The sequence below is a fragment of the Heteronotia binoei genome, chromosome 9 (assembly GCF_032191835.1).
Source record: "Heteronotia binoei isolate CCM8104 ecotype False Entrance Well chromosome 9, APGP_CSIRO_Hbin_v1, whole genome shotgun sequence".
Classification (NCBI taxonomy): domain Eukaryota; kingdom Metazoa; phylum Chordata; class Lepidosauria; order Squamata; family Gekkonidae; genus Heteronotia; species Heteronotia binoei.
Window position 1 is genome coordinate 65549435 of NC_083231.1, and position 288358 is coordinate 65837792.

The 288358-nt window shown below is 42.7% G+C and overlaps 1 protein-coding gene across 1 annotated transcript; it reads left to right on the forward strand.

Annotated features, from left to right (window-relative positions):
• Window positions 1-26577: 26577 nt before the first annotated feature.
• On the forward strand, window positions 26578-147934 carry SLC7A11 (solute carrier family 7 member 11). Its single transcript, XM_060246776.1, has 12 exons — window positions 26578-27164; window positions 30236-30362; window positions 39505-39620; window positions 68035-68160; window positions 73506-73605; window positions 74414-74458; window positions 117527-117650; window positions 118523-118626; window positions 119403-119499; window positions 122433-122582; window positions 124900-125077; window positions 147227-147934. Exons 1-12 carry the CDS (start codon window positions 26888-26890, stop codon window positions 147292-147294), a joined length of 1512 nt encoding a protein of 503 aa, XP_060102759.1. The 5' UTR covers window positions 26578-26887; the 3' UTR covers window positions 147295-147934.
• The last annotated feature ends 140424 nt before the right edge of the window (window positions 147935-288358 follow it).

Genomic DNA, 288358 nt, shown 5'->3' on the forward strand with positions numbered 1-288358 from the left:
GGGTTTATAAGTATTTTACATAAATACACACACATTCAGAGAACTGGGATTTCTGAGAGCAGAGTAGTGGTCTGTGTTGCAGATAATGAGAATTAGGAGAATTTCTATAGCAATTAAATTCAAGCAACACAATTTGTGGGAAATGTTCTGCTCTCTTGTTCATACAACTTATGGTATACACTGAGAAAAAGTAATAACAACTTGCAAGTAGTTTATAGGTTTGGTCTATTTTATCTGAATTTTGCTTATATAGACTTTTCCTGGAAGTATTTTTCCTTCTTTCCTGTGCATTCATAAGTCCACGGGGACAATTTTATAAACCTCAGTAGTTTTTGGTAATAAGCAAATTGTGCTGGTTGCATTTGAATATGAGCATCCTTTTTTTGTAAGTCATTAACAAAGAGTGAGCAACACTGCTTCTATTGCATTTCCCTTGGGCACATCACAGCTTAGCATTGTCTTTGCTTTAAAATTGGCCTATTCGGTTTTTAAATCTATGATAGGACTTCATTGCTCTCCTTTTGATTCCCAAGGCTCCTTAACTAGCCGATGTGAGATGGTTTATAGGATTGAAAATTTAAATTCACTTTATGCACCAGTGCTTTGTCCCTTTGGGACTTTCTAATTTAAGACTGTGAGACCGTGAGATGAGTAGTACTGTTGTACTTTATGGATGAATCATTTTCCAATATTTAGGACTTGGTGGAAGTACTCTCAAGATCACATACTTTTTTATTGTAAATTAACTAGATAGAGAAAGCTCTGAAAATCTGCCTGTGGTGGAATGGGCCTGCTCTAGCCTGCAGGCCCTATTCCACCCTGCCCTTCAAAGTTTTTTCAACACCTGGAGAGCCTCCCCACCCCCCTCTTGGTTAACTCATTGCCACCACCTGACCTTGAAAGGAATTGTCTGCTGGGAAGGTCAGGACTCCCAGCTTCCCTTCCAAGTTCCAAGGCCTTGTTGTGTCTTCCATTGCATAGTACCTGGTCACCATGGGGACAGTTTACTGCTTTGTGCACCTCTGGAGGAATAGATACTTGCCAACTGCCTGCTTTTACCCTGGTACTCCTTTTAAAATGGCATGTCCAAAGCAGGGGAGGTCTATGTGGTACAAAGAACCACTACCAGCATAAAAAGTTAAAAAGAAAATGTTCAGAGGCATACTTTTTGCACAGCACCAGATCAAGCAAGGATTAGAAAAAAAAGAAAAGAAAAAAATGGGTAAAACACAATTCAGCTGTCCCTCTCTCTAAACATGCCCTATCAGATCAGAAGCTCCTTTTGTTTAGGAAGTTACAGGTCTCTACCATGTTTCAGTACCTTGGAGTTTTCTCCAGTTCTCCAGGCCACCGCATGGCTAATGACCAATTCCTTCAGACCTCAGTCGAGAGTTCTGTCTGCACGGATGGACTCCATGCCCCAAAAGAACTTCCTCCTCACTCCCTTGAGTTTTACCCCCTCTCTTTTCCTCACCCACTGACTAGGTCAGGCCAGGTCAGCAAAACGTTTCCTGAAGTCTCTAGAATTCTCCTTCCTGAAGCTTCTCTTAATTTCTCCAGATCTATGTTTCCTGCTTGGGAAGGGGGAGAGCTTGATCCCCTGTTATCTCTCCTGCTAGATCTATTAGCATTTGTATGAAGGTGGGCTGAGGTACATCTGGAAACAAATTGAACTGAACTCCCCCACCCTGCCTTCTCTCTGTCAAGAAGGGGAAACACCCCTTTTAAAATTCAGAGTGAGGGTATACTGATTTGTAGGCTCTGGATCTAAGTTACAGCATTCTGTTCTGCTTCACAAAGTAAAAAAGCCAAAGGGAGTTTCTGAAGTTCAGTGCCATACAGTCCAAAAGTCAGGGATTCAGGAGTCAATGAAAGCAGTATCATTCGGTCCAAGGTCAGGGGTTCAGAAACAGAGTCATCTGGTCCAAAGTCAGATTTCCAGGAATAAATCAGGCAGTGTCAGCAATTCAGCATCTAATGTACGCATCCATGCCCAACAAACCTTATGCCTTCAACCAGCTGCTCAGGAGCAGTCTTGCAAAGACACATCTTCACTTTTAGGACGCAGCTGGTGGTGAGACAAGAGGCGTACACTTCATCATCAACCTGTAGCTCAGCTCTCAGCCTTTGTCTGCAGTATTCCAAAGGTGCAGGTGACCTCAGAGGGCTGGGAGTGGTTAACTGACTTTCATCTGCTGGATCAGAACTGGAGCGTGGAGGTGGTTCTGCACCAGCTGTGGACTGTAAGTCTTGGCATGCTTGCAGCTCATTGTCCTGGTGGTTGGCTTCTGTCAACTCTGGGCTGGGTCCCTCCTCTGAGGAGACCTCACTATTGCTAAGCCCTGGCTGACCCATGCCAGAAGGTTTTGCCCATTTCAGACTTTTTTAAAAAATGCATTTCTTCACACTGCCTCTCATGACTTAAGATGCCTCTCCAAGGCTGAGTGTGGGCAGAAAGTTTCACTGAAGAACAGAGTTGCCCCTTCCTCCTCAGTGTGTCTTTCTCAGCATTTCCTCCTTTTGGGAAACTTCTTATGCCTGTTTCATAGGACAATACAATCGCTGCTTGTCTGATCCTTCAGTTATAAGTCCTGTTGTAGATAAAGGAATGATAAAAGAATAGTCAGGGGTTTTTTTAAAGAATATTGGTGAGCGCCTAGAGTGGATTGGTGGGGTCACACTACCAATGCGCCTCACATGTGTGCTCTGGCATTCAGACATCCGTGGAGGTGGATGCTGTGTGGCTCAAAAATTTGCTACCACTTTGGAAGTGGAAGCTTTTTGAGCAATGGCAAAGACACCTACAGATGGGGTGAGTACGAGAGCAGGGTGGGTGGCAGATGCGCACATTTGGATTTGATTTTTTGATCCGTCTGCAAGCCGTTCCTGTGTCAGCTTACAGTGCGAGTCTGGACCCAGCCATAGTTACCCACCAGTTTGTATCAGTTGTAGTCTGACCCTTAGTGTTTCAGAGACAGGAGATCCAGTGATCCTGAATTCTCTAAGACATTGGTGATACTTGTAGTTGCCTGCCTATAAGATGTCTGTTGCCCAGCACCTTCCTGAGTACTTCTTTGGTTTATCTGGTGACTCTTATTCTTGATTTCTGATTAGGGTTGCCAAGTCTGACTCAAGAAATATCTTGGGACTTTGGGGGTGGAGTCAGGAGCAAGGTTGTGACAAGCATGATTGAACGCCAAAGAGAATGCTGGCCATCATATTTAAAAGGACCACACATCTTTTAAATGCCTTCCCTCCATTAAGAAATAATGAAGGCTAGGGGCTCTTTTGGGGCTCATAGAATTGGACCCCTTGGTCCAATTGTTTTGAAACTTGGGAGGGTGTTTGAAGAGAGGCACTAGATGTTATGCTGAAAATTTGGTGCCTCTACCCCTAAAACAGTCCCCCAGTGCCCCAGATATCCACAGATCGATTCTCCATTATACCCTATGGGAACTGGTCTCCTTAGGAAATAATGGAGTGTCCTGCAGACATTTCCCCCCTTCCCACTTTCTGATAACCCTGAAGTGCGGGGAGGGCCTCCAAACCAGGGGATCCCCTGCTCCCATCTGGGGATTGGAAACCCTATCTCTGATATTTAGCTTCAATTCACTAATATCTATTTTCTTCATATCCAAATTAAATCCTATTCTTCATAGAATTTACCATCATCCATCAGGTATTTATGTATTTTGAAAATATATATGTTCCAACTTCCATCCCCAAGATGTTTGCTTGATATGGCTCACAACTAAAACAATGCAACAAAAACGTTAAAAATAAGTCAAAACATTAAAACAGCAGAAAGCAAACACTTAACAGCCTAAAATGATATCCATAAAAACAGTCCTCAGGCTAGAAGCAGACCATAAAATGCTAAAAAACATTTGTTTAACCCTTCAGTTAAAAACCTGTGTAAAAATTGTTTTGGCCCAGCATCTAAAAACAGGTACCAGCTGAGCCTCAAGAAAGAGGGCATGCCAAAAGAGGGGGATTACCACTGTCTCTAGTTGCCACTGGTGGGGGCACTGAGAACATAAGAATTTAAGAGAAGCCATGTTGGATCAACAAGAGAAGCCCATCCAGTTCAACACTCTGTGTCACACAGTGGCCAAAAATACCCCAGGTGCCATCAGGAGGTCCATCAGGGCCAGGACACTAGAAGCCCTCACACTGTGCTCCCCCCACCCAAGCACCAAGAATACAGAGCATCACTGCCCCCAGACAGTGATGTTTACGAGGTAGTTCTGTAGAATATAAGTCCACAGCACAGCTCATACTGATGATTTCTCAGGGCTGGAGTCAACCAGTGCCTGCCTTTGTTTGAGAGAAGGATTTTAACTTGGATCCAATCTTTGTTGGAATAGGTCTCTACTGTTTCTTGTATAAAGGAACTTCCCTGAATTCCAGCAACAAGTAGTTTTAGCTTTATAATCACAAACTGCAACTGTTCATAAAACACAATCCTATCACATACACTGCTTTAAATTGTTCTGACATATGAAATCTGTCTATATTTATTTGTCAGTGAGTTCATTCAAACATTCCAGTGCTACTAATGTGCTGATGTTGTATTTTCTCTGTTGGCTGGCAAACAAAGACCAGTTTTCTGTGAGACTGGAATTCCATCTGGCTTGCACATTATTATCTGAAATGTAGTAAGTTGACTGACCATAAGGAAATTTTACAAACTGTGGTGTTGTATTTAGATTCTGACTAGTTAGGCTAGTTAGCTGAAAAACATGTACACACACACAATTATATGTTCCTTTGAACTGGGACTCCACATAACTAAATTATCAATAAAATTAATACCGCCAATCTTAGCTGGTCATGAATATACCTTTCCAGACAGGGTAAATGTATAATAAGATTCCTACTATTGCTTGCCAGGCTGGACTTAACAATAACTTGCTGTTAAAGTGACCTTTTAATAAAGGAACCTGATTACAGACACAGGATTGGATTATAATTATATCACCTACAGAATGCCTCAATAAAGATGGATCTTCCCTGACTCGCATTCTTCAAGCAGACACCTGTCAGTGTCCAAAAGATAAGACTGAGGCTTTGGCAACCCACATAAATTAAAAATTATGCTGGAGCAGGTGTGGCTTCAAGCTGCCTTGGAGGGGACAGAGAATTCTGGACTCATTTCAGTCTGCATTTAGGCCTAGTTTTGGAACAGAAACAGCTTTGGTTGCCATGACTAATAACATTTGCCAGGAAAATGATGGGGGAATGAATCCCTGTTGATTCTTCTGGACCTGTCAGTGGTTTTCTATACCATGATACCTTTTAAAGAGGTTGACTGGGTTGTAGGTGCTTCAGTGGTTCCACTCTTACTTGAACATCCAATTCCAAAAGGTGGTGCTCAGGGACTGCTGCTCAGACCTATGGCATTTCTATTACGGAGTCTCAGAAGGTTCAGTTTATTTCCCTGTTCTATTTGACATCTATATGAAACTTCTGAAAGCAGTCACCCAGGGATGTGGAGTGAGGTGCAACACCAGAAATTCTCTCATTTACCTATACTAGATATAGGAACCTTTCCCCTCATTAAATGCATCATTCTGATTCTGCTTCATCTTCAGAACAGTGACAGGAATTAGTAGGCATTTGGTTAGGCTAGTAACTACCTAGGAAGTTTCTTTTCATGGGAAGAAGTTACAGGAAGTAACAAAACTGTCTGAATTCACGTATAAGTTTTTCTCAGCTAGGTTTATGAAAACATTTTAAAGGAGAAAGTATCAGTAAATGAAACTCTCATTGGGTTTCTATGAGCCTTTTGTGAGGTACATCCATATTCAAACAGTATCTTACTGGCTTTGCTAAATATTTCTGCTTTGATAAGTATAAGACATTTGCCTTTTGTAAGATTTTATTTATTAATTTAGTGAACTTATATTCTGCCCTGTCCCATAATGAATTCAGGGTGAATCACAACATAAATTAGACAATAAAATCTACAATTCAAATTTAAAACAATACAATAAAAACCAAAACAGTTGAACGATAAAACGAAATAAGGCGCATCACCAGCGGAAAGGGCACATTTCACAAAGTACAGTTTTTGGCCCAAGAAGAAATGATGGTGTTGTTAATCAGATTCAGCACCTCAGCATGACTATAAAGCATGATGTCACAACAAGGGAGGCCGACTGATTGAATAGTTGGTGGAATAGGATGCCCACTGCCTAAACCAAAAGCCCAGCAGAACAGCTGTATTTTACGGGCCCTATGAAATGGCAGTAGCTCAGGTAGGGCCCAGATCTCCATAGGGAGCTAATTCCACCAGGCAGGGGCCAGAGCCGAATTAATGAGGTAAGTTAAAGCTTGTTTTCAAATGGCACTGCAGAAGTAATTTTAACATGCATAAATATTACAAAGGCTTCTTGGAATGATCTTCTATACCCTTGGGTCATTTATCTTGAGTTATATTTCCAGCTTGTGAACAATATTATATCTTAATTATAACGGACCATTAACATTACCTCATAGGTTCCATTTAACCATAACATCTTTCTCATCTTGAATAGTTCACATTGACCTGCATTTAACTAATGGAATTAATATATATATTTAAAATACTTATTAATGTAATTATATTTAGAAATATATATTATGTTTAAATTAAACCGAAAGAACAATAAGGGTGGAATAGAGGTCTCAGTCTAACATTTTTTCCAATGAAGGAGAAATCCCATCTACATAGGCAACAGCAGAAGAAAAGAAAGTGGAAGCATGCAATAACAGCAGTGTTGGAAGGAAGCTGGTAGAATATCAAAATCAGCACCAGCTCTTATTATTTCTATTGCCATTAATTTATTAGGCATCAAAAGACATTACCTCATAATCTAAAATTATGTTCTATTAACAGTAAGCAAATTTTAAGGCACAACATGAAGGGATGTTTTTGTTGTTGTAGTTCTTTGGGCAGGCAAGGGGTGTAAGGTTTTAGGAATGGAGCATCCACAACCTGAGGAATATGCAGCATGGTTACAGTCAATGTCCATTTATTTTTTCATCCTAGCTTTGAGAATTAAAACTTGCCCAACCTAGCCACGCCTCTCTGGATTTACTGGTAACTTCCTGGTAGCAAATTTCTAAAGTGCATGCAGGGTGTGTTTCCTGACTGTCTGAATACCTGGGGGCATGATGCACCCACCCCACACGTGCAGGAGCAGTTTGAATGTCCCTCTTGCATGTGTGCAGCCTGTGCCTCTTTTGGCAGTAGGGTGGGGGCTGTGGGGCTGCCATGGCACAGATCCAAGAGCACTGGCTTTTCAAAGCTGGGATACTGCTGCGCCAAATTCCCAGTATGATTTTGCCCAAAGTCTGACTGGTGTAAATGGCTCATTTGAATATATGAGAGATAAGTAATGTTGTATTCACAATTAGTTGCTGTCCTATTTCTATATTGTTCCAGTTCTGCATTACTGTTTAGCACACTGCTGGCACTAGGACATGTTAAACAGCAATAGTACACAATAATTTGTTTAATCAGATTGCTGGGTGGATGTTGACGTAAGGCTTTCTGTTTGATCCACAGTGAAAGAATGTGACATTATGCAAACAGCAGGGGAGGTTAATAACTAACTTACAGACTTAAGGTGTTGCAATTCTGCCTTTTTTGTCTTTCCTGTAGAGTACATGTTCTAAAACTTTGCATAGTCCCATTAAAACATTACTCACAAGGAAAGGAAATTGTCTGGAAGCAAATAAGGCCAAGACGCAGGCAAGAAGAGGAAGAAAAATCTTTGGCTTCTGCTAGCAGATTGTATCTGTTAAGTCTCTTTATAATCAAAGAGATCACAATGCCTCAAAATGAGTCTCAACTACCTCCTTAAAAACTGTTTAAAGCACTTCTTAATATTTCTGTAATTTGCCTTCTGAATTAAACTGCTCAGTTCAGGGAACTCATGATTAAAATACCTAAGTTTTTGTTTTATGTAGAATTATTTAATGCCTTCCTCATAAGCAAGTTCTTTTGTTATAATGCAGTATTGAAAACTGACATAATTATACTTATTTTCCCTGAAATTAACAGTTGGAGGAACTGAAGTAAAATGCAAGATGTTGCAGAGAAAACCACTGGATAGTTTTCCAACACCTGGAGGGGCTCCCCCCCCCCGCCCTCTTGGTTAACTCATTGCCAACACTTGACCTTGAAAGGAATTATCTGCTGGGAAGGTCAGGACTCCCAGCTTCCCTTCCAAGTTCCAAGGCCTTGTTGTGTCTTCCATTGCCCAGTATCTGGTCACCATGGGGACAGTTTACTGCTTTGTGCACCTCTGGAGGAACAGATACAGTATGTCACAGAAGTGAGTATACCTCTTCACATTTTGCAAATATTTAAGTATATCTTTTCATGAGACAACACTTAGTTTTCCTAAGAGCTGAGCAAAATTTACAGTGCAGTCCTAAGCAGAGTCCCTTAGCGACTCATTGACTTCAGCTCAATTTGAATGGATTTAGAAGGGCATAACTGTGTTTAGGATTGTGCTTTGAGTTTTGTTAAACAGCTTCAGATATTGTCAAAAGTTCTGAGTAAACCATATAAATGTGTTGTTGGGTTTTTTTGGCTGTCTCATTTCAACCAATTTATGGTGACCCCATAGGGTTTTCAAGGCAAGAAACATTTAGAGGTGGTTTGCCATTGCCTACCTCTGCGTTCTGAACCTGGACTTCCTTAGCGGTCTCTCATCCAAACACTAACCAGAGCCAACTCCTACTTAGTTTCTGAGACCTGATAAGATTGGGACAGCATGGGCTATCAGAGTCAAGGCAAATAGTTTAAATAAAAATAAACAAATAAATACCATAGCTGCAGTTTTGTGGATCTGCAAACCTAAGCAGGTCTACTCAGAAGTAAGTCTCATTTTATTCAACAGGGCTTACTTCCAGAATGTGTTCTTGGGAGTGCAGCCTGGGAATTCCATACTTGTAGAGGCCTCCTATTCTCTTTCAAAGATGTTGAAATGTGTGCTTTAAAAAAAATGTGAATACCCAAGCTGGGAACTTTCTTCATTGAAGGGAATAAATTGGCTCTGGGTCAGACATGTCAGATGGAAGTCAGCCTCAAGGGAAAAACAGGACTACTTTTTCACAGAATGTGTTTCTTATTCTCTCCTTTTACAGGTGAAGTACTTCTTTCTAGCCTCTTTTCTCAGGCTTTCCTATTTTAATATGAAATGACTGAAGAATTAGAATTTCTGTTCTATAGTTAGTGGTTGAGATATAAAGATACTTGTTTTCTAAGAGTTCTCCCACTCACCTGCGTTTGACAGATCTCTTAAATAAATCATGAGAGAAATATTGGTTCTGTGAGTAGAATCCTGTAAAGTAATTGTGATACTTGATGTGCTGGCCACATGAGACTGTGTCATGGTGATAGCAGGTCTTGGAATGGTGCTTCCATTATAGGCAACTCATAAGAAAGATCTCATAAAGGTGAGCCAACTAGCCTGGAAAGTGAACGTTTGTGTTATTTTTCTCCAGAGTTCATTGCTTTATGCTGTATTGGAACCCAACAGTTGAAAGAAAAGATAGAAAGTTCTGTTGCTTTATAGCATGAAAACCAGCAATCTAAACTAACAACATATTGGTTTGAAATTTTCTTTTCTTTCTTTCTTTCTTTCTTTCTTTCTTTCTTTCTTTCTTTCTTTCTTTCTTTCTTTCTTTCTTTCTTCTTCTTTCTTTTCTTTCTTTCTTTCTTCTTTCTTTCTTTCTTTCTTTCTTTCTTTCTTCTTTCTTTCTTTCTTTCTTTCTTTCTTTCTTTCTTTCCTTTCTTTCTTTCTTTCTGCATTTTTAAACAAAAAGCCAGAATCAATTCTGGACAACTGAAGTAAAATTGCAAAAAGAGCTTTTAAAATACAAAATGCAAAGAAAACAGAAACAAAAAGCCACTGGCTTAAATTTCTATGGGTGCAAGGATTTTGCCCACAGACCATGATCTTCCTGCCTCCCCTCTCCTGCAGTAATGCAACCACCTGAAAACCCCTTGGGGTATTTTGGCCTACCACAGGTGAAAGAGGTGAGAAAGTCATGCTCACACAGGTGAAAATCCTTGCACCAATGGAAATATTAGTTTGGATCCAAACCTCCATCATGTATAAATGCCAAAATTTTTCCTTACAGTTCCTTTTTGCAACTAGTTTTTAAAAGAATATCTGGAAAATTTGGAGCTAAGCATTTCAGCCCTCATCAGTTATTTGAACTGCCTCTTTTTTTTGCTTTACAGATTAAAGGAATTTCTTTGCAGTTTCATTTGGGCACAAAAGAAGGCTCACAGTGAAATGAAGGTGGCCATACAGTAACCATGCTTGCTGCCCCAAGTTTTTCAGTGGTAGTGCTAGTCCCACTTCTCTAGCGGAAAGCAGTATCAAACCAGAATATGACATGCAAAGTCAAAACACTCAGAAAAGGAACTTTTTTAAAAGCTAAAAGACAAAGAAGCATATTCTACAGTCATGCTTCAAATCCCAAGAGTGTAAGAATAGAGCCTTTTATATGATAAGTGGCCTGTGATTTTACAATCTTTCCTCCTACAAGCCCTATACCTAAAATGGAATAATAGATTTGGGAAGTAGTTTTCTAATGTCAGGGTTATTACATGTCCTTTCTGTGCATGGTTCCTATAGTTTTTAGTAGATGTATGCAGTCTTTCAACTGTGCTCCTGGACACTGAACGTGCTAATAAATGCAGACATGGCATCAAGAAGCCACTGCAGATCAGCTTTTCACAGCTGTTTTCCACTGCTGCTAGAATGTCATGAAAAATATCAGTTTTTGTTGACTACTACATGTGACCTTGATGTGCATTGCCAGCATCAAATGCAATATCTGTATATTGAGCTGATTTCAACTCCTCTCAATTTAAAGACCTTGCAGAATCAATAACTGAGCTATATGCCTATTATTGTACTCAGGATGAAAAGATGCTTCAAGAAGTTAATCTCCCCTTAACCACTTTAAGGATAACCTCCCTGACATGCCATTGGTTCCCTAATCATCCTGCAGATGCAACTGCTAAGAGTAAACAACTCAGCATCCCTGTTGGGGGAGTTACCGGGGTAGGAATGTTATGTTGAGGAAGAGGAGAGAATTTTGTGCCAAGCACAAAAGGATGCCCCTGCTTATTTTGGGGAACCTGTCTTTTTGAAGTTTTGGGAATCTGGCTATACATACTAGAAATCAGGGAATAAATTCTAGCATGGGCATGCCATTTTTTAATGAACATTGAAATACCTTATCTGTCCAGATGATCTTGTTGAGTCTATTTAGTTAAATCCTTATTCTAGCTTATCACCCTAGTTGTCTTCAAATTGCTATTGTTTGTATATTTTATGAGCTTCTAATTAGAAGGCTTCCCATAATAAACTTTTTAAAAGGGTGGCACCCTAAAAGATTAAATGCCACTTTTCCTCTGGATGTGTTAATACTGGATGGTAGGCTATTATTTGCTCAGCTGCATTTTCTCATGCACCACATTGGTTATTACATCAATTGCAAAATATTGAGATAACCAAGTGTAAATAATTTTATAATTTTCATACTTTTTTTTATAGAGCAAAGCTGCTTCAACCGGTCTATTCATGGAACCAGCAGCATTTTACATTAGCCGAGTCTGTAGGTACAACTGGCTTTCTCGAAATAGAAAGGCCTTAAACCTTATGAGTGTTCCTTAGGTGTTCTTTCTATATGTAAACACTGCACTAAAGAATAGGTAAATGTGTACCCATAAAGCAAGTCATCAAGTAATCACAATCCTATTATAATTGGTTTTTAAAGTTTTGTAACCAAAAGTAGTCTTACCTGTTTCTGGATGTTGAGATGGATTTAGTTTTTTGGAATATGTTTGGGAATACCTTGGGGTAGAGTTGGCGTTCTCTCTTCCTACAGTGATGTGATGCTAGCAATTTAACTTCAAAGAGTTGCATCACATCTAAGACCGCAACATAAAGACCCATTTCACAGTAAATTTTCCTCTTAGATTATGTATGGATAAAGATGTTTATTCAAAACATTCCCATATACCTTGTCCCCATACACATTTGTGAAATGAGAGAAAAACTTACATCACTATATTCATTTACTTATTTCCTCAAAAACTATTTCTTAGTAAACACTTCTTTAAATTATTTTTTCCATACATGCATTCCTTAACACAATAGATCAAATGATAATGTTTCTGTTAGTTTTTATAAGTTGTATTTATATTTTCTCAAATAAGAGACTAGCAAGGTTATATCATAAGAGCAGTTATGCTGAACCAATAAAATTAGATGTATACAAATGATCCATATAATCCAGCATCAAGTTTTACACGCTGGCCAGCCTGATTTCCTTGCAAGTCACAGAAGCAAAAGCTTCACCCTGTTTTGCACCCAGCACTGGGATTTAGAGGGGTAAAATATTTTGAATTTGGATTTTCCATTTAATCATTGTGGCTAACAGCCAATAAGCTAATAGTCAATGGATTTGCCCTCCATGAATTTGTATAATTACATTTTAAAAACAATTAACCTAGTGGCCATCAGTACATCCTGTGGCAGTAAATTTCATAAATTAGTTCCTAATTGAATAAAGGAATGCTTCATTTTGTTTATCCCAAATCTGTTGGCTATCAATTCTATTGGGCACCCCCAAATTATAAGAGTGGTAGATAAAGTTGCTACTATCTCCATCCCAGACACAGTTTTTAAAGCCCTTTAAAGCCCTATATGGCCTAGGACCTGCCTACCTTAGGGACTGCCTCTCCCCACATGTTCCCCAGAGAGTACTGAGATCGGGCTCTCAAAATCGGCTTGCTATCCCTGGGTCAAAAGAGGCCCGTCTGAAATCCACCAGGGACAGGGCCTTTTCTGTAACGGCTCCTTGCTGGTGGAACCAGCTGCCGGAAGAGCTGAGGGCCCTGCGGGACCTTGGCCAGTTCCGCAGGGCCTGTAAGACAGCCCTCTTCCGCCTGGCCTATAATTAACTGGCATTAGAAATTCTATAGAAGGTTCAGTGTAGTATTTTGATAGATCGCTGTTTAAACGTTTTATTATTTTACTGTTTTAACTGTTGTAATTGATGTATTTTAAATTTAAAATTCTATGTTAGTTTTTATGTGTTGTGAGCTGCCCTGAGCCACTTTGGTGGGAAGGGCGGGATATAAATTGAAATAAACTTAAACTTAAACTTTTTAAACCACCTTGCTCATCTTTTGCCTGAACAGCAGCAACAACAAAAGCCCAACCTACTCAGCGTTTTCACACAAGAAAAGTGCTCTAATCCATTACTTATTTTGGTTGCTGTTGTCTGAGCAGACACCAAAAACTGCACAATATTCTAAGCACAGGTGTACGTTAGACACTACAAGGACATTATGAATACAGTCCTGAGAACACTTTCCTGGGAGTACACCCCACTGAATAAACTGGGACTTCTGAGTAAACCAGTTTAGGATTGTGCTCTTAATGATGTTGGCTATATTGGTTTGTCCATTGCCAAATAATTCCTAGCACAGAATATGATTTTTTCCCCATTACTACTTTATACTGAGTTGACATTGCATTGAGCTATTCACCATGAGTTCAACATCTCTTTCTTGGTTCGTTACCATTAGTTCACGCTCCATTGATGTATATATAAAGTTACAATGTGTCAGGCTCTGTAACTATATCATACTGAAATTATAAAATACTAACCAAATGGACTTTTCTATACTAACTTTGTTTAGGTTGTGAAGAGAGCAAAGGAATGTGACCGTTAATAGATACTGCCACTGGCTAGCATCTTCCCAGAGGCTAGAAGATAAGCAGAGGCTCTCATGTAAAAATTTGCACCTTTACTCCCTGTTGTTTTGAGAATAATGGCTTTGTTCAGATATTGCTTTGATGTAGATTCCATAAGACCCAGAAACACCCCTGCCAAGGTATTAGTCTCAATTTCTGTTTCAAGCTATGAGTTTACAATAAAAGTATTACATTGTCTCAAATGAATACAGCCTTGAGTCTCCATCGCCTGACATTTTGAGACTAATCATCTTTAAAAAGGGGTTTATCTGAACCGGCCACTTTGAAGTTGAATGGCTGAAAAAGTTCCAGATAACGGAGAACCTCCAGGGGAACTGAAGACTCCCCTGTGGCACTTCCTTGGACATAGGCGAGCTATGGGAATCGAATCCCCGTCCTACATCCAAACCCTATTCATCAGCCCATAGCAGTGGAAGCCGAGGACATCCACCGCCTTGATGGACGAAGCCCCAGCCCGACACGAGACCCTCCTCACCAGGTTTAAGGCAGGAGAGCTGGGAGAAGAGGTCAATGCGTCCCGCATGTGCCTACCCGACTTGGAGGACGAGGACAAAGGAACCGAGGCTCTGGAAAAAGAAGATGAAGCGGCCCGCCTAGAAGAGAAAATCTTGGGGAAGGTGAAAACCCAGATGAGAGGGCTGGCAAGGGACCTCTGAAGTGAGATCCAGAGCAACACCCGGGCAGTTGCCCGGGAGGTAGGGAGGCATATTGACTGCCTGTAGGTGCTATGGGAGATGGAACGCCGGCAACCTTGAGGATCGGGCCCACCCGCGCCGCTGCAACCTTTGAATCCAGGCAAAGGCGGAGGAGCCCCAGTGCCGCCGGCACCCCCTCCTGGAGGTCCCGCACCTTGAGAACCAGGAAAACCCCACAAGCTCGACCTCAAGTTTGACGGGGACCCAGAAGAAGTAGAGTACTTCACCATCCAGGCCACCAGCAAATGCACTACTGGGGAGCCAGTTTCCCGGACAAACCGAGCCGGGTGGATTATTTGGGATTGAAATTCATGGGAGCAGGCCGAAGATGGTACGTGAGTTTGTATGAATCGAGAAGCCCGGAGCTGGGAAGTGTGCATGCTTTTCTGCAAGCCATGCTGCGCCAATACGAGGACCCCCTCCGAGAGGCTCGAGCTGTCAATGCACTGAAAGACCTGAAGCAAGGAACCCGCTCGGTGAGAGAGTACACGGCAGAATTCCAGACCCACTGCGCCCGGGTGAGGGGATGAAACAAAGTGATGAAGATCGAGGCCTACCAGAGCAGTCTCAAATCCGCCCTCCTGGATCGGGCCCTCCACCAGGCACGACCAAACATGCTGGTGGGGTGGGTGCAACTGGCAGGCCAAGTGGAAACCAACATGGATAGGGTGGCCCTGCAGCGACAGCGAGAGGGGAACAGAGGGGGGCGTGAGGCTCGGTCAGGGGCAAAGACTGAGTAAAAAAAAACCCAACAGCGGCAAGCAGCTCCGCAAAAGGGTCCGCCACCTGCAGATGCTATCGATGTGGCGACCCGGGGCACCTGGTCGGGGAATGCCTGGAGAAACCTCGAGCCCCCCCCCTCTGCACCGAAGACAACCGGTCCCAAGGCAAAGAAGACGCTGGGGAGACCAAAAGAGCCCAGTCGGGGCAACACCACACTATCGGCGGTGCTTGATGAGGATTTTACCAGGGGGAACGAGTTGGAAGAGGAAGCCGAGCCATCGGGAAATGAGCATGACCTGCCCTCATCCCATCCCTCTAATCAAAGACTTATTGAGCACAGTATCAGAGGGGTGCATTTTTACAAAATTAGACCTGAGGGACGCTTACTTCAGAGTCAGAATCAAGGAAGAGGACGAATGGAAGATGGCATTCAACACCCCCTTGGGACAATTTGAGTACCTAGTAATGCTGTTTGGACTACAGGGAGCCCCGGGAGTGTTTATGAACTTTATTAACAAAGTACTGAGGAAGTACCTGTACAAAGGGGTGGTGGGGTACCTGGATGACATCATTATCTATTCAAAAGATCTACCCTCCCACATAAAGTTGGTGAGGAAAGTGCTCAACACCCTATTCGAACACAAACTTTACGCTAAGTTGTCAAAGTGTGAAGGAGCTAGACTACTTGGGGTTCAGAGTGTCGGGAAAAGGCTTAGCCATGGACCCGGTGAAAATACAAGCAGTACTAGATTGGGAACCCCCGAGAACACGTAGACAGCTACAATCTTTTCTCGGATTCGCAAATTTTTATCGGGGGTTCATAGAGGGATTTGCTAAAGTGATGTTGCCACTAACAGACTTGTTAAAAACTAAGGGGCGGGGACCAGAGGCGAAAAAACCAAGTGCAAAACTAGCATGGTCCCCCGAGTGCCAGAAGGCATTTGAAAGGTTAAAACAACTGTTCACTAGTGAATCAATCTTAGCACACCCCAATGAACTGAAACCCTTCGTGGTGCAATGTGACGCTTCCGATGTAGCTGTCGGAGCAATATTGATGCAAAAAGACTCAGAGGGCAGATTAAGACCATGCGCCTATATATCCAAAATTTTTTCCAATGAACAACGTAATTGGTCAGTGTGGGACAAAGAAGCATTCGCAGTGACATTTGCCCTAAAAAACTGGCGGTCCTGGCTGGAAGGAGCCAGAGTACCATTTGAGATATGGACAGATCACAAAAACCAGAAGCGCTCACAGTGCGCCGAAAATTAACTGCCAAACAGATTAGGTGGGCGGGGTTTTTCGCCAAATTTGATTTTACATTACGACACATACCGGGCTCAAAGAACTTTTTAGCCGACGCCTTCTCTTGGCTGCCACAACATGAGAGCCAGCGGGAGGAGACTATAGATTCACTCATTCCGCCTTCTAACGTTGCAAGGGGCGTGACCACTCGGTCAGGGAAAAAGACCGGGAAACCCAAACCGTGTGTGGGGGGGAATAAATTAATCACAGAAACAAAGAAAGAAGGGAAGGAGTGGCCAGAAGGGCTGGTGAAGGGAGAAGGAGGATTTTGGTATCGGGAAGGGAAACTGTACGTTCCCAAAAGCCCCCACCAGGAAGTACTGCAGCACTGTCATAGCAGCAAATTGACCGGGCATTTTGGCTACGTGAAAACACTCCACCTAGTGAGCTGACAGTTCTGCTGGCCTCAAATGAAAAAGGATATTTCAGAATTTGTAACGTCATGCCCCAAAAGGAGGGGAGGGAAAACCCCAGGGTTACTCTGCCCGACCCCCACAGCAGGACGGCCATGGTCAGTGGTGTCTATGGACTTTATAGTCAAACTACCAGCATCACAGGGATGGACAGTGATTCTAGTGGTGGTGGACACATTTTCAAAACAAGCCCACTTCATACCGTGCAAACAACTCCCTACAGCTAAAAAACTAACAAGGCTGTTCTTCCAACACGTTGTGAAACTACACTCGTTCCCAGACAAGGTCATTAGTGATCATGGCCCGCAGTTCGTTGCCAACTTCTGGCGAGAGTTTTGTAAATTGACAGGGATCGAGCAGGGACTGAGTTTTGCCTACCACCTGCAAACGGACGGACAGACGGAATGTGTGAACTCTCTTCTCGAGCAATACCTAAGGTATTTTATTAACTATCAACAAGACAATTGGGTGGAACTATTACCGTTTGCAGAATATGGCTACAACAATAGCCTACATAGTTCAACAAAGACCACCCCTTTCCAAATTGTGAATGGATACGAAGGGAAGCCTTTTCCTAATCTACCAGTGACTAACACCACCGGTTCCCCCACATCATGTCAGCAATGGTGGGAATCACTGGCTAAAGCGTGGGAATTAATTCAAGAGAATCTAGACGCAGCAAAAAAGGATTACAAGGCACACTTCGACAAAAAACACTCGCCCGAGTGGAACTTCAAGGTGGGGGATACTGTATTCCTCTCAACCAAGAATCTGCCTCTACCACAGTCATCCAGGAAGCTAGCCTACAAGTATTTGGGACCATTCAAAATAAAAAGAATAATAAATACAGTGACTGTTGAATTAGAATTACCAAAAATGTTTAGTAAAATTCACCCTGTTTTCCATTGCAGTCTTCTGAAAAAAGATCCTGGAGCTACGTATTGGCATCCACGCCCTACGACGCCCACCCCTATTCAAGTGAGGGGTAAGAGTCATCATGAAGTACAAGAGATATTGGATGCCAAGCTCAAGCGGGGAATATTGCATTTCCTAGTCCGATGGAAATATTTCCCCCCCTCTTGCGATGAGTGGGTTAAGTCAACTGATCTAAGGGCACCTCTCCTTTTAAAAAGATTTTACCTACTGCACCCAGGCAAACCCAGAGCACGAGCTTAGGGGGGGCAGTATGTCAGGCTCTGTAACTATATCATACTGAAATTATAAAATACTAACCAAATGGACTTTTCTATACTAACCCCTAGCCTTTGTGAGATTGTAGTTACCATGCATATCAAAGGGAACGTTTGAAGTGTTAACTTTGTTTAGGTTGTGAAGAGAGCAAAGGAGTGTGACCGTTAATAGATACCGCCGCTTGCCAGCATCTTCCCAGAGTCTAGAAGATAAGCAAAGGCTCTCGTGTGAAAGTTTGCACCTTTACTCCCTGTTGTTTTGAGAATAATGGCTTTGTTTAGAAGTTACTTTGATGTAGATTCCATAAGACCCAGAAACACCCCTGCCAAGGTATTAGTCTCAATTTCTGTTTCAAGCTATGAGTTTCCAATAAAAGTATTACATTGTCTCAAATGAATACAGCCTTGAGTCTCCATCACCTGACACAATGTTAATTCTAATGTGAACTGGCCTGTTTTCTGATTGGAAGCTGACAAGAAAGGAGTGTTAGTGACCAAATCTGGTTCTCAAAAGGCTTCCTTCCTAGCACTTGACATAGCCCCTGATCTTATCTATAAAGTCCCTTTTTTCCTAAACTGAGATAGAGACAACTAGCTTTGTAGACCTCTTTCTTACAATGTAAACAGGAAACAGAGGATCTGTGAGTGTTAAAACTGGGGTTAGATGAATATGTGAAAAGACTTCTTTTAATAAATTTAGATGTACAAATTTCTGAGGAAAACTATACAAACATTTTCCCTAATTAGGGCCCACTTTTTTTTAGTAATTGGGGCACAATTCAATGGTAGAGTGCTTGCTTTGCCTACAGGTACTAGGCTCAGTCATATGCATTTGCAGTTGAAAGGTTGCCTGAAACCCTGGAGAGTTGCTTTCTATCAGAGTAGACAGTACTGGACTTGATAGGCAAATGGTCTGACTCAGTATAAAGCAACTTCATGTGTATGCATGTTTCCATTCAATCAGGTTCCTAGGCCATTTTCTACTTCTTATCCTCTGAAAAATTAGAAAGGATGAGAAGGACCTGGCCGGGAGGCCCATTTTGCTAATGCTCCCTGATGTTCCTTTATTTTTGTGCAGAATGGAGGAACGATTGCACTCCAGCTCTTTGATCATTCCAAAGTGCACTCATAATTTTCAGTGGAAGAAGTTATTAGGAAAAGTAATAATAATAGGATGACTGGAGTCATCTGGAATCATGAAAGCCTCTTAGGGTCTGACTGAAAGTTATATGAAATGCAAATGTCTGTACATTAAAGCTCTTAAAATGGGAGCAGAGCTCAAGTATGGATAGACTTGCTTTTCTACTCAGATGTACGGTAATGTCAAAGAAGAAAACTGTCAAAGTGACAAGCTGGCTTTTTGAACTTTTGACTGTTATCTGGATCCCTTTTTGACATATTTCTGCATGACAGCAGCTTGCAGCATGGGTGCCTCTGTGATGGGGAAAACATGGCAATCTGATACTGGATATAACTAGCTGATTCACACAATGTCATTTATTTATGCTGTTTAAATAGAGTCCTTTTAAATAACTTCAGAAATGTACCTCCAATTTACAAATGGACACCACTTATGAAGGAGTTAATGCCTTAGCATGTGCCAATTTTGTGTAGGGACTCAACTTTCAATTCACTTTACAGACTGGCACATTGAATGCCTGGCTGGTAATATGGAAGACAGTTAAATTAGACAGTTGTTATCAACATTATGTAACTATCTACCTATGAAGCAGCACAATGTTAAAGACAGCCAATGGACTTTTTGGAAGACTGATGAATAATTCTTTGTAGATGGGGGACTGCACACCTAATTCAGAGGCAATCTACACATTAACTTCACAAAACAAAGGAGCAGCTACTACACCCATTCCTGTTGTCACTGGAATGGCATTTTCCACATTATTCAGGTAGCTGTTTCTTACATGGCTATAGATTTACAGCCATGGCATGAAGCAGGCATCACCATTCACATGGGAAATATGACCATGGTGTGGTGAATATAGTGGTGGACTAGGACCATGGGAGACTTGGGTCCAAATCTCCCTTCTACCATGGAAACTTGCTGCGTGATCTTGGGCCTGTCACAAATGCTCATACTGGTCTAGCTCTCAGGGTTGTTGTGGGGAAATGGAGGAGGGGAGAATGATGTTCTAAGCTGGGGAGAAAAGCAGGATATGAAGAAATAAATGCACTGTCCAAATACATGTATTACATGTCTTTGCTCATCCTGACCTAGAGCCGGAGATGTATTGAGGAGCCCTTGGAGGTTGTGACTGGGCAGACTTCCACAAAAGTTCAACTGTCTGTACACAAAATCGCTCCCCTTCACTGAAAGCCAGTTTGGTTTTGTGGTTAAGTGCGTGGACTCTTATCTGGGAGAACCAGGTTTGATTCCCCACTCCTCCACTTGCAGCTGCTGGAATGGCCTTGGGTCAGCCATAGCTCTCATAGGAATTGTCCTTGAAAGGGCAGCTGCTGTAAGAGCTCTCTCAGCCCCACCTAGCTCACAGGGTGTCTGTTGTGGGGGGGAAGGTAAAGGAGATTGTGACTATGAGACTGAAATTCAGAGTACAGGGCAGGATATAAATCCAATCTCCTCCTCCTCCTTTTTCTAAGTGCTAGAGTTCTCTCTCCATAAAGAAGTTCTCAGTTACTATAAGAAATTGGTGGTCTGCATTCTTTGGAAAGGGGTTAAAGTTGTTACGGCTTTACTATATTATACTATGGAGACTACTGATGGGCAGTATGTCTTTGGAATGTGTGTTCTGTGCATTTAGTGACAGAAATTCACTTCATGTTTTATGTATTTGCTATGGGAAACACCAGTGTCTTTGTGGCAAACATGATTGCCATGCAAATTATGAAGTAGTCTGGTTTGTTATGTGATGCATAACAAATTTAGAATGATCAGACATCATGGAAAAGTCAATGTGGTGCATGGCTGGATATGTCTGGGGATGTTTGGGTCACCATAAAATCACTGGATCACCCTTTTACTATAAAATAAGTATAAATCACAATAAAATCACAGTAAATCACTATAAAATCTCTTTTTTCCTCATAAAAGCACCAGTTGACCTAGTCCAGCTTGCTTACTTTACAGTAAGGCTGTTTCTGTGCATGCTTCTTGGTTTCTGCGGGTCAATTTGCCTCAGGTCAGATACTTCTGTTCTGCATCTCCACCTTACAGCTGGTCTTTATTTCTAGCACATCTGCAGGATGTTTTCTGTATTACCGTTGTATTGGATCATACTTCCCCTGTTGTATTTTGTTGCTCAAATCTCCACCTCCTTCACTTTTTTAAGTGCATGATATAGCATGACGAATAGGCTACAAGATGTCAGACAGCCTACTTCCTGTGTGCACACTTTAAACCAGCATGTTGATGTCTGTCATACCACCATTGTTTAAACTTTTTAATGAAGTTACAATTAAAGAATTGCCATATTTGTTCCCAGTTGCACTGTTGAAGCATGGTTTGCTTTTGGTTTAAAAGCAGAAATGTGGGATTTTCCATCAAGGATTGGCGGCAAGATCTTTAATGCCATGCCCCACAGTTCTATGCATATCAACACATTTCTTGACATATCTACACATCTTGCTCTGAGTTCTGATGGGCATTGAAAAGGAGGACTCAAAATGTTACGGAGATCAGGCTGCACTACTGGCAACAGTCGTGCGATGCTAGAGCACCGCACCCGAGAGGCACCTGATTACTTGGTGGATTTCAAAAGTTCCAGCACATAGCAACTGCATTAAAAATGTTTGGCGAAGCATGGTGTCTGGGTGCAAAATTACATTCTAACGCAATTGATCTCCATTGATCGCAAGGAGCAGGGCAGGAAAATAGCCCCAAAGGGGAGAATTCCATGCCCATAACCATGATTTGGGAGCCAAAGCAAAAAAAGGAAACAAAAAAAAAAATAGAACTGCGAAAACCACACATGAAAGTAAAAAAAAAAAAAAAAACTGGCCTCATCATGGATTGGCATGTGGGGAATTCTTTCCTAATGCTGAATTACTTTGCCAGCCTGCATCAGGGTAGGTGTCTGTGCAGAAACGGCCTAGCCCTGTCCACAATTTACAGAGAATACACATACAATCCATGTACAGTGAATGCTTGATTTTTCTTTATATGTGTCTTGAGTAATTCTCATGTTACATTTAGTGCATTCACAGCTGAAAGTAGGATTGAAAACACACATTTATCCAGGTACTGGCCCCTGGTTTCGTTTGTAAAGTGAACATATGTTGGCTGTTTCTTATGGAAACAGCAAGATGAATCTGTATTCTCTGTAATATGTGAGCAGGGCTAGTGAAGCTGCGACAGAAAAATGGAGGGGAGATCTATCTGTCTGTCTGTCTGTCTGTCCATCCGTCGTCTGTCTGTCATCTATCTACCCTCTGTCCGTCTGTCTGTCTTTCTGTTCATCCATCTGTCTTTCTATCCATCCGTCCATCTACCCGTCTGTCCATCCATCTGCCCGTCTGTCCGCCCGCTCTGCAGTTTAGAAGGAACAGTGGGAACCTCTATAGAATTTATGCCAGACTGCAAGGCTGTCTGAGGTTTCACACAGATGGGCACATGGGAGTTTTTGAACTGAGTCTCTGTGTTAGATTGTAGTCTGTTTTCTTATTGCAGAGGGACTCAACTTTTTTTGACCATTTGAGAATCTTTGGAATTCTGCCACAGGATGGTGGGCACAATTAAAAAATGGCTGCTGTAGGAGGTGGAGCCAGTCATATAAATGGCTGTTGCAGGAGGCGGAATCAACCATGAAATGTTAGGGAGTGATATTATATAATGTATCTAATAGTGAAGTGTTTCTGGATCTGTGGATATTTATATGTGTGGAACACAGTCACACTGACAGAAAACAGATCTGAAAACTTATAAAAATATATCGGAGGGTTTAAATCTCTCCCAAAAGTGCACCAATGCAGCCATGGTGGCATTTGGGGCTGGAGAGCTGGGTGGTGGTGGTGGTGGTGGTGCTGCAGCATAAAAGAGAAACTATTGTCAGAAGAATTCTGCCACAGAATTCACCCCCAGCTTGGCCTGCTCTATCTGTGAGGCACTACATTCATGATGTGGGCGGGATTAGGGTTGCCAATCCCCCAGTGGGGGCAGGGGATCCCCCGGTTTGGAGGCCCTCCCCCCACTTCAGGGTCATCAGAAAGTGGGGGGAGGGGAGGGAAATGTCTGCTGGGAACTCTGTTATTCGCTATGGAGATTTATTCCCATAGAAAATAATGGAGAATTGATCCATGGGTATCTGGGGTTCTGGGGGGGGCTCTTTTTTGAGGTAGAAGCACCAAATTTTCAGTACAGCATCTAGCGCCTCTCCCCAAAATATCCCCCAAGTTTCAAAATGATTGGACCAGGTGGTCCAATTCTGTGAGCCCCCCAAAAAGGTGCCCCTATCCTCCATTATTTCCTATGGAAGGAAGAAGAAGAAGATGAAAAAGATACTGGATTTATATCCCGCCCTTCACTCTGAAGAGTCTCAGAGTGGCTCACAATCTCCTTTACCTTCCTCCCCCACAACAGACACCCTGTGAGGTGGGTGGGGCTGGAAAGGGCTCTCACAGCAGCTGCCCTTTCAAGGACAACCTCTGCCAGAGCTACGGCTGACCCAAGGCCATTCCAGCAGGTGCAAGTGGAGGAGTGGGGAATCAAAACCGGTTCTCCCAGATAAGAGTCTACACACTTAACCACTGCACCAAACTGGCTCTCCTACTACACCAAACTGGCTCTCCTTTGAAAAGGCATAATAATAATAATAATAATAATAAACTTTTATTTATACCCCGCCCTCCCCGCCTAGGCAGGCTCAGGGCGGCTAAAAGGACATGGTAAAACCATGATACAGATAAACAATAAATAATATAATTACTTAATTAATAATTAAACAATAAAACCAATAAAACAGTTACTAGCGGAGAGACATTGAAAAGGTGTGCCATCCCTTTAAATGTGATGGCCAGAACTCTCTTTGGAGTTCAATTATGCTTGTCACAGCCTTGATTTTGGCTCCACCCCTAATGTCTCCTGCCTCCAGCCCCAAAGTCTCCTGGCTCCACCCCCAAAGTCCCCAGATATTTCTTAAATTGGACTTGGCAACCCTAGGCGGGATGCAGGCAAATGCTGTGCTGAGGAGCTTCTTGGCGAAGAGCTTCTGCTGCAGCCTTTCGTCTCGGAGGCCCCAGACAAAGCGGTCCCTCAGGGCCTCCTCCCGCTTGTCGAAACTGCAGTTCCCTGCGATCTGGCAGAGAGCGGCCAGGTAGACTGCAGCCGTTTCCCCGGGCTTCTGATCCCTCTTGTGGAAGAGGAATCTGCGGGCGATGATAGACGGGGCGAGAAATGCCCTGTGAGGAGTCTGATGACCTCCCCGTATGTCCTCTCGGTGAGCTTCGCTGGGGCAGAGAGACCTCGTGCGATCTCGAAGGTTGTCTCTCCGCAGACGCTCAACAGGACGTCCCTCATTCGGTTGTCGTCGGTGATCATGTTGGCCCGCAGGTAGCATTCGACCCGTTCGGTGTAGGTCTCCCACCTCTCTGGGTGGTCTGGGTTGAATTCCGCAAGATGGCCCGTCGTTACACTCAAGTTCGCCATTGCGGCGGCGGGCGTCTCAGTTTCTTGCGGTCCTGCGCCTTCCTTGTCTCCAGCCAGGTCAGCTGCTTTCCACTTGAGGAAAGCCTTCCTAGCTAGATCCCATCCTCATTGCCAGTGTAATGTACTCAGAGACAAAACGTGCTGAAGGCAACATACTTTATTGGATGGTACATCACAAGGGTGTGCAACGCGGGCCGGGACCCGGTTTATATACATTCAACTCGGAACAGCCCCCCAGCTGGCCAGTCCAATCCTGGCTAGTCAAACTTCCCGCCACTGATCTTGATTGGCGGAGTCTTTTCCCGCGCTGTGCGGAGTGACCAAGGGACTTCCCCTGGTCGCCTCTACTGCATGGCCGCGCGGTGCTTAGTTAAGCCCAAGACACTACAGAAGCTTATACCTTGAATTAAACTTTGTTAGTCTTAAAGGACCACTGAAATCAACCCTTGTTCTGAGACTTAGAGAGTGAGTGAGAGAGAGACGGGGTGAGCATAAAAACATAGGAGCCCTGCTGGATCAGACCAATGGTCCATCTAGTCCACTATCCTGAGGCCAACAAGTTGCTTTGGATGGGCAGCAACAGGACATAGAGACTGAAGCCTCCTGATGTTACCTCCTGATCCTGGGATTTAGAGACTTAGTGCCTCTGAATGTGGAGGTTCCCCTCAGTCACCATGGCCAGTAGCCACTAATGGACATATTCTCCATGAATCTATCTAATTCCTGTAGCAAAGCTGTTTATATCTGTGACCCTCTGGCAGACAGGGTGGGGGACAAGGGAGTGAGTGAGAGAGAGACAAAGATGGGAGGTAATGAGATGGCAGCTCCCCCAAGTTTTTTGTGGATCCCCACTTGTCTAACTCTCATAGTACCTCCTCAACATTTCAGGCAGAAGCTCTGTTTAACACAATGTCTTTTAATCTTCACAGCCAACCAGAAACCCTGATGGGTAAAAGCCCAACCTAGCCTCACCCACTTTGAAAAAGCAATTGGCAGGTACTAGAAAAGGTGTTGGTGGGCACCATGGGACCCATAGGTACCCCTGCCTTATTGTGCCATGTTATATTTTTTTACACTTTGTCTTGAGACCTACTCACTCAGCTGAAGCAGCAGGAAAATCAAAGCAATGAGAATGTGTGAAATCATCAATTAATCTATTAAAGAACAAACTGGAATTGGAAGCACACCTCTCCCACATTCAGTGACACTATTCTCTGATCCCCCTTACAACGAGTAGGGGTACAAGGTACAGTGGTTTCATTATGATTGAAAACAGCATTTTCATTACTGAGGGATCCATTAAAAAGATATGCAAGCACCAAAATACATATGAGAATTTCCAAATTATAGGAGCAATGCAGGCTCCATTTGTCTGAGTTGGCTGTTGCTAGGCAACGTGGGGTAGCAAAAAGGTTGGCATGCACTTGCTTATGTAAATGTATGTGGTCTTTATATAAAATGTTGAGTTAGATCAAACAAAAATGACTGCCTATCACCTCTATTAGCTTTTAAAACATTTGGATAAAACGTTTGGAAAGGAACCAAAAAAATGAAACATTCTCCTTGTTTTCTTCCCTTTACAAGCTATGCAGTGCTGTGTTTGAAAACAGATATTTGTTTCTCACTAGGAGTCAGCAAGTATTTGGGAGTGTGCCCATAGTAACTTGTGAACTAAGACTTGGTTAGGATTTCCTTTGTTCACTACAAGGAGCTCAGGTTAGTTGCACAACATCCTGTTTCTGTGAACAGCAAAAGTGCTGAGTAATGCTACAGCCCTTTTTCTATGGCTGATGCAAACCTGGAGAATTTGCATCATCATTCAGCAAGAATAACTTGGTATGACAGGAGCTTATATACAAGTCCACGCGGAAGCTAGCTGGCTTCCAATGACAAAAGGACACCAAGGTAGCTGTGTAAAAGAGCAGGTGTTCCTGAGGAATATTTAGATAGCAGGAAAAAAAATAGAGTCCAGGACACCTGAAGAGTTTTCTACCTGTTGGCACAAGTGGGTTGAAAGGCTAGAGGCAGTCTCTCTCTCTGTAAAAGCAATTACACAGAGGCAGAGAGAGGAACGGAATACCTGAAGTGCATGTTGGAGAGTTTTAAAAAATTCTTTTGTCTTAAGTGAGTTGGCAGTACTGAAGCATGTTTAGGAAAACAACTGTGCCGGCAATCTCTAATGGCAGCTACCTGGAGGAGCAATCAAATGGCAAGTTGGTCTCTGTGTGCAACACCAAAGCAGCGCAGGGAGACAAAGTGGTCCTGAAGAAGAAAGTCACTTTCCTGAGAGGGGTGTCTATTATAATTGGCACCATCATTGGAGCAGGAATATTCATCTCTCCCAAAGGAATACTCGAGAACACAGGCAGTGTGGGAATGTCCTTGACTGTCTGGACTGTTTGCGGCATCCTTTCACTCTTTGGTAAGTTTGTGAAAGTTTATAATTGATCCTTGGAGGCAACTAGTGGATTTTAAAAATGTTTGATACTGGATGTCAAAAGCCTTGTTGCAGACAGTGGACTAATAGTGCTCCAGTATTTGGGGGGCTGTTTGGCTCCTTGGCAAATGCTGTAAATTGCACAGATTGCCATGCAAAACTCTGTTGAACAATGTATAAGGACTTTAAGACCAAATGGGATTGCTTATAATTCCCTGAAGCACTTGGAAAGAGGAGTTTCCTTTATCACATTATAAAACTTGCGATTTGTGTTGCTTTCTGCTATGAATAAGTTACAGCATGCTCACAGAGCGTTGGCAGGTGGGGACGGGAACTACTCAGTTTGAACACCTGTGAAATGTGTACCTAGACTGACCCAGTTCCACATTGGATAAATGGAATGGCGTAATCTTTTACTGAACTATTTGCTGGAAAGAAGGCAGGAGTGGTGTGAGAAGATTCACCTTCTTTAAAAGGCCATTGAAAAGGTTCTGGTCCACCTGGAACTTTGGAGGCTGACCCATAAACCTCTCTTCTAGTCCATGAAAGTTTATGACACAACAAATCTGTCAGCATTTTTAAAAAAAAATTAAATCAGAGTTTATTAACAGATTAAGGCATTACAGAAATTTTAAAAAAAGAACCTGGTTGTATTTCCTGCAATAGACTAATGTTCTAGAATTTGTGCCTTAATATTTAGTTCACTCATTGGTGAAAACAGGTCACTCTATGCATTCTCAGAAATACTGTTACGTTGGTAGTTCCAGCATTGAGTCCAAACATGTGAAAGAAGTTGCGGAGCCCTCCGATTAGGCCTTACGAGCCATTATTACTAGTTGGTCTGACTGTTTTTAAAATTAACATCACTGTGCTTCTTTAAATAAAAATAAATCAGGTTTCCCCATATATTTATCAACTACACAAAGAAGACAAAGAATTACATTCAGACCAGCCTTATTAAACAATGGGTCCCTTGACTGCTTTAATAAATTAATCTGGGAGAAGCTGAAGACCCACATGACTACTGGCATCATGATTAGCCCAGACTACTTATTTTCTGGTATTAGGTACTGTGGGCGATGTGAGCGAGTGACAAATATCTGCTTCAAACATGTGGAAACTTGCGCACTGAACTTCTCAGACAAGGCTTCATCCAGCCTTATTAAACATACTGTTGAACCAAGTCAAAAAAGATTTTGCTCAGAAGCTGAGCATATTGTTATTGCGCCAACAACAGCCTAGTGGGACATTTTAGGGATTAGCCTCAAAACTAATAACATTTTTATAGACAGAAGATAGGATTTGTTTGTATCTATGCTACATTTTAATTGACTGAACTAACAGAAAAAAATATACTGCTCTGGAATTTGTTACATTTATAACTTGTGGAATTTGTAACATTTATAGCTTGTTCTAAAATCTGTTAGAACTATTTGTCCAATAAAGGTCCTCTTAATAGTCTCTGAACATTTTTGACTACAATAGTATTCATGCTGCCTTGAAACATTACCACCTTCAATTGTCTCCCCCATGGACTTTGCAGAAAGATTTCCAGTAATAGAATTTTAAAATTAAAAAACAAACAAACCAATAGCTGTGTAACTCTTAAACATAATTCTTCAACACAAGCCTTATACAAAATCAGAGCATTGATCTCACAAGGTCAGGGCTTTTTATTCTGACAGGCAGCAGCTCTCCAGGCCTTTAGGCAGTCATGTCACCTACTACTTAATTCTTTGTAACTGGAGATGCCAGAGATTGAACCTGGAGCCTTCTGCATTCCAGGTACATATTCTACCTCTGAGCCAAGGCCCCTATATAAGGATAAGTGGTGTTAATTTAAGAGGAAAATTTTCAAGTAGGGCTGCTATCTTTCTCAGACAAAATCTTCTCATGCACTCTGGCTTTCACAAGAATAATATATGAAAAGATAAATAGATGGGTGTTCAGGATTATGAAAAATGTGACATGTTAGGTATATGCATGTAGATATATATATTCCAGTGGTAATACAGGAGAAAATTAGCAGACTGGAGTGTTTATTTACTCCCAACAGGAAACTAATGCAGACCTCAGAGTCCTGGTTTTGACTTTGGCAAGCTTCTTATCATTGAAAGATGAGCTTTCATTTCCTCTCATATCACCAGTATCTCTTAGGTAACACTTTGTCCTGATAAAAGCATGAACTCTGGTTGGCAGGCATCCTCAAAAATGTTAACTCAGCAGCACACCAGTATTATAGATTTGAGGAAGGTGAGCTCCTCAGTGCTGCACTTCCCTAGTCTCCATAATATTGAGATTTATATTCAGACATGATGCTATTAATCATATACAGATTAATATTCAAATGACATTCCTTGATCCAGTGCCAAACACAGCCAGTCTTGAACAAACATTAAAACTACACGTCCTGAGTTATTTGCGGGGGGGGGGGGGAGAAAAAGAAAGAGGGGTGGACCGGGATACCTTCAGCCAATTTACCTATATGTAGTCAATATCTGAAGGAAGAGGGTGCCAGGATGAAAAGCAACTGATACAGCTTTTCATCTATCTTTGCATAAAACCTGTATCTGGAATATTCTGGTTCTGAGCAAATCTAAACCGGTTCCAGCCGAAGGTACCAGTGCCACTGCTCTTGCTGCTTCAGATCTCATCAGGACCCTGTGGCTAAATGTATTTGGAAATAATGAACCACCATTTCCCAAGATCATCTTCTGAAAGCTCTTTGTGAAGAAAAATCTGAGGACCAAACTGTGCTTTACTTGGGATGTCTGCGATTAGATCTCTTACCATTTTAAAACAATAAAATCTGAAATAGACTTGTGGGGCCTCTTGTTCGTGGGATGAAAAATGGATGCTTAGGGTTACAGCTTTAGTCTCATATTGTAGAGGTACAATTAGCAGGATGAAAATATTTGCAAATAATTTGTTTGAAAACAATGTTTATTGACAACAAATGAGACCAATTTTAACCTTACAGTATATTATAGTGATTTTTTGATAAACAGTTGACTTGCTTTTCCCAACTTTTTAAAATATAAACTATGTTTTTGTAGGTGCTCTCTGTTATGCTGAACTGGGAACAAGTATTAAGAAATCTGGAGGGCACTATACATATATTCTGGAAGCCTTTGGCCCATTGCCTGCATTTGTAAGAGTCTGGGTGGAGCTCCTTATCATACGGTAAGTAAACTTTGTTTACATTTTTTTTATCCTACTGCTTGCGTGCAAAGGCAAAGAACACTTTTACATACCAGGTATGTGGGCATACTCAAATTTGCTTTGTCTCTTAACCCATGCTCCTCCTAAGCTGCCTCCTAAAATATTTTGATTGATGGCCATGCAAAATAATTGATATGTTTGAGCCAAGCTACATGTTATGGCAGACATGGTTCCAATCCATAGCTGCTCAAGCCATATGAGAGGAAAACTCAGCCATTTAGAAACCACTATTGGGGTCATGCTGCAGTGGCACAAGGTGATTTTGTCCTCTCCAGTACCTGGGAAGGGGGGGGGGGGGCTGTTTCAGCATTTTAAAAGGCACAGAGGGAGGAAACAAGATCACTTTTTGCAATGCTGACATTAGCCCAAACAGGACTGGAACTTCACAACATTTTTTCAATGGCTAAATTTTCCTCTAAAATGGTGCTGGTGGCCAGAGATTGGACCTGTGGCCATCATAACATGTAGCTTTGCTCTGTATTTCTCAAAATGGTCAACCTGGAAAATCCTCAAGGACAGAGGGAAAGCTCTTTCATACCCCATGAATGTGAAAATGAGCCCTCTCAGTTTTCTAGGAATGGGACATTGTGTGTAAAATTTAAAATGTTGAACTAGAGTCTGGGAGGCTCAGGTTCAAATCCTGCCTCTGCCATGGAAACTTGCTGGGTGACCGTGAACCAGTCATACAATCTCAGTTTAATTTACATTGCAGGGTTATTGTGAGGACAAAACAGTGGAGAGGAGAATGATATGTGCTGCTTTAAGGAGAAAGGAAGAGATTAAATAAATGATGACTAAGGAGTAATTAGGTCAGAAATGATCTTTTGAAGAGCAGAACTGCCATAGTCACCTTCCAGAGCAGAATGCTATTCAGAAAACATGTTAATTGGTTGCGGGGATCCCTTAGCTCCACCCTAGGAATTTTAATTAGATTTGTAGCACTATGGAGTACTGTCATAATGCAGCTATTATAGAAATTACACCATTCTCACTTCCAGAAGATGAGAATGTTCTACAGCTTTAGATAGGCAGCTCCTGCAAGTCCCAGCCAACCTAATCTCAGACAAATGTGGTTTCACTAGGAAATTGCTGTTCACTGATCTCTGAACTCAGACTGGTTGATATAGATGGACATGGTCCTATAGGTATTTTGTATCTAAGCCATTTAGGGCTTTAGGGTCAATATCAGCACTTTAAATTGAGATCAGAAACAAATTAGTAATTCTGTAACAACTGAAGCACCACTTTCATCAGGTTACAGTAACCTAATATGGAAGTAATTAAAGCATGTGTGGCTGAAGCTAGGTCCACTTTCTCTAGGAATAGGCACAATACTGTACTAGCCTGTGCATACAGACTCAAGAATCATGGTAGATATATGTAGGTTTACAATGTTAATATAGCTCTTATGACATATTTAGAATGTATATAGGACAAATATGTTGAGAGTTGTGGGATCACTCTGATGATCTCATCCTCAGCCTTAATGTGTTTGGCTCCAAAGAAATGTTTTAAACAAACTGATTGTGTATGTATGATGGGGACTCAGAAAGAGAATGGTTTCCTACTATATGTACCACCTGTGCATATAATGCATAGGCTGTGTTCACACAACTACGAATGGGCAAAAACTGGCCTATCAACTAAACTTTGTCACAAATTTTTGCCAGTTTGTGAACTGCAGTTTGTGGCAAGTCAACCAGTACAAACCTGTCTGCAGACTTTCAAGTGGGTAAGTTTGGTGTCTCTAGCACAGCAGAGGGCCATTCTACCATACAATGAATCTCATGAATCAAACCAGTTCATTTGTCATCTGAAAGTTCATGATAGTTCATGGCTCATGAACCGGGCACACCACAAACTACATTTTCCTGGTTCATGCCCATCCCTACACACAACCTCCATGTGGAAGTTGGGGGCAGTGACAGCAGGCACAGTTCTGCTTCCCCTTCATGTATTCCGCCTATTCATTCTGAATATGTGCATGTTGTGTTCCCTGATGTATTTCTGCCTAGATAATATTGCCTTGATGATAAGTAACATTTCAAAATTGTTTTATATTTCTGCTCAGTTAGTGGGTGGATACAATAGACCCATGGAGCTCTGTAGGTGGTTGCAGGTGGGTAGGCAGAGTGTTGGGACAGTACCCTGAAAAGAATTAGATAGTGACTGTCAGAGGTCCCTGAGCAGAGTATGTTCATTTGGGCTCTTCTTGAACAAATGCCAAACAGCTCATATCAGTTGATCTTATTGCTACATGCACAGACGTAACAAACCATAGTACTGATTGGTTTGGTAAAAAAAGAAGACAAAAGAAAAGTGCTAAGTCACTATGAGCACGGCATTTCTTTCAGTATAATGTGGAAATCTGTGTTATAATTTGGAAGTGTATTTGGATGTCCTCTGCAATTGGAAGATATTCTTCTTCTACTACTATTATGTTCTCTGTGTGGAAAAGGAGTAGATCTGGATAAACTGGTTCAGCAGCACTCCCTCTCTCCCAAGATACAGCATTTCTAGATGAAGTTTTAGCTGACCAGGGGCAATCTTGTCAAGTACAATTTGCACTGGTAATCTCCTGTAGTGAACAATCACACAATGTCCAGTTGTTTGAATTACTTCATACATTTATGTGCTAAGTAAACAAATGTAGCTTAAGTGACCAGCTAGGTAATCAAATGATCTGTCTGGGATTTAGCCTCTTAATATGTTTACCCTGGTTCTGTGTCTTTATCATATTACCGAACATAATTCACTCAAGTGAAGCAAGCTTGTATTCTCATTTCCTCCCCCACTACCAGTCCTGACAGCTCATATCAGTTGATCTTATTGCTACATGCACAGACGTAACAAGCCATAGTACTGATTGGTTTGGTAAAAAAAGAAGACAAAAGAAAAGTGCTAAGTCACTATGAGCACGGCATTTCTTTCAAATGTGTCATTCTCCTAGCAATATTGTGAAAACAATTAATTATCAAATACTAACATAGGTTGTCCAGAGCATGCAAATAGTGCATGAAAAGAATGGCAAAATCCCTTTCCAGCCATGTGACTTGGAAGGTATACCATAGTTGTCTTGTCTAACAGTGTCATCCTTAGAACACTAACCTAAGAGTAAGCCCACTGATAGACCTGACATGTTTAGAATTTTCACTGGAAGTCACTCTCTTCCTCTGCATTAATAAAGTTCTGATTTCCATTATCAATTGCAAAAAAAAAAAAAAAAAATTGTCCTCTGTTATACCTCACTCCAGTATTTATATAAACATTGGGGAAATTCCCAGAGTCTAAAGATAAATCAGTTTGGAGAGACTGAAATTCTGAGCAAATAAGTAGGGAGGGATTACTTCACTTAGGTTTGCATTCCAAATCACAATCCTGGGTGCTTTTCCTTCTGTAGACTCCAAAATGCATGGGAGATAAGATGGAACCTTCTGAGGCTCCACACAATTGTCTCAGAGCTGAGCAGGTGGTATTGGTAATCATTGACCAAAACCACTGCAACTTGGTTCCCCCAATACCCATCTTGGCCAATCAGTCCAGAAGGATGCCATCATAAATGGTAACAAACGTCACCAAGAAGTCCAGGAGAATCAATAGGGTCACCTTCTGCCATCTGTCTTGGAGAGAGGTCATCCATTCATCAAGGTAACTAAGACCATGTCAGTTCCAAAATCAACCTGGAAATTAATTAAAACTGGTCTGTAATCTGCCTAAAACTGATCTGTAATCCAAGAAAACTTGTACAGTTATCATACACTTGAGTTTTTCACCACCCAAAGGGTATTTGCTGCTGAATTATATTTAAAGACCACAGTTCTGAGTTCTCCGTTTATACTCATTGTTTCATCTCCCCAAGCTCCATAGTAAGTAAAATGGCAGAGTGGCCACTGCAAGATGTTGAATGTTCCTAGGGACAATCATGTCTACCCACAGTAGGGTTGCCAGGTCCAATTTAGGAAATACTTGGGGATGTTTGGGGTGAAGCCTGGAGACTTTCCCATTCCCTAAAATAAATAAATAAATAAATAAATAAATAAAAACAGCAGTGCAATTCCTTTTAATACAGTTTTCATTTTCTCCTCCTCTTTTCTGCCTTCAAAGGGTTTCCAGCAGCTTAACTTCCATTAAATGAAAATGAACACACACACACAAAGCAGCCAAAATGCTTGCAAGCCTACACTTTTGTGATCTCACTGGGGCAATTTATTCATGGGAGTTGCTAAATGTAGCAATCTGCTGCATTTCAACCAACTTCTTCAGACTAACACAGGAAAACAAAAGTACTGAACAGAGCAGTCTAGGGGATGAAGTTTTTCTCTATCCTACAATCAGGTTCTGGTTAATTCTTTACTATCCATTCAAACAACTTCTGAAACAAATGCCAAACAGAGAGTCTGTGCTGGCTCCCTCTCTCACACACTCACTTGGGAAGAGCCACGTGGCTCTGCCTGCTTGCCGAGCATGCTGAGATTTAAAGGCGCACACACCTTCCAAAACACAAGTAGTTTTTTGCAAGCTTCCTCTAAGCCTGTGGAGATTTAAAGGCACATGGTGGCTGTTGGGGCAGGGATTCCCCCTGCTGGTCGGTTGGCTGGTGGCTGGGAGGAAGCTTGCAAAACCATGGGATATCCTGCTGGGACCTGGGACTGGCAAGCAGGGTTCCCTCTAAACTGAGTTAGTGTGAGCTAGCTCATAGTGTTTTAGCCATGGGCTCACACTTTCTTTGTCTTAGCTCAGGAAAAATGATCCCAGGGCAAACTAATTTATGCAGTAACTCACAACTTTAAAGCCAGTAGCTCACCAAGTAGGATTTTTGCTCATAAGACTCCACAGCTTAGAAGGAGTATTGCTTGCGAGTCTAACCCACAAATTGAACAGAGTTTAATGATTGGCTGTGACAGGGGTAGACTAAGATATAGAAGTTTGTCCTAATTTTGCAATACTTCATTTAGATGTCATACAAATACATGGTTAGTACTAAGCATCATTTGCAATGCAAATCACAGTTTGATTTTCCAATTAATCAGGTAAACACAGTCACAGAACCTTTATTGGCATAATGACAGTATCAAATCAAGGAAACGGGGAAAAAAGGTGGTTAATTAAACATTCTGGACAGACTTCTCCTCTTATAAGCACAGTAAAGGAAGTTTGCCACCACTTCAATGGTTTCAGCCTTATTTAGGGCTAGTAAACTTACTATCTTGCTTTCATCAGATTTACCCTCCAGGGATTGCAATATAGGATCCAGATAAGATGCACGTAAATCACAGTAGAATCTACAGGATACAAGTACATGGTCTGTTCTTTTAGTTTCCTTCAACCCACAGGGACATAGCCTATCAAAGAATGGTATTTTTAAAAACCTCCTGTATAACATGGCAGAAGGAAGCATATTAAAACGGGCCAACATAAATGCCCTTTGAATATGGGGGTTAGTCAAACAAGAAAAATACTCTGTAAGTGAACCACTAAAAGGAATCCCCCATTGCATGGGAGAACAACGCCCAGAAGCAAGACTTCTAAGGTCTTGAATCTCTATCTCAATTATCTCTGTTTAATCATGACAAAAGCGTGCTTCTCCGAAAAAAGGGTCAGATCATTGATGTGATTTTCTCTTCAATGTGGGTCAGCCAATCAGATAGATAAGATTCATGCAGCATATGTGCAGTGAGACTATTAGGCCCACTTCTTAAAAGAAGATACAGCCAAAATTTGAAAGTTGAGATCCATGCCTTTGTGGCTAGACATCTTTGGTTTGTCTCAAAGCATATTGCTGCATAAGGTATACAAGCTGGAAGCCCTAAAATTTTCCTAAGAAATTTAGATTGGACTCTTTCGACTGTTTCATTAAGGGCAGAAATCCAAGTTGGGGCACCATATAATAGTTTGGCACATAGTTTATAGTTGAACACTTTAAGAACAGTGGGTATAAATTGGTTCCCTTTAGTATAGAAAAAATGGGAGATTGCAAGCTCACTGCTATTCACAGATCTTTCCACTTCCTTAATATGAGTGGCCTAATTAGCATTGTACTGGAAATGAATACCAAGATATCTGAAGCTTTTCACCTGTTCAATGGGGTTTCCTCATACAGTCCATTAGGAGGGCTTCCAACTCAGACCAAACACAATAATTTTGAACTTGGACTTTTGAATTCAGGGAAAGCTTGTTCTTATCACAATAAACTAAAAAGCACATTAGCATCTTTTTCATCCCAACTTTTGAAAGTGAAAAGAGAGCAGCAGCATCAGCATATTCAATAGTGGGATGTGTCACTTTCCTAATTTGGGGTAATGTCTGTTAACACAGCTCATAAAGGATGCCAAATCATTTTTAAAAAGGTTGAACAATATAGAGGCCAAAATACAGCCTTGCTTGACAACAACTGTAATTGCAATCTTAGAAGTTAGGTCTCCATCTTTCGAGCATCTAACCTGACAAGTGGTTTCAGAGTAAAGTTTTTTTTTTTTAATCAGGAGAAGCAAACACTTATCAGTCCCCATATTGCTTAGTTTCTTCCACAGAATGTCCCTAGGCACTGGAGCAAAAGCTCCTTTTAGGTCAAAGAAGGCTGTGTATAATTTAGGTCCTTTCCCGTTCCTATATTTATTTATTAGATGGCTAAACTTCTATATTTGCCCCCCCAGTCGGAATGAAGAAGCAGACACAAGTGTTGGGTTTAAAACCGGGCCGCTTTATTAAAACATTAAATAACTGTAACTGGCAGGAGGGGTGAAAACCTGACCAGACAAGCCCTGGGGTCAACCCCGGACCCCGCCTTGTCCAAAGGGCGAGCCACCCTGCCCCCAGCCCAAGCCCGACCAATTCGGGTTGTAGCTGAGCGGCCAGGCCTCGAGCCACCACCATCCGAGCCGGCATCAATCCCCGTGGAAAGATCCGCCCAGGTGAGGCTCCCTGTGATCTGCAATCCCCGCACTGAGCCGTCTAGCCCATCTACGGTTCATGCAGACCACCGCACCAACGGTGCTAGGCCATAGGTGCTCCCCTGGGAAACCCTGTGGCCAACCTCCTCTAGCCTGCGACCAAAACAACTACCGCTAACAAATCCTAACCTACAAGGCAGTACAAGGTAGGCGAAAAACACTCCCACTGAAGCCAATTGTGTGGAAGTGAAAAAATTCCTACCTGGCCCCCAAAAAGGCGACCAGCAAACGCCTGTACTGCCAAAGGGAGGGTGGGTGGGCAGAGAGCCAAACCGAACTGCGTAAGTTGGAGGGCGGGAAACCGAGGCTTATAAAGCCCCGATTCCCCGCCCCAGCAAAACACCCGTATATCGGGTGATCCTGCTCCTCCCTCCTTCCGGGAGGGGCAAAGGCGGCCCCCAGCCTCAATTACTGCGTGCAGATTCAGCTGGGTGAGGGCCGGACCTTCCTGCTGAAAGCGTTTCAATTTTTTTTTTGGGGGGGGGGGTCTCTGATCAGAGGGCAGACAGAATAGCAGTGCTTAGTTGAGTGTATACGATTGCTTGAAAATCGTGTCAACACTCCAAAAACAATACAAATTTAAATTACAAGATGAGGCAAGCAATGATATGTAAAAATTTCAAGTGCTGTCAGTTCTCATGCAAATTGCTGCACCTTGTGGCTTTTTGGAGGAAAACTTCTACAATACAAGTTTGAAATGCCTGCAGAGAAATGACCGGATCAAAACTAGTTTTGAGAAAAACATTGCAGCAGCAGCGTCGGAATACATCTCACTGAAACAAATGTAGATGCAAAACAGTTGTAAGAACGTTAGGTGATGTAAAAGGTGAGTTTCCAATGTGGTGATAGAGAGTCACAAACTGTCAGTGTAAAAACACCCTCAGTCTCCTCAATCTGTGCAGCTTCCCAACCATCACTGCAGTGTTCTGACCCACCCTACCATTAAAATCACCAGCAATCAGAAAGTTCGAGATTGGATATTTCTGCTCTAACTCCTCTAAATATGTAAAGAGCTTCTCCCAATGAAAGTACAGGGGTTCCTTTGCTGCACATGGCGGCAGGTAGATATTAATTACTATTAAGGATTTCCCTGCACTCTTCAACATACAAGCCTGACCTAGGTGACTAATCAGGTAAACCATGTTCAGCATTCCCATTTTGCAGCAACTTCCAGAGGTTCAGTAATGATTTTATGGTTGGACAGCCCAGACATTTTCTTAAATTTTCTTCAAACCATGGCTTCTGATACTGATTTGCTGCCGATTGCTAAACCACTGTTGTTTATACTGAACTCATTACATTAAGGACAAAATGTGCAGGTTGCACAGGAGTGTAAACAAGCTGGCAATAATTTTAGACCTAGCATGTATCACACACCTACCTATAAGTACAATTTACTTTCCCCGTCCCATATAACACTAGTATTTATTTCATTGTTTTCTTTCACCTGTTGTTGTTTTACTGTGACTGACTAGCATAAGATAGGAGGTGAAGAAAAATCAGATAGTAGCAGGAATGTAGCAAGAGCTGAAAAGAATGGAGCTGGGTGGAGAAACAACATATAAAGGGAAGAGTAATATCAATCCTGAATTTTACTTGTTAAGGGTGCAGTTACTTTCTGGTTTGAATGGTGCCTCCCCCCCCCCTCCATATAGTCTGTTTTCTCTTTCTGTGGCCACTACTTGCACAATTAATTTTCTCTAAAAAAATGGGCCTTTCCTCTTGGTTTCAAGGCTTGGTGACTTTATCCATACAGGAAATGGAAGTGAGGTTTATGAAAGGCTCAAGATTATGAAATGAGTTTTTTTAAAACATGTGATTCAGAAACATCAGCCATTACTACTGCTTTCCAATGAAGAAACAGAGGGGGGGTGGTGAGAAAAATTGCTGTCAATAAGTGGTTAGTTTGGCTGGATATTTTGCTTTTTATTTTTTATATTCATTTGCAGGTCATTTTCCAGTTATTATGATTTCTTCTTTGTGTAAAACTATCAAACTGCTTGATATGTTTGTATATTTTATATCTTAAGCCCATGAAGTAATTTGTTGCATGCAATATATTTGATATAGCCTGCAGTTAATATAGGCATGTATAAAATGGTATTCCTGCACATTAGTAAAATGATTATTTCTTTCTTTTTCTCTGTTGTTAGCCCTGCTGCCACCTCAGTAATATCCCTGGCATTTGGACGCTACATTCTGGAACCGTTGTTTATGCAGTGTGAAATCCCAGACCTTGCTGTTAAACTTATTACAGCTGTGGCCATCAGTAAGTACTAGAGTTTAGAGAAAACAGGGTGAGGCAAATGATGCAGCAGAACAAAAGTCAATTCTGCATCCAATACTTTGACAAGATACATATTATATGAATTACTCTTCTTAGTAACCAATTTAATATAAATTTGTAATTTTTTCAATTGAATTGTTTGTTACCTGAAAATAACTGATTTTTAAAATATTCCTCACAGTGACTGTACTGTTTTAAAAGTATATGATATGTAAATGAATCTATATGGGTAGGTTTAAGAAGGTTGAAGAAGACATAGTCAAAGGCCTTTCAGCAGTGAGAAACAGAATTCACTACACTTTTGCACTTGTCAAGAGCTGAAGTGACTGATACGTTGTGTTGGCAGCTGCTGAATCAGGTTCAGCAGAATCCCAATACAGATAAAAATAAGAAGACCAGGTTAGTCAAGGTGAGATACAAGTGCAGATACAATAAAAATTAATGGCTCAGCTGCTGCAGGGAACAACAGTAGGCTAATCCCTTCTGCTAGTCAAACAGAGAGCTCCGAACATAGAATATGTACCCTTGAGGGCAGCTACATAAGTTAAGCCATGTCAATTAAATGGGATCCTGTTGTTAGCATGTCTTAAAATTCCATGGTGAGAGGTATAATTTGGCAGTTTTAAGCTTATTACCGAGGGGACAAAGAGACTAAGCAAGGCTTGTCTACTGTGGCTGACTAGGACTGCCTGCTCTGGATTAGGAACTTCCTGGAGATTTGGTGGCAGGGTCAGGAAAGGATAGAGTTTGGGGAGGGAAAACAGGGACAGGATATCCCTGTTTTCCACCCTCCAGAGCTGCCATTTTCTCCAGGGCAAAATGATCTCTGTAGTCTGGAGATCAGTTGCAATTCTTGAAGAACTCCAGGCTCCATCTGGGGTTTGATAATTATTTAAAAAGACAGAAAAGTTTGAGTCTTTCATCACTCTTTCCCCAGTATTTCTGAGGTTTTTGTTATGGCTGATCATCTGGCATTTGTTGGTCAAGTGCAGGAACTAATACGGTCTTCCTTGGGCTCCAATAAATGTCTATTTTATGTCCTCCATTCCTGTACAATTAAACTCCATACTCTAGGCTCAGTATAGTTATGCAGAGACTTGATATAGTTAGGGGATTGGATCTGAAAAAAGCTGACTGTAACTAAATTCAGCCAAGTCTGAAATATTAATGTTTGAAGGTCTTGTGTCATGTAGAGAGCATGGACTCCTGCCATTGATGGGATTTGACCTTGTTTTGGAGGCCCACTGCAGGAAGTTTATTACACAGGTGTTTTCAAGTCAGCCTCTGGCTTCCTGTAGTTTGCCAAGCAAAATGAACTCTTCTTCATTTTCTTTAGACAGCTCTAAATAGTGTTGGCCTGATATCTAACATGTATGAGAAATTCTCTCAGTCCTTGCTTGTCACTCTAACTCATTGTTGCAAAAGAGAAAATAGGCTTAGACTTTAGCTAATGCTAAAATTAAGTGTTCATCTTTTCAGAAAAGATTTAAAGTTTAGTGCACACAGCAATGTCTCTATAAGCCGCCCTGAGCCACTTGTGGGAAGGGCGGGATATAAATCCCAAATAAATAAATAAATAAATAAATAAATAAATAAATAAATAAATAAATAAATAAATAAATAAATGTCTAATACTAAAAGGAAGAATCAGGAAAAAAGACAGATCCACAAATTTTGTTTTCTTACACTTTTCATCTGCTGCACATATAGCTGATCTATTACTGAAATCTTGGTAGTAGTAAAATGCTCTGATAATAGATTGGCCTCTTATAAAAGTATGCATTCAAAAGCAGCAAACAGACTAGGGACTAGAAAGAAAATTAAAGGCATAGAATAGTAGGGAAGTCATGCAAGACAATTCTGGTTACACAAGTTAATGAACTCATTTGGCACTTTCTTGAGTTGGATTGACCTTGCACTTCAAGCCCTCGAAAGAAAGAAAGAAAGAAAGAAAGAAAGAAAGAAAGAAAGAAAGAAAGAAAGAAAGAAAGAAAGAAAGAAAGAAAGAAAGAAAGAAAGAAAGAAAGAAAGAAAGAGAAGTTATTTGCAGATGGGCTTTTCTACAAAGGGAAAAAGAGAGAATGAATCAATACTGGCCTGAATTTCTTTTTCTCCTAATTATGTTAAAACCTGAAGATCCATCTGAGTAATTGAATTAAGGTTGTGTTTTAGAGGTTAATGCTTAAAATATTTCATGGAAAGATAGCTGTAAAATGGATGTCTGAAAACTGAAGGTCTTTGAGAAAGAATTGGGAGAGGGGTTGTTCCATTAGAAATATATTCATAAATATATGTAATCTGCACCCAATAATCATCTGGTATGGGATTTCATTATTGCTAACTTAATGGGAAAATCTTTGGAGATAAATCAGTTTATACAGTATTTTTTTTTAAAGAAAGAATCAATATTGCAGGAAGGTGGAGTTTTCCTGTAATAATGACACCCTCATGGGGAGTTAGGAGTGAACATCAAGTTGTTGCCATGGGAACCAAATGAGAGGCTGTGTTGAGCAAGTGAGATGACTTTGTTGCTTCAGTGAAACTAGAGACTCCTTTAGGAAGCCCTTTGAGAGTAAAACCATACTGCTCTCAGGAGAGGCTCTGAAAGACATGGGTGAGGAAGTAATTAGAGCAAAACTAAAGTGCGATGACTCCTACAAGTGTGGGGGTGCAACAAACCGCAGGGGAAGTCAATTTGTCATTGCAGAACAACCCCTCTCCCCCCAAAAATCATTGTACCTGTGACTTAATACAGTAGTATGTCAGCCCCTAAATGTGCAAGAGCTCTGTGCAGTAACAACAGAGTGTAATGAGGTTTAAGGAAGAGAAATATTCATGGATCACTTGGCACAATCTGAAAGAATATGGAATAATTCATACTTCCAGTTAAAAAAAAACCCAGAGACATATAAGCTAGTAGTTTAGAGCAGGGAAGATTCAGTTATTGCTGTTTACAATAAACTACATGGTATGCTGGAGATAAGTGACTAGCAGTACAACCCTAAGGCTGGGTACAGATGGGCAGCTTTGGGTGCACAAGAAGCATCCCAAATTGGACCAGTTCAAAATGGAGCGGATTATTCCTGGTCAGATGCTCCTGCACAAGTTGTATGTATCCCATATGGGGGGCACTTTTGTGCACCATCCCTTTAGCATAGTTCGGGTTTCTCCCCCCCCCCCCACATTCATTTTAGTGGTCATGTGTACATGCACTCATGTGCTCAGTGGATTTTTTTTTTAAAGCCAGAAGTGGCTTGGGGTGGCCTGGTAGGTTCACACCACCAATCCGCCTTGCTTGCACGCTCCTCTGTTCAGGTGCTAAGAAAGGCAGATGGCATGCAGCAGGAGAATTTTGAGCTGCCTCAGTGACTTTGTAGGATGGGGTGAATTTGGGAGTGGGATGGGAGGCAGATCTTCACGTATAAAATTGATTTTTAAATCCATCTTTGAGCCGTCCTTGTGTCGGTTTAAACTGCCTGTATGGACCCAGTCTAATACTCAGAAATAAGTCCCATTGTGTTTCATGGGTTACTGTCTCATAAATGTATTTTTTTGCAACCTTAACAGCTCAATTAGGGGTGGGCACAAGCTGAAGAATGAACCATGGTTCGAGCATGAACCAGGTTGGTTCATGGTTTGTTTTGAACTGGTTCATTTGGTAGCATCATTCCTGAACCCCAAAATGAAACACCTTTTTCTCATGGAGGTAGGGTTGTTTGTTTTTGCAGTTCACTCTCCAGACAGCCTGGATTAGGTTCAGTCAATTCCTAGGCAAAGCTGGGGGTGAATTTTTGGATAGCCCTAGAAACACCCAAAGCAGTTCTCTGAAGTTTGATTGGCAGCTCTGGGAGCCAACCATGGAGCTCCCATCTGGGAGCAGATTATATGCCAGTATAATATCACACCCTAACTCAGCTGCTTTCACCTTGCAGCACAAAGAGAGAAGAGGTAGTTGTTGTGAGAACAGAAGAATTGTTTGCTGCATGGCTGATTTAGGGGAGGCTTTGAAGGACTCCTTTACCCCACACACAGTGGGACAATTTTTTAAACACCTTTCCCAGCTGGAAAGACATTCCTTGCTGTGGTTTCAGGGACCAAACCTGAAGCTAAAGCTGAGCTTTCCTGGGGGCACCTACTTTGGGGGCTATAACTCAGACATCCCAAATCCAATCTTCACCAAACTTGGTAGTAGAGGAAAGTAGAGGAAAGCCTACTGAAGAGTCCCCATGAGTTTGGAATCTCTAACTCATGAGAAGGCTGTTTTACCACCTCCCAAACCAAATAAACCACAAACTGGTTTGGGAAATGCAAAAGTTCATGTAAGTTCCTGGTTCATGCCCATCCCTACTCCTAACATTTTTATTTTATTCAGATGGAGCACAATTAAGGATCAAGACAGTTTATTCAGACAAGTGAGTGGTGAAATGCCGCAGGGAAAACACAGTTGGCCCTTTCACACATGCTGAATGCCCCTTAGTGATTGTTTGCAAGTGACCTTTGCCATTTCACATAGTAAAATCCAGTTGCAAAGTGCATTGAAATTGGATTGAAAGTGCATTATTTAGTGTATGTGAAAATGCTTAACTCTTTCCGAAGCATTTTGCCAGTGTTAATCCCTACCTCAAATTGCTCTTCATATTTGCTTGTATTTCCCTGACCCCCACCTTGGAGCTAGCCACAGCTTTGTGGTGACAATTTAGAGACCAGTCCTAAGGAATCTGCATGAATTTCTCCCAAGCAAATGTTTTTAGGATTGCACTGTTAGATTAGGAAAACAGGGAATAGTTAAACCTTCCATTCTGTCACCTTTAGCCATGCACCTCAGCCACATTTGAGTAAAACGAAATAATGTAGGAGACAAGATCTCAATTCCCCCTCATTACCTGTAGTCCGGCCCTTATAGAGCTAAGATGCAAACTCTAACGAAGGTTCTTTACAGTTCACCTCCTTTGCAAGCTGATTAACTTAACCTTCACAAAGGTTCAGTGCTGAAACTGGGATGGACAAACTTAAAATGCAGTGTAATACAGAACATTTTAAGGCCATTTAATTGCCACTGAGATTAATCTCTGTCCCAGAGAAGTAAGGATTAAAGGAGGACTGATTAAATTTAAAAGAAAAAAGTATTTGCCTGGCACTGAAATACTTCAAGAGAAGGCACTGGGTGATTGGAAAAGGGGCATTCTAAAACAGGAAGGCACCTCTGAAAAGGCCCTCTCAAGTGCTACCCATTTCACATTTCAAGATGGGTGATACAAAGAAGGGCCAGTAATGAGGAATGTTCTCCTAACTATGCATAACTACATATTCTTACTGATTGAGATCTAAATGGCAAAGTAATTTAAGTGAATTCCTTCTATTCTGGTTTGTGTCAGTATTGTGTACTGGGAGGAAATTAGAACTGTTGCTACTTCTCTGGATATAGTCTATGTTTGCAAAGTCAAGGCTATGTAAGAGTGGACAGAGAAATGTAACCAGTTAAGTTCTTATCATGTGTGATTATATATCCATGGTGTGGCTTAGTGGAAGATCCTCTGCTTTACATGTAGAAGGTCCCAAGTTCAAACCCTGGTATCTTCAGTTAAAAGGACCAGGCACAGTCAAGTCTGACTCTTTGCAACCCCATGGACAAAGTTACTCCAGGCCCTCCTGTCTTCCACCATCCTCCGAAGTCTGCTCAAATTCATGTTGGTTACATCAATAACGCTGTCCAGCCATCTCATCTTTTACCATCCCCTTCTTCTTTTGTCTTCTGTCTTTCCCAGCATCAGGATCTTCTCCAGTGAGTGCTCCATTCTCATTTGGTGGCCAAAGTATTTGAGCTTCAGCTTCAGCATCTGACCTTCCAGGGAACAGTCAGGGTTCATTTCCCTTAGGACTGACTGATTGGATCTTCTTGCAGTCCAAGGGACTCTCAAGATTCTTCTCCAGCACCACAGCTCAAAAGCATCTATTCTTCTGCACTTGGCCTTCCTTATGGTCCAGTTCCCACAGTCATACATTACTACTGGGAATACCATAGCTTTGACTATATGGACTTTTGTTGACAGGGTGATATCTCTACTTTTTATAATACTGCCTTGGTTTGCCATAGCTGTCCTCCCAAGGAGCAAACGTCTTTTAATTCCATAGCTACAGTCATGATCTGCAGTGATCTTGGATCCCAGAAATGTGAAGTCTGTCACTACTTCCATGTCTTCTCCTTCTATTTGCCAAGGAGTGATGGGGCAGGATGCCATGATCTTAGTTTTTTTGAAGTTGAGTTTCAAGCCTACTTTTGTACTCTCCTCTTTCACCCTCAACAAGTGGTTCTTTAGGTCCTCCTCACTTTCTGCCATTAAAGTGGTGTCATCTGCATATCTGAGGTTGTTGATGTTTTTCCCAGCAATCTTTCCCAGCAATTCCGGTTTGTGATTATCCAGATGTTTTCCCCAGCAATTCTGGTTTGTGCTTATCCAGGCTGGCATTCCACATGATGTACTCTGCATATAGATTAAATAAGCAGGGTGACAAAATATATCCTTGTTGAACTCCTTTTCCTATTCTAAACCAATCAGTTGTTCCATATCCTGTTCTGACAGTTGCTTCTCGACCCTTATACAGGTTTCTCAGGAGACATGTGAGGTGGGCTGGTATTCACATCTCTTTAAGGACTTGCCACAGTTTGTTGTGATCCACACAATCAAAGGCTTTAGCATAGTCAATGATGTAGAAATAGACATTTTTCCTGAAACTCCCATGTTTTCTCCATAATCCAGCTAATGTTGGCAATTTGATCTCTAGTTCCTCTACCTCTCTGAAACCCAGCTTGAACTTTTGGTAGTTCCCGATCTACATACTGCTGAAGCCTAGCTTGTAGGATCTTTAACATGACCTTACTGGTATGTGAAATGAGTGCAATGGTGTGATATTTTGAATATTCCTTGGCATTATCTTTCTTTGGGATTGAAATATAAACTGACCTTTTCCAATCCTGTGGCCACTGTTGCATTTTCCAAATTTGCTGACATAATGTGTGCATCACTTTAACAGCATCATCTTTTAGGATTTTGAATAGCTCAATTGGGAAACTGTCATCTCCGCTTGCTTTGTTGCTAGTAATGCTTTCTAAGGCCCATTTGACTTCACACTCCAGGATGTCTGGCTCAAGGTCAGCAATTTCGCTGTCATGGTTGTCAAGGACAATGAGATCCTTCTTGTATAATTCTTCTGTGTATTCTTGCTACCTCTTCTTAATCTCATCTGCTTCTGCTAGATCCCTGACATTTTTTTCCTTTATCATGGCCATCTTTGCACAAAACATTCCTTTGATTTCTCCAATTTTCTTGAAGCAATCTCTTGAAGCAATCTCCATTCTATTATTTTCCTCTATTGCTTTGCATTGTTCCTTCAGGAAGGCCTCCTTATCTCTCCTTGCTGTTTTCTGGAAGTCTGCATTCAGTTGAGTGAATCTTTCCTTTTCACCTTTGCCTTTTGCTTTCCTTCTTTCCTCAGCTATTTCATAGAATCATAGAATTGGAAGGGACCTCCAAGGTCATCTAGTCCAACTCCCTGCACAATGCAGGAAACTCACAAACACCTCCCCCAAAATTCACAGGATCTTCATTGCTGTCAGATGGCCATCTAGCCTCTGTTTAAAAACCTCCAAGGAAAGAGAGCCCACCACCTCCCAAGGAAGCCTGTTCCACTGAGGAATTGCTCTGTCAGGAAGTTCTTCCTAATGTTGAGCCAGAAGCTCTTTTGATTTAATTTCAACCCATTGGTTCTGGTCCTACCTTCTGGGGCCACAGAAAACAATTCCACACCATCCTCTATATGACAGCCTTTCAAGTACTTGAAGATGGTGATCGTATCACCTCTCAGCCGCCTCCTCTCCAGGCTAAACATGCCCAGCTCCTTCAATCTTTCCTCATAGGACTTGGTCTCCAGACCCCTCACCATCTTCGTCGCCCTCCTCTGGACCCGTTCCAGCTTGTCTAGATCCTTCTTAAAATGTGCTGTCCAAAACTGAACACAATACTCTAGGTGAGGTCTTACCAGAGCAGAGTAAAGCGATACCATCACATCATGTGATCTGGAGACTATACTACTGTTGATACAGCCCAAAATTGCATTTGCCTTTTTAGCCACCACATCACACTGTTGACTCATGTTCAGCGTATAATCCACTAAGACCCCTAAATCCTTTTCGCACATACTACTGCTAAGACAAGTCTCCCCCATCCTATAACCATGCATTGGATTTTTCTTACCTAAATGCAGAACTTTACATTTATCCCTGTTAAAATTCATTGTATTGGTTTTAGCCCAGTTTTCCAGCCTGTCAGGGTCATCCTGTATCCTGTTTCTATCTTCTACTGTATTTGCAACCCCTCCCAATTTAGTATTATCAGCAAATTTAATAAGCGTTCCCTCTATTCCTTCATCCAAGTCATTTATAAAGATGCTGAACAAAACAGGCCCTAGGACAAATCCTTGAGGCAGTCCACTTGCCATTCCTCTTCAAGAAGATGAGGAACCATTCACAAGCACTCTTTGGTGCGATCTGTCAACCAGTTACATATCCACCTAACGGTAACAGGATCCAAACCACATTTTACCAACTTGTCAACATGCATAGTATATGGAACCTTATCAAAAGCCTTACAGGAATAAATATTTGTAAAGCCTCATCAGACAGCCACTTTGCTTTCTTGCATTTCTTTTTCTTTGGGATGGTGCTAATTGCTGCCTTCTGTACAATGTCACAAACCTCCGTCCATTGTTCTTCAGGCACTCTGTCTACCAACTCTAGTTCCTTAAACCTTGTAATGCTGTGGACCAAGATTATATATGGTTCCTCTTAAATTTTAAGTTTGGGCAGGCTTGAGGCCTGCTTATAAATTTTTAAATGTTTTTTTTTTTTTTTGCAAAAGCCCTAGAACCTAAAGGTCAGGCCCATTAGAGAGGGCCTTGAGTTGGTGCACCTGCAGATTTGTTGCCCAGGGAACTGAAGGGAGACACCTGTGGCTGACACCCATATCTGGGTCTCATTAATGTTATTTTGTGGAGTTGAATTCTGATTGGGTTTTTTGAATCTACCCACGAGGGCTCCTTAAGAATAAAAGATTACCTTTTTCTTTGCTCTGGGCCCTCTACGGGACAATTGGACTAGACTCTGGGACCCTAGACTCTACGCTGGGGCTCTCTGTTTGTGGATTCAATGGACTTTGTTGCCTGATTTCTTTGGAACCATATGGTGCCTTTAGTTAAGTATATTTTGCAATGTTATTGTTTTGGCTCACTGCTCTTAATGATAATTTTTAAGCCTATCTTTAAATAAACTCTTTTTTGGTTTTAAAAAAGAGCTTTCTTGTTGCTTTGTGTGGGGGGTTGTAGCAACATGCCAAAAGCTTACTCGACCGCCCCCGAAGGTCACCTAATCTACCAAATAAGAAAAAATATCTTGTATGGGGAACTCCCGGCCACATCTGCTGTGGTTGGGCTTTCCCTGGTCTTAGAGGATAAAACTCTGAGGTTGGGCTGGGATCTCAGAGTGTAAAAAGTAATCCAGCCTGGTGGCAGTTTATCCCAGGATCCGGTTTTGGGCATGGATATTTGGATTTTTGTTTGAGCCACCATTCTAACGGCCTGCCTGGTCTCGGTCATAAGGGTCGGACCGTTACAATGGTGGCTCAAACGAAAATCTTGGTCCACAGCATTACAAACCAATTCTTTACCTTCACTGTATATTCATAAGGGATGTGATCGTCAAACCTGAAGGCCTAATGGCTTTCCCAGTACTACCCTGGTACTACCCAAGCAGTAGGTGATGTGAAAGAACGCAGCCTAATTCCTTAGAGAGCTGCTGCCAGTCTGAGTAGACAGTACTGACTTTGATGGGCAAATGGTCTGATTTGGTATACGGCAACTTCATGTGTATTTAGTCTTTCTCATGATTGAGATACCTTGTTTACAATGCCTGCCTTTCCAAGGATTATGCTACCCACCTCTGCCTTTGGGCTTTAGTTGACAAGCTACCATTATAGTTAGGAAGATTATGCAGCTGGCTGATCAGACAAATGTAGATACAAAAGCAAGCCTGTATGTTGTAATGTTATATCTTTACCCCCTTCATGTCAAACTACAAAGCCACAATAGAATACTCACGAAACACAAAACAAAAACATGGGGAGTTAGGAGTGAACAGCAAGGTCTGGATTCATCTATGTTATTTTAAAGTAAAGAAGACAAAGGAGGGGGTAAATTTGGGACTAAGAAAATTAGAGAACCAAGGTTAAAAGAGGAAGAATAAATATTGTTATGCATACCTGTGGTCGGGCTGGACAACTCCCTCTGAAACAGAACTGCTGATCAACAGGACGTCACAGGAAGTGGCGTCATAGAAGTTGCGTGAGATTTCTTAACTATAGAAAACAAGACTTCATGGCAAGAAAGGAAGGAAGCGGCCATTAAGAGAAGGGAAAACTTCTAGCCTCCTAGCCCTCTCTAGGACTATAATCATAGAGAAATATCGGCGGCCATTGAAAGAAAGTCAAAAGTTTAAAATTTTTTAAAAAGACAATGGGATTTTTAAAATTAGCAGAGCCGGTAAATGTTATCATTAGAAGCTTACATTTATTGGATTGTATGATTTGAACTAATTTTGGAGTACTCTAGAAGAAAAAGAAAAATTCTTTTAAAAGGGGCAGAAAAACCGCAGATGCCATTTTGAAGACAATAAAAATTTAAAAAAATTAATATCTCAACTTAGGAGCTTCTGGGAACGGCGATTTTGGGCTCATCTGAAAGGGCATGCTCCAATCTATAAGACTGTATAATTAAAAATTGATTTGGTGAGGTCAACTTTGAAGCCTATTTTTACAACGGGAAGGCAGTGATGTCTGTCCACAAATCAGGAGTAAAGCAGATTCATATGAGGGCTAGGTCACTTGAAGAAGCAAAAATGTCTAAAATACAAGATCAAATGGATGCCATGGAAGCAAGATTGGTTAAAGCGATAAAAGATTCTATAACTGAATGTAAGAAGGAATTAAAAAAAGATATAGAAGTTCTCAGAAAAGATTCCCAAGCAGTGTTAAAGAAAATGCAAGAAATTGAAGAAAAGGTGAAAGACCATGATGCAAGAATCAACACAGTGGATTCCACTGTTAAAAAAATGCAGGAGAAAGCAGTACTACAAGACTGTAAATTTATGGAAAATCAGATACGTTTGAGAGGGGTGCCTGAATCTGATGAGACTGATTTAAGGACATATATAATAAAAATCATTGCTGAATTTTTGGGAGATGACCCTGATGAAACCAGTTATTTTTATGACTATATTTACAGGGTTAATTCAGACTATGCAAGGAGAAATAAACTACCAAGGGATGTGGTAGTGAGATTTGTGACAAGAGATTTGGTGGGTAGGATTCTAAGTAAACAATTTGAAAATAAACTGGAGGTGGATGGCAGTCGTGTAAGAATCATGAAACAATTGCCAAGGAAAGTTATAAATGACAGAAGATTGTATAAAAAACTGACTGACAAGCTGAGAGAAAGTGAAATGAGATACAGATGGATACTTACAGAGGGCCTAAGTTTTGAATACAAAGGAGAGAGATTTACCATCACAAGTACTCAAGATATGATAAAGAATTTGGGGGTACAGATTAAAAATAGAAAACCATGATGGATTACAAATTAATATCTTGGAATGTAAATAGGCTTAATTCACCACAAAAAAGGCCAATTTTTCATTGGATTGGGAAGCAAAAATGTAATATAATTTGCCTACAAGAAGTACACATTAAACAAATGGATTATAAATTTTTATGGAATAAGCAACTTGGTGTGGAATTTTGTTCATTGGCTAAGGAGAAAAAGGGGTGTGGTTTTTTATGTGAAGCAAGAACTAGACCCAAAGCTGATTTTTTAAAGATGATGATGGTAGATTTATTGCAGTGGAAGTGATGTTGAACCATAAAAGAACTTTGTTATTGGAACTGTATGCCCCAAATGGAGCAAAAGACTCTTTCTTTAAGGACATTATGCAACAATTAGATCAAGTGATATATGAGCAAATTATGTTACTAGGAGGTTTTAAAAATATTTTGGACAGATCTGGGGAAAAAAATAACAAAGGAAAACTACCAAAGTCATTTTTTGAACTAGTTAAACAAGAAAGTCTGGAGGCATGGGACTTCCGGGGAAGGAAAATGCCGAGCTGAACTGTCTCTTGTAATGGGAGCAGGCTGAAAGTTTTGTTCGGGGTAGTAGAGGGCAAATCAAAGCCCACTGCCTACCTTTCTCAGTGAGAGAAAGGTCCAAGACTTGCACAGAAACTTTGATAAGAGATTTACCTTGGCTGAAAAGAAGCCCTGAAGGGTTTTTTTTTGAGGCTTTGAGGGGTCTCAGGAAGTTTGCATAGTCAACGTCTGCAAGACTTTTCAGAGTCATTGATTTGACATAAGCTTGTCAGGATCCTAACCTTCTTGGACATTTCTAAACAACTAAAGCTTTGGAAGACCAGTGGAACTTGGATAAGTGGAGAAAAAGGTACAGAAGTTCTCTTTTCACTTCGGAGCTATTTATAGCTTAAAGGGACATATTAAAGGTGGGGAAAAGAAAAAAATATAAAGCTTGCAAGTAGAAGAAGGAAAGGGTGAAGTTTGGATTGTTTAAATATAAAGGACAGTGCTAAAAACTGCTAAAAACTGAAAAGCGATTAATGTTTAGTCTACCTTGCGGTTTTGGAAAAGAAAACAGCCACGTCGCACTGGAATACACTGGAACAGACCTGCAACACTTCTGAGCAAGACAGGAAGTACGTCAAGTATCGTGAGATCTCCATGAGAGTTGATGGTGACAGAGGCAGGAAGCAGTAAAGAAAAAAGCCTACTCTATACCATAGAGAAACATCGGCAGCCATTGCTGGGAGATCTAATTTAAAACATTGTTTTTAAAAGATTTGGGACTTTAAAAATTGACAGAATCAACTGGAAAAAGGGTAAGAAGACAGGAACTATTGACTACATTATTTGTGGGCTCCTGGGGTGATTTTAAAAGGGAAAGTTTTTTTAAAAAAGGAGCAAAAATCGCGGCCGCCATTTTGGAAATTTTAAAGACTTTTTTGATAAATATCTTGACTTTGGGGGCTCAGAAACCAGCGAAATTGGGCTTGCTGGAAAGGGCAAGCCCTACTCTATTGAACCTGACTGTCAGATTTCAGATTGGTGAGGTTAAAAATTTTGTCATTTTTTAAAGGGAAAAAAATCTTTAAAAATTTATATCTGGGCCTGGGAAGCTCAGAAGAAGACAGAATAAAGTTTAACTAAGAGAGTAAATTTAGATCTTTTGAATTTGGTAGTTAAGCTTGTAATTTGTGAGACCGAAATTTTTGGTATTTTTATTTCTTTTATCCCTTTGTTTTTTGCCTAAATGTCTGAACCCAGGCAGCCCCGAACAAGGGCTCTTTCATTAGAGAAAATGCAGGACCAAATGGAGGCCATGGAAGCCAGAATCATGAAAGGAGTTAAGAAAATGATAGATGAATTAAAGGAAGAACTTGTTACAGAGATTAAAAAAGAAGTGGATGATCTAAAAAAAACCTGAGGAAACAGCTAAGAAAGTGCAGGAGGTGGAAGAGAAAGTTAAAGTACATGATACCACCTTGTTGAAAGTTCAAGAAAGTGACAATTCACGACTGCAAATTAATGGAAAATCAGATACGTCTGAGAGGAGTACCTGAAGAAGAGAATGGTGATTTGAAAGGATATATAATAAAAATAATTGCAGAATTTTTAGATGAAGACCCTGATGAGACTAAAACTATGTATGATCACATGTATAGAGTTAACTCGCTTTTTGCCAAAAAAAAAAACCACCAATCTACCAAGAGATGTTGTTGTAAGATATATGACAAAGGAAATGGTGGGAAGGATCATGAATAAAAACTTTGAAAAGTCACTGATAGTAGGAGGCAGTAGAGTGAGAATTATGAAGGAGCTGCCAAGACAAGTGATAAACGACAGGAGAACATACAAAAAGTTGACAGAAAAACTGAAAGACAATGGCACAAGGTACAGATGGATAATTCCCGAAGGTTTGAGCTTTGAACTTCAGGGGAAGAGAGTCACAATTACAAGTGCCCGGGAGCTGAGGAGATTTTTTGAAGAAAATAAAGAATTTGCACCATGATGGATTACAAATTACTGTCTTGGAACATTAATGGACTAAATTCACCACAAAAAAGAAGGGCAACATTTCATTGGATCAAGAAGCAAAATTGTAATATAATTTGTTTGCAAGAAGTACATATTAAACAAAAGGATTATAAATTTTTATGGAACAAACAGTTGGGAATGGAATTTTTTTCGTTAGCTGAACAGAAGAAAAGGGGAGTAGTTTTTTATATTAAACAAGATCTGGAGCCAAAGTTAGTATTTAAAGATAAAGATGGAAGATTTGTAGCAGTTGAGATAATATTAAGTGGGAAAAAAACGTTGTTATTGGGACTATATGCACCCAACGGTGCAAAGGATGTTTTTTTTAAGGACATTGTACAACAGTTAGAAGAGTTGACTTACGATCAAATACTCTTAATGGGAGATTTTAATGGAACAGTCGAGAACTCATTGGATAGATCTGGAGGGAAAAAAAATGATGGGAAAGAAGGGAAACTGCCAAAGTCTTTCTTTGAATTAGTTAAACAAGAAAACTTAGAAGACATATGGAGGAAGTTTAATCCTGAAGTGCGGGACTATACTTTTTTTTCTGCAAGACATAAGACTTTTTCTAGAATTGACATGCTGTGGGGAACTAGAGACTTAGGCCTCATAACAAGGAAGATAGAGATTTTACCTAAAATTGGGGCTGATCATAACCCAATAATGTGGATTACAAAATTGTCCAAAAGATTAAGAAGATGGAGACTGAATGAAGATTTGCTACAGAGCAAAGAAACAGTGACATTTCTAGGAAAAGAAACTAAGGAATTTTTCCAAGTGAATGACAAAGAAGATATTGACTTTCAGATGGTCTGGGATGCTTATAAAGCAGTAATGAGAGGGTTGTTGATTACTCTGAATAATAAAGACAAAAGGAAAAAAGAAAAACAATTATTGGACATTCAAAATGAAATAAAGAAAAAAGAAGGGGAGCTGAGGAAAAGACCAGGGAAAAAGAAAATTCTAAGGGAAATTTCGATATTACAAACTCAATTAAGACATTTGTTAAACAAAGAAGTGGAATGGAACCTGAAAAGGCTTCAGCAGAAATCGTTTGAAGGGGCAAATAAGACGGGGAAGTATTTGGCATGGCAACTGAAGAAAAAGAGAGAAAACAAAATAATTAGTAGAATTGTGATAGATGAAAGAGAAGTAGTTACTCAAGAGGGAATAAAAAGAGAATTTTTTAAGTACTATGCCAAGTTGTTTAAAGGTGCTAAAGTAAAGAGAGAAAAGATAGATGAATATCTACAAAAAATAAAAATTGAGCCCCTAACTGAAAATATGAGAAAAGTTTTGAATGATCCAATTGAAAAAATAGAAATTGAAGCAGCAATCAACGCGATGAAAAATGACAAAGCTCCCGGGCCAGATGGATATACAGCTAAATACTTTAAAAATTTTAAGGAAGAATGAATACCAAAATTGCAGAAGCTGATGAATGTAATAAGAACCAAAGGGAAGGTACCAAATACATGGAAAGAAGCCGTTATTTCTTTGATACCTAAAGAAGATAGAGATGCCACAAATGTGAAAAATTACAGACCAATTTCGCTTTTGAATAATGATTATAAAATATTTACAAGAATTCTGGCAGAACGACTTAAGCAACATTTGATAAACTTTATAAAGGAAGATCAAGCTGGTTTTCTTCCCAAAAGACAAATAAGAGACAATATTAGAACTGTTGTAAATATTGTAGAATATTATGAAAGACATCCAGAAAAAGAAGTAGCATTATTCTTTGCGGATGCAGAGAAAGCATTTGATAATTTAAACTGGGACTTTATGTTTGCAGTGATGGAAAAAATGGAGCTTGGAGAAAGTTTTATAAGAATGATAAAGGCAATATATTCTGAACAAAGGGCAAGGTTGTGTGTTAATGCAGATCTTACAGATGAAATGAAAATCAGTAAAGGTACTAGACAAGGTTGCCCGCTTTCACCATTGTTGTTCATAATGACTCTTGAAATTTTATTGATGCAGATCCAAGAAGAAAAAAATTTAGAAGTGTTACAAATAAAAGGATATATCTATAAGTACAGAGCATTTGCTGATGATATAATGTTTATAAATGAAAATCCCATACAAGCTACACCTTTGTTATTAATGAGAATACAAGAGTTTGGGGAGTTGGCGGGACTTTATATAAATAAAGAAAAATCAAAAATTTTGTGCAAGAATATGCAGGTAAATAGACAACAAGAATTACAAAGACTAACGGGTTGTGAAGTTACCTCTAAGGTAAAATACCTAGGGGTAGAGATAACAATGAAAAATATTGATTTGTTCAAGAATAACTATGAGAAGCTATGGCGTAGAATAGAGGAAGATATGCTAAAGTGGAACAAGCTCAAATTGTCATTGTTGGGCAGAATAGCTGCAATAAAAATGAATATTCTACCAAGGATTATGTATCTGTTTCAAACTATCCCTATTGTGAAAGATGCTAAACAGTTTGATAAATGGCGAAGGAAAATTTCAGAATTTGTGTGGGCCGGGAAGAAACCAAGAATTAAAATGAAAATTTTGACAGATGCAAAAGAGAGAGGTGGATTTCAATTACCAGATTTGAAATTGTATCATGAAGCAGTTTGTTTAGTATGGATGAAAGAATGGATAACATTGTTAAATAAAAAACTTTTAGTGCTGGAAGGCCATGGAAAAAAATTCGGCTGGCATGCATACTTGTATTACGGAAAAAAGAAGATGGATGGCCTTTTCTCTCACCATTATATAAGAAGTAATCTACTAAATGTATGGATAAAGTATAAGAAATATGGTGATGAGAGGAGACCTTTGTGGATAGTGCCAGCTGAAGTGATAAAGATAACGGCCAAAACAGCCAAAGAAAAACGGCTATCATACAATCAGCTACTAAAAATACAAAGTGGGAAAATAGAACTGAAAACTGCAGAAGAACTGAGTTACAAATATGATTGGTTTCAAATGCAACAAATAAAAAGTTTGGTGGAGAATGATATCAAAACTGAAGGAATAAGTAAGGAGCAAACAGAAATGGAAAGAGTTCTGCTTGGAGATAATGAGAAATTAATTTCAAAAGTATACAAATTACTTTTACAATGGTCTACAGAAGATGAAGTAGTGAAATCTCAGATGATAAAATGGGCAATTAATGTAAATAAAGAAATAAAGATGGAATCTTGGGAATATTTGTGGAAAAATTCTATGAAACTTGCAACATGTCATAGTATTAAAGAAAACTGTTTTAAGATGATGTATAGATGGTATATGACTCCAAAAAAATTAGCAAAGATGAACAACAAGATGCCAGATAGGTGTTGGAAATGCAAAAAGCATGAAGGCTCTTTCTACCATATGTGGTGGACTTGCGAAAGGGCTAAAATGTTTTGGCAGATGATTCAGCAAGAGATTTCTAAGATTTTGGGATATGAATTCAACAAAGTGGCAGAGACTTTTCTGCTGGGATTACAAATGGAAAAATTCCCAAAAGAAGATAGAACTTTAATATGGTACTTGCTCTCAGCTGCTAGGACATTGTATGCGCAGCTGTGGAAGCAAGAAAAAATACCAGAGAAATGGGATTGGATTACAAAAGTTATGTCATGGAGTGAAATGGACAAATTAACAAGAAAACTAAGAGACTATGATTTGGAACTTTTTAAGTTGGAGTGGAAGAAATTCAGAAGATACGTAGAAAAAGAGTGGAAAATAAAAGGACATTGGACAATCTTTGATGAGGATTAAGATTTTTAAAATAAGAATATAACTTTTGGGGGTTTTTTTTGTTTTTTCTTAATAGTTAAGGGTACCTTTAATACTTGTTTTTTAAAAGAAAATAACACTGGCGGGGGTCAAGTAACGGAGGGAGGGGTGGGGGGAAAGTAAGATATGGGGTAGAAAGATCTTTCTTTTATCTTAAGCTTTTTATAAGTTGTAGATATAGTTCTGCTACCATATGTTACTAATAAAATTGTTTATATAAAGAAAGTCTGGAGGCATGGAGGGAATTTAACCCCAAAGAACGTGACTACACTTTCTTTTCAGCAAGACATAATTCTTTCTCAAGAATTGATATGTTATGGATTACAAAAAATCTGGGACTTATAATGAAAAAAATAGAGATTCTTCCTAAAATAGGGGCAGACCATAATCCATTAATGTGGTCTGCAAAACCCATAAAAAGACTTCAAGATGGCGGATAAATGAAGATTTGCTGCAGAAAAAGGTAGTAGTAGACTCTCTGGAAAAGGAGACTAAATCTTTCAAATAAATGAAAATGAGGACATTCAATTTCAAATGGTGTGGGATGCATATAAAGCGGTAATGAGGGGCATCCTAATTACCGTATTTTTCGCACCATAAGACGCACTCCCCCCAAAAAAAAGTGGGGTAAAAAGTGTGTGCGTCTTATGGAGCGAAGGTACCGTACGTACCTTCCTCCGGGGGGGGGATCCGCTGCCTCCGTCCCGGCGCTTCCCCGCGCCTGCCTGCTTGGCTCCAGCTCTGACGCTTACAGCAAGCACCAGGATCGCTCCCTCCGCCCTCCGATCCCAGCGCTTGCTTTAAGCATCAGCACTGAAGCCATGCAAACAGGCAGGGAGAAAGCACGCCGCCCCCTCCACAGCCGGCGCTCGCGAAGCGCTGGGTTTGCGGAGGGGGCGGGTGCTTCCTCCGCCTGGCTTCAGCTGCTGCTTTCAGCAAGCGCTGGGATTGGAGGGTGGAGGGAGTGATCCTGGCGCTTGCTGTAAGCATCAGCTGAAGCCAGGCAGGCAGGCAGGGGGAAAGCACGCCGCCCCCTCCACAGCCCAGCGCTTTGCAAAGCGCTGGGTTTGCGGAGGGGGTGGGTGCTTCCTCTGCCTGGCTTCAGCTGCTGCTTTCAGCAAGCACTGGGATCGGAGGGTGGAGGGAGCCATCCTGGCGCTTGCTGTAAGCATCAGCTGAAGCCAGGCAGGCAGGCAGGGGGAAAGCACGCCGCCCCCTCCACAGCCCAGTGCTTTGCGAAGCGCTGGGTTTGCGGAGGGGGCGGTTGCTTCCTCTGCCTGGCTTCAGCTGCTGCTTTCAGCAAGCGCTGGGATCGGAGGGTGGAGGGAGCGATCCTGGCGCTTGCTGTAAGCATCAGCTGAAGCCAGGCAGGCAGGGGAAAAGCACGCCGCCCCCTCCACAGCCCAGCGCTTTGCAAAGCGCTGGGTTTGCGGAGGGGGCGGGTGCTTCCTCTGTGCCTGCGTGCCTTGCTGGGAGACAAGCGGCGAGATCGCTCTCTCTGCCCCCATCGCAAACCCAGCACTTCGCAGGGAGTGATCTCGCCACTTGTCTCCCAGCCAGGCACGCAAGCACTGGGGAAGCATGCCGGCGCCTGCGTGCCTGGCTGGGAGACAAGCAGCGAGATCACTCCCTGTGAAGTGCTGGGTTTGTGGTGGGGCGGAGGGAGCGATCTCGCCGCTTGTCTCCCAGCCAGGCACCTGCGTCTAATGGTCCGGAGCGTCCAATGGACCGAAAAATACATTGAACAATAAAGATAAAAATGTCAAAGACAAACAAATGATAGACTTACAAAAAGAGATTGGAAAGAAGGAGAAGGACCTTAAAAAGAGGCCTGGGAAAAAGAAAATTATAAGGGAGATTACAATATTACAAAGTCAACTGAGACATTTGTTTAATAAAGAAGTGGAATGGAATCTAAAAAGACTTCAACAGAAATCTTTTGAAGGAGTGAATAAACCTGGAAAATACTTGGCCTGGCAAATGAAAAAAAAAAAGGAGAATAAAGTTATTAATAAAATTATTTTGGGAGGCAAGGAAATTGTTGACCAGGAAGGAATCAAAAGAGAATTGTATAAATATTATGCCAAGTCGTTTAAACGTCAAGTGGTGGACAAGGAAAAGATTGACGCATACTTACAGAAAATAAATGCAAATCCCTTAACTGAAAATATGGAGAAGGTATTAAATGAACCAATTGGAAAGGAAGAAATAGAGGCGGCAGTTAATTTAATGATATTGGGAAAAGCACCCGGTCCAGATGGTTTCACAGCAAAATTTTATAAAGTCCTCATGGAGGCCCTACTACCAAAACTTCAGAAGTTGATGAATACTATAAGAATAGATGGGAAAATATCTAATACTTGGAAAGAAGCAGTAATTTTGTTGATACCGAAAGAAGACAGAGACGCCACGAACGTAAAAAATTACAGACTAATTTATTACTTAACAATGACTATAAAATATATGCTAGAATATTAGCAGAACACCTTAAACAGCATTTGAATAATTTTATTAAAGACGAGCAAGCAGGATTTCTTCCCAGGAGGCAAATTAGAGATAACATCAGAATGGTTATAGACATTATTGAATATTATGAGAAACATCCTGAAAAAGAAGTAGCATTATTTTTTGCAGATGCAGAGAAAGCATTTGCATTGGGACTTTATGTTTGCAGTGATGGAGAAGCTGAGACTGGGAGAAGATTTTGTAAGAATGGTGAAGGCGATATATACTGAACAACAAGCAAGACTCTATAAAAATGCAGATCTGACAGAAAAAATGATAATCAGTAAAGGAACAAGACAAGGTTGCCCTCCATTGATATTTATAATGACTTTAAAGGTATTGCTTATGCGAATTCAAGAAGACAAAGAGACAGAGGGACTGAAATTGAAAGGTCTTTCCTATAAATGCAGAGCTTTGCAGATGATGTAATGTTTATAAATGAAAATCCAACTCAAGTTACACCATTGTTGCTTCATAAGATACAAGAATATGGAGAGCTGGCAGGCTTCTATATAAATAAAGAGAAATCAAAAATTTTGTGTAAAAATATGTCAAAGAATAAATAGGAGGAACTACAAAGATTAACAGAGTGTGAAGTGACCTCCAAAGTAAAATATCTAGGTGTAGAAATTACAACAAAAAACATTGACTTGTATAAAAACAACTATGAGAAGCTTTGGCGGAAAATTGATGGAGACTTATTAAAATGGAATAAATTGAATCTGTCTATACTAGGCAGAATTTCCGCAATTAAAATGAATGTGTTACCAAGAATTATGTTCTTGTTTCAAACAATTCCAATAGCGAAGGACAATAAACAATTTGATAAATGGGAAAGGAAACTCTCAGAATTTGTATGGGCTGGCAAGAAACCAAGAATTAAAATGAAAATTTTGACCGACGCAAAAGAAAGGGGAGGCTTCCAATTGCCGGATTTAAAGTTGTACAATGATGCAGTTTGTTTGGTGTGGATCAAGGAATGGATGACATTACTAAATAGAAAATTATTAACATTAGAAGGCCATGGAAATGTTTTTGGCTGGCATGCATATCTGTGTTATGGGATAAGTAAGATGGATGGCTTCTTCTTACATCATTATATAAGAAGTAATCTGTTAAAAACTTGGTCGAAATTATTATTATTATTATTATTACATTCAATTTATATCCCGCCCTCTCCGCAAGTGGACTCAGGGCGGCTCACAACATTATACAATGCAATCAGTCCAATAAAACATATAAAACCATAATTTACTTATTTCAGTTTTAAATACAAAAGATACAGGAATGAGGGGAAACCGCTTTGGATTGTGCCATCAGAAGTAATAAAGTTATATTCAGATATGAATGGAGAGAAATGGTTATCATATAAACAATTGTTAAAAATACATGGCGGTAAGGTGGAATTAAAATCGGCGGAAGAATTAGAATATAAGTATAATTGGTTTTAATTGCAACAAATTAAGAGTTTGCTTGAAAAGGATATTAAAAATGATGGTGTAAGACAAGAACAAACAGAACTGGGGAGAATGCTGTTTGGTGATAATGAAAAATTGATTTCAAAAATGTATAAACTATTATTGAAATGGTCTACAGAAGATGAAGTAGTTAAATCTCAAATGATAAAATGGGCGATAAATATAAATAAAGACATTCAGATGGAACAAAGGGAGTACTTATGGAAGAACTCTATGAAGATATCGACATGTAATAATATTAAAGAAAACTTTTAAAATGCTTTATAGGTGGTACATGACACCTAAGAAACTGTCAAAAATGAATAATCAGGTGTTGGATAGATGTTGGAAATGTAAAAAACATGAAGGATCTTTCTGCCATATGCAGTGGTCTTGTGAAATGGCAAAGCAATTTTGGCAAATGATTCAACAAGAGATCTCAAAAAATTTTGGGTTATCACATTAAGAAGGAACCAGAAATCTTTTTGTTGGGATTACAAATGGAAAAATTTCCAAAACAAAACAGAACGATAATTTGGTACATAATAAAAAAATTATAAAATTTTATTTACATCCCGCCCTCCCTGCCGAAGCAGGCTCGGGCGGCTAACAACATATCCATATAATTATACAAAGGTTTAAAATCACATTAATCTTAAAAACATTCGAATTTAAACAAATACATTTCAGGTGCTAATTCTGTTCATAAGAATAATGGTGATAGAAGTCACCTAGCATCAGTCGCTCAGCCGGCAAAGGCCATCCTGAAAAGGGTGGTCTTGCAGGCCCTGTGGAACTGGTGAAGTCTCCGCAGGGCTCGCACTTCTTCTGGGAGCTGGTTCCATAGGTGTGGAGCTGCGATAGAGAAGGCCCGTGTGCGAGTATTTTGTAGTTTTGCCTCCTTTGGTCCGGGGATAGCCAGCTGGTTCTTCCCTGCTGACCTCAGTGCTCTCTGTGGTTCGTATGGGGAAAGACAGTCCCTCAGGTAGGCAGGTCCTCGGCCATATAGGGCTTTAAAGGTAATAACCAGCACTTTGTAACGAACCCGGTAAGTAACTGGCAACCAGTGCAGTCCGCGTAGCCCCGACTGTATGTGCTCCCACTTTGGGAGCCCCAATAACAGCCTAGCCACCGCGTTCTGCACCAGCTGCAACCTCCGGGTTCGGCACAGAGGCAGCCCCATGTAGAGGGCAATACAGTAATCCAATCTTGAGGTGACCGTTGCATGGATAACTGTTGCTAGGTCCCGGTGCTCCAGGAAGGGAGCCAACTGCCTTGCCCGCTTCAGATGAAAAAACGCCGACTTGGCAGATGAAAAAACGCTGACATGCTTTCAGCTGCACGGACATTATATGCTTAGATGTGGAAGCAAGACAAAATGCCAGAAAAGTGGGTCTAGATTATGAAAGTTATATATTGGAGTGAAATGGACAAGCTTACAAGAATCTTAAAAGAATATGATGTAGAGAACTTTAAGAATGAGTGGAGAAAATTTCAGAAATATGTTGAAAACAATGGAAGGTTAAAGGACATTTGGTGATAATGAAAAATAGTTGAACGCTAGGGGAATAGTAAATGGACTCAGTTAAAAAAATGTGATCATACCCTTTCTTTTTTTCAATTATTTTGATAAGGATTATAGTTAAAAATGAGACTATGGGAATATATATTTCTTCAATCTTAATTTTATGATAAGGACTAAGGACTAAAGGATAATAATGAAGATGGATGATAATAATAGTAAATGGTTTTTTCCTTATTTTTATTTTATTATAGTTATAAGATTTTTTATGAAGATTCTTAAAATGTTAAAATTACCTTTTATTTCTTTTTAGTATTTTAATTAAAATGCACTGGTGGAGGTCACAAATACGGGGGGGGGGGAGGGAGGTGGAAAATGCAATGTATTAGTACTGAATTTTTAATAATAGATAAGTATTAATATAATATATTGCAGAATAATAAAATTGTTTTCAAAAAAAAAAATCCAAAGTCCTCTTGTAAATAAAGATAACTTCTGTGAAAAATTCCAAACCAGAAAGTATAAACAATGAAGCAGTCTAAATAGGTCAATGTATAAGCAATAACAGCAGTCAGATAGTATAAACAATCAAACAGTCCAATATTACTTAGACCGAATGATGTGCAAATAAATTCTTCCTAGGTTGGCACAGTTTTTCCAGAATGGCAGTTTTCCCAGAATGGACTATATCCAATCCACTGCATCAGTGCTTCTTCCTTCCCCTCCTGCCTTTTATCATATACTTGTGTCTGACACTGGCATTCTGACCAAAGATATACTCACTGGTGGATCTAAAGTAAATCAGGTAGATGTAAAAGTGAGACTAAATTGTGAATTTTGATGTTTCATAATAGAGAGCCAAGCAGAGTCCCTGTTCAGCAATTACATCAGGCACAGAGATACTAAAGTATGAACTGTCCATGAAGGTTTGTCTCCCAGGGTTTTCTAAGTGCCAAGTTTTTGTTTCTCTCATTGTGGTACAGCTTCATATGCTGGAAACAAATCTCTGTGTTAAAACGGCAGGTATGTAATGTGTGCATAGCAGAACACATGAAGCCTGAGTCAGACCATTGATCTGCCAGAGTCAGTATAGCCTACTCTGACGAACCTGACAGTCAAGCTGCAGTTTTAAATATCACAATTCATCTTTGTTACTGACATAAACTGGATTAACATTTTTGACGTTTGACTTGTGTTGTAACACCCATTCACTGGCATCAAGGAACTCTGAAAATTAGAAGAGTTTGGGGGTTTCTATCTTCAACACCTTTCTCAAATTATTATTTCCCTATTTTTTTTTTTTTTTACAAACCTGCGAAGTTGCACTGGTATAAAGCCAATATAAATTCAGGTAATCCCTAATATACCTTCTTTCCAGAGCTGAGCTGAAAGTTGCACAGAGGCAGGGGCTTATGGAAGTCCCTGTTCACTTTTTTTGCTTCTCTTTCCATTGTCCAAGCAAAAGAAACTGTACTGTAATACTGTACTCTGATACTCTTATTTTAAATAAATAAATGATTTAAGTAGTCTGGAGATCTAGTTGTAATTCTAGAAATCCAGCCCTTACTTGGAGGTGTAAGCCAAAATGCCCTCCAAAGAGGTTGGGGAATTGACAGGTGGGCAACTTTGACTCAAAAGGATTTAAAATCTATGTATACAGGATTCGACTTCCAGAAATTCTTGCTTAATTTACAGAGGACACTAATTAAGTAAAACAATTATGCTTTTATTACAGAAAACTATAGAACACACACATACAAGGTAACTGATACATATAACATACATACAGACCTAATAAAAATAGAGAGAGATATACAGAGGTAACACAAGGATGGACGAACAGGGTGATAATTACCAATTGTAGTCTTTCAGGAAGGCTCCAATGGTGACAAATGAGGGAGTTGGAGGAAGGGACCATCAACTGATCAGATATCGGGGGCGTATCTAAACAGCAGGATTGGGGTACTGTAAGATGCACATGTGCAGAATTATAAGAGGTTATAAAGTCTACCTTGATCCCTAAGAGGGTAGGAGGTTCAGAGGCGGATGACAAGTGATCAGATGGTACATGATGCTGACCCACATGGTACATTACCTCAGAAAAGGGGAGGCTCCAAAGTGACCATAGGGGCTGGACTTGTGTGGTGGGCAGTGGCCAGCCTATTCTGGGTACCCGATTGGATGCGCATATCCAGCCAATGAGCAGGCCTGGCCCTGGTTACCTGATTGGGTTTCCAGGTAACAATGGGCAGGGGGAGGCTCCAGTGTGACAGTTTGGGCAAGAAATGAGTGAGTCCTGGGTGGAGGGGATTAAAACAAGCTATACAAACTTATCTAAAAGTGACAATAGGTAGCTGAATTGATAACTAAGATGGCACCCGATCTATACAATAACTATGGTTCTGAGTGAAGCTGTTCTTTCTCTTCTTTACTCCTCCTTTGGCACCATCCTTTGTCTTGGGTTCCGTTGGACAAAAGCTTAGGCAGTCTGGCAGGATCCACGCCTAAGATAAGCTTGATTGCCTTATGCAGAAGTTGAAGCAGCTGTTGGATACGTGAGTCTCTTGCTTTGCTGTAATGGAGTCAGGAAAACAAGATGGATTCTGGTGGTGTTAGCCTTTGGTTCATGAAAGCAGGCTGGAAACTGTTTGCCTGTACAGTTTGTGGCGGCGTGGCTTCTTCCACTGCAACAGCTGAGATTGTGCAAGCAAGGAGCAGCTGGAAGCTCGTCTGTAGTTCTGGCTAACACCCATCCAGAGATGTAGAATGCTGCTGCAAAGCTGAGGCTTGTAGTATCCACATGAGCCTTAGAAACCATGGGCAAAGTCCACTTCTTAGAGCAGATGTGTGCGAGTGAAAACTCCAGGCACCCTGGCAACCATACTGTGATCATGATGTCCATATGTATGAAAAGTAGGGGGCTTTTTCTTACAGAGGTTAGCAGCTCTAGTGTGGGAGCAGGAAGTGCTGTCTTCATTAGAAAGCCAGTTTGGTGTAGTCGTGAAGAGCATGGACTCTAATCTGGGAGAACCGGGTTTGATTCCCCACTCCTTCACATGCAGCTGCTGGTGTGACCTTGGGTCAGTTACAAGTTCTCTCAGAGCTCTCTCAGCCCCATCTACCTCACAGGGTGTCTGTTGTGGGTAGAGGAAGGGAAGAAGATTGTGAGCCTCTCTGAGGCGCCGAGTGAAGGGGAAGGTACAAATCCACTCCTACTCCTGTTTTAGCTTTGTTGTCATTTAGCTCTCCTTGGCTACCTACCCAAGTGAATGCATTTGCTCCTCCCTTTGGCTCCCCCCAAGTAGAGTTGCCAATCCCCAGGTGGGGGCAGGGGATCCCCCGGTTTGGAGGCCCTCCCCCCACTTCAGGGTCATCAGAAAGCGGGGGGAGGGGAGGGAAATGTCTTCTGGGAACTCTTTTATTCCCTAGGGAGATTTATTCCCATAGAAAATAATAGAGAATTGATCAGTGGGTATCTGAGGCTCTGGGGGGGCTGTTTTTTGAGGTAGAGGCACCAAAGTTTCAGTATAGCATCTAGTGCCTCTCCCCAAAATACCCCCCAAGTTTCAAAAAGATTGGACCAGGGGGTCCAATTCTATGAGCCCCAAAAGAAGGTGCCCGTATCCTTCATTATTTCCTATGGAAGGAAGGCATTGAAAAGGTGTGCCATCCCTTTAAATGTGATGGCCTGAACTCCCTTTGGAGTTCAATTATGCTTGTCACAGCCTTTATCTTGGCTCCACCCCTAATGTCTCCTGGCTCCACCCCCAAAGTCCACAGATATTTCTTAAATTGGACTTGGCAACCCTACCCCCAAGGGTGGGGGGAGTGAATGTCTTCACTTGTGTGGGCAAGTGGGAAGACAGCAGGGGTGGGGGGGCACTCACCCAGTGCCTCTTTCTAGAGTCCATTGTATTTTTCTCCACAACAGTCCTTATTCCTAGCACTGATTAAAATTGAGGGAAAAAAATGCTTAGTGGCAGCAGACAATAGGGTTGTCAGAAAGTTGGGAAATCCCTGGATATTTGGGGATGGAGCCTGTGAAAGGGAGGGGTGGGACCTAAGTGGCCTATAATGCTAAAGAGGCCACCCTCCATAGCATCCATTGTCTCCAGGGCAACTGATCTTAGTCATCTGGAGATCAGTTTTAATTCCTGGAGCTCTCCAGGCCTTCCTGGAGGTTAGCAAGCCTAGCAGAAAATACAACTGCTGCTACCAGATAGGAGCAATGTCTCTTTCGACAGCTGCTCTCCAAGTTGCCAAAGGAATAAACTGTTTGCAGACTGTAAATGAGACATAATATTAGGGAGAGAATGTCAGTCCCTTCCTTTTTATAACTGCTGACCTGCATTTTGAACAGACACTGCTACGTTTTGTGTGTGTGTGTGTAAGTCAAGGAAGCTGTAAGATCTGGGGAAGCTACTAGTTTTCCTTCCATATATGAGACCTCTTTTTAGAGAAAATCATGAGTAGAGCAGCAAGCTGGAGGAAATTAATGTGAGCATTAAACTTAAGGACAATGTTTTGCAGGGACATAATTGTGAGGACTTGAATGATTATTTTATCTTGTCTTTAATTTTTCAAATGACATGGAAATCTACGGTTAAATCAAACAAAGATTACAACTGAAAAGGGATTTTTAAATTAATTTTCAGTTCAAAGGCAGTTATACCAGTCCATCAATTATCAACACTGAGCGGTTCTGCCACTGATGGGGAGGGGAGGGCTTTAATATCTTCCCTTGAAAGCCTGCAGAAAGATTTATGGTTGGAATAATGAGGGGGGGAGGGGGAAGATGGAAAAGATAAGTTGTAAGACATCTGCTGAAGGAAATACTCTGAAGGGCAACTCTCCTTTTACCAATACCAGGGAAAGCTCTCCATGGACAGAGTTTATCCTGCATTTGGAGGGATGCAACCTTTCTTTTAACCAGTCTTTCTTTTTCCTCCGTCCAGCACTTGTAATGGTCCTGAATAGCATGAGTGTCAGCTGGAGTGCCCGCATCCAGATTTTCCTCACCTTTTGCAAGCTCGTAGCAATTTTGATAATTATAGTCCCTGGAGTTATGCAGCTAATTAAAGGTATGAACAGAAAAGTAAATGCTATTTTAAGTGCTTTTATCTCCCTTCTTCTCGCCCTTGCCCTTACCAAATAGTGCTTATACCAGCAAAATGGTTTAATTAGTCTCTGCTTGTTTAACTTAAGCTGCATACTGTCAGGTAAGTGACTGGAACTGGAACTATACTTAGAATAGCTTGTATTTACCTCAGGACGCTGATGAGAGGATATTGGAGCCGGATCCATAAGTTTTAAACTAAGGACCAGAAAATTGGGCCTCTCAGCATAAATTGCATTGGGAGAATAATTTCTTTGAAAGGAACAAAGCCCCTTCGCAATAGTAGATCACCCAGATAACGGTTTCTGTAGTGCGTCTGTCTATTGACAGTGTATTACTGAAGCAGAGATAAATCAATTGAAGTGAATGACTTGATGGTTATAGCTCTGCTTAGGATGGTGCTGTTAGTATTTTTCTGTTATTATGAGGTTTTAGTTACTTAGAGTATGATTGGCCATGGAACTTGTATGACATGAAAATACAGCACCATCCATAGAGAAATATGCTGTTCACTGTAAATCAAACATAAAGAAACCTGAAACCTGGTCTAAGAGTATATAACACGTGCATTTGTCTCAAGATCGAGCTCAAATAGTCTCAGGAACATAGATGGCTTGTGACTGAAATACTTCTGCAGCAGCTGCAGTCTTTTAACAGCCATTTTCCATTCCATGACTGATCCACTTCAATGCTCCCTGACTGATTCACTAGTCAAACTTTTGATCTGAAGTTCTCCATCTTTCTCTCTCAAGCTGACACTCCTCTCGATTGGCTTTTACTCTGTCTCAAAGCTTCTCTCATTGTTTTATGTTCCTCTAGCCGATACTTGGCTTGTTAACTTTGGACTGCTTTGGGTTATTCTGAAAGTCTGCTTGTACCAACAGTGTTTGGCATCATTTGTATCAGGATGCAATACAAATGTCTTTTATAGTCACTCTATATTTCAACCTGATTAATGCTTCACTTCCACTTTCTGTAGGATAAAAGTTAGTGCCTCATAGCAATATAGTATGTATGTGGTATAACATCTCACAATATCTCCTGTCCCAAAAGGTTTCATTTAGTAGCAAAACTTTCCCTAGCTACTTATAGAATAAAGTTACAGTGCAGTGGTACTTTTAAGACCAACAAAGTTTTCTTCAAGGTATGACCTTTCATGTGCGCTCATGATACAATGCACATGCACACAAAAGCTCATACCTTGAATAAATCTTTGTTGGTCTTGAAGGTACCACTGGACTCCAACTTTAATCTGTTGCTTCAGACCACACGGCTACCCATCTGGAACTAGCTACTTATGTTTGTGAGCTTTAAACAAAATTATATAACAAAGAGTGCTTGCCATTAGGGATGTAAATTAAAAAATCAGTTTGATTTAGCCTTAAATTTTTATTTCTAATTATTGATTACAGTTATTTTACTTGTTTGATACTTCATTTTGTTCTTTGTGTTTAAAGAGAAAAAACATTTCTATTTGGGACCCCTTCTTCCCCATGAGGATTGCTAGGTTGGTGGTAACCTGATCTTTTCACTGCTGAGAAAAATAAACTACAACAAAATTCTGTTGGGCCAACAATATGATGTCACTTCTGTAGAAAAACATAAGAGTTTTTGACATTTCCTATGGAGGACTGATCATACTTCTGGGCTTCCTCCAGAAGTAATGTCACACCATCACTAATGGCAAGCTCCTGCATTTGCCCTTGGACTCTTGCTAGTTGCCAGAAAATGCTCCAATTCTACCCCTATCCCACTGGAAGGAAATTTTCAGGGATTGTACCCAATTCACCCAAGAGTTTATGTTGCCTTCTGAATCCTGTTTCATAGGCAATTCTCTCCTGTTGAATGGGGATGAGGAGATATAACTATATTGATATGTGAATGATTTTTTTAAACAGCAATAGTCTATTATAAATCAAAATGAACAATGAAATCAAGAGGTGCTAAGTCCGTCCCCCACTTATCCCATTTCATTTCATAATTTTCTTCCCAGTATGGTGGGCTTCCTGTATTAGAGGAGCACGCTGTCCATCTCCTTTGCCTATATACTTAATTTTGTTTAAAAATAGCCTGCCTACTAGTCTTCCAGTTAAATATGAATGGACAGACTTCTGCATTTGTCTCTGAACTAAAAAAAAATGTTGCTTCTGTTCCCCCAGCACCAAGTTCCCAATATGCTCTTGATTAAAACTGAAGACATTGAATGACTACAGACATTTTAATCCTATTCACTGATCTCTCCACACAGAAACCTTCTTTATTGTAGCTCTCATGTCTCATTTGATTTGGCCTTGCTGTTTGTAGGAGGGGGAATGATTTACTTTTATTATCCCCTTCAACCTACACTGACCTGATTGCCTTCATTCTAGAAAGTACAAACAAGAAGTTTGGCTCTGTCCTCTCCCCCCTCCCCCACTGACTATCACAATGATGTTGCTTATAGCATGTGTCTGAAATGCTCATCTGCCTTCACAAGAAGTTTTTTTTTACCAAGCTGGTAGGCAACCAGAACAGAAAATGAATGGAATAACAAACAAAAAGGACTACTTTCTGTCCCAAACCAGACAAAACAAAAAACTTAATTTGTTTGTGAAACCAGGTTTGGTTGATAACTCCTCAAATCTTGTTTTCTTTGACAATGCTGATTTCATCATTTTCCCTCTTGTCAAATGCCTCAGTAGTAGAGAAATGTATGAAGGTTACATCAAGGAACAAATCAGGAAGACTACTTTTGTATGTCATGTGAAACTATAGTTAAAACCAAAGACAGATTATTGTTTCCGATTCTGATCTGACAGTTCCTAGCTAATCATCATTTGTACAATGGCCTACATTTAGATGGTCACACCAATTATGGTTTTGGCTTATGTCTGAACTGAGCCAAATTGGCTTTATCAACAACTAGGAATAAGGCCCATTATGAGGAAAAATACAATGGGCTCTAGAAAGAGGCTCTGGGTGAGTGCCCTCCCCCACTCACCCCACTTTGCTGTCTTTTCATTTACCCAAGGTGGCTGTTTTCTGTAGGGGAATTGATCTGATTTCAGCTTTACATCTCCTCCCCTCTCCCTGCAGCCCCTACCTAGGAAAAATACAGTCTTTCTCCACATTGTGGACCTAAGCAGCTCACATCATTCTCCTCTCTCCCTTTTGATCTGCACAACAATCCTGTGAGGCAGGTTAGGCTGAAAGTCTGTGATTGGTCCAAAATCACTGTATGGACCAAAGCTGGAGGGAAGCAACCTCAGCAGGGCATAATGAAACAACCCACCCTGCAAAACTGCCATTTTCTCTAGTGGAAGTGATCTCTGCCATCTGGAGAGCAGTTGTAATTCTGAGTGATCTCCAGCCCTCAATTAGAGATTGGCAACAATGGTTCCCTTGGAGGAAATGGCTGGCTTGAAGGATGGAGTTTATGACAATGTACCTGTCTGAGGTCCCACCCTTCCTCAAACCCCACCATATGCAAGTTCCATCCCTCAAATTTCCAGGATTTTGCAAACCTGGATTTGGCAACCCTATCTCCATCCCTTTAAATTCCCCTCTGAGTTCAGCTTTTCCCCTCCCCCCCTGCAGTCTCTACCTAGGAAAAGCACAGTCTTTCTTCACAGTGTGGGGGGAAGCAGATTACATCATTCTCCTGTCCCCCTTTTGATCTGCACAACAACCCTTTCAGGTAGTTTAGTGTGAAAGTCTTTGACTGGTCCAAAATCACCCACTCAGCTTCCACAGCCAGAAATTGAGTCTGGCAGACTTTGCTCTGAAGCCCTAACTTCTATGCCACACTGGCTGTCATAATGGGGCTGCTGCTGAACAGGAGAAAGCAGCCAGGCCTAGGATAACCAGCCTCCAAGTGAATATCTCCTGCTATCACAACCGAACTCCAGACAACAGATCTGTTTCCTCCCGGAGAAAATGACTGCTTTGGAGGGTTCAGGACTGGCCCCAATGAGTTCTCCCTCAAAAACCTTTAGTGATACCTTTCAGACCAACACTGATTATCTGATAACATTGTTGGTCTTAAGCATAGAACTTCATTCTCTTTCTCTCTTGCTTTCCCTCCCCCTCCCTCCCTCTCCCTTGCTCTCTCTGTATCTGGTCTGCTGCCATGGGATGCCATTCCCTCCCGCCCCATCTCTGACTGTTTCCCTTCCAGAGGAAGAGAAGGAAGAGCCCTCAGCCAATTGAAGGATGCTTTCTCTGGCTCTTTCCCTCCTCCTCTTCCCTCCTTCAGGCAATTGAGGGAAGGCTTTCTTTTTCTCCTCTGCAAAGCAGTGGCTCAATCCTTGTCTGTCCTAGGGCTGAAGGATGGGGGTTGCTCTTAATTGAGATTGAGCAACAGGCAGCTCAGCCAATGGGAGAATAGGCGAGTCATGACCAGTCTATCTGGAGAATTGTATTATAGGGGAGATAACTAAAAATATCTGAGAATATGGCTCCTGGTATTTGGACTGATTAGAAAACTGGCAGTCTTAAAGTTCTTTGACAATCATGGATGGGACCATCCTTGCTCAGCACCTCCCTCTGCTATGTATCCTTCCAATAAGTTGTTAATGGCAGAATAGGCAAATTAACATTACTTGAGTAACACTACTAAAACAGTTTGGAATGTATTTGTAGCGGCTAAATAATCCCCACAATTTCCTTTTGCAAATTTTTTCTTTTACATATAACAATTTTCCTTTACATAAAATAATGAAGCTGTCAATGTACCTATTTATCTTTGTGGGAAAAAAATATTTCATCTTCTGAATGTATATATTTGTGAAGTGGAAAGTAACAAAACATGCCTTTTTTAGATATGAATGCCCATAGAGAAGAAATTATGTGGTCAATAAGTTTCTCTGGTAACTTTTCTTAAAATTAGCAGAACCACTTGTAAATCTGTTTTCATAGGAAATTAAGGCTGGAAGGTAAATGTTCCACACAGTTGGTGGCAGACATGGGCATGCAGTCATGATTCTCTGTGTGCATCCATCTCTTGGGCATGCTTTCCAACGTGCTGTAATAACCCTGAATGAGTGTGTTTTTTAATAAAAGGATTCATTTTGGACTGATTCTTCACCAGCAGTTGCTTCACCCCCTCACAGCAACTGGATATGTTTTTTTGAAGATGCAGTCACTGCAAGAGGAATGGGAGGCAGCCGTAGATCAAAAGTTGCCCACACAGCAACTGGTGGGGCATTGATCACTTGAGCCGGCTCAAGCAGAAGCCTAGGGGTGGAGCAACTGCTGGTGAGGAATCAGTCTTGGTCTCTTTGATGTCTTTTGCTTAACATTTTGTAAAAAATTTTAAAATCTGTTTTTCAGGTGAAACTCAGCACTTTAAGGATGCATTTGTAGGAAATGCAGCCAGTGTCAAGGGATTACCTCTTGCTTTTTATTCGGGAATGTATGCCTACTCAGGCTGGTAAGTTGTGTGGCTGATCATTCTATGCTGAAGGGTTGCTTGATTCTGAAGTTCAATATACCATTCAATAGTATCCTATACAAATGTATGGCCTTGTTTAAATTAGAGTACAAAAGGTGACTGTGAAATAGAGATCAAATATTTATAGCAGGAACTCCATATTAGACCATATACCCCTGATGTAGCGAATCCTCCAAGAGCTTACAGTAGGCCCTGTACTAAGAGCCCTGTAAGCTCTTGGAGGATTGGCTACATCAGAGGTGTGTGGCTTAATATGCAAAGGAGTCCCTGCTACAAAACAAGCCCTGGATCAAATATAAAATATATAAAAGTAGGGATGATTTCAAAGTTCTCATCTCTGCTGGTTCAACCAGAAAATCTATTTCAATTTAATTTCTGCCTGTGAACCAACCTTGTGATTCTTTCTTTTCATGCTCTCTGTTTCATTGTGTTATTTCCCCTGTATAATATACATTTTCCAGCTTTATTTGTGCATCAATCAATCAATATATGCATAAAATACCATATAAATGGTGTATAAAATCTGTATAGCGTGTACAAATGAATTTACAAAACCAGTAGCAGAGATCTGAAACTGCTGATGTAACCATTTATGTATAAAAAAAGCCTTTGCTCTTTAATTGTATATTACCTTTCCTATGATTAGTGTTATTTAGAAGGTTATTGGTTGCTACTGATAGGCTGTTATTTCTGCTCTAACTCTAGTGCATCATTATTGTGATTGATGCTAAGAAAACCTACATAAATTGCAATTAACATTAACTTTGTTAAAACTTTGGTTTTGTAGGTTTTACCTCAATTTTGTTACTGAAGAGGTAGAGAACCCTGAGAGGCATGTATGATCTCCCTTTCTCTCTTCTCAAAATGATAGTAAATTTTCTACTGCTCAAAAAAAAAATGTATACACAAATATCTGGCAGGCATATTGCTTTTTCTCAGCAGAAGTATTTGTTTGAAAGTGCTGTTGCTTGTGGATTTGGTTATTTTTAGTTGATTTTACCTGAGAAGGTATATTGCTTTATTACTCATAGAAAACAGTAAAGAAACTCTCTAGAACTCGTGATGCGACATCACCACATAGTCGAAAACGACTGGTGCTTGCACAGAGGACTACCTTTACCTTTTTAATTCTCAAGTGGGCTCATTCAGTAGGCTTCCCAATCCCCAGGTCCCAGCAGGGGATCCCCCTGTTTTACAGGCTTCCCCCCTCCCCCAGCCAGCTGGCGGGCGGGGGAAGCCCCACCCCCACAGCCATTATGCACCTCCATGAACAATTCCCATAAGGAATGATGGGGAATTGATCCGCGGGTATTGGGGGCTCTGCGGGGGCTGTTTTTTGAGGTAGAAGTTCCAAATTTTCAGTGTAGCATCTAGTGCCTCTTCCCAAAATACCCCCCCCCAAGTTTCAAAAGTATTGGACCAGGGGGTCCAATTCTACAAGCCCCAAATGAAAGTGCCCCTATCCTTCATTATTTTCTATGGAAGGAAGGCATTTTAAAAGGTGTGCTGTCCCTTTAAATGTGATGGCCAGAACTCCCTTAGAGTTCAATTCTGCTTGTCACACCCGTGCTCCTGGCTCCGCCCCCAATGTCTCCTGGCTCCACCCCCAAATTCTCCTGGCCCCACCCCCAAAGTCCCCAGATATTTCTTGAATGAGACTTGGCAACCCTATCATTCAGTGAAAGTCACTAACATGTCCCTGAGGGAAGATCAGGCTCTGAGTGTGATGTTTTGTAACAGATTTTTGACTATTAATTCAAGCTGTTTAATTACATTGCATGTTTAGATCAGCACAGCTGGTGTGATTTTTGACCACTTTACAGGCTGATTTAAACATGTCAAAGCCAAATGGGAACATACTGAGGTAAGGGTTCTGGGTAGCTGTTGCCTCATTTTAAAGACACTTTACCATATGCCTGTACATTCAGTGTCAGCATGTTAATCATCTGTGTGGCCTGGAAAGATCTGTTGCTGGCAGGCTAATTTTGTGCACAAAATGGTCCCACATATTCAGTGTTCCTTTAAACAAGTTGGTGGCTGTATAGGATAGTAATATGGATTGGAGTTTTCCACACAGCCTTGTCAGAATTAAACTGGGCCTTAATATGGTCAAATCACGTGATACACATCTATAGGAAAGTTATTTCTATGTAACTTTATTATATGTCTGTTGTGTTTAAGTAACACATCTAACCCTTATCTGGTTGTTTCAGTCTGAATGAATGAATGAACTTGTCTGGAATTGTGTGCCTTTTGTTTAAGTTATTTTGGTAATGATTTTAATACTTGGTCTTTCATATCCTTTTTATACACCACTGCTACTGTGTTGGGGCAAGAAATATAAAATAGATATTAACTTTTATGGAATAAAAGTTTATGGGTAAGAAACTGCAGACTTTAAAGTATATATAACGTTCAAGTATATATAGGTAGAATGGAACTTCACTAGATGGGAATTAAATATGACTGTATGGTTATATTTTCCCTCGTCACTGTGGATAGAGTGCTTTTATCACATTTCTGCGTGGTTGCATTCTATTGAGACTATGCATGCATGTAATCTATTGGTTAAGCTCAGTATCTTTTTCATTTCTGAGTGAGTAACTCGCTGAACATGCCACTTTGTGATTCTTTGGTTCCTACATTTGGTTCCTATCTGGAGCAGCACCTTTGAAACACTTCTCTTACTGAATACAAGTTACCACTGGATAGGCATCTTCCATTTTCTTATATAATTGGGTTAAATAGAAATTGTCCTTCCTCATTAGTCCATAAAGAATTTCTCCATAAAGAAATAGCTCTTATATCTTCAGTTAGAAGAAGATTCTCCATTTAATGGAAGGGAGTCCATGGATCCAACTCACTCCCTATCTTGTATATTAACCAGACACAATGTTCTTCTATGTGCCCAGAAATCTAGTTTAGGGCTAGCCCTTCAGCACTGTATTTCAGTGTTATTTTATACTCTCACTTCATTTCTCAGAAATTTTGTCATAATCTTTCCTATCAGGTAATTGCAGGTAACTTGTTGGGCCCTGACTCATTTGCTCTGAGGAGAAACTGAAGTTGTGCATACTGCTGATCAATATACATTGGATTGATTTGTGGTGGCATCTAAATGTTCCACTTCCTGCTAGCAGTAGAATGGACAGATCACCCATTTGTCTAAATCTGGTCAAGAACAAAAGCAACTGCCTCAAACAAGGTGGTCAAACAGATTATTCTTTGCCCCTTCCACATTTTGTTTCTTGAACCAGATTTGGAATTTTGCCATGTTTGTGTAATCTGAGCCATCTCTTTTATGGTTTTCCTATCTAAGAACTGGTGCAATCATCACAGTAGTCTGGAGGCTGACTGCCATAAATAAGTGCTCATGTAAATTGCCTGATTGTATGATGGGGAACTCACAGAAGATCTCAATGAGTAGACACATGAGAAAGTGCAGTTTTTCTAATAGAAGAAGGAGCTGCTGCAATCTTCCATGATTCCCCATTTCAGAAGTAAAGAAATGGAATTTTCCTTTCAGAAAGATAGTAAATTGAAAACAAAAGACACTATTTGGATTCTATATCTGAGAATTCCATTTACGTAGATGCACAAAATGAAAATTCTTTAAGATTATTTAACAGCTATCAGAATGTAGTCAGACTACCGAAATATTACTTGTTATGCAAACAGAAACTTCAGTGCTGGCAGAAAGGTTTGGTTTAGAGAAACAGCCCTGAAACAGAACTAGTTAAACAGTTGGATTTTTAAAAATTCAGTTTTTATGTGCACTAATGGGGAGGCAAGAGTCTAGGAAATTCTAGCAGTCTGTGTCCAACTAGTCTGACATTTTTTCTAGTGACAGAGGAACTTGCCTGATCCACATCATTAACAGGGCACTAGATGACAACAGTTTTGCTCCATCACCTATTTTAATCAGAGATAGTATTTTTAATGGACACCATTTACTATTGCATAAGGCCTATAATGAAGGGATGAAGATATAAAGCTTGATTACCTGAACACGCAGGTTTTACTCACACATAGGAATTAGTAGGTACGCTGTTGGGTGTACTTTGTTTGCACAAGTTTCCATTGTGCAGGTCTGCTGCAGAAGGTCTTGCCCCCCCCCCCCAGTCGGAATGAAGAGGCTGACACAGTATGTTGGATAAATTGGGCTGCTTTATTAAATATAACTTAATCAACTAGAACGGCAAGGGGTATAGGCCTAACAGGACAAGCCCTGGGGTCAAATGCAGGACCCCGCCTTGTCCTTAGAGGGCGAGCCACCCTACCTCCAGCATGAGCCAAATATTCTGGCTGGTGCTGAGCGGCCAGGCCCAAACTCTACCTCCACCTAGGCCAGCATCAATCCCTCTGGAAAGATCTGCCCCGGTGAGGCTTTGCCGTGATCTGTACTCCCAGCATTGAGCCATACAGCCCATCTGCAGTTCATACAGACCACCTGCACCTACTGGTACAGGGCCATAGGTGATCCCCTGAACAAACACTGTAGTCCATACCTCATCCTGCCACCGCCAATGCCAAGCCTCTGCTTAGGCATTAGCACCCACTGGACGGCCCAGAGCCGACTGCAACCCCTGCCTAAGCTCTTCCAAAAAGGCCTGGTTACCAAGCTCAGATAAATGTACCCCATCTGGCTTATACAAGTCAGCATTCTCAACTCGAATAGCTGGATGGGCAAAAACATTCCTAATCCCCCCTCCATGACCTTCTGCAAGGCCTGATTAGCCTTGCGCTTGGCGCGTTCAATCCCAGCAGGGGATAAGGCACACCACCAGACTCTGCGTGGCAGAATTGCTGACCACACCAAAAGAACTCCTGGCCATCTCCGCTTAATGGCCCACAAATCCTCATGCGCCTGCAATGAAAGTGACTTTCCTTTCATAAAGCCAAGGTCATTGCCACTGAGGTGGATAACCAGGATGTGTGGGGGAGGCGCCTGCCTCCCACGGAACAAAAGTGTCATGATCCCAGGCCAAAGCAGGACATGGCGACCCAGCCACTCCACCGTTGCCCACTCACTGAACCCCAGCTGGGTACCAACTTGAGATCTCCTGGCCTGGTGGGCAGCCCAGAAAACCATACTGTGCCCACAGATGAGGATTTGATGCCTTTCACTACGAGCCACAGCACCTGAAAAACAGAAAAAAGTCACAACCCAGAAAGCACTTGCCAACAGGCAACAAATGTAACATGCTCTCCCCCCCCCTCCACAGCCTTACTGAAATACCAGCGGATGCACATATGACTTGTAGGCGGCCGACCACCATTGGCCCATCCACTGTATGGCCAGAGGGGTGTATCCCATAACTGCCGCGGTGGATGCGGCACCAATTTGGAATGAATGCGTGGCAAATTTAACCCCCCCCCCCCAATCCCAACTTTGCCAATGTCTTACCAGTCACTGTCCAGAATTAATATTTCGTTGGGGGGGCCCTCTCTATGTCGAAACAAGGGGCCATCGCCCTCTCCCCTGAGCAATATATACCACTCCAATGCAGTGACGGGGCACAGCTCCGACGATCCACACCGACCAATTGTGATGACTGAGCCTTTCTGATGCTGGTCCGTCTTGGACTGCTGGACTGTCAGCTGGGCCTGCCCCCCTTCAAATTTGACATCCCTGGCATGAAGTGCCTGGTCAGAGGTATCCTTTTTCGACTGCACTACCAACTCACTAATCCGCAGTGCACCGAAAAAGGCCACCAAAGAGGCAGCATGAAAAAGTGCGGCCTCAAAGGAAGATGAACACACATCAGGCCAAACCCTGAAAGCCCCTTCAACACTGAAGGAGATATGGGCTGCCGTGCATCCACCCGCGGCCCCCGTTCCCTTGCCCAAGCTTCCAGCATCTTCCTGACTCTAAAGTCACCAGTGCCCTCCACAAGGCCCTGTGATTTACTTGTAAATGAAAAGGCAGCCAACTGTTCCCTAATAGACTTAAGCACCAACCCTCTGCCCTTCTGATGAATGCAGAATTGAAATATGTGCGCCACCGGGACCAGCCAACTGTCTGGAAGCCCAGCCTCTCCCAGATAAGAGACCGCACACTTAACCACTACACCAAACGGGCTATGTCACAATATTGAAAAAGGGCTGCGGCCCGTAAAGGCTGCGCCCTTGCTATCACCCCCACATAAATCAGGAAAACAGGCAGCCAATTGGACCAAGTCCTGTCTATCTTTCTCCATTTCAGCTTCTCCTTTTCTTTATCATCTAAGTCTTCATTCTGAAGGCCTCGTCATATTGCAACCATGCAGCCCCAGCAGAATCTGTATATGCCCGGTGCACTATGTCGCAATATTGAAAAAGGGCTGCGGCCCGTAAAGGCTGCGCCCTTGCTATCACCCCTGCATAAATCAGGAAACCAGGCAGCCAATTGGACCAAGTCCCGTCTACCTTTCTCCGTTTCAGCTTCTCCTTTTCTTTATCGTCTAAGTCTTCCTTGTTTTTTTTCTCCAATTCTCTAAAGAGGAGACTGAAGACATCCACATATTCGCCCCTCAATATTTTTTCCTGGGTGACCACCACCAAATGATCACCCAGAGGCAATGCAGTGTCACCGTAGGGCAAGACATGAAATGGTAAAGACACATAGGTATTCGGGGGATAATGCCACATACCCCAATGATGACCCGGCCATGCCCCTTGTTGCAGCAACTGTTGCTGCCTGCCCCACGGCAGCACTCCCGGCGCTGACTGTGAAGTAGAAGCGCCTTGCAATGATGGCGTAGCCACTAATTGCAAAGGGGGCTGCGAGGCAGGAACAACTGTATTGGGGCTCTAAACAAGGTGCGTCCCATGCCCAAGAAGGCCCCGCCTGACTGTATTGCCCAAAAGGGGGCAGCTGCCCAGTTGGTGAAACCGCCATGCCCATTGTGTTGTGAAGCACCAATGGCTGAGGGAGGCCCCATGGCCAAGTTGGAGGCTGGTGTTGCAATGTAGACTTACCTGCCACCCCCGAGGGGGTAACAGCAACTGCCACCGCCGGGGTTGTCTCCACCATCACCCTGACTGCGCCAGAATCCACGGGGTCTCCGCTGGCAGCCTCTCTGCTATCCCCCTCTGCTTCCTGATCCGATTCCTGCTGCATGTCTGAGCCGACTGCACCGCCCTGTAAAGCAGAAAGGTGAGCCAGAACCTCCTTTTCAAACGTTAACCTAGACAACTGGCCTGTTGCCCTACACTGCCTCTCCCAAGTGGGAGCCCCCACAGCACCCCGCTGTTGTTCCAACACACCCAGCTGGTTAATGATGGCCTGCCGTAACTTGGCCTCCTCATCTGAGTCACCCGGTGGCCTGGGTTGCTATACCCTCTTTTTCGTGGGCTGCTTTCCCTTAGAGGGGCCCTGACCCTTCTTGGGTGCCATCACCTCCTTATAAAAACCCTCTGTAACCACAACCACCCCATGAGTAACACAACTCCCCCTGTTTGTCACTCTACCCACAGGCCAAAGAGGGCCTTAAAGTTTGTTATATGTGCGTTGTGGGGGGGATGTGTGTGCGGTGAATAGTTAGCAGAAACCCAGCTAAAAGCCCATCACCAAATCAACCAACAAAAAGGGGAGGGATGTGTGGGTGTGAGTGCACACTCTGGCCACACCAAAAATGGGGGTGGGGGGTGGGTGCACAAGCCCCTGCCTGGCCCCTACGAGCCCCCTTTTTCCCACTCAGCCTCCGCCTCTATGAAGCTTCTGCAACTGGCTGGAAGCCAGAAACCACGTCGCTGCTTGCTCGAGGACCTCGTGATGCGCCAATTTGCTGCCCCTCGCATGCGCCACTGCGCCTCTGATGCCGGCCAATCCCACGGAGCTTTGATGCTGCTCTCTTCCTGAGAGCAGAAAGGCAAGTACAACACACCGGGTGGGGCTGGGGCCTTTATAGCCCCAACGCCACGTCCGACGAGCCTTCCCGGCTGCCGTATTAGGCGGAGCCAGCCTTCCCTCCTTCCGGGAGGGCAACAGCGGCCCCCAGTCTCTAGCCGGCAATGCCGGTGCAGCTGGGAAGGGGCTGATCTTCTTCCAGTTGAATTTCAATGGAGAATGGTGGCTATTGTTATTGCTGTAAATAGGATCAGGTTTGTAATTCTTCCAGATACATAATTTGTAATACTTTGTAAAGAGCTGTAGATGCAAATTACTGCCCGGAACAAGAAAGTGTATAATGATTCCTTCTGTCTTGTGATTTGCCAAAGTAAATGTTTACTTCAGAATCAGTCACAGTTGTAGGTTTCCAGGTGCACTTCCCCACATAGAATAACTGGCAGCTGGTATTTCTGTAATCAAATCATGCTCAAACTGTGATAATTAACCTTTTGTAATGTGAGGAATGAATGTGTACCTGAAAAGAATTATGGGGTGAACATGGATATCTATACCTAGATGTATATCTCAATGCCATAGGGGATATGTAAAAATGATTTCTATAGCTCTGTAGCCATCATATTCCCCCCCACCCTGCATGTGATTTGGACCAAATCTATGAGAAAATTAGCATGTTTCCCTGTTTTACCATGACAAACGAGGTTGATGGATGACTAGTTGCAAAAGGCCAGTGTTTGATTGTGTTAGGGGCATAATTTAATACAGGATATCCACGACTGTATGTATCAGAGTACAGGTAGCTTTTGCATTAGGAAACTTAGAGCTGCCATTTGTTATTTGATGAGGAAGACTTGGTGCATGCCCCCAACCATGATATACTTCAATTGCAAGCCATGTAGTGAGTATCATTATGCTAAGCATGGAATGAACTGGAGGTGCAGTGTACAACATATAGTCATTATGTTCTTGCTGTAATAGATTGGGAAATATTAGCCACTGTGCATTCCAAATCCACCCAGGCAGTTTTGAGTAAATTCAGATTTAGATCTTTGCCAAATATTCCATTTTGGTATTTGTTACATTGTAAGTTGTTAATTCTTGTTTTCTCATGTGACAAGCATAGTTCATTTATCAAAGTAAACATAATATAGCAAAGTGAATGAAGGTGTAACAATGATAATATAAGGACATGAAGGACATGATGAACAGACTATCCAATAATAATAAAACACTTGAAACTTAAATGTAACTGTTAATCAGTGCTTCACATTAATTTTGTTCACATTTCAAAAACTGTTGTTTTCCAACTATGGAACTTTAAAGTGAAGCTTTCAAAATATCTAGTACATAAAAGGATGAAAGTGTAAATAAAGAAATGATAAGACCCCAAGGTAAATGTTCTTTGAGATCTAGAGCAGCTGACACTTCTGGAGGCATTTTTTGAAATGCCTTTGATGTTGTAAAGGCTTGCTAGCATTTGCATTAAATGTACATGTAATAATTGTTTGTTTAAACATGAAACGGTTCCTTTTTAAAGTTTGCAAATGTTCTGTTTTTGTTTGCTAAATAGGTTTGGAGCCATACAAGCAATCTATCTTTGTTTTAGAAGTTACATGGTGCAAATATTGTATTATTGAGATATATGGTGTTTGTAAGCCTACTCTCCAATTGATAAATCATGTCTAGTGCCTGTTGGAATACAGAGAATGAATTTCTTTGCTATGACCTTGGGGTCTGAGATTAGTCAGTTTGTCTATTAGACTTTTCCAGCATTCTTCTCACTTCATTTATTCCTTCTGTTGTGTGGAGCCAAGATGCAACAGACTTAGAGCAAGTTGCCAGGGATTGATATCATCTGTCATGTTGGGAAAGTAGGGGATCAGAGTGGCTTAAGTATTTTTTTTTTAACATCAGGTTTAAATAATCTGAATGTCATATAAAATTAATACTCTGTCTACTAATTTATATAAATTAATTGCTGAAAGTCACAACATCTTGAGTCAATGAAAAATGAATAGAAGAAGCATAATACTGGATATTGTTCCAGACTTTAAAAATGATGCAGACACAGATAAATGAGAGTTAAGCAGCTTCTAAAATGTCAGAGCTCTTACAACACATTGGTGGATTCCAGCCCTTTAAGTTTGGGCATACTTCATTTTGATGCACTATCACAGCTGTTTCAATCAATAAATCATATGATGCTTTAAATATCAATTCTGATAGGTTTAGCTTTTCAAAGACATTTTGCTCAGCTGTACTGAGCAATCTTGAAAACCAAAGGGTGTGTGGGGGGAGACAGAATAGAAGCTGCTAGGTGCTCAACATTTTTAGCACTGATATTTGCTGTGGGACCTGTGGGACTTCCTTTAGAAGTCATATTTATGTTTTGGGAGTTGAAGTCTTGAGAAGTTTGGTTACGACTTCTTTGGAAAATTTAAGGAATGCAATTAAATTGTGTTTATGAATAGAGTGAACAGGAATACTACCGTAATTACACCTCTAGCTTTGTTCTATCTTCTTGTGATCTCATCACATAATTGAGGAAGAAATGTTCTTGGCTTGTCCAAACTTAGCAAGTCATCCTGGATCCAAACAGTTTCATTTCTAGAACATTAACTCCATGCCCAGTCACAGAACACTCCCAGTAGCCAATGAGGGTATGTTTGCTCTTGAGTGGGATTCTTGCAGAGCAATTATTGGAAAAACTGTCTTTAATCTTTATTGTAAGGCATTTCCTTTATTTAAACACTATTTCTCACAATGTAGATCTGGGAGACACAATTTCATGAGTGTGTCCATCTTGTCTGCATGAAGGATAGGTGTTCTGGCTTGGCGATAGCTTTTAAGAACAGTATGGGGGCTGTGGTCATTATAGAGGTCATGATTCATGTGTTGCTGGTCACCCTTTTGGCAAGTTTATATTTGTCTTCAATTGCCATGTTTTGAAGTTCCCCTGCCACTTCATCTCACATGGACAACTGTCTCCTCATGCAGCTGGATTGACCATTCAGAATTGTGACGGCATGTACCTTGTCCATGTGCTGTGCAGTGCTGGTAGCATAGAACTATTGGACTGGAAAGACAAAATTTACCTTCATAAAAGACAGAGCCATAATTTGTGTACAGCAGACACACAACAAAAAATGTCATCATAGTAAATAGACTGAAATAGCTCAAGCAATAGAAAAGAGCAAGAGTCCAGTAGCACCTTAAAGACTAACAAAATTTGTGGTAAGGTATGAGCTTTCATGAGTTACTGTTCACTTCTCCAGATACAGCTAGAATGTGAGTCCATCTGTCCTTATAATTAGAGTGATTTCAGATGCCAAATGACAATAGCAAATGAATGATAATAACAGGCATGATTGGATTAGGTGTGATATGCAGAGGGCTAGTAGGCATGGAGAAATCAGCATTGATAATAAGATATGAAATGTAGGTCTTGATTCAGTCCAGGAAATGCTTCATTATCAGTTGCAATTCTTCAGTCTGTCTTTTTAATTAAAGTATGGTGCAAGCAAGTGAGCCAACCTTCATGTTTTATAAAAAGATTGCTCTTCACAAAAACAAACCAGACTCACCAAGCAAATCCATTTGAGGAAATTCCTTTCCATATTCAAATACATCTGTCCAATTTTGCACAAACCTTTACAGACAGCTTCATGATAACATTCAAACTTCTTTATTTGTAGTTTTTATTAACTCTATCTATATATATAAGAGCCTCGTGGCACAGAGTGGTAAAGCTGCAGTACTGCAGTTGGAGCCCTCTGCTCACGTCCTGAGTTCAATCCAAGCGGAAGCTGGTTCAGGTAGCTGGCTCCAGGTTGACTCAGACTTCCATCCTTCTGAGGTCAGTAAAATGAGTGCCCAGCTTGCTGGGGGGAAAGTGTAGATGACTGGGGAAGGCAATGGCAAACCACCCCATAAAAAGTCTGAGTGAAAATGTGAAAGCAATGTCACCCCAGAGTCGAAAATGACTACAATAAACTTTTATAAAATCAATCAATAAATAGAGAAGGTAAAGCAGAAAGAGCAAGAAGCAAGCCTAGCATCCCAAAGGCATAGCAAAGTGCAAAAATGCCTTCAATTGCCTTTGAAATATTCCAGAAGCAGAAAGAATTCATGCCAAAGGAGAGCTGAAGGAAGAAATAAAGAAAACAAATGAAAGGATGGATGAATTTCAGAGGCAAGTATTGGCAAATACCCAGCAAACACATAAACTGTCAGCTAAAGTTGAAGTGCTGGATGAGCAGGGGAAAACCATGGCTGCCTGCATGAGAGAAGTTAAAAGTACTACATCAGATTTGGAGGATAGAGTGGCCAAAATTGAAATGGACAAAGCTATGTACAAACTGAGATTTCAAAATGTTCAAGAAGAAAAAGGTGAAGATATATATAAAAAAATTGAAGAAATTTTGACTTTGGGTGAAGAGCAGATAATGAAGGACATAGGTCAAGAAATTGATTGGATAAAGAGGGTTGCAACAGCGTACATGAAAAAGAATAATCTTCCAAGAGAAGTACACATGAGATTTATGAGAGTCTCCACATGTGAGAAGATCTTGAGAATTACAAGGGAAAATGATTTAATGTGGAAAGGAAGCAAAGTCAAGGTCATGAAAGACATACCTTGGAGTGTAAGGCAAAGAAGAGAGGGCTACAGGAAATTGACATCTTGGTTAACTGACCAATCTATTTCATTTAGATGGCTTGTCCAGGAAGGAGTCTTTTTTGTGTATCAAAGTAGGAGGTTTAACCTAACATCTTTAGAGAAAGTGCAGGATTTTTGGAGGGAGCATGTTGACATAGACACTCAAAAGTCCGATGTAGAAGAAGTGCAAGAAGGAGGAGAAGATTCAAGTAGCACCCGTAACGAGAATATCAAGAGGAAGAACAATGGAAAAACAAAGACAAGATCGCAGGTGTTGAAAGAGAAAAGAGCGATATTAGATAGTAACTCAAGAACAGAACAATGAATAAAATGGGACTGAAGATAACATCGGTGAACATCAATGGGTTAAATGAAACACACAAAAGGAAAAAGACCTTTCTCCAATTTAAGAAGACCCAATCAGATATAATATGTATACAAGAAACACATATTAAGAAAGAAGATCAAAAGTATTTGCAAAATAAGAAATTGGGCTGCCTCTATCAATCCTCTGACCTAAAGAGAAAAAGAGGAGTAGCTATATATGTTAGAGAATGGATAAAATCAAAGCTGCTCTACAGTGAAGATACAGGAAGAATTGTTTTGGTGGAAATTGAGGTGGAGGGCAAAAATATGGTTATAGGAAACATCTATGCGCCTCATAATAATCAAGATACATTTTTTGCTGAGCTACATAAGAGGCTAAATGAATTCGAAGCTACAAATTATTGCATTTTGGGAGACGTCAAGGCAGTACACAATGTCCTTAAAGATAAAAAAAATGGAAAAAAGAAAAAGAAAAAGTTATGTGGCTCACTTCCAAAAACCTTTTTCAAGATGGCAGATGAATTGAATCTGATTGATATTTGGAAGATGAAAAACCCTCAGACATCAGATTATACTTATCACTCTCAAGTGCACGACTCATGGTCAAGACTAGACATGTGTTGGATGTCGACATCGGTGGCAATATTGGTAGACCAAGCTGATATACTCCCAAAGACCTACGCTGACCATAGCCCAGTTCAAATAACTTTGGGAAAATTAACTTCCAGATCTTGTTGGACCTTAAATCTCCACATATTAAAGGATAAAGAATTTGTGAAGGAATCTAAAGAAAAAATAAAAATGTTTTTTGAGTGCAATCGGGAAGAAAACACTCCAATTCAAACAATATGGGACACCTTTAAAGCCTTCTTCAGAGGTTTAGCAATCTGTTACTCGGCACGAAAAAAGAAGCAAAGAACCCGAAAATATAATGAGTTATTGGAAAATTTAAGTAAACAAGAAAACTTACAAAAGGTGAATAATACAGATCAGATAAAAACGAAGATTCGAGCTTTGCAACACCAAATAAATTTACTACTATCAGAAGAGCTAGAGAAGAAATTAATGTGGGCCAAACAAAATTATTTTGAAAACGCAAATAAAACTAGTAGGTGGCTAGCCTTCAAGCTGAGAAAAAAAGAGAGAAAAAAAATTATTAGGTCCCTAAAAGATGAGAATCAAACAGAAGTGATGAAGGGAGCCCAATTGGAAGAAGTGGTCATAAAGTTTTATCAGAAGCTATATCAGGAACAGCAAACAACAGAATCTCAGCAGAATGAGTATATTGAACAAGCTAGGATGAAACAGATTACAAATCAGCAACGAAAAACTTTGGAGGACCCAATATCAATACAAGAAATTATTGAAGCAATAAAAAGCCAGAAAACATCAAAGCTCCTGGTCTAGACGGCCTACCGGTCGAATTCTACAAGTGTTTTGAAGAAATTCTTCTATTGCCATACAAGAGAGTATTGGAAGGAATAAATGGAACAACTAAGATGCCCGAGTCGTGGAAAGAGGCGTTAATCTCACTATTACATAAAGAAGGGACTGATCCAGTTGACATTAAAAACTATAGGCCGATCTCGTTGTTAAACGCAGACTATAAAATTTTCGCAACTATACTAACGAATAGACTTTAAAAAATCATTCCAGATATTATACATGAAGATCAGTCGGGTTTCATACTTGGAAGAGTAATGAGGCAAAATTTAAGAGTGGTTATGAATATTTTAGAATACTACAAAGAACATCCGGATAAACAGTTTGCGATAATTACATTAGATGCGGAAAAAGCTTTCGACAATGTTAATTGGAGCTTCATTTTAAAAACTCTGACATCAATTGGTTGTGGAGAAAATTTTGTGAAATTGGTTAAATCAATTTATACAAGTCAAAAAGTGAGGATTAACATCAATGGATCCCTGACAGATTTAATAAAAATTGGGCAAGGTACTAGGCAAGGATGTCCGTTGTCTCCTACCCTCTTTGTGTTAGCATTGGAGCCGTTATTACAAATGATTAGACAAGATCCGGAGATTAAGGGTGTTAAGATCAAGAGAGAAGTTTATAAAACACAAGCCTTTGCTGATGATATATTAGTTACTCTGGAAGATCCTAGTTTTTCAATCGGAAAATTGATGAAGTGCTTAAAACAGTATGGAGAAGTGGCAGGATTTAAGGTTAATTACCAAAAAACAAAGTTTTTATCAAAAAATATGACGAAAGAACAAATATCTGAGTTGGAAGTCAAATCAGGATTTCATCATGAAAAAAAGTAAAATATCTAGGTATAAACTTAACGACAGAATTGAAAACTCTTGTAAGAGATAATTATGAAAAAATACTAAAAGAGATCAAAGCAGATTTAGAACGGTGGTGTGACTTGCAAATCTTATTGGGGAGAATTGCATCAGTTAAAATGAACGTGCTCCCGAGAGCACTATTTTTGTTCCAAATGATACTGATTATACTACCTAAAACTTTCTTTATGCAACTAAATAAAATAGTGGCAAGATTTATTGGGCAAAATAAGAAACCCAGGATCAAGTTGAAAGTTCTGCAAGACAGTAAAGAGAGGGGTGGGTTTGCCTTACCAGACTGGCAGACTTACCACAAAGCATGTGTCTTGACCTGGGTTAAGGATTGGCTGCTATTAAGAAATAAAAGACTTTTAATATTGGAAGGAGCTGATTTGGTAAAAGGGTGGCACTCATATATATGGTATGAGGATCCAACAAAAGGAAGTATTTTTTTCAGACACAAAGTAAGAAAGTCGTTGTTTAAGACATGGTCTGAGGTTAAAAAACAAGTTTATAGATATACTCCTAAATGGCTTTCTCCCGTTGAAGCATCGGTCCAACCAAATCTTTTTAGTTGGGGAGATAATTATACCTATGAATGTTTATTAGATGCCAAACATGATTTGAATATTGATGAAAATTCCAGAATGGATTGGTGGCTTAAAATGCAAGTTAAATCAAGGTATAAGATGGACAAGGGGATAGGCTTCTCTAAAAAATTGAATGAATTCGACCGTATTATACTGGAATCAGATCAGAAACTTATTTCTAGAATTTATAATTGGTTGTTAGATTAGAAAATGCAAGATGAAAGTGTAAAAGAAAATTGGGTTAAATGGATGCAAGATTTTGGCTATACTATTGAATTAAATGAATGGGAGAAAATATGGAAGGAAAATCTGAAATTGACAAGGTCCTCCCTGTTTAAAGAAAACTTATATAAAATGGCTCACCGATGGTATTCGGAAAAGCTTTCTAGAGCCTTTCTGAACACTTCCGATAAGTGTTGGAAATGTGGTAAAGTGAAAGGCTCTCTATTTCATATGTGGTGGAAATGTGATCTAGCCAAAAAATATTGGGTGCAAATATCGCTCTGGTGCCAAAAGATTTTAAAAATGAGAATTCCTCACATACCAGAATTATACTTATTAAATATATGTAAAATCTCCTTACCTAAAACAATGAAAAAGTTATTACTCCATATCATTACTGTAGCAAGGATTTTATATGCTAAATATTGGAAAACGTCTCAAATACCAAATAAAAAGGAATTCATGTTTAAATTGCTGGATGCAGCAGAAATGGATATGCTAACCTACAGGTTGAAAGAAGGTAACGTAGAAGAGTGTAAGAAAACTTGGAATCCGATGTATGTATGGGCTAAACAACTGGGTTTTGAATGGATAGAATAACATTATTTGTATTAGTTTCGGTTAATTCGCTCCATTAGATGATGTATATAGGTACAATAATGTGTGTGTGTGTGTGGATAGATAGATAGATAGATAGATAGATAGATAGATAGATAGATAGATAGATAGATAGATAGATAGATAGATAGATAGATAGATAGATAATTTTATTTATATCCTGCCCTCCCCGCCGGAGCAGGCTCAGGGCGGCTAACAACATCATTCAGTTATACAGAAAACAAAGTTACATTTAACATTAAAATTCTGATAAATTTAAAATTAATTAATTAATTAAGTGATAAAAGTGCTAATGCTATTTGTTCTTTTATGATGGCGGTAATCATTAGCAATTACTTTCTTCGTCAGCGAAAGCCAGTCGGAAGAGGAAGGTCTTGCAGGCCCTGCGGAACTGTTCAAGGTCCCGCAGGGCCCACATTTCCTCTGGAAGTTGGTTCCATAGGTTCGGGGCTACAGAGGAGAAGGCCCGATTGCGGGTGCATTGCAGCTTCACCTCTCTTGGTCCGGGGGTGGTCAACAAGTTTTTTCCAGCTGACCTCAGTGCTCTCTGGGGTTCATATGGGGAAAGACGGTCCCTAAGGTAGACAGGTCCTCGACCATATAGGGCTTTAAAAGTAATGACCAGCACTTTGTAACGAACCCGGTATATAACTGGCAGCCAGTGCAGCTCGTGCAGTCCAGGCTGTATGTGCTCCCATTTAGGGAGCCCCAGCAACAGTCTGGCCGCTGCGTTCTGCACCAGCTGCAGCTTCCGGGTTCGGTACAGAGGCAGCCCCATGTAGAGGGCATTACAGTAATCCAGTCTCGAGGTGACCGTTGCGTGAAGTACAGTTGCCAGATCTTGGCGCTCTAGGAAGGGAGCCAGCTGCCTTGCCCGCCTCAGGTGGAAAAAGGCTGACTTGGCAGTGGCTGCAATCTGGGCCTCCATTGATAATGAAGGCTCCAGTAGAACTCCCAGACTCCTAACCCGGTGCGCCGCTTTCAGTGGCGCCCCGTCGAAGACCGGAAGAGGTATTTCCCCTTCCCGGGCGCCCCGACCCAGGCAAAGGACTTCTGTCTTCGCTGGATTCAGTTTCAGCCCGCTCCCCCTCAACCACGTTGCCATATCCTGCAAGGCCCGGTCTAAATTCTCAGGTCTATATTTCGTTGTTGTTTTTCTTTTTATGTTAAGTGTATTATGTATGTTATCTTTTTTTTCTCTTTTCCTTTTTTTTTGTTGTTGTTAATAAAATTCTTAAATCTAAAAAAAAAGAAAAAAAGAATTCCTGCCAAAGGACACTCTGAATATCCAAGCCACAACTGAAAAAACTCTTCAGCCAAAACTTATTAACCTAATGTCAAAACATCTAGGAAACAAAAGCAAGGCTTCTTAACTATCAGAATGATTTTGGGGATCACATGGAAGAAGATGCTCCATGTGGTAAGATCTAATGTGTAGGATCTTCATGGTATCCATGAACTACTGCCAAATCTTATTTTTCTGTTGTTCAGATTTCAGTGACCCAAGGAACACTTTTTATCATTTTGTATTTAAAATATTTATGACTTCTTCTGCTTTCATATATGCAAAAAAATACATTTGGATCAAAGTCAATTTGTTCATGTCCTTGATGCCATACTGCCAAATAAGTGGTGCAGAAACTGTTTAATTATATTGCAGTATTTTATCCTGAGATAAAGATGACATATATTAATCCCTCAAATACTTTCTAAAGCTCATTTGATCATGTAAATGATAAAGGTGTCCAGCTATCTTAAAATAAAATTGAAGCAAAGATTCTTCAATATTCTCTTTCATTTTTATTTAGTACATCCTGGAAGTACTTTCATTTTTAGAGAGCAGGAACATGTGTATGTATATGTTAAGTGTTATCAAGTATCTGCTGAGTAATGGCAACCCTATGAATTTATGACCTCATAAACATCTTGTCATTAACAGCCTTGTTCAGGTCTTGCAAACTGAGGGCTGTGGCTTCCTTTTTAAAGTCAGTTCATCTAATGTTGGGGCTTCCATTTTTCCTGATACCTTCAACATTTCCTAGCATTATTGTCTTTTCCAGTGACTCTTACCTTCTCATAATGTGGCCAATGTATTATAGCCTCAGTTTAGTTATTTTAGCTTCTAGGGAGAGGTCAGGCATGATTTGATCTATAACCCACTTATTTGTCTTTTTGGAAGTCCATTGTATCCATAAAACTTGTCTCCAACACCACTTCAAATCAACTTTCCTTCTGTCAGCTTTCTTCCTGGTCCAATTTTCATGCCCATACATAGTAATGGGGAATATTATGATACAAATTATCTTGATCTCGATCACCAGTGATACATCCTCATCCTTAAGAATCTGTTTTAGCTACTTCATGGTGCCCTCTTCAGTCTCAATCTCCTTCTGATTTCTTGGTTGCAGTCTATCTTTGGTTGAAGATGGAGCAACAGGATAGAAAATCTTGAACAATTTCCATTTCTTCATCTTCATCTTTAAAGTTGTGTAATTCCCCAATATGCGCTACTTTTGTCTTCTTGATGTTCAGCTCTTATCCTGCTTTGGAACTTTCTGCTTTGACCATCATCAGTAGTTGTTTCAAGTCTTCACTTGATAATAGATAATAATTCCTCTATGATGGTGACCAAATGGAGCTCTCCCATTCGCCTACAGGTGCATTCCATGCACTCAACAAATGATTGGCCCATCACAGCTCACTCAGCATCTCTGGACTTCCTTTAGCTGACTCCTCTGTCCCCACCTACTGAAGGCCCGGGAATGTTGACCAAAACAATCTTACCTCAGATCTTACATCTCCATCCCTTCTCTGTATCCTCTCTGTTATCTGGCTTCATGAAAAGCATTGCTGGCAACAGACCTCTGCTGCTCCATCGACAGCCCACACAGACAGCTCCCATCACATGCAGTCTCTGAAGGCTATAGAAATAGACAAGGAGCCATCACTGCCATAATGCAACTAGGCAGCAAGGCCTGGCCCCACTGGGGGTGTTTCCTCAGAGGCTGCATGAGGGCTGAAAAGGTCTCTTTCCTGTTGTTCCCTCTCCCCCACCTCCCGTCACCCTCGCCCCTAGCCAGAGACTATTGCTAGGCAACCAACTTCTGTCAGTAAAGGGAGAGACCTAAAATGAATAGAATGCTGTAGAGTCCAACCTCCAAAGCAGTTATTTTCTCCAGAATGAGGAGAAAGATTTGTTTTCTGGAGTTCAGTTTTGATCTCAGGAGATCCTCAGGCTCCACCTGGAGGTTGGCTACCCTAGGTCTGGCAGCACCCTCTGAGTGACTTGATGATGCCTGACTGGCATGACTTAATTAGGTCTGGTTGCATGCTCCTGTTCAGCAGCAGTCCCCCTGTGGGAGCCTGTGTGATTTAGCAGTTGCTAATTCCAGGTTGGGAAATTCTTGGATATTTGAAGAGTCGAGCCTGGAGAAGGTGGGATTTGAGGAGGGGTGGGACCTCAGACAGGTACAATGCCATAGACTCCTCTCTTCAAACCAGACATTTCCTCCTGGGGAACATAAGAACATAAGAGAAGCCATGTTGGATCAGGCCAATGGCCCATCCAGTCCAACACTCTGGTCGTTTTCGCACTTAGCGTTTGCTCCCCTTATTCCGCGGCGCAATTATGTCCGGATCATTTTTCTCGTTTTCGCACTAGTGACTCTTTGCGGAGTCGCCTTCCCTGAAGCCCCGGCTCAAATTGTTTTCCCACTGGCATCGACTTGAGTTCGATGCCCTGTCAATAATTTTTTTTTAAGCGCAAGTCTGGTTGCGTAAGGACGTACTAACGTACTAACGTAACATCGGAGCAGGCACAGCTGTTCCCTCCCCTTCTTTTCGTGGACAAACCGCATCACGTGTGCTGCTGCTGCTTATGGATTGGCTGCAGCTGTAGAATCCTCCACAGCCCTTTATGTATTAACAGAAGCATTCACAGTGGAGAATCCTAGCACTAGATTCCCCCCCCCCCCAAATTCTGAAGTTGCGAAATATCGCAATAACGAAGAGAGAGAAATTGAGGGGTTTGTGTGTGTGTGTGTGTGTGGCAGCTTCTTCCTTTCCCAGCCTCGCTCCCTCCCGGGTGGCGAAGCTGGGATTTCCTCCGCGCTCTTTCCCCTCCCCGGCTGGCGCTTGCAACGGGGACCTGACTGATTCCTGCTGCCAGAGCTCCCCCCCCGCCCCATTCTCTCCTTCCCCTTCTGTGGCGCGTGTGAAGAGCGAGCTCGCGTCTATTTTCTAACCGAGCGGAATGTAGGCAGGGAGAAGAATGCAGGACTCCAACTTCCCATTTTATACATGGCGATTTTGTGCAGGTCCAGAAATCCTGGTGGCACAGCTGAGGGAGGCATTCCCTTTTTAAAACACACACACATGAACGCTTTGGCCCGCACCGGCACTAGATTCCCCCCCCCCAACAATGGTCGTTTTTGCATTATCGAGATAACGCAACAGCGAAATAACGCAACTAAAGTCAATAATAATAATAAAAATTCTAACGAAACCAATTGAAGTGGCAATTGAGGCTATTCCAGGAGGGTTTTTTTTTTTTTCTATTTGTTAATTTCGAAATATCGCTATTACGCAAAACTGTGAAGTTTTAAAAAAAAATGGCCGTGCCGGCACTTTGGGGAAGCGCCGCGAAAGGCTGATGATTGGCCAAGGGGGTGGATGGGGTGGGAGGATGGAAAGGGAGAGGGTGACGCCCACAAAGCAGTCGATCCGGCGTGGATGGATTTCCCACAGCAAACTCCGAGGAGTGGATCCGGTGTGGATCCGGAGGTTTTCAAAAACTCCGGAAGGAGGTGGATCTAGATACTCCGGCGTGAAACCCCTGCAGCGCCGGAGCAAACCGCAGCGCCGGAGCAACAGGTGGGAAAACCAGGAAAAGATCCGGAGGTAAATGGGGTGCTACGCCGGAGTAAACGCTAGTGCGAAAACGGCCTCTGTGTCACACAGTGGCCAAAAAAAGGAGGTTCACAAGTGGGGCTAGAAGCCCTTCCACTTTGCCCCCCCAAGCACCAAGAATACAGAGCTTCACTGCCCCAGACAGTTCCAACAACTGTTGCCAATCTCCAGGTGAGGGCTGGAGATCACTTAGAATTATAACTGCTCTCCAAATGGCAGAAATCAGCTTCCCTGGAGGTGAGGGGAGTGAATGCCTTCATTTGGGTGTGTGCGAAGACAGCAAAGGCGGGGGGCACTCACCCAGATCTCTTTTTAGAGCCCGTTCTGTTTTCATCCAGAACCAGCCTTATTCCTAGTCTGCTAATAATGTGGTGTCTCAACTTGTTTATTAATGTGTATATCTCAACTTGTTTATTCTTTCCTACATTAATCAGAAGGGGAATCTGCCCAATATAATATATACAGCAGATTAATTTCAGAAATGCGTTTGCTACCAAAATATTATAATTGCTATTTACTGTTGCACATTCACATGCTTTTTAGTTCTGCATACAGGAAGTGAATGAACTAAAATTTCTTAAAGAAATGAGTATTCATGAATGCTTTTTGCTGAGAATACTGGCCGATGGCCCAGTGCTAGGAATATTAATGATCTGTCTGCATTTCTATTATAGCCACCTGTCTTTAGAACTTTATAATTTACCAATAAATTTGTTCTGAAAGTTGGCTTCTGAACTTTAATTGGCTTTTAAAAAACAAATGGGGATGAGATAATCTGTTTGAAAATGACAGTACAGAATTGTTAATTTATTTCCCCCCCTAGAATTTAATGTACTTTTAATGCTACGTTTAGATTATCTAATCTGGCACATAGACCAGTTTTGGATTAAACACACAGGAAACATTTTTAGATGGTAGAAGAAAATCACCATGACTTTTAAAGCAGTCATTATGCCTCATATACAATACAGTATTCCAGTACTTAATGATATATAATATTAGTATCAGATCTTCACAGGGATTTAGTATAAGCAATATAAAACGTTGAGATGAACAAGATAGGGCACTCCATAGAGCAAGGAGATGGGAGGCTTGAGGCAGCAGTCCAGTGTTTTTACTTTCTGTTATTGACCAGAATGTGTCTGTTCCAGGCTGCAACCTTAGCACAGATAGGACTTCTCTTCATGGTTACAAAACATGCACTGAACAGAGAAAGGCCCTTCAGTTGCACCTGTAACTATAAATTTCTGTGATGTAATTCCTGCCTGGTCAAGGAAAGGCCCTGTGATGTGCTTTAGTTATGTTGTTAAATTATTAATGCCACATGGGCTTCTGTTGCTTCCCGTGAAGGACACTATAAACAGGTCTCATAATAGGCATGCAAAGCTCATAGTGACCCTTGTAACTAGAGCCCCACTGAGCACACATGGGAACCAAGGGCTTGATAAATGTTCTGCTTTTGCATATTGTTGGAACTGCAGAAATTGTACCTATGTCCTCCTGCCAGTACAAGGCAACATGCCTGTGAGCTAGATTTGGCTATGTCCTCCTGCCAGTACAAGGCAACATGCCTGTGAGCTAGATTTGGCTTTTAAGTTTACAGCCCTGCATATACCAGTCATTGTTAGCAAAAATTTTTAGGACAATAATTGGTCTTTCCCTACTCTTTTTCTTGGTCTTTTCTCTTTTTTTTCTATTTTTCTATTTCTAGGTTTGTTGGGAAATAAGTCCATGCAGGGAGCTATTTGCTGTAATGTCATATTATGGGAAATGGAAATTATTTCCATTTGTAGCTTTGAGGCATTAGGAATCTCAGCCACTGGAGGGTACTTTCTGAAAACTTTTTTTAAAGAAAAGAGCGCAAAGCAATGGCCCTGAGCCATTCGTGGGAAGGGCGGGATATAAATCTCAAATAAATAAATAAATAAATAAATAAATAAATAAATAAATAAAATAGATGGCTTTCTAAACTTATATTTGCTGCTTCAACAACACTGTCTCTGTATTTTTACGTAAAAATTAGTTATTCACGACAAAGACTAAGTTAATATGCTTATCGAGATTGATATATCAGATTGCCAATCAGTCCATGTTCAGTTTGAGTGTAAATTGAATGAATATTAAATTCAGTCCAAATTATTTATCAGGCACAACCAATTCATAGGAAGATTAACACTCTTTGGACACAAAGAGGTGTGGGGGGGGATTCCATGCAAAACCTCTACAGAAGGGGCAGGACTTCCTTCCCTTCCTCCTTTTACTACAATAATAATTCATTGCACATTTGCAACTTGACATTAATGTAACCCAATGGTATGCAGTACCATTTCATTATTGAATTTATTTGTAAAGGTTAGCTAAACAAAAATGAGAATTTATTTTCCTGTACTGAGTAACTTTCAATCAATTGATATCTGGGGTGGTTAAAGCACACACACACACAAATAGAACTCACAGTAATATAACCGTAAAGCTATAAAACATCTGAACAATGGCTTGTTGTATTAAAACAACAAGCTGTAGTAGTAAAAAATAAACATCAATAAATAATGACCAATCAGCCAGACAACTTAAAACATTAAAACCAATTTTGCAGGAGAAACCAACATAAAAAAGTATAGACATTAATTTTTTTCAGATTAAACCTATATATAAAACATAATATGCATTAAGAACAAAGAGAAAATGTTGAGTGTGATGCTGATGTGTTCAGTTCTTGTTTGGTTGTGGCCTACAACCACCAGCTGTATTTTGCAACTGACTAATTGCTTACCTGTGGTCAGGGCTTTTTTGTGAGCAGGAATGCACAGGAACACAGTTCCGGCTGGCTTGGTGTCAGGGGTGTGGCCTAACATGCAAATAAGTTCCTGCTGAGCTTTTTCTATAAAAAGCTCTATGTGAAACAATGGTGACATCAGGGTGTGTGGCCTAATATGCAAATGATTTCCTGCTGGGCATTTTCTACAACAAAAGCCCTGCTTGTGGTCTAGAAAAATGATGTCATAGTGCTAAAGAAATATATATTTTATCAGATTTGGAGACCAGATGAAGTAGCATACTTAGTTTTGGTCTGGACAATATGGAACTCTTAGAACATTTTTTTTTTTGGCTAATAATCCCTGTTCTGTAAGATGCCTTGGGCGAAACTCCAAAGAGGTGACATAGAAATATTCTGGAAAAATAATAAACAGGTCCCATGATCCCTGGTAGCACACTTTTGGAGGTCGAAAGGGAGCCCTTTTTCTTTTTGTGCCAGTAGAAAAGCTGGCAGGGTCTGGTCCATGCATAAGAGTGTGACTGTAATAAGGATCACACTTCTTGCTATGTTGTCACATTGTTAAAATTGGTTGACTTGCCTCACCACTTACTGACTTCAAGCTATGTTGTCTCTTTTACTTATTTGCCAGTCCTTGAAATGTATTCATGTCTCACATCTACTTTATATATACAGTCTAGAGAGAATATGGCTTTGGCACAAGGAGTAGATTACTTCTGTGGTCTCTACAACAACTGGTGTGCCATTAATTAACACAGCACAATGAATTTTAAAGAGAAGCTGGATTTTATGACTGTATTAAGAATAACAAAAACCCAAACATCTATTGTTTCTCTTTAAGATTTATTCAGTACCACCTTATTATTATCACAATGACTCAATTTATCAAGGAGTTTATTAGTTGTACATTTTCTGGGCTGTATGGCATGGTCTTGGCATTGTGAGACCTGATGTTTCTCCAGCAACTGTGACTGGCATCCTCAGAAGTATAACCCAGAAAACTGGAGTTCTCTCTGGATCAGAACTCTGCAGCCTTTGACTCAGAGAGAACTCCAGTTTTCTGGGTTATACCTCTGAGGATGCCAGTCACAGTTGATGGAGAAGTGTCATGTCTCACAATGCCAAGACCACGGCCATACACCCCGGAAAATCTACAACAACGAATTTATCAATAGATGGTTGTTTTTGTCATTAGTTAAATTAGAAGAATGCTTTAAGAATGACTGATGGGCAGGGCTTTTTTGTTTGTAGTAGGAACTCCTTTGTGTACCAGGCTACAGTAGTCCCTGTACTAACAGCCCTGTCAGCTCTTGGAGGATTGGCTACATCAGGGGGGTACAAAGGAGTTCCTGCTAACCCCCCCCCCAAAAAAAAAACGCCCTGGTGAAGGGTAATAGGCTGAGGCCCCTATTCCATGGGAAATTGCAGTTGCACTGCTGCCTCCTTTTGTCTTTGAGATGAATTACTTATTTAATGTTCCACTTTTCTTACTAAGGGAAATCCAAAGTGGCTACAACAGCATGGTCCCCTCATTCAGTTTTTCTCATGACAACCCTGTTATACCAAGAGAAAAATGACTGGTCTACCCCTACACCCATCAGTCTTTGATGCACTTCCATGATAGAATGGGGACAGGAACCTGAGTGTCTCCCAGATCTTTATATGACACTAACTACTACACTTTGCTGGCTCATAGAAATTGCAGGGCATATCATGTCGGTGCGGGTGTTTGCAGAGTGAGCGGTGTGATGTGTGCAACGGTGAGCCCCAGTACAAAAGTGAGCCAGACACCTGCAGCTAGTGCTAAAACAGTGTATTTACAATATATATACAACGTGCTCACTAGTGCAGAAAGATACATCAACTATAGGACCAAAGTGCTCCGCCAGCATGTGACTCCTCGAAGAGAGACCTGTGCATTGCTAGCACAGTCCATATATAGTTCCATCAGCCAATCCTGGCAGTCCACAGTCATGCTGACTCAGCAGGTCCTTTCCACCTGTCCTCTACCAGCTAGAACCGGCTTGTAGATAAGGACACTGTGACCTAGCTTGCCAGCTAGATTACCTGCTGTCACAATAGAGCTGTCAGACTATGTAAAGGCAGACTCAAATACTGACATATCACCTGTGAAGAGCCTGGGTTTGACCTAGGGCTTGTCAGTTCCTGGTTATTTTTCTGTTTTGCAAATTACAGGACATTTTTTAAGTCTCAAAACACAAAGCTTAGCTTTCATGTTTTCATGTTACAACCTTTGTTAAGCTATTTATACTTTTCTGATAAAGGCTCTCAGGACTGCCATCCACCCCCGCCCCTTCAGTCTCTCAGTTCAAATAGTGGGAGGCATCTTGTTTAGTGATATAAATATCTCCCCTGAATTTGAAATGAGGGACCTCCTTTCTCTGTCAGCAAGCCATGGTGCCTCATTTGAAGGGCAATTGCACAGGTGTAATTGAGAAGGGAGCCCACCCCCCACATTGGTCTTGTCAGCCACCAGCGAGCCTGCAGCAGACGTGGACTATTGCACCCTTCTTAAATCTTCGTTCGCGAAGCCAAGCCGAGAGAGAGAGAGAGAATTGAGAAGGAATGGATTTCTTGTCACGTTACCTCCCAGTGACCCTAGAAAGCAGTAATAGCAAAGGAACTCAGCAATGAAACTGGCAACCCCTTTAAGTCCTATTTCAGGGGGTCCCAGTTGGTATTCCCTGCACTTCCTCCCCATGATACATTACATTAGCCTGAGCATATACCAGGACACACTTGGGACATCCTGGCTTATTTATATTGAAGGGAAAAAAAGAATATGTGTCACAAAATCTATTTCAAGGTGCTTTAAATAGAATTTCTGTCTCCATCATATATATTGAAAAATGTTTAAAATGCCTCATTTCTTCAGCCTCGGGGATGTTTGTGTGCTAGAATGCCTCTTAACTGCAGGAAAAAATTGTAAAGAGATCTTGCTTTCATTTCATTTGAAAGTTCCTGTAATGCTCATTAACACATATCCTCCCAAACACCTATAGATGCTCATATGAAATGCCTCAGTTAGTAAAGTGGTAAATAATAGTTCTGTTTCCATAGAGTTTCTTTTTACTAGTAATGGTACATTGAATTTTTGTGAGTTTTGGTTTCTTTTGCAATAGATTCATTGTTGAAGTGTGAAAATGCTTGACAACTCCCATCTCCACTTTCTTTTAGTGATATCTTCTGTGCCTCTTTTCTGCTGTAGTTCCATGGTACTTGCGGAAAGGAGAGGGAGGTTGCTCTTTGGTGGAACAATGTTGCCATCAATCCATGGTTCTGGGATGTGCCTCCAAATTCACATTTTACTGACAGTAACACGGTGCTCAAGAATGCCATCTGAATTAAGGTCACCAGGAGAAATCCCAGCAGGTTGGGAATCCATCTCCCCAGGGCCATCCTGGCCCCAAGTGAGAGGCAGCCCTTGCCACATTGGAAGTGGACCTTATAGCCACCACTCTGGCAAGCTGGCAACTCTGCAGCCATCCAGAGGCTGTGGCTGGGTGGCTCAAGCAGAGCGGGCTGAGGCTAAATCCGGCGAAGACAGAGGTCCTTTGCTTGGGCCTTCGGGGTCTAGGAAGGGAAATACCCCTTCCGGTTTTTGACGGTGCACCGCTGATTGCGGCGCATAGAGTCAGGAGCCTGGGGGTACTTCTGGAGCCTTCCTTAACAATGGAGGCCCAGATAGCAGCCACTGCCAAGTCCGCATTTTTCCATCTTAGGCGGGCAAGGCAGCTGGCTCCCTTCCTGGAGTGCGACGATCTAGCAACGGTGATCCATGCTACGGTCACCTCGAGGTTGGACTACTGCAATGCCCTCTACATGGGGGTGCCCCTGTGCTGAACCCGGAAATTGCAGCTGGTGCAGAACGCCGCCTCCCGGTTGTTATTGGGGCTCCCAAGGTGGGAGCACATTCAGCCGGGACTTCGGGCTCTGCACTGGCTGCCAATACTCTACCGAGTTCGGTACAAGGTGCTGGTTATTACCTTTAAAGCCCTATATGGCCTAGGACCTGCCTACCTGGGGGACCGTCTCTTCCCACACTTTCCCCAGAGATCACTGAGATCGGGAACTCAAAACCTTCCGGTTGTCCCCGGGCTAAAGGAAGCCCGTTTGAAAGCTACAAGGGCCAGGGCCTTCTCCGTAATGGCTCCATCCTGGTGGAACCAGCTGCCGGAAGAGGTAAGGGCCCTGCGGGACCTTACCCAATTCCACACGGCCTGTAAGACAGCCCTCTTCCGGCTGGCCCACAACTAACCGGCACTGAACACTGAATACTGAACACTGAACATCGAATACTGAACCTGAAATTGAATTTGAATTGAGTGTAGTGTCACGGGCTGGGGCCAGGTCAGGCAAAGTCCAGGGGCAGTCCAAGGTCTGTAGTTGGTGAGCAAAGAGGGTCCAAGGCACCAAAACCGAATCACAGTCCAGGTATCGCAGGTCAGAGGTTCAGAAGCTGAAGTCAGGGGATCCAGAAGTCAAAGCCAAAGTCAGGGGGTCCAGAAGCCAAAGTCAAAAGCCAAAGTGGATGCTAGAACGTCAGGTAAGTGCCTAGTTGCTTCCACAAAGCCTCCTCCCAAAGCCCACAGCTATATAGCCCTCTGCTGTCTGTTGCCCATTTGGGCTAATTGCTGGCTCAGAGAGGCAGCCAGGATCCTGCTGAGACTCAAGCATCCTCACTCCTAGAAGGGCCAGAATCCTTTCAAAACTCAGGGCTCAGGGAGCGTCTTGTTCGTGAGCGTGCCGCCCTCCTCCGATCCCTGAGGTCCTGACGAAGGCGGTCATGCACACGAGCCACCCGAGACGGCGAGGCAGGGGGGCTTGGATCTTCTCCAGCAGGAGGCAGGGGCACTGGTACAGGTGGCAGGGGCACAGTTTCTTCTGCAGGCTCAGCTTCTTCTGCAGGGTCCCCAGCACCCATGACATGTAGCTTTAAGACCGCTGTATGATTTTAACATTTATGTACATAACAAATGCCTAGATTTTTAACTATAAATTATGAAATGTTAATTTTTAATGCTTAATTTTATATTTTTATGTTAGTTTTACATGTTGTAAGCCGCCCTGAGCCACCTGGTGGGAAGGGTGGGATATAAATCTCAGATAAAAATAAATAAATAAATAAATAAAATAAATAAATAAAATCCATACTAGAGGTCAGGGCTTTTTTTGTATAAAAAGTCCAGCAGGAACTCATGCATATTACGCCACATCCCCTGACAGTGATGTCACCCTTTCAGCAGGTTACTTTCCGCATATTGACACAAAACAGTACAGTGCCATCAGTTGTATTTCATGAATATGTGTTCTCACACAGCCCAATGAGAGACCTTGTTTCATTCCCCTAAACATGGCCAAAGAGAGAGAGCCATGTGCAGCAGAGTGGGCAACAACAGGCCCAACTTCCTCTGGGAGGGGGCACTCATGGGCGGCCCAGTGTCTCCTGCTCTCTTTGTAAGCCTGATGGAAGCTGGAGGTGACAGAGAGCATGTGGTATGGGACCGCATTGCTGCCTAGTGCCTTCCCTCTGCCAGAGCCCTATTTTTGAGCTGGAGCATTGGCCAAGCCAGCCAGAATTGTGTTCCTGTGTGTTCCTGCTAAAAAAAAAAAAAAAAAAGCCCTGCTTGAAGCCATCACTACATCACTCAGCATTATTATTAGTTGTTCTTTTCTTTCATGAACAACACAACTTCAGTTCATGACAAAGTTATCAAAGGCATCATGTACCAACAAACTGCCCTTGCTTTAAAAGAATCTCCCTTCAGGAGGATTTAGATAATATAGTACAACAAATAAGAAAAAGTAATTATTCTATCTGTTTTACCTTTGTGAGCTCAGGCATCATGCCTTGATGCCATCAAAACAACAGATTATAAAATAGTTAAACAAATATCCATTTAAAAAGAAGATAACCCCCCCCCCCCACACACACACCTTTGGAACTCTCATCTCCAGAAAAGGTTTTGTATCTAGATTACCCTTCACAATGCTCTGTCTGAAGCTGAGCAGTTCATTTTCAGAGTAAGGGCAACTCTCCATTGCCCTTTTAAACACATCGCTCAGGTTTAGGAATTTGCTGTCTGTATCCATTTGAAGCAGATGCATTCAGTTACGCAAACCTCAACAACAGAAAGGTCTACGTCACATACTCATCTGTAGTCAAGGGATTGCAGTAATTACAGTGGCAAGGAATTGAAATCTGACAGGCTAGTTTATTTCTAAATGAGATCATCTTCTCTGTACTGTGTTCTCCCATTTCTTTCCCCTGGCTGTGATGTTATTGATATGCAGCATTTGGTCTCTTTTTGCTCAGTTTTCCAGGGCTGTGAGACCCAATCTGTTCTTTCCCTAGCTCTGATGCCCTTATTTCTACCTCTAAGGTGCACATGAGTGAATGCCAGTTCATTGCTTAGTGTTGTTCATATGAGGCTTCTGGTAAGCTTGATATTAAACTTCACCAAGCTTCTATTTTTTCCCGTCTCCCTACTAAGATGATTTTGGCTGGGGGCACTGTAATTCTTGCTCATAAATCAGGTGCTCAGAGATTTAATCATTCCAAATTCACATGAGAATTTAGTGCAATAAAATATTTTTCCTTCCGTTTTTTCTTTCATTCTTTTTGTAATTGTGCCACCCAACTTTTATTTGTTTTTAAGATTTGGGAAACATGTGCTTGAAGATGTATCTTGTGGCTATTAGCCCAAGTGTAGAAAAAACGTGAATTGATTATTCCAGTTTGGATTAATTATCTGAATGTTATGGGTTTTTAAATACATCTTTAAAAATAAATTGGAAGCTTGCTGTTATAGATTTTCTCCCTTAATATGTAAATTTATTCTGGCCTTTCGTCACAATATATTTCATATGCAGTTGAAGCCAAAATGTTGATTCTATCCTCTTCAAGTGCTTCATCATAAAGGGCAAATAATTTGATTCAGGTTCTTCACTGTGTTCCAGACTGAAAAATCTCTCTTATGTTGGAAAGACAAAGGTTCACATTTACAACTCCATATTCACCTCCGTCCTCCAGTTGTTTTATTTAGCATAAAGATGGAAAGCACCAAGAGTCTGTTAGCTTCCAGGCATTCCCTGTACATGTACGTTGGTGCAATCCCTTTATGTCAGAAAGTTAATGTATCTGGTTAGAGCATCCCATCAGAAATCTCATTGTTTCTTGCTGATGGAAGGTGGCTTAGAGGTCTTGAGATTATAAATTACCTTGTCAATATATGTATATTCATGCAGGCAGTTTAGCCAAAAAGTTTTCAAATCATGTTCACAGAAATATGGGAATTTTAGGGGAAATTCATTGGTGATTCCTTAATAAGAAGATCAGCTATCCTCGTTAACAGCCAAGGACTAGCCTATGTGGATAAAAAAATGTTCACAATATGGCCACTGAAGGCCAAATTTAGGATTCAGAACCCACAGGTTTGTAAAAGAAAATTAATTTGGTGGTAACTCCTCCAAACTATTATGACTGTGTATGTCCACACACTACCAAAAAATCCCAGAGACTGGGGCAACATATTGGGTTGCTATAGCAACCCTAAATGTCACTTGATATTGTGGCAGTGACCACTACAACTATGGAGGAAAACAGAGCCTTAATTTGCGGGGGTGAGGAGGGAAAAGGAGCCAGCTAGGACTAGAGCAAATACTTGAGTGCAGGAAAGAAGCAAGCGTGAGGGAAAGAAGAAAAGGGAAGCCTATGCTAAAGTGGAAAAAGAAAGGGCTGGCAGAATGGAAATGCAAATTCATCAATTTTCATGGGCCCTACTCTTTTATGATTCATTACTTATACAGTGCCATAGATAGATAGATAGATAGATAGATAGATAGATAGATAGATAGATAGATAGATAGATAGATAGATAGATAGATATAAACAGTGCTTAACAGAATACTAGAAGACAGGTCCTTACCTTGAGCAGGACTTTTTTTCCCTGGAAAAAGAGGTGCTGGAGCTCTCAAGAGGGAAATGAAGGAGAAACACACAGGTGGCCGTCATGAACTTTTAAACATTTGTGGCTCCAGTGTTAAGGGGAGGGGCCAAGGTAGGCACCCCAGGCAAAATTCCTCTCTACTAACACATTCTAGTTTAGTTTACAGTTCCAACTGAAATGACACACAACCACACCATTTTCAAAAAAAGTGGGATAAAATTGGCCACAACTTTTATTGGTTACAGCTGTAGTAAGCCTTGGCACAGCATGGGGTAAGGATCCCACTCATCGACTGATCCACCTGCCAGTCGATGCTCTGCTGGTCACCTTGGGATGGCAGGTTAGGGATTCCACTAGGCGGAAGCCCAGGGGTAGTCTCCCCTGCCACCTGAGTGTGAGGGTAATCCCCCGGTTTCCATGCCGCTGGGCTGGGCACCTCAGTCACTCCTCACACCAAGATCCCCTAAGAGGATCCCCATACTCTGGAAGTGGGCATGCAGGCCGATTTTCCAGAGAATGGATCCAGCCCCATGCTGATACCGCCACAAGAGCCGAGCCTCAGCCAGCTCCCACCAGTGCTCCTACAGCCATAGGGAATCCTCAATTATGTGTAGCCAGATATCCATATAACAGATGAACGTCTTCAGAACAAAGCAAGACCTTTAGCCATGTTGAAATGTCATGTGCTGAATCCAGCAACCCTCCAATAGCATCCATGATCCTCTGCAACCTCTTGGTTGGCTTCCACTTTGCCAATTCCATCTATGGTCAAAGAGGCAGGAAGAGGTGGTGCTGCGTCCTAAGTAGCTGGTGGCTGCCCTCTGACCCACCCCAAAGACATCCTATAGTGCCTGCATCCAGTTAGGGTGAGCCCCTGCTTCCTGTGCTTGGCCTGGCCCTGCCCCTCTCCACCAGCAAAAGGCTGCCTTGCCTCTTACCCTTCCCCCATGGCCCCACAAATGGGGATCAGGGTAAATCCAAATCTCTGCTTTTGGGGAATTTTGTTTCCACAAAGAGGTTCTGGAACTCCATTCCGCCACATTCCCCCAGAAAAAACCCTAACCTTGAACACTTTACAGTCTAAAATTTGAAGAAAGGAGAGAGATGAAACTGAGTGTTAATCTGAGGAGAAAGGTTGTTTCTTTTGAAATAATCAACACAAGTACAAAAGTTTTCTCATGTGTTGAGTTTACTTACTGCATAGCTAAAGCTTCAGAAGCTGTGCAAGTTTCTGTTCTCTGTGTACATTGCTTGTACAAATGGAAACAGAGAATACACCTGATCTACGCATTATAGAATACATGGGCTGGTGGCACCAGCCTTCAGGTGGGATCTGGGAATCCCCTAGAATTACAGCTCATCTCCAGACCTCAGTTCCCCTGCAGAAAATGGATGCTTTGGAGAGTGGACTGTATGGCATTGCACCCCACTGAGGTGCCTGTCCTCCCTAGGCTCCATCCCCCAAAATCTAGGAGTTTCCCAACCTGGATCTGGCAACCCTACTCCCCATCCCCATGAGTGTCCAGGGAGGACCTGGCAGCCCTAGTTGGGGCTGAGGTCCCCACTATATGTAACAGTCAAACAGGAGTTGTGAGTTCTCCTCAATTCCCATGTGTGTGTTGTGGATTTTAGGTTCTCCATGATTCCCATGTGTGATTTGTATCAGTACATGGAGAAAGGGCTTTAGCCTTCCATCTCCTGCTCAGTTTTTATGATCTGAAACAGTCACAGGGTGGAGGTGATATTTATCAAGTTGAAGAAACCTAAAACGATGCTATGGCTTAAAAAAACACACACATTCAAAATGGTGCAGAAACAATGCATGGAAGATGACCATCCCTGCCTCTACCCTTTCTATGTTGATTGCAAGGCATGAAGGGACAAATAGGCTCTGCCTGCTTGATTAAGAAGCCTTAAAAATAATTATTTTGTAAGTCTGAAAAGAGCTATTGTCCATCCCTCCGACAAACATCATCACCAAAAGCATGAGCAAAATATTAAACGTTCTCATTCAGTTCAAGATTGCACTGGCTGCTTCAAGGCCATAAAGATCCATTGTGGTTCAGAACTCATTGATACTAGGAATGAAACATATTGACAAACACTGAAGAGAAAGAGAAGTGTTTTTCTTCACACACAGATATCACAATCAACATAAGCAGTTATTGCCTAAAGCCACTAGACAGAAAATTACTACAAATGTATATATTAGTATTTTAAAATATGCCTGTGAAATGTCAGCAACACTGTAAAGGAAGCTTTTTTGTTTAAAGTTGTCTTTGAAACTAGCTTGTTTATGGTATACCATCTTGAGGGGAGAAATTTTGTCCTTCGTGTTCATATTTCATGTGATTTTCTGTTGGAAAACATGAGGACAACAGTGCTACTTAAGGCTGACTACCTAAAGCCCACACTGAGGCACCAACCATGGGCTCAATAATACTGACCAAGATAGCTGATCCCCTTGTTTTCTTTTCCACTTTCTGGAAAATGAAGTTGTCAGCAACTTTGAGGGTGGTAAGCAGTGGGGTACCTCAGGGCTCGGCACTGGGTCCAATGCTTTTTAACTTGTTCATTAATGATTTGGAGTTGGGAGAAAGCAGCAAAGTGGCTAAGTTTGTGGATGACACTAAACTGGGTTGTGAGAACCAGGGCTGTGAGAACCAGGGGGGATTGTGAGGCACTCCAAAGGGATCTGTAAAGGCTGGGTGAGTGGGTGTCAATGTGGCAAATGTGGTTCAATGTGACCAAGTGCAAAGTAATGCACATTGGGGCCAAAAATCCTAACTATAAATACATGTTGGTGGAGACTGACCAGGAGAGAGATCTTGGAGTCGTGGTAGATAACTCACTGAAAATGTCAAGACAGTTGTGCAACTGCAGTAAAAAAAAAGGCCAACACTATGCTGGGGATTATTAGGATGGGAATTGAAAACAAATTAGTCAGTATCATAATGCCCCTGTATAAATCGATGGTGCAGCCTCATTTGGAGTACTATGTACAGTTCTGGTTACCACATCTCAAAAAAGAAATGTCAACTGAGGGGTGACATGATAGAGGTTTACAAGAGTACAAGATTATGCATGGGATAGAGAAAGTAGAGAAAGAAGTACTTTTCTCACTTTCTCACAATACAAGAACTCATGGGCACTCAATGAAATTGCTGAGTAGTCAGATTAGAACAGATAAAAGTATTTCTTCACCCAAAGGGTGATTAACACATGGAATTCAGTGCCACAGGAGGTGGTGGCAGCTACATGCATAGATGGCTTCTAAATTTTACTGGAACATCTAAATTTTACTGTGCTTTTCTTTCTTATCCCTCCTCCACCCCCAAAATACTTGCTTCTTGGCTCCATTGTTCAAACTTCCTGTGAAAATTTTGCTGCTCTAAGATTTGACAAACTTTCTAATATTTTCTCCCACAAAAAAGGGAAAATAACCAAATAACATATAACCAAATAACCAAAACATATAAAGCAGACAGTCCTCTTAGGAATCACCAGAAATTCTATAGTTTTACTCAAAAGTTATGTCATGTCATTGCCAATGGTACCCTCCCTGTCCTACTCATCTCCCACTGGTTGTTACGCCATGTGCCTTAATTTTGACTCTTATCAATTTTTACTTTTGTTTCAATGCCCATTTGTGCTCTTTCAGGCTCACAACAATTGGGGAATTAGGGAGATTGAATGAATCAAAGGCTACCTTTGAAATTCGTGCAGGGGCTCTAAAAGGAGTATGTAAGAATGACTGAAAGATCTCATGTTTCTGGTTATTCCTAAAGTAGAGACTCATGTATCTTCTGTGTGAGAAAATATAGTGGACAAGAAGTCATTAAGGATCTCTACCACATTACCAAGAGATTTGGATAAGGAGATACAGACTGATTGGTTTCCGTGTATTGCTGACAGTCAGAGCTTGAATTCAGCAGGAGCTCACAGGAGCACAGCTCCTGAGCCTCCAGCCAGGATCTGCATGCAGTGGGGAGTTTTCTCCAGGGCATATACAAATAAAATATGCTACTGAGCTCCTGCACCTTTTTTTTCTACAAAATGACCCCTGCTGACAGTCAACCCCAAATTAGAGTCTTAGATATGTGATATACCGTAATAGTAATTGCAGCTAGGGAAACAGATTGTAGGGTAAGCAGTTGGGTGGACAGAGATATTTGCTTTTTTACATATAACCTCAGGTATTTTTACTTCATATTTGAAAAGAGAAAGATATTTTCATGCAATATGAAAATATTAGATTCTAAATGAAATTCACAGAAACAGCTTGAAATGCCTCCAATGGTAACATTTTGTCACACTAAAGTTGTAAATGGTCTGGAAATACAGAATAATGGAAATTTACTTCATTTACTGTCATTGTAGCTATGTGAAAAAGCTTAGAATGCTTGCTGATTAAGGTTTACTCAGCTGTGACATTAACTTCTGGCCATTACAGCACAGCTCAAATGGTATTGGGCTAATTTATTTTGGGTTTGTTTTATTTTGACACGCTAGATTGGTTCAATAATTCTTTGGTAGCTAATCAGCCCAAACCCTTAATTTAAAAACAGCAACTAAAATCCCACTCCTAATGGGTATGGGGCCAAATTTGGTTTATGTTAGACAAGGAAGTTCATCTTCCCTGGACTAAATAGTTGCTACTGGTGATTGCTCACTTTACTCTATGTGTACTTGGAGATGAACTCAAGGTATATTTGCCTTGCGTCATTTGAGAGTGACATGCACTCTCTAAGTTATTGCTTCTTAAAGCAAAATATAGTGAAGTGGCAAACAGGAAACTGTTCAAGTCTGCCATCTTTGTGCTAGTGTGATGCAGTAACTTGAATCAATCAGGTTATATGTGAACATATTGGGCGTTTAATATGTAATTGTTCCCATAATGAAGCTCATAGTACTCATGGGATAATTGCTCTTTGTTGTGCAATCTGGAAATGTATTTTGTTACCATCTGGGGCCATAGTTCCTGCTATCTGTTTATTAATGGTTACAACTGCTTAGGCTTCTTTAAGCTATTTCTCATATTCAAATGTGTTATGGCAGCAGTGCTTAGAGCATATTTGCTAAAAATGCTTGAGAAGTCATATTTTTTCTTTAAATATTTTCTATTTCTGCCTTGCCTTAGTAGAGTTTAATTTCTGCCTCAGAAAATGCTCTACTGTCCTCAATAACTATTTTTACTTTGAATGTATATCTTCATGGAGAAAACCCACTTATTTCATTTTTTGATAAAATGCTTACATTGAGGCAGGAGGTTATTAAATTAAGGGCTCATTCCCATGATCAGTTTGGAATGTGGAGAATGTGGGCTGATCCATCATTTGATTGCATGAACCATGATTGCATGGTTCATTTGATTGCATGAACCACGAACTTACACAAACTTTTCCATTTCCTGAACCAGTCTGTGGTTCATTTGGTTCAGGAGGTTGTAGAGCAGCCCCCTTGCAAATTAGAGATGCCAAATTCATAGGGAGGCTTTAGCAGGTTCTCTTCCACCTACCCTCAAAGTTTGGTGAAGATTGGATTTGGGGGGCTATAACTGTTTGGTTTGGTTTTGCTTAAGTTCTGGCTTCTCAAGTGGTTCTCTGTGTGGCAATTTGTATAATTATAATGTCATTTGGTATGTATGCGTCTGAAACTCACTTTCTTTGCTTGGCTCTTTGGACATGTTTAGCCTTCTTGTTGATGTATTCTGTACTTTTTTATTTCCTCAACAAACTTTTGTAAAATTTGAAAAAAAAAATTGATGCCTCTACCTCAAAAACAACTTCCCCAGAGCCTCAGATACTCATGGATCAATTCGCCATTATATCCTATGGGAATTGGTCTTCTTTGGGGATAATGAAGTGCTCCTCAGACATCCCCCCTTGCTTTCTGATGACAATGAAGTGGGGGGAGGGCCTCCAAACCAGGAGATCCCCTGCCCCCACCAGGGGATTGAAGGAAAGCAACACTCTGTGTAAAGAGAACCTTTTGTCCAATATAAATTACTCAGAAACAATGTCCAATAAAGATGCCTTCTCCAATTATTGTAGAAAATTCAATTTCTTTACTAGTATCAAAACATTCATAGAAGATTCATAGAAATTCATAGATATTCTGGATTTGCACAATGTATGCAGGTGATACTGAAAAAATTCCAAGTATCACAAACAGTTTACAGGTACAACCAGTCTGAAGAGCTCCTGTTTCGCAATACTTCTTTATCCAAGCTATTATTTCATACCTACTATTTTGCTTCACCCATCACACTGAAAATAAATCCTTATTCCATTTTCTCAACATTTGCTGTTATCTTGTTGCACACCCACCTGGGGATTGGCAACCCTATTCCTGCTTGACATATGAAGCAAATTGCAAGAGAGAGTTGCCAGGCCTAATTGCTGGGATTAATCTATTCATCTTCACAATGTAATTTAATTGTTCATTGTTAACGGCAGTCACAAAAAAACCCAGGAACCTCAGTTTACTTTAGCTTCTTGTTGTAACCAGATAATGCTCAAAAAATTTCTTACATACTGGTTGTCACCAAATTCTAAGAACACTTTCTTGTATGGCACATTATGAGAACATTCAGTTATATGTTTCTTATCTAGTTCCCCTGACTTGGCATTAGAAATGCTGAAATTCTACCATATAATAAACTGAAGTTTCAGAGCGAAATTCAAAAGAAGTTTGATATACCCTAATCTAGGGGTCCCCACCATGGGAACCTTCACCCTCAAACACCTTTCCTAGTGTGGTGGGGGTTGCTGTCCAGCAGGGCTTCTGATTTGCCCCTGGAGATCTGATTGGCTACACAGATGACACAGTGTTTATGTTCTCTTATTCTCAGTGTATTTTTCTAATTACTCCTCATCCCCTAAATTTAGACTTCCTTTGTGTGTGCATGTGGTTGGCTCCACCGCTGTTGGCAGCCATTTTGTGGTTGTGCCCACCACCCTATGTCAGAAATTGAAAAGTGCCCACATGCTCAAAAATGTCAGTGGGATTGATTATATTTATTTTGCCCTGGATTATACTCTGAATTTTACTCTACCTTTCAGCAAAGTAATGAATGGCACACTGATGAGAAATTTGCTGGTGGTGGGGGAGTTGTCCACAGCAGGAGATAGTGCTGTTCAGAACTCTGTTATATATATGGATTATACTCTGTGAGAATCTGCTGTTTTTCATTGTTTCTCTAAAGCATCTCATGTGAAATGAAAATAGGAAGAATGATATGATTCCATTTTGACCCCTCCCTTTCCTCGGTAGATTTATGAAAAAAAGACATGTGCCTTTTTGTGTTAGTAAATTCACAACCTCAAGGATGGGGGGCTGTGATGGACAGAAGGCTGTTCTGCCCTTGAAGGGGGAAAACAGCCACTCATTTGAACCCATGGGAGTGCTGCTCCAGCATCCAATCACCTTTTGGGAGGGGGGTGGAGTGTTGGAAAGGAGCCCAGCAGTTTAGTTCAGGTCAGATTCAAGGAGAGTGCAGAGAGAGTTCAGTTCTGCCTCGGAGAGGGCAGTTATAGCTTAGGGCTGGCTCAGAAAAAGAGCAGACAGAGTGAAGGCTCACTTTGTGTGATAATGGTACAGAATAGTTTAGCTTTATGAGTGAGAATAGAATACTGATTGCTAGACCTATCTCTGGTAATGAGCAGACCTTGTACCATTCAGTCTGACTTTTGGGGAAAGGCCATCTAGTATGGGTGGAATCCTGTGTTTGAGAGAGGATCCAACCTAGCATTTGTTCAGTAAAAGCCTGTTTATCCCTCAAAGTATTAAAGAAAATCCAGACTACTCTCTGAAGTCATTACTAGTTTAAATTAATGTGCCCCAGCAAAGCTTCTAGTAGAGCACTGGATCTGGTTCAAGGCCATTAGCAGTCAGGGACCCCCATACCTTCAGGATCACCACTCCCAGTGTGCCCCTTGAAGAGTGTTACACTCTAGCAATAAGAACCTTCCGGTGGTCCAAGAGAGGTCCAGCTGTCCTCATCTAGGGCTAGAACGCTTTCAGCCCTAGCCCCCACCTCGTGGATTCCTTTCTATGGGCCTTAAAAGGCAGAGATGTTCTACCAGGTATTTGGTTGAGGACAGAGATGGTCTGGTACTCTCATAACCCCCCCATATCCCTCTTACCCAGGGTTTGGTGGGTACTTAAAATTTTTCTCCACCATCTGTATGTCATATTGATCTATTGTTGATGTTTTCAGTATTTTAATGTTATTTTAATCCTTTCATATATTTTATGTGTTCCTGATCTAAGCCATCCTGAGCCCTATTCTTAAGGAAAGCCAACAAATTGAATCTAATAAATAAATAATAAATAAAGTTTCCCTTTGTCTACCTGGAGATCTGTGCTGTTTATCTGTTCTTTGAAACAACTTGTAATTAAACAAATCTTCTGTGTTGTTAATATACAATTCCTGCCTCAGGAATCTCTGTATTCTATTTGGTCACCACAAAACTTACCTCATGTCAGTGAACCCTAAGCCTTGCTACCTTTAGAATACCTGGCAACTGAGGGAATATTTATGATTTAATATAAACCTAGTTCCCCCCCCCCCCCCCCAAAATCATAGGAGGCTTTGTGGATCTCCTCAGTTGATAGAAACAGCTTGTCACAGGGGCCTCATTTTGAAACATGCTACTTTTTCATTTCCAAGAAGGAATATAAAAATAATTAGATAAATTGCTTTAGTATTACCATCAAGGCAGTGGGGTTCTTCAGCTTATATGACACTGAAATTTCTGTAGCACCAAGAACCAATATATAAACTATATATGCGCCAAGACATTTTAATTCAGAATGTCCAGTTTATACTCTCAGAGGCATACAAGGCATCTGTAAAGTTGCTAGGCTGCATTTTAACACAAGAGCTGAAATGTGGGCTAATGCATTACATGGTGAGTAAAAAGACAATATAACTCTTCAGCTGAAAATGCATATGGGTTGGATGGCTTATCCCTTAAATCATGAATCCTGGCCTTTTTGTGTGTGTGTGTAAGTTTTTCACTGCAAGCCACCAACTAACAAGTCACACTTGCTGGTGTTGCATGCTAATAGATTGCAGCCTCCTAAAGGGCTGATTGTGCTGGGGGGGTGGGGGTGCTGGAAGGCAGATGAAGCGTGGCTTCTACATTAAAGCACTCAGATCTCAGAGGTCACAAACCTCTTATTCTGCTCAAGGCTTCTGGGAACATGGAATGTCCCAGTCTTTTAGCAGAGTAATGAATGGCACTTGAGACTAGTTATTTAGGGTGTTTCCCCCCCTGTCAGCAGGGGTTAGTGCTGCTCAGCATAATGAGCCAAGAGTCGGAGTGCTGAATAACACAAGTTTGACAGTGCTTTCTCCCTAGTTAGTTATGAACTTCACTTTTATTTTTAGATGGAATCATATTAAGATATGTAGTAGGGGTGTCCTATAGTGCTTTCCTCTAAAGGTTGATAAGTGCTGAAAATGCAGAGCAGAAAGTCTGAGATCAAGGAACTGAAAGTGTGCTTTATCTGAACTCCAGAGAAGTAGGAAAGAGTTAGTATATAAAAGAAATACATGGCAAGTGTTTCCAGGGTCACTTATCTTAGAGCCTTTTCTTGTCAATAATTCAAAGCATAGTGTTTGCCAAGAGCATAGTGTAAGATGACTTTCTTGTCCTTGCACTGGGCAGCTGTAGAATATGGTCATTTAATTGAATAAAATACTTCCTCTCAGACATTATATACAGTGGATTCCTTAGTAAAATCTTGTTTACCGCCAACTCAAAAAGTCTTCTCCTAAAGTATTCTTGTTGACTATTTTTAGATCCTCAGGTCTTAATTCAGTGATGACCACTGTTCCCTCTAAACTGAGTTAGTGTGAGCTAGCTAACAGTTTTTTAGCCTCTGGCTCACACATTTGGGTCTTAGTTCAGGAAAAATGGCCCCAGAGCAAGTTAATTTATGCAGTAACTCACAACTTTAATGCTAGTAGCTCACAAAGTAGAAGTTTGCTCACAAGACTCCACAACTTAGAGGGAATATTGATGATGACACCCTTTCTTTTCCAAATTTCAATGAAGCAGCAGAGACTGCAGCTGCTATACATCCACTGGTCCATTTGCCCCCTCCTTACCTACCTGCTATTGAGCAAAAGTAGGGCCCTGTTTGCTCCAGTGAGTAGAAAAGAAGAATATGCAGAGGTACTGATGGAGGGATGGAATAGACGGCTTGCTGTCTCAGGACTTCTAATATTTAGTGTTTTGTAATGAGGCAATCCTACTCTTGCTGATCGCTTCATATTATTCAGGACTGGGACCTCAGGGCACAAGACATAATCATAAGGATGTTATTGTGGGGATAATACAATATTTGGGGGTAATAAGTAATGCTTATAGCCAGTCCAGAACATCTCTTGTGAATTTCAAGAAGTCATTCATATTGTGTCTTGTTATGTACTGAAATGGTATAATTATTTCAATGAATCTTTGGGCTTCATGTTCGTTCATGTTTGGGCTTCATATCATGTTTATTCAGTTGCTTGTTGTGTATGATATTCCACTTAAGGTTCAGTTGTACCATCACCATATTATCTTGTGAGGTTCATCTGTGAAACAAAGAATATAACAAAGTTATGGGGAGTTGTACAAAATTCCATTTAGCAGCTTCCAAATTTCAGTTCTGATTCGAAACTATGTAAGCTATAATAATAAATTCATATGATAAATGCAAGACAATTCATACAGTTCAAAAGAATAAATAAATTTGCTTCCACAAAGGCGCCATACACTCAGATGCTGTAAACAAAATGGAGGGTTTCTGGGATTCCATAAGTTCTTCAAGAGTCTTCAGTGTTGGAAATATATATGTCCTTGTAGTTCTTTATTAATAAACTGGAATCCCTGGGTAACCAAATACAAATTCTACAAAATTCTGCAGAATGTATCCAAACATGTCCTAAATTCCACAGAATGATTTTAACAATTGCTCAACACTCCTGCTGCCTAAAGGCAGTGTTTCATGATGAAGGGTTCCTCATGAGTAACTGCAGCGTACTAAGAAATAACACAAAACCTGTATGCTGCATCTCAAATACATGTCCTCAATTGCAGGCCTGATAGAACATCTCAGTTTTACAGGCCTTATGGAACTGCATTAAGTCCTTCAGGGCCTGGAACTGCACTAAGTCCTGCAGGCAGAGAGTTGCACCAGGCCAATGCCAAGGCTGGCACTGATTTATAAACCAATCTTACACTCCTTGCAGATGGTTAGGATAAATCATACTTCGACATACTCTTTAGAATACAAACAAAACAGCAAAGTGAATAAGGTCAACTCCCTTGCTATGATGTGGTTGTAATTTCAAGATACAGTTAGAACAGCAATTCTCTGCAGAATTACTTCAGATTAAGTCAATTGAAATGAATGGTTTTAGTCTAGAAAATAACTGTGCATAGAATTCTGCTGACGATCTTTTTGACCATAGCTTAAGAACAGTTTGTCTTTATTTATAATATAAACAGATAAAGGTACTCATATCAGAAAGTTAGAAATAAGCTCTTTTGACCTTGGATGATTGATAATTGTGTCCAATTAGTATCATGTAGCAAGACTTAAACTAATGCGCAATGGAAGTCCAAGTATACAAATAAAATTTCTTTCATAACCAATTGATTCAGTGCAGATGTATAATAGTATTTTTTTTCCCTTTCAGAAATGTACCACTTGCTATTTGCACTTCAATGGTTATTGTCACAGTTGGCTATGTGTTAACAAATGTGGCCTATTTTACAACAATCAGCCCTGAAGATCTGCTACTGTCCAAGGCAGTAGCAGTGGTAAGTTGTGGTGGAATTGTGAATGAAGATTTTAGACAAAATGTGCAATGTTACACAGAGTTGCTTGGTCTAATTCCTTGATTTCAGTGGACTAGACTGGCGTAACTCTGTTTAGGATTACAATATGGACGTTTAACTGTGTACACGCACAGAATATATAGAAATCATGTCTCAAAATCATGAAACAGGGTAGGAGTTCTTTATAATGAGTGACATTAGTAGTGGCTTCCAATTTTACGGAAATATAAATGTGTGCTATGGTTGTCAGGTCCTGCTCAAGAAATATCTGGGGACTTTGGGGGTGGCACCAGGGGACTTTGGGGGTGGAGTCAGGGCCAAAGTTGTGACAGGCATGATTGAGTTCTGAAGGGAGTTCTAGCCATCACATTTAAAGGGACCATGCATCTTTTAAATGCCTTCCCTCCATTTGGAAATACTGGAGAATAGGGGTACCTTCTTTGGGGGCTCATAGAACTGGATTTCCTGCTCCAATCTTTTTGAAACTTGGGGGCTGTTTTTGAGGAGAAGCACAGGATGCTATGCTGAAAAGTTGGTGCTGATACCTCAAACAACAGCCCCCTTCAGACCCCCAGATACTCACAGATCAATTCTTCATTATATCATGGTCTCCATAGTATATAATGAAGTGCCCAGCAGACATTTCCTCCCCCTGCCACTTTCTGATAACTCTGAAGTTGTGGGCCCCCCCCTCCAGACTGGGAGATCCCCTGCCCCCAACTGGGCACTGGCATCCCTAAGTGCTAACTGATTTAAGGCCCTTGTATCATTTGATAGAAGCAGAGGACAACTGTAGTTCCTTTCATCCATTGACTACCAGAAGTGTGGCTTTATATTTCTTTTTCTTTTTTCAGACTTTTTCTGAACGTTTACTGGGAAGTTTTTCTTTAGCTGTTCCCATTTTTGTTGCGCTTTCTTGCTTTGGTTCAATGAATGGTGGTATTTTTGCTGTCTCCAGGTGAGTTGATATAAACAGCTTTATAGGTGAAGATTAAGTGATCAGTCAGGATAAAGTCTGTAAATTACACATGAACCTCTTTTATATAAGTCAACCCACTGGTCCATCTAGCTTAGTTCTGTATACTCCAACTGGCAGTGGTTCTCCAAGCTTTCAGGCAGAGGAGGATTTTTTCCAACACTTTTAATTAGGGAGGACTATATGTAAAACATATGCTTTACTGCTGAGCCAAAGCCCCTCCCCTGCTAACTTCTTCAAAGGAAATAAATCAATAATGACTTAATACTGGCATGACTGTACAGGGAATTGTGCACATTTTCCCTCCTTTGCTTATCACATTGTTAATAACATTGAATGCAACAAGAAACTGAATGGAAACTGCAGAAAAAATCATTACATTTTTTGCACAAGTTCCATTTATTTTAATGGGACTTAAACAGAAATTTCTGGTGGATTTTTGCTTCAGTACTGAAGTAATGATTGCTTTGCTTATATTAGAGAAGAAAAAAAATGGAAGTAGTGCTTTAAAATGTGTGTTTCTGAAGTCTCTCAAAGGTGGGGGTTAGAGATGAATTTTAAAGGCCTATTTCCTTGGTAGCTGAAATTATTTTCCTATATTCTTTTCAATCGGGACTTCTGATGCATGTGTTAAATAGGAACACATAGTACTACTGAGTATAACGTCTGTGAATGTGTTTTACATCTTCGGTGAGTTACTTCCATTTATCTTGGTAATGAGCATCTTTAAACACTGTCCAAATTTATTTTCTCACCAGGATGTTCTACGTTGCATCCCGTGAGGGTCACCTTCCAGAAATTCTCTCCATGATTCATGTCCGCAAGCACACTCCTCTGCCAGCTGTCATTGTTTTGGTAAATCATACAAACAAATGTCTCTGTAGAAGGCTGTGCAATATAGGCCTCCCCTGGAAGATTTCAATATAACTTAAATAGTTCTTGAATTTCCATTATTTATTTCCATTTCATAGGTTGGCTATGTATGGAGAGAGGTGGGAAGCAATTACAGAAGTGATCTATTTCAGAGAGTCCTCCTCTGACTCTGTTAGTCACATTTGACTCTTCTAGGCTGGCACCTAAATCACACCTCATTACGTTTTATTTGAAAATTTGAAGGAGAATGATTAGTTAAGCCCTTCTAAATGGAATGAATCTTCATGGGTAGGAATGCAGAGTAATAAAATTCTACATAAAAGCTACACTTTAATGTACTGTCTGTGAAGACCCTGAAGTCTCATTACAGATGCCTTGCAGAGAAAATGCAAATAATAGTAACAGATAGTGGGATTTTATTGTCCTTTTCAAGACACTGGAACTATTTATTATTATTATTATTATTATTATTATTATTTTATTATTGTTATTATTATCACTACTACATCACCATCATCAATATTAATATTTATAATAATAATAAAACTCATCCATGGACCCTAAATACACTAGAAATGATAGGCATCAAGAAACTTGTAATAACCTTTATCAAAACTGCAATTAGTAAATGGAACACTAGACTGGTACAGTACTGAATAGAGAAGAAACTGGAACAATTAACATCAAACAAGGAATTTTCTAAGGAGACTCGTTATCAACACTGCCTTTTGTCATTGCCTTAATATAACTCACCATTATTCTCAACTGCACAGGCTTAGGATACCAGGGGAGGCTCCTCTCCACTCTCTTTTCCACTTATGGGACAACAAAAATGAAGCTCAGTGCTCTTTCTGTGCTGGAAAACTTCTTAGGGGGAAGGCAGGAGTCCTTCTGCCCCACCTAGCAGTGTTCCAGGCCCAATAGGACTGCCATCAGTGGCTATTAGCCACAGGATATAGATGGAACTTTTTGTCTGGGGCAATTTTTGTAGAAAATGCCCAAGAGGAACTTATTAGCATATTAGACCAGGGAGGAGGAGAGGGAGAGTTGAAAACAAATAGAGAAAAAAAAGAGAAAGGAAATAGGAAGGAAGGAAAAGGAAGGGAGGGAGTGAAAGAAAGGAGGGGGAAAAGGAAGAAAGAAAGAGAAAAGAAAGGAAAAGAAAAGAAAAGAAAAATGGATATAAAAGGGATGGTAGCAACTCCCTTTTAAAGCTGCTGACTCTTAGGAAGCCCACATCGCATCGCAGCTTGGCCCCCTGAGCCCCACTGGCTAGAAGGACATCGGGAGGCCCCCATGCAAATACAGCTGGACCCCCTGAGCCCCACTGGCCAGCTGGACATTGGGAGGCCTCTGTGCAAGTGCAGCTGGGCCCCCTGAGCCCCGCCAGCCAGCAGGATGTCAGGAGGCCCCAGTGCAAGGATGGCTGAGCCCCCTGAGCCGGAACACTGCCCAGGCCAGCCGGGATGGTGTTCCAATACCTTCCAGCTCAAAAAAAGCCCTGATGTTCTGTATTCTTGGTGCAGTGGGAGAGGGCTTCTAGTGTTATGGCCCCTCTAGTGGACCTCCTGATAGCACCTGGGGTTTTTTGGCCACTGTGTGACAGAGGTTAGACTAGATGGGCCATTGGCCTGATCCAACATGGCTTGTCTTGTGTTTTTAAAAACTGTCCTTCAGTTTTTATAAACTGTTTCCCATAGCTGCTCTATGGCTGTGGGGAACCCAAATGTGTAGTTTGGCCCTCAGTTCTACTAGAATCTATTAGGTTTACTTCAGATTGGGTCTTATATTTCCTTTAGTCCTCTTGTTGTAAAATACCTCATGTGAAAATTTACATTGTGATTCCTATATAATTTACTTGCTTGCAATTCAGTATTGTATAAGAATTTCAGTATCTTCAGAATAATGAGAATATTTACATATGGTTACAAGTTTTGATATGATGAAAGTTGCAATCAGTGGTCCCTGTGGAGCTCTATCAAATATCCAGTATATAAATAGCACTTCCACATGCAGTCAAACTCAGGTTGGCTGATTGAAAAAGAGATTAGGAGATTACTATCTACCAGCCCAACAACCACTGATGGTTAATTTAAAGCTAGATTTTTCATGCTTTCCCAAGGACAAGTAAAATGCTATTTCACCAGTTCAGCTTTAAGGTAAAGGTAGTCCCCTGTGCAAGCACCAGTTGTTTTCGACTCTGGGGTGACGTTGCTTTCACAATGATTTCACGGCAGACTTTTTTACGGGGTGGTTTGTCATTGCCTTCCCCAGTCATCTACACTTTCCCCCCAGCAAGCTGGGTACTCATTTTACAGACCTCGGAAGGATGGAAGGCTGAGTCAACCTGGAGCCAGCTACCTGAACCAGCTTCCGCTGGGAGCGAACTCAGGTTGTGAGCGGTGGGTTCCGACTGCAGTACTGCAGCTTTACCATTCTGCACCATGGGGCTTTAGTAAACTGTAAATTTAAATATAAGTAAAATATCATAGCTGAAGGACCAGTTACTTCCTTATGAAGACTTTTTTGTTTAGTTTGGCATTTTGTCAATGATCCCACCTTCCCCTTTGAATTGTTAGCCATCTTAGTGGACCTTGTAAAGGTTGAAAGTCAAGAGTACAAATTTTGAGAATTTTAATATGGTGCTTGGTGCTTGTTCTCATGGACCCTCCCAACAACTATCTAATGATTGTTCTATTCAGTTTTTTGGGGAAAGGGTTAACGTATGCTCCTTCTGCTAACTTGTTAACGTGTAAATTTTGCCTTAAAATGTTTGGTTGTTAAATTCCAGACATTCCAAATAACTATTTAAGGAGTTTAAAATGTAAGAAATGTAAGTATACTGTATATATACACACATAATAACAGGGAAAACCAGACCTACTCATGCTTTATTTTATTTGCTTTTTTGGTAGCATCCTCTGACTATGATAATGCTCTTCACAAGTGATATCTACAGTCTCTTGAATTTTCTCAGTTTTGCCCGGTGGCTTTTTATCGGATTGGCAGTTGCTGGAATGATTTACCTTCGATATAAACGTCCTGATATGCCTCGTCCTTTCAAGGTATCCTCAATAATATGATTGGTTTGGATAAATACGTTCTCTGCTATTCATATCTCTGAGAAATTGGAGGGGCAGTTACCAATTAATGGTTCCTTTATATTACTATAAATAGTTTCAAAAGATTAATATTGTATTCATATTTAGTTTTGAAATATTACAGCAAACAGAAAACAAATAAACAGAACAAAGTTATATTGTTGATAACACTTTTTCATTAGGAGTAGTCAAATTCCAACATACTCTAATGGTTGCTATTGGTCAAACATTGTAACATACTTTGTATTTGTTGCAAATACTTTTTCGTATTCATGTCATGCATGCAGCTGTTCTTCTACAGTAGACAACAGGTTCATTCCCAATATAACGGCAAAAGGATAGACAGAGTTCTCAACAAATTGCACCAATTACCTTTAAAAACAACAACACATCTTTAGATACTCCAAAGGACTTATCAATAAGCTTAATGTCACGTTGTACCATTTAATACAGTTTATCTTTTAAAACTGTATTTTACCAAGTAATAAATTATATTAGCATTTAAAATCTTAAAAATTGAATATCAAGATTCATTGTTTCTTTATAAAACCTCTGAATAAGAATAAATTATTAATCTTTGCATTTGTTGCACAAGGGCAACAAAGCCTCTCTTATTCAGTGCTGCTGGGGTTAGTGGGAAAGAACATCGTTGGAACGTCTGCAGAAAATTCACATGTGGTATCATATAAATGTGGATGAGGAAAAAAGGGAAGACCCCTGGCAAAGGATTGCTTCATAAAACTGTACTAGTACAATTGGGTGGTAATCCAGACTGAAAGATTCTATTGATTTAGTTGCTGGTTGCATAACTCAGAAGGCATCATGATGGCCAAAACAAGTGTGACACTGGAAATTTTACATATGGGGCTTTTCTCATTTTCTTCTTTTAAATAGTAAGAGAACAGGATGGGGAGAAGGCCTAACTCCCCCCCCCCCCTTTTCTTGAGCCATGGTCCCAGTCTGAATTGAACTTGCCCACACTTGTTATTACAAACAAACAAAAATGAGAACTAGAATTCCCAGCATCACAAATGGTTTGCCCTTTAATGCTTACAATATTACAGTACTCTGGAGAAACATTTCTGAACTGGCTTTGCTAAGCTATGGTGGATGCACTTTTGGCTGTCTGTTTCTATACACTGGCTGCAATTCCTGTCCACAAGTGCAAAATCTACCTTTCTGGATTGAGCACATCCCCTTGTAAGTCTTTTTTTTTAACATTTAGGGCATTATTAAAATTATTTAATATACAACAATAATATTGTCTGGATACACTGTGTAGGATTGGATATGAATGATCCATCTATTCTTCTATGGAAGGAAGATTCTCACTTAGAAGAAAGCCTTTAGTGCTAACTCAGAGTCTTGCAGGCAATGCCTATATTACATACCTTTTGGGTGCTGTGAGTAAAAAAAAACAAACCTTCAGGAGCAAAAGTGTCTGTTCATTAATCAATAATTCCCATTGATTTTAATGTAACTTGCCTGACTGTAAGGATGTGCTTTGGATTAAAGTTGTGGGCATGCATGCCAAGTAGAACAAAGCTGAACAGAAGATTTAAAATGCTCAAGGCATTAATCCAGCAACTAAATAATATCTAGAGACACTTATCTAGTATCCAGTTGGCAACATCAAAAGATTTTTCCTTAAAGAAAGATATTTCATAAAGAAAGCACCACTTAACAGCTTTAACTTTCAATCTCAAATTGTTGCCCTCCTCCATTTTAAAAATGGCTCAGATAGTAATCCGTTGTGATGACAGACACATTTTTTTGAAGAACATGATGGTTGCATAATGATATTGGGCATACTTATGCATGGTTTTTATTTGGATATCTCCCAGATTTTGACCCCCAAACTTCCTACTTTGTATAGGTTTAAAATGTAGCCAGTGGCCCAAGGCATCCTGCTGCATTGCACAAGAGATTTCAGTGGGTAGTGACATTTGCCTCAGTTCCTTCTGCTTTCAAATTTAATAGACAATGAGGAAAGGGAATTAATGCTAGAAAATGTGTTTATATGTTTTGCACTTTCTAGGTTGTGTGGCACAATGAAGATTGTTTGAGTGGGGTATTAGGCATTTGCTGAAATAGAAAACTGCATTTTAATTTCTTTTTAGTTGTTGTTTCTTGTATTTGGAGTGCCTGTCCTGAACACCTTCAGGACTTTAGTGGGCTGCTGTGTCTTCTCCAATTCACATTTCATGGACCATTAAATACCACTATCATTCAATAACCAAGGTCAATGCTATTGCAATAATGTTTTTGATGTGTCTTCCAGGTGCCGCTCTTTATTCCTGCTCTGTTTTCCTTCACTTGCCTCTTCATGGTTGCACTGTCACTTTATGCTGATCCTGTCAATACTGGCATTGGCTTTGCAATAACACTGACTGGTGTCCCTGCTTACTACCTCTTTATCATATGGGACAAAAAGCCAAGGTGGTTTAGGCAACCTTTGGGTAAGTGAACGTTGATAGAAGATCATTCTCTATTTTGTTTCTTTCCTGGATTATGACAGTCAGTCTTGTGTTATTTTCAAATTGTTCTCATCCCTTTATGACTGTTGCAGTAAAACCTCTCCCTTTTATTTTTATACATTAGCTGTTTTGTCTGTTAAAATAAGTCCCAAGTGATTAAGAAATTTCCTTCCTTCCTTCCTTCCTTCCTTCCTTCCTTCCTTCCTTCCTTCCTTCCTTCCTTCCTTCCTTCCTTCCTTCCTTCCTTCCTTCCTTCCTTCCTTTCTTTCTTTCTTTCTTTCTTTCTTTCTTTCTTTCTTTCTTTCTTTCTTTCTTTCTTTCTTCCTTCCTTCCTTCCTTCCTTCCTTCCTTCCTTCCTTCCTTCCTTCCTTCCATGATGCAAGATCAAAATACTTGGACTATTTTAATTAGGCAGAGAAAATAATTTTAATTACTCTAATTGTAATTATTTTATAAATTTTATAATTTTATAAAAGTCTGTAATTTAACAATAGCTTATTTTAACCATGATTAAGAAATTTGCCTTGCATTGATAACATTCATTGTTCAGAAATCTGAACAAAAGCAATTGTACCTTATTTAATACTCTCTGAAATTATGTTCCCACTTCTAATCTGATTCTCTGCTAGTCTTGGGTTTGGGTGGGCAGTGGTTTTTAAGAATAGCACTATATTTCTCATGTGATTGGAGAACTAGTTGCATGTTCTCTTATCAATCCGAATGATTAATTGTAGTTACTGGGGCATTTGTTTGCAAACCCTAATAGTGCTGAAAATAGCACAATACAATTCTAAATGCATATGAGTTCATGGACATAGAATGGATTTCCCTCTTCCCTTATTTAACTTCTGCTCCCCAAAGAGGAGAGGGTATATGTGTGGCAAAAGATCGTTTTGGGTTAAAATTGGTAATATCAGAGAAATATTTGAGTGAACAACTCTTTATCAGAAATGCTGTGTGGCCTTGAATCTCCCCCCCCCCCCCTTATATTCCTTTGACATAACTAGGAGTCATTTTGTGAAATTCACAAAAATTCACAAAACTTGATTCATTACCTGCTCTTCACTTGTCTTTCTTGTTCACTGACTGCACAAATGTTAATTAGAAATAAGGAAATTATGTATGACAAACTAGTCAGAGTCAATAAGGTGTCTATTTATAGCCAAGAAGAGGTTTAAAAAACCCAGTAGATTTTTAAACAAAAACTAATAGATTGAACCAATAAAAAAAAATCAAAACTGATTAACCTAACATCACTGAGTAAGAAGTACTTACAATTGCTCCTAAACTGAAGGAAAGAGGAAAGAGAGTCAGTTTGGTGTAGTGGTTAAGTGAGTGGACTTTTATCTGGGAGAACTGGATTTGATTCCCCACTCCTCCACTTGCAGCTGCTGGAATAGCCTTGGGTCAGCCATTGCTCTTGCAGAGGTTGTCCTTGAAAGGTCAGCTGTTGTGAGAGCCCTCTCAGCCCCACCCACCTCACAGGGTGTCTGTTGTGGGGAGAGAAGATAAAGGAGATTGTAAGCCGCTCTGAGTCTTTGATTCAGAGAGAGCGGGGTATAAATCTGCAATTCTTCTTCATCTTTTTCTGATAAGGTGTTGCTTTAAGATGGAGTCACCATAGTAAAAGCCTTCCTATGAGTTCCCACAGACTAAAGCAGTCAAAGGCAAAGGATTTCAATAGCCCCCAATAACCTGATCTTAGTTGACTTTGATTTGCTATGTAGTTTGGTTTACATTTTGTTGGTTTGTTTGCCTTCATGCCTAAAAAATTGTGTTAAGGTCACTGATTCACAAAACCATAGGACAGAACTGCATGTTTATATGAAACTCCATAATTTCTCCAACAATCAGGTTTTATCCTGAACCTTGCTTATCCCCTTCTATTTTTTGCCTTTATTTTTAAAATAAGGCAATGGCAAAGTGAATTCTCATCTTTATCATCAAGTACATTTTCTACTTCATAACCTCCTCCCACTTGTGTATCTCAGGCTATTACAAAATCCCCAAAGAAGTTTTTGTTTGGCTTCTATGTTCTGTATATCTTAGCAGTGCTTTTGATGGATTCATGAATGGCTGAGTGAAAATTTAAAAGAAAAAACAAGCCAGTCTTGGAAAGAAACAACCCAGTAATATTAATGGGGGATGCGGAAACATTCATTTTGCCTCTTGATTCTACTTAGAGTTAGGAGTTTTGTTGTTCAGTCGCACAGTCGAGTCCGACTCTTTGCGACCCCATGGACAAAGTCATGCCAGGCCCTCCTGTCTTCCACCATCCTCCAAAGTCTGATAAAGATATGATAAACATATGATAAAGAGTTAGCAGTATGTTATGGAATATATGATTTGGATCCTGTTCTCCTTAGGTGGTTTGGATCCTGTTATCATTAGGTGGATCTGTAACTGTTTGACAGATTACACCCAAAGAGTGCTTGTGAATGGTTCCTCATCCTCTTGGAGAGGAGTGACAAGTGGAGTGCCTCAAGGATCTGTCCTGGGACCTGTTTTGTTCAACATCTTTATCAATGATTTGGATGAAGGAATAGAGGGAATGCTTATTAAATTTGCCAGTGATACTAAATTGGGAGGAGTTGCAAATATAGTAGAAGACAGAAACAGGCTCCAGGATGATCTTGATAGGCTGGAAAGCTGGGCTAAAACTAATAGAATGAATTTTAGCAGAAGAGATCAGGGATAAATGTAAAGTTATGCATTTAGGTAGGAAAACATCCAATGCATGGCTATAGGATGGGGGAGTCTTAGCTGTAGTATGTGTGAAAAGGATCTAGGGGTTTTAATGGACCATACGCTGAACATGAGCCAACAATGTGATGTGGTGGCTAAAAAGGCAAATGCAATTTTGGGCTGTATCAACAGAAGTATAGCGTCCAGATCATGTGAAGTGATGGTATCGCTTTACTCTGCTCTGGTAAGATCTCACCTGGAGTATTGTGTTCAGTTTTGGGCACCACATTTTAAGAAGGATATAAACAAGCTGGAATGGGTCCAGAGGAGGGCGATGAAGATTGTGAGGGGTCTGGAGACCAAGTCCAATGAAGAAAGGTTAAAGGAGCTGGGGATGTTTAGCCTGGAGAGGAGGCGGCTGAGAGGTGATATGATCACCATTTTCAAGTACTTGAAGGGCTGTCATATAGAGGAGGGTGTGGAATTGTTTTCTGTGATCCCATAAGGTAAGACAATTGGTTGAAATTAAATCAAAAGAGTTTTCGGCTCAACATGAGGAAGAACTTCTTGACCATTAGAGCAGTTCCTCAGTGGAACAGGCTTCCTCAGGAGGTGGTGGAGGTCTTTAAACAGAGGCTAGATGGCCATCTGATAGCAATGAAGATCCTGTAAATTTAGGGTGAGGTATTTGTGAGTTTCCTGCATTGCGCAGGGGGTTGGACTAGATGACTCTGTAGGTCCCTTCCAACTTTATTATTCTATGATTCTATATTCTTCCAGATTTTTTAAAAAGTGTACCAAGCTTACCCCATCAGTTCCTGGAGGTGCAAACAAGGATGTTTTTATCTTGTAGTGTTGCATTTCTGTTGTTGCTGTTCTTACGTTGATTGAAAACCATTATGTTGGTGAGATTGTTATGACCTTTGAACAACACAAAATAAATTACAGCTATGACTTGATGTGAACAAGGATTATGTACAGTAAACAAGTTATACTATTTATTAATATATTTAACCCAAGTTCTCTGTGTGTGGTTCTCAAGGCAGCCCACATAGTACAATTTAACACAATGTCAACATTCAAAATTACCGATATCAACGATATCAAGATGACTGATATCGTTGTAAACTGTATCGCTTTACTTTTCTTGTATTCACTATATGAAAGTTAGGTTGATGTTCTTCTTTCTGATATCTATTAATGTTTAACTTGAGTAACTATTGTAATTTCATGCACTGGGGTTTCACATGTGGGGTTTTTAAAACAACAATAAAATAAAAAAAAAAAAGTAAAAAAAAAACACATTCAAAATTACCGCTATCTATTAAAACCAGTTGTTAAAAATTTTTACTTAACAAATAATTATTCCATGATTAGATCCAAATAGGCAGCCGTGTTGGTCTGAAGTAGTAGAACAAAACAGGAGTCAATTGCACCTTTAAGATGACATTAATAAATAAAACTAAGTTGGTCTTAAATGTGCAATTGAGTCCTATTTTGTTCTATTCCATGAATAGCAACACTGTTATTTTCATTTTAGAAAACAGATGAACAAGGGGGGACATGATAGAGGTTTGTAAAATTACTAGCAATAGACCCCGTTGTAGGAAGAAATACAGTGGGCCCTAGAAAAATATTGGGGGAGGGTGATGAATGTGTAGGTGGCAGGAAGGAAGGAAGATAGACAAACAGAATGAAAGAAAAAGATAGAGACAGAGAAAGAATGAGAGAAACAATGGTAGGAGAAAGATGGGGAGAGAGGAGCGTGAGAAAGAAAAATGAAAGGAAGGAAGGTAGACATAACGAAATAAAAAGAAAGAAAGAATGAGTTACAGAGAAATAACAGAAGGGAGAGGTAAAAATGAGGGGGAGAAAGGAGTGAGAGAATGAAAATTGAGAATGAAAATAGACAGAATGAAAGAAAAAGACAAAGACACAGAAAGAATGAGAGGAAGGAAGGAAGGAAGGAAGGAAGGAAGGAAGGAAGGAAGGAAGGAAGGAAGGAAGGAAGGAAGGAAGGAAGGAAGGAAGGAAGGATGGATGGATCATGGAAAAGCTGGGGAGAAAGGAGTGAAAGAAAGGAAAATGGAAGGAAGAACGGGAGGCAGAAAATGACAGGAAAACAGACAGGCAGGCAGGAAGGTAGACAGCCATTAGAAGCTTTCCTTTCACCCCTTCCCACTTGCAGGCCTGGGGAAGGAGCAAAAGGGAGCCTTCCAATGGCTCCCTACCTCTTAAAGCAAGCAGCTGATAGGCAGACCCACTCTGCTGGTGGCTGTAAGATGCAGGGAGCTATTACAAGCCTCCCTTTTGCTCCCTCCTGCTTGCAGGTGGCAGGAAAGTGAGAAGGAGTCCATTCCATCTCATGGGGCCATAGGACAGATTAGAATCCATTATAACTTATGGGCCCATAGGATAGAATGGCGCCCATTCTATGCTAGCAGCCCATAGGACACAATGGACTAAATTGTATCCAATGGATACAATTTGGGCCCATAGGATACGATGGAGTCCATTCTGTCCAATGGGCTCATTGTATAGAATCTTATAGATTGATAGGATAGAATGGAGTCCATTGTGTCCTATGGCCCCATAGGATGGAACAAAGTCCATTCTATCATATGAGCTCACTGTAGCCTAATTTGAATAGAAAGAGTGAAGAAGAAGAAGAAGATGATATTGGATTTATATCCCACTCTATAGTCTGAATTTCAAAGTGGTCACAATCTCCTTTACCTCCCTGCCACCACAACAGACACCCTGTGAAGTAGGTGGGGCTGAGAGAGCTCTTATAGCAGCTGCCCTTCAAAGGACAACTCCCCCTTCCTACATTCCTTTTGTGTCATTTGAAGAGAAGTAACTGTTTGTCTCATGAACTTGTCTCTCACAGTTTACTGTTTGCTTTGTGGCAGCGTTATTTGTGTGTGGGGGAGATGTACTATCCTGGACTTCCTACATTGGGCCCTGAGGAGAGGCAGTAGTGATCAGTAACTCCCCAGGAGAACCTGTCAGCAGAGAATTGTATCCCTCAGAGGTCAATGGCTGTCTGGTGGTGGGCAGGGGAGAACAGAATCAGCCAATGACACACCAGAGACCTGGGGACAAGCAAGCCTGTGTGTATATAAATCTTAACACTGAATAGTAAAAGTGAAGCTTGCTTTACTTCAAAGAAAACCAGGAGCAGAGCTACAACTTTCACGACTGTGTGCAACAAAACTCTTGAGGCCACTGCTCATAGGGAAAAACAAGTCTATAGATGGGAAAATTTGGAGCAAAGAACTGGTGGAAAGTGTGCTTCATCTTTCTTCCATCCATTGCTTCTTTGCTCTAAGTTTATCCTTTTAAGGATATGTCTGGAACGGCAATGAGGGGGCAATCAAAGATGGAAGCAATCTTAAGCAGGTAGAAGCAAAGGGCAGGTTAAATACCAGATGATCTGAACTTCTGTGCTTCAAACTTCCTCCTCTTGAAGCTGATTAGCTTACATGAGATGACTCGGTTGCATGTATTCAAAGGCAATTAGATACTGATTTTTTTTAAGATAGCACTTTTTTTGCTTAGTGGTAATTAATTTTTTTTGCAGCTGTATTTTTTACAAGAATGAGTTTAAGTCAATTAATAATTGGTAGGACAAAAGTATTAGTGCATTATTTTGAAGAAAACTGAGTGAAAATGGTATCTTCTCCTATATAGATCATACTTGTATAACAGCGTTTAATAGTTTGGGGAATTCCAACAATTTTACTAATGCAAAGTTATTTCAGCCATTCTTTTCATTATATTTCAGTATATTTTATCATGCTTTTCTGCCTGATTGCGACCCTAAGTGGCTTAAAAAAGGACACTTTTATACAAATTTATATAAAATAGTATTTTAAAAAGCCAAAAAGTAAACAAGACATCCTAGTTTGATGTCCATCAGGTTCATTGATCTGGCTAAGGCCACAAACTGTGTAATCCACAGGCTACCTGGCCACACTCTAGCTATGAATACCTACAGCAGCAAAAACAGGAGGACCCCCCCCCCCAAAAAAAAAACAACAACAAAAAAACCCCACACAAACACACACAGCCTAGATATTTAAAGCAGGTAGCTACCTCTCTTAATTCCCACTCTTGCCTATAATGTGACTTCAGGGTATATATCATTATGTAACTAGTACTATAAAATCAGTTCAAAAATGTGATGCTCATAAAACAGAAAATTTCAGTGAGCAACATGTTAGTCCCAAATAGATCCTAAAGAAGGCAGCATTGCATTAGTAGACTAATTTTACATCTCAGTGCAAATATAGACACTGGAGTTTTTCCTTTCCAATATTCCAGTTGTCATGTCAAAAGTAAATAAGAGTTAATAGATGGAATGCTTTTCTCAGATGCAGAGAAGCAACATTTTCCCTATAAGCACTGTTCTTTTCTCAGATGCAGAGAAGCAACATTTTCCCTATAAGCACTGGTATAAATAAAAAGTTACAATGAAAATGTATGATGCATTCTGTAAAAATCACTAGTGTCATTGAAATTGATGTCTGTAGCAATTTATTTTTCTTCATCTGGGAAAAAGACGGCAGAGGAGATTTCATCTTTTATTTGTTTGTCAGGATTTTCAAAGGTTTGTCAGGGTTTTCCAAACTTTGTATTATAGTTTTCATGAGTCTGTGTGGCCACAGGATGCCAGTATTGAACCATTTTACTGAAGCAAAACAGAAGATGCTTCCTTCAACATGATTACTGGGCAGACTTGTTGTTTGCTGGTTCATGACAATGCAGTTGATTCTTCTAACCCTGTGAGGAGGAAAAAAAAATCAGGATTCTCAGCCAGAAGAAAAGCCAAATACCTGTAAATAATACCAACATGTATAGGATGCTTAAATTATATTCACAGACTTTCCTTGGTGATTTAACAGCTTGTTCATTTTGCTTTCGTGATTCAAGTAGCCAATGCACTATATGCCAATTATGTCAATGCACTTCAGGAAATGTTATTGACCTTTACATCTCCATTGAAGACCTTTTAAAGCTTTTTTACCTTGGACTCCCTGCAGTTTGTAGATTTCTGTTGGCAATATTTTGGTTGGATCACTTGTCCCTGCTACTGTTCTCTGTTTTGTTGTTTTATTATTGTTGTTTGTTTTGAATTTGGTTGTGAACTGCCTTGGGCACTGAATTGGCAGAGAGCTGGGATGGGAATGTTTTAAATAAGTGCTTAAAAATGAAAAGAGTATGCTACTGGTAACTCTTTAGTTCAGGAGAAATAAACAAACTCTCTCTCTCTCAGTCATTATTAAAAAAATTAAATATTATAACACAATATATCCAATATAATTTAATTAGGGCTCCTCAAATAATCTGTCAGTTCAGCTCATGTCTTTTTCACTAATTATGAACAGGGAGCTGATTTTTGATGATCCTGTTGACAAACAGTTCATGGCTGTTCAACAACTTCCAACTTATGGTGACTCTTTGAATTAATGTCCTCCAAAACAGCCTATTGCTAACAGCTTGCAAACTGAGGGCTATGACTTCCTTACTGAGTTAATCCATTTCATGTTGGGATTCTTTTCCTGCTGCTTCAGATTTTCTGAGAATTATTTTCTTTTCCAGTGAGTCAGTGACTCTTCTCATAATGGGATCAAAGTACAATAGCTTCTGTTTTGTCAATTTAGCTTCTGAGTTTAGGCTTGATTTGATCTAGAACCCACTTATTCATTTTTGGTGGTCCATAGGCTCTGTAAAACTCTCCTCTAATCCACTTTCTGCTGTTTTCATGGTCCAACTTTCACATAATAATGTGATATACTATGGTATTAATTCTGTTCCTCTTGTTCACCAACAACACATCCTTACCCTTGAGAATTTGTTCTAGCTCCTTCATGGCTGCCCTTCTCAGTCTCACTGTCCTGCACATTTCTTGGGTGCAGTCTCCCTTTTGGTTGACGATGGAGCCAAAGGAATAGAAAAATCTTGAACATTTTCAGTTACTTTGCTGTCAACCTTAAATTTGTGTAGTTCCCCAGTAGTAATTACTTTTGTCTTTTTTGATATTCAGCTGTAATTCTGCTTTGGCACTTTCTGCTTTAAACTTCATTGGGTGTTTTCAAGTATTTAGTATTTTCTCCCAGTAATGTGGTGTTACCTGAACATCTCAAATTGTTAATGTTCCTTCAACCAGTTTTCACTCCACCTTCATCTAAATCTAATCCAGTTTTGCTTATGACATGTTCTGCATGTTGATTGAAGAGACAGTGAGATAGAATACATCCTTGTTTGACACCTTTGTCAATTGGAAATAATTTTATTTCTCCACATTCTGCCCTAACAGTAGCCTCTTGTCCAGAATATAGAATATAGAATCAAAACATTCAGATGTTTTGCCAAAAGTATGCTTCACTGTATTCCTTACTAATCATGAATTGCACTACAATTGGCTTTTTGTGCAGCTGCAATGAGTATTACTGCTATTTCTGCGTATAACAACTCCATTCAGCATGCAGTTGTTTAAATAGATAATTAAATCAGTCACAAATCATATCACTCATTGATTAGAACACTAGAAGAGCCCTGCTGGATGGTTCATCTAGTCCAACATCCTATCCTGCACAGTGACCCAACAGTTTCTCTGGAGGGCCAACAACAGGGCATAGGGCCCAAGGTCTTTCTCTGCTGTTGTGTCCTGGCTCTGGGATTCGGAGGTTTAGTGCCTCTGAATGTGGAAATTCCCCTCAGTCACCATGGCTAGTAGCCATTGATAGACTTGTACTCTGTGAATCTAATTTGCTTTTAAAGCTGTTTGTTCCTGTGGCCATAACTAGGAGTGTGCAAAAAAAAAAAAAATAGGAAAAAATTGGATTCGGAAATATACGGGGCCAAAAAATTCGGAATACCGTATATTTCTGAATACCGGTACTTGGAATAGCCGTATATATGGTAGATGTGTGGCTATTTTCAAATATACGGCCCCATTATACCATATGGCCATTGAAATCAATGGCAAAATAGGGTATATTGGAAGTCGCCTGGAGGAAAGGGTTTGAGGGAGAGCCCCCAAATTTTCAGGGGACCTGCAGGGGACTCTCCCCTACGAACCCCCTAAGTCCCAAAAAGATTGGACCAGGGGGTCCCATTCCAGGGGCACCCAAAGAGCATGCCCCTATCCCACCATTATACCCTATGGGCCATTGATATCAATGGCAACATAGGGCATAATTAGAGGCTACTGGGGGGCAGGGGGTTTGAGAGCCCCCAAAACTGAGGGAACCTGCAGGGGACTCTCCCCTACAAAACCCCCAAGTCTCAAAAAGATTGGGCCAGAGGGTCCCTGTCTTTGGGCTCCCCAAAAGGCCCATTGCCACCAATGCTGGGGAAAGCCCAATTAGCCACTTCCTCCACTATAATTGCTGTGGGGAAAGTGGCTCTGGCCAGAGGGGGGTTTGAAGGAGAGGCCTCAAAACTGCAGGGCAGCTTCAGGGGACTCCCCCGTATGCAATCCCCCCTGACCCAAAAAGACTACACCCATCTGTGGGCACCTCAAAAGGAACACTGTTTCCAATGGTGAGAGAAAACCAATTAGAGACACTTCCCCCACTGTAATTGTCGTGGGAAAAGTGGCTCTGGAGAGCAGGGGGTTTTGAGGAGAGCCCCCCAAACTGCTGTGCAGCTTCAGGGCACTGTCCCACACAATACCCACAAGGCCAAAAAAAAATTGCACCAGGGGGTCCAATTCCTGGGGCACCCAAAGCCAAACCTAACTTCACACCAGAGAATCTCTATAGGAACCAAATGCACTACATCCATCTATCTCCTCTATGAACCCTGCTGGCCTGGAACCAATATAAACCCAGTTGCCAACGTCACTGCCACACAAAACACAATCTGCTCAAGGTCTGCTCTGCAGACCTGGCTGCAGCAGACCCAGATGCCAGCTCTCCAGCCATGCCCCAAACAACACGGGAAGAGCTGGCCAAGCACAACAAGCATGCTGGTTCTGGGTCTCTCACCCAGATGCCAGCTTCCCTGCCCCAGAACATACAATCTGTAGATGCCAGCTCTCCAGCCCTGCCCCAAACAACAAAACTCTCAAACAAGAGAAGCAGTGGACCACACCTAGCTCCACATCATTCTGACACAAAGCAAGAAGCATTTAGACTTACTTTGAGTGATGGATGGTTGGCTGGTCCAGGCTCTTTGATGTTACGCAGGGTGCACCACAAGGAGGTGAGCCAGAGTTGCACTCCAAATGAGGAAGATTACTGGGAGGGCCTCAGATTGTTTGAGAGGAAGAGAACCATTCCTTCTCTCTCAGCTCAGCAGCAACACACTAGCTATCACTGTCCCATTAGAGGGACCGCAGTAGTGGTATGGCTGCTGGCTGTCTGTCTGTCATCATCACTGGCACCTCCCTCTTTCTTCCTCCTGCCCCTGAAAAAAACCCTGGGTTATCTTGGCTGGGCCTGTGGGTGCTTCGGTTACCATTGGGGGCTGCAATGGCCCTTTCAGTATTATTAGGCATGTGTGGATGGGGACTTGGGATATTTGGATTGCTTTGCAGATTTTAAAGAAGCATTCACTTTTGGTTTGGGGATGGATGATGGGTGGGGGGGGGGCTGCACTGCCAATCAATTGTGAGTGAGTTTTTGGACTGTCTTTGGACTCTAGTTTATGTTTAGTAGGAGAGCATTTTACAACCACCTTCCAAGTGCGGGCAAAGAGAGGATGCAGGCACAAGTAGGTGCTCACTTCATTCACTCTCAAAGTCTATGTTCAGGAAGCCGAACAGAGGCAAGTTGACTTTCAGGAAGACCAACTGCTCAACTGTCCAGGTTTGCAGGCGATTGCGATGTGGGCAGACAATGTCGCCCATATGTGAAAAAACGTGCTTGCTCTGCACGCTCGTCGGTGGGCATGAGAGGAACACCTTGGCTATGGAGTAGAGGGCAGGCCAGACCCCCTCCTTCATGACCCAGAAGTCCAAAAAAGACATTTCCTGTGACTTGTTGGGCTCCAAAAGATCATTCCTCACCATCACAGCACCTGTCTCCACTCTCAGGGCCTACCGCTCCCAGAGGGCCAACAAGCCGCCCGATGAGTGTCATCTCGGGACTCTTCGTGGCGTGAGTCTGATGGGAAACACTGCCTAGCCGGAGAGGTTGGTGATGAACAGCAGTGGAAGTGGCAGATGAGCTGCTTCCATCCCCCTCCTCCTCAGCTACCGGCACGGGGCCCACCCTGACTCTGCAGTGCTCAACCTCCTGGGAGAGCTTGTCTTGCCAGCGATCAAGCTTGTTGGCCCGCTCGGCGATCGTGCCCTTAAGGCGCAGGTCTAACATGGTCACCATCATGTAGACCTTATCCTGGGTGAAAGTCTGAAAGTGGGCCTCAAGCCCTTCCTGCAGCCTAACAACCAAGGCACGCACCACTGGAAAAACATCTGCATGGCCTTGAGCTGGCACTAGAAATGAGGCCAGGTCCTCGCGGGCCATGTGGACAACCAGTGCGATGCTTGCCGTGTCAGATGTGAGCATTTCTGTGTGGGTCTTGAAGGGCCCAAGAACCTCCACAGTCTGAGAAATGACCACTCAATCCTCTTGGGTGAGACGGTTCTCATCTCGAAAGACCCTCATCTCAAAGACAAAGGCATCCAGGGCTGCTCTCTGTTCCACCATGCGCTCCAGCATGGCACAGGTGGAGTTCCAGAGTGTGCTGATGTCACCGATCAGGCAGTGCCCTGGCATGCCTGTCAGTGTTTGTTTTTCATGCAGCAGATATGAGTCTGTATTGCTGCATGAGAAGTGACCCATGATGTGCCAACATTTCTGGAGCAGAAGTCGGTACTCATGGGTCACGGTTGCATACCAACGATCCTGGCTTTTCGTCTGGCCCAATGCGTCCTTAACCACGAGGTGGAGAAGGTGGGCCTTGCAAGGAAGGCATTGTAGGCCCTGATGCTGGACAGTCGCCTTGATGTTGGAGCCACCGTCAGTCACCACGAAGCCCGTGGTGACATCCCCACTGCCTACCCAGCCCTCTAACTGCTGTGAGAGGATGGCTCTGAGAGTGTCTGCCATGTGTGGCATGTTGACTGCTTTGGTGTGCAGCAAGGCCCAGCGATAGCTGGCCTAGAGGTCCTGACCCTGCCTGCCGCTACTGCCACCCCCACCCTGCAGCTCACTGGCTTGCCACCAATGTGCAGTCAGGGAGAGATACCCCTCAAACGCATGTTGGGAGCTCCAGATATCTGAGGTGAAATGAACAGTCCCCCCGACAGCATGGGACAAATGCACCTTCACCACAAATCTGGTCACCCTGAAAACAGATGTCACAATGGTCCTGCTAATGGTGGTTCTAGCAGGAACTTTGTACCAGGATGCCAGGTACTCGAGCAACCCTAGCACCCCAGGATTCTCAACCATTGAAAATGGAAGCCCATGAGTGATCGACCTGGCAAGGTTCCAGGCGATCACCCTCCTGCCGTACCTTATTCCCCCTCTTGGCACACAGGTGCCACCCTCGCCAAACATCTCAGGCAGAAATGGCTGGCATTCCTGCACTGCCATGGAACTCTCCTGGAGAGCTCTGGAGGTAGTCGTGATGGGATGGCCCTCCTGACTGGGTGGTGTTGGCCTCTTGGGCACCCCAGCACCAGCCTGTGTCTCCCCCTTAAGAAGCCTGGTGGTGCTTCTGCAGGTGGTTCCGCATCCCCCCCGCCCACGACTGATCCGGGCCCTGCACAGGTGGCACTGCACATAGCGTGGATCCTCCATAAGTTGGAAATGTTTCTAGACTTCGGAGGTGTATGGATGCCCAAGCTGACCAGCAGCTTGGGTGTCTGGAGCCACCTCCTGTGAGGTGCTCGGGGCAGGAGGGGCTGGCTGCTGGGGGGGAAGTGGGGGAGATGGAGGCACCTCGTGTGTCTCCATTTCTTCCCCCTCCACCCCATGTGGCCTCCCCTCCTGGCCATCCCCTGAAGGACTGCTGGTGCCCGAAGGAACCAAAGAAGGGGGCTGGTCCTCCTCAACCAGCTTCTCCTCCAGCTTCTGCACTACACTCTGCACCCTCCTTGGGGTGATCGTTTTAGACAGAAAACTGTCCCCAAAGCTCATCTCCAAGGAGGGCTGCTCTTGCTGCCCCTTCTCCGGCTGCTGAGGCTAAGGACATCAGCTGGAGGAGAGACTGCCTGAGCAGCAAATCCCTGCTCAGTGCCAGCACCTAATGGCACCTCTGTTGGGGGCACCCCAGCAGCAGCCTCGATGAAGTGTCCAAGGCGGGATTTCTTCATCACACTCTGGCCAGAGGTTGGAGTGCTGGAAGGCAGCTGTGGAGTAGCCCTAAGCACAGGTGTGGGAGGGAACTGGGTCCTCCCCCTCCCCTCCACCCCTCTAGTCTTCTCCTTGGCCTTGCCCCCAGCGCTCCTCTTCTGCTGCCTGTCACTCATGTCACCCTTCACCAGTCTCACACAACCTGAAATGAGAGTGGGTTTTTTTTTACAAACCTAACTCATTGCACTGTACCCTGAACTAACAGGTGCCCTGACTTCTTTTTAAAAATCCTCCCACCAAAACTTGTTTTTTTTTTTTTGGTCCCTAACCTGTCCTTCTTTGGGTTGGGGTAGTAGTGATCTGGTAAAGTTTAGGAGACTAGGTGATCCCGCCTCTACCTGGCTACAGTTTTTAAAAGGCTACCTTGAGATTAAGGCAATCCTTGTTATATTCTCCTAGTTAAACTTCTCCTAACTAGATCCTGGGACAAACCGGATTTCCTTGCAAACTAGAAATCAGGTGTCCCCTATAACTTGAGAGAAGCTGTGATTTACCCTATGGAAATCTAAGGATGCACCAGCTTCAGTGGCTGAAAGCAAGATGCACTGCAACCCTAATCTCTTTAAAAGGAAGCCTGATGTGGCCTAATAGTCACGCTGCCTTTTATGAGAAACCAAAAATCTTTTTAAATCATCCCTATCTGGCCTAGTTGAATTTTGAAAGAAGATAAAGCCCTAAACTGGATTAATTTGTTTCTAAATTTCAAAAAACACAATCCCTAAAACACCCTTATTAGTGGGGCAGCCTATTTAGTGGCCCTAGCCAAACCGAAAGCACCCTCAGACTCTAAAAATAACTCTATAAAAACACAAAAGTGACTCATCCCACACAGCCCACACACCAACCCCTTCACCAACCAGAGGTAATTAAAAAACCCAAAATTTGACAGAAAGAAATTTAACTTTTAACACCCCCCCCCCGGGAAAAAAAAAAAAACCAGAACCAGGAAAAGGGACAACAGGTCAGGATGCAAAACCAGCAACAACAGAGAATAGATCCAAACAGATCACTGAGAAAAGACCAAGAAACTACACTGTTAAAAAAGTGACCTTTTCAACAATAAAAAACCTTCGGCCAAATCAGTCAACAACCCCCCCCCCCCAAAAAAAAAAAAAAAAAACAGAACCAGGAAAAGGGACACCAGGACACGATGCAAAACCAACAGCAACAGATCCAAACAGATCACTGAGAAAAGGCCAACAAACTCAACTGTTAAAAAAGTGACCTTTTTAACAATGAAAATTAGGCCAAACAGCCCCCCCCCCGATCAAAACAGATCACTGAGAAAAAGGCCAACAAACTCAACTGTTAAAAAAGTGACCTTTTCAACAATGGAAATTAGGCCAAACAGCCCCCCCCTAACCAGAACCAGAAGAGAAAAGGAACAACAGCAGCAACAAATCAAACACAGAATCATTTTAAAACAGTAAAAAACTTGACTTTTAACAATTCAGGAACTTTACCAACCTCTCCCCCCCAAGAAATCCAAGCCACCCAAATCAGGAAAAGTAAAAGGACACTACACTTTTAAAAGTCCTCTCACTAAAGTAAGATATGGGCAAATTGGCAAACCCCCAACCCCAGACCCCCACCCCCAGCAGAACCCCCTAACCCCAAATAAGCTACCCAGTACTCACCCACCCAAATCTGGATAAGTAAAGGGACTCTGAGTCTTACTAACTAAAATAAAAACAAGAACCCCAAGACTTAGATGTCTTCTCTTCTCCAGGCAGGTCAGGCAAGGCTGAGAGAGAGCAGCAGCAGCTGAGGCCAAGGGCCAGCGCAGCACAATCTGTCTCTTACACCAACACAGCAGCAATGGAATGGAGTCAAGCCAGGCAGACTCCTTAAAAAGGTTTTCTGGCCCTACACAGAGCAGTTTCAAAAAATAACACTGCTCTGTGATAGGCCAGAGAACACTGTTTACTTGGATACCCAAGTAAACAAAAGAACAACAATATTGCTGATGGCTGGGGGATTAGCCTAGCCATCAGCTACACAACAGCCCTGCAAAGCATGCATTTGCAATGCATTTTGCAAATGCATGCTTTGGATTGGCTGCTGGGGCTCCTCTCCCCCTCCCTCCCTGATCCCAGGGAGGCTATGGGAGAGGTGGGAAAAGGCTTCCAAAGGTGTGAAAGTAGGCAAGCAGCTCCCCTGAGGCTACAGAAGCTCCTTTCCCGCCTTTTCCATGGAGTTCTGTATACGGGGAGTCGTATATGGCTCCCATATAATGGCTTCAAAATGGATTCGGAAGTATACGGCACCGTATACTTCCAAATTAGGGGTGATTCGGGGGTTTATTCAATTTGGCCGAACCGAATGCACACCCCTAGCCATAACTGCATCCTTGAGCAGTGAATTCCACATTGTAATCACTCTCGGTGTAAAGTAGAATTTTCTTTTATCTGTCCTGAACCTACTGCCCATCAGGTTCATTGGATGCCTTTTCTAGTATTTTGGAGAGGGAGGAAAAGTTTTCTTTGTGAACTCTCTCCACCCCATGCATAATTTTATAAATCTCCATATGTCCCCCACAGTCATCTATTTTCTAAACTGAAAAGTCCCAGACTCTTCACCCTTTCTTAATAAGGAAGGTACTCAAATCTCCTAATCCTCTGTACTTTGTCCAGCTCTGCAACACCCTTTTTGAGATACAATGACCAGAATTGTACACACTATTCCAAGTGAGGCTACACCATAGATTTATATGGGGATATTACAGTATCAGCTGTTTCATTCTCAATCTTTTTCTAATAATCCCTAACAGAGTTTGCCCTTTTCACCTCTGCAGGACACTGTGTTGACACTTTCATTGAGCTATCCACTACAACCCCAAAATATTTTCTCCTCTCAGTCTCAGCAAGTCAGACCTGATTAACCTATACTTGAAGTTGAGATTTTTTGTCCCAGTGTGCATCATCTTACACTTATCAACATTGAACTTAATTTGCCATATTGTCATCCACTCACACAGTTTGTTGAAGTCCTCTTGGATAGGGATGGGCAGAAATTTGCTCATGATCCTTTGCTCATGATGAATTTTGGCCAGTTCATAGCTCATGAACTGAAATTTGTGAACTGCACTCTTACCACAAACCTCCATGAACTTTTAAGACAGTTTGTGAAGGCTCATAGGGAGCAAAAAGCAGGAGTTTAAACCCTTATTTTCTCCTCCACATGAAAGCTGCCAAATCATCCCCATAAAAGACACCAAAAGATTGGAAACATCTAAGGCGTGGGAGAAGCCTGCTCCCATGGATCAGCTGTTTTGAGCTCAAAACAGCTGCACCTTTTCCATGTGGCTCAATTGTTTCTGATCTAAACAGCTGAGCTGTGGGGGCAGGCTGGTCCCACAGCTCAGCTGTTTTGAGCCAGAAACAATTTAGCCAGAGGAGCAGGCTGTCCTCACAGCTCAGTTGTTTCAGGCATTAAACTCATGAACCTGGTTCTGTTCGTATTCAAGCCATCTGGGTTTATGGTTTGGTTCATGATTCTCTATGAACTGAACCACATTTTTGTGGTTCATGTCCATCCCCACTCTTGGAGTTCTTCATAGTCAGCCTGGGCTTTCACCATCCTGAATAATTTGGTGTCATCTTCAAATTTGGCCACTACACTACTCACTCCTAGTTCCAGATCATTTATGAATAAATTAAATAATACTGATCCCAATACTGATCCTTGTGGGGCTTCACTGCTTAATTTCCTCCATTGTGAGAACCGTCCATTTATTCTTATTCTTAGTTTACTGTCATTTAACCAGTTTTTAATCCATAGGAGAACCCGTCCTATTATCCCATATTTACTCAAGGGTCTTTGGTGAAATACCTTATCAAAAGTTGTGCTAATATAATCCTTAGTAATGCTTAGTGATTATAATTATTGTCAATCAGTTTGAATCAGTAGCATTTTTGTGCGTGTACAGTTTTGTAAAAACCCAATGCAAACTTGTTTGACAGGTGTTCATGACTGTTCAGCGTGAACCAAACAGGCTGCATTATTGGCTCACATCTGATTGACACTTTCAAACACAGTACATTCGACTATCAAACAGGTTTGTGGTGAAATACGTAGTGTCCTTAAAGCTGACAATTATTGTCCTTGTCGCCACAGTCCATATTTTTTCCTTGCATGGCCTATTTAGATATATTTAAGAGTGTAAGTGAATTTGTATGAATTTAAAAAGTGATCCTGAGCCTCACACTCCAGCATACTCAAGGAGTGCTAGGAGGGGGTGGAATCTACCAGGAATGGTGATCTATAATGGTAACCTTTTCCTGCAGGATGCTCCCCATACCCAAAATTGCTGCCATTGAATGTGTTGGCCTGGCATGGAATGCTGAGGAGAGTTTGGCTATCTGGCTGGTGTACTGACTGCCTAATGCATCAATGGATACCCTGTTGAGAGTATAGAAGGCCCAGATCACCAATGCTGCCACATCAGCCTTCTATCATCTATAGCTGATCAGGTAGCTGGTTCCTTATCTCTCCCCCCATGACCCCACTACAGCATTCCATGCAATGGTCACTTCCAGGTTAAATTACTGCAATTCACTCTACATGGGCCTTTCCTTGAGTCTGACCCAGAAGCTTCAGCTGGCACAAAATGTAGCAATGTGCCTGCTAATTGGGATGTCTATGTGGATGTGTATTCAACCAGGGATACGATGCAGGGCAGAAGCTGGACTGGAATGGGTCTAGGATGGAGGAGCCACTCAGGAACCTCTGGAGCTGCTCTGCAACCACCCTTTCAACTACCTCGCCCAGGAACAGGTTTTACACTGGGTGGTAGTTGGCTAGGATCATAGGGTCCAGAGATTGCTTTTTCAGACGTGGTCTCACCACTGCCTCTTTTAGACTCCTCCCACCAAGAATGCCCCTGATGTTAGGGACAAGTTGATAATTTCCCCAGGGGAAACTGGATACCACCTCAGGCTTTGACAAGCCAAGCTGGACATGTATCCAGGAGGCATGTGGTGGGCTTTGCAGATGCCAAAGTCCTGTCAACTTCCTCCTGGTAGAGTTGGCTGAATTGGTCCAAAACTGTCCTGGAAGATGGCCAAGGGGCTTCCAGTTTGCTTACTGTTTTACTTGTGGCTGGCAAGTTATGGCAGAGTGACAAGATTTTGTCTGTAAAACAGTTCTCAAATGCCTCACAACCAATGGCTGATTCCTTATTTTGTTTCCCTTGCAGGAAGGAAGTGAGAGATCTGATTGTTCTAAATAATTGGGCTGGGTGAGAACTCACGGACACAATGGAGGCCACGTAGAATTCTTTCTTGGCAGTCTTCATTGTATCTCATAGGCTTTCATAGATGTCCTATAAGATGTTCTTGCAGCTTTGTCACAAGTCCATCGCCATCCTTCCTCTAGTCGTCTTAGCTTTTGCTTCATTCTCCACAGCTCCAAGAGCCCCGTGACGCAGTGTTAAAGCTGCAGTCCTGCAGTCCTAAGCTCTGCTCACGACTTGAGTTCGATCCCAGTGGTAGCTGGGTTTTCAGTTAGCCGGCTCGAGGTTGACTCAGCCTTCCATCTTTCCGAGGTTGGTAAAATGATTACCCAGCTTGCTGGGGGGAAGTGTAGATGACTGGGGAAGGCAATGGCAAACCAACCTGTAAAAAGTCTGCCGTGAAAATGTTGTGAAAGCAACGTCATGGCAGAGTCAGAAATGACTGGTGCTTGCACAGGGGACCTTTCCTTTCCCACAGCTCCACAGTATACCAAGGAGCTGGTTTGGTGTTAGAGCAAAGAGGGCACCATGGAGCAATTTCATTAATGGTTTCTCAGACCTAGCTGTGCCAGTCCTCCACCACCTCATCTAATGAATTGCCAGGGGGCATTGGATTCTGCAGAACATTCTGGAACCCAATTGGATCCATTAGGCTCTGTGGGCAAGCATAAATCTGCTCACCACCAAAACAAGGAGGGGTTGGGATGTTTACCTGGGCCTTCAGGGTAAAGTGATCTGACTATGGCACTCCATCTATAACTACCAGATTCACATTTATTGCCATCCCCAAAATAAGATCCTAAGTGTGTGAGTGCTAATACAAACAGAGAGAGTCCCAGTGCTGCTGTGGATGAGACTAGGTCCCTGACCTATATGGACACTGCATCATTGACATGGACGTTAAAGTCACCCAGGACTAAAAGCCTAGGATGCTCTAATGCTGAGCCTGATACACTCTTCAACATGCCTGGTAGGGTATCCAGTAGTCAAGTGTGTTAGACAGCTGGTACATCAGCTAGATAGCCAAAATCTCTTCAGTATTCCACACCAGGCCAACACATTCAATGCTATTATTTTTGATGCAGGGTGTGCCATGAAAGAAAAGGTTTCACAGATCAACATTACCACCCCCCCCCCATCCATTAGTCCAGGACTGATGAAGGACTGAGAAACTTGGAGGGCCCAGATGATTCAGGGTGACAGTTTTTCTCTCCTGCATCCAGGTCACACATGCCATGTCTACATTCTGATCTGCAAGATAATCCTGCAGAGTTGGGGTCTTATTATTGATAGACCTGACATTGCACAGCATCAGTGTCAGAGAAGGATAGGCTACCCTTGCTCCACTACCAGCTTCTCTTGAATGAGGCACAGGTTGGAAAGAGGCTGAGCATGACCATATCTTTGTCTCCTTCCCTTATAAAACCTTCCTTGTTATGCCTGGGGCCCTCCTCCCTCGAAGGACTAGTGTGGTATCTTGGACAAGGTGATGCAGGCAGCCTTCTTTCTCAGCATCTCATAGGGTCATGCCTCTGGACTGTTACGTGGTCTGCAAATAGGATCAAAATAGGTCCTATAATCACATGGAATGTGTGTCATCAAGTACTGGACAGAGGCTTGTCTGGGAAAAGTGATCCTAAAGATGCAAAGGTCTGGCTTTTGGCAGTTCTCTTCCCTCTTTTAAACCCATCAATGTCAAAGATTAATTTACAGAAAAAGGCAGTACAACTAACTCATTCCCCTACCTTGCCTGATTTCCCCCCTACCTGGTTCATCCTATGTAGGTCTATAGACAAAACCATTTTAATCCCATAATGCCTCTTCATAATAGTTCTCTTGTCCTGTCTGTTAGAGGTCACCAAGCACAATAGACATTTTCACATGAACGTTACGTTGCATTCACACCCCATGGGAAAGCTATACAGCTTCCGTGGTTCAGATACATTGTTTCATTCACACCATCACAACATTGTTCTAGGAACAATCACACTATTGGCCAAAGTTATATCAACCACCTCTGTCCAAGAGTGTGCATGTATGTTTGGATGTATACAGACTTACACCCCTAGCCACAAGGCTGGGTAAACTTGAGTGGAACGCTGGTTCGTTTTGCTCATCCTTCTACTTGGATCTATGTTCTCTGGACAGGTAATATAGTCTCATAGAATGAGTTCCTTTTTGTCTTTATATGCTACTACTTTTATTTTCTGAACCTGTATGCGTGTTTAGAGTGCTCTTCAAGTGATAACTTTTTAATTTTTATTTCTTTAACTTTTATTAATAAAAATCATTTCATTAATTAAGGCCTTGTTCATTTGAGAGTTCTACTGAGGAAAAAATCCCCATAAACATAGGTGGAGATCCTGCTTGTTACCCCCTCTCGCATTGTCTGGGCCTCCTAGCTAATTCCCCCAACAAACTCAGGAGACCCTCACAACCCCTTAGGGTAACATCCTCCATAGTCACACTTCCCCTTCCCCACCAGCACCTGGATCCCTGACCTATCATGGCCTTCCCTGCTAGAGCTTCCCCACTTAGATCTAATCACACTTAGCATTAACACTGATCACAAGTAGCAGGACCTCCTAATACAATAATTCAATAACAACTACTAGGGCTAACCAGAGGAGAGTAAATTATACAGTTTAAAACCTCTGATTAAAAAAGTTCCCTCCCACCCTGACCTCTCTTCTTTACTCCCAATGTTCTTTGGTCAATGTATGTTTAGTTTTCATGACTTTGAAGTTCTAAGTTACTGAATATAATTATATGCTTTTCTATTTCTTAGTTGTGTAAAAAGATAAAATTACTGTATTTTCAACTGACAAGCCAATGTAATTTTTAAAAATCATATTGGCATGTTTGTCTTAAAAGCCTCCTGTGCCTTCTGTTTTACAGACTGGATAACTTCATCATTGCAAATAATCTTGGAAGTTGTTCCTGAAGAGGATAGGGAGATATCCTGATCATCCGCAGCTTTGAAAAGAGAACAAGAATTGAACAGGCATCCAGTTTGGTCCTTGGTCAAGTAAAAGAGCTGTCTCATCACTGAAGCTAGGAAGCTTGGGGAAACTACATGAGCATGAGTTTTAGACTGATTTCTGATAAGGAACTACAGATGAAACTGTTTGATGATGTCAAACATTTTTAGGTGTGGTTATCTATTATTATAGACATATTGACAAGAGTCTTGAAAGGAGATACTATGAAAACTTTGTGAAACAAATTACATTTTCTCTGTTTACAAGAATACAGTCAATGTGATATGACATCCCCTTTATGGTACTGTATTGTATCAGGAATGTTGCTTTTAACATTGATGATTTTTATTGTAGTGAAAATGAACATTTGTTTTAAAAATGTTCAAAAATAGCTAGAAATAATAGGAGTGATGGTATTTATTGGACCTGAAGAAAGACAGAAGTATATAAAAAAGTGCTAATATTATTCTTACTTCATCTCTCTAATATCTTATCCCTTAATTTAGCTGAGAACATCTAACACATATTTAAAAGATTCAGGTGGGTAGCCATGATGGTCTGAAGCAACAGAACAAAGTTTGAGTTCAGTGGCACCTTTAAGACCAACAAAGTTTAATTTGGGGTATTGGCTATTGTGTGCATGCACACTTCATAAGATTTGCCCCAAAGGTTATACCTAGAATTTTTAAAGGTTGTTTTAAAGGTGCCACTGGACTCAGACTTTGTTCACATATTAAAAAGGTTCATCCCATTAACTTTCTCTATTGTTGGTGGCATAAATGATCACCCAGATGCCTTACACTTATGTAGCTACAGCAATATCCTGTGCTTGAAGTGACTGGGGCAGATTAGTCCTTTAGAATGTTGTCTGTTACAAATCAATATCATGAATATATTAGGGACTAAATTTTACACAACACTAGTATAAGAGACTGGAGGAAACGGATTTCTCTCACATTTCTCTTTCCAGGAGCTGCCTTCTAGCCTCAAAATAATGATAGCAATGGTGGGAATAGCGGTGTGGACAAAGTCACACAATGTTGCCAGCTGCACTAAGAAGGGCAAAGGGGAAAAAACTGCCCCTCTTTGCCTCTTCTGTAAGTGACACCCACTGGCAGAATAGATGGGAGGGGTCACCGTGCCCTCCTCAAAACAGCTACTTGTGTTGCATGGCCTTTCATTCACATTGGTCTCCCAGTCATTGGCATAATCTTTTTGTATCTCACTGGTGGCTGCTGAGGGAAAGGGGAGGCAGGAAATGCCCTCTTCCACCTTTCTCTTATTCTGGTCCTGCATAGAATGCAGCCCTATATTATGTATTCTGAATGGTTGTATCTTGTGGAATTTCATTGACTAACAAACCTCTGGCATGTTAGAGATTATTATCTTCAACCCAGGACCTTGCCCTACCATCCCTTGTCATTTCAATATCTTGAAGATGACCATTGTGCCAAATCTAATTGTGACGACTGTTGATTTTGACCAATTTTTCTACACCAGCAATCCTGAGACAATCAGTCCCGTGAGCATAAAATCTAATTTTGGGTTGACCAAAGCAGCGGTATTTTTGCCTAATACTACAAATGCATTGGAAAATATTGCAGTGAACTGGACCAGAAAAGGAATACCTGTATCTGTTAAAAGTGTAGTAATGCATCATAGTAACTGCGGTGTTGCTGTGTTCTTTACAAAAAGTGAGATATATGTAAGAATCTGTTTTCATGATGGGTTGGTAATTTTGAGTTTTGAATTTGCTTGAAATACTTCTTTCTGAAAACAAATTATTACTGAATCTTCTCTCATTATACATTTCCCCTTCCCTCAAAAACACATTTTAATTATGGCAGCTACCAATACATTGATGATTCGTGCTCTGGGATCTTGCAATTTTGGCCAGAATTCAAGGAACTATGCAAATAGTTGCTTGCACAGAAGAGGTTGGTATATAGCTGTTTCTCTAGTTATCAGGTTATTAGAGGGTCTTAGAAAGCAATTTGTGGTTGGACATCAGGGTATACAAAAGTGGAAGAAAATCCACCAGCCTTTATCTTTGTCTAAAGAGCACTTTGGACAGATAGACAGAGTCCAGTAGCATTTTTAATACCAATAAGGTTTTCTGGGCATGAGCTTTTACAAGTCATAGATTCCTTCATCAGATAGCAGATAAGGAGTATTATGTATCCCAGTCTATCTCTTATGAGCATTTTTTGTTCATGATAGGATGGTACAGTGGCTAGGTTGTTGGAGTAGAATCTGGGAGAATCTGGTTCAAATCCCCACTCTGCCATGGAAGCTTGGGCCAATCACTTCTGCCATTAGTCTAACATACCTCACAGGTTTGTTGTGATGAGGATAAAATAGAGAAGGTGAGGGAAGTATGATGTGGTAAGCCATTCTGAGTCCCTTTTGGGAATGAAAAACTGGGTATAAATAAAAGAAAAGTAAGACCCTCCCCTCCCCCCCAGAAATAGTCCTAAGTTTCCTACCTGTGTTGTTTAAACTTTGTGGAGTGACTATTCCAAATGTTACCAAACCTATTTACATTTCACATGGAGTAGAGGGCCTTTCTGATTAGTTTTCCATACATGGTAAAGATTGTTGTCCCACCAGTTACTTCAAGGTATGCAGTGAGGTAGGAGTATCATACTGTCCTAGGCCAACAGCCCTGGTTTTAACCCTGTGTATGAAACATCAATAAAATTAGTCCAGTGTGCTTAAATGTGCCTGTGATAATATAGAATGAAGGTAACATGTATCTTGTTATTGAGCTTTATGTTGTATGTTTGTTCTTTTTAAAGTATTGGTAAGGGGAAAACCCCTGATAATTGGATGTACCATACGGCGATTTTCCATTCTAAGCCAATTTAGACTTCTATAGAAATTCAGAGTTAAATAGCTGGAGTATATGGATGCTGGAACTGACCCAGACCTTAAAAGCTAAGAAATATGCACTCAAATGACCCAAAGCATTGGATTCCTCTTCTTCTAGGTCCTTGCTATCTTAGAGTCACCTGTTCTTCTGAATATACTTTTTCCCCTTGCATGTTCAGTGGAAATGAACAACTTCATTTTCACATACAGTAATCTTACTTGAAACTGACGTTCATGCTGATGATACTTATACTAATTTCCACCATGTTTTACAATTTGAAGCATAATATCAGCCAAAACTCTTTAAAAACCCACTTCCGAGGTTTAAGGGCACTCTTACAGGCTCTATGACATTAGAAAAGATCTCATATATTAATTTTACAACAACATGTGCTGTATATGGTGAAACAATAGTATGATTTTTAATACAAATGTGAGAGACTTCTTATTTTAATTAATATTACATCAGTATTTACAATTATAATCATAACAAAGCTGTTCTAATGGGGGATCCTTCATGTTATAAACCAGGGAGAATGGCTTGTGAAGAAATATAATTGCACAAACCCCAAGAGAAAATAATGTTACATGTATGGCAAAACCTTGAATTGGGATATTAATGAACAGAATACTGGAATTCTAGATCTATGATTCATATTCAGTGCTGGGTCATATAGCTGTAAAGCAAGGGTAGGTGGATTGGAAAGGAGAATGAATCTATTTCAGGCTTATTCTTTCCAGGCTATTCACCCCACCAACTAGCGTTGCCAACTCTGGGTTGGAAAATTCCTGGAGATTTGAGTCTGTGTGTGTGTGTGTGTGTGTGGAGCCTGGTGAGGGACTCCAGTGTGGTATAATGCCATAGAGTCTACTTTCCAGAGCAGCTATTTTCTTCAGTGGAACTTTTTAATGTCACCTGAGGATCAGTTGAAATTCTGGGAGATCTCCAGGGTCTATCTGGAGGTTGGCAACCATAATTTCAACCCTTTTACTTCCATCAGTCCTGTTTCTTTCAGCTGGGCCTACTTCCAGTTGCAGAGCACGTTTGGAAGAAGCAATGCTGAGGAGAAGAGAAGAGTGAGGCTCTGGAGAACTACAGTGTGGCAGAGCACACGATACTATTGGAACAAATGCCATGAGGATCAGATACTAGCATCTGTAAAACCACAAATTCTATATGTTACATATCTATATCTAAGGCCTATATCAAAGCCATGCAAATAATTTGTTTAAAAAATAAGAGTGAACAACCCACAACCAATTCTGAATGGAGTATTATAAAAGCTGACCAAGAGAACAGTGTAATACAGGTACATTATTAATATAGTTGGGTATAGAAAGAATAAGCTGTTGATCAATTTATGTTTTTATCATTTTAAAAGTTTACAATTGTGTTGAAATGTGTAAGTTTTAGACAATGTTTAAGGAATGAATTTTAAATATAAAACAGATTTATTATGCACCCTTCAAGGATCCTGAAAGACTCACTGCTGTTAATGCTCCAGGTTGTTTTCAGAGTAACTTTATCTTCACAAACCTATAAATATGTCAAACATTGTTTCAATACATTTGAGATATGGTATAGTTTTTCGATAACTATTGGAGCAATGCACAGCAGGTCTACTCAGAAATAAGTAATTTTGTTCAGTGGAGATTACTCCCAGGAAAGTGTTCCTAGGATTGCAGCCCGAACTCATTGATTTAATATCATTATGATTAATGTATTTAGAAGGAAAGGAAAGGAAAGGAAAGGGGGGGGGGGGGGAGTAAGGGAAAAGAAATTATTTAAAAAGGAAGACAGGATAAGCAGAATAAGCAGAACTTTATACTGCTTTGGTAATTATACTTTTTGTTTGACAGTCTTCCATTTGTCATAATTCTTATATAAAGATGTCTGTTTAAACTAGGTAATTGTCTCGAAAGGAGTCTCTATTCTGTAATCTACAAACCAAACACCATGGATAAAGCAGTCCCATAGCTGCAATTCGTATGTACAATGTACAGTAGGTTTATAACTTTGATTCATCTAACAAAAGTTTCTTCATTACATTTTTAATTCGTATTTGGAATACCTTTATTGCAAAAGCTGTGAATGTGTAGAAATTCTGAATGTAATCTTACTAAAATGAAACTACTCATTCAACCCAGTGGCCTCTGCTGAATGCATTCTAGGATATACTTATTCCTTGGCCACAGCCCACTAAGCCATGATGCCAAACAAACTGTCCATGCACGTGACAGCTGCACAGGAATTGTGCATTGTTGACCATACAGTATGTGTTAGACCAGGGGTGGCCAAACTGTGGCTCGGGAGCCACCTGTGGCTCTTTTACAAATATTGTTTGGCTCTCAATGCCCCCAGTGTCCTGTTGGCCAGCTTGGAGAAGGCATTTCTCTCTTTAAATCACTTTGCCAAGCCAGCTGATGACTTGGAGAATGAATTTAAAGCTACTTTCTTTCCACCTCCACCTCTATTTGCTTGCCTGCCTGCCTGCCCTCAAACATCTGATGTTCATGTCTTGTGGCTCTCAAACATCTGACATTTATAATATGCGGCTCTTAGGGTTTGGCCACTCCTTTGTTAGACTCACTGATTTCCTTCTGCTAAGCGAGAGTCTTTTGCTCCTGCACCTCCTAAATGATGATGCAAGACAACAGAAAGTGGGCTCAACTTGTTTTTATTTATTTAACATTATTTACTTAATAATATGACTGACCTACATTACTGCTGATTTCAATAAACTGATGATGATGAGTGTGGGCTGACTCGGCATCTGCCTAGTGGTGCCTTTCTGGAAGATCCACCTTTTTTGCCAGCCTTGCCTTTTCCAGCCTGCACAGCTATGTGTACAGAGAGGCGCTCAGCTTCATCCCTCTCCCTTGATGTGCCTCAGGGCTCCTACCAGTCCAAAAGATGCCATCAGCACTCCTTCACAGTGCATCCAGCCACAAGACATGCAATGGTCTCTTCTGGACAATCCACCCCATTTTACACCAGATATTTCATGGATTAGCCTTACCTATTCTACTGATTAAGCTTGCCTATCCTGAGCAAGCTACCCTACTCCTACCAACTAGTTGTGGCCTAACCAGTTTTATAGCCAGGACTATTTAATGGTGGGAAACCATGTCCACAGGACAATGTGAAGCAGACACAGCAAAACAAAACAACCCAAGAGCTTCGCACATGGCCAATCCCAAGAAATCCCCATGAATTCTTGCTTGGCCCTAACTATAGCGTCCAGTTAGTCCCATGTGGCTCATAGGAAGAGCAGATGGATCAGCCACAGCAAAAATCCTGTAGCTGAGAGAGTGCTGCTGATAAAGCAGGCTGCCACCCACTCCTGATCTGCTATGAGCCAATAGCATCATGTCTCATTTGAAGTTAAGACGAGCTGAAGAAAATTGATCCATGGCATGATCAGCTGTGAATACCTCTGACAGAAGAACTTCTCCAGTTGAGGTCCTTTACTTTAAAACTTTGTAGATGCTCCTGCACTTAACAACCTGACATGGGTACTTTTTCTTAAGGTAAGGCAGGCAAAACAGGCCTTCTACAAACAATGTTTATTTGAGTTAAATACTGGTAATCAGGATCAATAAGTAAAGTCAGTATCACAAGGTTTCCATTTCAAGGACAAAGCTGGTGAAGTTTGTAAATCTAGAGCCCTTAGCAGCTAAGGAGGTTTCCAAGAATTAAGCTAGATTCTTGGACATTAATGTAATGTCTTAATTAATCAGTAGCTTATCATTAATACTGTAATAAATATATTTCAGAATAATTTGAGAATTGATAAGCCAGTGGTCAAAATGGAATTTTCTGCCAAGCAAGCAAAAATATTCTCTTAATATATGTCAATTTCCTTTTCTCATTTCTAATTGAAACATTATATCCTCTCCATTGGAAAGTGAGTTTTTGCATGCATTCTATGAAAGCTACTAGAGTGAAAAGGGCTGTGGTAGCCAATAAGCACCCACTTTCAGTCATATGATCCAAAATGCACTATAGCAAGCCTTGCCAGTGGCAAGTTTTGAAATGCAGTCCTAAGAATATTTCCCTAGGAATAAGACCCATTGAATAAAATGGGATATAAGTTGACCTGCTTAAGATGGCTTCCTTGGTTACTTAATTATGACTTCAAACTGAACTTATGCATTATGTACAGAGCAGCAACTTCTAAGGTGGGTGAGAGTACAAAGCTCCACTGAAATGCTCGTTTTAAATGTATCAGGGAAACAAAATCCCCAATGAAAATAAATGCATATAAAAATTAAACTGTCAGTATTGAAATGTGATATTTAAATATGTTCAGTAGTTATATGGCACAGTTTGTTTTTTGTCTGGAAAAGGTGCTGTAAGTTTTTGTAAGCATGGAAAGTATAGCCAAAAAATGTAGTTGGGATGAATCAGCTTGTTACTATGGCATCGTCTTATTAGAAACACTAGAGGGACATCTTTAATAAAAATGTATTCTGTTGCCTATCTTTTGACCTTATTTGTACTTAACTTCTCCTTAAGAATCTCAGTGGCCCTTTATTGTCCTTATTCAATCATCTTCAGCTGGGCTATGTTGAGTCGGAATCTTTACACTTCATCATGCAGAAGCACTCCAAGCTAGCTAGCTATGTCTTTTGCAAAGCAGCTCTCATTTGAAGCAGCTGCCTGCAAAGAGGGTCTAGGACGTGGGAACAGGTGCTAAGTATAACAGTAGAGAGTTACATCACTGCATGGAGGTTGTTTTAAAAACTGATTTTGCATAAGAAATAAAAGCTGGTTTATAATCCCATGACAAAAGTGATTGGGCTGTGTAGGGTGCCTGGCCAATATGAAGTGGCCAGAATGGGCAGGCTATCCAAAGCCTACATAGATGCTGCCAGCAATTTGCACAGACAGCTGCTCCACCCATACCTTCCTTCAGACTACACTGGGGGAATAGTTGGTTAACCTTTGGTGCTGAGCAGGAACCTTGGGAGTTTTTTCCACACTGCCCAATGGATAAACCTTTTTCCTACCCGTGTCATGCTCTCTTGGTGAGATTGGTTAGTCCCTCAATAAAGTTGGGAAGGATTAGTATGGATTAGGTGCTACAATTCAGTCTAAATCAGCAAGCCCCTGCCCGGATGTATCTAAGGATAGAAAGTAGTCACCAATGCTGCAAACTCACCTGCAGGGGGAGCCTTTCTCAGCTTTGGGCATCATCACCTGATTTTGCATGCTGACTAGCACAGAGGAATTTAGGGTTGGTATTGAGGCTCTTTTGGCATAGCTTCCTGTGCAGGTGAGATGAGAGGAGCAGCTAATTTATTGCTCTGAACTTTGAGCTTGGGTGGGAAGACTTAATTAAATTGCAGTTTAGATATGCAATAATTAATGCACCGTAGTAAAACCCACATTTGCTATTTTAGTATTTCTTTTTGTAATCTGCAGCAAGTAATAAACTCTGGTATTCCTGATTTAATGGACATCATTCATCCCACCTTTCCAGCAAGAGTGGGTTTAACTGTATGGTTTTGCAGTGTTTGGCTAAAGATTTCTGATAGCAGAGTGCGAAACTTCCAGTGTGTTGACTACCATTCTTCCATGTTAGAAATCAACCAATCAGAATCCACCAGAGATTCATGAGGGGTGGTGGTGGAATACTTAGAATCACAGAGTTTGAAGGTACTTCCAGTACATAGTATAGGCAATTTCCCTTCCCCTGCAGAAAGGGCATGAAAACTAATCCTTGCATCCTAATGAGCAATACAATTTCATCAGAAGGCCAATTCTGTAGGCAAAAAGTGTAGAACAAATCTTTGCCTTTGCACACAGTTTATTAGGACAACAAATTGTTCATTTGGACAATATGCAAACACCCTGTAGTACTTTCTGAAGCTTCTCATGATAATTAAATGCCACCTCAACTGCTTCGTGAGCCTGGTTTTTAACAGGAGCATTGATAAGTATCCCTTTCAACAAGCAAACAAGATTGGAACAATCATACAGAGCTCTGACAGTCTGTTGGAGGAAAAGAACAGAAAATGAAAACTAATCTAAAGTACATATAGTATAATGAAATATCTGTGTCCAGTAATAGTCTTTGCAGTTTCTAATTTGAGGATGGAATGGGATCATTCTCTGTGTAAACAGATGGATGAAGCACTCTTTCTGACCCTGACTGGACCTGTTTCCCAGGCCTGTATGATAAATTAAGTTTTATTGTAATGTTGTTTGATTACTGGCATTGATGCCTGCTCAGAATTAAACACTTTGAACATTCTACAGCTATTTATTCTAATGGAATGGTGGAAATAGAAGATACAGAATCAGACATCTTACCATTTAATGCATCTTTTTGCCTTTTCTTGATCATTGTGCTGACTGGGGAAAGAACTGATGGTGCAGTTGTTACGTGCCCTGCAGTGAGATTGTGGATTTATGTTTCTCAACTAGGGACTTGCTCTGACAAACCAGTAAATATATATAAACTTCATGAAAATTATATTTTTTAACTACAAGGCCATCTCACAAGGAGTCTGATATGGCACAGGGCATAGGTTTGCTGTTTAAAGGGCAGATTTTATTTAATGCAACACTGGTACATACAATTTACTAAAGCAGATACGAATTACACTATTCCATCCCCCCCCCCCCCAGATGGCTTCACTGATCACTGCTGACCCCCCCCCCCCAACTGTTCATTTCATTCATTTAAAATATTTATAGCCTATTTTTGTCTCAAAATAAGACTCGGAGCAGTGAAAAAGTCAGACCCAGGATAGATGACTGGCTGTTTTCCTTAAACAGGACTACCATCAGTGCAGAAGAAGAGTAGGTTTTTATATTCTACTTTTCTCTACCCTAAGGAGTCTCAAAGTAGCTTACAATCTCCTTCCCTTCCTCTCCCCACAACAGGTACCTGGTGACATATGTGGGGCTAAGAGAGTTCTGAGAGAATTGTGACCACTCTTAGCCACCATGCTAACTCTCTCAGTGGGTTGAATCCAACTGGTTTTTCACTGCTGAAAGGGAGGAGTCCTCTTTGATATCAGAGAGGCTCTGCTGTGAATCATGAAATCACCATGGACAAAAGCCATGAGGGACAGGTAGTGTAGTAAGGCATAGAATTGGGTGGGATAGATTGCAGAAGCTGGCTGGATCAAACCCACTGTAAGCCTTGGCTTCCCATACAGTGAAACTGCCCTTGACCTGTTTGGACCTCAGATCTGAAGGGGTGAGCATCATATCCTATCATATTCAAGATGGCAAAGGATCCCTTCTAACTACGAAGGCTTCTTTTTATTTCAAGCCATCTTTTTGACTATTTATAAGGATTGGGCTCTCAAGGCAATTTAGAAGCCATACTCATGACAACCTTTTGGTGATTTTGCACTAAATCTTAATAGATCAATATCTATGCACAGCACTGTGTTTGGGGAAGGGAGCAGAACAAGAGGCATATTACCTTGCACTATGTTTTATGCCTTAAATGCAGCCCTTTATTCCTCCACGCTAGCAACTTGATTCTTCTGAATACAAAACTCCCAAAGTTTCATAATCAATAAAACAATTTCTACAGGAAGAACAAAAAGTTATTAGGGAAGGTAAAATATGTTTTTATACTGAAGTATCTCTTGTTCCAGATTATATGGATATTTCAGAAGCATAGCTACTAACATTCAGAAATAAAACAAAATCCTCAGGTGTCTTATAAACTTCTCTCTTTAGTTGAACAGAAAATGTAGATGGGAGAAAATGCTTTGCAGGTGTACAACTAGAACAATTCTATACACAAATTCTGGGTTGAAGTCTACTCTCTGCAGGAAAGGAATAATGATACTGCAGCTGGAAACCTTCACCATATAACTTTGAAGTAAAAGTGTCATTATCAATGAATGTGCCTCGAAGCATCTTCTGTGATTTCTTAGATTCTGCTGCTGTAGCCTTTGATGTTCTACCCAGTAGTAGAATTAGTTGAGCTTGAACTTTTGAACCACTGGGCGAAAGTAGACCTACAGTGCACTTATAAAAACATGGAGATGCAGGGATAGAGAAAGCCACCTAGCTGTCTGTCACACAGCTTCCAAAGTCACAACAATCCTGCTGGAAAAAGAAGGTGGATGATCCCATTCATCTAAGTGGCTTTCAGAACCCACTCCAGCAGATGTTATTCAATAAAAGCTTGAATTGTTTTACAACTTGTTCTAAGTAGGGTTGCCAAGTCCAATTCAAGAAATATCTGGGGGCTTTGGGGGCAGAGCCAGGAGACTTTGGGGGTAGAGCCAGGACCAAGGGTGTGACAAGCATAATTAAACTCCAAGGGAGTTCTGGCCATCACTTTTAAAAGGACCTTTTTAAATGCCTTTCTTCCATAGGAAATAATGAAGGATAGGGGCACCTTATTTGGGGCTCATAGAATTGGGACCCCTGGTCCAATCTTTTTGAAACTTGGGCAGTATTTTGGAGAGAGGCATTGGATGCTATACTGAAAATTTGATGCCTCTACCTCAGAAAACAGCCCCCCCCCAGAGCCCCAGATACCCACGGATCAATTCTCCATTATTTCCTATGGGAATAAGTCTCCATAGGGAATAATGAGCAGACATTTCCCTTCCCCCCTCCATTTCTGATGACCCTGAAGTGGGGGGAAGGCCTCCAAACTGGGGGATCCCCTGCCCCCCACCTGGGGATTGGCAACCCTAACACACACTTACTTGCCCTGAAACGGAAGTAAAACAAACGGAGGGACTGCTTTGACTAGAGATGCAGGGATAGAGATGCAGGGATAGACTCTTCCCAAATCTGAGATGCTGCTGACTCTTCCCAAAGAGCTTCCTGCTTTTATTTAAAGGCACACACACACATTTTAAAATGGAACCTATTTGGAGGTTTCTAAACCTGCCCTAGATCTAGAGGTAGGTGGTGACTGTGGGGAGCAGGGCTTCCCCCCGTCGGACAGCTGGCTGGGGGCAGGGGGAAGCCTGTAAAACCGGGGATCCCCCACTGGGACCTGGGGATTGAGAAGCCTAGTTCTAAGTGGGGATTCTTCTCCACCTTGTTGCTAGTTACTCATAAGAACTGTCTTTGGAATAGGACTCTCATTGGGATGTAGGTCAAGGGGTTCTCTGTCAGACTGCTGTATAGTCTGTATTCTTTGGCTAGTTTTGTTCCATGGTATGCTTTTTTATACCAGATAGAAACTGGTTTTGGCAATGATTAAGGATGAAGTTTACACATTAAAAAGCCACCATGTGTTCAAGTCCTGTACTCACATTTCCTCTTGAAAGTGCCCCCTTGTGGATAGATAGTTATTTTTTAGATGTATTATTATAAATTTATTATTAGATTTATTAATCTCTCATCCCTGCTATAGCAGGGCTCTGGCAATGTACAACAGAGATTAAAACACCCCCATTAAGCATACTTAAACAGAATAACAATTATTTACAATCTAAAATCAGATGGCAAAATCCTACCATTACAATTGCAGACCGCTAGCCACTTTGTGGCAGGGGGAAGAGAGAGAAATGAATATCGAGAGCAGAAGAGGGTGCCATCCTAGATGGTTACCATTGCTGTCCTCAACCAAAAGCCTTATAGGGCCTATGGAATTGCAAAATATCCCACAGGGCCCTGATGGCATATGGCAGAGTTATATAACCATATTATGTAACCATTTTGTCAATTTCATCAGTTTTTAAGAATAGAAGCAGATTGTGATACTTTCAAGGATGTTATGAATGTCAGATTAATAAAAGGGAACACAGGCTGTGGCAAATCAAATGCAAGACTGTGATCAGGCAGCCAAAAAGCGACTATGAGGAGCAAAAAAATATAAAGACCGACAATAAAAATTTCTTCAAATATATTAGAAGCAGGAAACCAGCCAGGGAGGCAGTGGGGCCCTTGTATGTCCAAGGGGTAAAAGGATTACTGAAGGAGGATAGGGAAATGGCTGAGAAGCTGAATGCATTTTTTGCCTCTGTCTTCACTGTGGAAGATGAGAAGTGTTTGCCCGCTCCAGAACCACTCATTTTAGAAGGAGTGTTGAAAGACCTGAGTCAGATTGAGGTGACAAGAGAGGAGGTCCTACAACTGATAGATGAATTAAAATCTAATAAGTCACCAGGTCTGGATGGCATACATCCAAGAGTTCTGAAAGAACTCAAAGTTGAACTTGTGGATTTTCTGACAAAAATATGTAATCTTTCATTGAAGTCTACCTCGGTTCCTGAGGACTGGAAGGTAGCAAATGTCACCCCCATCTTTAAAAAGGGTTCCAGAGGAGATCCGGGAAAGTACAGGCCAGTCAGTCTGACTTCAATACCGGGAAAGTTGGTAGAAACCAATATCAAGGGCAGAATGAGTAGGCACATTGATGAACACAAGTTATTGAGGGAGACTCAGCATGGGTTCTGTAAGGGAAGATCTTGCCTCACTAACCTGCTACATTTCTTTGAGGGGGTGAACAAACATGTGGACAAAGGGAACCCTATAGATGTTGTTTACCTTGACTTCCAGAAAGCTTTTGATAAAGTTCTTCATCAAAGGCTCCTTAGTAAGCTCGAGAGTCATGGATAAAAGGACAGGTCCTCTTGTGGATCAAAGACTGGCTAATTAATAGGAAGTAGAGAGTGAGTATAAATGAGCAGTCTTTGCAGTGGAGGACGGTAACCAGTGGGGTGCCGCAGGGCTCAGTACTGGGTCCCATGCTCTTTAACTTGTTCATAAATGATTTGGAGTTGGGAGTAAGCAGTTAAGTGGCAAAGTTGCAGATGACACTAAATTGTCCAGGGTGGTGAGAACCAGACAGGATTGTGAGGCACTCCAAAGGGATCTGCTGAGGCTGGGTGAGTGGGAGTCAACGTGGCAGATGAGGTTCAATGTGGCCAAGTGCAAAGTAATGCACATTGGGGCCAAGAATCCCAGCTACAAATACAAGTTGATGGGGTGTGAACTGGCAGAGACTGACCAAGAGCGAGATCTTGAGGTCATGGTAGATAACTCACTGAAAATGTCAAGACAGTGTGAGATTGCAATAAAAAAGGCCGCCATGCTGGGAATTATTAGGAAGGGAACTGAAAACAAATCAGCCAGTATCATAATGCCCCTGTACAAATCGATGGTGCAGTCTCATTTGGAATACTGTGTACAATTCTGGTCACCGCACCTCAAAAAGGATATTATAGCATTGGAAAAAGTGCAGAAAAGGGTAACTAGAATGATTAAAGGTTTGGAACACTTTCCCTATGAAGAAAGGTTAAAACGCTTGGGGCTCTTTAGCTTGGAGAAACATCGACTGCAGGGTGACATGATAGAGGTTTACAAGATTATGCATGGGATGGAGAAAGTAGAGAAAGAAGTACTTTTCTCCCTTTCTCACAATACAAGAACTCATGAGCATTCAATGAAATTGCTGAGCAGTCAGGTTAAAACAGATAGAAGGAAGTACTTCTTCACCCAAAGGGTGATTAACATGTGGAATTCACTGCCACAGGAGGTGGTGGTGGCTACAAGCATAGCCAGCTTCAAGAGGGGGTTAGATAAAAATATGGAGCAGAGGTCCATCAGTGGCTATTAGCCACAGTTTTTGTGTATATATATTTTGGCCACTGTGTGACACAGAGTGTTGTATTGGATGGGCCATTGGCCTGATCCAGCATGGCTTTTCTTATGTTCTTAGATTCTCCACACTTTTTTGCTTGGCTGTACCCTCAAACTGCTTTGGTTTATCACCTAATTTCCCTGCACATTTTTTTTCGCCTTTTGTTCCTTCAGGGGGCAGTTTATTTTCTGTTTCTCCCCTCTCCCCAATTCTCTTGAGACCATTTTTATCCTAATCTTTTTTCTGAAAGCCAGTTTTGAGTCTCCTTTGTTCACATATATAATGTTTCTGTTGGTTTTTGCAATCCTACCCACTCCCATCCACCTCTAGCCTGCTTTTCAATAACTGAGCTGTTGTCAAACTACTTTTCCTCCCTGAAGACAAGTGGTTTTATTTTCATTTTTTTTAAACAAACCTTATATTGATATAGCAATATGCACACGCCCACCCATTTAGGCTTAATGGGTCCTCTGAATTCCCAACTTTCCATTAAAAAAAAAGACTAAATCTCTAGCCTCTTGCCTTTCCTTGTGGAAATATGTCTTTCCCCCTACATGAGGGAAAGGGTTAGAAATATACTTTAAAAAGAAAAATGAAATGTAGAAATTCAGAGAGCTTGCTAAACCTATTACTACAACGTTATGTTGAAACTATAATATGTTAGTGCTATTAAAACCAAAGAAAACACAGAAGCCCTAGTGTGGGCAATGGCTACTTCCAGTGCCAGAAAAAAATGGCAAGTTTTAAAAGGCACAAAGCACTTTACATACAGATCATAAACAGGTGGGTGGTGGAGCTGCTTCCCTTTTAGGCTTTCCTTTGCAAAGAGAGGTAGGCATGGGGTGGCTTGCAACAACCCCAGCCTCACTGATGTCCCTCCTGATGGCACCTGGTTTATTTGGCCACTGTATGACACAGAGTGTTGGACTGGATGGGCCATTGGCCTGATCCAACATGGCTTCTCTTATGTTCTTATGTAACCCTCCCCAATAGCCAATTGCCGCCCACACTGAGAATGCTAACCTGCCCCCCAGCTGTCTTGCATGTGTCAGTGTAGCCCCCTACTTTTTCTCTTTGTTCCTAAGTGTGTGTGTCCCTAAGTGCCTTTTTAAAAATTCAGCTGCGATATAGATATATTGATATAAGCATGCACAAGAATAAATAAATAAAAGGGTGTGTTTGTGCTGTTACACCACCAATGATGACAGTACTCTCCCTTGAACATCCTATTAAATTAAGGCATGTGCAGAAGAAAATAAACTGACTCCAGAACTGTGAAAATGTAGAAGGTAGGTAGACATGTGGAAGATGTCTTGGAACATCATCGGTTCCAGCTCTGTTTGCACTATGTCCTCATTAGTTGTCTTACACCTGAAATGGAGTAATTTTATTGTTTTTATTGTTTATTTACTTCAAATTTTATTGCTTATTGTTATTGTTTGTTGCTTGTGGGATAGGACGGACTAGAAATTAACAAATAAATAAATAAATAAGAACCATGCCTATACTGATTTCAGTGCTTGAGGATTGACTCAAAGGAAAATAAGGAGTAAGCTGAATGTGCGGAAAAGCCCTGTAGCTCTGAACATTTCTCTCACCATCTTCATATATATACATGTGAAACATTTTTGCCACATAACATGCTTTTGTATATCTCCTTTTGGATAAAAGGAAGTACTTCTTCACCCAAAGGGTGATTAACATGTGGAATTCATTGCCACAGGAGGTGGTGGCGGCCACAAGCATGGCCACCTTCAAGAGGGGGTTAGATAAAAATATGGAGCAGAGGTCCATCAGTGGCTATTAGCCACAGTGTGTATGTGTGTGTGTGTGTGTGTGTGTGTGTATATATATATATATATATATATATATATATATATATATATATATATATATATATATATATATATATATATATATATTTGGCCGCTGTGTGACACAGAATGTTGAACTGGATGGGCCATTGGCCTGATCTAACATGGCTTCTCTTATGTTATGTTCTTATCTCCGGCTTTCTAGTACACTATACAGAAGTGTACAGGTAGCTGTAACAATCAGGGGAAAACATTCTGGCTGTAATCTAACAAAAGTGTATATGAATCCTTCCTAAATTAATGAAAATGCCATTAGCTCTAAATCTGACATTAGATGTCTATTCTATATTGTTCATTAGAAGAAAGATTTATTGAGCTGCATACTGATCACATTTTAGTTTTTAACATATTTATTTTTATGTAATCAAATTTATAGCCTGCTCCCTCTCCCCTGAATGGGTCCAAGGTGGCAAAGAGTACATAAAATACACCCAATAAAAATAATAGAAAAAATACAGTAGATAAACTTTAAAAATATAAAACTATTTAAAATCTATCCCATTAATCTATCCACTATCAAGTAAGATAGGATGCATGGATGGTGAAGATACAGCTGAAGCATACCAACTGCCTGGTGGATCATAGTCGCCCAAAGGCCACCCAAAAAAAGAGCAGCCTTGCATTCTCCATGGAACCTAGGGAGGTCCCACAAGGCACACATTTCTTCAGGTAGCTGGGTCCACAAGCTGGGGGCCACTATTGAGAAGGTCTTTGCTCTTGTTGACACAAGGCAGATAGTTCATGGATCAGGATGAAGATTTTGTTCTCCTGAACCCAAATCTAGACAAAGAAATGTTTGGACCTGGACATTCCCCACCTGAATGGTGGTTATTAACATTGATGTGTGTGTGTGTGTGTTTTTGCAACAGTACCAGTTGGGTTGAATACACAGAGTTCGTAGTATCCTGATCCAGGTATCTTGTGCCATTCATTTCTCCTCTAGTTTTTCTGCTTTTTTAGTTTATTTACATTTATTGGGTTTGGCTTATGGAAGAGAGATGGGCACTACTGTAGGTTTGTTCATTTTGAATTGTAATTTTAATTTTAAAAATGCCTAAAAAGAAATGTACTTGCTCTATCCAAATTCTGGTTCTTAATCATAAAGCAGACCTAATTACCCATGCTGTGAAAGCAGCCAGGAATGGATTCGTTGCATCTTTTTCCTGGGTTGAATGCAGGGTGTGGAGGCTGTTTCCATTTGCCTTTGAGAGGACAAGAAATGAAATACTGCAGCAAGGATTAAAATCAACTGAAAATTGTAATATTTTCAGGTGAGGGGGGGAAGAGATGCAACATAAAGATGAGTTTAATGGCCTCACATACTTGGCAGCATTCTAAGAAGATCAAGAGACCCCATTCCGGTAACTGTGGTTTGTGAGGTAAACTCGATTATGGATTTTACATTAACATCCAATTTAGTAGAAACTCCATTTTCTTCATTAACAAAACATAGTCCCGATTTGTATCATGGCACTGCTGCTGTTTTGATTTATGAGTCTGTTATTGTAGGAATTGATTACTGCAACTCTGTTTGAGCTGGTTTTGCTATAAATAACTATGTGCCACATTTAATAGGTTTTCCAAACAACAATTCATGTTCACCTGATATGGGTCAGGAAACCTAGTAATATTTCTTCATTTTTTTCTCTTTGGCTTTAAGCATATCAGTGTTTACTAGCTGATAATGTTAAAAATCTTGAGTATGGCTTCTGGTTGGTTTTGTATCAGATAATGTCAGTATCATTTTAATTCACTTGCTTAAAAGCTAATTTTTCTGTTCTTTGCAGTGGGGCTTCCTTTGAGGCAGACTTTTAGCTTACTGTGACAAAAATTTCTCTTCTCAACAGGGAAATTAAACTTTGTACGTATGAAAACATCAAAATAAAAGCAAATGTAATAGTTCATTGCCAAACAACCACAGTATTCTCCTGGCTTCCCTGAACCTCTTCTGCCTGCAGCCCCTCCCTCATAACCAGGGCCAGCTCACCCACTAGGCAAACTAGGTGGTTGCCTAGGGCACCGGGAGGGGGGGCTGAATTGGGCTCCCCCCTCCTTGTGCCCAAGACAACCATCTAGTTTGTCTCTCTCCCCCCCACCACTGCTGCTAGCCACTGTCAGCCCCCTCCCTTCCTTTCCACTGTGCTCTGCTTGCCCCAATCTCCTAAAGCTTACCACTGCCACTGCTGCCAGCTATCACCAGCCCCCTCCCTTCCCTTCCATCATGCTACACCACTGAAGCTCACAGCCACTGCCAGCCTCCTCCCTTCGCTTCTGCTGTGCTCCGCCCACCCCATAGCTTCAAAAAAAGGGGGGAGGGGAGGAGGGAGGGCAGATGACACAGCGTGGCACTGTGGAGGGAAGGTGGCAGGGGGCACCAGGCAGGGAGCCTGCCTGCGATGCCATGCGCCCTAGGGCCAGCACTGCTCATAACCAACAAGGATCATTATAAAATTCAATTCTCTAGGTTCCTATAAGGATGGGTCTCTAAATTACACCAGTCACCAAATACCTGATTCTATATACTCAGAAGTTTAGCATCATGTGCAGTGTTTTGCATATGTAGGGGGCATATATTTATTTATATTTATACATTGGTTGTTGTAGATATTCTGGGTTGTGTGGCCGTGGTCTTGGAAGCTTTCGACAACATATATTTATACAACTTGTGTTTCACCTCTCTGCCCGTACAAGGGGCACCAAAATGGCAAACAATTTAAAACATAAATGATAAAATACATTATAGAGAGCCTGCATGGTTAAGAGTGGCAGACTCTGTTTTGGAGAACCAGGTTTGATTTCTGACTCCTCCTCCACTTGAAGCATGCAGACTGGCCTTGAGCCAGTCATGGTTCCCTCAGTCTCTTGACCCTTGTGAAGTAGGGCTGAATAGCAGTCCCCCAGTACACCTTCTAAAACTTACCCTCCATATAGTGTTAGCAGTCAGACCCCTCCTCTTGCAGAAGGGCAGTTTACAGCTTAGAGAGGCAGAATCACCCTTCTTAATATATCATCTCAAAAATCATAAGTACAGGACACTGGTCCAAAGTGACACAAAATGGATGCCAATCAGGAAGAAACCTAGTCAAGTATTTTTGAAAGGTGAATAAGAGCAGCTGACAGTGTACTGTCGCCTCCATGCCCCAGACAGATACATAACAGTAGAACAAAACCTATTGACTCAACCTTGAACTAATCTCAAATCCAACCTTACTTCCTCTGCACCCACTTACCCTAATTAAGTAACACTTAATTCTCAGTTATGTTCACCAAATCCATTAGCCTCCTGTCCGGTATTTGCAGCATCATTAAGCCCGCTTCACACCTTTTGCATAACTTAGGAAAATCCATCAAGTTATTGTTTGGGGGGCATCATATCAACTTGCACCCAAGGGCTGTTTTACCCTATATCAAGAGCACCTAGCCACCAGTGCAGTCTGTGTATTCTTGGATCCATACCTACACTCCCAATTTGTTAGGTCTTCTCTCTTCACTAAATGCTGATTCTTTTGCTGCTGCCTCTGTGGACCTCTCCCCCAACTAAATAGGAGACCACCTCTTTGGGTAACAATATGACTGGAAATATGACTGTATACAATGAAAGATGTACAGCTTTCTAAAGACTTGAGAAATAAAAAAGACTCCTTTAGGAATTGGAAGGAGGGCTTTATAACCAAGGATGAATTTAAACAAATCACCAGTGCTTGTAGAGAAAAAGTTAGGAAAGCTAAAGCTCAGTATGAGCTTAGGCTGGCCAAAGATGCTAAAAACAACAAAAAAGGGTTCTTTTATTATATTCAGAGTAAGAAAAAGAGCAAGGACATGGTAGGCCCATTGCGAGGGCAAGGAAGTGAAATTGTAACGGGTAATGAAGAGAGGGTGGAACTGCTCAATTCCTACTTTTCCTTAGTCTTCTCTGCTGAGGGAAACAGTGCTCAACATGGCAAAAACAGAACATATAAGGCAGGTACAAAGTTCCAACCTAGGATCAGCATAGGGGTATTACATAAACACCTAGTTTCTTTAAATTAAACTAAGTCCTCAGGGCCAGATGAATTGCATCCAAGGGTTCTAAAAGAGCTTGTGGATGTAATTTCTGAGCCTATGGCTATTATTTTTGAGAATTCTTGAAGAACAGGAAAGGTGCCGGAAGATTGAAGGCGGGCGAATGTTGTCCCCATCTTCAAGAAGGAGAAAAAAGACGATCCAGGTAACTACCGACCTGTCAGCTCGGCATCTATACCTGGAAAAGTTTTAGAACAAATCATCAAACAGTCAGTCCTGGAACATTTAGAAAGAATGGATGTGACTACTAAGAGCCAGCATGAGTTTCTCAAGAACAAGTCATGTCAGACTAACCTGATCTCTTTTTTTGAGAAAGTGACTACCTTGCTGGATCAGAGGAATGCTCTAGACATCGTTTATCTTGATTTCAGTAAGGCTTTTGATAAGGTTACACATACTATCCTTGTTGACAAGTTGGTAAAATGTGGTTTGGATCCTGTTACCGATAGGTGGATCTGTAACTGGTTGACAGATCGCACCCAAAGAGTGCTTGTGAATGGTTCCTCATCCTCTTGGAGAAGAGTGACAAGTGGAGTGCCTCAAGGATCCGTCCTGGGACTTGTTTTGTTCAACATCTTTATCAATGATTTGGATGAAGGAATAGAGGGAATGCTTATTAAATTTGCAGATGATACTAAATTGGGAGGGGGGTTGCAAACACAGAAGAAGACAGAAACAGGATACAGGATGACCTTGACAGGCTGGAAAACTGGGCTAAAATCAATAGAATGAATTTTAACAGGGATAACTGAAAATACATTTAGGTAGGAAAAAATCCAATGCATGGCTGTAGGATGGGGGAGACTTGTCTTAGCAGCAGTATGTGCGAAAAGGATCTAAGGGTTTTAGTGGACCATACACTGAACATGAGTCAACAGTGTGATGTGGTGGCTAAAAAGGCAAATGAAATTTTGGGGTGTATCAACAGAAGTATAGTCTCCAGATCACGTGATGTGATGGTATCGCTTTACTCTGCTCTGGTAAGACCTCACCTGGAGTATTGTGTTCAGTTTTGGGCACCACATTTTAAGAAGGATATAGAGAAGCTGGAACAGGTCCAGAAGAGGGTGACGAAGATGGTGAGGGGTCTAGAGACCAAATCCTATGAGGAAAGGTTGAAGGAGCTGGGGATGTTTAGCCTGGAGAGAAGGCAGCTGAGAGGTGATATGATCACCATCTTCAAGTACTTGAAGGGCTGTCATATAGAGGATGGTGTGGAATTGTTTTCTTTGGCCCCGGAAGGTAGGACCAGAACCAATGGGTTCAAATTAAATCAGAAGAGTTTCCGGCTCAACATTAGGAAGAATGTCCTGACCATTAGAGCAGTTCCTCAGTGGAACAGGCTTCCTCAGGAGGTGGTGGGTCCTCCTTCCTTGGAGATTTTTAAACAGAGGCTAGATGGCCATCTGACAGCAGTGAAGATCCTGTTAATTTTGGGGGAGGTGTTTGTGAGTTTCCTGCATTGTGCAGGGGGTTGGACTAGATGACTCTAGAGGTACCTTCCAACTCTATGATTCTATGATTCTCTTTGGTTAATTTATATACTTCTGCTAGGAAGGAGTGGCTCCATCATATGCTCCAGGTAAGGGCTGATATTCTACCACTTCACTCAGAAGAAAGAAAGCTGTCTGTTTTTTGCATGCATGTGTTTTGCAGGGCCTAAGCTATTCAGAGCTTTTAAGTAGTCATGACTGAAAATTCACAAAAGAGGCAGAGAGACAAAATAGTTAAGCCTGAAACACTAGAGAGTGCATGCAATTTCTCACACCCCAAGGCAACAAAGGAAACAACTTGTTTTGTAAATTATATTTTCTATTGAATAGATGGATGGGAGAGGGACAGTTATGGGGAAAATGGTGTGAGTGCATACTTCCATAAATAAGCACTAAATGAGAGTAACAAGCCATGCACCTCCTTCTATAGCAGGATTAAAGGAGATGGAGAAAAACTGGGGGAATATTAATCGGTATAGTATTCTAATGCCCTATTTTTTCCTATTTGAAGACATTATTCACAATTTGAAAACAAACTGTGATTTAAAGAGCACATTTCAGCATGTCTACTTTTAAGGTTGACATCAGCACCTTGATTCATGCCTGTAAGCTAATAAGTAGCCAATCAACCAAGAAACAAAAGTATATTCCACCCTTTACATATATACCTTCAAAAGGCCAACTACCTGCAGCTTCTGAACCTTTTAAAAGAAGAAGGATATTGGATTTATATCCCACTCTATACTCTGAACATCAGAGTCTCAGAGCAGTCATAATCTCCTTTTACCTCCCCCCCACCACAACAAACACCCTGTGAGGTAGGTGGGGCTGAGAGAGCTCTCCCTTTCAAGGACAACTCCTGCGAGAGCTATGGCTGACCCAAAGCCATTTCAGCAGCTGCAAGTGGAGGAGGATTAAACTGGGTTCTCCCAGATAAGAGTCCGTGCACTTAACCACTACACCAAACTTTATTTACAGGTTTTGCAGTAACCAGTCATAGAGTACATTCACACACATTAAATAATGTGCTTTGCAACTGGGTTTTTAACTCTGTAAGAATGGCAAAATTCTCTTGCAAACAGTAGTTGTGTGAAAGCACCCAAAGAGTTTATCATTTCATAGAAGATGGCAACATGTTGGGTGCATGTTGGAGTGTAATGTACTCAGAGACGAGATGTGTTGAAGGCAACATGCTTTATTGAATGGTACATCACAGGGGAGGGCAACGCGGGCCGGGACCCGCTTTATATACACTTTATCCCGGAACAGCCCACTAACTGGCCAGTCCAATCCTGGCCAGTCAAACTTCCCGCCACAGATCATGATTGGTGGGGTCCTTTCGCGCGCTGCGCTGGGCGACCTGGAGACTTCCCCTGGTCGCCTCTGCTGCATGGCCACGCAGTGCTTTATTTCAGCACAAGACGCTACATGGAGATTTGGCCCAACCTAGCCATGCCTTCCAGCTGGATTTAATGTGCATGATCACACATGCATATCTGCCTGTTGGAGTGTAATGTACTCAGAGATGAGACGTGTTGAAGGCAACATGCTTTATTGAATGGTACATCACAGGGGAGAGCAACGCGGGCCGGGACCCGCTTTATATACACTTTATCCCGGAACAGCCCACTAACTGGCCAGTCCAATCCTGGCCAGTCAAACTTCCCGCCACAGATCGTGATTGGTGGGGTCCTTTCGCGCGCTGCGCTGGGCGACCTGGGGACTTCCCCTGGTCGCCTCTGCTGCATGGCTGCGCGGTGCTTTATTTCAGCACAAGACGCTACACTCCTCCCCCCCTAGTTTAAGGTACATAGTCCTGTAAGTAGGCTGGAGCCCTGCGCTCCTGGGTCGATCGTCTTGGGGCCGCTTGTGGCGTCGGAGCGGTCCCCGTGGAGGGGGTTTCCTCCTGTGGATCCATCTCCGGAGGTGGACAGGCTGGTTCTGCTTGCCGATCAGGATCGGCCGGTCTCGGGGGATCGTATGTTGGTAGGGTCGACCCTGGCGATGCCGCTGCTGGTGTGTCATTCGTTGGTTCTCCCCCGCTATCCGCTTCTCCCGCCCCGGTCGGTTCCTCAGGCAAGGTGCGGCGGTGCATCTGATCGATGTGCCTCCGTAGGATCTGACCCCCCTCGGTCGCTAACTCGTAGGACTGAGACCCTGTCACTCTCAGCACCCTGCGGGCTACCCACTCTGGACCGTTCGCGAAGTTCTTCGCGTACACTGGGTCCCCCGGAAAGAACCCCCATGTTGCTTCCCTGATTTCGGGGGAACTACAGACGTCCGTAGCCCTGTCCGGGTGTAGCCTGTCCAACCGGGTTGTTAGCTTCCTACTCATAAGAAGTTCCACGGAGCTTGACCCTGTTACTGTGTTGGGGATGATCCTGTTGTGGAACAGGACGGCAGCAAGGCGGTGGTCCCAGTCCCCTTGTATGATGCGACCCAGGGCCTCTTTGGTAGTGCGGACCATGCGTTCAGCCTGACCGTTGGTGGCCGGATGGAAGGGGGCGGATCTTATGTGTTGTATGAGGTACTGGCTGATAAACTCCCTAAATTCCCGTGAGGTAAATGCGGCCCCGTTGTCCATGACCAGGGTATCGGGAATCCCGTGTGTGCAAAAGACCCTCCTCATATCTTTGACTGCTGCTGCCGTGGAGGTGGATGCCACGGGGATCACCTCTAGCCATTTCGTGTAGGAGTCGACCAGGATGAAGAATATCTACCCCTGGTACGGCCCGGCGAAGTCTAAGTGGAGGCGGGACCATGGCCACCGGTTGGACTCCCAGTGGTGGACTGGTGCGCTGGGCGGATCGGGTCTAGACTCCTGACACGGTTGGCACCGTCTCACCCACCCCTCTATCTCCTCATCCATGCCTGGCCACCACACGTAGCTGTGGGCCAGCGCTTTCATCCTTACTATCCCTGGGTGGGTTTCGTGTAAGGCATCTAAAACCTGTTTGCGCAATGGGGGGGGGGGACCACCACTCTACTTCCCCAGAGTATGCATCCCTTATAAGAGGATAGCTCGTCTCTATGAGATGCGAAGGGCCTGAACTCACTGTCCAGCTTGCCCGTCGGCCACACCTTCCCCACCCAGCCCAGAACCCGTGCAAGGGTGCGGTCCCTGCTTGTGGCCCGAGCCACCTCTGCTGTGTGGAGGGGTCGCTCGGGCAGGGACTCCAGGGGCATCACTATGTGGGTCGGGGCGGGATCTGGGTCTGTAGAGGGAAGCGGCAGGTGGCTAAGTGTGTCCATGTGGCCCATGGCTTTGCCCGGGTGGTGTACCAAGGTGTAGGTGTACGAGTTTAAGAATTGGTTCCACCTCAGGACCCGCTGCGACACGATTTGTGGGGTCTGCCGGTCAGGGGCGAGGAGGCCCAGGAGAGGCTTATGGTCCGTGGAGATGGTGAAACGCCTCCTGTATAGGTAATTGTTGAATTTGTGCACCCCCGCCACGATAGCCAAAGCCTCCTTATCGATGTGAACATAGTTGCGCTCAGCTGGGGTTAGAGTTCTAGAGTAATACGCCACCGGAACCTCCCTCCCGTCCGGGAGTTGGTGCCCCAGGACTGCACCCACCCCGTACGGGGAAGCGTCGCAAGCCAGGACTAGCGGTAGGGCTTCGTCGAAATGGTGGAGCACCGCGTTCGAGACAAGGAGGTCTTTTACCGCCTGAAACGCAGCGGCTTGTCTCTTCCCCCAAACCCACGGGGCCTGTTTGTCTAGCAGCCTGTGGAGTGGTTCCGCTATGGCCGCTTTCTGGGGCAAGAATGAATGATAGAAGTTCAACAACCCCAAGAAACTTTGGAGCTCCGCCTTGCACGTGGGGGCAGGGGCTTGGACAATAGCTCTGGTCTTGTCTTCCGACGGGTGGATCCCTGATTCATCTACAGCAAACCCCAGGAACTCCACCCACGGTACCCCCAGCAAGCATTTTTCTTTTTTGACTTTAAGCCCCGCTGCTTGGAAACGGCGGAGTACTTCTCTCAGGTGGCTGCTGAACTCCTCGGTGTCCGGGGCGGCGATTAAAACGTCATCAAAAAACGGTTGCACTTTGAGGATCCCTTTAAGGAGAGAGTCCATTATGCTCTGAAAGATCCCCAGAGCTACGCTTACCCCAAACTGCAGCCTCTGCACCCTGAAAGCCCCCCGGTGAGTCACGATGGTCTGAGCCTCGGCGGTTTTGGCGTCGACCGGTAATTGCTGGTACGCTTGTGCCAAATCCAGCTTCCCAAATATTTTGGACCCTGCTAAGGCCGCCAGTACGTGGCTGACCACTGGAACGGAGTAGGGGTTGTCTTGGAGTGCTTTGTTGATTGTGCACTTGTAATCTGCACAAATCCTCACGTCCCCATTAGGCTTTACCGGTGTGACTATGGGGGTTTCCCAGGCCGCATAGGACACTGGTTCTAAGAGTCCCTGGGCTGTGAGGTGGTCCAGCTCCGCCTCGATCTTGGTTTTAAGGCGAACGGGACCCGCCTCGCCTTGAGCCGGATCGGTCTGACCAGGGGATCGAGCGGCAGGGTGATGGGCAGTCCCTTGTAACTCCCCAGGGACCCATTGAAAACGGCTGGGAATTCCCGGCAGACGTCCTCAAAGCTACCTGCCTGCACTTGTTCTACCCCCACTAACTGGATCCCTAGTGGTTGGAACCAGGCCAGCCCTAGTAAGGTGGTGAGCTGGCGCTTGACCACCAGAATGTCCAGAGGACCCCTGAATTTCCCTCTCTCCACCCGTACCCAGGCCCAGCCCACAATGTGTACAGGGTTTTTTTGGAAGTCCCTCAGAACAAAGTCAGCCGGCCTCAGTTGGAGGCGGCGGCGGGGGCACAGTTTCTTTAGGGTTTCCTCCGAAATTATGGAGATGGAGGAACCCGAGTCCACTTCCATGAGGCATGGGTTGCCCTTGATGAAGACCGTCAATTTGACCTTGTCGGGGCGGAGAGGGGCAAGTTCAATACCTGCAGGCTGGTTGACGCCGTCGTGTGAGCCTCAGTGGAGTCGTGATGCGCTGATGGTCGCCGACGGCTGTTCTTGGCCCGGCAATCCCGAGCAATGTGGCCTATCTTCCCACAACTGCGGCAGTCCATGTTGCAGTAAGGACAGTCCCTCCTCTCGTGGGGGTCGCCGCAGGCTGGCACACTTGATGTTTGAGGGTCTCTCGGTTGCTCGTTGCCTCGTGGGGGCTCTTGGATCTGTTCCTTGTGGCTGCCGGAGGTGGAAAGCCTCTTCATCCTCCTGGTCGCCCGGCGCCATTTCTTCATGGTGGACTGCCTCTCCACGTGGGTGGCTGTATGCTTTTGTGGCCCTCTTGAAGGCCGCCGCCTCGTTGAAGGCTTGTTGGAGGGTGAAGTCTTCCTTGGCGAAAAGCTTCTGTTGCAGCCTTTCGTCTCAGAGGCCCCAGACGAATCGGTCCCTCAGGGCCTCCTCCCGCTTGTCGAACTCGCAGTTCCCTGCGATCTGGCGGAGAGCGGCCAGGTAGACTGCAGCTGTTTCCCCGGGCTTCTGATCCCTCTTGTAGAAGAGGAATCTGCGGGCAACGATGGATGGTTGGGGCGAGAAATGCCCTGTAAGGAGTCTGACGACCTCCCCGTATGTCCTCTCGGTGAGCTTCGCTGGGGTCGAGAGACCTCGTGCAATCTCGAAGGTTGCCTCTCCGCAGATGCTCAACAGGACGTCCCTAATTCCATTGTCGTCCGTGATCATGTTGGCCCGCAGGTAGCATTCGACCCGCTCGGTATAGGTCTCCCACCTCTCGGGGTGGTCGGGGTTGAACTCAGTAAGATGGCCCGTCCTTACACTAGAGTTCGCCATTGCGGCGGCGGGCGTCACAGTTTCTTGAGGTTCTGCGCCTTCCTCGTCTCCAGCCAGGTCAGCTGTTTTCCCTTGAGAAAGCCTTCCTAGCCAGATCCCATCCTCGTCGCCAGTGTAATGTACTCAGAGACAAGACGTGTTGAAGGCAACATGCTTTATTGAATAGTACATCACAGGGGAGGGCAACGCGGACCAGGACCCGCTTTATATACACTTTATCCCGGAACAGCCCACTAACTGGCCAGTCCAATCCTGGCCAGTCAAACTTCCCGCCACAGATCATGGTTGGTGGGGTCCTTTCGCGCGCTGCGCTGGGCGACCTGGGGACTTCCCCTGGTCGCCTCTGCTGCATGGCCGCGCAGTGCTTTATTTCAGCACAAGACGCTACATGGAGATTTGGCCCAACCTAGCCATGCCTTCCAGCTGGATTTAATGTGCATGATCACACGTGCATATCTGCCTCCCGAGTCCTTTCTATCCTTACCTTGTCTTAGGATGGGCTGGGACCACATTAAATCTCTAAAGTATATGTAGGGCATGTTTCCTGGCTTTCTGAATGGCTGGGCACATGCTGCACATGAGCAGTCTGAATGCTTCTTTTGTGCTTGTGGGGCCCATGCTTCTCCTGGCAGCAGGGCAGGAGCTGTATGAATGCCCTGGCATGCATCAAAGAATACTGGCTTTTTCAAAGCTGGGATACTGCGAGGTCAGATTCCTTGTGTAATTGCATCTGTTGTCAGAACTATTTGAGGGGGACAAAGATCCAATTGCATAATTTTTCCTACAGAGGAGTTGGGATTGCTTCAGCCTGCCCATTCAAATCTACCATATCAAGCCCAAAGAGATTTTTTTTAGCTTAAGCCTTCTTTTCTCTTTGATCAGTGTTGATATGAACCTTTAGAGTCTTGACCATTGGCAGCTTGTAAAAGGCAGAGTAGATCCTCCAGAGTCTCAACTTTCACCCATCCTCTTCTCTGGTAGAGCTATTTCTGTCTATTTGGTGTTTTCCCTTGAGAATACTATTGAGTCAAGCAAACATCAGCTTAATGGATAGACTCTGCTTTCCTGCTTTCTCATTGGGTGTCTGCCATGTGCTTTGCAGGAAGTGGAACACCTTTGTAACAGCCTCTTGTGCAGTAATGTGTAGATTTAATGATGAAACACATCTGCTGGGATGATGTTTTTAGATAAATGCTTTCTTTTCTGTAGATTGACTCTAAAGAATGGAGCAATTATCCCTGTGCCAAATAAAGAATTCAGGAATGTTTTTTTGAAGGAATGATTAATTTTATTGCCCACTTCCATTTTTTTTTAAGCATAAAGATTCTGGACATTCCCACTAGCAAGGCTGGTTGTGGCTTATTTGCTGAAGTACTGTGGTGCCTAAAGGCATTACTTGCCTTAAGGAGGCTTCAGAAAGAGTTTGCTCAAGTTTTATGGCTGCTTTAATGGCCTGGAAGTATGCTTTTCAAGCGAGGCTCTTAATCTGACTCTCATTACAGTTTGACTGCATGAAATGATATGAAGCTCCAAGCTAGATGAATAGGTATCAGATCTGCAAAATGAGCACTGTATTGAACTCTGGTCTTCTCACTGGTACAGCGCAACCAAAGTGTAGGGATGACTTATGAGGCAATTCCACTACATTAATTGAGATGACATGGTCTTCCGTCAGAAAGAGCCAAGGCACTCTTCTGTCCAAATGACAGGTATCTCTTGCTGATTCAGCATCAGGATTACTTTTCATTTCACTGTCATAAATTTCAGCCATGGATAACCACATACACTGATAGGGCCAAGGTTAATGTTGGCTTTAAAACCAGGAATCGTGTGGTCGTGTTGTATCACCCTTTGGATGATCACCGGCAATAAGAACCTTAATTGCTTATGTATTTCAGTTAAACACAACAAGATTTCAGTTAAACAGTAAGTAATTCATAGGCTAGGAAATGGATTTTTCAGCATACCTAAAAAAATAGTCGAGGGGCAGTTAAACCAATTACTTAGCCATATGTGCTGTTGATACTCTGTGCAGTTGTTGTTCACTTGGATAACCAACTTTGCAGATTTGAAGCAGATGCTGTAGTCCTAAGAATACTCTCCTGGGAATAAGCACCACTGAATGAAATTAGATTTATTGCTGAGCACTCCATAGGATTTCTCCCAAAGACTCCTAGATTATGGTAAAATATACATGAGTACAGCTGGATGTACCTCTCTTATTTTGTTGATAAAGGATTTTGAATTTAGGAGTACCAAGAACACTTGCTCTTGGTAGCATTCTGTTGGGGTGGGCATAGTGTTTAATAGAGTTTCACTCCCTTAACTGGCTCATGTGTATGCAGTACTTGCACAATGCTAATGCTACCATCAGTTGCACAACTATACAGGTGGGCTCTAATAGACGAGTCTCTAAAAAGGATTTAATAAGAATAAAAGATGACATGGCATAGGTGGGAAGGTCATTTGCTCCAAAGCATCCAATAGTACTCACACAACCACATTTAATACAGCACACCAAACTGCAGTAGATATACCACCTTAGGTAGGGGACAGAACTATTATTTCAGTGCTAAGAAAAACAATATATCAGCACTACTGTGGCAAATTCCCCTATAATAAATTAGTAATAATTGTACACTGATTGTGGAAAATGAATTCCCTATAGCCAAAAAGGTCTTTACTCTCTCCAAGACCACTGCCTGTACATACAAGAAACTGTAATATGTAACACAGCTCTTTGAAAAACTATGACATATTAATAAAATGATTTGAATATGCCTATACAAGCCATCAAAATGTTTTACACCATATCAAGAATCCTCACAAGAGCCCTGAATTACAAATAGGGAATGACAGAATGGCTTGCCTAGTGACACTTTGTCAGTTCATAGCTGAGGTTAGAAGATCATAACAGGGTTTTCAACAATCAATAGCACATGCTGAACTGGTCATAGTGCAGAGACCTGTGGGCCAATTTATCAATTCCATTTCCTAATCATGAGCTGAGGAGAGACTCTAGGGTTAAAAGTGTCATAGAGGCATATTACCTTGCTTCAAGGAAAATGGGAATAGTGAAGCATGAAGGCTGCTGAGGCTGAAGATTGTACCTTTCTCAGGGAGCGGATGCTGAAAGAGATAGTAGCTTTAAATTTATAATTTCTTCCTACATTGGGAATATGTGGATAGTACACCTGTTTAAATTGATCCCCCCCTTCTTATTAGATGTTCCAGTAAGAGATCACCTCCTCCAGTCAACGCATATGGTTTATTTCTCTGTCAAGTTTTATAATGACATTTTCACTCTGATGTGTTCTTCAGGCTTGTACTTTTAAGACAGATGCCCTTTCCTAAGATTTAATCCAAATTTAGTAACACAGATGAAGAAAGCAACTCTAAACAGGTCTACTCAGAATCCTACTGAAGTCTATTTAGTGGGGCTTACTCTCAAGAAGGTTTTTTTGAATTGTATCTATCCTGTTAGGCTGGTATGAGGATTTTAACTAGCTCATTGTATGTGGCAAATCAAAATTGTGCCCTCAAATAAGCACAATATGGAAAATGGCAGAGTGCATGTATGAAGAAAAATATTTAGATCCTCCTCCTCCTCCCCCCGATTTATAAACCACCCTCCCCCAAAGGGGCATACAAATTAAAACCAGTAAATAAATAATAATTAAGCAGATAAAACAAAATACAATAAAACATACAGTACAGTCCATGGTATACAATTGCTTTGCTCCCCCATGGGGTGGATCCCCTATAGGCAGGTTAATAAGGCACAATAGAAGCTATGCTCAGGGATCATTTCTGCTCTCAACATAGGCCTGGTAGAATTCAGCAAGGTTTTTCAGGATGTGTATGTTACTAGGTAGAGAATTCTACCATGGTGTGGCCCAGGTTGAGGACAGACTTCTTTTGGGCCAGGGATCACTAGTAAGTTTGGGTCACCTGAGCATAGACCACTTTGGGGGGCATACTGGGTGAGGCAGTCCTGCAGGCACATTGGCCCCAGACCATTAGGGGCTTTGAAGGTCAAAACCAGAACCTTGATGTGGATCCAGTATTCAACTTGGAGTCAGTGCAGGTGGCGAAGCACAGGTTGAATGTGTGCCTATATTCAGGTGCCCATGTGCGCCCTCAGAGCTGCATTTTGGATAAAGTGTAATTTCTGGATCAACCTCAAGGGTAGCCCTACATAGAGTGAGTTACAGTAATCTAGCCTTGAGGTGACTATTGCATGGATCACTTTGGCAAGGTCAGTGCTGGAGAGGTAGGGGGAAAGTTGCCTGACCTGGTGAAGTTGAAAAAAATGCCAGCCTAGCAGCATGGGCTATCTGGGCCTCCATTAGTAAAGAGGAGTCGAGGAGTATGCCCAAGTTCTTGATGGTCAATGCTATTGTCAATAGTGTGCTGTCGACCATTGGGAATTGACACCCTGACCTCGGATCACTCACCTCCAGCCGCAGGACCTCCATCTTTTGTGGATTCAGTCTCAGCTAGCTGTCTCTTAACCATCCAGCCACGGCCTCTAATGTCTCAGCAAGATTTGGTTAGCCACCCATCAACAGATTCAGCTGGGTGCCATCAACATACTGGTGACAACTCAGTTTAAAAATCTGTACTAGCTAGGTGAAAGGGCACATATAGATGTTAAACAACATGGAATGGAATGGAAGTTGCAAAGTATCTCTCTTCACAGCTTTTACCATCATCTCATAGGTCTTCATAAATGACCTATGAGCTTCATTGTGAGATTGATGCCGCACTCACTATAGCCACTTCATTCCCTGATCTCCATTATATACCATGAAGCCAGGTTATGGTGGAAATGAAGAAGGTGTTGGGGGGCGATTTCATCTATAGCTTCAGAGAGCTCACCATTCAGTCTTCTATCAGCTCATCCAATGAACTGCCAGGAGGTAGCAGATCCTGCAGAGCATTCTGGAAACCAACTGAATCCATAAATCTCTGGGGGGTGAGCATAAATCAGCTCACCACCTAGACAGGGTGGGGTGACATACTCAGACAGGCTTTCGGGGCAAAGTGATCTGACCATGGCACCCTATCTGTGGCAATCAGATCAACATTTATTTCCATCCCAAAGATCAAATCAAAGTGAGGTCTGCTTGGCATATGAGACCCTATACCATCTGGGAGAGTCCCTCATTGGCATGGATGACACCAGATCCAGAGCCTGTTTGGTGGAGGCCACATCGGCATGGATGTTGAAGTCCACGAGAAAAAGCCTCAGAAACTCCAAGGCCTAACCTGTGACAACCTCCAACAGGCTCAGTAGGCTGTCTGCCAGCATGCTAGGCAGTTGGTACACCAGCCAGACAGTCAGACTCTCCTTGACTTCCCACGTCAAGCATACACAACCAACACTAGGAATCTTTGGTGCAGTGAGTGCCCTGATGGGACAAAGATTGGAAGGAGACTGAGCATAGCCATATCTCCACCTCCTTCCTTTTGTTGAAACACAATGTTAGGGATTCATAGGCACTGATCAGGGGCCTAACCACACAAAAAACCTTCAGAATACACAGAAGAAGAGAAGACCCCAAAGATTGACACATAAAATTGACAGTTTGTATGAAGCACTTGTTTGCCAGATTAGGAGTAAATACTAGGAGCACACAAATACTATTAGGGTTGCGAACTTCAGGTTCCTGCGGTTGAAGTTTGATCAAAGTGGGGTTTGAGATGGAGAGCAACTATGGATGGCTACTTTTGCTTCAGGGTGGGGTGAAATGTTGCTTTTGCCTCAGTGCATATTGCCTGTTTCTACATCAGGGAACTGTTCTTGGAAACTATGAGTTGGTGAGTGTACCTTTTAGTACATGACCTAGATGTGTCATACCCACTATCAAAATAGTCAAGTTTATGATATTCAAGACATCCTTATTTGGTACATAAGAGCTCCTGCGTAAGAGCTCCAACAAAGGATTTTGGGGGGTGGAACCAGGAGCAAGGTTGTGGCAAGCATGATTGAACTCTGAAAGGAGTTCTGGCCTTCACATTTAAAGGGGCTGTGTTCCTTTTAAATGCCACCCTTCAGTTGGAAATAGTTCTATGAACCTGAAGCTTAGACAAAGCTTTCTGCAAAATCAAGATCCTAATATCTGGAGATGCTTGTTTAGTGGCAACTTGTACTCCTCAGTCTAACATAACTTGTTGTTGGGAGAATAAAATGGAGTTGAGAAGAACAATGCGGTAAGGTGCTTTAAGTCTCCATTGTGGAGAAGAATGGGGTATAAGTAGCTGAATTAAAAATACTGTTGCGAAGTCATCAGGTTATTTACACCAACATTGCTTATATTTGCACAAAAAGTTGCCATTGCTACGCAGCCTAAAATAAAGTCACAAGACATATCAAGAGCATTTACTAATTAACTAGTAATTAACTGATTGCCCCCCCAGTCGGAAGAACGAGACAACACAGTGTATGGGTATAAACAGGGCAACTTTATTGAACCAACAGCCTGGGGCAACCTAACAACTAACCGGGCAGGCGACGGGAAATCCAAAACCCCTCCCTGCCCGGGAATGGGCGGGGCACCCCGCCCCCAGCAGCAGCCAGGTAAAACTAGCTGCTGCCAGGCCGGCAACGGTCGGGGGTCCCCTCCAAATGGTGCTGCCGCCCTCCCAGGGCCGGCACGCAAAAGGAGGGACCCTTGTAGCGGGAAGGACCGCAGAGGGCCGTTGAACCCAGCTGCCGTCCGTCCCCCGCTACCTCCCTTAACCGGGAAAACCGTGGGTGCCCACCAAAACAAACCTGACTTCCAGTACCGCCCCCATAAAGTTACCTAACCTAAGCCCAACCTCAAAGCAGTAGTACAAGGTAGGCGAAAAACATCCCGGCTCCAGCCAATCAGCTGGGATGAAAAAATTCCTACCTGGCCCCGATAAACGGCGACCGGAGAAGCCTGTACTATTGCAGGGCGGGAGGGTGGGCTGAAAACGGCCAGCCAAAGTGCGTGGCCGCGGGCGTGGTCGGGCCTATAAGGCCCCCAAGAACCACGCCCCCAGCATCCCCGGATGAAGGGGACGTCTTGCCTCGCTCCATCCGGGGAGGCAAACTCGGCCCCCGCCCTAAAGCCGGCTAAAGTCGGCGCGGGCGGGAAGGGGCCGGATTGCCCCCCCAGTCGGAAGAATGAGACAACACAGTGTATGCGTATAAACAGGGCAACTTTATTGAACCAACAGCCTGGGGCAACCTAACAACTAACCGGGCAGGCGACGGGAAATCCAAAACCCCTCCCTGCCCGGGAATGGGCGGGGCACCCCACCCCCAGCAGCAGCCAGGTAAAACTAGCTGCTGCCAGGCCGGCAACGGTCGGGGGTCCCCTCCAAATGGCGCTGCCGCCCTCCGAGGGCCGGCACGCAAAAGGAGGGACCCTTGTAGCGGGAAGGACCGCAGAGGGCCGTTGAACCCAGCTGCCGTCCGTCCCCCGCTACCTCCCTTAACCGGGAAAACCGTGGGTGCCCACCAAAACAAACCTGACTTCCAGTACCGCCACCACAATGCCAAGCCTCTGCTTAGGCACTTGGGCCCACCAGCTGGCCTAAAGCCAGCCTAAGCCCCAGCTGGAGGTCCGCCAAGAAAGCCCTGTTGCCAGCTACGGACAGGTGGACACCGTCCTGCCGATACAGGTCCGCCTTGTACGACCGAATGGCCGGGTGTGGCAGGTAGACGCCAAGGCCCCGGGCGAGCGCCCTCCGCATCGCCCTATTGGCCTTGCGTCGAGCCCTCTCGACACCGGCTGGGTTCCAGGCCGCCCTCCACACCCGCTGCGGAAGGATGGCGGACCACAGGATCAGCACCTCGGGCCACCTACTCCGTATCACCCGGAGGTCTTCGATCGCCTGGCATGACAGGGCCCTCCCCTGCACCAGGCCCAAATCGTTACCCCCAAGGTGAATCAACAGAATCTGGGGCGGAGGGCCGACCCTCCCCCGGAACAACAGCGGCAAAAGGCCGTCCCAACGTAAACCCCGACGCCCTTGCCAGTCAACCACTGCCCGCTCACTGAGGCCCAACTGCGAACCAAAGGGCGACCGCCGAGCGTAGTGGGCGGCCCAAAATATCATGCTGTGGCCGGCGATCAAGATCCTCGTCCTCTCGCCCCGCGCCACAGCACCTGAAACAAAGAAACAGATTGTAACCATCAACATTGCCAACACACCCTCAGTGGGTAATGGGCCGCACGTAACCTTTGTAAGCCGCTGACCTCCACCTACCCACTTTCTGAATGGCAGGTCCCGGGTACCCCATGGCCGCCGCCGTCGATGCAGTGCCAATACGGAAAGAATGGGTTCCGAACCGTACCCCACCCAAGCCAAGCCTGGCCAGGGCGCGGCTTGTTACAGACCAAAACTGAAATTTGGTCAATGGCAGCCCGTCCCTGTGCCGGAATAGTGGACCCGACTCATCCCCCCGGGCAGCGATATATTCCTTTAAGGCCAATACCGGGCAGATGTCACTATCCCGGCAGGGTCCCAGGGTAATACACACACCTCGCTGTCTCTGATCAGTCTTTGACTTACGTATTGAGATGACAGCGCTGCCCCCTTGTATCTTTATGTCACCCGCTTGTAGGGCCCGCTCGGAGCGATCCTTCCTGGAGCTGACCACCAGCTCGCTCACTCTGAGCGCCCCCAAAAATGCAGTCATCGCCGCCGCGTGAAATAGCGCGGCCTCAAAACTAGAAAAGCAAACTGAAGGCCAAATGGCCCTGAGTCCCTTCAATATAGCTGGTGAAAAGGGGTGCCGGGTGTCAGGTCGGGGTCCCTGCTCCCGTGCCCAGCCCTCAAGCATCTTACGCAGTCTGAAGTCATCAGACCTGTCAGGGAAGCCCTTAATCTTTCCATGAAAGGCAAGGGCTGCCAACTTGGCCCTAATCGTCTTGACGACTAGCCCCTTACCTTTCAGATGCACACAAAACTGCATAAGGTGCGATACTGGAACGGGCCAGCGGATGGCAACCCCACCTGCTCCCTAAAGGTCTGGAACTGGGTGACAGCATGGTCGTAGGCCTTCCGGGTGGAAGGCGCCAGCGCTAGCCTCATTGCTTGGTTGGCCTCGAGTCTCCAAGCCGCCACATTTCTGCGGGCATCCGGGCTGGCAGGAGATCGGCCTCTGGTGCGAGGAGGCGGAATCGCTCCATCTGCCGACGAGACAGGGCATCCGCAACTCCATTGCACACGCCGGGCACGTGCTTAGCCAAGAACAAGACATTTAAGCGTAAACAACGTAAAACAAACGCCCCAACGAGGCGCATAACCGGGGCCGATTTGGAGGACAACGTATTGATCACGTGGACAACTGCTAAGTTGTCGCACCAGAAGTGGACAACACGATTAGCTAAAGCCGGTCCCCATAACCGTAGTGCTACCACTATCGGAAAAAATTCCAAAAAAGTTAAATTCCGGCAAAGGTCGCTGGCCATCCACTCAGCAGGCCAGGCTTCAGCGCACCAATGCCCCCGAAAATAAACACCGAAACCAATGGACCCGGAGGCGTCGGAAGTAACTTGTAGCTCGGCTTCGAGCTTAAGCTCCTCCCGCCAGAAAGAGACCCCATTAAAATCGGACAGGAAGTACAGCCACACCTGCAAATCCAGTCTCATACCCTGGGAAATCCTGACCCGGTGATGGGGCCGGCGCAAGCCCGATATGGCATCACACAAACACCGCAAGAATGCTCTCCCCGGGGCCACTACCTTACAGGCAAAGTTAAGGTGGCCCACTAGTTTCTGGAGCTCTAATAGCGACAGCTTGCGCCGGCCCACAGCCGCGGACAGCATCTGCCTCAACTGGTTGATCTTTTCCCCAGGCAACCTGGACGCCTGTTGGACAGAATCCAACTCGATACCCAAGAAAGTCAAAACGGCCGCTGGGCCCTCAGTCTTCTCGTGCGCGAGCGGAACTCCCAATTCGGATGTCAATTCCACAAAGGTCTGAAGCAGGCGGGCGCACTGCCCCGCCCCCTGACGGCCCACGAACAAAAAATCGTCCAGGTAATGCACCGTGGTGGCAAGACCGGATCGGACTCGCAGAGCCCACTCGAGGAAAGTGCTAAAACGCTCAAAAGCTGAGCACGAGATAGCACATCCCATGGGGAGGGCCCGATCCATATAAAATTTCCCTTCAAACGCGAAACCCAGGAGCTCGAAGTCGAGCGGGTGTACTGGCAACAGGCGAAATGCCGACTTAATGTCGCATTTCGCCATCTCCGCCCCCACCCCGCAGCTCCGGACGATCCTGACTGCCTGATCGAAAGAGGTGTATTTCACTGTACAAAGGGAGTCCGGAATGCCATCGTTGACTGACCCCCCTTCCGGATACGAAAGGTGGTGGATAAGACGGAACTCCCCCGGGGCCTTCTTAGGCACCACGCCCAACGGGGATACCCTCAGATTGAGAACTGGAGGGGCCGCAAAAGGACCTAAAACTCGGCCCTCCCTGCATTCCTTCAGGATTTTGTCTCTAACAATCGGTTCCATCCCTTTGATAGACTGCAGATTACCGGACATACAGGGGCCCCTGGGGCCCTGAAACGGAATGCGAAAACCGTAACTAAAACCATCCAACAAATAAACCCGGTCGCGGGCTCGCGGGTAGGCCGCGAGCAAGCTTCTAAGAACCGTCACCCTGATGGGGCTGGGGCCCTTTTCCAGGCCCCGAGGCGTTACCACTGCCCCCCGTCCGCTTACCCCCCGATCGGGGCTTCGTCTTACTGCAGGAGGACAAAGAGTGGGCACCGCCACACAACGGGCACTCATGCCGGTATTTGCACGGCTTTCTGGTGCACCCCGCCTGGGAAGCGAAATCCCAACAGACCAGCCGGGGTTGAACCGACTGCCCCGCTGATGAGCGGGGACCTGACGCCATTGCCTGTTTACTGACTAAATGGCCACTATCCGACTTGTCGCCACTGTTAGGCTTAGCCGGCGACATGAGTTGGAGCCAAAGCTGCTGGTGAATATGGTCCCAAGGGATGCCGGGGTTCAGGGCCGCTCTCATGCGGAACTCCTCATCATACTGCAGCCAGGCAGCGCCAGAGAAGTCCGTATAGGCCTTATAGATTATGTCAATATATTGAAACAGCGGGGAGGCACATGCAGGTTGTGCCCGCGCAATGACCCCGGCATAAATCAGGAACCCTGGCAACCAATTAGCCCAGTTCCTTTCAACCTTGCGACGTTTGATTTTTTCTTTGTCCTTCTCGTCTAATTCATCTTTGTCCTTCTTTTCAAGCTCCCGATAAAGAAGGCCAAAAACATCCACATATTCACCACGCAGGATTTTTTCCCGAGTGGCCGTCGTCAGGTGGTCTCCTAGAGGCATGGCAGTATCACCGAAAGGGCGGCAGTGAAAAGGAACTGCACCCCATGCGCTCGGGGGGCAGACCCAGTTCCCCCACTGGGGGGACGGCCACCCAAATGGCGACAGGCCGCACGATTGGCACCCCCAAGGTAAAGAGCCCGCCGGGGCCGGCTGGCCAATGGCATTGGAAGGCGCAGGAGGGGTAACTGCTGCTCCAGCTCCCGAGGGCGGGCCCCAAGGCAAAACTTGCCCTTGGCCAAACGAACCTGCTGTAGCGGCTGACCCAGGCGCCAACCCCTGACTAAAATTGGCCGGTGGGCCCGCCATATACGGTGAATACCAAGGGTTCCAACCCCCCCAAGGCCACGTGCCAAAACCACATGGCCGCCCCTGCTTACCATCAGGCTCCCCGCCGGCCGGCACCCCGACAGGAATAGCACCGCCTGCACCGCCTGGGCGGGCCGGCCCCTCTGGGACGTTACCTTCCTCTGCATCCGAGTCGTCGTCAGGAGGCGCCTGTCCGGGTCCGCCTGAAGGCCCCGGAAGTGCTGCCATTTCCTGTAAGGAAGAAAGACGGGCCAGGACCTCCTGCTCGAAGGCCCTAGTCGAAGACCGCGCTGCCTTGCGCCCCCGGGGGGGGAGGGTAACCCCCGGCTCCAATCCATGATGCCTCTCCAAGGCCTCAAGCCTATCAACAATGGCCTGCCTGGTTTGGGCCTCTTCCTCCGATCCCGGGGGGCCACTGGGGTTGGGCCTCTTTTGCCCCTTCTTTAAGGGCTGCTTGCCCTTTGACTTCCCTTGCCCCTTGGGCATGTCTCAGGCCAGGCCCAGTTAAAGGAGTAGCAAAAAAAAAAAATTGCCCCCTTTGCACCCCGTGGAACCAATGGAAGCTCCACCCACCGACCGTGCAGGGAACACAGGGCCCCTATCAGCACCCCTATAATAAGGGGACCCAGGCCTAAAGACCACCCGTGGAATATATGGTGGTGGGGGGAGGAGGGTTGCTCAGTTCCGCCCACCTACTTCCCCAGGCCACGAGGTCGTGTATGGAAGCGACAAAGGAGGCCGCCGGCAGCTGGGGAAAGGGACCCTGCACTACCAACTAAAGCGGTGCCGCGCCGCACGAATCCGCGCCGCCGCAATCACCCGTCCCGATACAAACCGCGCTGGCAGCTGAGACGCAGCAAGGCGCCGCGCGGAACAGCTGCTCCCGCCTCACAAGCAGGCCGGCGGGCTGCGCCGCGGCCGCTCGCCGCTCTCCCACGAAGGACGCTCCTCGAGGCCGGTACGACACGACCGGCTGCTCCTGGCCGCCAAGGAGGGGGGTGGGAAGGGGGGGGCGACAAGCGTCTCCGCCGTCGATCCCGCTTCCGCCGACGACGCAACCCCGCCTCTCCACCAAGGCCCTGCAGACGCCTGAAGGGACTGGGGAAGACGAGCTCCTCTCCCGAAAACGGCCAGCCAAAGTGCGTGGCCGCGGGCGTGGTCGGGCCTATAAGGCCCCCAAGAACCACGCCCCCAGCATCCCCGGATGAAGGGGACGTCTTGCCTCGCTCCATCCGGGGAGGCAAACTCGGCCCCCGCCCTAAAGTCGGCGCGGGCGGGAAGGGGCCGGATTTTCACTTTAGTGGAGGTTTCCTAAAAGGCTGCCCAATTGGGATGCAGGTGTTTGGGCAATTACACTTCAGCTCCAGGTCTCATAAAGGAAGTCAGCATACCTTGCTTTACCTTGTCTTTAATAAATGTGTAGGAAAGATTCTACCTACCATTTCCTGTCAAGATTCAAGGGGTGATGTTCAAAACAAATCAGTTCATTGAGTGGCTGGTTTGGGTGCCTCCACCAATTTTTCTTTACCTCAGAATGCTCAGCAATCTACCTTAATTACAAATACAAAACCACAATAATTCTGACAACCCCAGTTCAGGCTGAAGCAGCTTCTCAAGAACAGGTATTAAGTCAACCTCACCTCCTCCTCAAACAATGTGGAACAGGCCAAAAAAAAAAAAAGACTTGTCTCCCTACTGGTCTGAGAGACACCCACATAACACCTGCTCCACCCTGAAGTGATCAGATAATCCCACATTGTGAAAGGAAGCTAATCCCACATTGTTAAAGAAGCTCCTCAGAAAAAGCAGTGCTCCATGTGTAGGATAGAATACATAGACTCACTTGATTTCAAAATATTTATTTAGTAGGTTTATATTCCTCCCTTTTCCATAATGGGCTCAGGGTGGATCGGATTTGACTGTATGAGGCAGCTGTTAACGTTCCCACCCTGTTGTGTTTTAGCACCCATTTCTCTACATGGATGGTGTGGCCCAAATGTCCTCCCACATCATTCACATGGACAGCATACTTGTGTAGGATGTTAAATGCAAAAAGTTCAGTTTCTTGTTTGGGTCCCTGAGGCTTGTACATCTTGGGTGACAGCAGTTTTATATATGTGTGCTATAAAAACAGAAGAGTGTGAGGCTATTTTGAGGACCATTAAAACACATCATAAACCTTATATATATATAACAATATGCTGATCTACTTGAGATTCATTAATGATTTACTTCTGATATTTCAGGGCAATGAACTAGCTGAACAGTTTCATGCAGGGATAAAAACAATCACCTAACAGTTTAATTTGTCTATGGTAGAGAAACATACCACAAGCCAAGACTGAAGTTTCTAAACATGTTTTCCATATAAAGTTACTTAGAGCTCATTTAGACATCTTAATTCATTGTATTAAACATTTCCTTACTCTTCACTTACTTTCCTGATGTCTGAGGGACAGTAGTTAAAACACAAAGTAACATGGGTTGAAAGGATCCTACTTCTTCCCAAATTAGCAGATTTAACTGCCAGAATCCTTGTGCCTTTTCCTTGTGCCTCTGCTGAGGTGGTAAAGTGATGGCTTAGAAGCATGTTTTCACATTTTCTTTCATTGTGTGTAACTTGTTTTTCATGGAATATGTGACTTAAGATAAAAATACTCACAAGAAATGACAGCTCATTGGCCACTGGGTTTCATTGTATTAGAATAGAAATAAGGACAGAAACTCAGTTTAAGGAATCATAACAATTCAGAAATTCACTGAGAATATGGTCTTATTCAAATATTGATTTTAATTACCTCCTCCCCAAAACATTACCAAGTTTTTATATTTTAATAATGCTCCTCCTTTAATAGCATATCTTTAAAAATTTCCAGGTCCATCATGTACATTATTTCAGGTAGTTATGTTGGTCTGTAGTCAAACAGCTAGATTTGTGTCCAATAGAATTTCAGAAACCAACAAGATTTTGGGCTAAAAGCTTTCAAGAGTTAAAGCTCTCTAGAGTCAAAGCTCCCTCAGCCAGATATCTAGGGAAGGGAGTTTTGAATCTTGAAAGTTTATTACGCGCCCCCCCCCCCCCCCAAAAAAAATCTTATTGGTATCTAGTGTACTACTGGACTTAAATCTAGGTTTTATTTCAGGCGGGCCAGCATTAATGGGTTGCATCCTACCACTCTGTATATCTAATTACAGCAATGTTCTAGACTTGCCAGTCCCTTGCCAGGTCTGACAACCAATGGGAAAATACACGGCTTGGTAGTGATCTTGGAGAGAACGGTGTACAGAAACTGTACTAATGACTAAATACAATTACTTCTTGCTGCAAGTTTTTTATATAATTATTCCAACACTATTACTGTATATCTAAACATTATCTAAATCTTACAAATACACAAACGTAGATATTGCACAAAATTCAATATCAATAGAGCTGAAATAAGTCCAAAACTGCACATTGAAACTTCAGGTACAAAATCACTGGTATAAATTCAGTCCAGATAATTAAAGAGTCCACAATTACTGTATGAATTTGCTGTTACCCTGTAGTACTCCCATGGTGCTGTAGGTTCACTATTGCACTGTTGAATGTGATTATGAAGGATGACATGCCTCCTAGGCAATTTCTGTGTGTTTCGGTGATGCCCTTCATCTGATCACAATTATTCACAAATCTAGAACCAATGCTCAAGCTGTTTGCAATCGCAGTTAGTCTTTCCTTCATTCTCCATAAATGCCAGTACAGTTTCTGTACACAGTTCTCTCTCGGATCAGTCCCCAGGTCTGGGCAGGGGATCCTCCAGTTTTGCAGGCTCCTCTCTACTGCCAGCCAGCGGGCTGGCAGGAGGAAGCCCCACCCCAGCAGCCATGATGTGCCTTTAGATCTCGACAGGTTTAGAAGAAGCTTGCAAACTTTTTGTATTTTGGAGTGTGTGTGTGCCTTTAAATCTCAGCAGGATGTAAAAGTTGCTTGGGGGGACAAGCAGGCAGAGCCGTGTGGCTCTTCCTGATGAGTGTATGAGAGGAAGAGAGCAAAGTTCCTCTGTTTACTTTGCATTCGTTTTAGAAGTCCTGCTGAGGAGAACCATATGATTATCTGAGTGCTGAGGGCACAACTACACAAACAACTTCAGAAAGACTTGACATCTTCCTTACATTTTGGTCTAGAGCATTGTGTATTGCCTTTACCTTATCCTGTGTAGGGTGAATACTAGCTTCATCAATCTGGTATCCCAAGAATGTGATACTGAGAACTCCCAGCTGTCATTTCTCTTTCTTAACTGTTTAAACATCTGCAGAACCCTTTTGAGGCAATTCACAAGTTGTTTCTTAGAGGAAGCCATAATTAATAGATCATTGAAGTAAGGCACAACCCCAGAAATACATGCTAATAAAGTTTCCATGGAGTACTGAAAGATTCCTGGTGCTACTGAAATTCTAAATTGAAGATGTTTCACATGAAAAGCCCTTCTGTGGGTAATAATGGTTTTGGTATCTGTGGTTTTGTCATCCACTCTCAGTTGCTGATAGGCTTGAACAAGGTCCAGTTTAGCAAAACCTTTTCCTCCTGCTAAGACAGACAAACAACTGTTTTATGGCAGGCATTGGATATAGGTCTTTCTTTGAATGCCTTATTTACAGAACGTTTGTAATCCCCAAATATGTATGTTGCCATTTGGTTTCAAGACAGGGACAAGAAGGGTGGCCCAGGTTGTGTGAGTTGCTGGCTCTATAACTCTTCGTGCAATGAGCTGATTGTTCTTCATTGATATTTGGTCTCAGGATAAAAGGCACATCTGGAGCCTTCAAACAAATAAGTGTTATGGTAGGGTATATTAGAAAAGTCACTGGTGGACCTTTTGTATGCTTCTAATACCTTAGGGAATATGTGTGGGAAAGCAGATGCCAGTTCTTCCAGTATTCTTGGATAGACACTATGTACTCCTTGAACATTGATTCCCAAGAATGTGAACCAGTTTCTTCCCAGCAGGCTTTTGTGAATCCCTTTTGTAACTAGCAAAGGTAATATCTGTCTGATAGGTCAAGCAAACATCTACATCACAGCTTCCAAGGATCTGAACAATCTGGCCATTATAGTAATGAAGGTGACATTTTGATCTGTGTAATTTGGGAGAATGGTCCCAGAATACCTGTGAAAATGTGTTGCTGTCTATGATAGTGGCAATGTGTGGCTAAGAACATAAGAGAAGCCATGTTGGATCAGGCTAATGGCCCATCCAGGCCAACACTCCATCCCACAGTGTCTATGGTGGCAGCTTCCAATTCACACTTCTGACCATTTATCTCTACAGTGGCAATCAGTTCTGGGCTTTGCTCCTTAACTGTATGAATATGTTGAATGGAATAAAATGTTTGTACTTCTTCTTCAGGGAAACTCTTCAAATTATGGGCAGTTTGAAGCTGAGTACCTTCCCCCCTCTCTCTTTGTTTCCTGGGATTAGCTTTTTTCTGACAAACTCTTTCTATGTGACCTTTTTTGAAAAATGAGACACTCAGAGTTCCTGATTCTGCATTCACTTTGTTTATGTTGCCCTCCACATCTTAAGCATATAGATGCATTACTTGATTTACATAATCCCACTTATGTAGATGTGACCCTCTATACTTGCTCCTCATCTGATTCCTGGATTTCTTGGAGAATGTGGGCATCAGTGGGGTGCCTGTTATAAATTTTTGTGACATTACATGCAGCGGTTTCAGCTGCTAATGGTTGTTGCTGTGCTGCTGCAAAAGTTAGATTCTGTTCAAAGAGGAGGAACCACTGGATGGCCTCATCCTTAACTCCACAGATGAGCCAATCTCATAACAAGCCTGCCAGAAGATTCCCAAATTCACAATGTTCAGCAAGGTGACAGAACTCTGGAATGTATTCTGCTATATTTTCACTGGCTTGCTGATCAAGCTTAAAAATAGAAGAACTGCTGTAGAGTAACAGATGATGCTGGACAAAAAGGTGTCTTCAGCAAAGCTATCAGTTCATCTGCTCCACAGACAATCAATAAAATTGCACACTTTTTGTTTGGCCTCTTCAATTCTATTAGCTTGCAAATAGTAAGACCGTTTTCGCACACAGTTTACCTCGCAGTCACAATCCTGTTCCCTCCGCAGCGTCCGGTCGAATTTCCCACAATCTGCGCTGCAGTTACAGGAAGTGCCATGGCTTTTGCGTAGCAAACGTAAACTGGGTTTTAGCGGTTTACGTTTGCTATGCAAAAGCTGCGGCACTTCCTGTAACTTTGGCGCAGATGGTGGGCAGGTTGACTTACATCAAATTCTTCTATATAACCCAGTGCAGCAATTTCTGTAGTGAGTCAGCACTAATGTGGAAAGCAAGGAACAAGGTAGTCTCATCTCAACCTATTTCCACAGCTTCCTGTGTGTTTTATCAGCAAGAGGGTTTCATCCTTATTGTCACATTTTGTGTAATGGAACAAACGACAAATACCTAGTTCCATTTGCCTAAAGGCCTCTTTATTGACAGTAACCCTGGCACTTCTTCACTATCAGCAGGTTTTCCCACCAAAAATTGGTTTCCAACAGTGACTGAGCAGCCCCAAGTTGTGTGGATTTAGTTATTCTTTAAAGGATCTGTCTGTCTGATCTGGTTACAAAGATCTAATCTGTCTTTCAGCCCAGGCCAGAACTTGATGGAATAAGCAGGAGCCAGCTTGTTTTGCCCTTTCAAATGATACTTGAGATGGTATAACATTCAAACAGAAATGATAATTTTATTTAACAGACAGGGAATTAATAGGTGTTGAAGCTTGTTTTCTTATATTCTTGAATCGTAACAGTGAGAGGGCTTTGACTGAGTATTTCAGTTACAGTAACAATGTTTCTTCGTATCATTTCCTATGATTCTTTAGGTTTCCTGGAGATGGTCTCTTTGTGTACCTAAACTCTCTCTTTTGGGAACCACAGTTTATTTCAATATCCCTATGTGTTTAACAGTACATTCCTAAAGAGAGTTACACCATTCTAAGCCTATTCATTTTAATGGGTTTAGACTGGAGTAAGTCTCTTTAGAATTGTACTGTAAATCTGATTCCCTTCTCGATAGACTAGGGGTCTCCTCAAAGCAAATCCCCCCTGTGTAACTGAGCAGGAATTTACAGTCCTTTTCTTAGAAGATATAGCCCTTTTATTTTGGCCTAAATGGGAGTTTCAGCATACTACCCAATCTCCCTTGCCAAAATCTCAATCCCAGTTCTGGTCTCTGTGTAAAACAGATTTCAGTTTAGACTAACTCTTAGATGTTCAGTTCTGATATTGAATTCTTCCTCAGAATTGATAGAAAACAGTTAAGGCAAGGAGTCCTTTCCCTTCACTTCAAAGGTGACCTATTTTTGTCAAATTTACTAACTCTAAGCAACTCTGTCGGAAGCTGACTGACTGTCTGACTTCCCAAAGACCAACAGACTCCAAAAAAGGTTGTGCCTTCAGCACTCAGCTAATCATATGGTTCTCCTCAGCTGGTGCTGGCCAATCAGAGGAATGGGATGAGGGTAGGGAGCAGCCTGTCACTCAAGTCCTCCAATGAAGTCCTCTTCACTTTCCACCTCTCTGAAATTGCTGAACCTGGAAACCTGTTGTTAAGGACAGTCTGTCACGGCAGGTAACTTGGCTATTGGCATAAGGAATAACAAGACTTAACTAAGCTGTTTCTAAACCTCTAGGCCAGGGTTGTCCCAGTGTGGTTCTTCAAATTCTTAGTAGGCCTCGCACTCTTGCAGGCAGCTAGCAGGGAGACTGAAAAGAGAAGCACTGAGTCCCTCCTACTCTCCTGCTTGCTCTGAGGTCTACTGGGATAGCCTCTTAAAGAGGCAGTACACAACAGACCATGTCATGGTTAGCTGAAAGGAGTCACTGCAGTATGAGACATCTTAGGGCCAAACTAGACATGACAGAGTCCACAGGTTTGACCCATAGTTGCTAGCACCATTTTAAAGGAATTGAAATGCTGTGAGGGCCTGATCTTGAATCAGGCCTGCAGTGCATGAGCTGCAACACTCTTTGCCCCTCCCCTTTCAAGTGCCAAAACAGCTGCAGTGTGTCCATATGTGTGTGTGCGTGTGGCCAGTTTGGGTTCCAATGGCACCCTAAATCAATTTGAAATGGTTGGACCTGTGGATGCCATTAACCCAAGTATTTCACCATCACCATTATGTTTGGGTTGCCATCTCTGGGCTGGGAAATTCCTGGAGATTTGGGAGTGGAAACTGGGGTAGGCAGGGCTTGGGGAAGGGAGGGGTCTCCAAAAGAGCCCACCCTTCAAAGCAGCCATTTTCTCCAAGGGAGCATATCTCTATTGTCTGGAGATCAGTTGTAATTCCAAGAGATCTTCAGATCTCACTTGGAGGTTGGCAAGCTTACATTATGTCTAGTTTGGCCCTAATTAAGAGCACAGCTGACATGTAGTTTAAGCAGAAATGTTCTCAGCTCACACTATAAACCTAGATTCTATGACATTTTTAGAAAAAACGAATATGCCAATAGATCAACTAAATTAGAAAGCTTCATCACATTACATGTGACAAAGAATCTTATCAGGTAAAAACAGGTAAAACAAATGTCAAGCAAATGGCCAACATTAAAATAAGATGAACAGGGTATTTACAGGCACACACCGCAATGTTAGAAATAATTCTTTTAAAAAAAGAATTAATGCCCTCTATTGCAATGTTTTGTTTATTTTCTGTGCAACTGTGGCAAATCCTGCAACCTTGACAGTAATATATTTCTCTGTTAGATAGAAAGTACCTTGTTAACTCTCAATAAAAAATTATATGAGGTTAAATACATCACAACAAAATTAAGAAGACCTTTTCCTAATCAAGATATCAAATCTATATGCTGTTCCCTTATTTTCTCTCCACTTTTCATGCAAGCTGAATAAGTTTTATAAGCTATTCTCATGATTAACATCTGCTTTGTGCAGAACATTTTTGGTTTTGCTTTGCTTTGCTCTGGAGATTCCAATCATGGCTGCTCAATATTTTGAGGGATAATTTTAGAAAATCCCAGTTAGACCATCAGCTATGCATTTGTAGGGTGATAGAGAACATCAGTCATTATATGCTCCACTGATATCTACACTGAACCCAGGGGAGGCAGTTATTGAACCATTGTAAATTGGTCTGGTCAAATTCTGATGATACACTCCTTCTAATTTTGAACATGGCTTCTGCTAAAGAATGAACTATAAACTATCTTCTGGTAAAGTGAAATAACAGAAGGCAGATCAGACTCAGGACTCCCCAGAGAAGATTAATCGTAAATGTGTACTGTTTGTTCTGTAAATGAGAGGGAAAAGGGAACATAGTATATAGCAAAGAGATCGCATGTAGTCCTGCCACTTCCTAAATAGTCTGCATATCCTACAGGTGGTAGCAAAACCGATGCATGCAGAATACCAAAACATAAAGCAAACCAGCATCAACAGACCAAACAAAATTTTCTGAAACAGAATAACCAACTGATCTGGTTCAAAGTATTCGCTTCTTCAGGAGTTAAATGGGGGTTAAACCAGTTGGAAGCAACCTTGCTGAATAATCACACCACCATCAAAATACCAACATCTAATAACATAAAATTGATATTTAGATTGTTTTATGTTATTAGATGTTGGTATTCTAAGGGAAATCAACCCTGACAGTTCCCTGGAAGGTCAGATGATGAAGCTGAAGCTCAAATATTTTGGACACCAAATAAGAAGGGAGCACTCCCTGGAGAAGACCCTGATGCTAGGAAAGACAGAAGGCAAAAGAAGAAGGGGATGGCAAAAGATGAGATGCTGGACAGCATTACTGATGTAACTAACATGAATTTGAGTGGACTTCCAACTGGTTTAACCCCCATTTTTGTGGGGTTAACCCTGTGGTACCCCCTCTCATTAGCCTTGCATTTAGCATTGACAGGTTTTGTAAAGGGAATATCTTGTGACATGTCCCTAATAATAATAACACTGCAATGCCACCAGAATTAAAACCTGCAGGAAGCAAGTGTCTCTATGTTGGTGGCTGCGCTTGTCCTCTGGTCCTAGTCTTTAAGCTTTTATCATAGATGTTGAACATATATCACTTTCCATCATTTCTCTACTGCCCTTATTGAAGATAATTTAGCCTTCCACATTCCTCATGAAAAGGCTCTGGCCCTAGTCAGGGACAGCCAGATCTCTCTTGGGCTGGGGGACCACCATGAAGTTTTTGTTTTCAGAACATGTTGAGGAGAATATTGAGAGAGATGGTCCCAAAGATATGTGGTCCATAGCCACTAAGGGCCTTAAAGGTTAGAACCAGCACCTTGAAGTGGATCTGGTACTCCACTGGAAGACAGTGCAGCTTGTGCAGCACAGGATAGATGTGCCCCATCCAAGGGGTCCCCATTAGGACCCGTGCAGCTGTGTTCTAGATCCGTTGGAGCTTCTGGGTTATGTGCAAGGGTAGACCAAATTACGGTAGTCTATTCTGGGGATGACTGTTGCATGGATTACAGTAGCTAGGTCAGGGTGAGACAGGTAGGGGGCCGGTTGCCTAACCTGCCACAGTTGGAAAAATGCCAGCTTGACAACCAGCGCAACTTGGGCAACGTGGAGTCCAGGATCACACCCAGGCTCTTGATGGTTGTAGCCAGTGATAAAGACAAACCATCAAGAGCCAGAAGCTGGCAACCCAAACATGGCTGCCTCCCACCCAGCTATAGAACCTCCATCTTACTCAGATTCAATTTCAGCTAACTCTGCTGCAACACCCAACCATGGCTTCCAAGGCTTGTTAAGTTAACAGAAATGGCTTCCAGCTTGTCATCCATCAACAGAGATAGCTGAGTGTAATCAGCATATTGATGCCGAGCTGGGCAAGGGGGCACATGTAGATGTTAAATAACGTCAGGAAGAGAACTGCCCCCCGTGGGACTCCACAAAATATTCCAGTTCAATATATTCAGGGTCTTTTTAAAGGTATACAGCTACAACTCTGTCAAAAATTATTGGGAGCGAAAAATAATCAAGACACAAACTGTTTCTAGTAAGCTGGTATTAGTTTTGCTATCTAATACTGGCTTACTAGAAACAGTTTGTGTCTTGATGTAAGAGATGCATATTGCCAGAAATAATCATTTATGGACTTTAATTGTAGGAAAGAAAGTTTTTGCTTCACAAAACTCATCAACAAGCTGTCCTTCTCATTTTATCAGTAAGCAAAGGAAAGAGCAAATAACAGATGGAACCCTTAGTGCCAGCCATATATGTGTATGAAATATAGTCCAATCTCCTTCCACTGTGTTATGTTTCAAACTGTACAAGATCAGAAAAGGGATAGGTATACAACAAGATGAATGACTGCCTGCAATCAAAAATGCTCAGAGATTGGTGCTATAGTTTTAGAATTGGTAATAACTATATGCACCAGAAAACTAGCTTCTGTAGATTCAGGGAAGTTTGGATTTATGATGAGTTAGCAAAAGATCTGTCATAATGATGGGCAGAAAATATATGGAGAGCTGGTGTCTATATTGCAAGGATGCTTAAAGGGTGCCGTTAATTTGTGTCCCTCATGCATCCCTCCCTGAAGGGATACCATCTCTGAAGGCACAAAAGGCTGCCCTTCATTCTACCCCTCCCCGAATAATTAAACAGCAGCCATTCATTTAAACGGGGGTGGGGGGGGGGACTTCACTGAAGAGGCACATTTACAATTTCAACAGCCGGGTGAGGAGCAGGTTTATTGAGTAATGCTATGCAGAGATACTTCAGTCTAAGGTCACTGATTTCAATGGCTTAGAAGGGAGTAACTATACGTAGAATTGCATTGTTAGCCCTTCCTGGTCAACCATAACTGATATTTTCTTCCATGTTGTTTATTTCTCATATTTCTATGGTGCTTTTCTTTCATGGAGCTCAAGACAGTGCCCCTAGAATATTGTGGTATTTCCACATCAAGGCACTAACCAGACACCAGCATGTTTAATATCTACAAATGTTTTCAGGCCATGCACTAAAGCCACAAATGAATGTTGGGAACCTGTGCATACAAGATCATACAGAGGCACTAATGAACTGGAGAAGTAGTGTTCCAGAAAGTACACTTCTACCTTCAGAGCCATGGTGAGAAAAAGGATGACAAAAATTTTGGTGGGGTAGAGGTTTGTTCATCCTGGATTTCCATGGGACTGGTGAAGTCATGTTTGTTCCATTCATATGATGTTTGGTTGGATCTGAGTAATGTGAAGAGGGAACCTAGATAGAATCTGGGAACGCAAGGCGGCTGGTGGCAGCTCTATCTACATCTGGATGAAATCAGAGCATTCTCAAATAAATGGCATTGAAAGAAAACCTACACTAGATATGGAAACACAGGGGCAAACAAGACATTGCAGTGGCATAACCCATTATGATGGCATAGCCCATATAAAGCATATGGGTAAGGAAAATGATTTAATGTCCAGAATAGGCTGATGGATACTCAGACCTTTCCCCTTTCACAGGTTCTCCTAATGCCTCTTTCTCTAGCCATTTTTTTCTCTCAGCAAGGATTACTGTTGATAATGGAGCTCCTCAAAGAGAAAGTAGCAGGAGTGATGCAGTATCAGTGGAAAATTCACTGTCTCCAAGGGTGGTAGCTACATCCCTCTTTGTGTATTTATTTGTTATGTTTAAGCCTCCATGTAGCAACTTAGATTTCCTCCCACTGGGACTGAGGTCTTACCAGGCAAGTGTGTGAAAACACATTAACACATAGGGTGAGCTTAGATATAAACTTCTGTTCACTCAATGCACTGAGTGATACTAAAGCTCTCCAAATTCACCACTTCCAAGAGATGTGCTGAAAATATTTAAAATCAGCTCTTGGCTCTTATATGAACTAAGTGGTGATTTTAGTGCTCAGCCATCTGCTTACTATGTATTTTAAAACCAATAAATATTCTAAATATTCCCTTCTTTAGATGGTTGTACAGGAGCTGCAGTTACTACAAGTCTGTTGACATGTTCACAGTAAGAGTGCCTTTTCCATACTGAGGCCATTTGAACCTGACAACTTCATATAGATCATTTCACCACACAGAGATAATCTCATGAAAACCATTAGGTGTGTGGATATACAATATGTATATATTTTGCTGCAAGCTGATATGTTCAGCTTCTCCAGGCTGTATATATACTCAGGGGACATTGATACTTCATGAATGGTGGATTTCAATCATTTATTTATATGGAAATTATAACAGTTTAGGAAAAATGTCCTTGTCACAAAAAGAAATCTGTTATGATGTGTATGATAGAGTATTCTTTTCTATTATCAGTGCTACCATATAATAGGTTTTGATCCTCATTTTACTCCCTCTAAATTCTTGGATTTGGTTTAGAACTCTTATCCATGGCAGAATCTTGATCTTCCTACACATAGGCTGTGGTCACACACACTAAATAATCCACTTTCAATGCACTCATGAACATTCAATGAAACTGTTGAGCAGTCAGGTTAGAACTGATAAAAGGAAGTACTTCTTCACCCAAAGGGGGATTAACACATGGAATTCGCTGCTGCAGAAGGTGGCAGCGGCTGCATGAATAGACAGCTTCAAGAGGGAATTGGATAAACATATGGAGCAGAGGTCCATCAGTGGCTATTACAAACAGTGTATTGTTGGAACTCTCTGTCTCAGGCAGAGATACTCTGTATTCTTGGTGCTTGAGGGGGCACAATGGAAGGGCTTCTAGTGTCCTGGCCCCACTGATGGACCTCCTGATGGCACCTCGATTTTCTGGTCACTGTGTGACACAGAGTGTTGGACTGGATGGGCCATTGGCCTGATCCAACATGCAGGACCGGTGCTAGGGGTGCCTGTGCTCCCCCAGTGTTATTTTTGTATGTGTTCCAATGATGTCACTATGATGTCATTGTCACCCCCCCCCCACTGCCCGACTTTGCTGCAACCTCCCAATCCTCGGGAGACCCCGGCAAAGTCCGGAAGGACAGCAGGTGCACTTGCAACATGCTTGCTGCCTCCCCCACTTTGCTGCAGCCTCCCGAGCATCAGAAGACCCTGGCAAAGGACAGCAGCAGTGTGGGTGCACTTGCAGCATGCTCACTGCCCTACCCCCTCACTTTGCCACGGCCTCGAGAGACCCTAGCAAAGTCCAGCAGGGCAGTGGGTGTGCTTGCAGCATGCTCGCTGTCCTGTCCCCTACGTTGCCGTGGCCTCCCAAGCCTCGGGAGATCCTGGCAAAGGGCAGCAGTGGCACGGACGCACTTGCAGTGTGCTTGCTGCCCCACCCCCTCACTTTGCCACAGCTTCCCGAGCCTCGGGAGACCCCGGCAAAGGACAGCAGTGGCATGGGGTGTGGGGAGAGGGGGCACCTCCCGGTGCCCCTAGGCCAAATGGAGCCCTAAGCAGCCACCTACTTGGCCTACTCCCACATGCCGGTCCTGCCAACATGGCTTCTCTTATATTCTTATGTTCACTTTCAAACTGGATTTTTGAGGAAGAAGAACATATTGTATTTATATCCCACCCTTCACTTAGAATCTTAGAGACTCAGAGCACCTTACAATTTCCTTTACCTTCCTCCCCCACAACAGACACCCTGTGAGGTAGGTAAGGCTGAGAAAGCCCTCACAGAAGCTGCCTGTTATGTATTGAGTTCGATGTTTGGTGGGAAGGTTTCACGCTCCTGGTAGCAGTGGGGAACCAGAGACTCCTTGCTACATTAGAGACCTGGACTCTAAATGAGTCCAGTGAGTGTGTTTGGCACAAAGCTTAACTGTTGTGGTTTGGTATGGGGATCTGGTGGATGGTTCTTGTGCATGAATATAAGCGGAGTCGCAGCCCCACCATTTTGTCTTGTTCTGGAGTTATCACTAAAGCATGCTCCTGTTTGAACATCTATGCATCGAACCCAGTATTTAACACTGCCTTTTCAAGGACAGCTCTGTGAGAGCTATGGCTGACCCAACTTGTCCATTCCAGCAGCTGCAAGTGGAGGAGTGGGGAATCAAATCCAGTTCTCCCAGATAAGAATCTGCACACTTAACCACTACACCAAATTGACTTTCTTTTGCCAGTTCACACAGTAAAATCTGGTTGTAAAATGCACTAAAAGTGGATAGAAAATGGATTATTCTGTGTGTGTGACTGCAGCCCATTGCCAACCTCCACGTGGTGGTTGGAGATTTCCTGCTGTTACAGCTAATCTCCATGTGAGAAAGATCAGTTTACCTGGAAAAAATGGTGGCTTTTGAAGGTGGACTCTATGGTATTAGGCCCCATTGAAGTTCCTACTCTCCCCAAACTCCAAACTCCTCAGGGTCCACCCCCCAAATGTCCAGGTATTTCCCAACCTGAGGCTGGCAACTCTACCCACAAACCCTCTTTTTGGTCAATACAGTACCATAAACCACTCCACTTCAGGAACCTGTCTGGAGCAGGTGATGCCTGCTCCCCAACAAATCCTCCTATTTAGTCAGCCAGCAGTAAATATGGACATATCAGCTTCCATTCAGAATGAGTCAGTTTTTTCCTGCTACTCCGATTGTGCAAAATATTTCAGCTTTTCCAGTTCTACTACAGAAAAATAATCTGAGATCTACCTAGGCAAACTGAAGAAAGTTCTCTTCTTCAAAGTTTACTGCCATAGATGCTATTGCTGTTGCAGAGGGAATCCTCTGTAGCAAACTTATCTGTGGTTTGGTCAACTACAGCCATAAAACAGAGAATACCCATTCTCCCTCAGCCGCCCATCAACTTCTCCCACCACTGTTTCTTACTTTACAAACCAAAATGGAACTGTGACTGAACTAAGCAAGTTTGCTGTATGGAGGCTAGGATTGCCAGACTCCCCAATGGAGGTGGGGTTTTTTGCCCAACCCCTCCCCCCCAGCCACCAATCAGCTGGTCAGAAGGGGGGACTTAACAGGAGAAAGTAGAAGTCCTAGGCCTCATTGTCAGTGCTGCACAGGAAGTGACATCATCACACCAGCAATGTCCAGGGGATACTCTGGTATTTGGGCGAAACCACTATGGTAGAAGCTGATTTTACCATAGAATTTTTGCCAAAATAGCAGAGCATTGCCCAGATGTTGCTGGCATGATGATGCCACTACCTGTGCAATACTGGTGATGAGGACTAGGCCTTTTGCTTTCTCCTTGTAAGTCTTGATTCTTGATCATTACATGTTCAGTAGAACTCACAGACACCTAGCAATAATAATACCTTTGACTTTGACAACAGAGGATGGAGAAGGAGAGAGGAGAGCAAAGATGAGATCAAAACAGAAAAGGAAACCAAGCTGAAAGAAGCCAAATATAAGACTGGAAGAATATAACTAAAGCAAAAATTGGCAAAGAGAAACAGGCCATAAGAAATGAAGTGTAAGAGTAAGGAAAGTTGTGGCAACTATAGGAGCAAAGTACCAAAATGGAAAAAAATAGAAAACTATTAGAAGGATAAAAGACAAAATAATAGTTTAGATCCCAAGCAACATGAGTGGAGTCATGATTGAAAAAACAGTATGGGGGCATAGTGAGATTCTGTAGCAGAAGGAAGAAAATCACTACAAATTATCCTTCCCCCCTCCATAAACAGACATGCAGCTGCACCCATGGGGCATCACTTTAGAATCTAAGCTAAAGACTATAAGGAAGCTACACCAATGGGGCATCACTTTAGAATCCAAGCTAAAGACTATAAGGAAGGAAACTGTGGGACTTGGAAAAGATGGAAGAAACTAGTGAAGACTGACAGGTGAGCTTTATGATCATCTGTGTTGTGCTGAGGTGAGGTAGCTGGCTTCAAATGAGCTTGTAAGTAGCATGCTGCAAACATTCACATGGACATGCTCTCCAGAGAAATATAACTTGTTAGAAGCCCTCATCTACAAGCAACATGAGCTTCTGATTGGATCACTTCAATGTTCTCTGGCCAAATTTGTCATTGGCTGAACAGTTTTCATCCTGCTCAATAGCCACTCAGTCATTTCAGCTTGCTGAAGTTAAGAATAACATAATGCCATTTACCAGAGACTAGGCAGCATCCCACAGTGTCATGGTCATTCTGATCATCAAATTAACTGACTTGTATATGCTTTGATTAATAACATGTTATATTTAATAGCTATTTTCAATTCATTAATCCATCCATCCATCCATCCATCCATTCATAGTATCTATATGCCGCCATTTCCCCCAAACAAGATAACAAATTTGGGTATTCAGTGTTAAAGGAACAAAGCAAGAAATTACACTGAACAATAGACCATTAACCAAGTACTTATAACATGTCTCTGTACTGCCCAATAAAGTGCAAATATAATCTGTATTGTTATTTTACGTTTTATAATATCATAAATGGTCTGGGTCAAAGACTGTAAGACACATACAATGCTCCAGTCTATGGGAGTCTCTTCAACAGCAATATTCAGATATGCAATCTCAATTAAAGTGTCTTAAATTGGAGAGAGTCAGCCTCTGGCCTGGCTTGAGTGCTACCTATGTGCAGGGACTACCAACCTCCAGGCAGGGCTTGGAATTGTCCTGAAATTGAAGTGATTTCCTTACTGCAGAGATTTCCCTGAGGAAATGGCTGCTTCAGAGAGCATTACATGGAGCTCCACCCCCTCCCCAAACTCTGCCATTCCAAGGCACCACCCGCAATAATATTTCGAGGTGGAGTTGACAACCATGCCAGGCTTTTTGCATGCACAAAGAAAGGAAGACAGATATAGTCCAGATAGAACTCAGATGCTACTAGTTTATTTTGCCAACAAGCTGATAAGTTCTTCCTCCCCCACCTCACTACCATTAACGGCATTAACAGTTACAATATGCAACTTTTTTTTAAAAAAAAATCTTGAATTCATTTCTATGACAATTCATTGTTCATTCAGATAGAATGCTTAATATATTAAATTATTACTGTGTCCAGGTTTATTAGGATAGTTCTTCAAGAATATTTAACTCAACTCATTTATCATATACTTGTCTTAAATGGTCAGTCTAGAATAGCTCCCATAGATGAACATATCTGGGTACAGGATAAACCCTTCAAAATTATATTAAATTTTCTCACACCTTTCTGTTCTGCCATTCGTTTATTGGTTTGTATTTTTATAAAACAATCTAGTAAAACCTTGCTGAAAACTCTGACATGCTCATCAATATATCTTTATTAAGGACATGGGAGTTTGTCTATTCCTACTAGCCTGAGCTCAGTTTTATGTTTGCTTATATGATGCTATCGACCACAAGGTGGCATCATTGGTACAGAAGTAACCCCTAAAAGGACAGCATTAGAACTGTGGAACAGTATTGTGATTTCTCCAAAATTATTTACATAGTATGCATCCTAAAAGCCTTTGCAGGCATCTCACTAGTTTGGAAGGCTGCTGTGGAAGATGGTTACCTCATATGGGCTGTCCAATATTCAGTAACAGATCCACTTAGATAACTTATTTGTCATACCTCTGGTAATTTTACCAAACTTACTAAGGTATTTTGACAATGCTGAATAAAGATTGTTTGGCTATGACAGATAAAACACCCAGACTTTCAAATCCTGATGGACTTAAGGAAATTCAAATATATGTAGACTCAGAGATGCAGATTTCCCCCCAATGAAGTTTCAGCAATTCCCCTATCTCTTTTTATTTATTTATACCTGCTTTTCTCCCTGAAAGGAACCCAGAGCAGCTCACAATATTCTCCCTTCTTCCATTTATTCCTCACAACAATCCTGTGAGTTAAGTTAGGCTGACACACAGACAAATACATGCATAAGTGATATCAAGTCGCAACTGACTTGCTAGCTACCCCAGCAAGGGACTTTCAAGACAAAGGAGAAGCAGAGGTGGTTTGCCATTGCCTTCATCTGTAGGCTCTTTTTTGGTGGTCTGGTCTCCCATCCAAGTACTGACCTTGCTTAGTTTTTGAAGTCTGACAAGGCTGACAATGCTACCTTCCCTCTCACAGAGAGAAATAGATGGTTTCAGTCACCCAAGCAAGCCTCCATGACAGAATGGAGTTCTGAAACTGGGTCTCCCAGATCCTGGTTCAGTGCTCTAGCCACTTGGCCACACTGGCTCTCTACTAACTACCTCTACCTCGTCACACCTAAAAGTTCTTACATTAAATTTTTATGACCCAGTTTTTCATCAGAAGTAAAATATTTACAAAAATACATTGTAGTTATTGTCTATTTCAAATACTTTTAATGTATTTATTAGTACTGAAAAAATCTTTGTGCATATATATTTAATTGTAAAGGAGGGAAATATCTTTCTTTGTTAACCAATAACTCTTAATAGGGATTTTTAACCATGTGGAACACAGCATGTATCCATATGATTTGTGGGGCTTCTAGGGTATTTGAGCAGGAGCAAAGAAACTGTCTCAAAAGAGGAAGTGTGGGGCAGTTCTGAGTGGAGCATCCATAACATACAATATCTAGGATGCCAATCTGATCCTCCTTTAGAAATGCTATCCCACTTACATACAATGTTTTCCATTTGTTTGAGGATTTAGACAAAAACTGAGTAAGTGAAATAGAAATTGTCTGATGTGCCTACATTTTTTAAAAAATGCTTAGATTGGTCATTAAAAGGATACAAGACTGCATCCAGATAATTTTTGCTGCAGATGCTTGGCAATCCTTCAACACCAGGGAGCAGCATAATGCAAAAGTCACATTTAGCTATCTCTCATTGGGCAAGTAGGGCCTTCTCAAGCAAAAAATCTGCTTGAAGGAACACTTGCCAGTTTTAACTCTTGTAACTTGCATGATGTTTTGTTTCTCTTGTGCTGGACCAAAACTTTCATTTCTCAAACTTCCTGCAGCTTAATTAGTAAGCATGACAAAGAGATGGAAGCTGGCACAGTGCCGTATTCCCATTCGGTGCACTGGCATTCAAGAGTAATTGTAGTTATTTAGAATTGGCATCCAGCTCACCAAACTAGTGACACAGGGATTTTTTTTGTGTGTGCGAGGAATATTGAGACTTAAACAGGTTGACGTGGCTGAGCATTTCGCCCCCTGGTATCCCTGCAGCCAAACTAAATCAGCCACCTGTTTATTTCCATAAAAATTCAATTACAGAACCACCAGTTTATTCTTCTTATGTGAGCAATTAACTGCAGGTTGTTAACTGCTCAAAGAAATTCCTGGCCCATTCCCCGCTTTTAAATGGCTTGTTTTCTTGTATCTGTTCTGTGGACTGACTCAGTGGATCATCCTGCCTCACACCCCACTGCCAAATGAAAAAAACAGGTTCAGCTACCATTTCTTGGGATATATTCCAACTGAACAGATAGCCAAGTGTTTCTCAGAAGCACCCCCTGTTTTTGGATTAAAATGAGTGACACACTCCCTCTGATATCCTATTATGTCTTTCTCATTTGCCCAAATGTTTAGAAGTTCCAGGGAGCACCATGTTGTTTGGTTTCCTTTGGATAAGACAGCAAAGGATATTTATGGTGTTTTTTGTTGTTGTCACAATGGCTTTATTTACAGATACAAAAGTAGAGCACAGATGGAGGTGAAAAGGCTCTCCTACAAAGGCATAGGATCTATTCCCTCACATCAGATTCCCCAGAGAGAGTGAGACGGAGAGAGCAACTTACAAGAAAGAGATCCTGTATCCAAATATGCTTTAGCCCAGAGGTCCCCAAACTTTTTGGCACCAGGGACTGGTTTTGCCACTGCTGCCATCATGGCCCACCCCTCCCTTTCCCAGTGCTATACCATGCTCCGCCCCCATCTGCCCTTCGCAGATGCGGCACCACACTCCATCACCCTCCCCCCACGACGAGGCTTGGGTAGACTCCCTGCCATGGCCTATCCCCTCCCTTCTCTTCCACAGCACAGTGCTGTGCTCCGCCCCTTCCCTCGCCTGATCTGAGGAGTGACGAGTCAGCCCTACCCACTTGGGCAGGGCTGGCTGATTCTAAGTTGTCTGAAGACCTGGCTGGAGGAGTAGTTTTGCCCCTCCCTCACTTCTGAAAGTTTAGGAGGGGGGGAAGAAGCCTCCTTCAACGTGCTCTTCAAACAACTTAGAATCAGTCTACACCCCATCCAAGTGGGTAGAGTTGAGCCCCATCACCCACCCGCCCCCAGCATGAACAGAGGGCTGCCGCAACAGGGCTCAGGCTGCTCCAACAGGGCCGGGCTGATTCTAAGTTGTTTGAAGAACACGCTGAAGGAGGCTTCTCCCCACCCTTAACTTCCAGAAGTAAGGGAGGGGCAAAACTCCTCCTCCACCAGCTGGCTCTTCAGACAACTTAAAATCAGCCAGGCCCTGCCGAAGTGGGTAAGGCTGACTCGTCACTCATTGGATCGCGTGGGTGAGGGAGGCAGGGAGGGGCAGAACACTGTGCTGGGGAAGAGAAGGGAGGGGATGGGCGGTGGCAGGGAGCTGAGCCTCGTTATGTGGGGGGGGCATGGAGTGGTGCTGTGAAGGGTAGATGGGGGCGGCAGCAGCAGGAGCATGGAGGGCAGGGAATGGCAGCCCGGTTGCTAACAATCAATGGACCGGTACCGGTCTGCGGTCCGGGGTTTGGGAACCCCTGCTTTAGCCAATACAGGATTTGGTCTCTGTTTCTGTTCCCTCCACACTCAAACCACTGTCTCTCTTCCTTTCAGCCAGGAGGAGTCATTTTCTTGAAGCTCTGCATCAAGAACAGGAGACCAGCTCACATCAGTCAGTGGACATAAATAATTACATAGCTGCAGGCTTTTTTGAGCAGGAATGCACAGGGACGCAGTTCCAGCTGGCTTGGTGTTGGGGTGTGTAGCATAACATGCAAATGACTTTGTGCTGGGCTTTTTGTACAAAATGTACAAAATTTGTACACGTGAAACAATGGTGACATTAGGAGATGTGACCTAATATGCAAATGAGTTCCTACTGGGCCGTTTCTACAATAAAAGCCCTGCATAGCTTTGAGGCAAAACACCCTAATTTCCTCACATGTGAATAGCAGAGGGCCTACTTCATCTTGCAGGTGTCTGTTATTGGGCCTCCCTGCCTACACCATCCTTGTCTCTTTCAAGGCAGATTCAGGAATGTGATAATTGGCTAATCATGGGAACGTGTGGTCAGTTTTGTAGCCAGATGGAAGGTGGGGGGAACAGCAGTGGTGTCATCATCTTATAGAGGATTCCAGCAAGCAAGCACCCTGATTGGATGTAAATGACTACCTCACACCAGATGGTAAAAGACTGTTTCTAAGCCATAGATATGAAGGAAGCCGTGTTAACTTTGGGATTCAACAGGACAGGGCTCTGACTATGACAGGCTCCTTGCAATGAACAGCTAAGTAGGAAATGCTTGAGCCTACTGCTTAGATTTTGATGTTTAAAGGGTGTTGCTAATATCAGGTACTGAAATATTAGATAGAAAAGTTAGCTTTTGTTGTTTACTTGCTGCAGGACTGTAGAGACTGTGTTGTCTAATAATATATCATTTTTTAAAAAAAATTAATAAAACCTTCAAGGTCTGTTTTCTTGTGTACACTCAGCCTTGAAAACCTACATATCTGAGCAGTGCCTGCTTGCCCAAGAGGTAGTGGCTCAGGGGGACCCAGACTTGGGACATTGACAACAACACACTTATCCTGCAATAGAGAACTGTCCTGCAATGTAGGGACCATACCATTCAAGACGTGGTCTACCTATGCAGGCTCACAGCTTTCCAGCCAGGCCCAGCCCATGGGCACATGGCACCCCAGGCAGCCTCAATGCCCACCACCCCCTGAGCTGTGCCCCCACACTGTGCTGTGCCATTTCCGCCCCCCCCCGTGGTGCTTCCTCCCTATCTTTAATGCCCAGGGAACCAGCGGCGAAGCACCAGCTGCCGGGGCTCTTTCAAGGCACCCCCCTATCGATCAGCTGTTTGGTGGAAAAAGTGGCGGGGAGGCCAGTGCTCTTATGCCAGCCTTCCGGTGCTCTCCAGACCTTCAGTGCTGGGATGGTGGCAAAAGGAAGAATCAGCAAGCTGCTGAAAAAGTGACGGCTGCCGCTACTTCCTCCCCACTTCCCTCCCATGCAATCTGGGGAGGAAGTGGCGGCCATAGCAGTCGCTTTTTCAGTGGCTTGCTTATCCTTCCTTTCACTGCCACCCCAGTGCTGAAGGTCTGGAGAAGGCTGGCATAGGACCGCTGGCATAGGAGCGCTGGCCTTTCTTCAACTTTTCCCGCCGTTCAGCTGATTGGCGGGAGGGAGGGTGCCTTGAAAGAGCCTTGGAAGCTGGCGCTTCATCGCTGGTTCCCCAGCCATTAAAAAGTAAGTGGGAAGCAGGCAACTAGGGATTTGTCTAGGGGGCAGGGCTGGGGCTGATTTTGGCATCCCTGCCCTGCTGGCACCCTAGGCAAATGTCTAATGTCTAATTTGCCTAGTGGGCGAGCCGGCACTGTTTCCAGTCCACTCAAGGGTGTTGTGTTGACTTTGAACAAGTCCCATATATCCTGTCATCCTGAGACCTATATACTGTTCTATTTTCAGTTGTGGGTTACCTCAGGGAGATCTGGAGAGATGGTATACACATTTTATAACTAACTTACTGAACCACCTAAACTGTAGGGATCAAAACTGACCCATATTTAGAGACTAGGACTGGTGTGTAGCCATGGTTTAGCAATATGCTTTACATTATTTTTATCCCTTACATCTCTGAAAGATGGGTTTGGAAAACTTCTTCTTGAAACCTTGGTGAACCATTGCCAGTTAGAGTAGACAACAGCAGGCCAAATGAATCAGTAAATGGCAACTTCATATGATTTGTAGGTAATACTGATTTTTGGCGTGAGTATTTGGCATGAGTATTTGATGGTGAATTCTATAAGGAAAAAGAATTCAGGGCAGTCCCATCTCAGTGTCTGAAAGATACATTCAGATAGGGGGTTTGTTGCCAGGAAGAGCTAATTAGAGTCAAGATGCTTAAGTAACTGAGCAAAAAATACAGCTAAGATAGGAATAACACATTAGGTAAGATATGTGAATAGCAGCAAATTGGCATATGGATAATAAAGGAGTTATCAACAGATGTGAGAACTAAGTTTGAGTTCCAGTGGCATCTTTAAGAAGAAGAAGATGATATTGGATTTATATCCCACCCTATACTCTGAATCTATCTCAGAGCAGTCACAATTACCTTTAGCTCCCCCCCCCCCACAACAGACTCCCTGTGAGGTAGGTGGGGCTGAGAGGGCTATCACAGAAGCTGCCCTTTCAAGGACAACTCTGAGATAGCTATGGCTGACCCAAGGCCATTCCAGCAGGTGCAAGTGGAGGAGTGGGGAATCAAACCCAGTTCTTTCAGATAAGAGTGCACTTAACCACTACACTAAACTTAACCACTAGACCAACAAACTTTAATTTCTGGGTATAAGTAAGAACTGAGTGTATAGTGAGATAAGACATCAGTATCTCTATTAAGCCCTGAGGGTTCCATTGTCCTGAGTGTTGCAATAACTTTTAATTCAACAATTTCCCATTCCAGTCTGTTTCTGAAATTCCTTTGCAATAAAACAGCTTTTTTCAGGTTCCCCATTCAGTGCCCTTGAATTGTTCTTCTGCAGGTTTATCAGTTTTGTGATTCTTGATGTCAGATTTGTGTCCATTTATTCTTTGGTGTAGGGTTTGACTTGTTTGTTCTATGTAGAAAACTGAAGGCATTGTTGGCATTTAATGACATATACAATGTTAGAAGATGAGCAAATAAATAAGCCTGAGATGTAGTTGATGTTGTTAGGTCCAGTGATGAACACATGAACATATGAAGCTGCCTTATACTGAATCAGACCTTCAGTCCATCATAGTCAGTATTGTCTACTCAGACTGGCAGTGGCTCCAGGGTCTCATGCTGAGGTTTTTCACACCTATTTGCCTGGACCCTTTTTAGTTGGAGATGCTGGGGATTGAACCTGGGACCTTCTGCTCACCAAACAGAGGCTCTACTACTAAGCCATCATCCCTCTGATTGTTGCCTGGATGCATGTGACAGCAAAGTTGGAATCTGGGTTTATTGCAAGCTCTGATACCAGTGTCCACATTCAAATTAGATGTTGTGTTATTGTGGGTAATAACCCAGTAGTGCAGAGTGGTAAAGTTGCAGTACGGCAGTCCAAGCTCTCTGCTCACAACCTGAGTTTGATACTAGCAAAAGCTGGGTTCAGGTAGCCGGCTCAAGGTTGACTCAGCCTTCCATCCTTCCAAGGTCGGTAAAATGAAGCTTGCTGGGGGGGGGGGAAGTGTAGATGACTGGGGAAGGCAATGGCAAACCACCCCATAAAAAAGTCTGCTGTGAAAACGTCATGATGCGACATCACCCCAGAATCAGAAACGACTGGTGCTTGCACAGGGGACTACCTTTACCTTTTTATTATTGTGGGTGAGAAGTTGTTTGAGATTAGCTCTAATTAGCATCTTCCTACCCAGATGTAATATTTGAGGAAATTTGTTTCAATGTATCTGAAGGAGTGTGCATCTACACATGCTAAGTCTCTCCATTCTCACTTATACCCAGAATCGAACTTTGTTGGTCTTGAAGGTGCCACTAGAATCAAATTTCATTCTCATATTTGTTTTGTTAACTCTTGCACTTGTATGCTAGTTTACTGCCATTTATATTTTTTACCAACTGCCTTAATCCAATCTCAGCTATAATCAACCAGTTACTTATTCATCTTGACTCTAGCTAGCCCTTTCTGGCAACTGTTCCCCTCACCCTCTCTCTTCCCATATGTAATGGTGGAGGAAATTCAGTTTCACTGTATCTGAAGAAGTGTGCTTGCATACAAAGCTTATACCTTGAATAGAACTTTGTTAGTCTTAAATACTTAGGTATTTCTGTAAAATTCAGAGAACTCCTCGAAGAGGCAGTAGTAGAAATGTTTACAACTATGAATATGTACAGCTTCCAAATGGGGTGAGATAATGTAACACATTTCTTTGCATCTGGTAAAGTATCTCAGAAGAATTGTGTTCCAGCTGACTGTTGATAGCTGAACAATACTACAAGAGAAGATCACAAATAACTGTTGCAATAGTAGATGCAAACACACAAATATTGACTTGATATCCTTCAGGTGACAAGCAGGACTCATGTTGAAGCAGAATTTGGATAACTCTATGGAGAAATAAACTTTTGGATATGTTCTGTTCAATAAAGCAAACTTAATTACTATAAGTTTTCATTCAATGTTCATTGTGATTCCAAGTTGTAAAGGTTTCTTTGGACGCAGAGTATATGTTTATCCACACCCACTTTGCTAATGGTTTTAGATCCACACTAAATTTTCTGATGGCAGAATGGAACTTTCTTTTCTCTCCCCTCCCACTGCAGTCCACTGATCTCCATGAAATGCTACTCCTGATGGGTAGGGCACCTGGTGAATGGCATGAAGGGAGTTTGCTGCAGGAAAGGGGAAGTGGAGGAAATTGCCAGTTTAGTCTGGATCCATCCCATGGAACCAAATAATCAACTTCTACATTAGTTCACCACTTACATTGTGAGAATTTATTTCTGTCCAAGGTCATGGACTGAGTTGATCCAAATTTATTCACACACTCCCATAGGTCTGGGTTACCTGACCTGAATAAAATGTACATTTTCTTCCTTTGTTTTAGGAAAACGAACGTAAACTTCTTAATGTCAAGTACAGTTAAAGCCAAGCTGGCATTCCCTGTTATCATTTGTAGTCATTTTAACCTTGAAGGCGAAAGTTCCATTAACCAATGCACAACACATTCCCTGCAAGAAATATGGACTGATTGCAATTTCTGACAAGTAGCTTTAGAATCTGGGATATTTGTGGCTAACATCAGTGCATCAACAGTCCATTTAGCAGGTTTTCTTGTTCAGTATTCCCAATAAGATTAATGTGAATTGAAACTGGTGAGATTTAAGGGTATCTCACATTGACTGAGTTAATATGTCTTACCTATTACTTACACTTGACACTGACAGAGGTTTGTTCTAAATTCTGAGATAACTATTTAGGGATATAAAAAAAATTCTGACAAAACTTTTTAGGGATATAAGAAAATAGTGGGTTGAGAATGATAATGATTTGACGAAAATCTATAAAAGCCTGCAGAGCAGCAGGTAGTGTTTTGTTCATGAGATAAAAGCAGAATTCGACTTTGTTCACAGACTCAACAGGATTAAGCCAGAACAATCCAGGCAGCAACAAGTGTCTGTGTTGTATGGGATGACCAGGTTTGCTATTAGTGGCAGAAGTTATTTAGAAGCTACAGAAATAACATAGGTTCAGCAGCACTCTTATTTAAACCAAATCAGTTTGTAGCCATTTCCATTTTGCTCACTTTTATTCACTTACTTCTGATTAAATCACTGCTACAGCATTACACTGTAGTCCTACACTGTTGTTGTTGTTTTTCACTGCTTCCTACAAGCAGTGAAAAACAACAACAACAGCACCAAAACCCTCCTTAGCCATTGTGCTGCTAGAGCTCCAGGTTGAAAGATAGGGGCAATGACATTAAGAATTAGCAGGTTTTCCTCACTTTTCTTTGAGTCCATTTATGTTTTTGTGAGCAGTTCAGGTTCTCTGAATTTTTTTGTTGTTCGATCTGCAGAATTTTTATTGTGTATATATGTTGTATCACTTTTATGTGCAATTCCTGTTATTTCTCTGTATATGTGATCTCATTTATACTTACATAAGATACACAAAGGAATGCATGTACTTTGTGGGGGAAATGGATTTGAGGAAACAAAAAAAGGCACAAAATCAGGACTGATGGTGTCATGATGTGATATCACCCCATGGGTCAGTAACGACTCAGTGCTTGCACAGGGGACTACCTTTACCTTTATCTTTTTACATGTGAACATACAAGATGGCTTTATGCTAAGCCAGATGATTGGTTGTTAAAGGACAGCATTCTCTATTCTAGTAGCAACTATCCAGGTTCTCTGGTAGAGGTCTTTTAAATCACCAGCTACCTGACCCTTTTAAGTGGAGATTAAGGACTGAACCTAGGACCTTTGTCATGCAAGCAAGTGCTCTGTCGCTGAACTATGGCCCCTGTACTATGCGTAAGATGAAGTGCCAGTGCATTACAGTAGACACTTTCAAATAGCCTTATGATTTAGGTAATCAAAGTTGCCTTGTTTTAGGGTTGCCAACAGTGCTTGAGGAATTCTGAAATATCTATACATCTGCCTCTGAACTATGGATAGATCTGTGGCTATCTAGATCCATGGATTGAGCACACATTGAGATAAAGGAGATTATTTCTCCAAACTTGGGTGGACCCCCAGGGTTTGTAGAAAAATCTGAAATCGGTAAAAAAAATTACATGGGGGGAATTCCCCCCCAAACAAAAGTGTATTCTGCACATGCACCAACCTCTGCCAGAGTCTCAGTAGTAACAGTGCACGGGGGAGCAATGGCTGGTGAAGGCTGGAGCTGCTCTGGGCTTGCCAGCATTGTGGGGAGGGTTGGTGGGGGGAGCACAGGATCCCAGTGGCAGAAGTTTTAATGCTAGAGGGCTTTGGGATCTGCAGCAGGCCCAGCAGTGGAGCTGTGCTGGGCTTGCTGGCATCATTGGCTATGGGGTGGGCTAAAGTTAAGATGGGGGAGGGATTCTCCCAAGGGATATCGTGGGTCCCCACTTGTCTATATACTATTAGTGATGTGTTGCCCTCACCTGTGGATACCTAAACTCAGGGACCCAGGCTAAACAGATATTTCAGCAAACTTGGAGGACTCCCCAGATTTGCAGAAAAATCAAAAATATTTTAAATTTCCCCATTTTTAAAAATTATTTTTCATTAAAAAAACCCCACTAGAAAGCATTGTCTTCACATGCATAGACAATGCACTTAACTTGTTTCTGTAGTGGCTGGAAGCTGCAAGGGAGCCTGGCAGCAGCTGTAGCAGAGCCCTGGGGGCCAGCTATGATAGCTGACATCAGGAGCCACTCTGGGTGCAGTGGCAGATTCTGGGAACTGCTTCAGGCCTGGTTGTGGTGGTGGCACATGCTGGGAGCCACTTGGGGTTTGGAGCAGCTCCCTCACACTGCCATGGATGGGTCCTGAGAGTAGGGTGGTTGGGCCTGAATCCACTGGCTCAGCAATGGTGGTGGTGGGGGGGAGAGATTTATTTTTATATATTTATTTGATTTGATTTTTAGCCTGTCCTTCCTGTAGGACAGGCTCAGGGCAGGTTGGGGTTGATCCACCACAGTTTCTCAGATTCTCCTTTGTATAATATAATACAACCCCCAAGCCATCAGCTGAAAAGCTGCAATGACTTTTCTGCCTGGATATCTGTCCATTTTCCCTAAAAAATACATCTATACCTTACATTTCTAAGTCTCATTACATTTCAACAGTACTTAATTTCACCCTTATAGACAACTATAATGTCCCTACACAAAAGAAAAGAACAGTGGGAACCAAATTTGCAACACTTGGCTTGCCCTGTTACACATCTCATCCTACACAACATTGCTAGTTTTAAAGAAATGGAAGGTGCTGTTTCTCAGTGTTAGAAACCCAAAACAAAGGACACTTGGAAAGATTGTTTCAGTGTCTGCCACTTTCAAAGGTACATCCCGCTCTGTACTGCATGCTTGGCAATAAAAAGTACTACATTAACATTGTATGACTGCTGTCCCTCCTGGGATTGTCAGAAAAACTCCTGTAGATGTTTATCTCTTATGATGTTACCCATTGAGCAGCTATTTAAATAAACTAAGTGTGGCTTATGTAGCTGTAGTGAGAATCTGCCTGGTGGCTATTTTGATGTAAACACCTTAACATTTAAACACTGATGGTTTGGGGATTCTGAATTTTGCTTCTTCATAAGAAAATGCCAGCTACAATTGTCCTGGCTAAATCTGTTGTAATTCCTATTTACTGTTTTATTTATTTATCTAACTTTTTTATTAGCCATCTTTCTACCTTGTGAAACTCAAGGCAGCTTACAATGTAAATTAAATAGCATTATTTTTTTTAAAAAAAACAACAACCTAAAAACCCACAATTTAGAATCTCTTTTAGCTCTGCCGATGACTATAAACTGAATTAGTCAAACCGGGGGGGGGGGGGGGGTCATGATGCGGCAGCACATAGACCAATTGAGGTCATGGGAGGCGCCAGGGGACGAGTCCGAGGAAGACAATGAGCCCGAGGAAGACTTGACCTTGGTGAGGTTTTTTGTGTGTAGAGCAGGAGACACTGGTAGTTCCAGCTCTGACAGCCCCCAATCTGACAGCTGCTGCGATCCTGAATCCCAACCTTCTGCTGGAGCCAGAAGCATCTGGGAGCTGGGAATCACAGACAGAAGCTCCAGCATCCTCAGCCTCTCCAGCCACCGTGCCCAAAACAGCTGCCGCCTCACCACCATCTCCGACACCCGAGCGGTCAACACGGGAGCACCACAGGCCTGTGTACTTAAAGGACTATGTGTGTCAGGGCTTGTGAACTAGGAGGGGAGGGATGTTATATATATGGACTCAAGGGAGAACTGAGTGGGGTGTTCCTACCTAGCTCATTGGAGCCTGATGACCAGAGCTTAGGGACTTGGGAACAATGGGCAGCAGGATCCTAAACCCTGCTGCCTTGCTCCAATCATGGGCCCCCTACTGGTTTGAATGGACCAATCAAACGCTTTCATAGGAACACAGGTGCGTATATAGTTGGCCCCATTGGCCCAGTGCATCAGTCTTATGCTTGGCCTTACTATGTAATCAATAAAGAGCTGATGTTTCACTACCACCTCGCCTCATCGATCCTTAGAACCCACTATATTATAGGTTGTCAGCTTTCAGGTGGAATCTGTAATCCTTCTGGAATTAAAACTGATTAGCGGACTACAGAGATTAGTTTGCCTGAAGGAAATGGCAGCTTCAGAGGGTGGGCTCTATAGCATCACATCTTCACTGAGCAGCACCCAACTGCTCCTTCCCCAGACATGGCCCCCAAGTCCCCAGGGATTTTCTATGCTGGAGATGGAAACCTTAGCTTCCAATTCACATCTAGTGTGGCTTTAAAATCCTTTAACTGGAGATGCCCAAGACTTGACCTTGGTGAGGTTTTTTGTGTGTAGAGCAGATACTATCCCAGGTATAGTCTAAGAGCATGTTCCATGGGACTGTTTTGAATTTGTATGATATTATATGGGTTAACATGGACTTTTTGCTTTGCTGCATTTCTGTGACTGTTATGATCATTCTACTTTTCCTGGTTTTAATCAACATTTAACCTATGGTCATCAATTATTCAATGAGGTAGCTGTTGATAGGAAAACCCTTTTCTGTCTGAGATCCCAGAAAGGATAAGCAATATTGACGAACCAGTGACCTGATTCAGCATAAGAAAACTTATTTTGTGCTGTGATTTTTTTTTGCTTGATTTTAATAAGATTCTGCATGAGTTTATATTAGAGACAAAATATTTCCAATCCACAGAAATATGTGAAATACAAATGGCACAACATTTAGGAACTGGCCTAAATATTTTATATGATCCTCCAATATTTTAAACTAAGCAGATTTTAAAATGTTATTTGTTTTAACCTACATAATTTTATTGCATTGTTCAAAGGAATATTAGTATCACATTATTGAGTTCACTGGGCATGGTACTGAAACACACACCCAATTGAAATGAACACCAAATAATTGCCTCATTACTATTAATGAAGTAATACAACTAAAAGGACTCTGGGGTCAAATTTTAATTTAATGGCATCTAAGCAGCATATTCTACTGTTTCTTCTTCCATTAAACTTTAAGATGGCTGCAGATGTGTTTGAAGGTTTTTGGTACCAAAAACCTGTATGTACTTGGTCCTTTATGTCTAATAAAGATGTCTGGCCAATATTGTTGATGTGAAATAATGTGCAGTAGCATTTATGACCAAGGAGGGTTTTAAAATAGAAGTGCTTACAGTTCTGTAATGTAACTAAATAGTGTTGTTGTGTTAAAATTTGAAGAGACAATAGTATGAGGCTGGCAGATTGACATATACAAAGAAGGGATCAAAGGGTATTCCACATAAAGTATTAGTGTACATCTTCCTTGTTATTTCATGTTGATGTCTACAATGCATTATGAAATGAACTGTGCTTAATTCTATCAATCTCAGTGAAATGAAATTAAAGGCCGAACTAGATAAGAAATCGATGATTGGATCTTCCTGATATTTTTAAAAAGACTAATAGTTTGGAGATCCCACCCTTTGGGGTATAGGAGGACAAGAACAGATTTAATTATTTCATCCTATATGATTTCCAGAAACCAATTATGTGTACCTGTCTTTTCCTCTCTGATAGTAATAACAGCATGGGAACTGTATATGTGTCTGTGTTTCAGTTGGTGAGACTTTCAGGGATAAAAGAGTTAAATTCCTTACTAGTTTTTTTTAAAAAATATCTGATCATATATGACCAGGTCTGATTGTTTGATTGCCTGACCTTGGTTACATTATGCCATCAAGTAAATCAACTTAATCTCTAATAAGTGACCATGGGATTGACCATGATACACACTATTGTTATTCTGGCCAAATAAGATGAGTCTTGCCCCCCCAGTCGGAATGAAGAGGCAGACACAAGTGTTGGGTTTTAAACCGGGCCGCTTTATTAACAATTAACCTGTAACTGGCAGGGGGGTGAAAGTACCGAACCAGACAAGCCCTGGGGTCAACACCTGGACCCCGCCTTGTCCAAAAGGGCGAGCCACCCTGCCCCCAGCACAAGCCCGCCATATTCGGGTTGTAGCTGAGCGGCCAGGCCTCCAGCCATCACCCACTGGGCTGGCATCAATCCCCATGGAAAGATCCACCCAGGTGAGGCTCCCTGTGATCTGCATCACCGCACTGAGCCGTTTAGCCCATCTACGGTTCCTGCAGACCACCGCACCAACGGTGCTAGGCCATAGGTGCTCCCCTGGAAAACCCTGTGGCCAAACCTCCTCCAGCCTGCGACCATAACAAATACCACTAACAAATCCTAACCTACTAGGCAGTGCAAGGTAGGCAAAAAACACCCCCACATGCGCCAATTGTGTGGAAGTGAAAAAATTCCTACCTGGCCCCTAATAAGGCGACCGGCATACGCCTGTACTGCCAAAAGGGAAGGGGGGGTGGGCAGAGAGCCAAAGGAACTGCGTGCTGAGGGGGCGGGAGCCAGGGCTTATAAAGCCCCGGCTCCGCGCCCCGGACAAACACCCGTATGTCGGGTGATGTCGCCCCTCCCTCCTTCCAGGGAGGCAAAGACGGCCCCCAGCCCAAGCGCTGGCAAGCCGGCTTGGCTGGGAAGGGGCCGAACCTTGCCCCCCCAGTCGGAATGAAGAGGCAGACACAAGTGTTGGGTTTTAAACCGGGCCGCTTTATTAACAATTAACCTGTAACTGGCAGGGGGGTGAAAGTACCGAACCAGACAAGCCCTGGGGTCAACACCTGGACCCCGCCTTGTCCAAAAGGGCGAGCCACCCTGCCCCCAGCACAAGCCCGCCATATTCGGGTTGTAGCTGAGCGGCCAGGCCTCCAGCCATCACCCACTGGGCTGGCATCAATCCCCATGGAAAGATCCACCCAGGTGAGGCTCCCTGTGATCTGCATCACCGCACTGAGCCGTTTAGCCCATCTACGGTTCCTGCAGACCACCGCACCAACGGTGCTAGGCCATAGGTGCTCCCCTGGAAAACCCTGTGGCCAAACCTCCTCCAGCCACCGCCAATGCCAAGCCTCTGCTTAGGCATTAGCGCCCCAACGGGTGGCCCAGAGCCAACCGCACCCCCTGCCGTAACTCATCTAAAAAGGCCCGGTTACCCACCTCAGACAGATGAACGCCATCCGGCCGATACAGGTCGGCCTGCTCGACCCATATGGCCGGATGGGGGAGAAAAATTCCCAATCCCCCCTCCATGGCTTTCTAAATGGCCCTATCGGCCTTACGCCTGGCGCGTTCAATTCCACCCGCTTGGAGAAATGGCCTGGCTCCACACCCTACGCGGCAGGATTGTCGACCCTGCCAAAATAACTCCAGGCCACCTCCGCTGAATTTCACGGAGGTCGGCCAAGCCTGCTGGGAGAGAGCCCAAGCCATTCTCCATGGCTTTCATAGGGCCCTAATGGCCTTGCGCCTAGCGCGCTCCATACCACCAGGTGAAAGGGGGGGGCACCTCCACTCTTGCATGCCGATCCAGCTGACCATACCAGGGCCAGCCGAGAGGACAAGCCCTGGGGTCACACCCTGACCCCGCCTTGTCCATAGGGTGAGCCACCCTGCCCCCAGCACAAACCCGCCAGATTCGGGTTGTTGCTGAGCGGCCAGGCCCCAAGCCATTCACCACCTGTGATAGCGTCAATCCCCCTCGGAAGGATACGCTCAGGTGAGGCTGTTCCGTGATCTGCAGTCCCCGCACTGAGCCGTGTAGCCCATCTACGGTTTATGCCGACCACCTGCACACATGGTGCTAGGCCATAGGGGCTCCCCTGAAACCGCCCAGGTGAATGCCGAGATGTGCGGAGAAGGTGCCCTCCTCTCTCCGCACTACAATGAGCGTGCTGGGTTGCCTGGACACCCTGCTGTGCGCAGATGAGAAAACGATCCTCTCACTATGAGCCACAGCACCTGAAAGATAGAAAATTGTCAGAACAGATAACAACCAGGAGGCGATGAAACCACCACCCTGCACAAATACCCCCTTGGTTACCAACGGGCGTACCTAGCACCAAAGGCTGTCGCCATCCACAGGCCAACCTTGTTGACATCCCTGGCCTGGGGCACCCGCCCCGTAGGGCGGTCTTAAACCGTACACCCACTCGCTAAAACATAGCGCCGAAAAAGGCCATCAACAAAGCCGATGAAGCAGAGCGGCCCTGGAAGGGGGGCTGCATAACCATGCCACGGAACCAGCCAACTAACATGCAGTTCCGCACTGTCGAATGCCCTCAACAAACCCAGGGGCTTCACTAATAAAGGCCCACGCCACCAGTTGGACCCGAATAGTCCTCAACCCCAAACCTCTCTTTCTGCAACACGCAGAAGTACATAAAATGAGCCGCCGAAAACGGCTAGTAATCCTGCAGCGCGCAGCAGCCCTCCAAAGTTCCCGGAATAGGGAAGCCACTCTACCATAAATCCTTTTAGTACTAAGTCCAAAACCAGCTGAATGACCTAACAAGGTTCAGCTTCCCAAGATACCAGAGGGCCAGTGGCATTTGCGCCAACCGCGAGTCCACTTCCGGGGCGAGCTGCCGAAAGCGCTCCATCTATTGGCAAGATAGAACGTCCTCAACCCCATTGCAGCCTCCGGGTACGTGCCCTGTCGGGAACCAAGTATTCCAACGGAAGTAAAACAGTGTAAATAACCTGAGTACATCACCAACCCGACCTAGAGGTCAAAGAGTTGATAACTTGTCATCGCCCGAGACAAGCACAAACTGGTTGGCGAGTAGCTCACCCCAAAGTCAAATGGCCGCTAGAATAGGGACAATTTCAAAAATTACCATATCCCTACTAAACCAGCTGCCCACGCCGGTGACCCCTAGCGTCCCAAATATGCTCCCAAGAGGCCCTACCGGGTGCACCACTTTGCATGCAAATTTAAGGTGACCAACCACCTGATGTAATTAGAGCAGCGACCCCTCGCGTTGCCCCCTCCAGGGCACAAACGGCCCCTAAGGTCAGCCACCTTATTCTCTGGTCACCGAAACGCCTGCTGGCGAATATCAAGCTCAATGCTTAAAATGTAAGCACCGTACTAGGCCTCTCAGCATTCTTGTATGCCAAAGGTCCCCCAGCCGAATGGCCAACACCTGAAAAGCATGTAAGAGCCAGGCCCATCACCTTACAACTGCTGGGCCGACCAAAGAAAGGCATCCCGATAGTACGCCGTGTTATTGAACCCGACCCTATCCTATAACGTCCCCTCGACCGAGGAGCTGAAGCGCTCAAATACAGAGCAGGAGACCGAACCCCCAACAGGAGGGTGCGATCCATGTAAAATTTTGCTCTTAAAACCAAACCCAAGAACTCGAGATCCTTGTGATGAACTGGCAAGAGGCAAAATGCCGACTTAATGTCGCATATTGCCATCGCAGCCCCAACACCACAACCCCACAGTAAATTTGACCGACTGGTCAAAGAGAGTGCATCGTACCGAACATAATTCCATAATTTACCAGCCCCCCTCCAGGGTATGACCGGTGAAAATTGAGGTGATATTCCCCTGGCGCTTTATTAGGCACCACCCCCAGGGGGGCTATGCACAATGTGGGCCTAGGCCCCTGATAAGGGATCCAAAACCCCAAAGAAAACACCTCCGGCAGATACTGACCCTCCACTTTACATGGGAACTTTACATGGGAACTTAAGTAATAAGCAATTGGGTACCCCCAGTTGAATGGGGCCGGGCACCTTTTCCAGGGGGGGGCTGCTGACTGCAGCCACAACCCCCGCCGGGGCGCCTACCCCCGGGCCTCGGCTTCGACCTGGTATAGGTGGAGAAGGCGTGCCCCCCCCCGTAAAGCGAACACTCGCACTTAAGATTGTAGGGTTTTCTGCCCTGCACACTAGGCCCAGCCTGGTGCTACACCAGGCCACGCCCCCTGCAGATGTGCATACTGCTGCCCCCCGGGGCAAAATGCTGGGGGGGGGGACACCATGGGAACAGCAAGTGTCCCTGCCGGGGCAGCCTGGTGACCCACCCTGTAAGCCCAAACCACCCAATGCGGCCCGGCACCCCACTGCTCAGCGAGAGTTCCGGACCGCCCAGTACTCCAAGCCCCACCCCCTGCCGCCAGGGCGGGGGATGGCATTTTAATAGGACCCCAGGGGCACCCATGTGTCTGCTGCAAAAGGAGCTTACCCCCAACACCAAGGGCGTTCAAGCCACAGCTGGGGTCCGCTGCACCTCACCTCCAAGCGCGTCGCCGCTCACCCGATCACCCGACAGACCCTCGTTCGGGCCATCCTCCCGGTCCGGTTCCACCTGAGGTTCGGGCCCAGGTGTGTCGCCCTGTAAAGAAGACAAGTGGGCCAGCACTTCCATCAAAAGTCAGCTACAATGAGCACCCAGAGGTGCGACGATGCCCCTCCCCGATGGGAGCACCCCGGCGACTCTTCTCTGCTCGCGGGCCTCAAACAGGCCCGTAGTGGCCCATCGGACCCACTTACCCTGCCCCGGCTCTCAGCAGGACCGGGCTGCGGGCCTGGCCCCCTGGCGGGCGGGCAGGCCGTTTGCCCTCAGACCCGCCCTGCACTTTCATGGGTGCCATCAGGACACCTCCAACCCGCAGACAGGCACGAAGCAGTACATGTGCGAAACCTAAACCGGCCGGTCCCAAGTTCCCCTGACCAGCCTAATTGACACAATAAGTGGAGGGGTGCCCAAAAGTTAATGCACCCTGCAGCCAACCACCCAACTAGGGGAGAGAAAATCAGGCCAGCCCCCAAGCAGCTCCAAGATAGGAAAAAGAAGATATTGGATTTATACCCCGCCCTCCACTCCGAAGAGTCTCAGATCGGCTCACAATCTCCTTCATCTTTCTCCCCCACAACAGACACCCTGTGAGGTGGGTGGGGCTGGAGAGGGCTCTCACAGCAGCTGCCCCTCCAAGGACAACCTCCGCCAGAGCCATGGCTGGCACAAGGCCATGCTAGCAGGTGCAAGTGGAGGAGTGGGGAATCAAACCCGGTTCTCCCAGATAAGAAACAACACACTTAACCACTACACCAAACTGGCTCTCCCCAAACTGGGGAGATAGAAGGCTGAGTCAACCTCGAGTCAGCTACCTGCACCCCCGACTTCCGCCAGGGATCAACTCAGATGAACATATGCCCCTACGAACATATGAAGCTGCCTTCTACTGAATCCGGCCCTGAGTCCCTCCAAGTCGGCATTGTCCTCTCAGACTGGCAGCAACTCTCCAGGGTCTCAAGCCGAGGTTTTTAAACCTAATTTGCCTGGACCCTCTCTTGGGGATGCTGGGGATTGCACCTGGGACCTTCTGCTTCCTTAGCCACTGCTCTACCACTGAGCCACCGTCCACCCTGGTCAGATCCTGAGCAGAGCCTGGGCCTGCAATACTACAGCGTTAACCTCTTCCCCGCCATCAGCGGGCACAGTGTAAAAGGAGGGAGAGCGCTTGACTGCGCCGACCCTGAAACACGGCAACGTCCCTACCATATGGGAGCCACTGATCAACCTGGGAGGATGGGGGGGGGGGGTGGATGAGGCAAGGCCGGGCCCATCAGGCACAATAGAATGAGGGGGGGGGACCTTCCCAGAAGGGCACAGATCAAAGCCCAAACCCCAGCTTACTAACACCACAGCTGCGTGATAGAGCCATAATGGCCAGCTGTCTACAAACTCCTTATATGCAACCAGTGAAGAAGGGCTCAGACTGACCGGCCAGAGAAGAAGGGGAGGGGGGGTAGGCAATTATCTGCGCCCACCAAAGTACCCACAAGCCCCAACTCCTAACCAAAAGAGCAGCTCAGTGCTTAATGACCCGAACTGGCTGAAGCCCCACTCCAACGGGCTCTAGCCCAATGAAAGGCAACTGCCCTGCAACTGATCCCCCGCTTGCGAACTACCCGCTAAGAGGGGGCCGCTGCGCGCTCCCTCGCTCTGAGGGAAAGCAAGAGTGGCCGCAGCACGCTGCCACCTAAATTGCCGCCCAGGATCGGCCCCACATGGCCAAGGGGCTGGGGAATCAAGGCCGCCACGCTAGCTTTGCCCGCTCAGGCCTACCGGCCGCTAATCGCCAAAAACACAGTAACAAGCTGAGCCTCGCCAGCGCCAGTCAGCCGCCGCACGCGACCTCGCCGAGCGCACAGGAGCCGACGCTCGCGCTGCTGCAGTTCCCGCCACGCCGAGGTCCCTCTCCGATCGGGCCTCTCCGCGCCGCAACCGCACGTGGCTCTCCTTCAGAGAGCCAAAGGAACTGCGTGCTGAGGGGGCGGGAGCCAGGGCTTATAAAGCCCCGGCTCCGCGCCCCGGACAAACACCCGTATGTCGGGTGATGTCGCCCCTCCCTCCTTCCAGGGAGGCAAAGACGGCCCCCAGCCCAAGCGCCGGCAAGCCGGCTTGGCTGGGAAGGGGCCGAACCAAGTTGCAACTGTACTAATATGCAGTTAAATAACAGGAAACCTGTAAAAACAGGAAAAGAAGATCCAGGTGTGCAATAAAGTACCAGATGAGAATGTTTATTCTCCAATAAACCTTTCTGCATAGTGGGCAAATGAACAGAAGTGACTAGGAGAGGTGGGAGTATTCAAAGGTATTGAGTTGAGACGTTCAGGATCCTAAGGATGAAGAGGCATTTTAATTACTGTTTGTTGACAACTTTTTCATCCTTTGAGGAAAATATAACCCATTATATAGCTAACCAATCATATGCTGGAAATGCATACCCTTGTGTATGCAGTGCTATTTCATAGTTTATTTGAAAGTTCTTGTTTTTCCATATTAATTCAGTTTTCCAAAGGGGGAAAACATTTTCTGTTTGATGCTATCTTAGTAAGAAATGTATTGGATAGAATTCATAGAGCTGTGAAAATGTACATAACACAACACACACTGCAATCCTTAGTTGAGTTATAACCTTCTAAAGCTATTTGCTTTTTGGAACTTAGAAGGGTATAACTCTGCTTAGGTTTGCACCAATAGTTTTCTTCTCTAGATCACATTTTTCTGTTCACATCAGCTCAGCCTATTTAATAGGTATTAGTATGCAGTTGCTGTTCTGTGGTCAAAATGAAATGCATTTGGGGATGCTCATTTCAGTGCTTAGTATACAAATGCACACATTAAAAACACTACAATAGCTGTTACTAATTGGCAACTTTTAAGGATAATTTGCAGAGATGTTGTAGGTTGACTGTGCATGAAAAGCTATGCTCTGTCAAAGTCACACTGAGGAAAACATTGGCTGCTGAAAAGACTTTTATTTATTTATTTAGCAGATTTTTATTCCGCCCTTTCCCACAAGCTTCCTGCTTCCAGACAAAGATGCCAGGACAAGAGATTTCATTCACACAGATGACAAATAGGCCTTGCTTCAGCAAAGAATAGATCCTTACAATAATGATATCTGCTGATTTATTTCTGAACTCTTTGCAGCTTTGTGCACTTTACTCCCTATAAACCTTTACCACTGCATATTTTCATGTATTCTCATTATTCTTGGGAAACTCTATCCCTCTCAACAGCTGACATCTCTGCTCAGTTGTGTATAGAGATGACCCAACTCATTCTGGGGTCTAACAGAATATCTGACTCAGAATATCTGCTGACTCAGAATATCTGCTGACTCAGAAGTAGCTCTTGGTTTCAGTGGACTTTCTCACACATAGGGTTGCCAACTTAGGCTGGGAAATTCCTGGAGATTTTGTGGCAGTGCCTAAACAGGAGGACGGACTCTGGTGAGGAATTTTACTTAGAATCAATGGTATATCATAGTGTTTGCCCTCTGAAGTTGCCATTTTCTTCAGGGGCACTGATCTCTGTAGTTTGGAGATCAGTTGTAATTCCTGGAGAACTCCAGGACCCACCTGAAGGTTGGCAACCCTACATGTAAATATGCATGGGATTACAGTCTGATGCAGAAAATGCAAATGCACCTTATCCCCAGTAGATTAAGACATTAAATAGATTTCCATTTGCTTTACTATGAAGTTATTCCAAAACCTACTGCCTAAGATTTACTAATTTCTATTTATCTGTCACATTTTATATCCCCCCGTCTGTGAATTTAAGGCAGAGAACATTGACAGGATTCCCAGGGGGCATTCCATCAGGGCCCTGACCAGACTGACAGCTGCAAGGATGCTATGTCAGGAACTTCCTGCCATAGATTTAGATTTATTGCATTTATATCCTGCCCTCCCCTCCCAAGCAAGCTCAGGGTGGCCATACCCTGGGACCTACCCAGGCCTTAGATTCAGTGGCAGCTCACAGGAGCACAGTTCCTGAACCTTTCTGAGAGTTCCACTTCCTCCTTTTGAGAGTTCCACCTCCTTGTCCACTGAATAGTATGTCCCTGGATGAGCTCCACCACCTATTTTTCTACAAAATGACTCTTTGACCTACCTGTTCCACTGCAATTCTGCAACATATGTTTCTGCATATGATTCATTCTGCCAATTGTGTATTAGGAGTGCACAACAGCACACTTATTTTAATTTCACATGGGGAATTTACTCCTGGTAGTTATTAAAGCTATAATCATGTCCTGCTTGACTCTCCCATGCAGAATTAAAATATGGGAGGGAAGGAGGGAGAGAAAGGAAGGGTCTCCAACTGATTGATAGTACATGAGCCCTTTAAATTTTAAAGGGCCACCAGTTCCTATGGAGAAGACCTGTCCTTGGAACTCCAGAGGCCAGGTCTACCCCATAGGGAATAATTGTTCTGTAAAATGTAAAGGGCCTTGTCTCTAGACTGACCAATATTTAGAGCATATTCCAGATGATAGGTGGCACATCTGCCCTTTCAGTATTAGTCATTATTTTCAGATGGGGTATCCCTGGCCTCCCCATTGAAAACAATGGCCTTTTAGAGTTTAATGATAGATGAACTACCAAGCAGCTGGGGATCATTTCTCCTCCCTAGCTACTGTTTCCTCACAAAAGGATCACTGATTTTGATATTATCAAGAGTAGTAATATCAGAATCAGGAATTGTGTTGGGATGGCAGGAGTGGTATTGATATTTCCAATTTTGATTTTTGATATACTAGGCTTCTTATTAGGTCAGCAATGTCCAATTGCACACTTTATTCTGTTTTTTTGCTGTCAAGTTGCAGATGACTTATGGTGATGACCCTATAGAAGTTTTCAAGGCAAGATATTTCAGTGGTGGTTTGCCATTTACTGCCTCTGTATAGTGACCCTGGTGTTCATTGATGGTTTCCCATTCAAATACTGGTCAAGGCTGACCCTGCTTAGCTTCTGAAATCTGATGAGATTGGGCTAGCCTGAACCCTCCAGGTAGGCATGTCTAAATGTATTCATAAACACACAAGCCCTTGAACATAAATAACTGGATTAAGTGAGCTGCTTGAATCTGATTTCAGACTGGGCCAAGTTACAAGATAGCCCTGTACCCATATCAGGGGATCAGGGAGAGCCTTCTATTGGCTGCCATCAGTCTGGTAAGAATCTATCTGGGAGGGCCCAGAATACCTACCCAACCCCTGCCTTCCTTCTCAGCAAGCACCTTTTATCTGTGACCAAAGAGATGTGCAGACTCAGACACTATAACAGGGGTGGGGAATCTTTTTTTCTGCCAAGGGTCATTTGGATATTTATAACATCATTCACGAGTCATACAAAATTATCTTGAAAAAACAGTGCTCCATCGAGGGATAACGATTCAGGCCAGAAAATTAATGCAAATAATTGTTTTTCTATTTGAAGTCATGTGGGAAGAGCCTAATTTGGCACACACACACACACACACACACGACCCACTGCCCTAGGCAAATGCTTAGGTCCAGGGCTTTTTTTGGTAGAAAAAGCCCAGCAGGAACTCATTAGCATATTAGACCACATCCCATAATATTAGCATATTAGGTCACACACTCATTAGCATATTCAGCCACACCATCTGGGATAATCAAGTGCAAATTGAACTGGTGGTAGCTGGGTAATAAAGGAAAATAAAGAAAGGGAGAATAAAGGGAAATAAAGAAATGGGAAGAAAGGGGGAGAAAGGAGAATAAACAAATAGGGAAAGAAATGGAAAGAAAGGGAAATGAAGAAAGGTGGGGAAGAAAGAAATGGAAATAAAGAAATAGGGAAAATAAAGGGTAATAAAATAAAATAAAGGGAGAATAAAGAGAAATAAATAAATGGGGTGAAGAAAGGAAAAGAAAGGGGAATTAAGAGAAAAAAAGAAATGGGGAGAAGAAATAGAAAGAAAAGGAAATAAAGAAAGAAAGGAAAAGTAAGGGAAATAAAGAATTGAGAAGAAGAAATAGAAAGAAAAGGAAATAAAGAAATGAGGGGAAAACTTACCTGAACTGTAACAGTGCCTTTCCAGGCCCCACAGAGATCTTGGCTGGCCAGCCAGCCAGCCAGCCAGCCAGGCCCCAGGGAGACGGCTGCATGGCTGGGCCCCATGATACCTGCCGGCCAGCTGCCCCCTGAGCAGGCTGCTGTACAATGCATCTGTGCCTCACGATCCTCACCAGCCAGCCAGGCTCCAGGGAGGTCACCATGTGACTCGGTTTAGCTCAGCAATCCTCGAGGGCCAGACCAAGTGGTCTCAAAGGCCGTAAATGGCCCTCAGGATGGACATTCTCTACCCCTGCAGTATAAGAACTAGGGTTGCCAAGTCCAATTAAAGAAAAATCTGGGGACTTTGGGGGCGGAGCCAGGATACTTTGGGGGTGGAGCCAGGAGACATTGGGGGTGGAGCCAGGAACAAGGATGTGACAAGCATAATTGAACTCCAAGGGAGTTCTGGCCATCACATTTAAAGGGACAGCACACCTTTTTAAATGCCTTTATTCCATAGGAAATAATTAAGGTTAGGGGCACCATATTTTGGGGCTCATAGAATTGGACCCCCTGGTCCAATCGTTTTGAAACTTGGGGGGTATTTTGGGGAGAGGCACTAGATGCTGTACTGAAAATCTGGTGCCTCTACCTCAAAAATAGCCCCCCCCCAGAGCCCCCAATACCCATGGATCAATTCCCTATTATTCCCTATGGGAATCGTTCTCCATAGGGAATAATAATAATAATAATAATAATAATAATAATAATAATAATAATAATAATAATAATAATAAACTTTAATTTGTATCCCGCCCTCCCCGCTGAAGCAGGCTCAGTGCCCAGTAGACATAATAGAGTGCCCAGTAGACATTTCCCCCCCATGCTTTTTAAAGCGGGGGAGGGCCTCCAAACCAGGGAATCCCCTGCCCCGTCCCTCTCACACACACACAAGTACTTACTAGATCTTCTTCCGGAGAACTCTACTTGCTGTGAAAAAGAAGGAGAAAAAAGGGAGGGGCTGTTCTCTGAAGCCCTTCCTGTTTCCTGCCCAGCCTTAAAGGGGCACACATTTTACAAATGACTCAGGAGCTCTACAACAATATGAAGCCTACACGTATGTTCTCCCCCCCCCTCCTCCCCCCCACCCCCCGCTTCCCGATTTTTAAAGAGCGGGAAATGAGGCTGCGAACCCAGGAGTCCCCCGCCAGGGCAGGGGGGTTGGGAAGCCTAATAAGAACAATAATTTTATTATAAGTGTTCAGGAACAAACTGTAAAACTTTTAGTGCAGTAGTGAATATGGAAAAACAGTAAAGGTGGTACAAAACAAAAGAAAAAGCCTTGATGTGACTAACTATACCAAGGGTGGCCAAACTGTGACTTGGAAGCCACATGTGGCCCTTTCACACATATCATGTGGTTCTTGAAGCTCCCACTGCCCTATCAGGTGGCTTGGAGAAGGTATTTCTTTAAATCAGTTCTTCAAATCAAGTCAGCCAGTGGCTTTTGGAATGCATTTAAAGTTAAAGTTGCTTTCTTTCCACTTATCCCTCCCTCCCCATCATCCTCCCTCTCCATCTCCCTCCCTCCCTCCCTCCCTCCCTCCCTTCCTTCCTTCCTTCCTTCCTTCCTTCCTTCCTTCCTTCCTTCCTTCCTTCCTTCCTTCCTTCCTTCCTTCCTTCCTTCCTTCCTTCCTTCCTTCCTTTGTTTACAGAAAGGTATAAATATGACTATGGAGAAGATGGCCGAAGGAAAACGGAGGAAGGATGAAGGAAGGGTGAAAGATTGTTTTCCTTCCCACATTAATGTGAAAACAATAAAGATCTGCCTATTCATCTCATTTCTACCTCTGTTATTGAGTTTCCTGATTGGAGGAAAGGCAGACTCTGATAGATACAACAGTTCTGATGACTTTTACTAAGCATTTTGTGATTTACTTGGTGAAATACTTCTCCCCAAAAATCCTTGTGTGATTTTATATGCAATTCAGTTACTCATAGCTTAAAGTCTCCCCCAAATTTAGTATATTGCCTTTTCAACCCACCTATTTTCCTCTCATTTTTCTTTCCATTATTTTTATATATTCAATAATAAAGACTGAAAAAGAATAAACCAGCTACTGTCTCCCTCTGGGTGCTTGCATGATTTCACCACAGATATTGCTTTAAGTGTATGCATGTGTAAAATTAGACCCAAAGACCCCTTACCCTGGGACTAGAGGGTGTACATCTGAAGGCCAAAGACATTCAGCCTCATAGCTTCCTTGGTAAGTCCCCAATTGAAAATAAACTTCTTAGCCCAAACATCATCAGAAAATAGACTGCTTGCTACTTTTCAAACCAAGAGCAGGCCAATGCAACAGTGCTCAACTTGTACATCAGAAGACAAGCATTAAAACAGCTGTTCTGTCTGGAATGCTGCAGAAGTGTTACATTTCTTATGTCTGCTTCACCATTGACTCACCTATATACAGATAGCTGTGATTACTTCATTTCACCTCAAACCCACCCCAGTGCTTCTGTTTCCTTTAACCCAGACTTGAGAATCCCCTTGTCTCTAAACTTTCCTCCTTCTATTTCAGAAATAGTTAATCTTCAGTCTGCCAACAAATTATATTTCCTGTCTGGGACCTACTACTCTGGTCTGGCTCCTAATGGTACTTCTTGAGTCTGCTTCAGTGTAGTTTGTCACTTTGCAAAGACTGGCTCAAAAGGCTTTGCAGTAGCAGATGCCTAGCCACTGAAGTGGAAGCAGATGCTATTTGGCCAGAACACAGTACTTCCAAATTGTCCCTTGTAGCTGGTAGTGAGCCATCATACTTCTGCTTGCAACTCAATCCAAGTAGTACATGTCTGAGAACCAGAGGAGAGCATCATTACAACCTAACATAATTCTAAACCAACTGAATTAAAACAATCAGCAGAATTACCAAATAAAGCCCAACAGAGAGCTTTGTCTTTCAAGATACCCACAGAGCCAATGGCTCTTCTAAGGAGCTCCAGTTATAATTGCATTTCTTTGTTTGTGTTACCATCTTGTACATCTTGTCCAACATGTATACAAGAGCTATGATAAAACATGATAGAGGAAAATCCTTTGCTTCATTTTCATAGGCATGGAAAATCAGCACAAAAACCAGATGCTTTCCTTCCTGACTCCAAGGTAGTATAAATATAATCCCAAACCCGACAATAGGCAATATGAAGGAAATGAAGTCCCACGTAGGTATCTTTAGCCCAAGTTAAAGCACCTGGGTCTTTGTTTGGAGAACTTGGGCTAAAGATACCTATGTGGGACTTCATTTCCTTCATATTGCCTATTGTTGGGATTATATTTATACTACCTTGGAGTCAGGAAGGAATTTTCCTTTGGACCGGATTAGCCCAGGAATCCTGGAAGGTTTTTCTTCTGCTTGCCTCTGGGCATAGAGCAAGGGTTACTGTGGGAGTGGAGGGGAGAGGTAGTGGTGAATTTCCTGCATTGTGCAGGGGATTAAATTGGATGACCCTTAGGGTCCCTTCCAGCTATATGTTTCTATGTAACAAATCTTGTACCTCCATCTTTCCCACAGTTTTTAAACTCATTAAATTACTGTCCTATTGTGTTGTGTATGGTATGTTTCGTAGTTAGACCTTCCTGCCAGGCTCATTGGAGCCTTTTAGGACTGAATTTAGGAACAATGAATATCAGGATCCAAATCCCTGCTTCCCTGGTCCAGTCACTAGCCCCCTGCCGGTTCAAATGACCCAATGGCGTCCTAGCACAGGAACTTGGGACTGTATATAGTTGGCCCCATCAGCCCAGTTCAGTAGTCTTTAGTTTAACCTGTAATACAATAAAGAGCTTTGACCACTACAACCGTGTTTCTCCATGCATCAAACCCACTATATTACATATTGGCAGAAAATAAACCATGCCATTTTTTCAATGGGCAAAATCTGATTTTAGAGAAATTTCTAGTTACAATGATGGATATTCTGAGGAAGTTCAAATAATCACATGCAGAAGTAATTGTGTGAATATACTCAAATCATATAGCAACAGTTAAAAATACTGCAGACAACTCCAGGAAGATCAGTGTATGTTTTTCCGCTGTTGCTATTTCTCTAAAATGCTAATAAATAAATGATTGTTTCTTAAACAAAGAAGAAACTACACATAGAAAACATACATGAATGCTTTTTTATTGTACCTTGCCTGTTTTTGATGAAACATAGTGGATTTCTGATTGAATATACATGAAACATTGTACTCCTGACATTCAGTGTTTTTTGTTATATCGGAGCCTCCGGCAGCCCGCCGCATCGCGGCGTGGCTGCCGGGGAGATTTTGCCCCCCCCGGAGGGAGAGCGGACTGCGAGGCGCGCTTTAGGCGCGTCTGGGAGGGGCGGGGCTTCCGCGCTTGCTTGGAAGCCTCCGCCTCTGTCTTGGCAGTCCTCTTTGGGTGCTTGGAGGAGCAGGGAGTGTGTGCTCGAGCTCCTTTGGCTGCACCTGAGGGGGATTAGGCTGGCGAGGCCGATTCAGCGATCGTCGGGAGCAGCATTTTCTTCATTGTGGTGGAGTAGCATAAGGGCTGCTAGCCTCGTGCTTCAGCCCAACAGAGTGCATTTGGGCTGAGGCGTTTTTTGGTGCAGCGGTGGGGGAGTTGCCTTGTTAATAAGGGGCAATCTTTATCTCCTGGGTTTTTTCCTGCCTTTGAGGGTATTGGGAGCTCCCTTGCAGAGGGATTTTTTAGCAAGGGCTGTGGCTTAGTGTTACAGCATCTGCTTGGTATGCAGAAGGTCCCAGGTTCAGTCCCTGGTATCGTCAGTTCTGGCAGTGGGTGATGCAAAAGGCCTTTGACTGAGACCTTATATCATTTTGGGTTCCTCAGTGGTGGTGATTAGTGGGAGAGAGGCCCGGCCATCTTGTGGGTGCCTGGGTGGTTGTCCTTTTGGCTGAGTCTCGGTGGCCATTTTCTGTGGGGTTCTTCTCCCTTCTTCTTGGCAGCCATTTTAAGATAGTGAGGTGGCGGCCATTTTAAGTGCAAGGGTGGCAGCGGCCATTTTAAGTGTAGAATTGGGCCTTCTCTCTCCCCTTTTTGTTCTGGTGATAGTTGGAGGCTCTGGTGGTGTTTTCCTTTTTTAACTCACCATTTTGGGATCAGAGTGGTTACAAGGGTTGCAGCAGTTTCTATTTTCTCTTAATTGGGATTTGGGCTGTGCTCTTTGGTGATCATGTCTGGGCGTAAAGGTGGTGGTAAATCAAAGGGGAAGAAGCCTGCTCCTAAGGCTCCTAGACCACCCCCAAAGCGTCCTCCGCCCCCCTCGCTATCGGATGAGGAGGTGGAGGATGAAGTGAATGCAGTCATTTTTCAGAGACTGCAGGCCCTGGAGCAGGCATCTGGGTTTCCCTGCCTAAGAAGGGGCGGGTCCCTAAGCGGGCTGTCCAAGCGGATATATTGACCCGTTTATCTATTTTGGAGGGCAGGTCGTCTGCATCTTCGACTGGAGGAGCTGTAGGGCTTGTTGGCTCCGATGTGGGAGCGGGTCCGTCGTCTGGGGTACTCGGTGCTGGGTCTGCGTTGGTGCCAGCTCTGCCTCATGGTAAGTAGGGGGATAATTCGCTGCCTTACACTGGGCCTGTGTGGCCCTGGGAGGCTTGGGGATCTGCTGCTCCTAATGGGGCAGTGGCTACACCGGGTAGTCCTGGGCTCCTTCATCTTTAGGTTTGGGGCAGCAGGGCAACTGGATGTGGTCACAGGGCCAGTTTGGTCCATTTGGAAATTGGCCTGGGGCCAGGCTGCAGGGGGCAGCAGCGGGGCCGTCGAGTGGATGGGGTTTCCCATCTCCTTACGGGACGGTCCCCTTTGGGGCTATGCCCTTTGGTGAGGTGGCCTTGCCCTTGGGGGATCACTTGCTGCCGGCCACGAGGGAAAAAATCCTAAAAGGAGAATACATAGATGTATTCTCCCTCTTATTTAGGGAATTGGAAAAGAAGGACAAGGATGAGTTGGATGACAAGGAGAAGCTGAAGAAAAGGAAGGTTGATAGGACCTGGGCCAATTGGCTTCCGGGGTTTTTCATATATGCGGGAGTGATAGCGCGTGCACAGCCCTGGCGGGCCGCTGCGTTGATTCAATATATGGACATCATATACAAGGGGTATACGATGTTCAGCGGCCCGGCCTGGATTCAATACGACCAGGAGTTCAGGATGAGGGCCGCTTTGTACCCTTCACTCCCTTGGGATCGGATTCACCAGCAGTTGTGGATGCAGGTGATGTCACCCGCTCGGCCCAGTTTGGGTGACTGATCCGACAGTGGTCACCTTCTATCCAAGGATTCCTCCTCTCCTTCCAGTGTGGCAGTATCCTCCCGCAGTGCAGCAGGGCAGGCGGTTCAGCCCCGCTCGCTCTGCTGGGAGTTTGGGTCCCAGGGGGCGTGTAGTCGTAAAGCTTGCCAGTTCAAGCACGAATGCCCCCTGTGCGCTGGCCCCCACTCTTTCAATAACTGTCCGAGAGTCTGGCCGCGCAAGGGTCAGAAAGGATCAGGGGGGGGGTCCTTCTCAATCTGGAGATAGGCCTCTGCCCGATGAAGGTGGGTCCTCTTGATGTAGGGCATCGTAGGTACCCCCGTAAGGGGAACAGTTTATATTTGTTAAAAGTTTTAGTTTCAGGGAGGGATGTTAAGTGATCAGGGGGTAAGGTAGCTCTGAGGTTGAGAAGGGTTGTTGTTCTGCCATTTTGAGTGTAGCCCTCTGGCTCTGGCATGACATCAATTTTGGGGTTATTTAGAGTGAGGTTTTGTATCCATTTCTTTGAATCGGCACGGCATATACGGCTGCTGCCCTGGGTTATCCTACTTTGTCCATTCAGCCTTGGCCGGTGGCGGTCTCAGGCTTACAAAAGTTTTATTCGCCCTTTGCTCCGCTGGTAGTTTTATTAGGAGCAGGGGGGTAGTTTAAGTCTGGGTTTGTTAACTTGCTTGTTTTTCCTTTTAGATGCTGTTGTTCCTGGCTGAAGGAGCAGAGTTCTCATCTGTGGGCACAGTCAAGCTCGGAGAACTGCTCAGCTGGGGCTCAGCAAATATGTTATGGTGGAATGGCGGGGGCGCAGGGGTCTTCAGTGGCCTGGCTGGCCCCCCCTCTTGTTATTTTATGAGTGTTTGGGCCCTCCTTCGCAGGTATTAATTTGTTCACCTGGGAGGTAGAGGATTTCAAGTACTTAAGGAACAGATGGTCTGGTACCATTATGGTTTGGTGGCCATGATTCCGCACTTGTGTGGCGCAGTGCTTGGAATTCAGCTGGGTTAGTAAGGGCTTGTTACAGAGCGAATAAGGAGATTCGCAAGGTTTTGGAGGGTGGTTGGGCCACTATTTGCCCCATCCGGATATTTCTAAGGAATGTCCTGACCTCTACAGAGGGGATGGGGTACATCTCTTGGAAAAGGGTAATATGCTTTTCCTGAGGGATTTGCGACAAGGGCTTGTGTTGGCGTTGTGCATTGGGTGGGTGCTAAGCCCTAAGTAGAGACTTGGCCTTAGTTGTGGCAGGTTTTACGGGGTTTATGGCACCATGCGGCCTGGGGAGGACCGGTTAGCCTCCCACATTTGGGGAGTTGGGGGTCTGGCAGGATCAACCTTTGGTTTGGCCCGAGGTGTGTGAATGCAGACTGTCCTGGAGACTCGATTGGATGGGTGCCTTTCGCTGAGACTCGCATCTGGTGTTTGGGCCTTCCGGTGCGAGCCTCCCTGCTGGGCCTGCCTGACGGGAGCTGTGGCACACAGCTCTGGCCGGGGGGGCGGGTCTCTCGCCTGCTGAAAAAGGCAGGGGAGCGGTCTGAGGAGACCCCTGGCCCTGACCTGGCTGCAGTTCGGTTGCCCTTGCTGTTTGCAGTATTATTCAATAAAAGTGGCCCATATTTTCACCAATATAATTGTGTCCGCCTCTTTATTCCGACTTGGGGGGGGCAATAATAATTATGGCCCCCAAAGAGTAATTTTTTTCAGTCTAAGCAAACATTCAATTGGTCCTTGAATAAGAATTGCAGCCAAATTATACCAGAAAAGTCTCCTGAAGTTTATTATCATCTGTTAAAATGCACCTATACCAGAAGTTATAAGACCACAATTTAATACAGAGAATCATTTTCCTCCTATTTATATCCTGCTTCATGCTTAGTGGGCCCTAAGGCCCCTAACAAAATTATCCTACTAAAAGATGTACAATGCTTAGTGGGCCCTAAGGCCCCTAACAAAATTATTCTATTAAAACATGTACAATGAGTTAAAAAATAACAAAACATTATCCCCAAACCAATTTTAAAAACACAACAGATCACCTAGAGCAGGGGTGTTGAACTCATTTGTTATGAGGGCCAGATTTGACATAATTAAGACCTTGTCGGGCTGGGCCATATGTGTCATAAGATGTAATGTGAGTTAGCAGACCTATAAACTGTATAAAGAAAGCGCAGACAAAAAATGTTTTTTTTACTTAAAACATTAGCACTCTTGCAATATTTTGATTTACAGTCTGATAAATGCCATCTCTTGCTATGAATTATTGCATCAAAAACTGCAGACAATGTCTGTGCTGTACCAATCTTGAATATGTTGTTCAAGTGTTGCTCAAGTGTTCACATCTATAAGTTGCAAACCTACTTTTGATTTATTGACATTCATTACAAAGATCTCATAGTCAATGCTTTGAGCCTCAGACCTAGAGGAAAACAAGAAGCATCTGGGCATTGTGAGCTTTTGTACATAAATTGCTTCATGTGCTGGTCAAGATTATGTGAAAGCACCATGGCACAGATAGAGGGCTATGTGATTGTCTGCAAAACCATAGTCTTCTCCAGAAAAATAACTACAACTCCTGTGTGGCAGTACAAGAACAGAGACAGCCATGTACAATGATTAGTATCAGCCTACTATCTGGGAAGTCTAAATTCAAGATCCCCAATCAAAGGAAAATATGAAAGAAAAATCAATGGAAATTTCCTGGGTAAACCTGGGCTAGACACACTTACACTCAGCCTAATGCTAGCTTGTTGTTATTTCTCTTCTAAATAGTTCACATACCTTCCTATTGAGAAAGACTGGAGGGCATGAATACAATGAAAAAGATGAGAGGAACCAGTTGCACCCATAACAAGCCCAACAACCCCCCCCCTCCCTTAACAAGGCAAAATGCTCATACCTTCAATAAAACCTCACTAGTCTTAAAAGTGCTCTTTGTATTTCTCCCAATGGTGAGAACTGGGCAAAGGAAGCTCTGTTTCTTTCCTTCCTTCTTCCAGAGCACAAGGAGAGGGAGGAGCCTCAGCCAAGAAGGAAGAGAGGCTGGGCTCAGTAGCTCTGCAGGGTGATTAATTGAGTCTGGCAAATTTAGAGCACAATCCAGAGGGGGGGCGGAAAGTCTTTTGGGAGCAGACGAGCTGCTACGTGGGCGCAGAAAGGGTTTGTGCCGATGTTCGACCGGTGCCACCACAGTGGAGGGGAGATCTGTGGGTGCGGGGCTGCCTGAGTGCCGCTCCATCTGAGGGCAGCGGCGCTTGAGGGCTGGGCCCGAGCATGAGCGGAAGTAAGGCAGAGCATGGCGTTCAGGTGGAGGAGGGGGTGGAGTTGGGGGTGTGGCCAGGCTTAGGCGGCTTCCTGAGCAGTTTGGCCCATGACATGCCCCCCCCGAGAAGTGCAACTTTATGCCTGCAAAAACGGCAGCATGCCCCATAGGCACTCATTGAAACCAAAAATAAAGTTTGCCTCCGCTGCTGCGGAAGCTCGGAAACCCCTTAGGAAGTGGTGTGATTGCCTCGCCAATCCCCTCGCGCCTTGGGCTGATGAGCCCTTTTCCCAGGACCCAATTGCAGTCTCCCCCCTCCTAGAAATACTTCTGCTCTGGCCTCGCACAACTCAGAGGAGCGTGTGGCGGGGAGTTCTGCCGGTGCGCTCCCGGCCACATGGACTTAGAGTGAGGAACAGGCAGGCACGTTGGTGACGGATTTTGCATCTCGTGGTTGCTTTGACAGTATATGTGACTTGTGAGGGGGGAGAGAGGTCTCTCCCCTGGGGCTAACTGCTCTTGTTTCCAGGTCTCCACAGGTTCTGGGCTTCCGGAAGCTCTGCATGCGAGGACTGATGCCCATGGCTGGGTAAGTTCCACTGTCCCCCCCGCCTCCCCCTCCCCTCACTCTTGAGTGCTCGGTGTGTGAACATTTCTGGCACTTGAACCAGGCAGTGGGCTCTGGCAGGGGGCATCTGCTGACCTCGCTCCCCTTTGCTGCTGCCTGCTCCCTTCCCTTGGTCTGCCCTCTGCCACATTCCCAACCCCTGGCGGGGCATGGGGCGTGTGCGCATGGTGGCTGCCCCATTGTGGGGAGGTGGGTCAGAGAATGTCCTTTTAAGAGAGCGCCTGGCTGAAACGCAGCCTGCTTTCCAGCTGCCACCCCTGCAGGTGCTCTTGATCTCTGTCTCCATTTTGCAGGTGGGACTCCAACACAGAGGCTTCCGTGTGTGCTGCTCCACCGCCCCCCCACTCCCTCAGCTGCTTCTGCCTGCCACTTGGAGCAGATCCCCACCCACGGCGAGACTGTCCAGCGTGCACCAGGGAAACTGCTGCACTCTGTTCTGGAAAAATAAAGTATGAGCTGTGCCCACTGTTGTCTCTCCTGCTTGGCATATACTGCACATTTCCGGGGCAACCCCCTCCTCTGTCAGTGGCCTCTCTGAGGGAGTGTCTGGGAGGGTGGGCAGACTTGGTTCTTGGGGGAGGGGAATGGGCTATGAGCCACCATGCTACCCCCGCATGGCTGGACAGGGGAGGGGGGGTGCCGCCCCTCAGCCCACCTGGGCTTACAGTCTACCCGATCGCACAGGGTTGCTGTGTGCTGTGCACTTGGGGTGGGGCTTGCTGAAGTGGATGCATGCCCAGCGGCTCACACTCCAAGTTCTGTGGCCCCCAGGGGAGGTGTTCCTTGCACATAGCAGGGGGTGGCAGCAGGGCAACACTGGGGGGGGCTCCAGGTGCTGGTGGTGGTGTCTTTTGGACTTGGTCTGGCCGCTTCCAGACACACATTCCAGCCACTGTCTAGGACAGGGAACTCCTGCACTTGGCACTTCCTGCTTGTCTGTGCGTGCCCCTGGCTGCCAGCCTGCCATTGGAAGAGTCTCTGACAGCAGGAGGGAGTGAGGGGATTGACAGCCTCTCAAGCATGGGCTTTCTGCCCTCTCACCTGGTCACATGCAATGGGCTGGCCAATCCCGTGGTTCCGTGCAAGTCTGTGCCTCCCCCACCCCCGCCTTGGTAGCTGGCCAATGGTGTGCGCCTGGGAGGAATCACCATGGTGACGGGTTCTCTCTCACTCATTGGGACCCTCTTCCCTCTCCCAGCATGGCGTACTGTCTCCCCTTTGGAAGCCAACAAGCGGCGCCATAGATCCGCCCATGCCCGAGCGGCCACTCGCCATGTATGTCTGGATAGGGCTGTTAATCACCCAGCAGAGCTATAGAGCTAGGCTCTTTCATTGGCTGAGGTTCCTCCTCTTTCCTCTTCCCTTTGGGAAAAAGAAGGGGGAGAGGGAAGGAGCCAAGAAAGGCTGCTTTGCTGGCAGGCTTATCTCTGGGGAGAAACACAAAATGGCAACCGAACACAGTAGGCAAGGGACAATGAAGCAGATAACAGACAGTTGTTGGAGGGCCTGATTGGAGCCCTCTGTGGGCCGGATCCGTCCCATGGGCCACATGTTTGACACCCCTGACCTAGAGCCTTAACAGATAGAACCAGAAAGTTAAACCAGATACTAGTTTGTTTATTATCATAGTGATCCTTGGACCAGTCATACAGAAGGAAAATACAAATATACAAGGTTCCAATATTCTAAAATATTTAAAAACTGTTTAAAATTTCATCTAATATCTAATTACCACAACTGCCCAACCAGATACTAGAGAGGCAGTAGCTGGCATGCCAACTGAAGCTTATAAATGGCACCCTCTGGTATAACAACTGCTATGAACAATATGGAGTCCAGTGCTGGCACCTAACTAAGCACCAGATCATTCAACAGGACTGTAACCTCTCACACAAGAACAAACCACCTATATTGTCCTCCCCACTGCCAACATATCTATCTTTTTTGAACTGAGACTACTGTGCTGAACTGCATGTACTCTCACTTCATATTATCACTTAGACAATGGTACCAGAATCTCTGGGAACTATTTTTTATGGGCAGGATTATGCATAATCAATTTTTTTGGGAACTCACATATGGTAGTTCTCTTATCAGAATATGATGAAACATGGAAGCCAGTTTTGGATTTTTTTATGTGATAAGGATATAATCCCCTTGATGCAACTAAAGCCAGGTGGTTGGTAATTGTGAATTTAGGTTTTGTAACAGACTGTCAATGGTTATTATGTTTTATGGTATGGTTGTATTTTTTATTTTTTTAATTGTTTGTATTTCATGGTTTCTTAAATTAATTTTAAAAAAAGTCCTCTGGATGTGAGAAATATTTTAAGCTAGAAGTGCATTCCAAGTAAGTGGGGAGGTTGAATGTAGCATGAAATAGACTTTCATCCTTTTCGGTCTTCAAGGAAATTAAAATGGCTTAATGGACAGATGCTTTTACAGATTCTACTGACTCCACTTCTAGCATTTGCTTGTGGCATCATGGCTGCTTGTGGCATCATGGCTGCAATCACAACACTAAATAATGCAGTTTCAATCCACTTTCAATGAACTTTCCAACTGGAGTTTACTGTGTGAACTGGCAAAATCCAAATGGAAAGTGCACTGAAAGTGAATTAAAAGTGCATTATTTCATATGTGTGATCACTGCCCATGAGTCATGACAAGAATGAGAAATGAAGATCTATGTGATTAATGTCATAATTGTGTAACAAGATTATCAAAGTTCTGCACTCTGGTTGAGTATCTAGTGGTACAAGTAATAGGAGAAAACGTTTCTGTATCCTGAGATTTGAGGTCATGCTGCCCCAGCAGGATTTATAGTAAGCATAGCAAGCAGTTGTATTAGTGCAGAAAATTAAATCCTTTACCTTTAAAACAATGCATGATGGAAATTGCAGTTTAATAGCTCCTTAGATCAGATCTTCTGAGGTTGCCTTCCTCATTGGTTTTACAATAGGTTCTTTTCCAGTAGCTAGCTAGCCCACCAAAGTTTTATTAGTCTTTCCTGCCTTTTGTTTTGAGATCACCAGTGGTATGAGACAGACAGAACCATCTCTTTTTTCACCACAAGTCACACAATAGACATTTAATATGAAAGATGTACCCTTCCACCCATTTACCAGCTGGATCGTAGGTCAGTGATCCTTTGGATACACAAGAAGTGTAAAGTGATTTTAAGCCTCAGTGGACTTTGCACTGATCACTTGCCTTGCAAACAAGGCTCAGCCTCTGGGCTAGCCCTGGAATAGGGACATTGGAAACCACATGGGGACATATTTAAGTATCCCCACTCATTCTTTTCCCATTGCCAAATTTCTGTTAAGTATTTTCTGAACTGTCTTTTCTTTCTAACAGAGCAGTAACATTACAGCCAGACAGTAAACACAAATATATTCTCATCCCATTCAGGTCCTTAATTTTAACACATTTTCACATATAATTTGTGAAACTGCTAGAAATGTGACATTTTGCAGTGAGATGCTGCTGTGCATGTCAGAAACATTTTCCTGCTGACAGAACTTCCATGATCTTTTTTTTTTTGTTTTCTTTCAGTCCTCAAAATGCTATCCCACAAACAAAATTTAAAAGAAAAACAAATCTCAAATCACTGAAATACATGTGATTTTAATATGAAACATAATGAATTATTCACATAGTGGTAGTTTCAAATGCTCAGATTAAACAATAAGCAGTGATTCTTATATCCTCATTCATATAGAAACATTTCCAACATTCTTTCATAATCTAAAATGAAAGACAGAGGGAAAAAGGAGTCTGTGAGCTGACTTCTTCATAATAAGGCCATATAACTTCCAAATTCAAAGTTTCAACCAGTTTGTAATTTTTGGATTGCTGGTAATTTCAAAATCAACTCTTGATCAGTATATGCAGAGCCCATGTTTTAGCTACTCCAGACTAGCTCTGTGAAGCTCTATTTACATAAAGAACGTTCCAGACTACCGAAATTGCACAGGTATCATATTAATAGCATTTGCCCCCCAAAGTTGGAATGAAGAGTCAGACACAATGAATTGAATGAATGAAGGGCCACTTTATCAAATTTTATTCAAAATCGGCAAGGGCTAAACAGCACAAGCAGCCTGGTCAGGGCCAGGGGTCTCAACAGACACCTCCCCTGCCATTTAACGGGCGAGCGTCCAAACCCCTGACCAGAGCTATACATCACAGCTACAACCAGGCCAGCTCAGCAAACAGGCAACACCTGGAAAGTCCCCCCCCACGAGCTGGACAACTCAATGAAAGGACCCTTCCAAGTAAGCCTCAAAGGACGGTCTTCATTCTCCCACCTGATCCTGACAGACCCCTAACCCCACAAAGGGGGGGTGATTTGTGGCCCTCCCCTAGCCGCATAAGCTCATTAACCACCAAACCTGCCAAATAATGGCCCATCCATGAGACCTCGTACTGCCAAATAAACAGCCAAAGCAGAAACAGGACACAACTTCTGCTCAGAGCATGTGCCCAGCTCCAAAACTCCTTGCAGCACTGGTCTGTCTTAGAGCATCGAACAGTAATGACCGCTGTACTCTCCACTAACCTCAGGTCCTGTAGCAACAAAGCATTACCAGAAACATCATTTCTGGAGACTGCCGCTAGCTCACTAAGGGCCCCCCAAAAGGCAACCAAGTAGTGGCATGAAACAGTGTGGCTTCAAAATAGGATGCACACACTGTGCCCCAAACCCCCTTCAAACCCCAAAGGATCAAAGGAGAAATAGGCTTTCTAGCATCAGGATTAGACCCGGCCTCTGTAGCCCAGCCCTCCAGCGTCTTACGCAGACGAAAATCTACAGTTTGCTCCTTATACTCCAACGCCTTACTAGCAAAAGCCAGAGCAGACAGGCATCTCCTAATGGATCGCACGGCCAATCCCTTACCTTTTAAAGAAACACAGTAGTGGAGCAACTGCTCCACTGGGAAGGGCCAAACAATGCGATACCCTACCTCTGACCTAAAGCCCTCAAACTGCCACACAGTGCATTCGTAAGACTTCCTGGTGCTGGGCGCAATGGCTAGGCCTATAGCTCTGCAGACCTCGGTTCTCCAATCACCCATAGCTCCTGGGCCATTGGCACTGGCTCACGATCGGCATCTGGGGCCAGCTGACGAAACTTCTCCATCTTTTTACAAGAGAGAGCATCAGCCACCACATTATTCACCCCAGGAACTTTTTATTGAAGAATAAAAAGCTTGGCAATCTATTTACAGCTACAGACTTATACAAAAAGAAAAGGGGAGTGAAAATTTATATTAAAGACAAATATAACACACAACTGCAATTTGCTTCTGAAGATGGTAGAATTTTACTAGTGGAAATCACGGAGGACAATAAGAAAATCCTGCTTGAAAACATCTACGCTCCAAATGATCATCAAAAGAAATTTTTTAAAGATCTGTCTTAAATTATCAAACCTGGAGTATGGGGAATATTGTCTAATAGAAGATTTCAATGTGGTGTCTGACAGACAGTTGGATAAGAAAACACATAAACAGATTAAAACTAAAAGTCCTCAGCTTTCAATAAACTTCTGGAAATTAGCTGAAGAAATAGATTTGGTGGACGTTTGGAGAACAAGATACCCAAATTCTAGAGATTTTACTTATTACTCTCCTAGGCACCAAACCTGATCAAGAACTGATATGTGTTGGCTTTCTACAAGCTTGATTAAATACTTAGTGGACACAGAGATTCAAACAAGAGTTATATCAGACCACAGCCCTGTAATGATAAAACTAAAAGATGCACGGATAAGAAGACCATGGAAGTTAAATATAGCAATTTTGAAAGACAAAGACTTTCTTAAAGAAACTAAACTAGAAATGGAATCTTTCTTTAAACAAAATATAACACAAGAAGTGAAGGTGCAAACAGTTTGGGATATTGCAAAAGCTTTCTACAGGGGCCTTGCAATTAGATACTGCATTAAAAAGAAGAAAGAAAGAGCTGAAAATTATCAAAATTTAATGTCACAAATGGGAGAAGCTGAGAAGAATCTTAAAAAGCATCCAACAAAATATGAATTTCAAAAAAAGGTGAGAGAAATGCAGCACAAAATGAATTTAATTTTTATGGAAGAGGTGGAGATTAAATTAAGGTATGCTAAACAAAACTTTTTTGAGCATGCCAATAAACCTGGATTGGCCTAAAGGACGAGAAAAGAGAAGGCTTAAAAAATAATCACAACACTGAGAGATTAGAATAATAAAGAGAAATCTCAAAAACAAGAAATACGACAAATTGTAGAACAATTTTATAAAAAACTATATGAAGACAAGCAAGTTGACAAAACAAATTTAGAATAATATGTTAAACAAAATAACCTTAACAAATTTACAGAAGATCAACAAAATTTTTTGAATGAACCTATAACGATAAGGGAGCTTGGAGAGGCATTAACTGCCCAAAAGAATGGCAAGTCACCAGGACCAGATGGATTATCGGCAATGTTCTATAAAGCCTATGGAGAATCTTTACTTTTACCATTTAAACACCTCATTGAAAAGATACAGGAAGAAGGCCAAATTCCAAACTCATGGCAAGAAGCTACAATATTTTTGATTCCGAAAGAAGATAATAATTTGAAAGATATTAAAAATTATTGTCCAATTTCCTTTTTAAATGAGGATTATAAAATTTTTGATGCGATACTGGCGCAACATTTGAAGAAAGTTTTGCAATCTACAATACATTATGACCAGGCAGGATTTTTGCCTAAAAGATACTTGAAAGATAATGTCTGAACAGTTTGTGACATTTTAGAATATTATGAAGGCCATCCAGAGAAACAATTGGCTTTAATTTGCCTAGATGCTGAGAAGGCATTCGACAATCTTCGTTGGCAGTTTATGTTACAGCAATTGAAAAGTATGGAATGTGGGGAAAACTTTTTGAGAACAGTAGAAGCAATATACTCCCTACAAAAGGCTAGGGTGACAGTGAATGGCGAACTAACAGAAACAATTAATATACAAAAAGGTACAAGACAAGGCTGCCCACTGTCACCTCTGCTCTTCATTTTATCATTAGAGGTATTGAACAATCAAATAAGAGAAGACACAAGTATAAAGGGAGCTGTGATAAAAAAACCGAACAATACAAACTTACAGCATTTGCTGATGACCTAATTTTTATATTAGAACAACCAATGGACTCTATAAAAAAGATTAAACAATTTGGTTGTTGGGCAGGATTAAAGATTAATTATTATAAAACAAAATTTCTGACCAAGAACATGACAGCAGAACAAATTTAGGCTTTTCAGCAAAAATCAGGATTTCTTCATGAAAAAAGAATCAAATATTTAGGTGTGGTGATTTCAAATAGATGTAGCAATCTAAAAGCAGACAACTATGATAAACTACTTAAAGAAATTCAAAAAGACTTGGAAAAATGGCATGATCTGAACCTATATTTAATGGGAAGAATAGCTTTGATAAAAACAAATGTTTTACCAAGACTACTATTTCTCTTTCAAACTATTCCAATATTCCTAAACAGTGGATTTTTTCAAGAGTTAAATAAGATGGTTGTTAAATATGTCTGGCAAGGCAAAAAAAAACAGAATTAAATTAAGGACCTTGCAGGATTCCAAATTAAGAGCAGGTATGGGCCTCCCAGACTGGCAATTGTACTATAAAGCATCTGTACTGTTGTGGATAAGAGATTGGATGTTGTTGAAAGATAAGAGACAACTGTTGTTAGAAGGACACGTTTTGACTATGGAATGGCATGCGTATTTGTGGTATCAAAGACTTGAAAGATTCTTATTTTAAGAATCATTGGTTTCGGAAATCTCTATAGCACACCTGGTCATGGTTAAAGCCTAAAATCTACTCAAAAGTTCCAAGATGGGTTTCGCCAGTAGAAGCATTTACACACCCAAATCTTTTAAAAGCAAACCAGAATTACAGGTATGAGGATTTGTTGGGAAAAGAAAATCAACTGAAAACTACAGAAGAATTAGAAAACATGGATATTAAAATGAACTGGTGGATGAGAATGCAAGTTGAATCCAGATATGTTAAAGACAAGGCGATAGGCTTCACTAGTGAACAATACTTATTTGATAAAATTCTTTTGGGACCACAAGGAAAGTTAATTTCCAAACTGGATGCATATCTACTTCAAATGAAGACACAAGATGAAGTTGTAAAGGATTGTATGGTCCAATGGATGAAAAATTTTGGTTATAACATTATACTAGAACAGTGAGAAAGATTGCGGAAACTTAATGTTAAACTAACTAGGTCAATGATTTTCAAAGAAAACCTCTATAAAACGTTTTATAGATGGTACTTGACTCCACAAAAACTGTGCAAGATTTATACTAACATGTCTAATAAATGTTGGAAGTGCACCAAACAAATTGGTACTTTTTACCTTATGTGGTGAATGTGTGAGATGGTGAAAGGCTACTGGAAAATGGTACATGGAATGTTACAGAAGACCATGAAAACCCAGGTACATTTCAAACCAGAACTTTTTTATTGAATATATTTCCAGAGGATTACTCTAAAGAAATGAGACACATGTTGGCACACTTCAGCACTGCAGCTAGAATCCTTTTGGCGCAGAGATGGAAATGTCAGGAAATCCCTTCGAAAATGGACTTGGTGGGGAAAGTTTTGGAGACTGCAGAGCTTGACTTTTTATCCCAACTGATAACTGGGAAATCTAAAGAAGAAGCGAGAAAAAACTGGATGAAATGTTATGTTTAGTTGGACACGCAAGACTTTTAAGATTCTCTGGTGTGATCTGATTTCTTTTTCTTTTTTCCTGTGTTTACATTATAATATTCATCTTTAAATGAATTTTTAAATTCTTTCTGAAAAATTGGCAAACTACTAGAATATAACTAATGATTTATATCACACAACTTTAAAATGGAATTTATATATATATATATATATATATATATATATATATATATATATATATATATATATATATATATATATTTAGATTAAATATATTTAGATTAAAATAACAATAAGAGAGAAGATTTGTTAAGAAAATATGGTAGAACTATCCTTTAGACTCTGAAAAGTATTCTATAAAAACAAGACCAGAATGCCTCTCTCGGCTTGACTTCGCGAACGAAGATTTAAGAAAGGTGCAGTAGTCCACGTCTGTTGCAGGCTCGCTGGTGGCTGACAAGACCAATGCGGGACAGGCAGGTCCGGCCACAGTGGCTGCAGGGAAAAGTCTGATTTGGGGTTGGTGCTGTAGCAGTACGATTCTTCCTCGATCTCCTTTTGTCCTCAAGACCAGCTATGCGTGCGTTCTCAAAGGTAGAGACAGCCTGGTGGATGGTGTGCCTCCATGCTTTGTGATCTGAGGCTAGGTCAGACCACTGGTGATGGTTAATGCAACAGGTACCAAGGGATTTCTTCAAGGAGTCCTTGAACCTCTTCTTTGGTGCCCCTCTATTTCAATGGCCGGTGGAGAGTTCGCCATACAGGGCAATCTTGGGAAGGCGGTGGTTTTCCATCCTGGAGATATGCCCTGCCCAGCGCAGCTGCGTCTTCAACAGCAATGCCTCGATGCTTGTAACCTCCGCCCACTTGAGGACTTCAGTGTTGGTCACAAAGTCACTCCAGTGGATGTTGAGGATGGTGCGAAGGCAGCGCTGATGAAAGCGCTCGAGGAGTCGCAGGTGATGACGGTATAAAACCCACGATTCGGAGCCGTAGATGAGGGTTGTCATCACAACCGCTTTGTAAACATTGATCTTTGTGCCTTTTTTCAGATGCTTGTTGCTCCACACTCTTTTGTGCAGTCGGCCAAATGCACGGTTTGCCTTTGCCAGCCTGTTGTCAATCTCCTTGTCGATCTTGGCATCTGAGGAGATGATGCACCCCAGGTAGCTGAACTGCTGGACTGTCTTCAGAACTGATTCACCCACAGTGATGCAGGGAGGGTGATAATCTTCCTGGGGTGCAGGCTGGTGGAGAACTTCTGTCTTCTTCAGACTAACTTCTAGGCCGAATAGCTTGGCAGCCTCTGCAAAGCAGGACGTCATATGCTGCAGAGCTGATACCGAGTGGGAGACGAGTGCAGCATCATCAGCAAACAGTAGCTCTCGGATGAGTTTTTCCATTGTCTTGGAGTGGGCCTTTAGTCGCCTCAGGTTGAACAGGCTGCCATCGGTGCGATAGTGGATGTAGACACCATCGTCATCATCTAGATCTACTGCGGCTCTTTGAAGCATCATGCTAAAGAAGATCGTAAAGAGAGTTGGCGCGAGAACGCAGCCTTGCTTTACACCTGTGCCTATTGGGAAGGGCTCCGAGAGGTCGTTGCAGTGTCTGACTTGGCCTCGCTGGTCTTCGTGTAGCTGGATGATCATGCTGAGGAACCTTGGGGACATCCTAAACGTTCCAAGATTTGCCACAGGCCTTTCCTGCTAACGGTATCAAAAGCTTTGGTAAGGTCGACAAAAGTCACATACAGAGCCTTGTTCTGTTCCCTGCATTTCTCTTGGAGCTGCCTGAGAACAAATACCATGTCGGTGGTGCTCCTGTTAGCTCTGAAGCCGCACTGGCTCTCTGGAAGGAGTTCTTCTGCAATGGTGGGCACCAGTCTGTTCAGGAGTATTCTGGCAAGGATTTTGCCTGCGATGGAGTAGTACAGAATTAAAAAGACTAAATGCCAACTGAATGCCTTGAGGTTAAATAGCATCTCAATTATGTCCCACAATGCCCTTCAGTTAGTTCAATGTGAACAAAGTCTCCACAGGACAGCTGCAGAGTCCCAAGCAAGTGCTAACTGCCAACTACCAGACCTTAATGTGTTAATTTTGGCCAGAAGAGCTCTGGTCAGCCAACTCAGAGCAGATGGAGAATGTCCCTTGGCTTTTCCTTAAAAAGTCAGGTTCCCCCTCACCCCCATTTCACTAAAATATGTTCAAGAATAAAGGAATTCAAAAACTATCTCCAGATATCAGAAAATAGAAAGTAATGTATGTGTGGACACTAGCAATCTGCCCTGCAGGTAAACCTGGCAATCAAATGTGGTTGATTTAATCCTTTTTGAAAGCTCTGCATTTGAATTAGAACAAAACCACTTTTGCTAAAGGCTATTTCTGATGTTAAGTATCCACCTACGTTTGTTTGTTTTGCTTGCTTTCCATTTGTAAGTATGAGCATCAAGCCTCATAGCCATGTAAGCTTCCCACAGCAAATCTACCCATTGTCCCTAGAAAATATTTATAAAGATGATCTGTGTATTCAGCTACATATAGATATAATATTGCACAAAAATGTTTCCACTTGTGATGGAGTGCTACTCATGCCATTTTAAAACAGAAGGTGGTCATCCTGGGCTCAAAGAAGAAATAGTCTTGGAATTAAGGGTTAGAAATTTCCTCCTTTCCTATGAGTTGAATCCAGTGCAAGGACCTTGCATGTGTGTGTGCACAAGGATTCCTGATCTTCCCTCCCCTTCCCTCCCCACAGCTGCTGTTTTGGATCCCATACAAGTTTATTCCTGGGGCCCACATGGAATAATAACTGTACCACTAGGAGGAGCTGGGAAAGAAATGAAGTTGAAATCATTCCCTCCTTCCTATACTGTCAGCCCTGCTCATGCGAGGGGTTGGTGGAAGTGATTTTGCGCCTTCCCATTCCCCACTGTAGCCTCTTGACTCACAAAACTAGTACGCCACATAAGCCCTGCAAACCTGGAAACAAATTTCCTGGAGTCAGATTTAGCTGCTCTGGGGACAAGAGAGATAGAAAGATCTGTATTCATCAGTACTTTCTGCTGACAGATTGTGGGATCCAGCCCCTTGATTAGGACACTTTTCTGACTATGGAGAAACAAGGGTTGCATAACTGTTTTTCCTTTTCCCAAGCCAACAAACTTGGTGATTGGTTAATAGCTAATCAATAAAGAACGTCCAGCTATCAACTATGGCCGTCTTGTGCCTAGCAGAGTCTTGCATTGTCTTGGTGAGTATTCTGAAGGTATGCCTCAATTTTAACATACTTCTAGTTTAAAGTTTTAGTCACCCCTAAATGATGCTGTTTAGTGGGCACTTCAAAACTAAACTGAGTGGAACCTACCCTGCATGGTGACCATCTGGTATATAACTGCTCACTGCACTGATAGGTCAGTTTGAACCTGCCACTGAAAACTGCCAAAGACAATGGCTTGCAGCAAATGGTGACGTTTCCAGATCAACATGACAAATGGCCACCTGTGAGAGAATCAAGCACATGAAGTATCCTCCCTTCAGTCTGAATTTGAAAAGGTCACTTATACAGCTCTCTAGCTATGTGAATACGGCTGTATTTTATAGACAGTTACACCTTTTTGCCTTTAGGTTAAATGCAAGATTCCATATCTAACACCATCACATGCAATTATCCTTTACTTCAGTTATACATTAGAATAGCCAACAAAAAAAAAAGTTGAAGAGAAACTATTTCAGCCGTCAAAATAACCAAACTATATATAATTCACACCAAACTTCTAGAAGAATAATTGGAACACTCAGTGAGTTCTGCAACGGCAGGCTTTGCTGCTTTCTTTATCCGCTGTGTTTTGAGCCATCATTAACTCACTGCATTCATAAACTACCTGTGGGTATTTAAAATATTTATTCAGTTCCCCCTCTCCAGCGTTATGACAAAAACATTCTTTCACATAGATACTGCCTGTGTCTGCCCACCATTCAACAAGTCCTTAAAGAATATGATGTGAGTCACCATCTTCCTGACAATAAAAATGGGTATTTAGCTGAAGATCTGTACACCTGCTTTTGCAAGTAGCAATTAAGTGATGTGGCCTGCTTGTGTGTGGGCTGTTCTCTTGCCATTTTTTCCTTCTTCTTCTAGGTAGTGCATTGCAGCTGAACTCTAATCAGCTTGAAAGAGAATGGTGTATCAGTCTTTGCAGCAAGGTCTGTGATAGATCATTCTGCTCAAAGAAGGAATACAGAATGCACCTATTTGGTTCTGCTTAGCATTGGCTGATACAAAGGACGTGGACATTACCTTAAAGTGACAAGTGACTTGCCAGCTATGGAAAATTGTATGACATTAGCTTTTCAAATAAAACCAATATCTGTTCTTTGAAGTCCAAGGTAATCTATTTTTTATGCTTTGTTTGATCTCACCCTAAGTTACAAGTGACAAATGCGATCACTGTTCTCCTACATCAGAAGTAGCATGTATGGCGGTTTCTGTCTGCAAGACATGGAATACAAGCTTTCCTTTTACAAAATATATATTAATCACTGAATAGTCAGTCAGTCAGTCAGTCAGTTTAATACGGCTCTAGGCCAATCAACAACAACAACACAACACATCGATAACAGTACAACACAACACAACACCAAGCTAAAATATCACATAACAATATAATAACTATGTGCAACCATCAAAGTAGTAATAAAATTATCTGATATAGGCAATACTTAACTAAGGGCAACTTTCATTCAAATACAAGCAGTGTTAGATTTCTTCCTGTCAAGGTCGGAAACATATAGAAACTTAGCAAGATCCAGGGAAAGTTGATCACACCCGTCCCCTAGGAGGAAGTGCATGACTTGGGCCTGATTTAAAGATTCAGCTAACATTAGGTGGTTCCGCAGAAGTTTGTACCTTACCTCTGTGTGGAAAAGACAGTTCAGAATAAGATGGGGAACAGTATCAACCTCCTCCAGGCCGCACGGACAGATCCTGTCTTCTAGCGGAATCTTATGGAAACGGCCCCTCAGTACTGCTGTGTCCAGAATGTTCAAGCGTGCCAAGGACAGCATCCGCCTGATCTTAATTGGCTGTATCTTTTCTAGATACCTGGCACTTTTAAGATCACTTGTAAAGAAGGTTGGGATATACGTCCCCGCAACTTTGGCCAGAGATTGTTTCAACTCCAATTTCAGTAATCGGTCTCTGATAATTGCTTTTGCCCCGTTCTTAAACATGAGGGCTAGGGAATCAATATTCAGATCACTTTCCTCTAATTTAGAGTTTAATTTCATCAACCAATTGCTAACGAATGAGTCATAGAAAATTTGATGTGCGATATCATCCGGGTTCGCCAGCACCCTTAAAAGGAGGCTCAAACCTCTATTCCACATTAATGTGGAGAGGCTTGGAAGCCCCGTTTCCAGCCTAATTGCAATAGATGAGGCATATTTTGGCACCTGTAGGATACATCGTACAAACTTCGATTGAACCATCTCCAATTTAGTTAATTTGTTATACAAGAAAATCTCAGCTCCATACATTAATTGGGGTATAACCTTGGCGTTATAAACCTTAATAGCCGCTAAGGCATTATAAGCGCCCTTAGAGGTGTAAAACTCCTGCAGAGCAAGCGCCGTGCGTTGGGCGTTACAGTGTACGCTTTCTATGTGCCCTTGGTAGGATCCTGTATGATGAAAAACGACCCCCAGATATTTGTATGTTTTAACTTGTTTCAGTTTTTCATCGTTAAAACGCCAAATCATTTCTCTGAATCTTTTAGTAAAGACTATAATTTTAGACTTGTCCCTGTTAACGACTAGATCTGTGTCAAGGCAAAAGAGAGAAAGCATTCTAAGCGACCTACGTAAACCAACTTGGGTTCTTGACAGGAGTAACACGTCGTCTGCATACAACAAGATGGGCACAGCAATCTTCCCGATCTTAGGGGGATGCAGACAGGGGTCAGTAAAATACCCTACAATGCTATTGATGTATAAATTGAAAAGTTGTGGAGCTAATATACAGCCTTGTTTGACACCTTTACTTGTTTGAATTGAATGAGTCAAATGACCTTGAGGGGTGCATTTTACCTGCATACTAGAATTTTCGTACAGTTTCATCATGAGAAATAGGAGTCTACGGTCAATTGATGTACTGTGCAGTTGGCGCCACAGCTTGTCCCTTGGTACGGAATCAAAGGCTGCTTTAAAATCTATAAACGCTGCGTATAAACGAGAGCCCTTTGCTTCAGCCTGCTTATCGACTAGGAATTTCAATATTAGCACGTTATTCAGGTGAGAACGATTTCTTCTAAAGGCTGCTTGTACATTTGCCAGGATGTGGTTTTCTTCCATCCAGGTTGTTAATTTCTCCCGGAGGTGCAAGGCATATAGTTTCCCCACAATATTTAAAAGGCTGATTGGCCTGTAATTTTCAGGCTTCTCTCTCCCGCCTTTCTTGTATATAGGAGATACTAAAGCCTTGCTCCATTCCTCTGGCATTTTTGCTGTTTCGTCTATAAAAGTGAATAGGGAAGCCAGAACAGGCGTCCACCAGTCCTGGTACGATTTTATCAGTTCTATCCGGACACCGTCCGACCCTGGGGCCTTCCCACTTCTGATCTGCTTTATCAGCTGTTCAATTTCTGAACAGGTAACCGGTGCCCACTTAGGGCAGTCTGTTAACTCTAGATGTAATAGAGGAGAAACATTGGAGTCTAGCCCAGCAGTGTATAGCTTACTAAAGTGGATCACCCACTCTTTAGGGCTGATAAAATTCTTAGGACAGTAAGGACCTTTCCGTTGTATCCGGTTTAGCTCGTTCCAGAAACAGATCAGATTTTTATTTTTGGCAGCCATTAATCACTGAATAGTCTGGTGGTTATTGAATTCCCTTTGGAACCTGTAGTAGAATCTGACCCCTGCCCAACCACTCGCAGTACAGATTATTAAAAGATCTTAATGAGTCTATCACTATGCTGTTTAGTATAAAAAGAACACCAACTACTATATATATATATATATATATATTTAAAATAACTTGAATAACTTCACTGTGGAAGACGAGAAGTGTTTGCCCGCTCCAGAACCACTAATTTTGGAAGGGGTGTTGAAAGACCTGAGTCAGATTGAGATGACAAGAGAGGAGGTCCTGCAACTGATTGACGAATTAAAAACTAATAAGTCACCAGGTCTGGATGGCATACATCCAAGAGTTCTGAAAGAACTCAAAGTTGACCTTGTGGATCTCCTGAAAAAAATATGTAATCTTTCATTGAAATCTGCCTCTGTTCCTGAGGACTGGAAGGTAGCAAATGTCACCCCCATCTTTAAAAAAAGGGTTCCAGAGGAGATCTGGGAAATTACAGGCCAGTCAGTCTGACTTCAATACCGGGAAAGTTGGTAGAAACCATTATCAAAGACAGAATGAGTAGGCACATTGATGAACACAAGTTATTGAGGAAGACTCAGCATGGGTTCTGTAAGGGAAGAGATCTTGCCTCGCTAACCTGTTACAGTTTTTTGAGGGGGTGAACAAGCATGTGGACAAAGGGGACTCAATAGATATTGTTTATGTTGACTTCCAGAAAGCTTTTGATAAAGTTCCTCATCAAAGGCTCCTTAGTAAGCTTGAGAGTCATGGAGTAAAAGGACAGGTCCTCTTGTGGATCAAAAACTGGCTAATTAATAGAAGCAGAGAGTGAGTATAAATGGGCAGTCTTCGCAGTGGAGGACGGTAAGCAGTGGGGTGCCATGCTCTTTAACTTGTTCATTAATGATCTGGAGTTGGGAGTAAGCAGTGAAGTGGCCAAGTTTGCAGATGACACTAAATTGTTCAGGGTGGTGAGAACCAGAGAGGATTGTGAGGAACTCCAAAAGGAATCTGTTGAAGCTGGGTGAGTGGGCGTCAACGTGGCAGATGAGGTTCAATGTGGTCAAGTGCAAAGTAATGCACATTGGGGCCAAGAATCCCAGCTACAAATACAAGTTGACGGGTTGTGAACTGGCAGAGAGTGACCAAGAGAGAGATCCTGGGGTTGTGGTAGATAACTCACTGAAAATGTCAAGACAGTGTGCGATTGCAATAAAAAAGGTCAACACAATGCTGGGAATTATTAGGAAGGGAATTGAAAACAAATCAGCCAGTATCATAATGCCCCTGTATAAATCGATGATGCAGTCTCATTTGGAATACTGTGTGCAATTCTGGTCACCGCACCTCAAAAAGGATATTATAGCATTGGAAAAAGTTCAGAAAAAAGCAACTAGACTGATTAAAGTGATTGGAACACTTTCCCTATGAAGAAAGGCTAAAACGCTTGGGGCTCTTTAGCTTGGAGAAACGTCGACTGCAGGGTGACATAATAGAGGTTTACAAGATTATGCATGGGATGGAGAAAGTAGAGAAAGAAGTACTTTTCTCCCTTTCTCACAATACAAGAACTCGTGGGCATTCAATGAAATTGCTGAGCAGTCAGGTTAAAACGGATAAAAGGAAGTACTTCTTCACCCAAAGGGTGATTAACATGTGGAATTCACTGCCACAGTAGGTGGTGGCAGCTACAAGCATAGCCAGCTTCAAGAGGGGATTAGATAAAAATATGGAGCAGAGGTCCATCATTGGCTATTAGCCACTTTGTGTGTGTGTGTGTATATATACTGGCCACTGTGTGATAGAGTGTTGGACTGGATGGGCCATTGGCCTGATCCAACATCGCTTCTCTTATGTTCTTAACAGTAATCACTGCTCCCCCATTCCCTATGAATTATCCATTGGATCTCTGTTTGCTGAGGCCTTCTGCAATTTTAATCATACATGAGTAGATCTCTACTCTAAACTAATCAAATGTTGATGCCCTGTGAAATTTTTCACAGAAGGGATCCTTATCTTTATTTTTCATGAACCATCTGGGGATAAAAACTAGAAGATTCTAATGTACATTTATCATAAATCAAATGTTTTGTTAGAGGATAAGATTAGATTAGATTAGATTAGATTAGATAATTTTATTTATATCCCGCCCTCCCCACCGGGGCAGGCTCAGGGCGGCTAACAGTAACATTCCATTATACAGAGACAGGTTACATTCAACATTAAAAATTCTAATAGGTTTAAAATTAATTAATTTAATAAAAATGTTAATGCTATTGCTATTTGTTCTTTATTATGATGGCGGTCTCATTAGCAATTACTTTCCTCGTCAGCGAAAGCCAGTCGGAAGAGGAAAGTCTTGCAGGCCCTGCGGAATTGTTCAAGGTCCCGCAGGGCCCGCATTTCCTCTGGAAGTTGGTTCCATAAGTTCGGGGCTACAGAGGAGAAGGCCCGATTTCGGGTGCATTGCAGCTTCACCTCTCTTGGTTCGGGGGTGGTCAACAAGTTTTTTCCAGCTGACCGCAGTGCTCTCTGGGGCTCATATGGGGAGAGACGGTCCCTAAGGTAGACAGGTCCTCGACCATATAGGGCTTTAAAGGTAATGACCAGCACTTTGTAACGAACCCGGTATATAACTGGTAGCCAGTGCAGCTCGCGCAGTCCAGGCTGTATGTGCTCCCATTTAGGGAGCCCCAACAGTAGCCTGGCCGCTGCGTTCTGCACCAGCTGCAGTTTCCGGGTTTGGTACAGAGGCAGCCCCATGTAGAGGGCATTACAGTAATCCAGTCTCGAGGTGACCGTTGCGTGAAGTACCGTTGCCAGATCTTGGCGCTCTAGGAAGGGAGCCAACTGCCTTGCCCGCCTCAGGTGGAAAAAGGCTGACTTGGCAGTGGCTGCAATCTGGGCCTCCATTGATAATGAAGGCTCCAGTAGAACTCCCAGACTCCTAACCCGGTGCGCCGCTTTCAGCGGCGCCCCGTCGAAGACCGGAAGAGGTATTTCCCCTTCCCGAGCGCCCCGACCCAGACAAAGGACTTCTGTCTTCGCTGGATTCAACTTCAGCCTGCTCCTCCTCAACCACATTGCCATATCCTGCAAGGCCCGGTCTAAATTCTCAGGGACGCAGTCAGGCCGGCCGTCCATCAGCAGATAGAGTTGGGTGTCATCTGCATATTGATGGCACCCAAGTCCGTATCTCCTGGCAATCTGGGCAAGGGGGCGCATATAGATATTGAATAACATTGGTGAGAGAACTGCCCCCTGAGGCACTCCACAATCCAGTGTGCGCCTCTGGGACCGCTCGCCACCAATTGCCAGGATAAAGGAACACCTTAAAATCTGACACAGAATTTGGTTCAAAGCTTGGACAACGATGCTCTCATGTCATAAGAATTAACCCACCTGGAATTTTGAGAAACAATTAATTGACTCTTCAACTTGGCAGTGAATGAAGTCATTACAATACCAACACAACACTAACACAATAATCATCGTGCATCAAACAGATGCAATGGGGTGGTAAAAAAGATATTTAAAGCTTTTCAGGGTAATTCTGTGATTTTGATTTGAAACCATCACAATAGTTTGAAACAAGCTGAGCTGAACCAAAGGGTGTGTATGTGTGTGGGGGGGACTTCTCCTAAGGCAAATCTGCTATGGACCATTGCTGCACTCTGGCCTTCTTTGCTGAAAAATATATGCATACCAGGACAAAAAAATTATATGCTGCCTTCATCGATTTGATGGGCGCTTTTGACTCAATAGATAGAGCCCAACTATGGATTAAGCTAGGTTACCTGGGAATGGACCCTCGTCTGCTGTTTCTCCTGAGGAAACTTCATTCTAATACTTTTTGCCAAGTGAAATTTTCTTCTAGGGGTGACTTGACTAGCAAAATCCCAGTGTTAAAAGGCGTTAAACAAGGTTGCGTGCTGGCCCCGCATCTTTTAAATTTATTTTTAACTGACCTTGCACAATTTTTGAACCCTATTAATGGTCATCCACCTAAACTAGCAGGCCGAGCAGTCCCCTTATTACTTTATGCCAATGATACCACAATCCTCTCTTGCACAAGTGTGGGCCTGCAAGGTATTTGAATGCCTTCTATGACTACTGTAATTGTAATTCACTCTCTATCAATTATGCCAAATCTAAAGTAGTTGTCTTTTCAAATTGCTGGCGCCCACAGAGATGGTTTATTGGCAACTCAACAACTGAGCAAACAAAAATTTTTAAATAGGTACTTGGGGATCACTTTTAATGACAAGTTAAGCTGGGTTTCGCATCATAACAACACCGTTAACTTGGCTAAATGTTTGGCTGCTCAAATTAAACAGTTTTTCTTTGCAAGGGGCAACCAATTAGTTCCAGCAGCAATTAAGGTGTTCAAAGCCAAAACATTAGCCCAAATTCTCTATGGTATCCCTATATGGATCTCAGCATTTACCAGGGAAGTGGAGGGCATTCAAGCCTCATTCTTTAGACAAATTCTTGGTATGCCAAAATGTGTGCCCTACTTTGCTCTCTGCTCTGAAGTGGGTCAATCTTTGGTGGAGACAAAAGCCTGGATTGCAGTGTTTAAATTCTGGCTCAAAATTCACTTTAAAACAGATCCTAACAGCCTTCTTGACGGTATGAAAAGAGACCCATATATTTCATCCTGGACAGCAGTGCTTATGTCCAAACTTAACCAGTTGGGTTGATGATTTTTTTACTTCTGATGAGTCATATATCTTCAGATGTATTAAACTGAGACTGTGGGAGTTGGAGGAAATGAAACTATGGCCAACAGACCCTTATATTTGCTCCCCAGCTTCCTTAGGTCTTTATGCTTTCTGCGGCAAAATGCCCCATTATCTATCAGACTTAACCACTCCAAGTCATTGCAGGGCATTTATGTTGGCTAGACTAAATGCGTTTCCCTCCAAAGTTTTACAAGGGAGAGATCATCGAGTCCCTTTAGGTGACAGACTGTTCCTGTGGAGTGAATATTCCTGACTCAATTCAGCATATATCGCTTGATTGTTACTTTTATCATAATCTCCGTAAAGATTTATTTTGTAAGCTTTCTTTCTCCCCAGATTTGTCTATTCTGCCACCCTGTTATTATTTATTGAATGATACTGAGGGGGAGGTTAACGAGGCTGTGGCAAAATTTTTGGCTGACATCCTTAAATTTAAATCTGACCATGTATGAATGCATCTGTAAACTCGGTTTCATTTTGATTTTATCTCCAATGTTTAAATTTTTATATTCTGTGTATTTTTATTTGCAACTGTTATGCCATTAAAGGTTTGGTATGGGTGTGTCTGTGTGTGTGTGGGGGGGGGTTACTACTTCTATAGATTTCTGTGGCGGGCCAAACAGCAGCTGCCTTTGCTATTAGAAACAGTAGTATTCTATTAATTAAGTTATAAACAACAGAAATCTATGCCAGACTTTTCATGATGAGGCCAATGTTAAATTAAAGCAAGAACTTCTGGCCATTTCCACACAGATTATCTGCACAGGTTCAATGCTGTTGGGAAGTGGAGTTTTTTTCCTGCTTCCCCACAGCATTCATGCACCTCTCAGAGTTCCCCTGCCTTTTCTCCAACCTTTCTCAAACCTGTTTTGTAGCAAAGCTTAGAGGAAAGACTGCAGTAAAGCTGGTATGACTGCCATTTGGGTGTGAACATTTGAACTGTTTCCTTTCTTGGTAGCCATTTCCCCTGACCTTGCTGCAACCATTTCCCCTCCCTACCACCAGGAGTGCTTTTAAATTATTTTGGGTAATTTTATATTATATTGATAGAATGATGTATATAGAACAATGGAAGAGGTTAACCAGTAACTGTTCTAAAAATGAAAGCTAGAATTTCACAATACCTATTATGCTTATTGTTATAGTTGTATATTGATATACAGATATAGAATTACAAATTAAAAGAAAAATAAAGCCCCAGTGGCCTGCAGGAGGGATGATGGCCATTGTCATAGGACAGGGACTGGGAAACTGTGAGGAAGCCTGCCACATGGAAGCCCCATTGCTGCTGGGCTGGGCTATATCGGCAGTAGCAACAGGGGAAACACACAAGTTTGTATGTGGAAACTACCTCAATCAATTTCATATAAAATTAAAATAATACAGAGCGCTTATCATAACATTTGCTATCCTTACCTGGCCTTTCCCCACCCACTGTCATGTTATTGGACAGCTTTCTTGATGGGATCTTGATTCTTTAGTTCTTTCTGGTAACCTAAAGCTTTTTCCTAAGTTTATGTGGTTTAATAAGTCCCATGTCTTTGTGAGATTTACTTCCCAGTAAAGGTGCTGGTAAAGGATAGCAGGCAGATATTACTCTCATTTATATTGTGTTTGGTAAAATTCCTCTGAACAAAATGCCTAAAAAAAAATGGCCAAAGGCCTTCTCAGAAAGAAAGGTTAATAGTCAACACAGAAAAGAGGAATGTGGGCTTCCTTTGTTTTAGTAGCAGCTGACCTCTAAATTCTAGACAGCCTGTCATAGTTGGTACCCAGGGGTTAAGGCAACCCTGAGGGCCTGTTCACACTTGCTAAATTCCTCCCTGAAGTTATTCAGGAGTGTCCAGGGAAAGGTTAGTCTTCACTATTATTGCCAATTGAAACTAGCACTCTATCATTTCTCAATTTCTTTTATTTTAATAAATGTTATTACTCAAGGTGTCCTTTCAATACAATTTTAATGTAGTGTTATGTTCAATATTAGAACTAGTTTTAAGAGTCTGTTGTTATAGATTTCCTTTAAGCAATTCATTATGGCACACAGAGTTTTTCAGCAACTGTGCCATTTCCTATTGTTTTCTCAACATTTTCCATTAGAAATATGCTCCTTTGCCAATTTAAATTAAGTTCTTGCTGGTCTTCTGCCGCCTATTCTTCCATAACCACTTTCCTGAAGGGGATGAGAATGGAAAGTTTATGTTTACGTGAACTCATTGTTTTTTTTTTCAATTTTCCACCAAGCCATTTTGTTTTCTCAGCCCCTCAATGCTTTAGTCACCCCACCACCATCTGCAGCATACTGAAGTAGATGATATGCTCTGAGATGCCAAAGGTGTAAGCACATGAGAGAGTGCAAGGCTAATGAATAATGGAGACATCACAGACATCTGAATATCTTTGCCAAGTGCATGCAAAGAAGAGTGAGTGAGGCTATGTGAGGGTCTTGAGGCAGAATGTTGTTTACCATGCATTTGCAGCTCCACTACAATAAACTGAAGAGAACAAAGAGATGGTCTTTACAAAATAACCATTATATGTAGGCATGCGATGCTGAATCTCTTGCAAAAGGCAGAATAGCCCCTGACTGTTTATGGAGCTTCACAGGTCAAACCCAGCACTTTGAACTGTGCTGGAAAACAAACTGAGGTGACATTCTTTAAATGCTTGCAAGATATGAACAGTACGTTAAGTGCACAGATGTGTGGCATAATTTTAAATTTATTTTTATAACTTTTGTTATGGCTTTTCTTAATAACTGAAGACCATTTTTTCATTGCCTAAATTTCAGTAGACATCCACAAACTCAAAGCCTCACTGGAGCTCATGGAACTAACTGAATGGTAGTTATTTATAATTATTTTGATTACCAGCTAACAGACAGTCTGGTCTTAGTTGTATGGATAAATTTCAGTTGGTGAGGCCTGATGAAGTGGACAAGGTGTTTTGAAGTGTGTAGCTCACCATGCTCAGTCTTCACCCTTGTTCCTCATAGCTAATATGATCATATCTGACTGGGTTGGTTGACTGGGTCCAGAAGATAACAAATGTCCAATCATTTTGAAAGAGGCATTTATGAGACCCCCTTCTGAAAATACAAATTGCCTAAACGACTACCACCCAGTGGCTAATATCCCCCTCTTTGGAAGGAGCTGAAGACAGCTTTAACTGATGCTTTAACTGATGACTTTCACCAGGTTGGTTTAACCAATGACTTTCACCAGGCAAGTGTTGATTCTCCTGGACCTCTCAGCAGCTTTTTATACCATCAACAAGGGTATCCTTCTCAAGAATGTGGATGGGCTGGGAGTAGGGGGCCTGTGCTTTGGTGAGTCTGTTCTTACTTGAACAACTGCTTGCTGAAGGTGATGCTGGAGAACTGCTGCTTGGCCCATGTTATTTATGATACTCCCCCTCCCCCCCCAGGTTTCATCTTATTCCATATGCTAGCAACATGAAACCACTGAGAGAGGTCATCTGGGGATCTGGAATGAGGTGCCAGCAATATGTGGATGATTCCCAGCTCTATTTCTCCTTAACAGCTAAGCCAGGTGATCTGTGGAAGTCCTTAATACATGCCTGGGGGAAGATAATGGGAAAACTTGCTCTCATTACCAACGTGGTGAAAAACTTGCTCTCATTACCCATCGTTTCTGGGCTCAATGTGCTGGTTGTTATTTCTAAGTCACTAAATGGCTGGGGGCCAGGGCACCCAAAGAACTGTCCACTAGTTAAGATTTGCCTCTCAAATGTTTGAGAGCCTCAGTGTGACTGATGGTTTCAAGTTCTGCCCTCCAGGAGCCTCAGTGAATCATTTTCAAACAGTGAACTGGAATGTTGAGAAGGGGAAAAAAAAGAATGGGGAGTTTTGCAGTTTACCTGCTGGCTAATGGACAGAGTTGAAGGTTGTTGGATTTTGGTGTGTGAAGAGTTAGGAGATCTGCTGGTTTGGCAGTGAGTTCATAAGGGACTTAGATATTGTGAAGATAAGTAGGATTTGAGTATTGTTAAAAATCTTTCTGTTCCATTAATTAAATCTGAATCAGTCAAAAAAGAACCCTGCTTTGTAACTGTTATGCTTTCTCAGGCTCGAACTCCTAAGTAACGTTTTAACTATAATACTGAGAGGGCTGGAGTAAAGTCAAACAAAGAAACAACAAAGTCATATACACATATTGTAGAATGCGAAATTTAAGTCCCTAGTTTCTAGATCTGGAGAAGGGGTGTCATCACACTATGCCTTCAGAGATGAGGAGGGTGGTGAATAGAAACAGCATTTTCTGTGGAGGATAGGGAAATGGCTGAGAAGCTGAATACATTTTTCCCCTCCGTCTTCACTGTGGAAGACGAGAAGTGTTTGCCCGCTTATTTTGGAAGGGGTGTTGAAAGACCTGAGTCAGATTGAGGTGACAAGAGAGGAGGGCCTACAACTGATAGATGAATTAAAAACTAATAAGTCATCAGGCATACATCCAAGCGTTCTGAAAGAACTCAAAGTTGAACTTATGGATCTTCTGACAAAAATATGTAATCTTTCATTGATATCTGCCTCAGTTCCTGAGGACTGGAAGGTAGCAAATGTCACCCCCATCATTAAAAAGGGTTCCAGAGGAGATCCAGGAAATTACAGGCCAGTCAGTCTGACTTCAATACCGGGAAAGTTGGTAGAAAACATTATCAAGGACAGAATGAGTAGGCACATTGATGAACACAAGTTATTGAGGAAGAATCAGCATGGGTTCTGTAGGGGAAGATCTTGCCTCACTAACCTGTTACATTTCTTTGAGGGGGTGAACAAACATGTGGACAAAGGGGGCCCAATAGATGTTGTTTACCTTGACTTCCAGAAAGCTTTTGATAAAGTTCCTCATCAAAGGCTCCTTAGTAAGCTTGAGAGTCATGGAGTAAAAGGACAGGTCCTCTTGTGGATCAAAAACTGGCTAATTAATAGGAAGCAGAGAGTGAGTATAAATGGGCAGTCTTTGCAGTGGACGACGGTAAGCAGTGGGGTGCCGCAGGGCTCAGTACTGGGTCCCATGCTCTTTAACTTGTTCATTAATGATCTGGAGTTGGGAGTAAGCAGTGAAGTGGCCAAGTTTGAAGATGACACTAAATTGTTCAGGGTGGTGAGAACCAAAGAGGATTGTGAGGAACTCCAAAGGGATCTGTTGAAGCTGGGTGAGTGGGCGTCAATGTGGCAGATGAGGTTCAATGTGGTCAAGTGCAAAGTAATGCACATTGGGGCCAAGAATCCCAGCTACAAATACGAGTTGACGGGTTGTGAACTGTCAGAGAGTGACCAAGAGAGAGATCCTGGGGTCGTGGTAGATAACTCTCTGAAAATGTCAAGACAGTGTGGGATTGCAACAAAAAAGGCCAACACCATGCTGGGTATTATTAGGAAGGGAATTGAAAACAAATCAACCAGTATCATAATTCCCCTGTATAAATTGATGGTGTGGTCTCATTTGGAATACTGTGTGCAATTCTGGTCACCGCACCTCAAAAAGGATATTATAGCATTGGAAAAAGTCCAGAAATTGCAATTAGAATGATTAAAGGTTTGGAACACTTTCCCTATGAAGAAAGGTTAAAACGCTTGGGGCTCTTTAGCTTGGAGAAACGTCGACTGCGGGGTAACATGATAGAGGTTTACAAGATAATGCATGGGATGGAGAAAGTAGAGAAAGAAGTACTTTTCTCCCTTTCTCATAATACAAGAACTCGTGGGCATTCAATGAAATGCTGAGCAGTCAGGTTAAAACGGATAAAAGGAAGTACTTCTTCACTCAAAGGGTGATTAACATGTGGAATTCACTGCCACAGGAGGTGGTGGCAGCTACAAGCATAGCCAGCTTCAAGAGGGGGTTAGATAAAAATATGGAGCAGAGGTCCATGGGTGGCTATTAGCCACAGTGTGTGTGTGTGTGTATATTTGGCCACTTTGTGACACAGAGTGTTGGACTGGATGGGTCATTGTCCTGATCCAACATGGCTTCTCTTATGTTCTTAACTGCCAAAACCCTGGGGTGAGGTCCAAGGTGGTGATATATTGGGCATTTGCATTCCTTTCCAGGACCTCCTCTATATTGGGTGATGGATATCAGTTTTACACAGTTGATTTAACTTCCTATAGTTTACACATAGGTGGTATTCTGGGGGGTCTCCGTTGTGTAACTTCTTTTTGGGAACTATTACAAGGTTGCTACTCCACTCAGAAGCGCTGGGCTCTGTAACTCCCATCTCAGGCATTTTCTGTATCTCCTACCTCACCACCTCCCTCATTGGTCCTCTGATGGGATATGGATTACACCTGTTTGGCAGATGTTCCCCTGTATCTAAATCATGAACAATCAGATCAGTTCTCCCTGAACGATTAGTAAACAGAGCTGCAAAGTCCTGTAACACTTCCTTCAATTGCCTTTGCTGATCCCCTGTCAAAGACTCATTCATAGGAATCTCTCCTGATACCTCCTTCTTTCCAGCCTCTGCCACTAGTTCAGGGACATCAAAATCTTCCTCACTCCAACTTTCTACTGACAATTGCTATACCTCACACTCGATAAATCTTTTCATGCGGCTAATGTGAACCAACAAAGTCCCTCTTTCTAGATCCTCCAATTAGTAGTTTCCATTACCACAACTTTTTATTACCTTGAATGGTCCACTCCATCTCAGATCTAACTTCCCCACCCCTTCTGGTTTCAGCAACATGGCCAGATCTTCCTCCTGTAGCTGCCCGGTCCTAGCTGATTTGTCAAAGTAGTATATTTGCTTCTGCCTAGCCTCTGCCATTGCCTCATGGGCCGTTTGTCTTACACTCTGCAAAACCCATAGTAGGTCCACAAAATACTCTGCAGCAGGTCGAGGCATCTCTGGAGGCCCAAGCACCTTCCCAATTTGCATTTAGCAGCTCTAAAACACCAGGCAGCTTCCTCCCAAACACCAATTCATTGGGAGAATATCCCCCCAACGCTTCCCTATACGCACTTACCAATTTTGGTAGGAACTCATCCAAGTTTTTTTGATGTTCTGCACAGAAAGCCTTTAACATGAGGGTGAGGGTCCCTTCCCACCTTTCCACCTGCCCATGTGACTGTGGATGATACACAATGCTTAATTTTTGTGTCATTCCCGCTCGCTCATACAGCTTTTGCATCATCCTGCTCACAAACACATTACCCTGATCTGACATCACTACTCTAGGAAACCCATATGCTGTACAAAATTCCAACACAGCTTCAGCAACGCTCATGGCATCAGCTGTCCTCAGAGGCATTGCTGCCGGGAAGCAAGTTGCTCTATCTATGATCACTAAAATAAATTTCTTTCCAGATTTGGAAGGTATAAAGGGTCCTTGGATATCAATTGGGATTTCAGAAAAGGGAGTCTGAACCACAGGAATTTCACTCAAGGGCACCTTTACATGATCTGAGGCATGGTCAACTTTCTGACAGATTTCAGAGCTGGTAACATATTTTTTTACATCCCTGTGTATTCCAGGCCAATAAAAGACTGAATTGACTTTAGCCAGTGTCCTTTTAAATCCAAGATGACCTGTCAATGGTAAGTCATGCCCCACCAGTTGTGACACTGTCTGTTTTGCTTTCCATACCTTATATCTAATATCCATGCTTACAAGAAACTATGGATCCCATCCCTTGTGCACCAGAAGGGGAATAACATCACTCCAATCTCCCACACCTACTTTCATAAATGTAACGGGCTGTTCTTTGGGTCTGGAGTCATAAGATTGTATTTCTATTTTACCACCTGCCCTCAACCCTAGCTCATGAAAAATATCCTCTGACACACTTGACATATCTGCCCCACTGTCCCATACCACCTGAAGATCAATACATTCCTGCAGCTTATCTGCATAGCCCTTTTTTTGAGAACACCAACGTGCTTGCTCTGGGCAAATGTAGCAGGAAGTAGTTTTTTTGGGCAAGGCAGCCAGCTCAATACAATTAATGCCTAACGATTCCCCCTGATGTTGCTTATGGCCCTGAGGCCCTACCTGTCTTTGCTCTTGGATTTCCATTTCAGGCTGCTGTTCCACCCTAGCAATTGGTTGGACTTGGGACCAAATCAAACCTACCTGTATTTTTGGTTGAGTCCTATCACCCTTGGCTATCAACTTGGAACACTGGGCTTTGGTGTGTCCTTGTTTCCTGCAGTAATGGCAGATCACTTGGGCTGAAATTAAATTTCCCAACCCTTTTTCCCGTTTAGGTAGAGAGTGAGATTGCTGCCAGGAAGCCACCTTAAACCCATTTTGTTGTTCCTCTCTATGCTGCTCAGAGAGAAACATAAGTTTTCTTCCTAGCATCGCTCTCTCTCCTTGCTGCTTCAAAGCCAAGTAGTTCACTGCAGCTATTTCATCCAGGACCATAGCCAACTCCTGGGTAGTGACAGGTCTTTGAGCACATGCTAACATTGCATGGTCTGGTGGAATAACTTGGTAGCTGTGCTCTAATAAATCATGGAATGTATGTCAGTTCTAATAAATCATGAAATGTATGCACTTGTGCTGATTCAGTCCAACGCATACATGCTCTCTGTACTCTGCTGATGAACATGGGCTGCTTGATGAAAACTTTGCTGAAGTTGCTCTGTTGAAAGTCCAGACTGCTGAAGAGCTTAAAATATGAGTATTCCCTTGCTTACTCTAGGGTAAGCTGTGCAAGTAGCTCTGCAACCTCCCCATGCAAGTACCTGTGCAGAGCTCCCATATATTTGGTGTCTGGCAAATGATAGTCTTGTTCGGAGGCTTCAAATAATGCAAAGAAGGTTACCACATCATTCCCAGTTATTAACTCAGGAAACTTTAGCTTTGTCCATCTGTCTCTTTGATTTCCTATTAGATGCTGCTGCATTATATTCATCTGCTGTTCATTTTGCTATATTCATCTGCTGTTCATTTTGCCCCAGGAGTTGGGTCATCAGAGTACATATCAGTTGCACTGTATCCACTGGTTGCCTTTCTGCTGGAGCCACTCCCACCTCTGCTGCCGTGTCTGTTCCTTTATCATACTGTACTTCTATTAGCCAAACTTTCACATCTGTCTCTGGTTGTGGCACCCTCCTCCTCAAGGCAGCTTCTTTATCCTTATACTCCTCTAGTGTCAGTCTGGTCTCACATGCTTTCTCAGAGGAGTACATTTGAAAGGGCTCCTTCCAATGACAGGCTTCTCCTGATCCTGCAGAGGCTAAAAACATGTTATATAATGTCTCTTCCAGATGATTCATGGATCAACACTCTTTACTGGCAGCCTCCTCTCATCTTGATGCCAGTTTGAATCTTGCAGAGTCAAGCCCACCTCTGCCACCATGGGTTTCAGGCTTGGGTTTCCTCCAGAGATACTCAGCTTCAAAGTACACACACACAAATCCAACAGGTCAGGTAAAATAGATTTATTATAATCAGTGAGGCAAAATAGCCTGGTTTAGGAACGAATAGCCAGGCTAATGAACTTCAGCATTCTGTGAAGCATGAGTTACAATAAAAACCAAGCAAAACTTACTCAGATTCAAAAGGCAGGGGAGTGCCCTGCCTCAAATGATGGGCACGATGATAAAACTCCCCCCCCCTTGGCTTTTACCCTTAACACCAAGCAATTAACAGGCCAGACCAGCTGTTAATCAAGATGACTCAGCTATGCTGTGCTGGTCCCGGCAGAACGAAGTTCAGTTATCTCTTCCTTACAATTTGTTTTGTATACTTTGTTTTTAAATTGTAAACCCCTTTGTGCAGGACTTTGAAATGGCAGGATTAAAATATTCTAAACAAACAAACAGCTATTTGAAAAATTGGCAAAGTCTGGAGCCAGGATGGGTTTGACAAAATGCTGGTAGCCAAGAAGGCTGCTTAGCTGTTTAACAGCAACCCATTCTCAAGAGTTAGAGCAGAATTCTTACTTAAGCCTATTTTAATCCAGGCGCCTGTTCTTTATGCCTTCATTATGGATGCTGCTGTAAGTAAAATACCTGTCTCTTAGTTCATTCAAGGAAACAAAAATGGAAACAAGCACTCATGAATTACAGACTGGCTGAACTGTACCTTCAGAATAGATTTTGAGAGACTAGGGGAAAACGGGACCCTCATGTATATTTATTTATGTGTTAAACTAAGTGATACCATTTTCTCCCCAAAATGAATTTATAATTTGAATGTAAACATGCAAGTGAACTAGAAAACAGAATTATTTGCACTGTACTAAGGATTGGAATTTGGAAAATGAAAATGACTCTGCAAGATTCAAACTGGCATCAAGATGAGAGGAGGCTGCCAGTAAAGACTGAATGTAAGTTCCATATTTGTCTACCTAGCTTAAATATTGCCTTTAGTCTTTATAACAGGTGAGTGACAGATCTGGAAAGGCTGAGATAATAGGAACCATTCTAAGAAACATGATTGTGGAAGGGAAACAAGATAATGGAAGAGATGTAATACTTCATTAAAGCAATTTCATTGTCCAAACTGAGACAGTCTCAATTATCAGTATATTTGGTATCGTTTGGTTTATGTTACTATGAGAAAAAGTCCCCTAATTTCAGAACATCGTAGTCACCCGTTTGGTTGCCAGGGTGCCTGAAGATTCAACTCACACACATCTGCCAGGAGAACGTAGGTTTTGTCTACCAGAATGTAGGGACTTGTGTGAGTGCAAAGAGCCACAATGTTGCAGCAGCACTCCATGTCTCTGGAAGAGTGCTAACCAGGAGAACAGATGGGCTTCCAGTCGCTCCGTGCGATCACCATCTTGGCCATTGCAGCAGAAGAAGGTGCGCTGCCAGGAACTGTCCAGGCAAGCAGTTTCAGCCTTGACCATAGAATCCATATGGGAAGGCTAACATCACCAGCAGTTATTTTCCCGCAGTGCCAGACTCCATTACAGTGAAGCAGGAGGCTCACATACTCAAAAGATGTCACCTATACATAAGGCAATCAAGCTTATCTTAGGCATGGATCCTGTCAGACTGCCTAAGCCTTTGTCCAACGGAACCCAAGACAAAGACTGGTGCCAGTAGAGGAATGAAGAAGAGGAAGGACATCTTCACCTAGAGCCAAGTGTCTTTGTATAGATCGGGTGTTACCTTAGGTAGCAATTTGGCCATCTATTGTCACCTTTTTAGATAGGTTTGATAGTTTTAATCACCCCCACCCCAATAATTTCTCCCATTCTTTCCCTTAATGGTCATCCTGGAGCCTCCCCCTTTGGCCCATTGTTACCTGGAAGTCCAATCAAGTAACCAAGGCCAAGCCTGCTCATTGGCCAGATATGGGCATCCAATTAGGTGCCCTCAATAAACTGGCTATTGGCTACTGCATAAGTCCAGCCCTTATGGTCATTGTGGAGCCTCCCCTTTTTCTGAGGTCATGTACCAGCTGACCACCTGTCATCCGCCCCTGTACCTCCCATTCCCTAAGGGCTCAATGTAGTCCTTATAACCTGTGACCCAGCTCTCCACAGGTGTGCATCTAGCAGTACCCCATCCCTGCTGTTTAGATACATCCCTGATTCTTGGCCAGTTGAGGGTCCCATTCCCCATTGTCCTCATTTGTCGCCATTGGAGCCTTCCTTGAAGACTACGATCGGTAATTATCACCCTGTTTGTCCATCCTTATGTTACCTCTATGCATTTCTTTCTATTTTTTATTAGGACTGTATGTGTGTTGTATGTATCCATCATCTTGTGTGTGTGTTCTATATTTTTCTACAATAAATTTTTAATTGTTTTTATTTAGTGTCCTTGGTGAATTTAAGCAATAATTTCTGGAAGTGGAATCCTGTTTACATAGATTATAGATCCTTTTTAAGCCATAGGTGCCCACCTATCAATTCCCCAGCCTAGTTTTGAGGGCATTTTGGCTTACATTACATCCAGAATGCTGAGAATTTGAACTGAAAAAGAAAAGATAAATGCAAAGTTCAAAATTTTACATATGAAGATGCCAAAAAGATTAAAATACATTTCAACAACTGTGTTTGGATTTCAGCAGAAGTTTAAGTTCTGATATACGCAGAGCAATGCTCTTTCTGGCTAATCGGGGGTGGCCAAACTGTGGCTGGGAACCACATGTTTTATGACTCATGAAGCCCCCACCACCTGCCCCATCAGCTGACTTGGAGAAGGCATTGATCTCTTTGAATCACTTGGACAATAGCAGTTAGTTAAAATTGCTTTCTTTCGACTCCTTCCTTCCCATCTATTTGCCTGTGCCCCATTGGCCAGCTTGGAAAGGGAATTTCTCTCTTTAAATCACTTCTCCAAGCTAAGCCAGCAGGTGGCTTGGAGAATACATTTAAAGTTAAAGTTGCTTTTTCCCCACCTCTTTCTCTCCCCCTTCCTTCCTTCCTTCCTTCCTTCCTTCCTTCCTTCCTTCCTTCCTTCCTTCCTTCCTTCCTTCCTTCCTTCCTTCCTTCCTTCCTTCCTTCCTTCCTTCCTTCCTTCCTTGTCTTGTGGGTTTCAAATATCTGATGTTCATGTCTTGTGGGTCTCAAACATCTGATGGTTATTCTATGTGGCTCTTAGGTTAAGCAAGTTTGGCCACCCCTGGGTTAATCAGAAGCCACAGTTATTATTATTATTTATTTAATACGTTAGTTTTATATCCCACCCATTCTACAAAAGACTCAGGGCAGTTAACAACATAAAAATAAACAGAGGTAACATTAGTAAACAGTATTAAAATAATGAAACAATCAAATAAAAATCACAATGGTGCTACGTCAGTTTTTTGGCGGAATCATATAGCAAAACCCTTGAGTCCTTGGCAGCATTAAAACAAAGGACAGGTCCAGGTGGGGTGGCAGCCCTCTCCCATTCAGATGTCATATGCCATCTGGAACAATTCAGTCTTGCAGACTCCCAAGTAAATTTGCATAGGATCGCCACTTTAGGATGTCAAATGCTAATAATCTGATTTATTATCTGTAATTTCAATTTTATCTCCTATTTTGAGAGAGTTACTACCTTCTTGGATCAGGGGATTGTTATGGAGAGGTCTGTAGCTATGAGGGGGCCTGTGGGGGCACAGCCCCAGACTTCTCGATAGGGCTCCCTGACTTGGGGCCCCCAACCAGCCCCTTAGACCTTTGCCACCTTTCTTTCTCTCCTGCTGCCTTTCTCGTGCTCCTGCCTCCCATCTTGCTCTTCTGTGCTATGTGAGTGGTGGGGAAGGGAGGACTGTGGCTGCAAAAGTGGCAGAGAGGGAAGGGAAGGCCATGTGAAGTGCCAGCCGGTGTGAGAGTGGCTATGGGTTGGGGCCATTGAGGGGTTTGGATCCTATTAATGAGTCTGATAGTATTTTAATTTAGATAATTTAGATAACAATGCAATAAGCCAAATATTGTTAAGCACTTACTAATAGTTGATAATTCTGTCTTTTTTCAGTTTATTGTAATAACCATCCCTGCTTAGTATTAATTCCAAATCTAAATTGTCTACATAACCTCTAAAAAAACACAATATATTTTCCTACCCAGCATTTCATTAACATAATTTACTACATTGTCCCAAAATATTTGATTCTTAGGACAAGTCCAGAAAATATGAAACGCATCTGCAGAGGACTATTAACATCTTCAGCACTTATCCTCTGTTGTGCTATATGTAAGTGTTAATTTATGGATAATTAGGTATCGTAATTCTCCATAAATTCTTTATATATGTTTTCTTTAAGACTTGATGATAGTAGTCTAGGAACAGCTCTTTCTTTTGAGGTTTTTAAGCAGAGGCTAGTTAGCCATCTGACAGCAATGCTGAGTTGGTGAACTTAGATCGAGAGAGAGAGGACATAAAGGGCTGAGTCAGTGCTTGGCTCTCATTGCTCATTGGGGTCAGGAAGGAATTTTCCTCCAGGACAGATTGGTCATGGATCCTGGCAGTTTTTGGTCTTTTTCTGGGAATAGTACAGGGATCACTGGGGTAGTGAGGGTAGGTATTTGTGAATTTCATGTGTTGTGTAGGGGATTGGACTTGATGACTCTTGAGGTTCCTTCCAGTTCTATGTTTTTATATGATTTTATGCTTATGTTTCAAAAGGATATTGCATTGTTTAAAATTCGTACTATAATGCCATTTAAACATGTCTACTTCTGATAGAAAAGGTCAATATCTGTCAGCTCAGTTTTGATAGAACTGATCACCTGTTTGGGGTATTGGGGAAACCAGGGTGAAGGTTTTACTTTCTTTTGTCATGGAAGAATAATTAAAGTTGAGAGCATCAGTCTTCTTCATTATAGCTGTACCTTACCATCCCAGTCCACATTTGCAACTTTGAACACTTGATGTGACTAAGAACATATGTACATGACAGGGAATATTTGTGGGCTCATCTTCTGTATGTGCTTTACACTGACTAGATTAGGTAGGGCTGCCAATCCTCAGTTGGGGCAGGGGATCCCCTGGTTTGGAGGCTCTCCCTCCGCTTCAGGGTTATAAGAAAGGGGGGAGGGAGGAAATATCTGCTGGAAACTCCATTATATCCTATAGGGTATAATGCAGAATCAATCCATGGGTATCTGGGGCTTTGGGGGAGGGCTGTTTCTTGAGGTAGAGGCACCAAAATTTCAGCATAGCATCTGATGCCTCTTCTCAAGAGCCCCCCCCCCAAAAAAACTTTCAAAAACATTGGACCAGGGAGTCCAATTCTGTGAGCCCCCAAAAGGTGCTTCCATCTTCCAAGGGAAGACATTTTAAAGGAGTGCAGTCCCTTAAAATGTGGTGGCCAGAACTCTCTTCAAACATGCTTGTCACAACCTTTCTCCTGGCTACACCCCCAAAGTCTCCTGACTACACCCCCAAAGTCCCCAGATATTTCCTAAATTGGACCTGACAACCCTAAATTAAGGGCATATGATAATCTTGGGAGAAACCTGTACATGTTGGCTCTCAGCTCATGGAAGCAAATTGACATATATTCTTGACCACATGCTAACACTGTTTCCCTAGTGCAGGAGTGGCCAAGGGTAGCTCTCTAGATGTTTTTTGCCTACAACTCCCATCAGCCCCAGCCATTGGCGATGCTGGCTGGGGCTGATGGGAGTTGTAGGCAAAAAACATCTGGAGAGCCACCCTTGGCCACCCCTGCCCTAGTGCTTTCAGAAACTGAATTCTAAGCATAATGAAAGATCATACAGTTGGTTTAATAGAGACTGAGGAACTACTATTCCCTAGTAGTTTTTGGAGTGATATAATTCCCAGTAGTCCCAAGATGAGGCCTTGGAGTCCAACCTTGTACTTTACCACATAAGAAATAAAAGTAAGCATTACAACCTAAGGTCACAACATGTACAACAAGGGGTACAAGTGAGATTCCATGGCTCAAATGTCTTGCAAGTCCCAATATGAATTCCTGGTTATCTAAAGTTAAAGGATTTCAAGCATCAGGAAAGATTCTTGTCAGTCTGAGATCTGGAAAAGCAATTGCCAGTCACAGTAGACAGTACTGAGGTGGATGGTCTGAGTTAGAATAAACAATTTTTATATGTAACTACTCTAACCAAGTGCTTTGCACTTGATAGATTTATCCACTATTGCTCATAGCACAACAACCAATGATTGCAGAAGTAGTTCTGTCCTATAGCAAAATGGGGAAGAAGTATAGAATCACAAGATCTGGATATGATACCATGGTAAGCAATGCACTACATGGCTGTTTCTGGCACAGCAGACAAAGTGAAAAATACAGGATCAGGCTTCCAGGATCAATTCATAAAATCATTTAATGTTATGTCCCCCATCTTTTCATGAAATAGTGAATTTTCTTCAAAAGGTGAGTTGAAATACAGAGAAAAGTAGTAGAAAAGAATTAACTGTGATAGCAAATCATAGACATACATGATCATGTGAAAAATGCAGCAACTGATCACACAGTAAACTCTCAGCACTTTGGTTGATCACATGAATCAGCTCTTACTTGTGGTGGCTCTCATTGATTTTCAATAGATCATAAAAATAATATAGGATTGCAGCCAATGCTAGTAATTCATGAAACAGGAGCCAGTTTTGGCTTTGCTCCCAGACTGGGCCTCTTGGAGAAATTCATTTGGCAAAGAAGGAAGATTGAATAGAAGCTCTGTTTGTTGTCTCCCAGCTGGTTTATTGTAAGATTCTGCCTCAGACTGCAGTCTTTAACATACTTACTATGGAGTAGTTACTTAGGCTGGTAGAAGTATGTCATAATGAGGTTTTTGATGATTACAGAGTGTGTCTTATTGGTTATGGTGCCAGTAGGGTGATAAATATTTTCTGTGAATCCTTCATTTTACTTTATGCATATTTTCTATGCTCACAGATTATTTCTGAAGATGTTAGGACACAGATATATTCATATCCCATTATCAAATCCTGATACATTCATTATTCTCTTATGGTATCTTTTGCCAATTGAGTTTCAGTCAATTTAATCCATGAAATTATCTGCTTTTCATGGCTTCATTTGGGCAGTTACAATTTATTGATGCCCTTTGCCTCCTCAGATCACCAATGCAAGGCCTTCTATAGGTGCCTGATCTATGAATTGTCCTCCTGACAGCCACTAGGACAAGGGCCTTTTCAGTGGTTACCCCCTCTCTCAGGAACCAGCTTTTCAGGGAATTTCATGCCCTGTAGAACCTTCCCATAGGGCATGCAAGGCTGCTTTGTGTTTCATGTGGCCTTTGATTAGTGTTACAAACCAGGGCCCTAGCCAGTTGTTTTAATTCTTCCGATTGGCTTGTTAAATTGATGTTTTAATTAGTTTTATTGTTTTATACTTAATGTATTTACTTGAATTGTATTTATAATATTTTAAATGTTGTCAAGTCATCTGAGTCCCCTAGGGGGAGAGGGTACAGGGTTTAAATGAAATAAATAAATACTTTCCCCCCCACAGCCAAAGGACAATACAATATGTAGAAAGAACCCATTATGAAAACGCATCCAAGAGCAGTGCTATTATTTCAATATATGGGATTTAAACAAATGTTAACATCTACTATTGAAATCAGTGGGACTTAAAAGTGTTAATCTTGATTGGGTTGTGACCTACATTGTCTCTCCAATTTTTCTCTGCAGTCTTAGGTTGATTTATACGTTACTTTGAGCTGCTTTTAAAATTCTTGCTGCTTAACCATTAATGTGAGTTACATAACGTTCAAACAGGTAGCTGCTCCAGTTTCTATGATCTTTTGCTGTACTTTCCAGAATACCAGAAAACATGACTGGTGTCCATCAGTTTCAATGAAAAACTTATGAACAAAAAATAAATTGTATACAAGAAGTCTATGATTCTCAGTGACAAGGAAATCTGAATAATTAATGTAAATGTCCTTCTGAAGATAATTCTTCTAAAAGAACGCGTTTCCCCTGCTCTGCTTAATTCCATTCTCAAATTGTTTGGTTCTACTTCTTGCCCTATGCTCACTTAGTTGCCACATATAACTGATAGTTATGTCTTAAAATAGTCAGGCTAGTTCAATTCCCCAAACTGTGCAGTGCACAGCATTTAACGGAGATGTGCTTACTCAGGAAATCAGCTTAATCAGGATGCCTCCTGGGGAACTGATCTAAGACAAATGATACTTAGTGACAATGACTGGTGATTTATAGGGATAGTAATTCTGCTTTACTGCAGTTCTTTTTTGGGGGTGTGATTTAGTAGTGCTTCAGTTTTTGTGTGTCCCAATCTCATTCTTGATGATTGCTTTTATTCTAACAAGTGCTTCTAGTGACACTTTATTTGTGCCCCTTTGGTTAAAAAAAGAGAGGTATTTCTATTCCATGCTTAGCAGTAAATACTGAATAGTCCTATGGTCCAACAGATGAAGGAAGTTGTACTTCTAAAGTTCTGTTCCCTGATTTCCTCAGTTCTCCCTAGTCACTAGCTACCCCAAATGGGAAACTAGCTCAGTATCTTACCCTATGTTGTGGTGTGTAAATCTTGTTCTTTCCCTCTCATATCTCCAACACCCCAGCTGCAGCAGGAGACAATAGTACTATTCCAATTTTCAGAAAAGGGACATAGAATCAGTAAGTGTCATAGTGGCAGGTTCTGCCCCTAATTAACATGTATTAGTTGGCTGTGGATGTACAGGCTGAATGCCCAGTCTGGAACCCTGAATTGTGTAGGAAAAAAGCTTATATGTATTGATTCCTCATTGTACATTGATTCTGTTCATATTTAGAATGTATGGATAGGGCTTATATGGCCAGATATATAATGTTTCACCATCAAATGTTTCATCCATCCAATGAATGGACCCAGCCTCCATCACAGATCCAACTAAAACATTTGATCTGTTATCCTCAGTAAAACCTACCATTGAGCTGGCCAACTTGGCTTAATACAGATCTTGCTTCAGGTAGGACCTGGGAAAACACTTAAAATTGGTTTTAGACATACTGAGGGAATTAAGGGCTGAGAAGAAAGCAAGTACAAACACAGCAGTTTTGCAACAGTTTCACTTCCATAGTTACACTCCTGCGAGACTTTAGCGTAACCTGCAAAACTGACCTTGACAAAAAAAGCAAAAACCCTAATTGTTTCTGAATTTAAATAACGCAAGGTTGAATCATCCTTTGATTAAAATCTTGTCAGCTTGTTATCCATTTGATGTTGTTAAAAAGTAAGAAAAAACTTTATATGTTAGTGGTGGCTGTGTATTTTGAATCTGAGCCAGCAGCAAAGTTTTATAACTAAGTTAAGTGCTCCAGAGAGATGACGTTTGTAATGGAAACACTGGCAGATCCCTAACTATGGCAGTATAAGCAAGCGCCAATATTATAGATGAGAGACATGATACAGGCCCACAAGGTAATTAATGGCAGGAGCTAAGTAAAATATAGACAAAACTTCCCACTGAGAGCATGACTCAATGGAACAAAATTGTAATAAAGCACAAGGAACGTCTGTTTAGGAAACAGCTGCATGAAATGGCTTGGAATATAAATCACACACTCATTCTACAGTTTGCAGACATTGCTGGTTATTCTTTTTAAATTATGCTGTTCATATGAACAAGCCATTTTTGGCAATGTGAAAGTAAAATGGAGTATACCATGATGAAATACAAAGACCAGATAGTCAAATAAATGCTTTATACACTCCTGGGTATAGTAGACTAGCTCTAGGTTTCTAAAAGTCTTTAATCTTATACAGAATGCAGAATAACTTTATAAAGCTTGTAACATTGCCTGATATTTTATTTATCCTTCAGATGTATTGCTACCTGAATCCTGAACACAGTTATTTAGAACAAAGAGTGCAAGCTCCTTATTACATGCTTGGGATTAGTAAAGTCTGTTGTAGGCAAAACGGTTGCAGCATATGTATGTTGAAGCAGGGATACTATCCACCATGCAAATGGTAAGGGTGCCTTAAACATCCATGAGTTAATGCATCTAAGATTCAGGAATAAGTAGCAGGTTAGAGAAGATTGCTACCATATAAAAACTAGAACACTAGGAATTGGGACAGAGAAAGTGATCATGGCTTACTGGTAAAGCATATGCTTGGCATACAGAAGGTCCCAGGTTTAACCCCCAAGCATATTCATCTTAAAGGCTTTCGTGGGAGGTGATATGGAAGATTTCAAACCCTGGAGAGCTGCTGTTAGTCAGACTAGATGGCACTGACCATGACATACTAATGGTTTGACTCAATATAATGCCAATGTATGAGTCCTATGGGTCCAACTAATTCTGGTATCTACCTAGTCCCATCCCTAAACCTGACCTTCACTCACCATTCAGTAACATCTTAAAATAGATATGTATAGTGTCTCTATAATGTCACAAATTGCTTTTAGTGGAGGGGGGAGAACCATTACATTGATGTTCTAAGGCTTTTTTTAAAACCTGAAATTAAAAGCAATTAATCAAAAATCCTTTAACAATCTAATATTATACTGCAAATGTATTGAACAATTATTCTCATTCCTTCATTTTAGTTCTGTTTTCTTTAGTAGGAATCCATTGTTTTACATTTATAAATCATCAGTGGAAGAAAAATTAAATGGAGAGGAGGCCATCCTATTTATATACTTGGTTTTATTCAGATAATCCAAGCTGATCCCCACTTTTAAGTTTCTGTGGAGAGGAATGGACTGTAAATGAATGTTAAGTAAGCTACAAATTAATTGCACCATATTGTTTATTGCTGCTTTGATAACAAGAGATAGAACAGTCTTTTCATTTTAGTGAAAATATATTGGAATGGATACAAGTTACCACAGGCAGATTGGATTTTGCAAAAAAGGACATTTGCTGCCTTTTTCTGTAGCACTGTGAATTGTACAAAAATAGGGATGGGAACAAACCAGTTGATAACCTAAATTCATGAAGAATTTGGGCTGGTTCATGGTTTGTAAAGTGACGTTCATGGCAGATCAACTGGCATGAACTTTCCATCACCTTTCAAGCAGTTCATGGAGGTCATGTCGGTTTGTGAATGGATAGATTTCCAGACAGACTGTGGCTGCTCAAACAAAATGTTTACTGAACATCAAAGCAACAGGGTGTGTGTGGAATTCTCCAGCCTTGGAAATTCTGTTTTCAGTTTCAAACTTGTCTTGTCAGTTTCAAGAGGGTCCCTTCCTTGCCTGTGTTACTTTGTGTTCTCTTCCCATTTAATTGAACAGAGTTTGCAAAACTCCACCCCTTTTGCTTGGATTTGTGACTCTGTGCTTTGAAATCAGTCCTTTTAAGCTTGACACGCCAGTGGCACTGGGTTCTGCTGGGCACTCTGTGATTCCACTAGTATTGCTGGGCACTCTCTACATTGTACTGGTTCTGCTGGGCTTTCAAAAATGCCCCTCTTGCCTGGATTGTTATTGAGCTGAATTGACACATTGGCACTGGTTTCTGCTGAGCACTAGTACATTGCACTGGTTCTGCTGAGATTGCAACCCTCCCCTTTTCTTGGAGTGTGATTCTGTGCTAGGCATCAGTCCTGTTGAGCTGGCATTGCCACAATGGCACTGAATTCTGCTCGGCTTGCAAAAATGCCCCCTCTTCAGTTTCTACTGCAGAGATTATCTGATTTCACCTTAGACCTGATGTGTTTGCACTGCCACAGGGACACTAGGCACATTGCTGCTGGGCTTGCAAAATGCCCCCCTCAGTTTCTACTGCAGATATTCTCCTGGACTTTGATTCTGTTTTGCTAGGCTTCTATTGCCCTTGCTTTTTTGCTGTTTTTCCTCTCTATTAGAAATAATGGAGGACAGGGCACCTTCTTTGGGGGGCTGTAACATGGAAACCAGAAATCCAATCCTCGCCAAACCTGGAGAGCAGGTATTGGATATCTGCTGTGAGTCTGATGTCTCTAGCTTGCACAGGATCCATTCTGTACATTCCTGAACCTCCAGAACCTGCACCTGTTATTTCCCCAGAAAGAACTTCCTTGGGGCACCTTCTTTGGGGAGCCATAACTCGAACCCTGTAAATCCAATCCTCACCAACTTGGATGGCAGGTAGAGGAGAGTCCAGACATTTCCAGTTAGATTGGTGTCTCTAGAATACTGGGGTGGGGGGGAGGAATTCTACTGCATCATAAACCTTGCAAACTGAATCAGTTTGTTTAGCCCTTAAACATTCATGTTGGTTCATGGCTCATGAACCAGGTATGTCACAAACCGAAACACATTTTCCCTGTTCTCACCCATCCTCATACAAAAACTAATTTTGAGAACTGAGAAACCCTCTAAGTGTGGGGTGGGTAGGGAGGGCCTGCAGTGAGAAAAGGGAATCAACAAAAATTTCTCCCACCCCTACAGATAGCCTTGCTTGATTCGTACAAGATCACTGCAGGAGGGGCATCTGGTGATAAATCCCAAAGACTGGCAAATCAAAATGAATGACACTCAAGTCTACTGTGAAAAAATAATTCTAATTTTGGATTTGGGATTCAATGAAGACAGCTTTTCTGTTTATTCCTGATTTTTCAAGCAGACCAGTACACGTTGGGGATTCCAAACTGCTTTCTTTTCAGAGTTAGGGAATTTAAGGATAATTATTTTCATTGGGGGAGCCAATTAGAGAGGCAAGTGCAACTGGTTTTAAAGATAATGACAACAAATTTGAATAAGACAGTCTAAAGTCCTCCAAATTTCAAGCAGAATGAACCAGCACAAAAGCACTGGCTGCATTAAAAAAAATAAAACAACCTGCCCCCCCCCCCATCCTGGTTGCATCTGGTTTCTTTACATACTCTTACAGTGATTTACTTACTAACTGACTGACTGACAATAGATGATAGATGGATAGACAAACAGACAGATCCTGATTTGTGTGTGCTATTCCAGAAATCACAGTAATTGTGAGAGACACTGATTTTCAAGTATATTTTTGATTCAGGAATTTTGGGATGAACACCCCTTCTTGATTTGCTACAGTCTGCTAGAGGTGCCTCTTAGGAAGATGTCATCCTGGATCCAGATATCAATCAGAGAATGAACAGCCACAGGAAACTTGCATCTTCCTCCATGCCTGAAAGAAACTTCCCAGGGATTGCAGAATCAAGAGGAAAGACATTATAACCTTTACACCAACTAAAGATCTAAGGTAAATCCAAGTGGGTAGATCCAGGTGTTTGTTTGATATAATAGAATAAATTTAGAGTCCAGTGGCACCTTTAAGACCAACAAAGTTTTATGCACACAAAAGCTCATATTTTGAATAAAACTTTGTTGGTCTTAAAGGTGTCGCTGGACTCTAACTTTATTCTAAAGTGTAACAAGTTGGCAAGTGCATGCAGGAGGAAACCCCAGGAACAGGGATCTCCAAGAGTGGCTCAGCTGAACCCTACAAGGAAGCTGCAGCAGCAGTCAGCCGGGTCAGGTGGAGTAGAAGGAGATTTAAGCCATACATGCCAAGAGTCAGGGGTCATCAAGAGTGGAGAGCAGGAGACCACCGAGGCATCAGGACAACAGATTAACCACAACAAGCACCAAAGAACAGGAACTGACAACCCTGACATCTACCCAGAGCAAAGCAGGGGCTGTTCAACTGAGCAACAGAGGTCCCAGTAAAAACTTGGGTTTGGGGTATGTCCCCTTGAGGTTCTGTGTGGGACTACATTAAATTGTTTCTGCACTCTTGAGCAAATAAACACTTCAGTAGCAACAATTGGCTCATAGCCTCTTGATTAATGTTACATAGAGATCTAAGGAAAATTGAAATGTTGTATTCTGAAGGAGACAAGCAAGAAAAGAGCAGCTTGGCCACAACTCGGAAGATTCAGGACCGTCAGAAGCCTCACTGAAGGATTTACATTGCTTCCAGAATGATGTTTAAGTGGAAGCCCTTCTGACCTCCTCTGGGAGGCTCTTCCAGAGAATGGGTGCTATGGCTGAGAAAGAACAACTGGCAGATCTAACTGACTTCAGGGATGGGACTCTCATAACAAACCTTGGGAGGATCTAGGTTGGTGCACAAACTAATAATGGGAAAGATAATCTCTCCTTTTGACATTGTGTAAGTCTCCAATATCAACCTTTCCCCTCCATTTACCTATTATTTTGTGTTTTGCCTTTTTAAATTGTAAGCTTGAAAGCTACAGCACATATTTCTTGATGGAAGTGAACAGCTCTGGGAGGCAATTGTTTGAAAAACAGGCTAAAAGTACAACCAAGTACACAGGCTTCCTTAATGGTAAATGCAAAAAGTAAAGCAATTTTATATTTGATCTCCTCAAAGACTGTAGGCAGAACAGAATGTTTAATAAACCTGTCCTTTTAATTATATCATTCATATGCAACTAGTATTGTTGTATTATGATCATAAAGTATGATTAATGGATGCCTAGGTTGCATGATTCCATACAAACATACATGAGATACAGTTTATTTTAATTTTATCAGCATAACAGCATTTTTGGGTAAGCTGCTCATTCATCATTTTAATATAGCTATTAGAATTTATCATTACTTCCATATTTTCATCTTTGATTTTTTATGGTAAGTAGCTACATATTCTCCAAGGTTTGTTAAATCACACACTTGAAAGGACCCTATGACTAATCAAGTCTGAGACCTTTGCTCTAATGTGAAGTATCCCAAATCATCCTTGAATATGGCTCTAAAACCCTGGAAAATAACTAGAGGTAGTTTATTTCTTACCTCAATGACTTTCCCCACAAACTTCCACCTAGTTTCCCCCCTAAAGCTCCTAACTTCCCAGATCAATCCTCCATTGTTGATTTTTTTCCTTTTCTTTAACCTGTGATGCGAGAACTAGGTGTGAGTAGGTATCTATTTTTTGGTAGGAATGAATCTCCCTTTAAAATAATGAATTAACTGTGTGAATAGATTCAAAGGAGAGAAGGGATTAAAGGTAGGGGTCTGGCACATTTGGCTTAGCTTAGCAGCCAATCATTATGTATATTCACCACTGACTCTTCTTCCCCAAAATCTATGGCACACAGAGAATTTAGATAGGAGGCAAGATCATGCTACTACTGCCTTATACAAACCCAGCATGGAGTGAGAAATGACTCTTTTAGGTCCCCATGATTTAGAAAGAGCTGGGGGCATGTATCTAATTTTGTACTAGGTTTTGCCAGTGGACTGACTGTGTTTTTTATTATTGCTTACTGCCCAAGTTCCTGGTGCAAACTGTCTCGTTTTCTATTCTGCCCCTATTTCAAAAGAAAGTTCCACACATTAATTTTTTTCAAGGAGGCTTCTGATTATGTCAGGAACGCCCCCCCACCCCCATATTTATTCTTATAAATGCTGCTTGATAGGATGGAAATATCACTATGATTTGTTTCTTTCAAATTTTTTCATTTAAATTTGACCTGTCTTTCCTGGTTCTATGACCCAAGACAGTTCCCACATTCAAATAACTACAATATCCCAATTCAGGTACTACTACTCAGGTACTCTGAGAAGAATTGTAGGCAAATATGTCATCAGATGTTGTTCTCAAAGAAGCAGCTGCTTACCAGACTGAAGGTCTAAGCAATGCTGTCCTTTAACAAGGAAGATCATTGATCCAGCTAGCTCAGTAGTGTCTATACTGAATGAAATCAACTCTCAACCTGGGTCTCAAGCAAAAAACCCCCCAGTCTTCCTCAATGTATTGTTTAAGATTCTTTAACTGGAGATGCCTGGGGTTAAAATGTCACCGTCTGTATGAAAAACAGTTGCTTTATGACTGAGTGCCATGCTTTCTGTGTGGGCAGATGCTGCTGTTGTTAGATTCACTGGTATGGTATAACCAGGAATGGAATCTCTATTAGGTAGCAGAGTGCACTAGGCTTACACACAGCTGCAGCTTCTGGGTACTTCATGCTCTAGCAAAGATACAAAGTTACATGGAGCCTTTTGTTAGTTTTAAACTGGAAATAGTCCTTTATTTGGGGAACTCCATTCTAGATAGTATAGGTGAGCTGTAGTATCAGCAGTGTTGTCATATTGGCATACTGGCCCAATCTTTTTGAAAATTGGGGTTTTTTAAAGGAGAGGCACCAGATGCTATGCTGAAAATTTGATGCCTATACATCAAAAAAGCTCCAGATACCCAAAGATCGATTCTCCATTACACCCTATGGGAACCAGTCTTCATAGGGTATAATGGAGTGTCCAGCAAACATTCAGCAACCCCACCACCACCTTCTGATAACCCTGAAGCAGGGGAGGGCCTCCAAACCAGGGGATCCCCTGCCCCAAACTGGGAATTGGCAATCCTAAAAGGGAAGGTGAGGACACAGGGAGATTCACAGTCTCATTGGCAAAGCCAGGGAGGGATGTGAGACAAGGGAGCAGGACTCAAAGCCTCATTGGTAGAAGCTGCAATTGGGAGTGCCCCCCAGCAGCTGTCATTGGTCAGCAACTGAACAAGTATGTTCTGTTCTGATGTGAGGCCTGTATGGGTTAAATTCTGTTCTCTTTGTGAAGAAAGTGTGTTTGTAATGGCTTGGTTTTTTGTACTGCCTGTCTTTGAATGTGATTCTATTGGCATTAGACCTGATTCTAAGGACCCATAATACAGCTTATAGCAACCAAATAGATGCATGACTTCATAATACTACTGTTGTCTCTCCAACAACATAGTTCTAATCCTAGTGAACAAAACAGAACAAAACCCTTGTGATCTATTTCCAGCAAAAAAAAAAAAATTAAGAAAAGGATTAACTAGCTTGATAGTGAACCCTAATAAGTTGTGGTTCAGTTCATAGCAGAAACTCACAAAAGAAAGTAATACTAATACTAATGAAAACTGGACAAAATCCATATAATTCAAAACTGAGAACTGTGCAATAAACAGAGGGAAACAATATCAATGGCAGAGGTTGCTCCTCCTTCTAAGCCGGTGGTGTTCATTGTGCAGTAAATTGTACTCAGCTCCAAAGACTCTGCCATCAGGCTTTACTGAAAAAATAAACTATTTCATTTTCTTTCATAGATCACACTGTTGAGTTTAGTCATAGATCATTGCTTTATGGAGTGGGCTTGGAGCAGCCCCTCCTATCCGTTGTCCATGGAAAACTGATTTTGTTAAAGAGCATTTTTCAATTTTCACAAAACTCTTCAGAATATCCCTCTATTATTTCAGTGTACCATTATTTCAGCTGCTAAGCACTTCACATGTACAATTGTTGCTGACACAGTTCAGTTTAATCTGCAATTGAAAATTTGCTATGATCACACACAATGGACTGTTAATCATAAATGTAGAAGAAACCAAGACAGTTTACCAACCTGGTTCTACAAGAGACAACAGCAGCCATTTATTTGCTTGTGAATCCACTAGTACCAGGGTGAGTTTTGGTTTGGCTGTTGCACCCACAATTCAAGATGGGAAGGCAGAAAGGAATTCTGGTGTCAATTAGAAGAAGAATTGGAGCAGATGGCATCTGTATCTGACATTTGCACAGGTGCGATGTCTGAAATAGGCAATGTGAGGATTTTCATCCTCAGTATCTGCAACCTAGAACCCTAAAAAATCAGGATGTTGTATAGCATGCATAGAAACTTTGTGCACCTGCAAAACCCTTCAGGACAACATGGCAACTATGCATGTCTGGACTCTGGAGGATTGTGGGAAGCTTGTGCTCCCAGTACATGTGATTGTCAGGCTCTCAGTATGTGCATTTGGGATGTCTGAAAAGGGCTTCTTTAAATGTGTGAAGGAAGAGGTGAGGGGATCTTTTCAGGGGCTCCTACTAATTCTCAGCAACCCTCTTGGATTTCTCTTCTTAAGAAAATGTGCTTGATTCTGTCATTATTATAATTTGGGCTCAAAGATGAGTCCAAGTTGTTTACTTGAACTTTTAACAGTTACTGATTTTTAAAGTTTTGCTGATACCCTGAACATTATTTACATTTGCTTTGTTGACTGTTTTTGTTTTAGTTTCATTAATACAAGTTTATTCACTCACTCATTCATCCATCCATTCCTTTTATTATATTGCTATCCACCCTCCCTCACAAGTGGGCTCAGGGCAGTTCACAACAAATTTAATAAAATAAAAATATTTAAAAGCAGTTAGACAATAATCCAATCCAGTTAAAAGCCCATAATGAGCCTGCTAGGGGAGGGCGGGATATAAATTTGATAAAACAAACAAATAAATAATTCAACGTGAGATGGCAAAAAGAATTTTACAGAAGTTCCTAGAGGTCACTATGTGTATGCCCAGATGGAACAGGTGTTTGGGAATAAGTGGCAGCACACTAGTAAGAAGGATTGAGAAGGGTGGATGGAGCACAGGTGGTGCACTCAATGCTTTTTCCAAGCATAAAATTCATTATAGTAATTCTTTAAGTGAAATAGGGCATTGAGTACTGACTCTGCTGCTATGACTAAACAAGCTAAATACACATTATCATACTGGAACATTTTCAAGAGCATAAGATTCCCACCTAAGAAATATTGAACTGGACCCATGAAAATTAAATGCACTGAAGTTTAAAAGGACTAATAGAAATTGAATAGTGTGATATTATGTTTCTTGGTATAAATAATATGTTCTTATTGAATGGATATTAATAGGAGAATTAACTTTTGATAATGAAATAAAATTAAGGTATTAATTTATTCACTATAGTAACTGAAATTTCTTTATATACTGAGGCTAAGGTTGCACAAAGGCTAGCTTTGTTTTTTCTACCATTATCCATGATTCTCACTGGGTTGCTCAACCGAAAGCTTGGCTGAACAACTCTGTTTTGCAGTCCCTGCAGAGCTGTAATAA

What these genes read in the sequence shown, in the direction of transcription:
- SLC7A11 (XM_060246776.1), top strand. Translation starts at nt 26,888, where the DNA reads ATGTTTAGGAAAACAACTGTGCCGGCAATCTCTAATGGCAGCTACCTG. An exon ending in CGGCATCCTTTCACTCTTTG is followed by an intron (nt 27,165 to 30,235) that starts GTAAGTTTGTGA and finishes ATGTTTTTGTAG; the next exon opens with GTGCTCTCTGTTATGCTGAA. An exon ending in TGTCCAAGGCAGTAGCAGTG is followed by an intron (nt 117,651 to 118,522) that starts GTAAGTTGTGGT and finishes TTCTTTTTTCAG; the next exon opens with ACTTTTTCTGAACGTTTACT.